Source organism: Festucalex cinctus, chromosome 20 (assembly GCF_051991245.1).
Source record: "Festucalex cinctus isolate MCC-2025b chromosome 20, RoL_Fcin_1.0, whole genome shotgun sequence".
Lineage (NCBI taxonomy): Eukaryota > Metazoa > Chordata > Actinopteri > Syngnathiformes > Syngnathidae > Festucalex > Festucalex cinctus.
In genome coordinates, this window is record NC_135430.1 from 6,813,521 (window position 1) to 7,057,313 (window position 243,793).

Below are 243,793 nucleotides of genomic sequence, written 5' to 3' on the forward strand. Positions count from 1 at the left end.
AAGATATTGCATTCGCTTCATCTGACAATTCATGTGGATTTGAAACATAGAAGGGCCAAAACATGACTTGTGAAAATTTAAACTGCACTCAAAACATATATATATATATATATATATATATATATATATATATATATATATATATATATATATATATATATATATATATATATATATATATACATATACATATTAGGGGTGTGAATTGCCTAGTACCTGACGATTCGATTCGTATCACGATTCACAGGTCACGATTCGATTCGATACCGATTAATCCCGATACGAATGGTCACGATTCGATACCGATTAATCCCGATACGAATTTATAAGTCGATTGTTGCGATTTTTTTTCATTCATATTTAGAAAATACTAATCAGTAAGCTTGTAGAGTGTAAGATTTATATGAAAATTTATTATTTATTTATCTGAAATTTCAGTCTTTTAGAGGTTGTAATCTGTTTCATGTTTGAACAGCATTAAAATAAAAATATTAAGGCTTAATGTGCCGTTCATATAACATTCTTCCATGCTCAAGGTGTGAATCCTAAAAAAAAACAAAAAAACAAAAATCGATTCTGCCGATTATTGAATCGATTCGAGAATCGCGCGATGTAGTATCGCGATATATCGCCGAATCGATTTTTTTTAACACCCCTAATACATATATATAATGTCCGTTTAGTCTATGGTAAATTAATGCACAAGTCTTTATAGGGATGATTTTAAATGTGATTGTACATTGTACAATGTACATTATATTTTGATATTAACCAGAATAAGGACATTTGAAAGTGTGTCACACAGAAGTGACGCCATCTAGCAGCAGCCAATAGAAAAGTACCTTCACATCACATCACTCCGATGGTGTTTTTAAAATATTGCTCACAAGTAATACAGATTGAAGAAAAAAAACTAATACTGAAACGACCTAAAACTAAACTAAAATGAAGCATTTATAAATAAATAATAAAAATAAATAATAAAAACTAACACAACCACCCTGAAAACAAATTAAAACTAACTAAATTTAAGAAACAAAACTCAAAACTAACTAAAATGAAAAATTCCGAAACTATAATAATCCTGGGTCAGGATTACAAATTGAATGTATTAATTTTCCATTCATAACCATTCTTGTTCCAGACTTTTGGCCTTGGAGGAGGTCTGCTTTCCCAGTCCAGGCAAACGTATTCTTTTGAAGGTTTTGACAGACTTAGTTGAAGAAATTTTTCTTTTTTGTCTGTGACAAACGTACCCAGAATTCATTGCATCAGACCCGAGCTGCTTCTTTGTGCGCTCCAGCAAAGAGACTTTTCTTTGTCGTTTCATCATCAAAAAGTGTCCTCCCGCTTCATGTGAGGTCGTTTGCAGCCTCAAGTCAATTTTTTTTTATTTTATTTTTTTTTAACTTGGCTTCATCTTTTGACTTCTTCGAATCAAATCAGAGCACATTCGATATATTTTATTGTTGGAGAAACTGTAAAAAACACAAGTTCGTGTCATGTCTTTTGAAAGGGGGCGGAGTTACCCTGGACTGATCGCCAGCCAATCACACGGGCACATTTAAACAAACACACATTCACATATGAACTATTTTTAACTCTCTTTCTCTATTTCTTTTGGGTTTTTTTTATTTGTATTTTTCTCCAAATCAAATGTGGCCCCTTGAGCTCAAATGTTTGCACAACCCGTTATAGGGGCCTCGTTTCAAGATTCTTTTCGGCTGTGTTTTCCTCGCAGGCTGCTAGTATTAAAAAAAAAAAAAAAAAAAAAGAAGGAAGATATTTTCAACATGTTCTGAGGGCACGAGCACTAAGCGGCAAGCACCCAAAATAAACCGATAAATTTTACCTCCCGGAGGGCAAGCGTTCTCTTCCAACAAGACTTTATTATTATTATTATTATTATTATTATTAGGGCCTGAGCAGCCACGATGCCATGTGCTAAACCCAACAGGAAGTCCCCCAGGGGCGGGGCGTCACATTTTGTGTTAAAAAATTCCTCTTTAACGAAGCATTCCCGGTTGTACGTTTCACCTTGCGCTGTGATAGTTTGGAGGCATACATAAGAGCCCATGATGTACAAAAACGTCTCTTGGAAGTTGGAACCATATGCTAAACCAAACAGGAAGTCCGCCATTTTGATTTACGTTGGGAGTTGTAGCCAATTTTTTTTGTGGCCTTTTGTTGGGATCATATTTTAACTAACTCTTCCTACAAAATTCATTTGACTGTCTTCAAACTTGGTGTGTTTCATCTTAAGATGTTTAAGATGCAAAGTTATCGAACATTTTTTTATTTTGTCGCCTGCCGTTGCCATAGCGAGGCATTGTTTGCCAAGTGAAATGCTGTTTAAAAAAAAAAAAAAAGTCTAAATTTGCGAAAACTCATCAAACTTTCACCTGTCACGAACATGAATATTTTAGGAATTTCTTGTGCAATTTGCAATAAATGGCTCAATAGCGCCCTCTAGACATTTTTTATGAAGCTTTTCCGATTATATGATTCAGCTAGATTTGTGAAAATTGTGAGTGATACCTATAAGCCTAAGACTTACCAAAAAGTATTCTGTAGCCATGTGCCAAACCTAACAGAAAGTCCACCATCTTATTTGGCCTTGTAATGAAACTTTAAGACAATTAAGGCATGGCGCGAACATTTGGTCCTTATCCTATGTAACAGCACCCCAACGTGCCAGTACCCTGACATGCAAATACCCCAACGTGGACCGGGTTGTGAGGGCCCTTTATAGCTGCTCGCAGCTCTAGTTATTATTATTATTATTGTAACAGCATCATGATCATCATCCTCCTTCGCCACAATGTGATGAAGAGCATGTTACACCTCTTCCTTGCAGTCGGCTGTAAGAAGTCGGATGACACTTTTTTTTTTTTTTCCCAAGGTGTCGGAATGTGTGATTCATCACCAGCCTTTGAAAAGTTGTGTGGGGGGGTGGGGTGGGGGGGTGTTGTGACATGCATGACGACGACTTTATGAAGACGCACGAGTGCGAATAAAAGTTGTGCAGAGTTCATTAACCTTGGGCTGCCAAATGTGATCAGCGAGCGCTCAATGAGACGGAGCGGCAGTTAACGTTTGGCGCCTAAGCAGCCATTTTGTGGGCCTGGCATCAGACGGTGAAGGGAAACTTGCGCAAAATGGCGGCTCCCATAGATATGCAGTGAATATTTGTACAGATTTTTCTCATTTATAGTTGTCAATACCACTTTTTTTTTTTTTTTCGAGATTTTCAGCATGAGTACACAACTCGAGTAGTCATCAATACCAATACCAAGTACTAATGCCACTAGTAATTTTGATACGTAAGCTTCCCCAATAAAAAAAGAGATAATTTAAAAAAAGACCTATAGATCCTAATGTAGTATTTTAATTTAAAGTTGCATGATATGAATGGCAAATTTTATTCTACTAATTTGTAGATCCGGATTGTAAAACAGTCACAGAAGGCCTCTGTCACGAGTTTTTTTTTTTTTTTTTAACACAATAATTGAGAGAATACATGGCTGTCAGTATTAATTATTGTATGCACTGTTTGCATGTGTTTCTGCTCTGTGTGTTTAAGTAGCACTTTTTTTGTGATATGCATGCTAATTTACGTTAGCCTTTCTATGGTGTTTTTCATTATGTGTTAGCATAAAGCTATCAGACTTTTTGTTTGACATGAAATGATATGGTTTGGTTGCACATTTTACATAGAACTGATATCGATGAATTGTTTTGATATTTGGTGATCTGTAGAAATGTAACTGCTAATAATCTGCAATCACGTTTTTGTTTTTTTGTTTTTTAGTTTTTTTATTGAATTCATGACATAGATTAGTGTCCAAGTGGCAGGGCCTCCTAAGGTCACTCTTTTGTTGACAAAAAAAAACAAAAAAAACTGCCAAAATGACCACTTGGTGGACTCATCTTGTCTACTTCCTGTTTACTCATGTCCACTTCCTGTTTACTTCTTGTTCTAGGCTGCATGCCGTAATATGCGCATTGACTTCAGGATCCAACCCGATTTTTCCGAGGTCAGTTGATGAAACTTTTCACATTTGTCTTGAGCAGGCAGCACGGTGACCTAGTGTTGAGCACGTTTGCCTCGCAGTCGAGCGGTCCCTAGTTCGAATCCGAGCTGGGTTGGGTTTTTCCACCAACATTCCAAACACGTTAGCATGTTAGCTTCATTGAAAATGAAAAAAAAAAAAAAAAACTCCAGTAAAAAGATGAAAAACGTGCCTGTGTGCACAGTATACGTCTGTATGTATACTGTACAAGCTCAACATGCTTCTTTGACTTGTTAATATCCTCCCACAGCCGTGTTAAAATATGCACAGCACGGCTGTGCTTTCTCTTCATTTGAATGTGAGAGGAAGAAGAAGAAGACGACGACGAAGAATATGCGCTGTGTATTTTTAATGTTTGCTTTTAGGAGTGTCGCCTCGCCTTGCACTCAAGCCTCCCTCTTGAAAAAAATAAAATAAAAAATAAAAAACGTCACAGCAGGCACACGGATGCCAAACACGAACAAGAACATTTTCAACATTTCTCAGCGTTTACCGGTAAACAATTGTATGCTTGTCAATCTTGTTAACTTTTTTTCATTTATTTATTTATTTATTTTATTTTTATTTTTTTTAGGGGTGTCAAAATTTGCATGTTAATTTTGAGTTAATTTTAAGTTCCTTTAACGCCACTCATTGTTTTTTAACGCACAATTAATGAATGCCTCTTACTTGGAAAGCCACGTCAAAATTTAGCAGTAATAAATTTAATAACGCATGTGTTTGCATGTGTGGAAACTGGGGTAAAAAAAAAAAAATGTGCAAAATTTCGCAAGTTACCTCATATTAAAGATTAGATACCTCTGAATATGAAAAGAAAAATGCACTGAGCTGTCACCACCGTCTTGCAAATGCAATTATGCCATCTAGTGGCAGAAAAATGACCTCAGCCCAATTCAATATCACAATAATTTTTTTGACAGTACAGGATAGGACTGCACAATATTTCGAAAAAATATTTATATTGCGATAATGGTCCATGCAATATGCATATTGCAAAGACATGCAATAAGTTTCATATGGAATTTTATGCTTTTATCTGAATTGGACCAGACAGATGCTAACTAAATCCAATATTTGAACGTTATTGAGATTAGGGCTGGGAACCTCTGGCTACCTCACGATACAATACGATACGATACGATATGCGATACAAGGCTCACGATAACGATTATCTCACGATATGACATATATATATATATATCGATATATTGCTCAGGTCATAAATCCACAATAATGTACGATAAGACTAATCATATAATAATAATAATAATAATAATAATAATGAAATAAAAATCATATAAATATAATAGAAATACATTATATATATATATATATATATATATATATATATATATATATATATATATATATATATATATATATAATACATATAAAAATATAATAATAAATATATAAATAAATAAATAATGATAATAAAAACTAAGCTCATGAGTCTTCTTCGCCTGAAGACTTCTGTCCATTTCCCTGCCACTCTTATGCGGCGCTCCCCCTAGTGGCCTACCAAGGAATTGCTCATTAAGTAATCAACAATGGAACCGTTATAGTGGCTGTACATAATCTACAAATATTGCGATACTTGTGTAGACGTATCGATAACCTATCAGGAGACAAAGTATCACTATTTATCACGATATCGATATATCGTCACGCTCTTAATCGAGATGTAGTTCCAATTAATTAAGTATATATTGAGTTTGCTTATTTTGCTGCATGAAAAATGTCATTCTTTCATTAGATCATAAAAATGTCATTTCCTTAGGTTCATGTTAAATATCACAATAATAATCGATATCGCTATATTCAGCAACTGGATCGCATATCGCATGATTTTCCAATATGGTGCAGCCCTAGTGCAGGACAGCTTTTTAATTTTAACTCAATTTCATGAATTATTATGAAATTATTGTATCAATATCAGTTATGAAATTTTAACTTTAATGTTAACAAGAGTATGAAACTTAAACAAAATATTTTATTGTACATTTAGAACATATATAAAATTAGTTTCGTATATTTTCCATGTTCGGAAAATGCATTTCACGACATTTCTTCTCTTCGTCTTGGTGTTTCTTCCAAACTGTCACAACATTTTTGAAAATTCTGCGAGCGTGGCGAGTAAGCAGGCGGGCGTGGCTTGTTTACAATAAACAATTTAGAAGAGATTTGCGCGGCTGCGTCAATGAAATATTGAAAAAGCGCGGATGAGGCGGCGATTATGCATGAAGGCGAGATTGCCGGCGCGGATCTCTCGGGCGGCTTCTCCTTCCTCGAGCGCGTCTCTCTCCCGATAATGCCGGCAAATAATTCACGGGGTAAACATCGAGGGCCGACAGCCATTTTCTGGAGCGTTTCATCCTCACGGCGGCGGGGGCGGAATACGCTTTTTTTTTTTTTTTTTTTTTTTTTTTTTTTTTTTTTTTTTTTTTTTTGCATTATCGCCGCTCAATGCGGCGTGTAGCCCGTGAGCTGACTTTGGCGCCGCCCCTGTCAAAAATGGCGGCGGCGCCGACACAAAAGGGTCCTGATCCCCGCCTCTTTGTTGAGCTTGCCGGGAGTTTGATTTGCTTCGGCGGCGTTGGAAGAATGAGGCCTCATCTCTGGATTGCCAGCCTTGGGGGGAAAAAAAAAAAAAAAAAGTGTACGCCGAGGGCGACGGACGGAGGAGGTCACGCCAACGAAATATTCCAACATAATCAAAGATAAATGTTCCTTTTTCCCCGTTTGGGCTTCTAAAAGCGGTGCTTCGGAGGCAGCTGAAAGCCGCAAAAATGTTTGGAAAATAGCTCCATTGGAAAGATTGGAAAGGGGAGACGTGCGCTCGGATGTCGGTAATGCGTTACTCTGGTATTTCCATCGTGAACATGAGTGAGGCTTGTAGGAGTCTTCAACTTCACATACCTGTCAGAGGGCGTGACCTCGCGTATGCTGCTCAGGGTCAGGTTTTCAGTTATACCATATTCTGTCCTTGCCTGATAGGAGTTTTCGGACTATTAATGAAAAAAGTTCAATTCCTTGATACGCCATGTATTGGTCGTACAATTTGATGAGGAGCTTGGCCTATAAATGAAAGCATTTCAATTCATTGGTACGTCACGTGATGAGGAGCTTGTCCAATGAATGGAAACAAATTGGAGGGTGGCATATTAATAAAATTTGAAATGATTTGGAGCATAGCATATTAATGAAAGCACTTTGAATCAATTTGTTGGTCGCACACGCTAATTACATATAGAAACGGATGAGAGTTTTTGGACTATTAATGGAAAAAGTTCAATTCCTTGATAATCCATGTATTGGTTGTACAATTTGATGGGGAGCTTGGCATATAAATGATAGCATTTCAATTAACTGAGAGGTCACGTGGTGAGAAGCTCGACTCGGCCTATGAATGAAAACAAATTGGAGGGTGGCATATGAATGAAAATGGAAATGAACTGGCGCATGGCATGTTAATGAATGCACTTTGAATCAATTGGTTGGTCACACGCTCATTGCATATAGAAACGGATGAGAGTTTTCGGACTATTAATGAAAAAAGTTCAATTCCTTGATACGCCATGTATTGGTCGCGAAATGTGATGAGGAGTTTGACATATAAATGAAAGCATTTCAATTAATTGGTAGGTCACGTGATGAGGAGCTCGGCCTATAAATGCAAACAAATTCATTGGACGGTGGCATATTAATGAAAATGGAAATGATTTGGAGCATGGCATATTAATGAAAGCGCTTTGAATCAATTGGTTGTTCCCGCATGCTCATTGCATGTACAAATGGATGAGAGTTTTCGGACTATTAATGAAAAAAGTTAAATTCCTTGATAAGCCATATATTGGTTGTACCATTTGATGAGGATCTTGGCATATGAATGAAAGCATTTCCATTAACTGGTAGGTCACGTGATGAGAAGCTCGGCCTATGAATGCAAACAAATTGATTGGAGGGTGGCATTATATTATAATGAAAATGGAAATGATTTGGAGCATGGTACATTCATGAAAGCACTTTGAATTGATTGGTTGTTCACGCACGCTCATTGCATGTACAAACGGATGAGAGTTTTCGGGCTATTAAAGAAAAAAGTTCAATTCCTTGATACGCCATATATTGGTCATAAAATAAATTGGAGAGTGGCATATTAATGATAATGGAAATGATTTGGAGCATGGCATTTTAATGAAAGCACTTTGGATCAATTGGTTGTTTGCACACGCTCATTGCATATACAAACAGGAGTTTTCGGACTATTAATGAAAGCATTTCAACTCATTAATAGGCCACGCTCCTCATCCAGTGTACAGTCTGACGTCCAATCAATAAAAGAGGGTGTCTGAAAGTCAGGTAGGTGTCTTCTGCTTGTAATTCCGAGCAAAACTCCCGCGAGACGCTCCGTCTCCATCTCCATCTCGGGCGTTAGTAAACAATCAAGCGCTGGGTTTAAAAATAAAAGCCCTCCAGCTCTTGAGAGGCTGCCTGCTTGCTCACTCTTCCTCCTCCTCTTCCTCTTCCTCCCATCTTTGTCTTCATCTCCATTGTTTTGTTTTTTTCCTCCTAAACGCGCTGAAGGCTTTTTAACCTCAGCAACATGGCGGCTGCTTGTCGTGCAAACAAAAGACGCAAAACGTCCTCGTTAGCGTTAGCGCGCGGCTGCTGTTGTTTACACGCTGTGTCACCATGGCAACTTCAAATTGACTCACTGTTTTCAAACTTCGTTTTTAACACGTGACAAAATACATTTCATGGGGACAGACCGATTATCGGCTGGGCATGCGTTTGTCACTCAGAACTTTTCATTTATGGATTTATTTACATTTCTGCTTTATTAAAAAAAAAATAATAATAAATAAATGATGCTGACACTGACTCCCTGCACTTTTTAAATTTAAAAAGTAAAATAAAATAAAATTAAATTAAGAATGTGAATTTACATTGAAATTTTGGAAAACGTTATTTACAGTAGAAAACTTGAGGGAGCTATTGACTTGCTTAGTTTTTAATTCACTGTAACACATGCTGATGACCCCTGGAAGCTCCCTGTAATTTTTGTTCGAGTTTTTAAATAAAGCTGACAATTTCTTTTTGAAATTAAAAGAAAACTAAATTTTAATTAATGTTTTGTTTTTTTGTTATTATATATATATATATATATATATATATATATATATATATATATATATAAAAGATATTCTAATAATATTGGCTTGAAATATCGGTTATCGATCTCCTTGACTACTAATAATCGGTATTTGTTTATTAATTTATTCATTCATTCACTTACCTATTTCTTATTAATTTATTGATGTCAATTTTATTCACTTGTATACTAACTTACAATGTTTTGTTTTGCTCTTATTTTACTTATCTTACTCTTTACTTCATGACCGATTTCTGTTTCATGTACGGCACTTCACAGCAATGCTTGTTTTAAAGTGCTTTATAAATTAAAGTTGCATTGAGTTGAGTTGAGTTGAGGTATCTATATCTGCCTTGGAAAAAAAGCGCATTGGCCTATCACTAATTATAACAAGGCAAAGAAATTGAATGTGAAGTGCCCCGCGACCAAACAGGAAGTGAAAAATTTGGAAGGCAAATGCAGCGCACTGGATCACGTTTTTGGAAGTTGAAGTTTTTAGCAAAGTATAAAGTTGAGCCCAAGTTTGACTTGCAAGCTCCATCGCAAAAAAAAAAGGCTCAACGCGTCACATTCGATTTTGGCCTCAACTTTCCCAGCGGACACATTTTTGATTCCATCTTTGCAGGTGAGAGATTTTTTTTGTCAGCGGGGGGTCGCTCGTCTGAAGGAATCCGCTTATAGCTCCAGTCTGGATGGAAACGCCGGCGCTAATCTTCTCCGCGTTCATTAGCTGCCAAATTAGCATTCGCGCTTGAAATATGTACACGTCCACGCCATCAAAGCCGGCAACTTTGCGAGCTCGGTGGGCTAAACGCAGGTGGGAGCAATTATAGGGCTGAAATATGGAAAAGATGTCACAGGTGATGAAAGTCCTGCGGCGCAAACTCACTTTTGACGGCGGGGGGGCGGTCAGGAGGGATCATGCCCAGCTAATGACATCTGATGGGAAAAAGAGGGAGTGGGAAAGAAAAAAAAAAAGTGTGCTCGAGTGCTGACTAGAACTGTCCGGTTTGGACCACAACATTCATAAGCATCTCGACGTGAACATTTTGTTTTTTCAACAAATATGTTATTTTTTGCTTGCTCCGTGCTTGACATTTATTTGATTGTTTGGCGGCTCGAGTGCTAACTAGAATTGTCTGGTTTTGACCACAACATTCATCAGCATCTAGATGTTTTGTTTTGTTTTCAACAAATGTGTTATTTTTGCTTGCTCCGTGCTTGACATTTATTTGATTGTTTGGCTGCTTGAGTGCTGACTAGAACTGTTAGGTTTGGACCACAACATTCATAAGGATTTACTCATGATTTTTTTTCCGTTTTTTTATTATTATTTTTTTCCCAACAAATATTGTTATTTTTGCTTGCTCCGTGCTTGACATTTATTTGATTGTTTGGCTGGTCGAGTGCTAACAAGAACTGTCAACAAGAACAAAAAAAATCTCTTGCTTCAGGTGTCTTTTACGAGGGATGTTTAATACCACTTTTTTTTTCAATACCTGGTATCAGTACTCACCCATCTATTTACAGTTTGATTGATTCTCACATTTTAATGTTGAATCCAAAGATTTGAGGCTGCATGAGTGCTGACGAGAACTGTCATCTTTACTTTTGACTGCATCTTTCGCAAATATCTTGAATTGGGCGTCTTTTAGAAATATGATTTCACATTGATCCCCGACCATTTGAGTTCATTTAAGGATTTTGGCTGCTCGAGTGCTGACGAGAACTTTGTGTCATCTTTACTTTGGACCGCATCTTTCACAAAACATCTTCAATGTGGTATCTTTTATAACATCGACGTTATTCCTGCTTGATCCCCGACAGTTTGCAGTTCATTTGAGGATTTTTGGCTGCTCGAGTACTGACAGGAACTTCATCTCTCCGGCTTGTGCTGATGTGTTGTGGACACTGTGCCATAAATGACTTCTCAGGATGGGTTTCGGTGTAGAGGCGGGGGGGGGGGGGGGGGAGTTGCGCTCGTGCATCACGCCGGCGGCCCGCAGCAAACGAGCGCCATCCGACATCCAACCGCCACGACCGCAATTAGAGCGCCAATGAGTCGGACTAATGAGCCGATCCCGCTCATGTGTCCGTGTCAGCGCGGCGCCGGATTGTCAGCGTGATGGCGCTCGCCCGCTCGTTAACCCAATTAACAGCAGGTGAGCGGCCATGATGGAGAGGTGTTGCCGCCGCAGATTTCGTGGACATCTGGCGACGCCTGCATTTAGATCGGAGACATCATTTCTGACCAACGCGGCGCTCGTGAAAACTGAAAACATCTGAAATTTGGAAAGCACATCCCGTGGTTCCGTTTGACTTCGATTTTAGGATTTTGGCTACTCGAGTGCTGGCTAGAACTCTTTTTTTTCAACTTGACGTTAGACCACATCTTTCACAAACATTTGGACTTGACTTGTGCGACCTTTTTGAATAAATAGTATTTTTTTTTTTTTTTTTTTTTTTTTTTTTTTAACAGTTTAAACTTGAATTGAGCATTTTGGCTGCTCGAGCGCCGCCGAGAACTGTGATGTTTGGCACCAACACTTATCTCAACTCGGATGTTTATTCCAAATGGATAGTAGCGTTGCTTGACCGAGACAGATGGAAGTCGATTTGATGGCTGTGGCTATACGAGTGCTGACTAGAACTCTTTTTTTCAACTTGACTTTTTCAACATTTTGACCTGACTTGTGCGCCTTTTCTGAATAAATAGTACTTTAATTTAATTCTTGACAGTTTGAACTTGAGTTGAGCATTTTGGCTGCTCGAGCGACGCCGAGAACTGTGATTTTTGGCACCAACACTTAATCTCGACTCAGAAGTTTATTCCAAATGGATAGTAGCGTTGCTTGACCCAGACAGGCGTTTTGTTTGTTTGTTTGTTTGTTTGTTTTTATGAATAGATGGTATTCTTCCTTGATCCCTAACAGTTCAACATTGATTCTAACATTTTGGCTGTTCGAGTGCCGACGAGAAAGGTTTGTCAGCTTGTTGTTTGACCCCGGCTTTCACAGACATGTTGACTAAGGCGCCTCGAACAAATAGATAGATAGGCTTGACCCTCACACATTTCATGATTGTGGCTGCTCAAGTGCCGAAGAGAACTGTTTGTGAACTTGACACTTCACCCGAGCTTGGGCAAACATCTTGATTCAGGATTCTTTTATGAATAGATGCTATTCTTGCTTGATCCCAGACAACATTTTGGCCACTCGAGTGCTGATGAAAAAACTGTGATGTTTGGTAGGTATCGCAAACATTTTGACAAGATAGCAAATATTTCTCAAATATGAATGAATACAATCTCACACGACCTTGAAGTTGTTTTGAAGATTTTGGCTACTCAAGTGCTGAAAAGATTTTTGGTTCTTATGGACTTGACATTTGATCCCTTCTTGAAAAAGATGTCCAACCTGTTTTGCAAATAGCTAGCTAGCACTTCTGATCCGTAGATTGAGATTGGATTGAGGATTTTGGCTACTCGAGTGCCGATGAGAAATGTGTTTTTGACGAGAGCTTTGATCCCAGTCCTCGTCGACTTCTTGTCTCCAACTTCTTTAGTAAACGGAATCATCACGTGATCCGTGACGATTTGGCGTTGAGCTGAACAATTTAGCGGCTCGAGTGCCGACGAGAAAAGTTTGTCAGCTTGTTGTTTGACCCGGCTTTTTCACAGACATGTTGACTAGGGCGCCTTGAACAAATAGATCGTCTTGACCCTCACAGATTTCATGGTTGTGGCTGGTCAAGTGCCGAAGAGAACTGTTTGTGAACTTGACATTTCACCCCAGCTTGGGCAAATGTTATTCTTGACAAATAAAGATGACTTTACTTGACTTGACTTGACTTGACATTTTGGCCACTCGAGTTCTGATGAAAACTGTGATTTGTGATATGTGTAAGTATCACAAACATTTTGCCAACATATTTCTCAAATATTAATGAATACAGTCTCATAAGACCTTGAAGTTGTTTTGAGGATTTGGGGCCGAAAAAAAAAAAATGTATATATATATATATATATATATATATATAATTTATAATTTTGACATTTGATCCCTTCCTCTCTAACCTGTTTTGCTAACAGCTAGCTAGCAATCCGTAGATTGAAATTGGTTTGAAGATTTTGGCTACTCTTGCAGAAGGTGTTCAACCTGTTTTGCAAATAACTGGTTAGAATTTCATCCGTAGCTTGAAATTGGCTTGAGGATTTTGCCTACTTGAGTGCCGATGAGAAATGTGTTTTTGACGAGAGCTTTGATCCCAGTTTTCTTCGACTTCTTGTAAAAGGTGTCCAACCTGTTTCGCAAATAACTAGCTAGCATTACTGATCCGCAGATCAAAATTGGTTTGAGGATTTTGGCTACTCGAGTGCAGATGAGAAATGTGTTTTTGATGAGAGCTTTGATCCGAGTCCTCGTCGACTTCTTGTGTCCAACTTCTTTAGTAAATGGAATCATCACGTGATCCGTGACGATTTGGCGTTGAGCTGAACAATTTTAGCGGCTCGAGTGCCGACGAGAACTCACCTTGAAATGTTTGTTAAAAACAACATCTTGGGCAGCAAATGTTTCCTTACGCTCTGACGTGGTTTTCTTTCTCTTTTTTTTTTTTTTTTTTGGTGCACTTTTCTCGTTGGCATAGAATCGTCTCCTTTGTGTGCGGACGAAGAGCCGTCATTGGTCGGAGTGCCGCGGGCAGCGGTGGCGCTAATGGAAGCAGCCTCTGATGGCCAATAAGAGCGCTCATTATCTTCCCTTGCGCCTTGAAGTCACACATGAAAGCGGCGGCGGCGTCACGTAATGGCATACTTACGGCCGACTCTTCGGCCTTATTTGCCTCGCTCGCCCATTTTGTACTTAAATACGCTTTTTGTCTTATCGCCGCAGGGGCCTTTTTTCTGCTTCCCTGCCACGGTGATAATGGCGAGCGAGCGCGCGCGTGCGGAGACACAGGCGTCGCTTTTAGCTGCCTCGCGGCCAAATCCTACAATCAAGAGTCATTTAAGATATGACGCACGCGGCGGCTAAAGAGGCGCCTGGCCCGCACGAGGATAATGGAGGGCCGTTATCTGCCGTCTCGCGTGGCTAATGAGGTGAGAGAGGGTGACGAGGCGCACGCGCGCACGCCTTTTTTTTGTTTTCATCCTGATGATGAAGTTGACGATAAAGATGGCCGATACCAAAATGTGTTCAAAGACACTGACAGCCTTGACTGCTACACTGCTACATGCTAACGAGTAGTAACGACCACATGCTAATGCTCAGTATGACGTTGCTTGATTATTATTATTTTTGTACATTTTAATTGGGATTTGGGATTTGGCTACCCGAGTACTGAGGAGAACTGTGATTGATTGATTGATTGATTGATTGATTGATTAGTATTATTTTCATTTAGAATAAGAGTGTTGTTGTTTTTTTCCGGACAGTTTTGAAGTAGACTTGATGGATTTGATTTGAAGTGCTGACTAGAACCATCTATGAGATTGACTCCAGAATTAGAAGCATGTCAACTCATACTGTTTAATAAATGCGGACTTTTGACTTTTATTTGAGGATTGTTGCTGCTCGAGCACTGACGAGAATCACTTCTCATGTTTACTTTGGACCGTGTCCTTGACAGTTTGATGTTGATTTGAGGATTTTGTCTGCTCGAGTGCTGATGAGAATTGCTTGTCACCTTTACTTTAGACTCGGGCTTTCACAAACATTTTTTTTTTTTTTTGCCTCGGATGTATTTCATAAATAGATTAAATAGGATGAATTATCCTCGACAGTTTAAAGTTGATTTGAGGATTTTGGCAGCCCGAGTGCGGATGAGAATCCCATCTCATCTTAACTTTTGACCACAGCTTACACAAACATTTTTGCCTTGAACATGACGAAAAGATGTTATCCTTGACAGTTTGATGTTGATTTGAGGATGTTGACTGCTCGAGTGCTGATGAGAATGTTTTGTCGACTTTACTTATGACCTCGTTTTTTTGAAAACGACATACAGTACATGTGCAGTGATTGTGTCTCAGGCTAGATGATAGGATTGTATGATTTTTATCAGCAGGAAACCTTCCACTTTCTCATTTGTCTCCCCAAAAGAAAAAAAAATGCGCAAGCACTCGATCTTTTAATAAAACAAGAGCAGAGTGACACAAATGGCTTCAGTCTTGGATTCAGGAATCGAGAGGAAATTGCTCTCATTTTAAGCCGAATGACTTTGTCACCCAATTTTTGGTCCCACTGGAGCGGCGCACTTTGGAAGTGCGTCTCCTCCTTTTTGGACTTCACGTCCTTCTGCATTTTTTATTATTTATTTATTTATTTTAAGCGTAGCGTGCCGAGTCATGTTTACATGGCTGGATTTGATTCCAATGCTAGTTAAAAAAAAAAAAAATCTCTATTTTTAGATATTGACAAGATACGGGCTTTGAATATATTTCATTTGTCGTAATTATTTAGTCAATGCAAGTCTAAAATAACCAATAAAAACGTGTTTTGAAGCTAACAACAAAATAGATAAAACAGATATTGCGATTATTTTTTTAAATTATTTATTTATTTTACTTTTTTTTACAGTACAAAGGGCTATAAATAAATAAATAAATACATAAATAAATAAATACATAAATAAATAAAGAAGTAAATAAATAAACGATTAGTATAAGACCCGGTGTCAGTGCAGCTAACCCGTGTCTGCCATCTAGTGGTCAATGGTAATATTGCAACTTAACACTACAGTCGAAGCACCCGCAAATTAGCCAATTGGCATTTTTTTTTTTTTTTTTTTTTAATATTTCATATTTGGGGGGGTTTTCCTCCTGTTTTTTTCTCAATATTTTTTGGAAAAAATATTTGTTTGCTAACAAAATAAAAATCTCAACATTTTTTTTTAAATTTGAATAATATGTTTGTCATTCCAAATCCACAATAAATAAATAAATAAACGATTAGGAAGTATGAGACCCCGTGTCAGTGCAGCTAAGCCATGTCTGCCATCTAGTGGTCAATGGTGATATTGCAACTTAAAACTACAGTCAATGCACCCGCAAATTTGCAAATTGGCATTTTTTTTTTTTTCAATGTTAGAATTATTTAAGTTTTGCTAACTAACAAAAAAAAAACTTTTTTTTTTCTTTTTTTTTTTTCTTTTTTTTTTTACATTAATCAAACCACTGCTCAGATTTGGGATGTGTTTAATTTGGATGAAAAACATTTCTTATCATCGCATCTAATGCAGTAAAACTTAACTTGCATCAGCTCCAAAATTTTGCAGTCGAAAGTAAAGAACTAACAGTTTCTCTTGCACTTTTTTTTTGTCTCCCCGTGGCTTGAACACTTGAAAGTAAAGTAAAGATCTCCCCGTCCATCTTGACAAACACTCGGCGGAGATGCCGAGCGACTGCTCTCGAGGCTAATGATTTTCTCCCCCGGCGCAGGCGCGACCTCACTTCGCCGCCGTCTCATTAGCCGCCGCCCACCTTTCTTGGAGCCACTCCAGGTGGAATGAGGCCTCTTCAGATTATTTCTAAACTTTTTTTTGCTCTCAGGAAGCGGGCGTGTGCGGGAAAACATGGACGTCTGCTTAACCGTCGTTCGTAATGTGCTAGCTGGCATGCTAGCTGAGCTAAAAATGCTAATTGAGCTGCTCTGGAGTTATATTAGCCTAAATAGACAATTTATCTTTTATCTCTTATCTTTTTGTTGTTGTTGTTGTTGTTGTTGTTGTTGTTGTTGTTGTTTCTGTACATAAGTTGCTATGTAAATAAAGTTTGACTTGACGCGACTTGACTTGACGTGTATTATTTGACTACATTGTGACATCAAGTGGGGCTAATTAGTGTGCTTTTGTACATTACAGCAATGAAAAACATAAAAATATAAAAAAGTATATAAATATAAAATGTAAAATATTGAGGCACTAACTTGCTAATGCACGCACATATTGAGTTCCTCCACATATTGACGGGCTTCAAATATTTTACGTTCGCTTCATCTGACGATTCATGTGGATTTGAAACACAGAAGGGCCAAAAGATGCCTTGTGAAAATTAAAATGCACAAAAAAAAAAAAAAAACTAGCCACCAGATGGTGCTAGAATTGCACAAATGGAACTCAATCTGACTTTTTATACTTTTAATATCATGACATGACGATATTGTGACAGTTTTTATATTGCGATATCAAGATATTGGTGTTATCGTTACATCACTGGTGTCCATTTACGTTGTACTTCTTCTGGTGTCTGTATGTGTGAATTTGCCACCAGGGGGCAGTATAATACAAACATGCAAATTCGACAAAGAGTTTCACAACAAAGGATAAAGAATATATGCACAAGAATATCGTTTCTCGTTGTTTCTTTGGCTTCAAGTTTTGCAATGCTGGTTTGGAAAAATGTACTTGGGAAAAAAGAAAAATGAGTGAGTTGGTGTGCTCATGTGTGTGTTTTTAAGTACATAAAATCGAAGAAGACCAGCTAGTTGATTAGTGCTGAAGGAGCGGCGGCGACACATCGGCTTGAAAAACTGTCAACGACCTAACCACCGCTGCCACCTTGGGAGCCTGTTTTAGGTCCAGTACAAAAAAAAAATGGAGGGCAGCAGCGAGTGTTTTTTTTTTTTTTGCGAGGCTAATAAATTGTGGAGTGCAAGGTGACGTCTGGCTGTATTTACTCTGCACTCCACTTGACAGCGGCGTGAATGTGCTCTTTTTTTTTTTTTTTTTTTTTTTTTTCCCCTTGCACGGGGACAATTAAAGAAGGTTCCAGCGGGAGACTTTCACCGCGCTATTGATTTCATCCTTTTGACCGCACAGACAGAAAAAAAAAAAAAAGTAAATAAAAAATGCAGCGTGATGAGGTGCATGTGTAAAAGTTGAACTCGAGAGAACTTTGTGTTTTACCGTACTGTACTTTCTGAAAACTTGTAACGTGATTGAATCGAATGTGAAGAGTTTGCGTATCATCATTTCATGCATTCATTGCGATGTCCTTCTGAGGTGCGCACATTTGCCACCAGGGGGCAGTGTTTAATACAATGGGAACAATACAATGGGAACAATCGTTCAGTAAACTTCAATGATATTAATTGTTTCATGTGGAGTATCTGTCCGTCTAATCAAGTATCGGATCTAAGGGAGGGAACCTGTGGGTACCTCACGATTAGGGATGTAACGATCAGGGCAATATCGTGATATCACGATATTAAAACTGCCACAATACCGTCGTCGTCATGTCCACGATATTTAAAAGCATCACATCTCTTCGAAAAAGTCAGATTGATTTCCATTTGTGCAGTTATAGCACCCTCTGGTGGCTACTTTTTTGTGCAATTTAATTTTATTAGGCATGTTTTGGCCCTTCTATGTTTAAAATCTACGCTAATCGTCAGATGATCGTCGTAATATGCTTATGAAGCGAGTCAGTTAGGGGTGGGAGAAAAAATCGATATCGCAATATATTGTTGCGCTCTCTGTTGCAATAAATTAGCGATACACTGATGGTAGATATCGATATAATGTGTCCAGTTGTGCAGTGTTATGTTATAAATGTTTATGCACTTTAATTTGTCTCACTTTACAATGTTTACAGTTAAAAGGGTCAGAGGCAGTGGCAATATGCAGACTTTGTACATTGTACAAAGTTTTGGTATGCAAAGTTTTTGAATAAATGCATAATTTTCCTTTTTATGGGCATTTGTTGGCTTTTTCAGTCACATATGATATATTGCTAAAAAAAAATTGACAATATGTCAATAATCGTAGATATCGCGTATCGTGATATTATCGATATTGTGAGCCAAATATCGTCACAGTATCGAATCGTGGTTTACCCGTACCGTCCCACCCCTCCAGTCAATATGTGGAGGAACTCAATGTGTGCGTGCATTAGCAAGTACGTTCCTTTTTATATATCTTATATTTATATAGTTTTATATATAATGTTTTATAATATTTTTTTCATTGAAGTTTTGTACAAAAGCACAGTTTTTTTAGCACGAGCTCATTTTTCTTACAATATTGTGACCTTTTTTATATCGCCAACCTCAGCACAATATCGTGATAATCATCGTATCGTGACATTCATATCGTTGATATCATATCATGATATTTGGATATCGTTACATCCCTACTCACAATACGATACAATATGCGATACAAGGCTCACGATATGACGATATACCGCTATTATCGATATATTGGCTAGGTAATAAATCCACGATAATCTACGATAAAACTACTCAAGACATAAACTGATGTAAAAGTAAAATCAATAAAATGAATTATTCAATCCAATTAAATTAATACTCCTCAGAAATGGTTTGCTTCAAAAAGTTGAAACATGAAATATGTTTTGAAACTTTTAAAATTGAAGTTATAAGTCACATTTTTCATAGAAACGTATGCAAAACTGAGTCAGTAAGATGTGAGTCTTCTTCATCTGAAGACTTGCATCCATTTCCCCGCCACTCTTATGAGGTGCTCCCCCTAGTGGCCCTCCAAGTAATTGCTCAATAAGTCATGAACAATGGAGACGTCCGTTATAGTGTCTGTATATTAACACCAAATATCGCGACACTTGCGTAGGTGCATCGATAATCTATCGGCAGACAAAGTATCACGATTTATCGCAATATTGATATTTCGTCACACTCCTAAGAGAGTCTGAGTGGTTTTTGCCCCTTGCGGTTGATATTTGAAGAAGTGTTTGTTGACGACTCTCCAATCGGAGAAGTCAGTGAAGGCCTGCTCGCCAACAAATCCATTTTCAGCTCAAGAGGCCAAACAAACAAAACAAAACAAAGGCGAGTGACAATGAGGGTTGTTATCAAGCATGCTTGACAGCAAGTCTGCCTCTCCCGGGGGGGGCCACAAAGCAGCTCAAAGGAACCCTGACAATTATTTCACTTGTTAACCGCGTAGTTCACACAAGGCGCCGTGTCGAGTTGAACGTGAGCGACTTGCAAAGATGGCAAAATAAAGTTTCAATTCCATCTGACTGGAGTCGTGATTGGCTTTTTAGTCTTTCAAGACGCTCAATGGTGATGACGACGATTGCTTACCTCCACCAAGTTTTCACGAGTGTTTGTTGGCTGGTTACGGTTTTCACTAGTTCAGTGGGGAGACAGGTACATTATAAAAACAGTAAAGTAACTCAATTATGGATTACAAATGGACCGATTCACTTCATGGGTCAATTTGACCCCTTTTTTTTTTTTTTTTTTTTTTTTTTTTTTTACAAAATGACATAATTATTGACTCAAAGTTGGGTCATTTGTTCGTTTGTATTGGTTGGTTGGTTTCTTGTTTTTGTTTTTTCCGTTTGTTTGTTTTTTTAATGCAGAATGACCCAGTTGATGTGTTGTTGTATACAAAATGATTATTTTTTATTTTTTTGCAAAACAACCCAGAAAATTGGTTCAAATTGAGTGATCAGACCCAACTTTATGGGTTGTTCTGTACAAATAAAATGTTTAGTTTTGTTTTGTTTTTGGTGGAAGGTTGTTTTTGTTTGTTTGTTTGTTTGTTTGTTTGTTCGCTTTGGGTAAAAAATCAATCCAGAAAGTTGGGTCAAATATTCCCAAGTAGAGGATGTGACCCAACTTTGTGTTGTTTTATAAAGAAAAAAAAATCACCCAATTTTTGACCCAAAATGACCCAAGTACACCAAAAAATATTTTTGACCCAACGGTACCCAAGTAGACGATCTGACCCAACTTTATGGGTTGTTTTGTTTTTGTTTTGTTTTGTTTTGTTTTATTTTTGGGTGGGGGGGGGGGGGGGGTTGTTTTGTTTTGTTTTTATTGGGGGGTTGGGGGTACAAATCAACCCAGAAATCTGGGTCAAATAGCCAACTTTCTGCGTTGTTTTATAAAAATAAATAAATAAATAATACATCACTCAATTTTTGACCCAAACTGACCCAAGTACACAAAAAAATATTTTTGACCCAAAGATACCCAAGTAGACGATCTGACCCAACTTTATGGGTTGTTTTGTTTTTGTTTTGTTTTGTTTTGTTTTATTTTTGGGTGGGGGGTTTTGTTTTGTTTTTATTGGGGGGTTGGGGGTACAAATCAACCCAGAAATCTGGGTCAAATAGACCCAAGTAGAGGATGTGACCCAACTTTCTGCGTTGTTTTATAAAAATAAATAAATGAATAATACATCACTCAATTTTTGATCCAAAGGTGGGTCAAACTGATCCAAGTACACGATCTGACCCAATATTCTCTGTTGTTTGGTACAAAATGACCCAAGTTTTGACTCACAGTTGGGTCAAACTGACCCAAGTAGAGAATCTGTCCATTTTTTGACCCATAATTAGGTTGGTTGGTTGGTCAATCGGTCTGATGGTCACTTGGTTGTATGGATGTTTCTGGTGATGTTAAGTCAGTCAGTCAGTTAGTTAGTCTGTGTTGAAGTTTTGATATTGTAGGTATGAAAAGCTTGTGAATCAACACAAGATTGATCCACGTTGATGCCTGACTGAATCCACACGAGGAACTTGATTTCGAGTGAATGTGATCCAGTATCATTTTTGGATGCACATTTGATGGCGGGAAAGGCTTTCATGCCGCACATTTTGGGGCGGGACTAAAGCAACTCCTTGGGCACTGAAGTGGGCGAGAGGCTAGAAGAAAACAAGAAGGAGGAGGAGGAGGTGAGGATGCCAAGCGGAGCTTTCATGTTCTTCCAGTGGCGAGGCGAGGCGAGGAAAGGCTTTAGCGGGAGAAATGCGCCGCCTGTGCTCCTTCTTCCCTCCCTGCTGGGATTTGTTGACACAAAAGGGAGACATTTGGACTGGGATTATCTCAGGCGCAGACCTCCAAGCCTCAGCCGCGTCCGCCGTGCCAGAGAGCCTTCTTCGTCCCTCCCCGCCAGGCTGCTGAGACTCGGGGAAGCAAGTTAGCAAAGTCCACCTTGACGCTGCCAAAAACACGGAGGCTAGCAGTGTTAAGACCAGGATGCGAGCAGACTGTAAACACAAACAGCGACCATTCTTAAAGGGAAGTCAACCCAAAACATGTTTTTGACAATAATATGTTCTCTGCACCTCCACTAGTCTCAATAGGATATTCTTGTTATTATTGTGTTAGTGGAATATGAGCTAAAGCAGCAAAATGCAGCCATTTTTAATCCATCTCAGGGGGCGGCCATTTTGCCACTTGCTGTCGACTGAAGATGACATCACAGTTGCTAACAAACAATCACAGCTCACCTGTTTTCTTAAGCTGAGCTGTGATTGGTTGTTATCTAAGACCTACGCAACTGTGGCAAAATGGCCGCCCCCTGCAGTATACAGTACACTACTGAACTGTTGTTAAAAAGTGAAAGTCAACTTTAAACATTTCTTGACAATATGTGAAATGTGGCCTCACTCGTCTAAACATGATATTCTGATTAATATTACATTTGTGGAATAAGAGTTACGCAGCAACATGCAGCCGTTTTTAATCCATCTCAGGGGGCGGCCATTTTGCCGCTTGCTGTCGACTGAAGATGACATCACAGTTGCTTAGGGCTCAGGTAACAACCAATCACAGCTCAGCTTCAAAAAACAGGTGAGCTGGTTTTTACCTGAGGCCCGAGCAACTGTGATGTCATCTTCAAGTGTCAAAATAGCCGGCCCCTGAGATGGATAAAAACGGATGGATTTTGCTTCATAGCTCATATTTCACAAATGTAATATTAATCAAAATGTCATGTTTAGACTAGTGAAGCCACAAAGAACATATTATTGTCAAGAAATGTTTAAGGTTGACTTTCACTTTAACAGTGTACTTACAGGAGGAAATAATATGCAGAATATGCATTTTGACAAAAAAAAAATGGGGAAAAGTGATTTGCTGCCATCTTGTGGCATCTAGTGCCGATTTTCAAGAAAAAAAAAGTTGATGAACATTTTGAAGTTGGAGTGCTTTGAATAATAATTGAATATGAAAAAAAAAGTATCCATTCATTTCATATATTTTATTTTATTTTTTTCAATAAAAATATGGAGTTATGGGCAACCGTGAGCATTTGGGGAATAATAATAATAATAATTCCAAAGTAATTTGCTGCCTCCCAACAAGGCGCTTTTCAACACAATACCTGGTCCACCCCCGCACGCATGCAAATGGAATCCAACATTTGCAGCACAGTCTTTCAAAAGGTGCGGCTAAATAGAAGCGAGCGATGGCATGAAAGAGCAAAAAAAAAAGAAAAAAATGAAGTTGGGCTTGCACAGAAAAGCGGCAGGAACGTTTGGGGACGGGAGACAAAAGAGGGCGAGGAGGGCGCTCGGCAGTGTGGGATGAAAAAAGGTGAATTCATGTGCTAATTAATTAGAAAAGCTTTCCAGTCAATTAGCGCAGATTGCAGAGGGATTGAAACGATATGAGACACAATGATTTCACTCGTGCCGCATGATTGCGCGCTCGGCGACGTTGCGGTGGATATTGTTGGAGGGATAAATGATGTACAATCTTTTTTTCTCTCTCTAACACACTGAGCGACTTTGTTGTCACTCATGTAACCACATTCAAATTATTATGCTCTGATACTTTCTATTTCTGCTAGCTAAGCAACGATATCTTGCTTACATACACGTTGTGTTACACCAAACTACGGCTGAAACGGCTCAAGTTATTTGAGTACTGTGTCTCTTTTCAATATGGCTGCTGGTTTATGAAATTACAATGAAACACGACAAAATCTGATGAAAACTGATGAAGTAGAACGTTTTCAAGGATGACGTGAATGATCAATGCCTTTGTCATATTAAAGTTTTTTTTTTGTTTTTTTGGGGGGAAGTAAATGCGTTAAGGATGCTAAAAAAGAAAAAAAAAAAAAATAAATAAAAAAAAAAAAAAAAAAGAATTACTAACGTTAATATTGCAGAATGCTGAACCAGTTCCCAACATTAGCTTGCTAGTGGCCAGCAACTGGCCGCAAAGCGAGTACTGAGTTATTTGATGGAATTTTTCATTGGAATAACAAAATATTCGATAGCAACAGCCCTGCACCAGACTATGCTAATGGCTAACATGCTAGCATAGCACGAATCATTCTTATTTATTTTGAAGTACCTTTCGCTCATTTTCATTCCAAACTGCAGCTAGCAAACATGAGCACAGCCAGATCGTCTTAAGACTAGCATCTTAAAAGCAATTGATTTGGATAGATGTATTTTCAACGTCGTCCTCCGTTTCCTTCCGATAAGCCTTTTTTTCTCCCCAAATGCATTTAAACGTCAGCCAGGCGGCGGAAACAGACGCGTGGCGGCACGTCAGGGGCCAACGCTAACTGCCATTTAAGAGATGCTGTCACGTCGTAAACTGATTTGAGTCCGCGTCATTCCGCCCGGGCCTGACGTTGGGCAGGCGGGGACGCGCTGACAGCGGCGGCAGATCATCTCGCTCGCTACTGCTCAGCTCATCTCAGATGATTTTATTTTATTTTTTCTTCTTTCTCTATGGTCATTTTCTGGGTTCTTGTGCATACGGAACATGTCAAGATTGAGTCTTGGGTTTTGTTCCATTGTCGGGGTACCGCAACATTTTCAGGTAGATTTTTCGTGGGTTAAAAAAAAAAAAAAAAAAAAAAAAGCATTAGCATTCGATACGTGAAGGTAGAGCTGCTCGATTATGGAAAAAAATAGTAATCACGATTTTTTTAAATGATTGGTTTTTTGGGGGGGTTTTTTCGGTACAAAACAAGGAAATGTTTTTTTTTTTTTTTTTTTTTTTTTTTTTTTTTTTTTTTTTTTTTTTTTTTTTTTTTGAAGAGCTCAGAATTGTTCATTCGGTAGTCTTACCGATTCAACGTCTTGTCATCATTGCTCTTTTCCTTTTTTTTTTTTTTTTTTTTTTTTTTTTTTTTTTTTTTTTTTTTTTTGTGTGTGTGTATGTGTGCGTGCGTTTGCGTGCGTGCGTTTGCGTGCGTGCGTGCGTTTGCGTGTGTGCGTTTGCGTGCGTTTGCGTGCGTGCGTGCAAATACGTATAAATTTATACTCATTCATTCACCTAAAACCTTATAAATATCCCATTACCCTTCGCCTTAACCAGGTACTTCAGAATCTTGCCAGAGTCGTGAGATTTAAATGGTCAGGAGACCAGAGAAAAGGTCAGAAAAAAAAGAAATAAAGAGAAAAGAAAGGTAAATCAAAGTGACATCCAGCACCGACCAAACACTTCCTGCCTTCCCCATGATTACAAAATCAAAGTCTTACGCCAACCCCGGAAGCCTCTAAATTCCAGCAAATTTAGCGAGATCTCAAGAGCCCAGAGGAAAAACTAAAGAGAGGAAGGAGGGAAGGATCGATAAGGCAGAGTGAGATCAATAGAAGCCAGTACATCCAATCCATCAAAGTGAAGTCCAGCACCAACAAGACCCCTCCTGCGTGGTTACAAAACCGGAGTCTTATGCCAACCCCAGAAACCTCATACTTCTAATAAATTAAGATCTCAAGTGACCAGAGGAAAAACTAAAGAGAGGAAGGAGGGAAGGATAGATAAAGAAAAGTGAGAACCACAGACACCAGCACCAACTGATTCAAGGGGCTGTGGGAGGGAGAGGGTACTTCTGTTGAGTTTCAGTAGATGCTGGTGCGACGGATCTGGCATGCATAAGGACCACCACCAAAGAGAGAAGCCGTCAACCGCGGTCCAGCAAAGCGAGCACCCCCCCCCCCCCCCCCCACCCCCCCCGGAATCCCCAGGCCGCGGCAGCACCAAGGCCACCCCCAAGCCACCCGAGCGGACACCGGTCAGCGAGCCGACCCAGATACCCGGAACACCCCCGCCCCAGCCCCGGCCCACACCCCCGAGCCCAAGGCCGCAGAACGAGGCCCAGCGGGCCCCCACAGCGCCCCACCGGTCCCCAGCCCCCATCCCCCCACGACCCCCCCGCACCCCACCCAAACCCGCCATCCACCACGACCCAGGCCCCACCACCCCCGGAAACAAGGAAATGTTTAATGGGATACTTGACTCAATGAGCCATTTTCAGCAAGTGGATTTTTTTTTTTAAGATATTAATTGTACATGAAAACTAATGACATTATCACATTAATTCTGGACAAAATATAAACCTTTTATTGCTGAAAATGGCTATATATAGTTGAGTTGAGTTGAGTTTGTATAAAATAAGACAATGTTTAAACGTAAAAAAAAATATTAATTTAAGATAAATAAAATTCTTTGAAATATAATTATGCAAGTTCCTTTTGTATGAAAAAAAATCAATTATTATTAATAATAATGTAATAATAACAATAATAATAATATATAATTTAAAAATGTTGAAAAGGTGCAAATGTATAATTTTAAACAGCTAAAAAATATTAATAACCTTGTTTTTTTTACGATTATACTGATTATAATAATAGTAATAATTGAAATTGTGATTGAATTTCGATTAATTGAAGAGGAAGTCAACCTAAAAAATTGCTTTGTTTTGTTTTTTGACAATAATGTGTTCTGTGCAGCTCCACTAGTCTAAAAACAGTATTCTGGTTAATATTACGTCCAAAATCTAGCAGTTTTTCTAATATTCAAAGTCGGCCATTTTGCCACTTGCTGTCGACTGAAAATGACATCACAGTTGCTCAGGTCCCAGGTAACAACCAAACACAGCTCAGCTTCAGAAAACAGGTGAGTTGTGATTGGTCGTTGCCTGAGCAACTGTGATGTCATCTTTAGCCGACGGAAAGTGGAAAAATGGCCGCCCCCTGAGACGGATAAAAATGGCTGGATTTTGCTCCATAACTCATATTCCACAAACGTGATATTAATCAGAATGTCATGTTTAGACTAGTGAGGTCACATATAACAAACATTATTGTCAAGAAATGTTTAAGGTTGACATTCCACTTTAAAATAATTGTATTTCACTTCTAATGTACGATACAACATCTGTGAGACGAGAGGGACTTATCTCATTTGATCTTATTGACCTATTAACGAGCTCCTGGGCCCCACCTGACAGACGCTGTCAAAATCGTTCATCTTTCCCAGGTCGCGGGACGAAATCCAGGTCAATCGGCGTTCCTCACCGGCTGCTTCGTGGGGAAGCTGACAGAGCCAATCAGCACTCCGAGTGGCCGACATTACCTCAAGGAAGATTCTCCTTTCCCTCACGTCGTCGTCGTCGTCGTCATCCCGCATTAACTTCTGGTGCAACTCCGTGGACCTCTCCTGGGGTCACAACCAGTCGGCTTTCATCAGAGGGGTCCGCCAGGTTTTTCCCTCCGAGGGGCTCATCAGCATGACAAGGTGAGAGCGGGAACGCTTCCGATTGGCTGATTGCTGGCTCACGAAGCCATTTTGATTTGAAGCCATTTTTTGTCATTCTTGTGGGGTGTTTAGACTTGAAATTGTGATTGTGTCCTGTGCAAAAACCACAATTTCGAGTTCACTGCGGTTTTTTTTGTTTGTTTTTTTTATTTAGTTTTTTTTTTACAGTGTAGTCTATGCCCCCTATGACAATAATATTATAATATAATAATAAAATAAATAAATAAATAAATATATAATAATAATTTCGAGTTCATGCAACGTTTTTTTAAATTATTTTTTTTAGAAATTTTTTACAGTGTAGTGTATGTTCCCAATGACAATAATAATAATAATAATAATAATATAATATATAATATAATATAATAATAAAATAAATACATGTAATTATAATTTCAAGTTAACACAGGTTTTTTTTGTTTTTTTACAGTGCAGTCGATGACCCTTTGAAAATAGTAATATATATAGTATAATATATAAGTATAATAATGATGATGAATACGTAAATAAATAAACATAAGAATTTTGAATTCACACGTTTTTTTTTTGTTTTTTTTTACTACTTTTTACAGTGTAGTCTATGTCCCCTATGACAATAATAATATATATATATATATATATATATGTATATATATATATATATATATATATATATATATATATATGTATATATATATATATATATATATATATATATATAATACAATAGATATAATAATAAAAGAAATAATTAAATAAATATATTTTCGAGTTTACGCAATTTTTTTTATTTTTTATTTTAAATTGTTTTATTTTCTACAGTTTAATCTATGTCCCCATGACAATAATAATATGTAATATAATATAATATAATAATACAAATAAATAAATAAATATACTAATAATTTCAAGGTCACGCAACTTTTTTTTACAGTGTAGTCTGTGTCCCTTATGACAATAATAATATAATATATATAATATAATATATAATATAATAAAATTAAAAAATAATAAATAAATAAATAAATAAATATAATAATTTCGAGTTCACATTTTTTTGTATTATTTTTTTGCAGCGTAATCTGTCCCCATGACAATAATAATAATAATAATAATATAATATATAATATAATATAATATATAATAAAATTCACGCAATATTATTTTATTTTTATTTTTATTTTTATTTTTATTTTTATTTTTATTTTTATTTTTAATTTAATTTAATTTAATTTTTATTTTTTAAAATTTAAATTGTTTTTTTTTTTTTTTTTTTTTTTTTTTTACAGTGTAGTCTATGTCCTCTATGAAGCTCTCCCCTCCCATTGATGTTAACATTTGGGCGCATAATGGGAGTAGATGGAGCGCGGAGGTGTCATTTGCATCCACGAACGAACGTCGTCGTCGGGCTCGTTATCGCTCGTATCCGTGCATCCCGGCGGGATGTCAAACGTTAAGCGGCTGATTGGAGAAAATGTCAGCGCATGCAAGAAACACATGTGATTCTTCCCGCCCGGCCGACCGGGGAAAGGTCACCTGCGAATGTGGCGCCGTTCAAACGGAGAATAGAGAAAAAGAATCGAGTGTTCATCATTTGTTTGTTTTTTGTTTTTCTGGTGAGGTGAGCGCGAGTCGGCAGACAGGCAAACGTGTCATGTGACGCCCACGTTTTGCCATTTTGTTTCCTCGCACAGGTGAGCGACTTCCTGCTTCTCGGGAGGCAAAAAGCAGATTGCTTTTCCTCGATTGTATTCCTGATAAGTCAGGAGAAGGTTCTCCTCCGATGGCCGCGGCAATTTCAAGACAGACGTTTCACTTTTTAATGGTGGGAAACAAATTGCTGTTGTTCTTTGAACTACTATAGTGAACTTCTCTTGTCTTATCTAGTTTATTTATTTATTTATTTATTTAGTTCAATTTCAGGGCCGACAATCGTAAAAAGCAGTCTTATCTTCATTTATAAACAAGTCCATCCATCCATCCATTTTCTTGTCTGCTTATTCCTCACAAGGGTCACGGGGGGTGCTGGAGCCTATCTCAGCTGGCTCTGGGCAGTAGGCGGGGGACACCCTGGACTGGTTGCCAGCCAATCGCAGGGCACACAGAGACAAACAACCATCCACACTCACACGCACACCTAGGGACAATTCGGAGCGCCCAATTAACCTGCCATGCATGTCTTTGGAATGTGGGAGGAGACCGGAGTACCCGGAGAAGACCCACGCGGGCACGGGGAGAACATGCAAACTCCACCCAGGAAGGCCGGAGCCTGGACTCGAACCGGAGTCCTCAGAACTGGGAGGCGGACGTGCTAACCACTCGAACACCGTGCCGCCATGAACAAGTCTATGATTTATTTATTTATTTGTATTTTAGTGACTTGATGATGAAATGTCAATTCCACAAATGGGGTGCAATCATTATGGACGGTGTTGACCAGTGGAATTATGGCAAATATGATCTTTATGCTCGTCTTTGCTCATTAATGTCATATATGAGCTTTTGGGGTTATTTAAAACGGTATTGCTTAAAAATGTTTATCGACACTACTCTTTTTTTTTATCTTCACTTAGCAAATCCAACTCTATATATTTAAAAAGAAAACTAAAACTAATACTTAAGCTCATAAAGAATAAAATAAAATAGTGCTGTCACTATTGAATATTTTTCGAATCGATTAATCTATCAATTATTCATTCGATTAATCGAGTAATCGGTTTAATTTTTTTATTATTAGACAATACTGAGTGACCTTTATTTTATCTTCATTTGACAAATCCAACTCCATATCGTTAAAAGAAAACTAAAACTAACACTAAAGCTTAGAAAGAATACACTAAAACAGTGCTGTCACTATCGAATATTTTTCAAATAAATTAAAAAATTTAAAATTAATCTATCGATTATTCATTTGATTAATCGACTAATTGGTTTTATTTTAATTTTGCATTCAAGTGTATAACAAAAGCATTTTCCCCTGATTGCTGTTTATTAACCAGTGATTGTTGTTTATTTCATTCTTGTTTTCCAAAGTAAAAACAGATGTTTGCAAATGTTTTTGATTAAACACAGAAGATAATCGATCTTCTTTCATGAAGGACGACAGAAATCAATAAACAATTACTGTTGATATGCTGAAATCAGAAGATTTGGACAATTTTTTAATTTAAAAAATGACTTGACTATTAAAATAGTTGATTAATTTGATAATCAATGACTTGACGATTAATCGGTGAAAAGGATACTTGACTCATTGAGCCAATTTCAGCAGTAAAAAGTTAATATTTTGTCTATAATTAATGTGGTAACTTCATTATTTTTCATAAACAATTAGTACCTTTAAAAAGTAATTTTTTCTACTTTCTACTCGACTGGTGATGAGATCACCTGTGCTAAGGAAGTAGGTAACGACCAATCACGGCTCAGTTTGCTGACCAAACCCGGAAAACAAGTGAACCATGATTAGTCGTTTACCTCCTTCCTCAGCACAGGTGATGTCATCAACAATCGACAGCAAGTAGAAAATTTGTTTTTTTTTAAAAGTATTGATTGTACATGAAAAATAATGAAGTGATCAAATTCATTCTAAAATAAATAAATAAATAAATAGTAAATAAATAAACAAATAAAATTATGAATAAATAAGTAATTTAAAAAAAACAGCTTGCTCTAAAAACTAATCAAAACTAACCATTTTTAAAATGAAAATAAATAAATAAATAAATAAATAAATAAATGACTGATGATATCACCTGTGCTGAGGAAGTAGGTCAATAAATAGTAAATAAATAGACAAATAAAGACTGAATAAATAAATAAATAAATAAATAAAATAAGTAATTAAAAAAAACAACTTGCTCTAAAAACTAATCAAAACTAACCAAATTTAAAATAAATAAATAAATAAATGACTGATGATGACATGAAATATAATAAAGTGATCAAATTCATTCTAAAAATAAATAAAGAGTAAATAAATAGATAAATAAAATTATGAATAAATATATAAATTAAATAAATAAAATAAGTAATTTTCTAAAAAAAATAAAAAATAAAAACAAACCAACTTCCTCTAAAAATTCATCCAAACTAACCAGATTTAAAATAAATAAAATAAAAATAAGCTGTCATGAAAAATCCCAAACCTCAATCTACCCCGAAAACGATCCAAATTCACCTTGACAATAAACAGGCAGCAAAAGTAAGTCGCTAATTGTTGATCCTCAGGGTCTTTTAACGAAAGCATACCACAGACGTGTTATTATTAAGACCTGTGTTTGGAAAGAAGAAAAAAAAAAAGCAGCTTCAGTCTCCTTCAAAGGCGCAGCTTTTGGTTGAATTAGCGCCTATTTGATGGCGGCGCTTATATCTGCTTTTTTCTGCGTTTGATGTTGTTGGTTGCGACTCCCCGCCGAGGGTTGTTCTGCTCGATGCATTTCGCCTTTTCGCCCGCCGCCTAACAATGCAAATAATTCGCCTCTGCGCGCTCGCTCGCTCGCCTCCGCAGTTAATTGAGGGATCTTTTTATGTTTTCAATTAGCGCCTCCTTTTCTTCTTCTTCTGACACGTCTGACATTTGTTCTAATTGCACAAGAAGCTCGCCGGCATCACAACAACAACAACAAGCTTTCTTTTGCCGTCAATCTCCTCCTTGCCACGAGGGAGGAGGCGCCAGAAGGAGTTTACGGATAATTACAGCCGCCGACGGTACAAAATAAAAAAAGTAAAAAAACATTCTCTCGTCTTTCTGGCCGGGGAAAGCGACGCCCGGATTCCTCTCAGGATGTAATTACACCAAAAATATCGACGGCTGAGAATCGGCGGCCCCTCTGATTCGGCCTCGTTAGAGCGCTTCTTTCCTTAACGATGTGCTAACTTGGAATCAAAGCCCGACGCCGAGCGTGACTTTGCTTTCAAATCGGTCAAAATCTCCTCACATCTTTACGACTTACAATCGATCGTGTGCACAACACCTGACGAGAAGCCGACGTGATGACCGGCACTCGTTTGTATCTTATAAACTACCGATAATCCACAAATTTTATCACAGGTCCAATTAACTAATTAATTTCCAATTAACCAATCATGGGGATACTGATAATTGTGTTTTTTCCCCCGCTTCTGATGAAAGTCAAGAAGGGACCGATTCTTGGACATCTCCTAAGCGATTATCCTGTGGTGTGTGTGATCAAAGGCAGCGCGGTTCCGCCGATGCACATCTCGAGAAGATAATCCTGAGCGATTATCCTGCAATTTTTGACCACAGGCCCAATTAACTAATTAACTCATTAATTTCCAATTAAACAATCATGGGCATACTGATAATAGTTTTTTTCCCCCCTTCCGATCAAAGTCAGCAAAGAGACAGATTCTTTTATATCTCTAAAAGGTCATCCTAAACGATTATCCTGTGGTGTGTTCAGGGTGATTTGGTCTGCATGAAAGTCAGTTGGGGTCGATGATCGTAAATGTTAAACATGTTTTTCCATCCCTTCTGATCAAAGGCAGCTCGGTTCTGCTGATCAACGTCTCTAGAAGATTATCCTGAGCGATCATAAGAATGATTTATTTCCCCCGATCTATTCAATCATGTTAAACCTATTCACTATTTATGATTGCAAATCTTCATGTGTGTTCTCAACACCCTTGATAGGATTGTGACGCGAAACCCTCCCTAGTGATCAAAGTCAGTTTGATTCCGATTATCGGCTGTCTCGCGAAGATTATCCTGAGCGATTATTCTGCGGTGTGGGTCTTTTTTTTTTCTCTCTCTCTCCGCTGATCTCCTTTGAAAACCATCCATGGCTGATAATCCGAAGTGCGAAACCTGTTGACTATTTCTGACGGTAAATTGAATTCTCGAGAAGCCGCTGACTTCTTTTTGTAGCTCTCGGAATCTCCAAAAAGGCGTTTTGTTTTGTTTTTGTCACGTGATGATAACAATCGAAGTAAATATGACAAAAATCATGATGTGGGACCACATTGTCCCTGGTGGCTGGAAAGAGGCGAAAGCCTGTACGCTACGCTTCCCCCTGGGAGGCAAGTGGCAGATGCGCACGTAGCTTCTCCCGAGTGGCGTCTCAAGCGGAGCCAGAAAGCCAAGATGGGTAATCCCAAGAGGAGCTCAACACAACCACCGGCTTGCTTCCAACCGCCACGCCGAAACGGGGGGGGTCGACTAGAGGGGATATGCGGGGCTGCTGGTTGGGTTGATACAGTTCAATTCAATTCAATTTGATTTCATTCCTTTAAAAAAAGGAAAATGCAGCATGTCCTAGTGCGATATGTATTTTTCCAGTAATTGCGCTTTTGTGAAGTTTTTTTTTTTAAATACATATAGACAGATGATTTTGTTTTACAATCCAGATTGTTCCATAAGCCAACACCATGAGTTGAAATTGATCGTTCTTTTTGTTTTGTTCTATATTTTGTTTTGGAGGAAATATCTGTTCCTCTTAATTGATACTCACTTTCCTTTTTTTTTTTTTTTTTTTTTTTTTTTTATTTAATTTGTATATTAACTGGTAAAATTTCATGATGGGCTTTAAACATTATTTTTGAGACGGTTAAATTTGAAAGTTTTTAGTTGTATAAATAATGGATTATTGTGGTCTCTGTATCCGCAACCGCAAATGACACAACTTTATTTGATTTTATTTTTTTTGTTCTATATTTTGTTTCGGAGAAAATAGCTGTTCTTAATTTATACTCACATTCCCCTTTTTTAAATTTTTTTTTTTTTTTATTTGTATATTGACAGAGAAATTTGCCATAAAAACATGGAAACTACCAAAAGAAAGATTAGACTCTCTTCTTTCATCAGGGAAAAAAAAAGTATTTTTGTATCTCTTTCCATTTTGTAGCAGTTAGAATTACAATATAGCTAAGTTTCATCATTATTTACATTATTTCACCTGGTGAAAACATTGATAAAAAGAGCTTGTTGCAACATGGCCCTGGTTGATCTCTTGTACTCTGCTGCCACCTGCTGGCCTTTTTTGTAATAACTACTATTGCTTTAAGCCAACTCTTCATGTCAGAAGCTGTATCAAAGCGTTCTGTATTCTTTTGCATGAAAAAAAAAAAAAAACGTAAATATGTTTTGGGGAGCGAAGGACGAAGTATTAAAACAACGTGTTTACACGTTTTTGCGTTTGAATGAGTTAAGAATAACTACATTAAAAAAAATAACTCAAAATGAAATAAAAACTAACTAAAATGAAAAATTCCTAAACTATAATAACCCTGGTTTTCACCAGGAATGTGAATACTTAGCTGTATTCGAATGCTAATTGCTGCAAAACAGAAACAGACATTTTTTTCTTCTTGATGAAAGAAGAGACCCCAGTCTTTATTTTGTTAGATTTCATGTTTTTACAACAATTGAACACAATATTCTGTGGGCCTTGCAAAATCAGTCCAAATCCAGTAAAACAGCCGAGATCGAAGGAGGTTGCCGCTTCAGTGAAAATGGCTGCCAGTGAATTCATGACGTGACTTGTAGTCCATTGTACAGAAAATCTCCTTTCATGATGGCACACCAATTTTAAAACAGGTTTTTTTTGTGATGCAGTTTATCATCTGAAAGTTGCATTTGACAAACAGAGGCGCTTGAAGAATCCGTCTAATCTTCCTCGCTCGACTGATGCAATACCTTCAATGCAGCTTTCCATTGAATTTTTTTCAAATTTGTCCTGGTGGAATTCTTTGCGCATCCTCCGGCACAAAGCCCACCTGGCGGGCGCGTCTTTTACCGAGCGACTACGAGACAATCCACTCGGGCCGGCCGGCCGGCCCGCTGACTGACATGCAATTGCACGGCGTCGGGCTTTTTTGGAGATAGATTAGCTGTAGAAGCCGGTCAGGATCAAACCGCGCAACTCCTCGGAGGCTCGGCTTTTCTCAACATTTCACTTCTGCAGCAGCCCCAAATTATTCATCAAGAGCGTGCAGGACAAGAGGAACATACAGAATACTTAGCGATTGTGAAAAATGAATGCTGCGTTGTCGGGAAGATGGTCGAAAAATATAAATCATGCATCCGAGCGTTGACACCTTTGGCAGACTTGACAACAAGTCAAACTTTGTCCAACTTGGTGCAACATGTTTGCAAGTTTTTGGGGTTTTTTTTTTGTTTTTTTTGGGAGGTTTTTTATGTTTCCAACACATTTAGATGAAATCACTCACACAAATCAGTTTAGTCTTGGACGACTTTGTGGGAAGAGTTCCCAAAAGTCCAGCAAAGGTTTGCTTGTCCCAATACTTTTGTCTCTTATTGTTTCTGTGTTGATTCTTTTTCCCATCAGTGACACGTGGAAGCTTGCACTTGTTTTATTAATGAAATAACTACAACGCCACAAAGTAGAGCACAGGTCTCCACCAAGGCTCAAATATTCATAAATGTGAAAACAATTCCTCGAATTTCATACAGGTTTTTCAAGTAACGAGCTGTCGCTTGGTCATTTTATGTTTTTATTAGATTTCTTTAGCTTAGCGAGCCAAAATGACAAATTACGAGCAAGATTCAGATGCACAGCTAGAACATTTGATCGACCCATTCCCGATACCTGGTATCGGCACTCACCCAGCATTAGTATTCAGTCCCTAAAAAGTAAACAAAACGGATGCATTATGTTGTTTATGATTTAATGTTTGCTCGATGCTAGTTGCTAACAACCGTTGCCTGTTTGAAAATGTCTCATCGTAACTCCAGCTGTGTCTCTGCAATACATATTATATATATGTATTGGCATTTGGACACTATATGTTCAAAACCAGTAAACCATTGCCTGTTTGAAAATGTCTCAACGTAACTCTAGGTGTGTCTCTGCAATACATATTATACACTAACTAGAAAAATTTCTGCGGAAATTTTGGATGTGATTGCTGACTCTTGCAAGGTGAAAAGCCGCATGCACTGAACAGTTTTCCAAATCCTGTTGAAATCAAGTCATTTCCTGTTGAAATCAGGGGACTTCCTGTTGAAATCAGGTCAGTTCTGGGTCAGTTCTTGTTGAAATCAGGTCATTTCCTGTTGATTTCAGGCCACTTCCGAGTCACTTCCTGTTGAGATCAGGTCATTTCCTGTTGAAATCAGGTCACTTCTGGGTCACTTCCTGTTGATATCAAGTCACTTCCTGTTGAAATCAGGTCACTTCTGGGTCGCTTCCTGTTGAAATCAACACTTCCTGTTGAAATCAGGTCACTTCTGGGTCGCTTCCTGTTGAAATCAACACTTCCTGTTGAAATCAGGTCACTTCTGGGTCGCTTCCTGTTGAAATCAACACTTCCTGTTGGAATCAGGTCAATCCCTAAGGTGCTTGATTTGTGGATCATGCTCCATTCATTCCTATCGGACTTTTGGGGAGTTTTTTTTTTGAGGGGGGGGATTGCGTCACCATGGTAACGCGGAATTCCGAAAATAATAATTCCCCGCCGAATCGGATTGAGCCGCATCTTTTGATACCTCATTTAGCCAGTATGTTCGGGCCGCATTTTGTCTGAAAAATTCCGTTAAGTAAAGAAAAATAATAAACGCCGTTTTATAGGATAGTAATATGTGCCTGCTTTGCTTCGCAGCAATCACATAAATATCATCAAAATGAGGTCAATGTAGGTTTTGATGTTAGTAAAAATAATCATTCAAATGGTGAATAAGTATTGCTAACCTGAAGTTTGTAAATATGCGAATATTTCCGTGCATAGTTTTTTATAAATGTGTTGCAGTGAATGCAGCACTTTTGTTGAAAATGAATGCAAAATACAAAATAATAATGAATGCATTGCTTATTCACCCTAAGCGTCACCCTCTTGAAGCCTTTTGGCCTCCTCGATGCTTCTTCTTCTCGGTCTCTAATTGTTTTTTCAAGCCTCTGCGGGGGGATGCGTGGGCATGGCCTTATTATGGCGGCTGATCGATGTGATTTATAGCTCCTGGAGGCCAAACATGCAAACTGTCTCATCTCCTGAGGCTAAAGCCCAGAAATCAATGGCTCACCGGCTGGCTGAGTAAAAAGTCAGTCTCACCATAAAGCGTCACGGGAACCGAGTCCAGGACGGAGACTTTTTTCGCTTCTTCATTTATTTTATTTATTTTTGTATTTTTTACTTGACCAAATCCACAGCCCTAGTGATGCACTTGGATTGCTTTCATTGAGAAGTTTTGCCAGCATGCAGATGGCCGCCTTGTTAACATAATCCCATTCATGTCCTCCAGCTGCATAGCTCATACACGCCAACATTTCACACTTGTTATATTTTTGTCAAACAACATCCAAGGAAGAAAAAAAATGATTGTCGGTGGTCTTGTTTTGTGTATATCGATCGTGGTGGCTCTTCAAGCTGATTGCCGGCAGCGTTGGCTACAATGGAAGCCTGCTTAAAGAGCACTTTGGATTCTTTTTTTTTGCTCTTAATTCCTTTTCATTCCTGACGCGGCGCATCCAGCAGCTGCCAGGCAGGCGATTCAAATCGACGTGAGAGCGTGCACGATCAATACGCAAACATTTTACCATCATGCCTTCGGACCGGAGAGAAGAGGAGGGCTTTGTGTTTGGCATCAGGCACGGCAAAGCTTGAATGCGCAAACTGTCATGCAACCTCCAGGGGGTGTCGGATTAAAAGTGTAAACCGGGGGTGTCAAACATACGGCCGGGAGGCCGGATCAGGTCCGCAAAGGGGTTTAACTCGTTCAAACCCAAAAACGTGTAAATTAAAAAATAATAATAATAATACTTTGTCGTTCACTCCCCAAAACCTATTTATACGTTTTTAGGTTTTGATTTGTTTTTTATGCCCGAGCATACAGAAAGCTTTGATCCAGCTTCTGACATGAAGAGGTTGCTTCAAGCAATGGTCGTTTTTACATAAAACGGCCAGCAGGTGACAGCAGAATATAAGAGATCAACCAGGACAATGTTGCAACAAGCTCTTTTTGTCAGTGTTTTCAATAAGTTTGTGAATAATGATGAAACTCAGCTACATTCTTATGCTAATTTCTGCAAAACGAAAATATACAAATACACTTTTTTTTCCTGATGAAATAAGAGACTCTAAAGTTTCTTTTGGTAGGTTCCATGTTTTTATAGCAATAGAACAGAATGTACTGTGGGCCTTGCGAAATCAGTCCAAATCCAGTAAAAACAGATGGGAGCGAACGGGGCTGCTTCAGTGAAAATGGCTGCCAGTCAATGAGTTACGGTTCGTTTTAAAAAATAAATAAATAAATAAATAAAAATCACAGACTGTTAAACGTTATATAAACGTGTTAAATACAACACAAATTCAATTACTGGTAACACAAATACATATGACAAGGATTATACGTCCTTAGAACTTCATTAACTACGCCATGCAATGCATTCTGGGAATAATATATATGCAAAACAGGTAGATTTAACACATCCGTAAATCATACAGCCAAAGTGTTGCCGCGTTCCATTTGGATTTTTGTTATTCTTTGGCACAATATCATGACAGTTGAGCACCGTAATTTAGGGCTGGCCCACAAATAGCAAAAATCTGCGTATAATTGATGGTAATAGTTTTGAAGTTATGTACCGTTATTTTTCCGATCCGGCTCACTTGGTAATATATTTTCCTTCATGCTAAGCTAAGCTAATATCAGTTGGTGTAAACATTTCTTCTAGAAAATCCATCCATTTATTGTCCGTAGTACTTTTACTAATTAGGGTCACCGGTAAGTTGGAGCCTTTACCAGTTGACATTTGGCAAAAGAAATGTTGTACACCCTGGATTGGTCACCAGTCCCTTGTACTTTCACCGTGTTCCCCCCCTTCTACAAAACTGACATTTAAGTTCATTTATTTAAAGGTAATGTTGTATAGCTCAAGCAGCACTGGCGCTATGTTCTTCATCGTTTCTCTGGCTTCCACGCACCAAAGAAGACCCGCTTTTCATCATTGTGACCGTACATTCCATCCAAGCGGTTCAGTTCCGTTGCTATGCCCTTTTTCTTTCGTCCCCATTGTCAAAACATCCTTTGCACATGTTGGGAAAGGTGCGAACCCCATCCCTTTTCTTACCTGCGCCGTGTTTGCTAAGTGGCATTGGCGCAGAGCCTGGAAGCTAACGGCGCGTCACTATCACGTCCCAAGCGCGACTCCAGGGAGCTTTCTCCAGAACAATGGAGACAGTGCGGCAGAACATAAGAAGCTGGATTCACGCCACTAAGAAGCTCGGCGCTACCTTGCAGGAACACGAGCGAGCTTTATTTGTGGACGCCTACTCCAACATCATTTGGAGTTGGAGAACATTTGTGGAAATAATCGCCTCAACATGCCCGGGAGCTCATCAAATCTGGCAAGCCAGATCATAGCATCAAAATAGCCTATAAGCATCTAAATTTGATGATCTTTTTGAGTATTTTTTGGGGAAGTGTCAGATTTCGCTTTACGCTTGCGGAAACCTTCCGTATCGCCGCATCCGTTCCGCACCGCACCGCAGACACTCCGCACCGCAGCTGGTGTGAATTGACACACAGACTTGAATGCGTTCTGTCCTTGCAGCGTTCATACGGTCGCCGTACGGAAAACGCACCGCGTCCGTTCCACAGTCAGTGTGAATCGGACGTCATGGTAACATGGATTTAAAGGGGACGATATCGAGATTGATTGTGGAACATCAGCCCTGTTGAAGACAGCCTACACCTCTTGGTGCAGGTCTTGATCTAGTGTACTTGGAAATACCAAAATATTTCTGACCATTTGGACTCATTGGGATTTTAATATAAGCAGAATAACATTTCAGGAATCTTTGTTATATAAAAGCTGGTGATGTGTCAATGTATGTATTTTAGGGGTGCCTAACATAACCCTCCAAAACTCATCCAGTTGGGAAAGTTAGGGAAAATAATTGTCCAAGACACCAGTTTCACTGATCAACAGCAAATTTGTTGTACGTTTACCATGAGACGACACTGGAAAATGTCTCAAGGACCACTGATGAAACTAAACAGGAAGTCGGCCATTTTGGTTTGAAACAGTCATGATTGAATTCTAGAATGTAAATTCGCCCAAATGAGGAGAAGAAGAAGAATCTGGAACAGATGAGAAACACTAAATTCTAAGCTTCTTTTTTTTTTTTATTACTTTGATTTTTAATGAAGACCAGTTTCACCAAAAGGCCCAAAATTGGGACGCTTGGAAATGTCTTAAGGAGCCAGTGTAACAGGAAGTCGTCTATGTTGGTTTGAAGCGTCCAAATGGAAGCCGACATCGTAAACATCGGTGATATCGTAGATATCGGTGGCAAGCTTTGCGACGTGAAAATGCGAACGCCTGAAAAATGGTGAATTTGAGCACTAAAGATCTTCTTTTATTAACAAGGGACTGTACAGACTTGGCGTGAACATTTTTTCGCTTCTTTTTTCCGAGCTTTGTGAAGAAGCTCGTGAGTTGACGCCTAATGATTCAATTTGTTCAGCAGCTTGACTCATTTGCGGACAATAAATGATTAATCAGAGGGGAGCCGCGGGGTGGTAAACATTTACTTATTCATCAAACATATCCCTCTTTAATGTTTGTGCAATTTCCTCACGCTCGGTGTGCAGCAACCGGCCCGATAATGCAATCAGTCGCCCGGACGAGGCACGATCGCGCCCCTCAACGGGGTCGCAGCCGCCGTGATGTGGGAGAGCTTTAAGAACAATCTCAAAAGTGGGAGAAAGTGAGCGAATTTCCAATCCTGTGGGTTAATTTGGTGCCTTTCAGCTGCAATTGGCGTGTCTAAACATTCATGAGGCGAGCAGCAGCAGGGTTACAGCAGCAGCAGGAGGAGGAGGGAGGATGAAGAAGGAGGGAGGGCGAGGGCAGGAGAAGGATGAGGAGCGCCGGGAAGGCAGTCAGTGCAGGCGGAGGCGAGGCGACGAGAGGAAGTGTGCGTCTTTCCCCGAAAATTGACTTGATTGCACATTTTGAGGAGCAAGCAGGGAAGAAGTAGGAGGTGCTGTTGCTTGATTGGTTCTTGCAAGATTTTTCAGAGCAAGAAGAAGAAGAAGTTGAGCATCCAGTACCTAAAAGGTAACCCCATCTTGTTTTCTATTTACGGTGAACCTCTCAGCAGTTTGACAAAGTGACTAAGGAGAATTTATCCGTGGATCGGTCAATGGAGTTGAGTAACCACGGCAGCCAGCAGAATTTCTATTTTGCCGACACCAGGCGGCTCTGCCAAGTCCGCCGCCTCTTAAGAGAAAGATTTCATTGTGCGGCCGATTCATGAGGCACTGACGTGACCCCGCCAAAACCCCCCACCCCCCCCACCACCCCTGCCAACCGACCTCCCTCCGTGCCGGACTCAGTTGGCCCGCTGATGCTGTTGTTGCATCAACACTTTTGCCGAAGCGTCGTACTGAATACTAAACGAGAGTTATGTGAAGTGACGCGGGGTCAGCGCGCTCATCAGCGACTGCGTGCAGCTTCCGTCTTTTAGTGCTTCTTCTTCTTCGATGATTATTTGGGATCAGGATCAGAGGTCACTTGGGACCATGCTGAAAAGATCAAATGTAGTTTGAAATAACGTCTACAGCGGTTACGTTGGAGTTTGATATAAGATCCTCGTCTGGATTTTATGTTTGCAGGTTCAAAATACGGAAGAACCTTTAAGTGAAAGTACAGTAAGCAATGGTTAGCACGTCTGCCCCAGAGTCTTTAAGTTCAGGGTTTGAAATTTGACTTTGCTGTGGAGTCTGCAAGTTTTTGCGGGTGCTTATTTAAGTTTTGCCACCGGCAATCCAACCAATACCAAAACAGGCATTGGGGTTCATTGAAGACAATGAATTGATTGATAATGTCCTGCCATTGAATGGCGACCAATCCCACCCAAAGTTAGCTCTGGTAGACCAACCTAATAAGAATAAGCACAATAGAAAATGGATGGATACCTGGTGAAGTGGAAAACATACTTTTATTTAAATTAGTTGAAAACATTGTCCCCTATGCTGACTTTGGAGTTGAATATAAGATCTTCACAATTCGGGACAACCTGAAGGGGTCAACACGGTGTGCTAGTGTTCCGCCTCACAATTCTGAGGTTTTGGGATTGAATCGGATCTGCTGTGTGAAGTTTGCAATCTGCATGCTTACGTGCGTTTGACTCGCGACCATTCCAAACACACCTGCAACGATAATTAGGACAAGCGCTAGAGAATAGATGGACGGTTGAACCTCACCCATGCACATGAAAACTAATTCCCTTAGGAATGAACGGTCACATTCTGTATAAGCTACGTTTTAGGTAGCTCGTTAACCACTCATTTCACCGAAAACATATCTGAACTTTGATAACAAGTGAGAACGTTTCTGAAATCTTACGATGATAGTTTTCTTTTCAAGGTCCTCATTTCTACTTTGGGAATACAAATGCACAAGTGAACTTCTGTTTTAGAGGCATCTCATTCCTGAAAAGAGATTTTGCCACTTATGTATGTTGTTGTCATTGGCTGTTTATGTTGATACTTGACGGTAGATTGTTGTTTGGTCAATAACATCACCACAACGTGTATGTACTTTTATATATTCCGTGCATAAACGTACGTATACGTATTTATAGTGCAGTTTTTGTGGGTGATCCGGAACAGATTAACGGCATTTCCATTCATTTTAGTTGTAAAAGTTGATTTGAGAACAGATAATTTGAGTTTTTGAAAAAAAATAAAACTCATTTGTAGCGCCGCAGGTGATGCCGGGGAAATGGTGTGCTGCGAGTAGGTGGATGTTGTACACCTGTCATGTAACTCAAGTCGCCTCGGCTTTCTTTGATGATTCGTTTGTTACCGGACAACCTGGCGTGCTGTCGCGCACGTCGTCATGGCGATAGCGAATGCAACACAGGCTCTTCGGGCACGATGATGAAGCGGTTCGCTTGGGTTTTTGTGTGCTTTGTACGGAAGCTTTGAAGGTTGAGGATGGATCAACTTACCTCCGGGCTCATGTTGCAACTCCAGCTCCATCAAAAAAAAATAAAAAAAATAAAATACATCAATGTTCAGCTGGAGTACTTGAAAAGAGCACGCAGGTGCGCTGGTGAACGAAGAGAAGCTTTGATACTTTGTGTTTGGCCTCCGCAAACAGACCCAAAGGAACACGGCCCTGTTTTTTTCGTTTTTGTATGTCTTTTGTCAGGTCCATATTTGGACCAAGCGTGTACAAACTCCACAAAGGCTGTTTCGCATTTGCCAGTGTTGATTTGAATGAAGCAGCTGCTGCAACGGGCCTGCAAGCTCACCGAATGATTCGTGGCTGGCTTGAAGAAAGCAATCAGTGACGCAGGCTCTGCCTATTACATCAAGTAATTACATCCAGTAATAGACACCAGGACCTCCACTGCTCAATTAATTGGGATTGATTCACTTCCTGCTTCCATTCAAGTCTCCAAGGACACATGTCCAAAGAACAACTCTTTAAATATGGAGCTGTCCTTCCCTGTTAATGCAGGGGTGGGGCAACGTGCGGCCCAGTCCGTTCATTAATTCCACCCAAAGAGAATCTCAATGATCGAGAGTCCTGTGATGTTTGTTGAGTTGTTTTACCCAAGATGGGTGTCTTAAAACATCGAATAAACACAATTGTAATTAAATAATTGGTTGATCATACATAACTGGATTTAATAGTCGTAGTACTCGTAGTACGGCTGTAGGACTAGCATGCACGTGTACATCCCTTTTGTACATTCTCCCACTGCTAACACGTGTTTGCTTTGTCCGCCTATAAAAGATGACCTCTGGACAAGTTCCCAGCGCTCGCTTTCCTCTGCGACTCGCAGGTATCACGTTGACGCCGACATACGACACGACGCCCGGCCCGCGGGAACGCTGATAGAGAAACGTGAGACGCTCACGCGAACACACTCACACGCACGCCTTTCACAGGGGACCCGTACAACGTTTATCACCCGCATCATCTGCAGCGAAGGGACACCTGACAATGTTGTCCGCTGACTTTCATCAGAGTAGCTTGTTTTTCTTGGTTGAAGCAACCGTATGCTCAACAATGGCTCCTATTCTGCTAGCGTCGGATAGAATCATTATGAATTATAATTATTAGGATTCAAAGCCAAAATGTATCTATCTAACAAGTAGGGGTGTTAAAAAAAATCGATTCGGCAATATATCGTGATACTACAGCACGCAATTCTCGAATCAATTCAATAGGCAGCCGAATCGATTTTTTTTAACATCCATTTTTGATGGAAAGATATTCAACAAAACGTCTAACTTTCACACCTTAAGCATGGACGAATGTTATATTAATGGAACATTAAGCCTTAATATTTTATTTCAATGCTGTTCTAACATGAAAAAGGTTACAACCTGTTTGTTAAATACAGTGGCTCACAGTTATAACACTGAAGTTTCAGATAAATAAATAATATAACTTCATACAAATCTTACAGTGTACATGTACAAGTTTACTGAATGGTATTTTCTAAATTTGAGTTAAAAAAAATCGCAACAATCGACTTGTAAATTCATATCGGGATTAATCGAATCGAATCGTGACCTATGAATCGTGATACGGATCGAATCGTCAGGTGCGAGGCAATTTACACCCCTACTAACTAGCTAGCTAGTCATGTGACAACTTCAGGTACAGTCTGAAATCACACGTGGCGCTCTATCTATCTATCTATCTAGATAGATAGATAGATAGATAGATAGATAGATAGCTGGCTAGCGAGCTATCTATGTATGCACATTAAAAAGGATTTTAGTGAAATATTTCTTTCTAAATAAAGTGAGGCTGGTGTACGCTAGTGCTAACGCTAGCAGATCTATGTGTTGAAAATGTACATAAAAAAAAAAATGTAAGATTTAGCTAATCTTGTTAAATTTTGAAGCACTTTTAAAGTGACTGTGTTGCTAATGTTGGACAAGCATTATGTGGTTTTGACAAAACTTCTAATACTATTTCTGAATTGTAGGCTAAATTATTTATCGAACACGAAACGTCTATTCAGTGTGAATGTGATTGTTCCTAAAAATGATGCCCAGCCATAAAATGAAATAATGTTCACTGCTTTCAACAAGTCTTTTTCTGATTTTATGTTTCTGTCTTTCTAAAAAAAAAAAAAAAAAAATGCAATCTTTCATATTTCTGATGAAGTGCAATTATGAATTGATGGTTTACAGAAAGAGTTATTGACTTTTTATGGACTCTGTGAGTCGACACAGTGTTTATTACAATAAAAAGTGATCTAAGTGAGTTCTCCGGAGGCAGACAGCTGACTTTAATTTAGTTATTAGCTGCCATGTTGTGTTTTGCGGCTGGTGTTAAAGTGGTCGGTGTTGACGCGTGGGAAGCGTGCGGCATGCGAGGCGGCGGCGTGTGCAAACAAAGCAAAGCGGAAGCCCGCAGAGTGTTGGATGGAGGATTTGTCAAAGTTTATCATCTGTGCGCCGCTCCAGTCAACATCTGGCGGAAGCCACGCAAACACCACATGCTGAGCCCCGGAAAGCTCAGATGTCCCGCTGATGTAAAACATCACTCGACTCGTCAACACGTCTGTGCTGGTGTGTGAAGACAAAGCAGGCGCACTGCGCTTTTGTATGCTTTACATTTTAAAGAGGAAAATTGACTTTTAATCATTTCTACTACCCCCGGGCTCGTATTGCGAACGTCACGGCTCGCCCGTTTTCCTGGTTTTGGACACGTGACGTTTGCAATGCGAGCCCGAAGGCGCTTTTTTTTTATTGTCAATTTCAGGCGGTAGAATGTTTCAACTACTATTGCAAGCAACATTTTTTTGCCTTGCGTTACCCTTCGAGAAAAAACACTCGCACGTTGATTTGCTCCTCCCATGACTCAGAGGCTAGGGTGAGTGAAGGTCCGCCATTTTCAAAATGACAACGCCAATTAAAAGCATATTCGGCATTGACCCTGCAGTACATAAAGTGGTTTTAAAGTTTTACCTTGTGGAAAAAAAAAGACTCCCCTTTAACGTAATGATGAGTCCTCATACATAATTAATGTCACATCGCTGATGCATCGCATTTTGAATCATAATTGCAACTCGATGTAATTTGTTGTGTAATAATTGAGATCTTGATTCTCTTCACTGAGCCGGTGCAATCTTGGAGTAATGGGAGACAATGACACCCCGACCTTGTTATTCTATTTTAGAACGTGGCATTGTAGAAAATTGTGTATCACAAAAGATGGGATGTTGGCAATGAAATGAATGTATTTAGTGCCGTAAGTTGGAGCTGGTCCAAAGAGTTCACTGTTACATGCAAGGTAAATTGCAAGGTGGCAGCGTATTGTTCAACGATGAATAGCTCTGTTCATCAAAAAACAGCATTATTATCTTTATAAAGGCAAACATTTTGTAAAGGTATCTCATCAGATGGTGTCGGTGTAGAAAATAAAAGAGATTTAGTCATCACGTTGTCAAACAAAACGGGCTGTTTGCAGAGATAAGTGACATATTGTGAGACGGCAACATGGAACTAAAATGTAAAGCTACCGAAAAATTGCCTTTATCGCTTTAATTGAGAGTGTTGTAGTAAGATCGCAGGTGATGCACGACGCGTCGGGTTGTCGTTTTCTTTCAGTCTGCTGGCGGGGACTGAACACTGGGGGAAGGGTTGGTGGGGGGGTGTCCTACATGGGCTGTTTATGGCAGACTTGCAGTTGAAGTCAATTGTCAACATGATTTATGGAGATGTGGGCCATCTCCGCAATGCCTCCTCAATCTTCCCTGATGAATGGCTCCCATCAGCCCGTGTAGTGGCCGTTTGTTTCCCTCGCCGGCCAATTTGGAGCCAGACGCACGAGTTTAATCTGCCGTGTCTCTCCTGATGCCAATTTTATCACCGAATTCTAATTTTTCCCTACATATGAGGTGTGTCAGAAGAGTTCCAGTACTGGCCAAATCCAAACTACAAGTGTTCACCTTTGGAAGTACGCCGAATGCACTGATGATGCGTTTAAGGCTTCAGTCCTGGAACTTTCCTGATAGGCCTCGTATGACCCGCGGGACATTTCCCGGATGCATGCGACTAACGGGGAGGGAGGCATTTGTGTCCAACAGGGCGGCGGCCCGGCCGGCCCGGTAATGAAGGTGTAGTGTCCAAACACTTAATGGCTGTTTGGATGACACGCACCACTTATTGTCCCAATCATCCGCTCGCTCGTGCTCAGCAGCACCACTTGATTAATGCGACTGTCGGGGATAAAAGGCTGTGCATATTAGCGAGGTGATTACACCGCCCAGGAAACTCTTTGGAAAACAACAGAAAGCCTGTGCAATCAACACGCGAACTTTTCCAACTTTGCCTATTTAAGTTTTATAATTGACTCCCCACCCCCCGAAAAAGAAATGAGCGTCTCTGGTGAGCAATCAGCTTCATCTTTTGCCCAGACTCTCCCGCAGATTAAGCTGTATTAACGACGGGTTAGCGGGAAGTTGTGACCTCCGCAATGGTCGGGATCGTGCGTTACAAACTCTCTAGCAAAAAAAAAAATAAAGCACGACAATGGAGAGAAGCCAGACAAAGGTTCATTGTTGAAAGACTTAATGAGACTCCCCCGCTCAAAGGACAACCTGTCGTCTTTCACTGCTGAGATGCTGCCGAAAAGAGGGGGAAAAAACACGGAATAGACAAATGCTAATGAGGACGTGAGACAACACAACACCTCTGCTCGTATCCTGGTGTGGATTTCAAAAAGGTTGGAACCTTTGGACTCCACAACACAATAACTCAGATTCAAATGAGCCTCAGAACAGCGCAGACTGCCACCAAACTTTAAAAAAAAATAAAAAAAGGAAAACATAAATAATGGAAATGTTTGTTTTGAAGCCAGCTCATTTGTAAGGTTCAGGGTCCAAGTCTTGGCACTGACTGTTCTGATTTTCTTCCCAAGCTTGTGTAGGAACTCCAGCTTCCTCCCACTTTCCAAAAACATGCATGTTAACTTTATAGCATACAAAATTGTCCATTGGTGTAAATGTTGGGGGAACAGTCCAGTATGTACCCCGCATCTTGCCCAAAGTCGAATCAGAACTACGTTGAAGCAAGGAGAGGAGATTCATGTCATCAGATCATGACCCCTTCTACTAGAAGAGTCATGCTTTCCCGCCTTTATCTGGCATCTATCACAAGATAGTGGCAAAGCACAACAACGTTTGAACAAGTGAAGCTCCTCAACTCGAGTCAACATAGTTCCTTGAAGATGGTGGCAAAGAAATAATTTGATTCCTTTGGCCTGAGCGCAAAAACAGTGAGTAGCTAATTAGTCATCCTCAAGCGAAATTTACTACAACAATTTCTTGTACTCCTGGTACCACTACTACTACTACTACTACTACTGCTAATGCTAAGTGGGTTTTTCAACATTCCCCCCCAAAAAAATCAGCAAACATGAATTGCAAATGCCATTCGTAATTGTGACCAGTCCAAAGTTGCAGTCCATTGGGTGGACGTAATGCATCTTACAAAATCATCCACAATCCCAAGTGACTAAAAAAAAAATCAACATTTTGCTGCGGCAAAACGTAATGCAGTGTGGGCCAACCTTGAAATGAAATTCGTTCAAGTAGTTTATGTGAAACACACTCAGGATCATCACCTTGGAAAAAGTCACAAGATGGCCTCCAAATCTGCTGGTCGTTAATGGCGGATTCTTACGCTGCAATGAGCAGGACAAAGAACAAGCAAAAGAAAACCGTTGCGCTTTGTGATCGGCGCCAGGAGATTTCAGGTTGCACGGGAGGAAAGCACCAAAATAAACTCGTTCCCCCTTCGCAGTTAGGACTTTATCAGCGAGCGAAGTGGAATCCTAAACGCTCCCAATCCCAATTTCATGCACACAAACAAACAGAGAGGCAGGCGGGCGCTCAGCGGGCGCTCCGTTGTGTTTGCCGCGCTCTCAGCGTGATTGGTGTCGACGCGCTCGGCAGACGCACCTTGAAGACGTCGCATGGGGTCATGAGAGGAGGACGCCCGCCCGGTGGGAACGCCGCCAAGCAGACGCGAGCGAGGGAGGGGGCGAGGAAGTGGAGACAACGGGAGCGCTCGGCGTGACATTTGGCGGCGAGCAAGCACTCCTTCTTGAGTGCCGCTGTGATAAACAAGCTGAGAGTGATTAGGTCCCATCTGACAAGTTGGTCCCACCTCAGCAAATCAGATAATAGCTTTGTGTTTTGCAGCTGTTTAACCTGCACGCCCAGTCAATCGGTTGCAAAGCCATCGTCGCCATGCATACGGTGACGAGGATCCTTCCCCGGTGTTTTCGTCTTTGCTATGTCGTATTTCCACAGTCATTAGTCATGAAGCTCAACTTGGAGGTGATTAGGTTCCGTTCTGATTTGGCGCCACTTGGTCTCATTTTCTGTCTTTGTGATCATGCCGGTCTGTTCCGGCCATTCCTGCCACTTTCACGGCACAACTTCAGAAAGGAAGAAAAGAAAGTTATTTTGAGGTCAATGATAGAAGCCTGCTGAGATGTTTTTGAATGGACTCGTTGTGCCAGATAAAAGAGAGCGAGAGTCCAGAACGCCACCCAAGTCGTGAACCTCGGGCGACGAGCAGATGGAACACCCCCGAGGCTATTATCTCCCTCTGTGGGCGCATCGCGTTCCATCTCGGATGTCATTTCTGTCACTGGTGCCGACCTCCTGAGTATTTGTACGTGAAAACACAGAGCTTCTTTCACTAACGGCCAGGAGCCGGCAATCGGGGTCTGCCTCCTTCTGAGAATGCAACACTAGAAGACTGACTTAATGAACACTATGAGAAGTTGACACACTTGACATGAAAGAAATGCTGCTTCAATGAAACTCATGGATTGAGGGAGCAAATAGATGAGACACAGCGGTTGGTTGGTTGCGCTGTCCAGACCTCAACACACAAAAACACTCTTAAAAAAAGAATTGTTGAACCAATTTAAGATCAAACAGAGAATTGTTGACCAACTTAATTGCACTTAAGTTAATTAAGTTAATCCAGAATGAATATCCGTTCATCCATTATCGTTATTATCATTATTAGTTCTCACAAGGGTCGCGGGGGTGCTGGATCCTATCCCAGCTGGCTTCGGGCCGTAGGCAGGGTATACCCTGAACTAGTTGCCACTTGACAGCAATGACAGGGCATACAGAGACGAATAACAGAGTGAATATCCATCCATCCATTTTCTTGTCTGCTTATTCCTCACAAGGGTCGCGGGGGGTGCTGGAGCCTATCGCAGCTGGCTTTGGGCAGTAGGCGGGGTACACCCTGAACTGGTTTTCAGCCAATCGCAGGGCACACAGACACGAACAACCATCCACACTCACAAGCACACCTAGGGACAATTCGGAGCGCCCAATCAACCTGCCATGCATGTCTTTGGAATGTGGGAGGAGTACCCGGAGAAGAGCCACGCGGGCACGGGGAGAACATGCAAACTCCACCCAGGAAGGCCGGAGCCTGGACTCGAACCCGAGAGAACTGGGAGGCGGACGTGCTAACCACTCATTTACCGTACTGCCGGACAAATTTATATGGAGTAAAAATAACTTTTTAAAGCAAAATAAGCAAATTTAGCTTACATTGAATGAATGATATCTTACTTAAGATTTCAGTTTTTGCACACGGTGCAGCAAGCTGGTAAAACTCCACCTTTGATGGACCAGTGTGAACGGGGAGCACGAAACAGAGCCAAGAAAAGTCTTTGAAAAAAGTTCCCGATCTCGGGCCAGGGCAGCGTGCAGAATAACCCGCAATCCCCCTTCCCCGACACGTATGACGTAACACCCCCCACCTCCTTCTGGACACGCTCTGATGTGATGCGTACAAGCAGCAAGACAAAGTAGAATGTCTGGCAGGCAGGCGTGTGTTTGTTCACTCGCAGAGCGACGGAGAAGATGAAGAGAAGATGTCAGGATTGATAGCCAGCTTATCTAAACCTCATTGATTTTCACGTCTTCTTTGCAGAAGAGCCCTCTGAACGCTCACCGGGAAGCTTGTCAGAGTGGATGAGACTGACGAGGAGAGCGTGAGGAAAAAAAATGGAAAAAAAAAAAAACCCGCACAATTCTGTCCGCCCACTCCTTCCATCCAGCAAACACATTTCCCCTGTTTAAACAAGAGGACGGCGCGTCTCCTTGCGGACACACGGAGGTGTTTGCGCAGGAGCAGAACACGCGTAATTGGCCTCCATGCCTCGCAGGTCCGCTGGGCGAGTGTTTGACCCATCAGCCTATTTAAGGAGCGCGTACGCCTACTGAAGCACAGGAGGCCCAACGCCGGCAGTCTCCAAACATCGCAAGCAGACTCGCACATATCCAAGCCTCGTCACCTGGAAAGTGATCCTGGCTTTTCAATTATTCAACTGGCTCCGAGAGCCCATTGAGATGCAATATCTTCAGCTTCAACTCCTCTGTAGCCTCAAATTAGAACACGGCACACTGGAGGAACCTGACGGGACTGTAAATCGTCGCACTTACACTTATTTGGACAACGAGAGTCGCAAAATTCCAGGAATTTTCACGTTTGGGAAATTTCCATGGGAGTAAATGCGAATCAATTGAATGTTGGGGTTCCTCAAGGGTCAATCTTAGGGCCCATGTTTACATACTTCTTCTTAGAGATGCCCTCAGCAAATTTGAACCTATTTCATACCGCTTGCATTAGAGATAGAGACCTTTTTTTTTTAAGAATATTTTAAAAATCTGACGGCCAATAAAAGATAACTCTCAAACCATTTTCATCCTCGGGAGCTTTATAAGATATGCTACTGACCCTGGAAACCCTCTGAACCATTTGTTTTTGTTTGACATTAAAACAAAGAAATGCGAACGTTTAAGATTTCAAGCCATTTTAAATTTTGTGGAAAAATATATATTTACTGTAGAAAACTATAGCGAGCTATGGTATTTACTTGCATAAATTTCCATTTTACTTTGTTTTTTTTTAATTATTTTTTATTTATTTTTTATTTATTTTTTTCCCATTTTACTGTAAGACGTACTGATAATACCTTGGGAGCTCCCTGAACATTTGTTTAAAATAAATAAATAAATCAAATTAAAAATAAATGAATTAAATAAATAAATTAAATTAACAAATGAAATAAAATAAATCAGAATTTTTAACAATCATGAAAAAAAACCTACATTTTGAAAAGTCTGCAAAATTGTTCAATGAACATGCTTTAAGACATTACAACAGAGTCAAGATTGGCATTTGTATTTTAAAAAATTTTGACACCAGTATTTCCCTCCCCCTTTTTACTGAAAATGAATATCGGCTTCAAATATTGATTATCGGCCTCCTTGACTGCTACTAATCGGCATCGGTATTGGCTCTGAAAAAACATATCGGTCTGTCTCTGGCTTTGTATGCTTTCACCATGGTACGAAGATGGCATCAGTGCATTGCATGCTTGCATGCTGCACTTAATAGGTCCTTTACGTCTAGTTTATGTTTTAGCTCATGCAAATAAAGTGGTAAACGAAATGTTCGAACAACTCGAACAAGGTTTTTGTTGCGACGTTCGGCTTGTGAGACTGACAAAATGGTGTCAGAAGTGAGAAGTCCTTCCGTGGTCTACCCTTGAGACACTGTGAAGACTCAACCGTGACCTGAATTGACTGCTTGTGCAATGTCTGTCACGTTTTCCTGAATATTGTCGGTGTTATTCATTCTAAAGTTCACCTTGAAGACAGAAGAAGACAGGGACGCCGGGCTCGCGTGACGTCGTAAAGACAAATGACTTCCCGTCTCCCTTTCCGAGGGGCCGAATGACAGGAAAACATGACGTGAGTTGTCATGTTTCATGTTGACAACGGCACGTTGGGTTATTTTCCCGCAAGGAACAAAAAGAGTCCACCTGCTGACAATAAAATAAGGATCACGTTGCGGGTCAGAAAGTTGTGTAGCCGATGACGCCATGATGAATGAATGTCACGTTAAGATGTGAACAGTAAGATGATGCTAGCGTCCTCGGGCTTTTGACACATCCTTTTTCTTGTTATTAGTTTTTGTGTGCCAGTCTGAGCTTCTTTTCACCTTATACTGTCATAAAGAACCCGAACAGTCAAACTTCCTGTGTCTTTTCCAGCACAAGACTTTTTTTGTGGGTCTACTCATGATAGACAGGTCTACCAAATTTCATGCGGCCACATGAAACTGAAACTTGTGCAGGTTGCTTATTTGAATGTAAAATGTCTCTATCAAACCAAAAAGTCAAGCTTCATGTGTCTTTTCTGGCATGGCTTTTTGAGCCTTTTTTTTTTGTGGGTCTACTCATGATAGGCATAGCTTCCAAATTTCATACTGCTACATGAAACTGAAACTGGTGCAAGTTGCTAATTTGAATCTAAATTGTCCGCTTTGAACCAAAAGATCAAACTTGCTATGGCTTTTTGATACTTTTTTTGTGGGTCTACTCATGATAGGCATATCTTCCAAATTTAATGCTGCTACATTAAACTGAAACTGGTGTAAGTTGCTAATTTGAATGTAAAATGTCGGCTTTGAACCCAAAGATCAAACTTGCTGTGGCTTTTTGAAACTTTTTTTGTGGGTCTACTCGTGCAGACATTTTGACCAAATTTCATATTGTTAAGTAAAACTGATTTGGGAGGGCTGAATTTTCCAAACATTTTTACACCTCCCTTACCAAAAACTTTAAGTACATGATATAGAGTATACTTAAGTATACCTAAATTTATTTTTGAAGTGTACTTATTCTTGTTCAAAAAATTCCTTAGTACTAAATTGGCCCGTTTTAGTACATTTAAAAGTATTATAAAGTACTGTATATTAAGAAGTATACTTAAGCATACTTTTTAGTATATTTCAGTATACTGAAATATATTTGAAAGTATACTTTGTGATATACTTATGTCCACAGTTTAGTTTACAGCAAAAAACAAAAAAAAACAGTAATGAATTGACGGGGGCTCGAACCAGTGAACTCTGATACCAAAGGTAGCGACCTTAACTGGAAGTATGCTCTCCTAATTTTGAGTGTACCTCAAGCATACTTCAATATACTTTTTGGTAAGGGATCTTTGAAAACGACCAGTTTGAGGCTGCTTCAAACCGAAATGGCAGATTTTTTTTGGGGGGGTGTCTTTTAAGAAATAGCCCCACCCATGAGATCTTTCTCCTCATGATAGACGTTTGTACCAAATGTACAGGGCTGGACTGGCACCAAAAAATTGGCCCTGGCATTTTGACGTGGTCTTCTCCCTCTCTTGGGGTAAAAGAGAGGAAAATGCTAATTAAATAGTACCGTATTGGCCCCAAAGGACGTCGGCCCACCAGGGAGCTGCCCTGTAAGCCAGATGGCCAGTCCAACCCTGCAAATGTCATGTTGCAAAGTAATGCCTGCCTCAGGGTCTGAATTTTCCAAACGTTTTTGAATCCCTCCTGGAAATGTCCAGATGACCCTTAAAAGGCTGCTTTCAACCAAAATGGCAGACTTCCTGTGTCTTTTCAGACCTCATCGGGAACCCACCTTTAAAACATGTCCATTTATCTTCTTCCACCGTCGGCAACATCCGCACGACCGCCACCTGCCCCTGCAGACCTCGCCGTCTTTTTTTTTTTTTTTTTTTAAACGCTCAGTTCTTCGCTCTGATTTACGGCAGCATTTATCCGAAGTCTTCGATGGGGCTCGTATGCAGGGTGCAAGGCTGTGACATGGGGGGGGGGGGCTGGGTTGTAAATGAGCTGGGCACAGCGCAATGGGGGAGGGGGAGGTGAGGGTGGGGGGTGTTCACTTTTATCCTTGGTTGACATGAAAAGTCATCATTAAATCATCTTTACTGCCACACCAACATCTCGGCACCTCGGCTGCCAAGTGTCATTGTCACACTGATGATGATGATGATGATGATGATGATGATGATGATGATGATGATGATGATGCATAGAAAGGATTTTTTTTTTCACTCCCATAAAGGTTTCGTTGACTTGAAAGTGTTTAGTTATGTCTGCAAATGTCCTCAATCTGCTTATCAGTTTGATAAGCGCATGAATATTGCACGCAGTGACATTATTTTCATTTTGTTTTTAGTTGGTCCCATGTGGAATTCAATGACATTTTGTTTTTTTCTCGCTGCTGACGAGTAGGGTCACAAATTGGGTAGGCCTCGCATATTGGATGAATACGTTGACGTGGCGGAGCTTCCCGCCGCCTTCCCTTTACTGACTTTTCAATTCTGTCAACACGACGTCTTTTCTATTTACCCCAACAGACAAGTCAATCCCCCGCTTAGCTCTTCATCGATCAATCCTCAACCTATTTAGCTAATTGTTGCCACTCGAGCCGTGTGTAATTCATCCCAGGGGTGTGTGGGGGCGGGGGGGTTCTGATGTTGGGGGGGTCCGCAATCTGTCAGCGGGTCGATGGTATCGGCGCGGGGGGGAAGTCGGCGTGTCTCAACGTGTGTTTATCACAAGTTTGCAGCTCGCAGGAGGCGGATGAGAACGAGGAGGAGGCTTATTAGTCCTGTTGATGGATGGGACAGATACTCGCACTGCGTCATATTAGTATTATTATGACTTAGCTGCCGTTATCAGATTGCTTTTTTCCACACCAGCAGATTAACAAAAAAATAAATAAAAACTACAAATTGCCTGTAAATGCAAAGACGCAGCAGAAAGGTATTGAAGAGCAAGTTGCAAATGTTCCCCAGTGTGGGACTGATAAATCTGAGCTTTTCTTATCTCTTTGGTTGTTTACAGATCGTAAACGTGTCATTGTTAAAGTCTCAAAAATGTTGTTTTCAAATTGTTGAGAACCCGCTGTTTGATCAAGCTCAATTTTGGTTCGTTTGCATGAGGAAACAAACAAATCTGCAACATGTAGGCTTGTATTTTTATGATGGCGTATTAGGGCCACATATCAATGTTTTTATTTGGGGGTGGGGGAGTGGCGGGGGTGTAATATTCCAAGGGGAAAAAAATGGCAAATATTCTACTTTATAGACATAATTTGCGACTTTATAGAGTGACAAATTTGCAAGAGAAAAAGCCCTGAAAACTTACGACAAATACATGTAAATGTTTTTATATTGTGGTAATATTCATATGAAAAAAATCTTGCAAATTTTCAACTTTATAGAGTGGCAAATTTGCGACTGTGTAATAATATGCTGAGAAAAAAAACTCAGAAACTTAAGACAAATACACGTAGCGTAGCTATAGTCTAACGTGAGGATTGGTTGGTGTTTAATGGTAAAATGCAAATGCAGGATGGAGACGGATTCATTCGTAATGGAAACTTTACTCATTATACATGGCAGCTCGAGCGCCAACACTTCCTGATCCTCTATTAGCTGACTAACACTAACCAATCAGAAGTGAGCATACTTGAGGTAAATGCTGATGCGACACATCAACTTAGCTACTTCTCCAAAGAAATACCAAAAAGTATGAATGTGTAAATAATTATTCTGCAATCATAAATGTACTAATAAATATACATTTTAACAAATTAACTTAACTAATTTAATCCCAAAAACATGTAAAAACATTTTTAAATACTTTGTCCTTCCCTCCCAAAAACTTTATTTTCATGCAAGAGTATACAGAAGGCTTTGATGCATCTTCTGACATGAACGTGTCAGCAGAGTATAAAAGATCAGCCATGGCCATGTTGCAACAAGACAACATTTTTTTTCAGGGAAGAGTTAAGTTATCCATTTCACAGAATAGCTGGTTAGTTTTTCACAAGTCTTGTGTTCCTTTAAATATACAAGACATAATTGCTGATGAGCAGCAGCCGAGTCTCATGGGCGCCACCGCAGGTCAGGCGCAAACTGGAATTACAACAACACGACAACCGAGAGCACAGCCTGCAGGCATGGAACATGACATTTGCGAGTTTTTTTTTCTCTAAAACAAATATATATTTATACGTGGCCCTAATACGCCACTGTATATTTTCATCTATTGTGCCAGTATCACCCAGTCAAGGAGTGGGCTTCATTTTGTTCAAAGTGGTCTTCAAAGTGTTGAATTTGTAAATTTGAATTGTTTTGAAAAAGGACAAAGTTGTGAGTGTGGCCACCTTGCGCAACAAACAAATCTTTCGATTTCTAAAATTCGAAGATCTTCAAATTTGTGCGGACGCCGACGGTCAAACCTGTGCGGGTAAATCGATAGCAAAGCCGACTTGGGGATTGCGGATCAATTGTCGTGAAAAGTTGGCGAACAAAAGATTCGCACCTGAGAGGTGTACGCAGCCAGAAAAACGAGCTTGGACCAATTTGAGCCTCGCGCGGCTCCCGAGTTATTCAGCGCACTCTCCATTAAACGTAATTACATGTTGGAAAGTGCTTGTTCTATTCATGTGCTGCGCTTTTCGCACTTGAACTGTTGTTGTGCCCGCGAGATGCTAAGGTGGGAGCTTTAGGATGACTCAGACTTTAATAATAAGCTTCTGGAACAAGATGCTGTATGAAAATGTATCCCAGGGAATCAAAACCGTGTGCGTGGAAAGCGGGGAAGTGCCCGTGTCCATGTGAAGTTGTTGATTGCTGAAAGGGAGCTGCGCTTCCCCCCGCGCGGCTGTGAAACTGGAGCAGGAAGCGGCGAGATTGAATGACGGCAGCCATGTTGTACATGCTGACGCTATTCAAGTGAAGGCGCGGGCACGGCGTGACTCCTATTACAGCTTCACGTGTCATATCGCAGCTGTCGGAGGCTTTTGCGCAATCAGTCTGTTGAATGATTTGTTGCGTTCGTCCGCATTGGCAGGCTAAGCAGTGCGTGTCAAAAGCAACAGGCGGCGCTACGAGCCCTCACCGGAAGCTGACTGCATCTTGGTCCAAGTACTGAACAACACAGTGATGAAAACGCAACGGTTTTGCTTAATCATTGCCTTAAATAGTGGTGGGCCAGATATTGATATGATTAATACCAAGTCAGTGTTGATATCGGATCGATACTGGCACTATAATATCACACATACAGTAATGTACTTAAATAATTTGGTTTTTATTGTTGTTTTATGTTATATATTTGCTGCATGATAATCTTTAACATCTTGTTTATTTAGGTTGGGAAAAAATCCACAAAAGTGCAACAAAGGCAGAATTTTTTGCTATGTTTTTGTACTTGTAGTTTCTAAACAGTGTATGATTTCCTATAATCACAGACATGCCTACCAAATTCTTTGCTGGTAATCGAAAATGATCACATATTTTCAGCGGTTTTGATCGACTCTTGGAAATTAGCGAATGAACCCTAATCTAGCTATTTCTAGCTAAAATTCCAGACTCTCTGTGTCTTCTCGGGCATGACTTCTTGAGTCTTTTTGATGGGTCTACTTATGACAGACATCGGAGGGGCAACAAATTTTGAGTAGCACTCAAAATGTTGATTTATTTTTGATATTGATCATCTGCTCTGATCCATAAAAGTTTTTTTTTTAAATTGCGTCCTCATGTTCAAGGCTGTTTTTCATTATAGTTTGCAAAATTGTGACTCAGTGAGTTTTAATGAAATCATTTGGCATTGAATTTGAAGAGCTACTTCCCAAGGTCACGCTGCCTCAAGCCGAGGTCACTGCAGTCCAGGATTTGAGCGAGAGGATGATGATGGTGATGAAGATGATGACGAGCCAAATCAGGAGTTATTCCTCTTGTTGCGACGGAAAGAATGAAAAAGGTAGCGTAACATTTATCCCGAGCGACAAGAGGGGGAAACGCAGCAATACGGATAATTACGTTTCTACCTTTCTCCGCCAGTCGCATTCATTGTCGTAATTAATTTCATTATTTCCGGCGCTGGCTGTCGAGAGCAGATTAGTTCTGTCGGAGTCGCGGGGATAAACACAGCGTAATTGCTTATTGCTCTCAGAGGCCGCCGCAGATTATAGCTAAAGCTAATGAATGAGAAAATATCCAATCACCTCCAACACCACCGAGCCCTCCGCCGGCCGCTTTTGTTTGCTCGCCTTTTGTTCCGCTTCACGGCAAGTTCCACTTCTGACTCTTTAAAGCGACGCCCCGTTGACCGAGCGGGCCGACCCGGGGAGAGACGGACGGACAAAAGTTTTGGGGACAGAAAAATGTGGCGCATTTCGCTCATCTCTTCGGGGGATTGTGACGTTGGAGCATCTCCGTTCTGGAGTTTGATGGTCCTTGGGCACCTTCTTCAAATAGCAATAACAGTTACTTAAAAAAAAATAAAAATAAATAAATAAATAATAATAATAATAATAATAAGAACAGTGTATATATTCACTATGGCCACTGGCCAAAATGGACCACCCCTATGGAGGACCAAAACTGCCAAAATTCAAAATAAATAAATGACAAAATATATAAATAAATGACTAAAAGTGAAAAGAAAAATGGATATAAAAACATAATTCAAAAATTATATCCAAAAAAATAAATATAAATTGAAATAAAAAGATATATACATATGCCCTGCGATTGGATGGCAACCAGTTCAGGGTGTACCCCGGCTGCTGCCCAAAGCCAGCTGATATAGGCTCCAGCACCCCCCGCGACCCTTGTGAGGAATAAGCGGTCAAGAAAATGGATGGATGGATGGATGGATGGCTTGGGCTTCCATAATTATCCGGCATATGTTATTAGGGATGTAACGATAATGACAATTTTGTGATATTAAAACTGCCACAATATATCGTCGTCCACATGTATTAATAGCAGCACATCTCTTTAAAAAAAAAAAAAAAAAAAGTTTGGTTGATTTCCATGTGTGCAGTTCTATCATCCTCTGGTAGCTTAGTGCAGTTTAATTTTCACAGGGCATGTTTTGGCCCTTCAGTGTTTAAAATCTACGCTAATGATCCGATGAAGGGGCACGTAATATGCTTGTGAACCGAGTCAATATGTGGAGGAACTCGATGTGTGCTAGCATTAGCATGTAAGTGTCTCAATATTATTAGAGATTGCAGGTGTTTATATGCATTGTTGTAATGTACAAAAGCACATTTATTGTGTGCATTCTTTTTTTTTAGTATGAGCTCTTTTTTTTTCCAATATTGTGGTCTTTTTTCGTATCACCAACCTCCCCACAATATCGTGATAATTATCGTATCGTGACCTTCATATCGTGATATCTTACCCTGATGTTTGGATATTGTTACATCCCTAATATATATATATATATATATATATATATATATATATATATATATATATATATTTGTATTTAATTTTTTAATTCATTTTTTACATCCGTTTTTATTTTAACTTTTAGTCATGTATTTATTTATTTATGTATTTATTTAGTAATTTATTTATATTTATATTTTTTTATATTCATTATTTTTTTATTCATTCATTATTTTTATTTGCACTTTTAGTCATTTATTTATTTTGAATTTTGTCAGTTTTGGTCCTCCATAGACCCCTACTCCGTGTCCTAATAAAAACATCCAATAGTATGGATGCTTCGATGGGCTCGCGTACAAGCCAGCTTGTTAAAAGCGCTCGCGAGTAAGCACTGCAAGTCTTGTTCCCTCCGAGGGGGGTCTGCCGCACGAGCTTTCATCCACTCTCAGATCCGATCCACGTTCTCACTTTCCCGCCGTCAAGCGGCGTCGACGTGCGCCCAAGCGGAAATTCCCTCTGATGGAGCAGAGGGAACGCTAACGCTAAAGCTAACCGGGTCAGACAGCTGCGCATTAGCCCTCGCATCGTCTGCTCTGACGCGCCGTGTGGTGCGCGTACCTGGACCTGCAGGCATAGAAGGGGTTCAGGAGTGGAGCGTTACCCAAATACAAGCCGCAGGCTCTCCCGGATTTGACTTTGAAACTTTTTTTGCAAGCTGCAACAGCTCATGCGGTTATACAACGGAATTCCCCTCCTATGACGTAAGGCGAATATGACGTGAATTTGAGTCCAAATGTGTCACTAATGTAAAGTCATCATCTAAAAAAGAAATATCAAATCAACCTTAATTTATATATCACTTTTCAAACAAAAAAAATGCAATAAAAGTGCTGGACAATTAAAACATCTCAAATACAACAAAAGACATGGTGGGGCACAGAGAAACAATGCAAGGAAAAACACACAAAGAAATCTCATCCAAGCTGTAGTAGTATTCACGTATTAATTTTCAAGAATATTTATTTTTTTCCATGGGAAAAAAAAAAAAGTCATATTTTTCCTTGTTTTTTTTCCCCCTAAGACAAGTCACAATTAGGAAGTATTCTAATGATAGTCGCAGGGGACTTAAGGTCTATCCCAACTCACTGTCTTCGGGTGAGAGACGGGCTGCACCCTGGACTGGTCTATGCTACTTCTTGAATAGGTCTCAATTCATTCAATAGTGGCAAGCTCTTATGGATCTTTCTGACTTGAAAATACTTCTGCTGAAGATTAGATATCTGCCCTGACTTTCTGCACCTCCCCCACCTGGAAAAAAAGGGAGTGGATGTCAGTTTCATGAGTGTAAAGGTGTCACATTACGCCGCTGTGCCCTGAGGAGATGACTTTTCGAGGGTAATTCTCCCCAAGGTAAGCTCAAGTGGAAGCCCCAGAAGTGTCACATCCTCACAGAGTCCGCGAGGAGATCGGTCGAAGGGTCAATGATGACTTTTGGCCTGATTTTTCTTACACTTTTTGGTCAAACATTTCCACACTTGTGGGGACAGTTGACGTCAAATGAGTGAGTGCTTCTACTGTAACTTGATTGCAGTGACTTTCTCTCTCACGTATGCGACCGAAATGTCACATTCGTGGTCGTCAATGATGACTTTTTTTTTGGCCTGATTTTTCTTACACTTTTGGTCAAACATTTCCACACTTGTGGGGACAGTTGGCATCAGGTGAGTGAATGCTTGTAACTGTAACTTGATTGCAGTGACTTTGACGCTCACCTATGCGACCGAGATGTCACGTTAGTGATAGAGTCTGCTCGGAGTTCCGTCGTAGGGTCAATGGCAACTTTTGGCCTGATTTTCTTTCGCGCACTTTTTTTTCCAAAGATTTCTACACTTGAAAAGACAGTTGACGTCAGATGAGTGAATCCTTCAACAGTAACTTGATAGGCAGGACTTTGATGCTCTCGCATGCGACCGAGATGTCGCGTTAGTTTTGAGAAAGGTTCGATGGAATTGATAGGGCTTCAAAGAATTATTATTTTTTTGTCTGTTTTTAATCTGTTTTGTCTCTTTCAAGAGCAAAAACACAAAAATATTGCCAGTACTACAATTGAGGTTTTGTTTTTGTCCCCGGGCCCTTTCTGGGACTTTCTTTATTTCTCCTGATGCCTTTAAAAAAAAATTTCTTACAGTCAGTGTTTTTTTAACCTGCATCAACTTGAAAAAAAAATTCTTGACAAATAATATGAAAATAAGTGATTCATTTTTTACATTTTTGAAAAAATATTCACCATTATGATATAAAAAAAAAAGCTGATAACTATACCAAATCGCTAATTTGGCAACACTCACTGTATATTTTTTGCATGTGGGGACACATAACTGTTGAAACCGCAAAAAAACTCGAATGGTCCAGTCTGAGGATGTCGTTCACTAGTAATTTCCTGTTGCTGCGGATCAGTCGTCATGCAGGATTGAGGTCAAAAGACCGTCACGCTTCCTTCCTGCGACACATCAGTAACGTCAAGGGTCAGGATCCAGTCACAGAACCTCAGACCGCCCAGCTCCTGTTTTTGGATAAATAAAGACTTTGTTGAGGTGGCACTGCGTGGAGTGATAGATGTTCTTGTCCACACCTGCTGTGAGTGTTTAAATGTGTTTAAAGGACGTCTGAGACCCCGTTCACACGAAAGCCCGTTTCAGTGTATCTGCACAAGTTTCTTACCATTTGAGCACACAGCGGCTCGGTTTCGGAGCTTGCAACCGATCACTTTGGAAACCGGGCTTCAGAGTGGTCCAATGTGGACACCATATGCAGGATAGCTACTACTCCGGTGATGATGTCATTCTCTTGTGACTGCGCACGAACCGACAGCCTGTCAACAACAAAAACGTTGTCGTTTTTGTGCAACTTTTGTTGAATTAGTTATAATTTAATAAAATAATATACAGTTTCCTCCTGTAAACATCATTAAGCGTTTAATTCATATATGTATTGAAGGCTAGTTGCAAAATGTCTAAGTGCTGTTGTTCATGTTTAACAAATTTAAAACATCATAAATGATGCTGTTTCTACCAAGTGTCTCAAATGTTCTCTAATTTTGATACTGTAAATATATAGGATCGTATGCCGAGAAACATTTCTTGGGAGGAGTAATATAGCGGATCAGTGGTCCGTCTTCCTGGCTGATTCTTCTTCTGCGCTTTCCGTTAACTCCCTATGACAGCGCTACAGCGCCACTCCAGACTTGGCATATATATTACAGCCATTAGACGTCCTCTGCGTCTTCTTTTTGGACACTCGCATGTCCAGAGACGGTTCTGTCTGTACAAGATTTTTTTGAGGAACGTGTAAACAGGGACTGAGTCGAGCTGAATTTGGGACCACGGTGCCCCTTCAAGATGGTGAACCCTTGCATACTCTTTGTTTGGATCAATATGCAAAACGTCGCTGAAATGTGAGGACCCAAAATACAATGAATCCAAATTGGAAAGATTGGTAGCTCATCATTTGGTTTTGACGATTTCTGCATGATGAGGATATTCTTGGTCCAGGTTACATATGAACAGTACGTAGACTAAAAGGTTCAAATGACTTCTAAAGGAAGGGGTCTGATAAGGTTTGTTTGAAGCTGGTGTGGTGAGGAGAGGGTGCAGGGTGGGTGGGTGTTTGGGTGGGTGGGGGGCTCAGTTGGGGTAGACAGTAAGACGGTGTCACCGTTCCAACCCCGTGGAATAATTTCCCTCTGTGATCAGTGGCTCACGACGAGTCCAAACACACACAAAACCACACAGGAGACATTCATCTGCCGTGTTGCAGGTTCGACAGACATAACCCCCACCCACGCCCACCATTTCAGCCCCCCTTGCATGCCGAACGTGTAATGAAGCATGCGTGCCGGCTTCTAATTGTAATTCTATTGACTGTGCCGAGTGACTCGGGCCCGACCTGATGATGCGTACGCCAGCGACCGCGACGTGAACCAAAGATTAGGAAGTCCCTTCAAGGGTGGGTGGATGGTTCGTTCCGGCCTTGGGGTGGGGGGGAGCAGGAATGTAGATAGTACACGCACACACACAAAAAAAACACACCCTGATTATTTATTTACTTAATGGACGGTTTCTGTGGCATGTTCCAGATTTTCCACATGCAAAAAAAATGGGGTGTCAGACGCAACACGCAACTTTTATGCCACCCTGAAACATTCTTGAAAAATCTCTTTAGTGATCTTCCTGAGGCAGGGTTATTATAGTTTGGGAATTTTTCATTTTAGTTAGTTTTGATTTTGTTTAGAGTTTTGTTTTTGCTATCAAAATATGAAATTACATTTGATTCCATTTCGAAGCACTGTACGCACCAATTTCTTTTCCAAATAAATGATAAAATATTTAACTGATTTAACTTAAAAGCTTGAAACATTTTAAAAAATATGACTAATTTAAAAAATTAGATGTAATAAAACTGAATAAAATTAAAAAAAAAAAAAAAGATTGAAAAGCTCCCAAGCAATATTAAAATACTTTTCCTTATTGTAATAAAAGTACATCAAACTGAAGTCAATTAAAATCTATCCAAACATTGTTTTTTTAAAAATATTTAATTACATTTGTTTTGGATTAGCAAAAGGAGTTTATTCTATATATTTTTTTAAAGAAGCATTTATTAAAATTGATGAAAAGCTCCCAAGCAAAATTGTAATAAAAGTACATTAAATTGAAGTCAATTAAAATCTGTCAAAACATTATTATTATTGTTTAAATATTTATTTATTTTTTTGAATCAGCTAAAGGAGTCTATTTATATATATTAAAAAAATGCAGTAATTAAAATTGAATCAAATTGGAGCTAGAAACCCTTTACAAATTAAAAGTCAAAAGTACAATCAGTTGAATGAAACAAACTTATTTTGAACCAAAAAAAAAAAAAGTGCTGACAGGAAGTCAGCCATTTTGGTTTGAAGTGAACATTTCTTAACTCCTCCGAGGTAATTCGCCCAAATGAGGTCCGATCGGAAGCAGGTGTCCTAAATAGACGAGTTTAAAATGGCAAAGCGTTTTTGGCTGCGCCATATGTGGGCGGAGCATGCGGCGTCTGATGCTTATTTGTTTTGTTTTTTCAAAACAAAGTCTTGATTTAACCTCTCTGGATTAACACGCGCCGCATGAGTGATCGTACCGAAAAGACAATAATCCTTCGGAGTTTGAATGACATCTTCATGGTAGGGGGTCTGTAATCCTGCCACCCCCCCCTCCCCCCGTCACAACCGCACTTGTGTTTGCTGTCAGAGTGAGTGAAGGCACTCATGTGTTGAGTTGCAGGTTAATAAATATTGAAGGCGCATCCATAATGGAGCTCGCTCGCCCGCTCGCTGTGTTTGCCTTGCGTCAGTCACAACACGTCGCCAGGCAGCCACTTCAAAAGTCACTTTGCTCACTCAGATGTGGCGGGCGGGCGCAAGCGGGGTCAGGAAGAATCGAGAACAGGGAGAGGGCGAAATATCAGAGGGGTCCACGGTCCCCGTCGGCTCATCAAGGCCGGTCGGGGTCCCCGTCGGAATACCGCATCAAAGGGGCCCGGGGGGAGCCTTTCATCGTTCTCCTCCCCCCTCCCCGTCCGTCGTGGGCAAGTTTAACGTGGCGGAGTGAAAGTCAATACACACGCGCGATGAAAAGGTCAGATGGCGAAGGATCCTGCAAGAAACAGCTTGTCTGAGGCCAAGCCGCCCAGCAGGAAGTCACATGACGCCGCTTAATGTCACGCTTCACTCTCCCGACCGACCTTGCGCCAACTGCCATGTCTCACAATTAAAGCTCGGAGCCACCAATTACAGAAAAAAAGGTTGGCGCTTTTGGCTCGCCGCTGTCGCTCACCATAACAACGACAACAAAACAACAAGGACGCGTTTCATTTCACATTTGGCCGAATCGGCAGAGGTGGTGAAAGTACTCACATACAAGTACTCATAGAAACTTAAAAAAAAAAAAAGTGTATTAGCAAATTTAACTCTGAAAGTTGCCCCCCCCCCCAAAAAAAAAAGAATCAAAATCTATTGAATCCCTGTTCCGCAAATGCAATACTAATTGTTCAGTAGGGAATCTTTGACTGTCTCACGATTCAATTTGATTCCGATTTTTGTCTGCAGTTCGATTCAGAATCGATTTTTGAGTCAAAATGATTTGATTGCCAATGATTTCTGCTTCAATTTGTAGATGTGCAGGTAATCGTCATCATCTACTCCAGTCTGACTCGCTAATAGGGATGTAACAATACTGGCAATATCGGGATATTAAAACTGCCACAATGTATCGTCATCGTCATGTCACGATATTAAAAGCAACACATCTGTTGACAAAAAATAAATAAAAAATCAGGTAGATTGCCATTTGTGCAGTTCTAGCGCCCTCTGGTGGCTAATTTTTCTGTTTATTTTTCACAAGGCATTTTTTGGCCCTTCTATGTTTTAATCCACACTTATGAATGTACACGTAATATGCTTGTGAACTGTGTCAATATGTGCATGCATAATCAAGTAAGTAATCTCTTTTTTTTTACAATATTGTGACCTTTTTTGTATCGCCAACCTCCCACAATATCATAATAATTATCATATCGTGACCATCATATCGTGATAATATTGTATCGTGATGTTTGGATATCATTACATCCCTACTCGCTAATGCTAATTAGCGCCCTACTCGCAGCACTTTTATCCCTCAAAAGGACGCTTATTCATACAAAAAAAAAACATGGTTCAGGAATGTATACAGAGAAGCATGTTAACATGACTCGCTGGCATATGCTCTTCCAACGCTGCGAAAAAATAAAAAACAACTTAGATTGGCATAACTTGACTCCCGAGGGTGGCTACAGCAATGTATCAGAACGCACTGAACCACGCTGCCCCTAAGTGGCCAAATTGTGTAACTCAATTCAACTTTATTGTGGGAATGCTGAAGCATTCCCAAATATGTTATTATGATTTTTAATCTCCACACTTTTTTGCCGCGTAACAACTCCCACATAATACTTCCAATTTACACTGTTCATATTTCAACTAGCTTAAAAAATTCCTCCATCCCGGGGTATATATCGTCTGACTCCACATTACTTACACTATTTGCACAATTTAATATTTAATATCAACTTTTCCTCATTCATTTTCAATGGGAGAGACATTGAAGTTTTTCGAAGTATCACTTTCCATGCCCACTTCCATACATATAACTTACCGTCATTACCAGGTGTCTGATACTGCTCAGTGGCACAGTTGGTAAATTTCATTGTCCAGTAACCAGGAGGTCATCATTTCATAATTTATCTCTCAATTTACTTCATAAGCATTCCACATGTATTCAAACTCTTTGGATTCAGCTTTCAGCATTCCCATGCAATTTCTACAGAAATTGCACTTAATCTAGTTTATAAAGCACTTTAAAACAACAATTGCTGAATACAAAGTACTGTACATGAAACAGAAATCGGTCGTGCAGTAAAGAATAAGATAAGAATAACAAGAACAAAGCAAACATTTTAAGTAAGTATACAAGTGGGTTTTTTGTATACAAGTAAATAAATTTTACATCAATAAATTAATAACAAGAAGTAGGCGAGTGAATAAATAAATAAACTAAAGGGCAAGACAGTATAAAATCATTGAAATAAAATCGATTTGGGGACATTTAAAAATTGATTCTGAATAGTACTAAATGAGAATCGATTTTTTTTTTTTTTATCCTGGCTCCATGTTTCGCCCCAAGATCTCAATTGGTGACCATTTTGGCCTGTAATGGATCGGCCCTAAGATTGACCCTTGAGGAACACCACAAGAAATTGATCGAACGTTTGGGAGCTCCCCCCCAAATTTCCCCACGGCCCCCATGCCCCTGACTTCCCACCACTGCGAATTAGACATGAGAAGGTTTGTGCCCCAAAAAAGACCCGGGGGGAGCTCTTTGTACATCTCCGTGACGTTTTGAATATGGAGCAGCAGCAGGGCCGAGAGCCGAGCTTCTTATCTGAGATGACACAGAGGCTTTCGTTCGTCTCCAGCGTAACCTTCTTTCACGCCGGCTCCTCATGGCACCAAGCGCCACGTGGGCCTCGCTTAAGTGAGGCCCGCTTGTTCGCTTCCAACCCCAAAAAAAAGTGTTTCTATTATTTGGAGCTGGCTGCCAGACGCACAAAATTAGGATTCAAATGTTCCACTTGAGCGCTCGTCTTCCGGGGACGAGTTTTGCGACCTGTGAGTCACGGCTAAAAGGATTGTTTGTGAAGGCAGAGTCCAACAAAATCGCTGCCGTCTCTTTAAGAGGCACTGCTTCATTATGCCAAACACTTACTTTGGCTTTTTGTGCAAGAAAAAAAAGATGCTGCGATGTCATCCCAGTATAATACTTCGAATACATTAGCAGCTCGTATACACTTGCATATTTCAGCTAATATTTAAATGAAACATTGGCAGCACTTTAAGGACAATGCACGCGTGTTTGCAGTCGTGCTTCAGTGGCTCATCTTATCGCATATTCATGTTTGAGCACTTTTCCATGTGCATTCATTTTTACCGAGCGCCAAGTGCCGCTTCCTTCCTTAGTCGGCAGGACCAGGGGACCCTTGCCCCGGAATCAACAAACGTTAGCGTACTCTTGTCTTACGTCCATCGCGCGCTAACATGTGGATGCACCAACTGAAGATAAGCAAGTCGGGAAGTAAATTTTAATTACATAGAATGGTTATATTAGATTAGGCCTCTTTATGATTAGATGGGTGACTTAAGCCTGGTCGTCCTGGCTTTCTTTCTATCTGAACTTTGGCACACTTCACCAGTTGAAACCAGTAATGACAACTCAGGTCACACATTTTCACATGAGCTAGGCTGAGCCAAGACCATATAAGAGTAGAGACCATTTTGAATAGATGAAGCCTTCCTCCGCATTCTGCAAATAAGGCTCCATAGCTGTGGACTCAACGGAAGAGGATTATAGGGCTAGTGAAGAGAGAGAGAGAAAAAAAAGGTTTGGCAGGATTCTGACTTTATTCTCAGAATTCTGATTTTAAAGTGAGAATAAATTCAGATTTTAAATTGAGAATAATAGTCTCACTTTAAAGTTTGAATTCTGACTTTATTTTCAGAAATCTCACTTTAAAGTCAGAATTCTGAGAATAAAATCATAATTCTCACTTATGACTTGACTTTGACTTGACTTTAAAGTCAGAATTCTGAGAATAAAGTCATAATTCTCACTTGTGACTTGACTTGACTTGACTTTAAAGTCAGAATTCTGAGAATATATTCATAATTCTCACTTATGACTTGACTTGACTTTAAAGTCAGAATTCTGAGAATAAAGTCATAATTCTCACTTATGACTTGACTTGACTTTAAGGTCAGAATTCTGAGAATAAAGTAAATTCTCACTTATGACTTGACTTGACTTGACTTTAAAGTCAGAATTCTGAGAATAAAGTGAGAATCCTGCCAAACTTTTTTTTTTTTCTCTCTTCACTGGCCCTAATCTTCTTCCGTAGTACTCAATCTTTCTGGTTTATCTGGTATACTTTTGGGGGCTCGGTAAATGACATCTAAAATTTAGGACCGGATCCTAAAATGAACAAAATGTGAGGAGATGAAAGCATGAATGAACATTTTGTCATCTTCTTATTTGGTTAAAAAAAAAAAAAATCATCTGCATATGACAAGTTCAAATTTGCCGCTCTCTGAGTTTCAAATGGGCTCTAAGACTGACCCTTGAGGAACGCCAGAGCACAGGAAATAGGAACAGGCGACAAAAACCAACCACAGAAAATGATGTATTTGCGTCGAGGACCGGTCCCGAGACGCTTCCCCACTCAATGCACCCGTCAGGCTAATGTAAACGCTCGCTTTAAGATGTAAATTAAGTACCAAAAAAAAAAAAAAAGGCGCTAACATGCCGCAGCGTCCCGAAAGCGTCGCTCTTCTCATCTCACACCTTTTTGTTCATCAAATGCGCCGAGCAAAGCGCTCAGTGCTCGCTAAGCGTCCCCCGTGAGCTCATTAGCCTAGCATGGTAGCGAGGGCTTGCCTCCTTGGAAAAAAGAAAGTTGTCTGCTTTTGTGTTGTACTTTTAAACTCTTTGGAACAAAAGAGAGCTTCACACGTTTTCCCCAAAGTTTGCCGAGTCCAGTTTTTGTGCTCTTTCAAACGAGGCGGATTTGTCACACGTCGGAGTTCCCGGGTTTGTCTCACTATTTCGCCAAGTGCCGCTGCCTTTTCCCCAATTTGTCCCCTTTTAAGTGTACTGAGCATCAAATGAGCTTTGATGAGGGGATCCGAGCAGGCGCGGGATTTCCGGCGGGGGTGACCCGACATGCGGCGGCCGTTAAGGAAGAGCTTTTTCACGCGTGAACGTGGCGTGTCCGTTCCGCATCTTCGCATATTAGCCGCAAACCAAAGTCCACAAGCTTGCACCACGCCACTGTGTCCAATCTATTTCGACTGCGGGATCGGCGCCTTTGTGCGGCAGACCCTCGGGGACTTGTTTTTAAGATCGCCCCTCCCCCCCACTAAAAACAGATTTTCAAAGCTGCTCAGCCTTTTTAGCTTCAATTTGTTCTGCCAATTATTATCCCGGCTCTGCCACTGTGATGGAAGCTGCTTGGGGGGCAGCTTTCTGCCTTTTCTTCCGGGGGGGGCACCCGCTGACAGATTGACTCGGGTGCTGAGCACGGACAAAGATGGTTTGGGGAGGGGGGAAGAGGTCGAGGGGGTGTGACGGAGGTGTTGAAGAATGACCGGCCACGGCAGGAAAACAAAAAACAACGTAGAAGCAGGAAAAACATATTCAAGTGAACTTTTTCCACCATCTGCTTGTTTACAAAAAAAAAAAAAAAATGTCAGAATTCTTTGACTTGAATGTGATTTCATTTGCTTTTCAAAAGTTCTTTGAAAGGGATCATACAACAAAATGGACGTCATTTTACATCTTTTTTCAACAGGATTTTATTTTATTTTTTTAATGGTATTTTACCTTTCATTTTTCATCCAGTTCAATTAAGTTTGGATTGAAAAGTAGCTCTGTAGCTAATTAAAATGAATGTAATTTTATTTCTTTAAAAAAAAAAAAAAATAGGGTGCCATTTTTGCATTAAAATCCATTAAAAGCAAGTTCATGTCACTTTTCAATTGATTAAAAATAAGTCAGAAACTTTCAATTTAACAAAATGGCATGTAAATGTTGTCATTTGTCATTTTCATATTTTTTAATCAATTGTGCAAATTAAATCAAATGTAAGTTTTTTGTTTTTAATTGGAGCAGGACCTATCATTACTAGGGTCATGCAAGGGTTATGTTTGGGTCATGACTAGGGTCATGTAAGGTTTATGTTTATTATCATGACTAGGGTCGTGCAAGGGTAATGTTTACTGTCATGACTAGGGTCACGCAAGGGTTATGTTTGGGTCATGACCGTGAGGTCAAGTGTCTGTTTTAAAATGATGTAACCAGGATCTAGTTTCAACTGGTATGTGATGTCAGAAGCTATGTGATGTCAGGAATCTTTAATCTCTTTATCTGGTCAACAGCCAATCAGATAATTATATGTTAGTCCTGTTACCCACATGTTTTGCCACAACCAATCAAATCGATTCGCTGTCTATATAAGCCTGTCTGAGGAGGGGTTTTTTTTTTTTTTCGGATTATTACCTCTGTTCCTCTGTGCACCTCCACAGCTCAAGTTAGCTTAGCGTCTCGTGATTCACGATACATTCTCGTTGTTTCTCGTCTAGTCAAGTTTGTTCTACGCCTCTCGATGTTATGCCAATAAAGAGTTAAAATCTTATTTGTGTCTGCACTTTTGGGATCCAACTCCAGAACATAACAGGACCTTTCAATTTAACCTGATTTAATTAAGAATTCTCTGCGACTAATTACATTTCTTATCATTTTATTCAATTTTTCTGAATTTTTGAAAATATTTTGTGGCATTTTAATTTAAACAGGTTTAATGTATGACGATGTGGAGTAATAGTTTATTTAAAAAAAAAAAAACTGTCAGGACTTTTCAGTTGAATCAAATTTTATTCAAATGGTTGAGAAGCTGATGAAAATTCAGTGTAATTTTATGTAATTTTTTTGTTTTGTTTTGTTGTTGTTTTGTTACACTTTTCAACATGAAAAACAAACTGTTGGGACCCTTTACAATGGAAAAACATAAAAATGTTGTATTGGGGGGGAGGATGGGGTCATTTCTGGTGATGAATGATCTTCCACACCAGAAAAAAAAATGACATGTAGAATCAGGAAGAAACATATTGAACTTAAGTTTTCCCCATCTGCCTCCACCGTCTTCAGTGTGCTTTTAGGGGGGCGGAGGGGGCGGGGGGTTACTCTGTAGGAAGTGGAATTTTCCATCACTTTAGTAAATCCAATATTTAAACACTTGCGAGTGTGTAATGAAAAGCAAGAAGGCGTGCACGCAGCCAGCTGCCTGTTCCTCTCTAATATATTCTCATTTCACTTGCAACATGCTCCGTCGCCTCCCCGATATGATCCTCCCGAGGACCAAGGCGACGCCGTTCATTCCGTGATTGCCTCTGCGAGACCCCCCCCCCCCCCCCCCCCGCCTTCTCCCCAAATTGGGATCGCATCTCTGTGACCGTGGCCCAATCTTTAACGCCGTTTGCCGCCGCCGCCGCCTCATTTTTCAGCATCTTTCGAGCAATTTGCCAAACTAATTGCTGCTCCTCTGACTGGCCACGGATGCGAGAACATGGGAAGCTTCATCTTTTATGCTCATCGCTTCCTCAGCGGGCTTCATCAAAGCTTCGAACGCCACGCCAAAACCCGATTCGGTCGTGTCGCTTTTTTGTTTTGGCTGCCATTACGAATGTCCAATATTGCAAAGCGGAATGGCATCAAAACAATTCCGGTCGTCCAGGTCCGGACTCCTGCAGGTTTTAGATCAGGGGTCAAAGAGCCATTTTAGGCCAAATTCAAAACAAAACATCTGCATGGAGTTGCAAAACATTTGAACATTGTGATGAACGAAACCGTGTGTTAGTGTTGCACCATAACAGAAAAATATGCACCATCCAATACTATACGTTGAGATTCATTTTCTTCTACCTTTCATACATTTTTAGACTCTTCTGCCTTTCTGCCAGATTTCAGACATTTTTTGCAATTTTATGGTACTTTTCTACGGAGCCCCTAAGGTGACATGGTAGAAAAAAAAACAAAAAAAAAAACTTTGCGTTCCCTCGCAAAACATTTTGCGTTCCCTTGCAAAACATCTTTGCGTTTGCGAGGGAACGCAAAGATTGCGTGCCCTCGCAAAATATTTTGCGTTCTCTCGCAAAGATTGTGTTCCCTCGCAAAACAACTTTGCGAGGGAACGCAATCTTTTGCGAGAGAACGCAAAGTTGTTTTGCGAGGGAACGCAAAGTTGTTTTTTTCGCTTACCATGTCACCTTCGCTGCGCCGTACACACTTCCGGGTCATCTTCCATGTGAACAAAAGCGACGTATAAACAAAGCAGTGGAAAAATACATGCTCCATCCTAGTCGCTTTGGGAAAGCTTTCCCACTGTTTTATTACATGTTTAGAAACGTTCCGTCCTCGTCGCTTTTGTTCACATGGAAGATGACCCGGAAGTGTTTACGGCGCAGCTAAGGTGACACGGTAGGTGAAAAAAACAACTTTGCGTTCTCTCTCAAAACAAGTTTGATTGCGAGGGAACGCAAAGTTGTTTTGCGAGGGAACGCAATCTTTGCGAGGGAACGCAAAATGTTTTGCGGGGGAACGCAAAGTTGTTGTTTTTTTCCTACCATGTCACCTTAGGGGCTCCGTACTTTTCTGCCTCTCTTCTTCCTTTTTTTTTTGCAAATTCAGTGGCTAATTTTTCTACATTTTTGTCTGCCTTTTTTGCTATCAATTTTCTGACATTTTTGGCAATTTTGTAGCAATTTGGGGATTTCTTTTGATTTTCGACATTTTATAGTTCCTTATTGAATGTTTTCTACCTTTTTTATTCAACCTCCGGCATATTTGGCAATTTCATGGACATTTTATTCTAACATTCTGCTTTTTGTCTTCACTTTTGGACTTTTTATGGTCACTTTTTGGACTTTTTTTTTTTTTTTAAACTTTTTCGTCTACGTTTTGACTCTTTTTTTTTTTTTTCTGTCAACTTAAAATTTTGATCTCTGACAATTTTTGTGTATTTAATATATAATATAATAATCATTAATAGATTTAAATAATATTTTATCTAAATAAAATATCAAATAAATATAAAATATATTAAAAAAAATTAAAAAATAAATATGTAAAAAAAAATGATGAATGCTTTTCTTCCTTTTTTATTCAATTCTCTGACATATTTGGCAATTTCATGGACATTTGTATTTAAATTTTCTGCTTCCCTGTTAGACATTTTATGGTCACTTTTTTGACTTTTAAAAAAACAAATAAATAAATAAAAAAGTTTTCTTCTCTCTTTTTGACTTGACTTTTTGACTCATTTTGATCTATGACATTTATGGAGTATTTAATTATTCATTTTCTGTCTAATTAATTGATTTAAATAATATTTTATCTAAAAAAATAAGAATAAATCTGTACATTGACATCTGACATTTTTGAATATTTAATTATCCATTTTCTGTTTAATCATGAATAAATCAAAATAATATTTTATCTAAAAACGAATCAAAATCAATATGTACAAAAAATATTAATTTCTACAAATTTTTTTAGAGATCCACAGGAGAGGACCTAAAGAGCCACAGATTGCTGACCCCTGTTTTATACATTTCCCCCCACTAGCACTCCTGACTCATATAATCAGCGTGCCTGATAATGATCTTTAGCATCATGTGTGTTGGTAGGCGGGAACATCTCAAAATTGGTGACCCCTGGCTTAGACGGACGTTGCGACAGGTCAGGGATGCTCACGCTTCCTTGTCTCCATGTGCAATTCCTAGAAAACGGGAACTGACACTTTTTGTTGTTGTCTTGGTAGCAGAGATCCCAACAGCCATGGGGACAGGCAAACAAACATGCTAATGCAGAACTCGTGGTCAAGAGGCAGAAGACGGAGGGAATTCTGAGTTAGCGTTGTAGCATCCTGTCTGGATGACTCCTCAACAAAGTCTTTTGTCGTGTGGGTGTGGCTAACTGTCAGTAATAGGCGTGGCTTGACAGACTGAGGCAACAGTGACTACTTTACTTAGTCTTCCCCCCCTCATATCTCTCCTGGCTGGCAAGCTTGCATGTGGCACAAGAGAACGTGCAGACGGAGTGGAGGAGGCGGCCAAGCCCAACAAACGAACGAACGAACGAACGTTGAGCCGGTGAGGACGCGAGGTGACTTTGGGACGACGAAGACTTCTCGAGCGTTATAAGACGGTAAGACGAGAACGTTCGCGCTTGAGGAAAAAGACACCTGAGACCATTTTGTCCTTTTTAACTCACTTTTCTGCAAGAGCTCATTTGCATGCAAACTTTTGTGCAAGGTGGGAACTTGAAGTAAAAACAACAAAGTACAAATACTTTGATGCTGAAATTGGATCCAATTCTTGAGAGACTGGAAGAGTCACAGAAAGGAATGGAAACTATTTGCTGTGCGTACTGTACGATGATGTTGTGAATGCTGACAACATATAACTTGTTCACAAATGCAAAAAGAAGAAACTTGATATGCTAAAGGCTAACAAAATTCGGAAAACATTTATCTGAATTTCTTGTTTTTGTGACGATCGCTCGCTTTTGGAGGCTTTGTTACTCGGACGAATCAATTCTTTTGAGTCGACCAATCAACGGGCAGAAGTCGTGTTTTGAATCGAAAACTCGATTGCGACTGCGTGGACCAGGACTTTGAATTACTATTTTGTTACGTTTTCAAAACAGGTCAGCACTTTTTTTTGGTTATAATTTTAGTATTATTCAACTGATTGTAGTTTTAATTTTTAATGTGCAAAAATTTCCAGGAGCTTTTAATTTTATGCAATTTTATTAAATGCATTTTTTTTAATAGACTCCTTTAGCTAATCCAAAAAAATGTGTAGTAAAACAAATTAAATATTTTTTAATAATGTTTTGATAGATTTTAAGTGACTTCAATTTAATGTACTTTTATTACAATTTTGAAAAATATTTTAACTTTTCAGTCTTTTTTTTTTTAATTTTCAATTTTATTACATTTAATTACATTTTTAAATTAGTCACATTTTTGTTATGTTTTCAAAACAGGTCAGCACTTTTTTTGGTTCAAAATAATTTTTAGTTTCATTCAACTGATTGTACTTTGGATTTTTAATTTGTGAAGGGTTTCTAGTTCCAATTTTATTCAATTTTAATTATTGCATTTTTTTATATAAATAGACTCCTTTAGCTAATTCTCCCAAAAATAAATTAAATATTTAAAAAAAAAAAATGTTTTGATAGATTTTAATTGACTTCAATTTAATGTACTTTTATTACAATTTTGAAAAATAGTTTAATATTGCTTTGGAGTTTTTCATCAATTTTAATAAATGCTTCTTTAAAAAAAAATAGACTCCTTTAGCTAATCAAAAAAAAAATTATTAAATATTTTTTTTTAAATAATGTTTGGATAAATTTTAATTGACTTCAGTTTGATGTACTTTTATTCCAATTTGGAAAAATATTTTAATATTGCTTGGAGCTTTTCAATTTTTTTTTTATTTAGTTTTATTACATCTAATTACATTTTTAAATTAGTCAAATTTTTAAAAATGTTTCAAGCTTTTAAGTTAAATTAATTAAATGCTGTATTATATCATTTATTTGGAAAAAAAATTGGAATGGATTCGAAATGGAATCAAATGTAATTTCATATTTTAATAGCAAGCTAATAGTTGAGGATTTTTTTTCAATACTTTTCTGAAAAATGTGCCCTGTAGCAAACTTGATGTTGTCCATTTTTGTTTGCATTCTTTTCTTCCTTATTTGTGCGTTGTTCGTGCATTGTGGCCACTCTGTGAGGATTCGCGAACTTTGAAGCGGACCGGAGCGCAAACGCGACTTGAGACTGCCGAGTCGTGACCTGGTTGCTGTTTTTTTTGGAACAAGTTGGAGACGTTGCAAGTTCTCAGACGTTCTGCTGAGTCGCGCGTCCGATTCCGAGCACGTCCGAACTCCCGTTGGCATTCACACCTCAAAGCCAAGGTTCTACTTTCTTCTGATGACTTGTTTGTTTGAAGAATCAGACCTGAGGTTGAGCTCTGAAGCTTTTTTTTTTTTTTTTTTTTTGGTTCTCGGTGATGCCGTCTGACTTAATTTGAGCGGATGCGCCGCGTGGCTTCATTTGACTGACGCTGATTGCAAACTCTCCCCGCTTGATGTTTATGCGCGATGACATCATCCGCTCGCCCGGGCCCGCCGCCAGTTTTGTGTGATTTAATTTCCTCGTAAATGACGAGACTCTCTCTTTATTTATTTATTTTTTTATTTTTTATTTTTTTTACGGCGTTCTGCTGAGCTGCTAAACTGAAGCCTCCGGGTTTTGAGCAGCCTTCGAACAGCAGCATGTCATCAAAAGTGTTGGGACACACTCACATTCGGCTGAGAAAACGTATTCCGCAGTGGCGTGTAAAAGTTAAGGGGGGATCAAAAGGGTGGTCATCCACCTAACGCACATCAAAGTGTGAAAAGTTTTTCCAAAATTTGCATACGCAGCCTGGCTGGGATCCGGCGTGCAAAATTGATTGCGCTGAACAAATTGGCCGTGACCCTTCAAAGCAGCCAGAAAGGGACAACTGGAGCCTCTTTTTTTTTCACGGCTCCTCCCCCTTTTCCACGGCGTGGGGGGTTTCTTTTAGCCACCGAGGTAAGCGTATAAGCGCAGACACGACCACTGTGAAATTAACACTCGATTCCTAAATTGTACGTTTGTGCCACACGCTGAGATGACTTTAGTGATCTCATCCAATTTCATGGACAATCACACTCAAGGGAGGGCAGACCTCCGCCAAGGCACAACATCAGAATCAATACACGCCTTCTCCATCCTGTTGATTTATTTATAAATAAATACATAAATTAATAAATGCATTTTAGTTCTACATTTTTAGAGGCATGCTTTTTAATTGGTATTTTATGCCCAAGAAAAATATTTATTTTATCACTAAACTTTGCTGTTTGCAAATTAATTAACATATACAAATAAAAATAAATAAATAAAATTAAAAAAACATTCATGAAGTAAAATATATATTTTTAATCTCCCCCCCCAAAATTAAATTTTTATGCCAAAGAAAATAATTTTTTTTATCACCAAACTTTGCTGTTTGCAAATTAATTAACATGCAAAAAAATAACAACATATAAATATTTTTTTCTTTTTAAATTAATGAAGTAAAATGTTTTTTTAATCACCCAAAAAATTGTAATTTATTTTTTATGTCCAAGAATTTTTTTATCACAAAACTTTGCTGTTTGCAAATTAATTAACATTTAAAAATAATAATAAATAAAAATAATTATCATAATAATGAAGTAAAATTCCTATTGTGTCTCTCACTTAACATATGAATACAATTTCCTTGTGTGGTTTACTTTTTACATATTTGGCCATTAGAGATGACTCTTATTGTAAATTAATTAATTAATTAATTCATTCATTCATTAATTGATTGATTAATTGATTAATTGTATCCACAATTTGAACCAAACCTGAACTGGGTCTAACTTTTTGGATTTGAAATGATGTTATTATTATTATTATTATTATTATTTTATTATTATTATTATTATTATTGAATGCTTCTGTTTGTAAATGGAGTCGAACTCAAGGATCCCCACTTTTATCCAGATTTGTAGCAAAAGAAAAACTCTCTTCCTGCTTTTGTATTTGAAACGTCTCCACAATTGTGCAAAACAACAAAAGGTATCCCATCCTTGGCTGCTGAATTTTTGATTTTGCTTCACGCCAAAGGAGCAGCAAATTGTGTAAAAAAAAGAAAAAAAAAGAGAGATTTAGTTGGCGTGACGGCTTTGTGGTGACACATATTGATGAAGTCGTAGCGCGCTTCTATAGACTCGCTGGCATTATATGTGCTGATGATGAAGTGTGTTGTTGCTGCTGCATTTAATGGAGCAGCAGCAGGTGGAAACGGCGCTGAGGCTGCCACTGCACGCGCTCCATCATTCGCCGCCGCTCTCCCTGCATCACCTCCTGCTTTATTTGCCTTTTTACCACAATAACAACAAAAAAAGAAAGTTATTATTTGTTCTCCCCTTTTGGCTTCTAGAGCTGACGTCATGTGCGTATCAGAATGCAGTGGGAAAAGTTAAGCTCCTTCATATGACGTTTGGACCCCCCCCCCCCTCCCCCCTTAAATTAATCTTCCACCAGCTGCTCGCTCTTAAACAAGCGGCCAGCCACGTTTAAGGCAGTGCGCGCCGCCTCCAAAAAAGCAGCAAAACGGCTGTGACCTCACAGGGGGCGGAGTGGGAGCAAATTTGGCTTCATTGTGGTGAGCGGCGAGAGGTGAAATGTCAGCCGTCACGCACACAAAGCGGTCACGCCTCCCCCAAGAAGGTGAGGACAATGATGGAGAGAGCTGGCAGATTATTGAGAGTCTGCAGACGGTGGCACAAAAAGCACAAAAGCATCATGCAGTCCGGCAGTCTATCGGCCTCACAAAAGCATTGTGATGGCCCAGCAGTCCAGAAGAAAACTTCTCGGCTCCTCCCACCTCACTGCCTCTTTTGCCTCTCGCCACCTTCCGAGCAGACAAACAACAGGCGGCAGACGATTCGTGACAAGTGCCATATGTGCAGCACAAATGTCAATATTTTATTGAGGTTGAAAAGTTCCTTAGTGCTACTTTAATAGCCTGTATTTAACTCATTGACTTGCAGCCATTTTGACTGAAGCAACACCCTTCACTCACGGCTGTTTTACTGAATTTTGACTGATTTGTAAAAACATGGAACGAACCAAAAGAAAGATTAGAGTCTCTTCTTCCATCAGGAAAAAAATAGATATTTGTATCTGTTTCCGTTTTGCAGCAATTAGCATTAGAATATAGCTAGGTTTTGTCAATATTCACATTCCTGGTGAAAACACTGGCAAAAAGAGCTCGTTGCAACATGGCCCTGGCTGATTTCTTATACTCTGCTGCCACCTGATAGCTGTTTTGGAATAATTACTATTGCTTTAAGTCACCTCTTCATGTCAGAAGCTGCATCAAAGCCTTCTGTATTCTCATGCATAAAAACCATATTTTAAAAGAAAACATGTAAACACGTTTTTGGGAGGGAAGCACAAAGTTTTAAACGTGTTTACACGTTTTGGGGTTTGAATGAGTTCATTAGTTTGCCTTGGAAAAATGGAAAAATACACCTCTAGATTAATTCATTTCACTTATACGGCAACATTTTCAACACAGGTACGACATATCAAATGTTTCTGGACAATAGTTCAGACATTGCGCAACGAGGAGGGCATGAAACAAAACAATGACGAAATAATGCATTGCAAAAACTTGCACAGGGTTCGACTGGAAGGTGTACGCTGGCATGTGCTTGTGACTGCAACGAAATCCAATCACTGTTTTTCAGACAAATTGTCAGAAGAAAAGAGGACTCGGTCGGTGGACTTGACGATGGAACCTTGGTCGGGATCACGGCTGCACCTGATGCTCTGCGTGATGAGCCTCCTGCCCCAAGGCCTGCTGGGTAATCATCCCGCCGACTCCATGCCGAGGGTGCAGAGGGTCAAACGAGGTTGGGTTTGGAACCAGTTTTTCGTCCTGGAGGAGTACACCGGGCTGGACCCGCTTTACATCGGAAAGGTTGGTCAACACACACAGACACACACCGTTCATTGGTCCCTGGTTCAAGACCTGCTCCCCGAGACAACTCACTGGAGGTGACTTGGAGTGAGGGGCGGGGTACACCTTGACCTGGTGGCCAGCCAATTGGTTCTAAAGAAACACTTTGAGGGCCAAGGAATTGAACAGATGATCAATATTTGTCCGGCCTGTTTTTGTTTGTGTTTCCCTCCTCCAACTCATCTTAATCAAATACTACTGAAATTCAAACAGAATTTGTTTATCCCTCCCACTGGTCGCTGAATCAGTGGAGGCTGGTGTCTGTGGATCTCACTCAGCTTCATCTATCCTTCCTTCCTTTCTTCCTTCCTTTAGTTTTTCCTCTGGTCTCTTGAGATCTCCATAATTTGTTTTCTGGGGTTGGTGAAAATGTGTACAAGTAGTTGCCTTCATGGAGAGTTCACGTTGACTCGCTGGACTGCGGCGGTGATGAAGCGGGATTAAGCCATCATCCTGTGAAAGCTCCTTTTTAAGACTGATGCAAACGCACCTAATGAGCGGTGGGTGTTTGGGGGGGGTGGGGGGGGGTTCCCTGAAAAAAGTCCTGATCGGTTGGCTGTCTAACAAGTTCTGAGGGAAAGATGTCCAAGAGAAGGAAAAAGTTGCTCCATCTACATTTATGGACTCGCTTGAACTGGTCATTGCGGAATCTGATCTTAACTCTTTTCCTGCCGTTAACGTTAATTGATGCTAACGAAAATCCCAGCGAGTACTGCCATTAGCGTTAATTGACGTTAACTATTTTTATTTTTTATTTATTTTTTCTCAATGGGGAGCACAACATCTTGGGTAGCTCTGGTTTCATGAATGAGCTGATTAAAAAATTAAAAAAAATTAAAAAAAATAAAAATAAAAAACTCCCATTAGCTATTGCCAGCAGATGGCAGCATTTATCGCTTTTCAATGGTGACAACATGGCGGCTCTTAGGAAATATGTTTTCAAGGATGTCGTGAATGATCGTTCACAAAGCATTTGTTCCATTAAATATCATTCACAGAGCGTCACTAAATAAAAATAGTAATAATAGTATCCAAGTCACGGTTGTGCAGAAAATGTATCTTTTCACAAAAATCCTGTTTTGTCCTTATTTTTTCTTGCTGTTTATTCAAACTATTTTCAAATGGGAACGAAATAAGGTAGACTCATACTTTTTTTTTCTAATGAGAGAATGGAATCAAATCTTTCATATGTTATCCACCATGTTTATGTAATCATAGCACACAATATTCTGTTTGCCTTGAAAGATGAGCGAAAATGCTCGAAACTGGCAGACAGTAGGGTTTGTCTTTTTGGCTAACGTGTGGCAGCAAAAGTGTTTATCTGCTTCAACGTTGACCCATCGCATGTTTCTTCCACTGTTTGAGACATTTACTAACGCTAAAGCCTTGCTCTTTTTTCACAAAAATCCAATTTTCTGTTTTTCGTCAACAATTTTTCTTCTATCGTTCCAAATACTGCAAGTACGTCCTCTTGAAAAAAAAATTTTATTTTTTTTCCCCTGTGACTTGTGTTGATTATTAGCCAAGATGAGCGTTAAGGGGTGCGTTTAAGCGCGGCTTTTTGATGACGACGAAGCCCTCGACAAAAGCCGAGAGTGATTTTTGCCATCAATAAGCGGCGGCCATTTGCACTCGCGCGCCACAAAAGGCTTTCTGATTGCACCACGCGGTCGTCCCTGGCGACAAAAAGGGGCGACGATTGGCTTCTGATTCGGCGGTGATTACAAGTGGCCGTCGAATCACCGCGAGGTCAAGCTTGTTGTTTTACTGAACAAATGTCAAAATTAGCATTGATTGCAGCGCTGCTTTGTTTTTAATTAATGGAATTTGGAAGGAGCCCCCTGGAGGATCAATAACGGATTATCTCATCCTAAATGCAATCATGACTTGAAGCCAGTTGGGCTTGTGACATATTCTGATGATCTTATTACACCCGAGCTTCACTTCCATTTCCGTGGCTACAAGATGAGGGCTTAAGATAAAAGGATTGAGCACATCTTTTTTTTTTTTCTCCCCACTGGAGATTCTTTAAAGTGGACGTCAACCTTAAAGGGATACTTCACTTATTTAGCCCATTATAGCAATAAAAAGTTAAAATATTTTGTCTATAATTAATTTGATACTTTCATTATTTTTCATGCTAAATTAGTACCTTTAAAAACACATTTTGCAACTTGCTGTCGACTGAAAATGACATCACAAGGGCTCAGGTAACCAATCACAGTTCACCTGTTTTCTAGGTTTGGTCATGTGACATTAACAAGCTGAGCTGTGACTGGTTACCTGGTCCCTTGTGATGTCATTTTCAGGCAACAGCAAGTTGCAAAATGTGTTTTTAAGTATCAAATAAATTCTACACAAAATAATAATGTTTGACTGCCAAAAATGGCTAAATAAGTAAAGTATCCCTTTAAACATTTCTTGACAATAATATGTTATATGTGACCTCAGTAGTCTAAACCAGTGGTGGGTGTCAAACTTAAGGGCCGGATCAGGCCCGCAAAGGGGTTTAATCTGGCCCTAAAAAAAAGCTGTAAAGCTAAAAAAAAATAAAAAAAAATTAAAAAAATCTAATGTCGGATTCATTAATCAGCCGGCCACAATCAAAATATATAAAATTTGTAATTTCACAAGCAGTCCTCAGATGAACAATGCAACTTGTACAGGGGAATTGTCTTGGATGTCATTATTTTACATACAACTTAAAGTTACGGTTTGTTTAATTATTATTATTATTATTATTATTATTATTATTATTATTATTATTATTATTATTATTATTATTATTATTATTATTATTATTATTATTATTATTATCATCATCATCATCATCATCATCATCATCATCATCATCATAGACCGACAAACGTGTTAAATACGACACAAATTAAATTACTGGTAACACAAATAAATATGACAAGGATTAGCGTCCTTATTACGTCATTAACTGCGCCACGCAATGCATTCTGGGAACAATATTTATGCAAAACAGGTAGATTTAACACGTCCAGGACTCAGTTTTGCCACGTTCCATTTGCATTTGTATTTTTTTTTGGAACAATATGATGACAGTTGAGCTCCGTAATTTAGGCCTGGCACACAAATAGCGAAAATCTGCGTATAATTGACGGCAATCGTTTTTAAGTTATATACTGTTATTATACTGATGCGGCCCACTTGGTAATATATTTTCCTCCATGCGGCCCCTGAGCTAACATGAGTTTGACACCACTGGTCTAAACACGGCATTCTGATTAACATTACATTTTTGGAATATGAGTTATGAAGCAAAATGCAGGCGTTTATATCCATCTCAGGGGCCGGCCATTTTGCCACTTGCTGTCGATTGAAGATGACATCACAGGTGCTCAGGGCTTGGGCAACCACCAATCACAGCTCACCGTTTTTTTTTAAGCTCAGCTGTGATTGGTTAGGGTTAGCGTAAGGCTGAGTAGGTTAAGGTTCGAAGCTTGTTTGGTTTAGTGGTTAGAACTAGAAGAGACTCGACTTAGTGTGCCAAGGTTTATGCTAGGGAGAGACCGACTATCGGCGCCGATATTCAGCATTTTGATGATTATCGGCGCCGATATTCAGCATTTTTATGATTATCGGCACCGATATTCAGCATTTTGACGAATATCGGCATCGGCCATTTTGAATAATCATATGCCCGATAATAGATCCATTTCAAAAAGTGTTAACTTCAGGGATCTAATTATTTACATTTCCAAAGTTAGTGCTGGCCCTGCACTTTCTGTTTTTGTTTGAAATTAAAACTAAGATGAGGAAAATTTGAATACAGCACTTCAGGTATTTTTAAAGTTTGGAAATCTTTAATTACTGTAGAAAACAATAGGGAGCTATTTATGTTCAGTTTTTATTTAACTTTTGAAAACTGTTACTACATACATACTACTTTTTTTTATTATTTATAAACGCTAAAAGTTGTTCAATAAACATATTCTTAAAAATTCAAAAAAATTAAGAGCTGGAGTTTGTATTGGTTTTTTTTCAAATTCTGATGCAGATATTTTCCCTTTTAGAAAATAACGGCTCCAAATATCGGTTATCGGTGTCCTTGACTACTAATATTGGTCCTGAAAAAAACATTGGTCTATCTACTTCATCCAAGAGGAGTTGAACTTATTGTGCATATTGTAAAACAAGTAATAATTTTGAGAATATAAAAAACAAAACAAAAAAAAACAACTTGGATGTGGAAAGAACCTGGGGGGTGGAATTGTTTTTTTCACCGGCCTCTTTCTGTTTGTCTGCTGTTACCATGGCAACTCTTTCCCAAGACCACACTGATTGTCTCTTAACAAAAATCATTAAGATGATTTCCTTTTGTGTTTTTGTAAGCGCTGAGATGAAGACTTTGGCGCTGTTGTTTAGGGATTGGGGGGTCTTGGTTGGCTTTTGGGCTTCGGGTTGCGTTTTTGGTGTTATTGGATTGGGCCAAGAACTGGAAAAGATTCGTTTTTAGGGGAGATGGTGATGGTTCGAGTTGGGATTTATGAGTTAGTAGAAGACGATTGAGGTAATGGGTTACCACGTTCCTAAAAAATCTGCCGTCTTGAAAAACCTTCACAGAATTCAAGTTGACCTTTTGACTCGACGTGCATCCATGAAGTCCTTATTTTTCTTTTTTTTTTATATACTGTACTTTTTTATAATTTGTATTCATTATTATTATTATTTATTTATTATTTTTATTATTTATTATGCATTTATGTATTAGTAGTAGTAGTAGTAGTAGTAGTAGTAGTAGTAGTAGTAGTATTTTAATGTTTTTATTCTTTTTTTATTTTTATATTTTTATTAATTTAATTATTATATATTGTTTTATTAATTTATTTATTTATAATAATAATAATAATTATTATTATTATTATTATTATTATTATTATTATTATTATATATTTATTATTTATTTATTATATTATTCTTATTATTATTTTAATGTTTTTTATACGTTTTTATCATTTGGATTATTATTATTATTATTATTATTATTATGCATTTATTTATTGTTGATTATTATTATTTTAGTATTTTTTATACTTTTTATAATTTGTATGAATTATTATTAGTATTTATTTTTTATTTATTTATTTACTTATTTACTATTTTTTATTATTATTATTATTATTATTATTATTATTATTTAGTTCTTATTTATTGATTATTATTATTTGAATATTTTTTTTATACTTTTTTATATTATTTATATATACTTTTTATACTTTTATTTTTATTTATTTTTTTATTTTGTTTTTTCCCCCAATAAAGCTGCTGATTTAGCCGCCGTTTTGTTTGTTTGTTTGTTTGTTTTGCTGCAGCTCCACTCGGACATGGACAAAGGCGACGGGTCCATCAAGTACATCCTGACGGGCGAAGGGGCCGGCACCACCTTCACCATCGACGACAGCACGGGCGACATCCACGCCATCCAGCGGCTGGACCGCGAAGTCAAGGCCCAGTACGTGCTGCGGGCGCAGGCCCGCAACCGCCTCACCGACAGGCCGCTCGAACCCGAGTCCGAGTTCATCGTCAAGATCCAGGACATCAACGACAACGAGCCCAAGTTCCTGGACGGACCCTACCGAGCCACGGTGCCAGAAATGTCCAAAATCGGTACCGTACACCGATGTTTCCTTTTCAATTCGCATCCTGTTAATTGACAATGCTAATGCTAATAGAGCTAGCAATAAGACCATTTTTCTCAGAGATGTTCCATAGCCTTGTCTAATAAGAAAAGTGCTTTGCCGCGATCTACATTTTCGCAGTACTAAATTTGAGATTTGATGACGGTTTGTCTGTAAATGACCAGGAACGTCCGTGATTCAGCTGACCGCCACGGACGCCGACGACCCGACGTACGGCAACAGCGCCCGCGTGGTCTACAGCATCCTGGAGGGTCAGCCTTACTTCTCGGTGGACGCCAAGACAGGTACGTACGCGAGGCCCGGTCGCCACCACAGAAACGTGGCAAGGACTTGAGACCAAGTCAACTCAAGTCACTGTTATTTATATCGGGTTATTATAGTTTTGGACATTTCATTTTAGTTAGTTTTGATTATGTTTTGAGTTTTGCTTTTTAACTTTAGTTAATTTGAATTAGTTTTGAGGGTGGTTCTGTTAGTTGTTATTGATTTGAATTTTTTAACTCATTCACCCCCAGCCATTTTCACCCCCCAAAAAAACCCTCCGCTCCCTGGCTGTTTTAGTGGATTTGGACTGAATTTGCAATGCCCACAGAATATTGTGTTCTATTGCTACAAAAACATGGAAACTACCAAATGAAAGATTAGAGTCTCTTCTTTCATCAGGAAAAAGAAGTATATTTCTATCTGTTTCCATTTTGCAGCAATTAGCATTAGAATATAGCTAAATCTCATCATTATTCACAAACCTGTTGTTGCAAAATGGCCCTGGAGGCCACCTGCTGGCCGTTTTTTGTAATAACTACCATTGCTTTAAGCGACCTCTTCAGGTCAGAAGCTGCATCAAAACCTTAGCGTAAAAAAAATGTTAAAAAATAAATAAATAAATAAATAAATGTATAATTACATTGTTGGGACTGTGGCAATATTTAATATAGAACGTGTTTATAAGTTTTTGGGAGCAAATGAGTTTTAAAAAAAAAAGGTTTGTTTTAGTTTTGTTTTAGTTTTGTTTTAGTTAGTTTCAGTATTAGTTTTAGTCTTTAAAAAATGTTTATTGTCTGCAATATTTAAATAGGAGGGACTTCATGTGAAGGTGCTGCTGCGAGATGACGTCACTTTTGTGTGACACACTTTCAAACGTCCTTATTCAGATTAATATCAAAATAAATCTACTTAAAATCATATTTAAAATCATCCCCAAAGGCTCATGCATGAAACTAAGACTAAAACGAAGGACATTTTTGCTATAACCATATTTAGTTTTAGTTAGTTTTGTAAACATAAAAGGCAGTTTTCTTTTCTTTAAAAAGCATTTTCGTTTTTATTTTATTTCATGAGCGAAATAGTTTTTGGAATTGTTGTTTTCTCGTAACCTTACGTGTCCCGTCAGGCGTGGTGCGGGTCTCGTTGGCCGACATGGACCGGGAGACCAGGGAGAACTACACGGTGGTCATCCAGGCCAAGGACATGGGAGGCCAGCTGGGCGGACTGGCTGGAACTGCCCGCGTGGACATCTCGCTCGGCGACATCAACGACAACCCGCCTGTCTTTGATCAAAGTGAGATCACGCACACACACGCATACACACTTCTTGATATTTTCAATACAATATCATCATAATATAAGAGACTTCAATAGACAAGCCACTCCCATTGTTAGTCTCCAGACAATTAGCACGGAAAGGTTTTAAATCAGGGTTAGTGTTTCAAATGTCAAATTTTAATGTCGTGTTTCACGCCAGGGTCAAAGTTGCAAGCAAAGGTTCGAGTTTTAAAGTAAGGTATTGAGCCTGGGTTTGTATTTTTAAACTGCAAACACTAAGTTGAAAGAACAGACTTGACAGGAAATGTTTAGACTTCGGCATAAGAACAAAAAAAATTAAATACATAGGAAAAAAAAATACACTTTGTTGTATTTTTTATTGATTTATTTAGAACATATATAAATCAATTTTAATTCAATTTTTAAATTCATTTATTTTACATATATATATATATATATATATATATATATATATATATATATATATATATATATATATATATATATAAGGGTGTCACGATTTCGATTTTTTATCGAAATCGATCGAAATTACGTCACGATTTCGAGCATCGAAATAGAAGAGAGGACACACGATTCGATTCGAACAACGGGAAACACGACAAACATGACGGGACATTTACGCAGGCATCACAAAGATTTAGATTTATCAAATTCAACTAGAAGTGGGAAAACAACGGTCCAACCAACTATTTCATCCTCATTTACAGTGAAACTTCCACACACTTCAGCTCGCGCGAAACGCCAGATCCATAGGTCTATTTATAGCAGCAGACCTGCAGCCTTGGAAAACGCTGGATTCAAACATTTAATTAGTGTACTTGAACCACGCTACAGTATGCCCAGCAACTGTAAATGTTGGGATATAGTTTGTTCAGGCTGTATTTGTTCCATGACTTTGGATACAATATATTTTTTGTTGTTGTTGCACATTGCACATTATTTTAAGAGGAACGCACAGCACACTGTTGTAACCAAAAACAGTCAATAGATGGCAGGCACCCACTGTGACTTTTTGTTTTTGTTTTTTTATTTTTTATTTTACACTTCAGTAAGAACAAGACGGTTAACTTTATATTGTAAATAAATTCTTTGAATTTGATCATTCCTGCCTAATGTCAATTATCATATATTACATAAATTTACACAAAAATAATATGGAAATTGCATCACCTATATGTAGCCGATCTTTTGAAATAAGATTTACTGTACAATGAATAGAACCAATGATCATAGACTAGCCTTAGCCTACAGAAGCATATGCCTCTGTGTTATAAAGTGGGGGAGCGGAGAAAAAAAAAAAAAAAAAAAAAATCGAAAAAAAAATCGAATCGTGACCCCAAAATCGAAATTTAAATCGAATCGTGGAGTTGGCGAATCGTGACACCCCTAATATATATATATATATATATATATATATATATATATATACATTTTTTAAATAAATTATTTAAAAAATGTATGTAAATATATTTTTTTATATATATGAATTGCTTTAGGAGCATTATTTTTTTAATTCTGTTTTGTCTTTATTTCATGCCCAGAAAACGGATGTCTAAATATATATTTTTAATTAAATTACTTATAAATTCATATATTTAAAAAAAAAAAATATATATATATATATATATATATACGATTGGCTGGCAACCAGTCCAGGGTGTCCCCTGCCTTCTGCCCAGAGCCAGCTGAGATAGGCGCCAGCAGCCCCGGCGACCCTTGTGAGGAATAAGCGGTCAAGAAAATGGATGGATGGATGGATGGATATTGATATACATTTTTAAATAAATTATTTAAAAAATGTGCATAAATATATATATTTTATGTGAATTGCTTAAGAAGGAGCATTATTTTTCAATTTTGTTTTGTTCTGTTTTGATTTCATGCCCAGAAAACGGATGTTTTGTTTTGTTGTTCGTGGAACACGGTGGTCATTCTTTTGTGGAGGTTTGTCTCCCTCTGGCGGTGGTTTTGTAGAATGACGGTCTGGTCCCGCCTGGCGCGCAGGGTTGTACCAGATGAGCGTCCCCGAGTCGGCCTCGGTGGACTCGGAGGTGGGTCGCATCTGGGCCAAAGACCGCGACGTGGGCCTCAACGCCGACATGATCTACAGCGTCATCGACGGCGACGGCAGGGACACCTTCGGCATCGTCACCGACCCCGGCAACAGGTTCGCCATCATCACTGTCAGGAAGGTAGGGGTGACGTTTTCCAGGTGGGCTCGAGACGGGCGAACGGGTCTCGACTTACGACGTTTGGCATGTGTTGGTCTAACAGCCGCTGGACTTCGAGGCCAAGCGCAGCTACACGCTGAAGGTGGAAGGAGCCAACACGCATCCGGAGGCCGCCTCCTCCTCCTCCTCCTCCTCCCTCTCCTTCCACGACGTCACCATCGTGCACGTGAGCGTGGACGACGTGGACGAGCCGCCTGTCTTCGACGCGCCCGCCTACCTGGTGGACGTGGCCGAGGACGCGGACGTGGGCACGCTGGTCAGGACGGTGGCCGCCAGGGACCCTGACAGCGACAACAACACCGTGAGGTCAGAGGTCACGCCGCAGACGCGTCATTAGGGGGACACGTGTGCTCGAGAATAAAAAATGGTCATGTGTGCACACTGACCCGTGTATATGACTGGATAGCCGATAGCCCATACACGCCAGTGCAAGCTGTTAAAGTGACAGGGCGGCCATCTTGCTCCTCCCACCTAGCGAGCAGACTACTGTATAAATTTTCCGGTATACGTACAGATGAGACATATACAGCTCGTAGGCACTTAGTAGAAAGCCGGAGGTGTTGGGTAGTGCCAGGGTGCTCACTATTTTTTAACAAGTTGAAAAAAAAAGAAAAAAGTAGTCGGTATGTGCTGCTTTGAAGACCACCTTTTTTCTATTATCACTTAGTTCCTTACTCCTTAGACCCCAACATTAGATTTGGCAAAGGCATCTTTTGTTGAATTAGATATAATTCTTAAAAAAAAAAAAAAAAATACAAGTTTCCTCCTGTAATAAACATAAATAAGCATATCATTTCTACATGTATTTAAGGCAAATTACAAAATGTCTGAAGTCCTCTTGTTTATGTTGAATAAATTTAAAACATCATAAATAATGCTGTTTCTACTCAGTACTGTCTCAAATATTCTCCAATTGGAGCAATATGGCGGCCTCGCGACCTCAAAAATCTTGGCCGATCGGTGGTGCACCTAATAATGTGGCGAGTGAGGGCGCAATGCTGGTTAGTTGCCAACAGAGGGCGCCATTACATCACATTTAGATCAGTCTCCTCTTTCTCATCGCTCTCTTTCTCCTCTCGCCTCCTCCACCTCCTTTTCCTCTTCATTCTCCTCCTCTGCCTCGTTTCCTCTCCTCCTTTTTCTCCACCTTCGTTTCCTCCTGATCCCTCCTTCCTTCTTTTTTTCTTTTCCCAATTGTGCATCTCCTCTTCCAACTTTCCAACTTCTGCTTGTCTTCCTTCTCTTCCCTCTCCCATTTCTCCACCTCCTTTTTCCCTTTCTCCTCATTTTCCCAATAATGCTTCTACTCCTCCTTCTAAATTTTCCTCTCCCTTTCTTTCTTCACCTCATCTACCTCCTCCTCCTTTTCCTCCCTCTCCTTTTTCACCACCTCTCTCAATTCTCCCCTTCTTTTCTTACCTTTCTTCTCCACGTCTTCCTCGCTCCCCTTTTCTTCAACCTCTTCTTCCTTCTCCTCCGTCCATGCACCTGCTTTTCACCTCTTCCTCATCCTCCACCTCTTTTTTCTTCATCCTCCCCTTCCACTTCAGTATCCGCCTGCTCCTCTTCTCACCTCACCCTGCTCTTCTTCCTCCACCTTCTCCTTGTCTACTTGACTCTCAGCCTCTTCCTGATCTTCCTCCTGGTTCTTCTCTCCAGGTACTCATTGGACCGCAGCAGCGACCCGGACAAGTTCTTCTACGTGGACATCACGTCCGGCGCGCTGATGACGTTGCGTCCGCTGGACCGCGAGCAGCTGGGCTGGCACAATGTCAGCGTGTTGGCCATGGAGATGAGTATGTGCGGCGCGGCGCCACTTTTAGCCAAAAAAATGCGTGATGATTGTGCTGATGTTGTTCTCCTTGGCGTGTGTCAGATAATCCTTCTCAGCTGTCCAGTGTGGCCGTGTCCATCCGCGTGCAGGACGTCAACGACAACGCGCCCACGCTCAGCGACTCCCTGGAGGCCTTCGTGTGCGACGGGGCCAAGGCGGGACAGGTAAGGCGAGTCACCTGTCGGGCGAGCAAGGGCGCTGCTGACGCTCTCCGTCCGCCATTGCAGTTGATCCAGGCGGTGACGGCCGTGGACCCCGACGAGCCGCCCAGCGGACATCACTTTTCCTACGCGTTAGCGCCGCACGCTGCCAACAACCCCAACTTCACTCTACGAGACAACCAAGGTAAACACATACAGTGGGAAATGTACACAAACACACATCCCTCCCCCTAAAAAAAGGAAAATATAGAGAAAAATACTAAGATTTGCCTTGCCAAAACATCTATTTTTTTATTTGAGAAATAAAAATAAAAATAAAAATAGATAGACATTCAAAAAATATTGGGCGAAAATTATTAGATGAACACTCTATTTAATGTTGGAAAAAATGTACAAAACTATTAAGAAAATCGCTAACATACTCATTTAAATCAAATGAAAAATATTATGGAAAAAATATTCCGATACATATATGTGAAAAATATAGAAAAAGAATGAGAACATGATTATTTTTGTGAGAAAACAAATTTCAAGAACAAAAAAATTGAAAACAGGAAAAATGAAGAGTCAAAAATACACACACACACACACCCCACATATATACATATATATACATATATATATATATATATATATATATATATATATATATATATATATATATATATATATATATATATATATATATATATGTATATGTATATGTGTGTGTGTGTGTGTGTGTATGTATATAAATTTTACAAAAAAATCTGATTTAATTTGATAAAAAATACACTTATTTTAACTTGTGGAAAAAATATACATACATGTGAAAAATATAGAAAAAGAATGAGAACATGATTTTTTTTTGTTATAAAACACATTTCAAGTACAAAAAAATTGCAAACAGGAAAATGAAGAGTCAAAAATAATTTGTAAAAATTTGTAAAAATATCTCATAAAAAATTTAAAAAATATATACATATTTAAAACAAATGTGTGTATATATATATATATATATATATATATATATATTACAAAAAAACTGATTTAATTTGATGAAAAATACGTATTTTAAATACTTTACAAAACTAGATAAATATTACAATATCTTCGAGATAAAAATGTTGGGTGGGGAATTTGTAAAATATGAAAAAAATTGTGAAAATATTGGAAAATTTGGTCATTGTAAAATACAGAAATATTCAAAACAGTAGAGAACTACAAAAAATATCTTTTTTTAAAAATAGCAAAATGGGGGAAAATACATGAATATTACGAAAAATCGAGAGATAGAACATTTTGTAAATATACTGTATTAGAAAACAAAAGAGAGCGAGAAAATTGGTCAAAAATACAAATTTATTAAGGAAATATAATCTAATATTGAAGAAGGGATAGCCAGACAGACAAATATCTTGATCATAATAATACCTTTTCTGGTGTCATTAGACAACACGGCGTGGGTCCTGACGCGCCGCGGCGGCTGGTCCCAGCGCGAGCAGAGCGTCTTCTACCTTCCCATCACTGTGACGGACGGCGAGGCGCCGGTGCGGACCAGCACGTCCACGCTGAGCGTGCGCGTTTGCGCCTGCGACCGCCACGGGAACGTCATGACCTGCAACCCCGAAGCGTACAGCTTGCCCGCCAGCCTCAGCAGGGCCGCGCTCATCGCCATCCTGGCCGCCATCTTTGTGCTCCTGGGTGAGTGACGCGCCAACAAGACTCTGACTAACTCGTTACTCAACAAACTAGCTATTTCATTAACTCACTCCCAAGCTAAAAGATTAATTAGCTTAGAATCGAACTGGGCTGGACTGGCCATCTGGCATAAAGGTCAAATGCCCGGTGGGCCGGTGTCTTTTGGGGCCGATGTGGCGTTATTCAAATATTATTTTCCTCCATTTTACCCCGAGAGGCCGTCCCACAATTTAGAAGGAGCAGCCCATTCATCCATTTATAATGTAAACATCAAACTGAACCAATAAACATCTGTGGTAGAGCTACATGGTAGCCAAGGGTGATCAGGAATCGAGCTGGACCGCGGGCCTTAGTCAAAATGCCATGGCCGATTATTTGTGCCAGTCCAGTCCTGGAATCTACTGTAAGAGTCAAACTAACTAGACAATTACCAAATTAACTTAATAATAGATAAACTAAATTACTTACTAAAAATTGTCTAGCTAACTAGCTAAAAGATAACTACCTAACTAACTTGCAATACACAATCACACCATCTTACAAATAATCTAAAGAAACAACAAATAAAACAAAAACAATAAGAAAAAAATACATATAAAATGTAAATAAATCATCAATAAGCTAATGAGCTTAAAATAATTAGCCAACTAGCTAATGAGTTAGCTACAAATTAATGAGCTAGCAAGCTACAAAATTAGATTAAACAAAACAAAAAAAACAAAGAAGTGACTGAAATTTACTAGTTACATGACAAAGTAAAGGAAAATATAGCCAGCTAACACACGAACGAGTTAACTAAATAGGTAAAAAGCTAACTAGCCATCCAACAAATTAAAAAGGTAGCTAGTAAACAAACTTGCTTTCCTGAAACTGACAGAAGTTAATTGTGATTACATTATTTGCTATGTATTGACGAAACAAGCTAGCTAACTAAAAACAATGTATCGAGCTAGCGTTAGCTTCCAAGCTAATTGCGCCTCACATGCTCATTTTTATGTTTTGTGCGTTTGTGTTGTGTCAGTGATGATCCTGCTGATGCTGTCGCTGCGGACCCATCGCAAGAAACCGTACCTGAGCGACGAGGAGGAGAACGTGCACGAGAACATCGTCCGCTACGACGACGAGGGCGGCGGCGAAGAGGACACGGAGGCCTTCGACATCGCCGCCATGTGGAACCCGCGCGAGGTGCACCCGCACGCGGGCGAGACGCGGCAGGACATGTTTCCGGAAATCCAGACTTTGTCACGCTATGTACCGATGGCCCGCGGCGGCGGTGCCGCCGGCGGCGTTCACGGCTACGTCCTGTCCAAGCTCCTGGAGGCCGACGTGGACCCGTGCGCGCCGCCCTACGACTCCCTGCAGACGTACGCCTACGAGGGCGAGGGCTCGGTGGCCGACTCGCTCAGTTCGCTGCAGTCGGCCGCGTCGGGCGGCGACCACGAGTACGACTACCTCAACGACTGGGGGCCGCGCTTCAAGAAGCTGGCCGAGATGTACGGCGTGCTGGACGCCAACGGTCCTCCCATGTGGTAGCAACGCATTCTTCAAGAACCGTCTGGAAAGAACGCAAAAGCACGAGACTGATCATTTGAGACGGGCCTGGTTTTGACCCTCGTCGAGCGCCTCTAATATGGCGAGCAACGCACGCCTTCAAGAACCATCCAGAAAGAACATAAACGCTGACAGAATTCCGCCTTAACAGGCCTGGTTCCGTGGATTCTAATTTAGGGCCTCCAGAGAGTCAACATGCTGACGACGTGAACAAAATGTTGTCACAGAAGTAGAATGAATCATTCCTAGCAGAAGAACGCCAACACCGCCGCCTCATCGGGTCTGGAGCTTCATTTCTCGACATCCATTTATGTTGGCACTAAATTATTTCAATAGTCAGAAGTTGTACAGCAGACTGGACGCGAAGAATCCTCCAAGCTGGTAGCAACACAAACAACCTTCAAGAGTCATCTGGAAAAAACGTAAAGCAGCAGAAATTACACCTCGACAGGCCTGGCTTAAACATCCAAGTGGTGCCTCAATGGTTTTGCTACATCAGTCGATACAACAAAACGACCGTGGTATGAAGCGTCCTGGGCCCGGTTGTTCAATTCTCGGTTATTTTAACCACTGTTTAATAGGGATGTAACGATATCCAAATATCACGATACGATATTATCACGATATGAAGGTCACGATACGATAATTATCACAATATTGTGGGGAGGTTGGCGATATTTAAATAAGATCACAATATTGTGGAAAAAAAAGAGCTCTTACTAAAAAAAAGCACAATATTGTGCTTTTGTACATAACAGCAATGCATATAAACCACCTGCAATTTCTAATAACAATATTGAGGCACTTACTTGCTAATGGAAGCACACATTGATCATTTCACAAGCACATTACGTTCCCCTTCATCTGACAATTAGCATAGATTTTAAACATAGTAGCCCAAAACAGCCCTAATGAAAATTAAATTGCACTAATAAACTAGCCACTAGAGGGTACTAGAACTGCACAAATGGAAATCAACCTGACTTTTTTTTTTTTTTTTTTTAATAGATGTGTTCCTTTTAAATATTGTGAACATGACGATGACGATATTGTGGCAATTTCAATAACACAATATCACGATATTGCCAATATCGTTACATCCCTACTGTTTAACCCCTAACCGCCGGTTAAATTCTTAACCCGCCGTTGACTAACCGGCCGCTAAATATGCCGGTAAATATTGTTCAAAACATGGTTAGTCACGCCATTTGTTAACGGCACCGTCAAAGTTAAGTTGTCGTTTACGTCACTGGTTAGCACCAATATATCCCACAATTCCTCTTTTTGTTCACTTCCGGGTCAGCGAAAGTAATGGATACTATCCAAATGACCCCTCGACAGGTCTGGTTCAGGTAGTTACATGCTCCAGAGAAATGACATCAAAGCACAGGAAAGTAAAAAAAAGAAGGTTGAACGAGTCCCAACAGCCAAAAACACCGACATTGCCGCCACCTCTTAATTTATTGGTCTATTTATGTTGGAGCTATCAAATTTGAGCTAGCCAAAATGTATGGCATTCTGGGCAAAGAATCATTCATAAAGACAAACCGAAATTACGCCTTTTCGGGCCTGGTTGTCACTATTCAGAGGACAGAGCCGACTTGAAAAGCACACGTGATGGAAACAAACGATTCCCAGCAGACGACCGACCGCCGTGCCGCTTCATCGGGTCTGGAGCAAAAAAAAAAAAGAATTGTTTTCTATTTTATATAGGAGCTAACTTATTTGAGGACAAGAAGCAGCTCACTCGAGCGAGACGTCGTCATGGGCGCCTTTTCATCCGAGAGACCATCGTGCCAGCAGAGTCCGGCGGCCGCGCGCTACCCGTCGCCGCCGCCGCAACGTGAACGCAACTTGACCGCAGAGCCTGTGGAGCGCTTAAGACGCTGTCATCTGCATTAAGTGCCAAATGTACAAAGAACAGTTTGGATTTTAAAACAAACAAAATAGCACCAAAAGGACAAACTGTGAGGGTACTTTTTGATCTTTTTACTTGAACACGTGCTCATGCTACGCTAAACGTAGTATGCAAAATGTCGGTACTTTTTTGTATTCTTGCTAATAAAACACTCAAAAGCTAATTTGGTGGCCTGATTATGTTCTATCTCGTATTAGTAGTAGTCAAATCTCGATTTCTCGTGACTGAGAAACAGCGAGAATCCACACTCTGCTTCCTGCTTTTGATTGACGTTTTTGGAATGTCCCAATGGGAAGTTTCCTTATTGACATGCTCTAAAATTATCATCATTTTTCACAGAAAATCACATGAAAATGAAGACCAGCCATGAAATTGCTGCTTCAGACCAATTTGAAAGGTTGATGTAACTTAGCTTAGTTTAAATTATTTTAGCAAGATGATCTAAGTCCAAACTACAATGAAAAATGTCTGATTATGCTAAATTCGAGGTGTAAGCATTAAATACGCTACATTAGGTGTGTACGTATATCAATAAATGATAGTTGAGTGTATACATGAATGTTTGTTACATATCCTACATTCATGGTAATTTGACATAAATATGCTACACTATTGGTTGGCAGAACATAAAATATGGTGCAAATATGCTACGTTATTTACCATGAGGTCAAACCATCCATCCATCCATCCATTATCTAGTTCGTAAAACTAAAACTACCGGTAATTACAAGTTGTACTTTTATTTTATATTACGACGTTATTTTTTCCGGGTTTACAATTGATGTGTGCTTTGTGTTTAAAAAAAAAAGTTGTCATGCTAAATTTAAATTTTAAAAATCAGTTATTAATAGGCCCCTCCGTGAGCCGGCACCTTAACGTGGTGGAGGGGTTTGCGTGTCGCAATGATCCTAGGAGCTATGTTGTCTGGGGCTTTATGCCCCTGGCAGGGTCACCCATGGCAAACAGGTCCTAGGTGAGGGGCCAGACTAAGAACGGCTCAGAAGACCCCTATGATGAGAAAAAATTTTGGAGACGCGTTTCCCTCGCCCGGACGCGGGTCACCGGGGCCCCCCTCTGGAGCCAGGCCTGGAGGCGGGGCTCGCTGGCGAGCGCCTGGTGACCGGGCCTGCACCCATGGGGCCCGGCCGGGCACAGCCCGAAGGGGCAACGTGGGTCCCTCTTCCCACGGGCTCACCACCGGTGGGAGGGGCCAAAGGGGTCGGGTGCAGTGTGGGCTGGGTGGCGGCCAAGGGAGGAGACCTTGGCGGACCGACCCCCGGCTACAGAAGCTGGCTCTTGGGACATGGAATGTCACCTCTCTGGCAGGGAAGGAGCCCGAGCTGGTGTGCGAGGCCGAGAAGTTCCGACTAGACATAGTCGGACTCGCCTCCACACACGGCTTGGGCTCTGGTACCAGTCCTCTTGAGAGGGGTTGGACTCTCTTCCACTCTGGAGTTGCCCACGGTGTGAGGCGCAGAGCAGGTGTGGGCATACTTATTGCCCCCCGGCTCGCCGCCTGTACGTTGGGGTTTACCCCGGTGGACGAGAGGGTAGCCTCCCTCCGCCTTCGGGTGGGGGGACGGGTCCTGACTGTTGTTTGTGCATATGCACCAAACAGCAGCTCAGAGTACCCACCCTTCTTGGAGTCCGTGGAGGGTGTGCTGGAGAGCGCTCCCTCTGGGGACTCCCTCGTCCTGCTGGGGGACTTCAACGCTCACGTGGGAAATGACAGTGAGACCTGGAGGGGCGTGATTGGGAGGAACGGCCCCCCTGATCGGAACCCGAGCGGTGTTCTGTTATTGGACTTCTGTGCTCGTCACGGTTTGTCCATAACGAACACCATGTTCAAGCATAAGGGTGTCCATATGTGCACTTGGCACCAGGACACCCTAGGCCGCAGTTCGATGATCGACTTTGTAGTCGTGTCATCGGATTTGCGGCCGCATGTTTTGGACACTCGGGTGAAGAGAGGGGCGGAGCTGTCAACTGATCACCACCTGGTGGTGTGTTGGCTCCGATGGTGGGGGAAGATGCCGGTCCGACCTGGCAGACCCAAACGTATTGTGAGGGTTTGCTGGGAACGTCTGGCGGAATCCCCTGTCAGAAAGAGTTTCAATGCCCACCTCCGGCAGAGCTTCTCCCTTGTCTCGGGGGAGGTGGGGGACATTGAGTCCGAATGGACCATGTTCCGCGCCTCCATTGTTGAGGCGGCCGATCGGAGCTGTGGCCGTAAGGTGGTCGGTGCCTGTCGCGGCGGCAATCTTCGAACGTAAGGGATGCCGTCAAGCTGAAGAAGGAGTCCTATCGGGCCTTTTTGGCCTGTCGGACTCCGGAGGCAGCTGACAGGTACCGGATGGCCAAGCGGAACGCGGCTTCGGCGGTTGCTGAGGCAAAAACTCGGACATGGGAGGAGTTCGGTGAGGCCATGGAAAACGACTTCCGGACGGCTTCGAGGAAATTCTGGTCCACCATCCGGCGTCTCAGGAGAGGAAAGCAGTGCACCATTAACACTGTGTATAGTGGCGATGGGGTGCTGCTGACCTCGACTCGGGACGTCGTGAAGCGGTGGGGGGAATACTTCGAAGACCTCCTCAATTCCACCAACACGTCTCCTTTTGAGGAAGCAGAGTCTGGGGACTCTGGGGTGGGCTCTCCTATCTCTGGGGTCGAAGTCACTGAGGTGGTTGGAAAGCTCCTCGGTGGCAGGGCCCCGGGGGTGGATGAGATCCGCCCGGAGTTCCTAAAGACTCTGGATGTTGTGGGGCTGTCGTGGTTGACACGCCTCTACAACATCGCGTGGACATCGGGGACAGTGCCTCTGGATTGGCAGACCGGGGTGGTGGTCCCCCTTTTTAAGAAGGGGGACCGGAGGGTGTGTTCCAACTACAGAGGGATCACACTCCTCAGCCTCCCTGGTAAGGTCTATTCAGGGGTGCTGGAGAGGAGGGTCCGTCGGGAGGTCGAATCTCGGATCCAGGAGGAGCAGTGTGGTTTTCGTCCTGGCCGTGGAACAGTGGACCAGCTCTACACCCTCCGCAGGATCCTCGAGGGTGCGTGGGAGTTCGCTCAACCAGTCCACATGTGTTTTGTGGATCTGGAGAAGGCGTTCGACCGTGTCCCTCGGGGAGTTCTGTGGGGGGTGCTTCGGGAGTACGGGGTGCCGGGCCCCTTGTTACGGGCTGTTCGGTCCCTGTACGACCGTTGCCAGAGTTTGGTCCGCATTGCCGGCAGTAAGTCGGATTCGTTTCCGGTGAGGGTTGGACTCCGCCAAGGTTGCCCTTTGTCACCGATTCTGTTCATAACTTTTATGGACAGAATTTCTAGGCGCAGCCGAGGAGTGGAGGGGTTCCGGTTTGGTGGCCTCAGCATTGCATCTCTGCTCTTTGCAGATGATGTGGTGCTGTTGGCTTCATCAGGCCGGGACCTTCAGCTCTCACTGGAGCGGTTCGCAGCCGAGTGTGAAGCGGCTGGGATGAGGATCAGCACCTCCAAATCCGAGACCATGGTCCTCAGTCGGAAAAGGGTGGAGTGTCGTCTTCAGGTCGGGGATGAGATCCTGCCCCAAGTGGAGGAGTTCAAGTATCTTGGGGTCTTGTTCACGAGTGAGGGTAGGATGGAGCGGGAGATCGACAGGCGGATCGGTGCAGCGTCTGCAGTGATGCGGACTCTGTATCGGTCCGTCGTGGTGAAGAAAGAGCTGAGCCAAAAGGCAAAGCTCTCGATTTACCGGTCGATCTACGTTCCAACCCTCACCTATGGTCACGAGCTGTGGGTCGTGACCGAAAGAACGAGATCCCGGATACAAGCGGCCGAAATGAGTTTCCTCCGCAGGGTGTCCGGGCTCTCCCTTAGAGATAGGGTGAGAAGCTCGGTCATCCGGGAGGGACTCAGAGTCGAGCCGCTGCTCCTCCGCGTTGAGAGGAGCCAGCTGAGGTGGCTCGGGCATCTGGTTCGGATGCCTCCTGGACGCCTCCCTGGGGAGGTGTTCCGGGCATGTCCCACCGGTGGGAGGCCCCGGGGACGACCCAGGACACGCTGGAGAGACTATGTCTCTCGGCTGGCCTGGGAACGCCTTGGGATCCCACCGGAGGAGCTGGTTGAAGTGGCTGGGGAGAGGGAAGTCTGGGTTTCCCTCCTGAAGCTGCTGCCCCCGCGACCCGACCCCGGATAAGCGGAAGAAGATGGATGGATGGAGTTATTAATAGGTATAAATTGGTGATTGCGTTCATTGTTATAAAAAAAAAAGAAGAAAAGAAAGAAAGAAATGTATATATTTATCCGTTATTTTTAGTTTATTTGTCTCACAGACGAAGAAGCACAGCCAATCAAAATGTGGAGAAATAACGAGGAAATGAGCGTGAGCAAACGTGCATTGACAAACATTAATTAGTTATGTTGAAGCGTGACAAACGCTTAAGGACATTCTCTCACAAAGTGATCATATATTGCGAAGAATGTGATACTATAAGCGAACTGTGGCGCGTTTATATATCGGCAAGCAAGTACTATCCTTCTGTACAGTAGTTGCTAGCGGCTAGTTAGCTAAAGCTAATGACGACAACAACGACTGTTCCAGAAGTGCACGGCAAGCATAGCCGGCTAATTAGCAAGATTTATCCGCGTTCGTAGCTTGTTCACTGGATCAGCAAACGTCGTGATTACGTCAGATGGGCGAATAAGGTCTTTGGACGTCCAAGGGTGGTAACCACCACCACTTCATCCATCAACTTGTGAACTGTGGAGCGTTTGTGTTGGAAAAATTGAAACTCGGACCGTCTTATGAACTGTGAGTAACTGTTTAGCATCTGCCATCATTCAATGAGGACGCCACCTCCTGGACACGTCCTGTGAACAGGTATGCAACATTTTCTTTGGGTGTTGTTAATTTATTAAATGCCAGCGTAGATTGTAAAATACAGGTTGTGCTTTGGTATAATTGGTGAAACAAATTAAAAGTATTTTCTAACTTCCTAACAAGTTATTGTCTACAAAATTGAGTCAATTTAAAGTTATTCAAGCTCAGTTGAATGTCTGAATTTACATTAAATAAGGTCATTTAATTGTATTTTCTCTTTTTTTTCTAAATTACCATTTTAAAAACTAAAACTACTTCGATATTTTATTAATACTTTAGTGTCTGTCTAATTAATATAAGTTATAGTAGAAGGGTATTTACTATTTAGGTAAATTCGGTAAATGGGGCACCTTCACTCTCATACTCAAACTAACTGAATAAAAACAATATATACGAGGCCCTTCTCTATATTTCATACAGAACAAATTGTCCACATTTTTGTACACACGTGGATGAAGAGAGACTATAGAATTCAGGCATCAAATATAATTTCCAAAGTGGACAAGGTCGAAGAAACGCATCACGTTTTGTGTTCTAACACCACAAATTTATTGGCAACATGGACTCAGTGGTCAGTTGGGAGTCAAAGTCTGCATCCACGGACTCGCATCAACAACCGGTGCACTTGAACTAATCGTAAACTAAACAACCAATCAGACGAGCCTGAGTCTAGAATAACAAAAAGGTCAGAGGAGGAACTGGATGAGGTCTTGCAAGTGTTTATTGGGGAATGTTAAGTCTCCAAAGGTCGACCTCTGAAAGGTCGTTTGGCGGCAAAGGTGACCCCCCGACGACGGCAGTTTCATCCACAAGAGATGACTGTGAAGCGCTTGGAGATGCACGACATGTTGTGTAGCACGATGCCAAGCAGAAAGAGCAGCACGCACGCCACCAGCACCACCGTGCACACGCCCGACCACGCCGAGCCCTTGGCCGCCCCGCCAGTGGCCCGCCGCTCCCCCTCGCCGTCCTCCCCCTCCAGAGCGGGCAGCTCCTCCGGCACGCTCACCACCGCCACGCCCTTGTGCCCGCCGCCTGGCAGGAAGCGGCACGCCAGCAGGCGACGCTCGTCGGCGGCGGCGGCGGGCAGCGGCAGCACATAGCAGCCGCTGCCGGGCAGGCGGATGAAGACGGGCGTGCGCTCGCAGGCGTGCGTGGCCGCCGCCGCCGCCTCGGGGTCGTCGGGCAGGTGGGCCACCGAGAGGCCGGGCGGCAGCTTGGTGACGCCGCGGCACCACGGGCAGCGGATCTCCTTGTGGCTGCTGCGCATCTGCGACAGGCACACGGAGCAGCACGTGTGGCGGCAGTCCAGCAGCTTGGGCCTCCGTCGCGGGCTGAAGTCATTGAAGCAGATCTGGCATTCCAGAAGGGAATCTTGGGAAAGAGTCTCCATGGCCAGAAAAATGTTGAAAAAGTCCCGACGATCCCTCAAGCGATTCTCGATTCACCCCGAAGTGTGTTGAGAAAACGTCCTCAATTGATGCTCTGCCGTGGGCGCAGCGGCGGCGACGTCACGGCCCGCAAGCGGCGACATCCCCGTCCATCTGCAACAAAAGGAGACGTCGCATCATTAAGAGAACGTTCAAACGAGGCCATCCATCCATCCATCCATCCATCCATCCATCCATCCATCCATCCATCCATCCATCCATTTACTACTGCTTATCCAAGGTCGGGTCGCGGGGGCAGCAGCTTTACGAGGGAAACCCAGACCTCCCTCTCCCCAGCCATTTCAACCAGCTCCGCCGGCGGGATCCCAAGGCGTTCCCAGGCCAGCCGAGAGACATAGTCTCTCCAGCGTGTCCTGGGTCATCCCCGGGGCCTCCCGCCGGTAGGACATGCCTGGAACACCTCCCCAGGGAGGCGTCCAGGAGGCATCCGAACCAGATGCCCGAGCCACCTCAGCTGGCTCCTCTCAAACGAGGCCTGTTATGATATTTTTGCTTATTAAAACATTTTCCAGGTTCTGTGATAACATCACTTTAGCAGGGTTATTATGCTTTTGGAATTTTATGTTTTAGTTTTTATTTTTGTTTTGTTTTTTAAAAATGTAGATAACTTTAATTAGTTTTCAGGGTGGTTCTGTTAGTTTGTATTATTTTTAGTTATTTAATAAATGCTTAGTTTAGTTTTAGTTTCGGTATTAGTTTTATTTTTATTTTTAAATGTGTATTACTTGTGCGCAATAGTTATTTAAAAAAAAAAAAAAAAAAACACCATGGGAGCGATGTCATCTTTTGGTGCTTTTCTAGTGGGTGCTGCTAGATGACGTCACTTCTGTGTGACACACTTTCAAACGTCTTTATTCCGGTTAATATCAAAATAAATCGACTTAAAATCATCCACAAAGGCTCATGCATTAAATTAATTACCAAACGAAGGACATTTTTGCTGTAATTACAGTTATAGGTAAATTTTGTAAACATAAAATGTAGTTTCAGTTAGTTTTCATTTTTTAAAAAGCATTTTCGTTTTTATTTTATTTTGTTAACGATTTATTCGTCAGCTTCACATGTAGACAAACCAAAATTCGATTCAATTCCAATCAGATAACTGATTAATTGGTCAATTAATTAAAAAACATGAAATACAGGGAGTCCTCGAGTTAAGGCGCACTCGACCTAAGACGTTTCGACTTTACAACAATTACGCCCGGTCCACCATTTTGGATCCTCGTCCGCCATTTTGGCCGCAGTGTTTTCCCCTCATCCGCTAGTTAGCTCTTAGCTAGTGCTAGCGCTTGTGCACTTGTGGGAATATCTTTGGCTTTTTCATTTACGTCGGATCATCAAAAGCTAATCCCTCGTCTTTGAGGAAAGGATTTCGGGGGCAGTGTTGGCATTGGCTTAACCCTCGTTTCCAACCTTAATTCGAGACCATACCTCAAGTTTAATTTTTTATTTTATTTTATTTTATTTTATTTTTTTCACTAAGTGCAGTGGGGGGCACGCAAAAGGGCGGAGCTTGACTGGGGGGCCGCGCGCTGATTGGTGGATACGTTAGTGCAGGGGTGTCCAAACCTTTTCATTTGAGGGCCACATACAGAAAGGACGCAAGAGCCACATAATGTTCTGAAGAGAAATTGTGTTTAGTCCTAAAAATTGTACAAATAATTTATTTGTGCTTTTGTATATTTAGAAAAATGCTACAGTATATAAACCAATTTATTTATAATATGGCAGTAGGGTTATTATAGTTTTGGAATTTTTCATTTTAGTTAGTTTTTATTAGTTTTCAGGGTGGTTCTGTTAGTTTTTATTAGTTTAGTTCTTTAAAAAAAAATGCTTAATTTTAGTGTAGTTTGTTAGTTTCAGTATTAGTTTTTTTTTAATGTCTATTACTTGTGCGCAATATTTAAAAAAAACAGCATGGGAGCAACGTCATCTGAAGGTGCTTTACTATTGGTTGCTGCTCGATGACGTCACTTCTGTGTGACATACTTTCAAACGTCATTATTCCGGTTTATATCAAAATAAATCTACTAAAAATCACATTTCAAATCATCCCCAAAGGCTCATGCATTTAATTAATTACCAAAGACTAAAACGAAGGATGTTTGCTATAATTATAGTTAGTTTTAGTTAGTTTTGTAAACATAAAATGTAGTTTCAGTTAGTTTTCGTTTTTTAAAAAGCATCTTCGTTTTTATTTTATTTCGGTAACTATTGTTTTTTGAATTTTAGTTTTAGTTTTTTCATTAGTTTTAGTTAACTAAAATAACCTTTAATGGCGCTTGTTTTTCGATACCCTCCCTTCTTACTTTGACCATCTCCGAACATTTTTGTGTTTATTTTATTTGAACTGAGTCAAATGCCATTTTTAGCATATGTCGCGGGCCACTGAAAAATGGACGGTGGGCCACAAATGGCCCCTGGGTCGTAGTTTGGACACCACTAATGGTTAGTGTGACATCATCACTTGTTTTTCTTGTGAGACAGGAGGTCAGAGCGGGTTTGTGAGAGTTTGCCAAAAAGTGCTGACTAATGAGTTCGTGGCGAGTGAGCGTGAAAAAAGGCTGAGTCGGCACTTGGGCCGCTTCGAAGCCCGTGGAAAATGATTTCAAGAGAAAACAATCAAAGACGTTTTCATAAGAAGAAAAGGGGAAGGGGAGAATCATCTCTCCATCACGCTCTCTCACTTTTCATCTTGCCCTCTCCCTTATTTCCCCCTTTTATTCTGAATCTATCACTCTTCTTTCATTTTTTCTCTCTTCCTTTTATACACTGCCTCTTTTTCTCTATTTCTCTTATTCTTTCATCCCCTCTCGCTCTCTTATCCACTCTCTCTATAATATCTCTCTATCTTGCCCTCTGTCATTTCTCTCCCGATATCTTTTTCTTTCCCTCTTCTGTTCCAGACGTTCTCACTTATTCGTTCTGTCACGCTTTTCCCTTCAATAATTTTTTTTGTACATTTTATAATATTCATGACAAACATAACTCCCAAAATACTTTTTAGTTGGTAGATAGATAAATGTTGGAAAGCCGGAAGGACTTGACGTGGGGCGTGGCTGTGGTGTAACCATGGCGACCGTCAATGGAAACGTGAGCCTCTCGGCGACGTGCTATTCAGAGGTCAGATTTAAAACAAGAAAACGGGTGATGATGTCATTTGATTTACGACTTCTAGCTACTTTGTGTGACCCACTTAAAACGCACGCGTACACACAAACACGATAATAGAAAAAAAAATTTGCTTGAACGTTTTTTGTGATATTTTTATGTACTTGTGTTGTGTATATATGGTATGAGTGTACCAGAGGGCAGTCAGGAGATTACTAATGCAAAATTCTCAGTGCATCATATTTTGCTACACAATTAAGTAAAATGAACAGTTTTGTTTTGTTCCAGAAAGCATATTGACAACTTCATTCCCAAATTGCAACTGTCATTTACAGCAATTACATAAAATTATTACTAGCAGTAGTAATAATGTATTTATTATTAAGAATCATATAAACATACAGTTAATGTAGAGTTCATACTTATATAGTACAGTTATTCATTTTATTGTATTTTTTTTTTTTTTTTGTCCCCAGCGTGATTCTGAATAATTTCACCAGAGGTTGCTCATGACGTCATCATGGGCAGGTGGCACACACGCACCCACACACCCGCGCATACTCCCTCGGGGCTTCCACATACAATCAGCCAAAGGGAAAGTGCACAAGTTAAAAATAACCACTATGGCCGGCAGAAAAAACACGCACACACGCATACTAGCCCCAAGGTATGAGGACGCAGCAAAAATACCTGCAAGAAAAAGCGCAGCTCGTTAAATGTGAGCCCCCACCCCCAAGCTAAAAATGTCATGCGAATGTCATGCTAACCCCGCTTGGCATGACGAAAGCGTGTTCCCGTTAGCGCGCATGTTCACGCAACAGGAGTGGGAAGCACCAATAGGAGGTGCTGCAGGGCAGGGCCTCACAGATAAGAAGAAGAAGATGAATAGCGCAACATTATGAAGGTCGATCATTCATGACAATGACGCTAATAAACATTCATTGCTGCATTTTTACGACTCTTGAACGCTCGCCAAGTGCATGCGGACGCTCTACCGGGGTCACACGCACACACTTCTTGGCTTTGTGTTGTGGTGGGACTAGCTGTGCAGACAGTATAATAAATATGACAATGAGGCTTTATGAAGGTCATACGATACAAAAATCCAACAATATGTTTGTGTGGTATCTCATTTGTCATGTGGAACGAGATTTACTCCGAGGCAAGGGAAGATATTTCATACTGATGTCAGCATGAAAAGACAACAAAAATAGTCGATAGGTTTGATTGACAGCTCGAGTCAAAGTGGTCCAAATGACGGACAGGCACCAATCCATCACGCCGACTAAATGCACAACTTTTGTCAAGTGAAATTCGGATCAGGCAGATGAGCACTTGCATCAGTGGTGTCTATTTGCGGCCCGCCGTCCATTTTTCAGTGGCCCGCGACATATGCTAAAAATGGCATTTGACTCAGTTCAAATAAAATAAACACAAAAATGTTTGGAGATGGTCAAAGTAAGAAAGGAGGGTATTGAAAAACAGGTGCCATTAAAGGTTATTTTAGTTAACTAAAACTAATGAAAAAACTAAAATTAAAAAAACAATATTGTTACCGAAATAAAATAAAAACAAAAATGCTTTTTTAAAAACGAAAACTAACTGAAACTATGTTTACAAAATTAAGTAAAACTAACTATAATTGCAAAAATGTCCTTTGTTTTCGTCTTTGGTAATTAATTGAATGCATGAGCCTTTGGAGATGATTTTAATTGTGATTTATTTTGATATAAACCGGAATAATGACATTTGAAAGTATGTCGCACAGTAGTTACGTCATCTAGCAGCAGCCAATAGAAAAGCACCTTCAGATGACGTTGCTCCCATGGTGGTTTTTAAATATTGCGCACAAGTAATACAGATTAAAAAAAAAAAAAAAGTAATACTAATACTGAAACTAACAAACTAAACTAAAACTAAGCATTTTTTAAAGAACTAAACTAATAAAAACTAACTAAAATGAAAAATTCCCAAACTATAATAACTCTACTGCCATATTCCAAATAAATTGGTTTATATACTGTAGCATTTTTCCAAATATGCAAAAGCACAAATAAATTATTTGTACATATTTTAGGACTAAACACAATTTTTCTTCTTAACATTACGTGGCCCTTGCGTCCTTCCGATTTTCTGTATGTGGCCCTCAAATGAAAAAGTTTGGACACCCCTGACTTACATGTTTTGTTTTTGTTTTTTTGTGAATTTAACATTTACGATACTTTTTTTAAGTTGGCGCCTAATTAAGTCCGCAATTGCGGTGATGTCATCAGTCAGGACACAAAGTCCCAATGAATTGATTTTAGTCAACAGTCATGTGCGCACACACACCTGGGTGCCTTATCAAAAATTACTTTGCTCCACCTGAATCATGTTCATGTGCTCAATCACATTACTGTTACCTCTGCCAAGGAGATTAGGTTGTGATCAGCAAGCGCTAACGTTGTCTACTCACTTGTTGATACTCACCATACAATAAAGATAAATTAAGTTTGCTGCTTCGTTCACTTAAACGAAGAAATTATCAAGAGTTGATTATCTTCCTGGATAAAAGTACAGAGCCGGCCTCCGGGCCGCTGCGCTAAACCATGTGAGCAGGTGACTTTGGAATTAGCAGTGAAGCTAGCGGGATTAATACAGTCACTCTAACGCTAACATTAGATGCTGTTAACGAAATTAGCTTGCGCAAAAAAAGTGCGAAGGCGCCAACTTTTAAACAACATCCAAATCACATCACAGCTAACATAATACCACCTAGCTAAAACGTGAGAAAGGATGAATACAGTCACTGTGCTGCTAACAGTAACGGACACTTAAACATACAGCATGTTTAGTTGGTGTTAAACAAATTAGCTCACGGTGAAACTGCTGTGGCGTCAACCAGTTAATGATATTCCATGCAAAGCAAATCACAGGTGGCCTCTGCTATGCTAAGATACGCTAAGCTAATGCTGAACTTCATTAAGAACGTGAATGTGAAGCTAGTGGTGGTGCTTTCTACCTTTTAAACATCACCCTGCAAAGCTAATTTTTACATAGTATCGCTAAAAGCTATTGCTAGCAGCATAAATACTAATTTGTTACACATTAATGAGAAACATGAAGTTAGTAATGAAGCTCGTCTATCATAGCGTAGCTAACATTAGCTGGTGCTAAACACATTAGCTCGCGGAAAACTGCTGTGGCCGGCGCCAAGCTTTTCATGATTTTAAGCTAACATAACAACAACAGGCTAAAAGGTTGTTGCTGTTACTTTTATGTTGATGATTTTGTTGGGATTTTTTTTAGTGTTACTTTTACCTTTGTTGTTGTTGCTGCTTTTAGTTTTGAAGTTGCCAGTTTTGTTTTCCCTTTAAATGGTTTTGCTGTTGTTGATTTTGTTGTTTTTGCTTGTGCTGATCTTGTTTTGCCACTGATGTTACTTTTGTTGTTGGTTTTGTAGCTTTTGTTGATTTTGATGTTGTTACTGTTGCTGCTTCAGTTTATGGGTAGCCGTTATTGTTGCTGCTGCTTTTGTGTTGCTGTTGTTGTGACAAGTAAGATGCTGGCGTCATTTGCTTTCACTGCTCAAGCAGCAGCACTTGTGTGCACTTGCACTTGATTAGCTGAGATAATTGATCGTAATTATCACCACGTTGCATTCAGCCAACAGGGTTTTTTTTGACGACACACTTGACTTCGAGGGTTCCGACCACAACGAGGCACAGTCTGCATCTCGATTCCTGGTCTTGTTGTCCTCGCACCCGTCCATCCGTTTTCTATGACGCTTATCGTCACCAGGGTTGTGAATGACTCGGAGCCCATCACAGCTGACTTCAGAATATTTACACTCGCACTCGCAATTTTAAGTCTTCTTGAACATGCATGATTTTTGGAATTTGGGAGGAAACCAGAGTGTCCGAACAAAGCCATCAAAGAAAACATGCTAACTCCACACAGAAAGATTGGTGCCTGGGTTACGGCCCCCAGAACTCAGAACTGTGAGGCGATTGTGTTTAACCGCTCAACCCACCGTGCCACCTCCTCACGCACATCTTCATCTCAATTCAACACATCGTCTATAGCCTGATTGCTTTTCCCGGAGCAGCATCCCGCCAATTAAAAGACTGAATGATTCCGTGCCGGCTCAGTCGGGAGGCGGCTAGCCCGCAGGCTTTCAATCTCATTAGCGGCATCATTGTGCCCCGCCGGCTGCCGGGCGGGAAGCCTTTTAATAACATAATGTCTTGCGTGTGCACGGCACGCCAGCGATGCGCCCGCAAGCCAGGTGTGAACTCCAAATCCGATCCGTTCATAAAGCACCGAGCGACGCAGGTGTGGCCTCTGGTTTGCCACCTGTTAGCTCGCTTGACCTTTATTTATTTTTTTATCAGACACTGAAAAAGTAGCCTGAAGTGTTGTAGAGCCACAATTCAAAACTGGAAATGATTTACCGGTCTTGTAAACTCAACTCTTGTATAAAACACAAGGTGGCTTTTTTTGGAACACCTGCTGACCCGCATTCCACAAAAGCTCCCACAATGCAATGGGGCAAAGGCAAAAAATCCCCCAAATCAGCAATTCACACAAGATACAAGGACGGACACGTAATCATCCACACGAGACTCCAGTGACAGTCAATCAATGGGGTGGCATGGCTCAGTGCTAGAGGGGTTGTCTCCCAAACGTGAGGTTGTGGGTTCAATCCTCAGCCCTTGTGACTATGTCGAAGTGTCCTTGAGCAAGACACGGAACCCTGATTTGCTCCCGGTGGACCTGTGCTTCTGCACAGATGCTGACTAAGTAAACCCGAAAGGAGAAATAAGAAAAATATACAACAGTGATAAAAACACGTTAAATTGGAACAGTTAAAAAAAAAAATAATAATAATAATTAAAGCTTTGAAAAGAAAATATTGAAAAAGAAAGTAATTTTTTTTAAACATGAGAAGTCATTTGAAAGAAAACAAAATATTGCAATAATTTGTTTGAAAATAACACAACGCAATTATTAAAAATCAACAAAAAAAAAAAAGACAATTTAAAGCGCTAATTAGGTGGAGGTGGCCGCCTCTATATTTTTTACACAGGAAAAAGCCTGTTACTTCAAACATAGATAAGAAAATACAGTCACGCGGCTGAAAAAGATTCTGAAGTACCTGGTTAAGGCGAAGGGTAATGGGATATTTATAAGGCTTTAGGTGAATTAATGAGTATAAATTTATACGTATTTGCACGCACGCACGCACGCACGCACGCAAACGCACGCACGCAAACGCACGCACACACACAAAAAAAATAAAAAAAATAAAAAAATAAAAAATAATTTAAAAAAAAAGAGCAATGATGATAAGACGTTGAATCGGTAAGACTACCGAATGAACAATTCTGAGCTCTTAAAAAAAAAAAAAATAAAAAAAAATAAAATAAAAAATAAAAATAAATAAATAAAAAAAAAAAAAAAAAAAAAAGACAATTTAAAGCGCTAATTAGGTGGAGGTGGCCGCCTCTATATTTTTTACACAGGAAAAAGCCTGTTACTTCAAACATAGATAAGAAAATACAGTCACGCGGCTGAAAAAGATTCTGAAGTACCTGGTTAAGGCGAAGGGTAATGGGATATTTATAAGGCTTTAGGTGAATTAATGAGTATAAATTTATACGTATTTGCACGCACGCACGCACGCAAACGCACGCACGCAAACGCACACGCAAACGCACGCACACACACACAAAAAATAAAAAAAATAAAAAAATAAAAAATAATTTAAAAAAAAGAGCAATGATGATAAGACGTTGAATCGGTAAGACTACCGAATGAACAATTCTGAGCTCTTAAAAAAAATAAAAAATAAAATAAAATAAAAAAAATAAATAAATAAATAAAAATAAAAAAATCAACAAAAAAAAAGACAATTTAAAGCGCTAATTAGGTGGAGGTGGCCGCCTCTATATTTTTTACACAGGAAAAAGCCTGTTACTTCAAACATAGATAAGAAAATACAGTCACGCGGCTGAAAATCATGTAGTGACTTCTCTCGTCATGGATCTCAAGTCTGTCTCAGTCCAGCCTGGAGATAGAAAAAAAAATAATCTATTTTTGCATCCCTCCTTTTCCCCCATCTGGCAGGTCGCGGCCCTTTTCCTCATTAGTCAAGGTCAACGACGGTCACGACGCTCCCAAAAAGAACTGGAACTGGCTTCATCATCATCATCATCATCATCATCATCATCATGACGGTTAGGAAGAGCGAGAAGAGGGAGGACGGCAGCCAAGCCCGACTATGACCTCAAGTTAGCTTCAGTATCTTGATCCAGTATCCACTCTCTTCTTGTTTCCGAGTGACACAGAAACTTCCAGAACCGCCAAGGCGCTCAAGAAAATCAATTGGGAGTCCTCGCCCTGACACGACACAAAAGCGTTGCAAGCGTGAAGAACATCCAACTCAATCGGGTGAGAACATTAAGGGGCGTGGCCTGGTGAGTGACATCATGACCTGCAGTTAGCTGAGTTAGCCGTTTTTGGCATACAGTCAGTTTCGTGCTAGCGTCAGCGCCGTGCTCATGGCCTGTTCTCATTTTGGGCTTCAGACAACAGATGATAGGAAATATGTGAATAAAAGTAAACATTGAAACAATTCAACAAATGGCTTAAAAATAGTAATTAATAAAAGTAACAATTGAAGCAATTTAACAAACTGCTTAAAAATAATAATTAATAAAAGTAACGATTGAAGCAATTTAACAAACTGCTTAAAAATAATAATTAATAAAAGTAACCATTGAAACAATTCAACAGACGGCTTAAAAATAATAATAAACGTAACCATCGAAACAATTCAACATACTGCTCAAAAATAATATTTAATAAAAGTAAAAAAAGAACACGAGTGCGATCACTAATGCGAATGACCTAGCCCAAGATGAGCAGTCAGCCAAAATTAGAAACAAATGATTCATTTTTCTGCTTATGATGATGATTCCGATGATCATTATCAATAAACTTTTGACACAAGGCGTCTCAAACGTTATCAATTTATCACCTCAATAAAAACAGCTACATAAGATTCATTTTTTCCGCCTAATATGACGATTATGATGTTCATTTCCAATTAACATAAACTTTTGGCATGAGGTAAACATGCAGGCGACTCAGTCTGGTTGCCGCCTCCCTGCGCTTCCGCTTTTGGTTGACAAGGCCGGCCCACTTCCCCTCTCTCTATAAAAAACAAAAAAACACAAAAGACCACAAAGAAAACAAAAAAGCTACAAAAGAGCACAAAGAGCCTCGTTAGAAGACGGCAAAAAAAGTCAAGCGAGGACACCAAACGGTTGCAAAAGGCGTCGCGACAGATGGAGAGCAATCAGGCAGCCGAGCGTGGACAAACACGCTCGGCCTTCCAGGGAACGTTTCGGGAATGCAAAATGAAGCGCAGGTGCGAGCCAATTTGGGGAGGTGAGCAGAAAAATTCAAGAGGCGACCGCGAAGGAAGCCTCATTAGCGCCGTATGCTAATCACTAGGGGGAGACCGATCAATAGCAAAGGTGGAACGTTCATTGAGATTCATGTATTCCGCTTGAAGGAAATGTTGGAGAAAAAAAAATGTCAACAAAAGTGGAAAAGAAACCTTAAATGTTTTTCTTATATTGTATATCAGTATGGAAGAGGTGATGAACTCATTCACTCCTGGTCATTTTACTGGATTTTGACTGATTTTGCAAGGCCCACAAAATATTGTGTTCCATTGCTATTTTAAAAAAAAAAAAAAAAAAAAAAAGGAACCTACCATAAGAAAAATTAGTCTCTTCTTTCATTAGGAAAAAAAAAAGAAATTATCATTAGAATATAGCTAAGTTTCATTATTATTCACAAATCTGCTTAGAATTGTGGGGAAACAGCTTGTTTTCAACATGGCCCTGGTTGATCTCTTATACTCTGCAGCCACCCGCTGGCCGTTTTTGTATTTACATGTTGTACTGCCATTGCTTCACCCGTTCTCTGCAATTGAGAGGCTGCATCAAATTCGTCTGTATACTCTAGCTTTAACAAACAAACAAACAAACAAACAAAAAAATATATGTCTTTGTGACACTTAAAACATTTAAAATAGAACGTATTTATACGTTTTTGGGAACAAATGAGTTAAGAAATACTGATTTTCTTTTTTTTAGTGCTATATCACATTATGATTATGAAAATAATACATTTTCATGATGTACTATAGGCTGCATTTCTGTGATCAAGGTCTCTATTTATGTAATGGAGGTAATCAGGAGCTAAATTTGCAGTAGTTTTGACGTGACCCAAGGATGCTTTTAGGAATTTCCGACTCTATTAGCAAGATCGGCGTTTACGTCATCTTTTAAGAATATTTATATGATTAGAGGCACGTTTACGTGATCTGATCAGACGACACTTAGACCCATACCCACATTATTGATCTAAGGTTCCGTTTACGTGATCGGATGCTGCATTTGTGTGTAACTTCCTGGGGCGCTGCTACGTTATAAACTGAATTTACAAGTCAGACACATGATCGATCCGCGGAGTCATTAACATGATCTGAGGCGACGTTTACATTCCGAGGTTACATTGACGTGACCCAAAGCTATATTTCCGAGATCACAGGTTGGATTTTTTTCTTTTTTTTTTCCTTTTTTTTTTTCTTTTTTTTTTTTTAAGGGACATTAAGTGATCCTGAGCGCCATCTAGTGGTGAGCTAATAATTCATTTTAAAAACAGACTATGTTAGGAGTATGCAAAAAATATGTTGTATCGCATAAATGTTTTTTTTTGTTTTGTTTAATACATATAACTGTAGGTCTAGTAATTAGTAACTAGAGCTGCCATGTTTCGCCGCTATCTTCCTGCTACGGATGCCCACAGGACAACTTAGTAGGGATGTAACGATATCCAAACATCACGATACGATATTATCACGACATGAATGTCACGATACGATAATTATCACGATATTATGGGGGAGTTGGCGATATTTAAAAAAGATCACAATATTGTTTTGTTTTTTTAAAACTCATACTAAAAAAAGCACAATATTGCGCTTTTGTACATAAAAGCAATGCATATAAACCACCTACAATCTCTAATAACAATAGTGAGGCACTTTTTAATGCAAGCACACATTGATCACTTCACAAGCAAATTTGGTTCCCCTTCATCAATTAGCACAGATTTTAAACATAGAAGGCCAAAACATCCCTAATGAAAATTACATTACACTAATAAACTAGCCACTAGAGGGTGCTAGAACTGCACAAATGTAAATCAACCAGACTTTTTTTAACAGATGTGTTCCTTTTAAATATTGTGAATATCACGACGACGATTTTACGGCAATTTTAATAACACGATATCAGGATATTGCACTTATCGTTACATCCCTAGTAGTTAGCTCGGTTGGTATCGCATCGAGTGTCGTGAGTCAATGGGTCGACTGCAGCTTACCTTTCACCCCTGGGGCCTGTAGGTGGTCTTCACTCACTCACTCATGTAATTTGGGCCCGTCGCTTGTCACTTCCTGCTTTCCTCTCGCAGGCTTTTATTATTATTTTAATTTTTTTTTACAGTCTTATTAATATGGTCACACTTGCGTGCACACCTGCATGCTTCTAATGCTATTCTTTGAGCACCAGATGGTGCTAGGGATCACTGATTGTCCCTTTATGCATTCTTATGTTCGCCAAAATTTGATTGTGCTCTCACCACGATCCCTGACCCTTCACCGTGCTTGTTTTTTTTGTTTTTTTTTGTATTCATCAAGCACAAAAAACAACAACAAAAAACTCCTTGGGGGATGTAATTACATTACAGATGACGCATTCGGGCCCCCTGGGTGGGGGGGGGGGCACTTGAGATCATGAGGCCAAAAGTGGCGCCTTGCTTGAGATTTCAGGGGAAAACAGCAAACTTGGGGAATGTTTGGCATGTTCTGGCCGACTTACAATTTTCACAGAGTTGTAGACAAGAAGCAAAAGAGCTGGCAGGCTGCGTTAAGACTCGGTAATCCTGCAGGCAATTACACGCTAAAGATTAAGTCGACACTTCCGAAACGTGGGAGCACATCCAGCTTGTTATTTCAAGGGAAAAAAAAATAAAAAATAAAACTTTTGGGGAGGGGTAGGGGTTAGGGGGTGGGACAAAAAACCGATTCGACCGAACCATCGGTCGTCAAGGGGAGCTAAACGGCCGTATCGGTAGCAGAGTTGTCAACCGATACAAAATCCGCCGGGAATCCTTAGATACATTGCTTGTAAAGCTGTGGACCGGGTATCGCGTTGCTGTGAATCGGTTGCGAGTGAGGCTTTATGGTTTTCATAACAATAGCAAGAGTTCTGCGCCGTGCTCTACTTGTTTTGTTTACATTTCGGTCGCATCACTATTCAAGCTACTTCCGTGTTTACAGAGAGCTAGCAAAGTAGCGCTCAGAGACGCTTCATTCCCCGGATGTTGTAAACATAATGCAAAGACGTTTCGCACCTATTTTCGGGGGGAGGGGGGCCGCCTACCGTCAACGCCGTGCTCGCGACACGGCACGCGCGCAGTCGCGCACAACGAGTGATAACATGCAAATGGAGACAGTTAGCAGAAGCCGGTGCCGTACATCTCGGTATTTCCCATTGCTATCGAGTCCTCTCGGTGCACTTGTATGTCCCGGGCCGGCGTTGGTACTGCGCGCGAGCCAAAAAGAATAACTCCCGTGACGATCCAATGCATGGATTCAAACGACACAGGTATGTCCCACAGCCAACACACCAGCTAAGCTAAAAGCACACTGCAAGTATCTCATTTGTCAGTTTGTGGCTCCCTGTCAATGTATACAACTAGCATGAGCAGCAGGGAACTGAGACGTGCCCGCAATTACGTCCTCAAACTCAAAATGAACGACAGCCCAAAAAACAAAACAAACAGTAGTGATTCCGTGGTCATCATCGTGTCTCAGATTAAAAAAACAAAAAAGATGTCATACATTAACCAAAAATGAATGTGATGGCAAAGAAAAACAAAAATTGTTAAAAACAAAAATTGTTAATAAAAAGGGAAATGCACTTTTGTAAATATTTTTGGATATATTAAGTTGTTAAAATGTGTTTGATAGATTTATTGTTCCATAAGGTGGCTTCATATTTCTTTTGGCTGGACGGTAGGTTTATGTCATGTCTTAAATTTATGTTTCTGAAATACTTCACAATGTGGACATATTCTGTTTAATTGTGTTGGTGTCTTTTCAAAGGCTAAATATTTATATTTCAAATTGAATTATCAGCCTTTTGTTTTCCTGATCCTGATTTTGAATTAAAAAACAAAAAACAATTATAACTGTCAATAACAACTAATAAATATTTAAACTGATACATTTTTCAGTCATATCGCCGAGCCCTTTGTTCCGGTCCATTTAAATAATTGATTCAATATATAAAAATATAGAAGACATTGTTGTTGTTCTTTTTTTTTACACATTTGTAGATACTGTAAAAATTTGTGGTGTTTTAAGATTAATGTTTACAAGCAACAAATGTCACTATAAGTTTTGAATATTGAAATTAATTGTATCGAATCGAAAATTGCATCGTTCCCAAACTTAATCGAACCGTATCGAACCGTTCTGTTCTGAAAGATAATCGTTTTTCAATCGAATCGCAACTTGTGTATCGAGATACATATCGAATCGGCCTCATGTCAGAGATTCCCACCCCTAGTAGGGGTGGGGGCGTGGGCTGTGACCTTCCGTGATTCCCAGCTGTCACACTGGGACCAGCTGGGAATATCGATGAATCAACAACTAACAAAAATCGACCTTATTGTGAATCCTGATTACTTCAACTTTTTGTGTGGGTGTGTGTGTGTGCGCGTCTACATGTCTCAGTGTGTCTGGGACAATGGTGACGTGAACGCGCCGGTCACAAGCGCGCGCACACGCCAAACAGCATCTTTGCATGAAGGCGAACGTGCCGTTTGTTCAAGACACAACACAACACAACACAACAGCAGCCCTTGCACACACGCCCAGTGCGCACATGCGCTCGCGCACGCACATGCCAAAAGGACACAAATCGTGACAGCACGGACGAACAAAAGGCGGAGGAGACGCAAAAAGGAAAGACACTCACCTCGTGCGCCAGCGTGCGTGTGCGTGTCTGCAGGTCGTCCTCGTCGGCGTGCGAACGCGACACCACAACAACACGAGCGGAACACAACAAGGAGCAGAGCAGGCGGCCGCCTCTCCTCAGGCGGACACGCCCTCCCTCCCTGCCTCCCTCCGTCGCGCATGCGTACTCACGCGCGCGCAGCTTGTGCATGGTGCGTTTTGGGGGGGGGTGAGTGATGATAATTATAATTGAGAGCATGTGGTTGCACAAGTGTACACACCCTCAGTGCTCAAAAAGAAGCAACCACATTTAAACTCCTGCCACATTTAAAGTGAAATAACCCAAATAAAGATCAGCTGTTTTAGTAGGCTTTTCGTGCCATTTTGCTAGAGGTTCAAATCCATTCAACTGAAGGGTAATTCAAAAAGACTGGCCCTATTTCATGATCTAATAGTCTATCAAGGAAAAATAGCAAAAAAATAACACTTAGAATAAAAGTATTCTACTAACAGTCAAGTTTTAATTGACATGTTCCAAGTGTTCAATCAGTCCCTCATTCTGATTCATACATTTACTTTCCGAATATTTGATCATTAAAATAGGGTCATTCTTTTCGAATCACCCTGTATTTGTTGGAACAATTTCTGTTCGGAACCTTCTGTGCCTCTTCTTTGTAGCGCCACCTTCTGCAGGTGCAGAGAATGACTTTCACCGAGGCCCGCGCATCTGCCAGCCTCCCACAGGGCCACCTCATCCGCTTCCCGCCACTCGGAAAGGGAACAAGGGACGCCGGCTTTCCTGGAAAAGGAGGTCAGACGCAAAAATGGGACCACACCGAGACCAAAGCCGGCGCTCTTCTCAGGAAGTGTTCTTTGACGCCACGGCAACGCAAGTGTAGGAGGTACAGCTTGAAATAACGGCAAAATATTTCTTCTGCCTCCAAATTGTATGACGTAATGTCTTTCTTTCTTTCTTTCTTTCTTTCTTTCTTTCTTTCTTTCTTTCTTTCTTTCTGTTACTGTCAATAATACATTGAATGCTATTTTTATTATTGTGTCATTCATGCAATAATAGCGCAAACAATCAAATTATCCGGCACCAGCAAAAAAACCCATGTGAAAAAACCAGTCAATCGTCTTTTTCAAGCTTTTCAAATAAAATTTGCATTTATGGAAATATCAAAAGCCAGGAGCCATTGATGTTTTTGTCATTTGGCCAATAGATATTCTGTTCATAAGGTCGCTACTTCGCCATTCTCTTAATACAGGTTCACTTATTTGGGTCCAGAACTTATTGCAGTGTTTACCTGGAGTTGTATCTTGATGTTCCGCAGTTTTTTTCTAGGGATAGACGATTATTGGCTGGGTTGATTATCGGCACCGATATTAAGCATTTAGACGAATATTGGCATCGGCCATTTTGAAGAATCATATGGCCGATAATAGATCCATTTAAAAATTACAAATAAAAATAAAAAGTCTTCTTCAGGGAATTCACTTAAATGTGTGTGTGTGTGTATATATATATATATATATATATATATATATATAATTTTATTTTTTTGTTAATTTTCAGAGATTCTGCTGACCCTGGGAACACTCTGCACCTTCTGTTTTTGTTTGAAATTAAAATAAAATAAATTAATACTTCAGATATTTTGGAATACTTTATGTAAAAAAAAAATAAATTGTTTGTTTTTATTTAACTTTTGAAAACATGATACTGCCCTTGGGAGATCCCGGGACTTGTTAGATTTTAAAAACAAAGATGTCTATTGACTTACATTTAAAAAACAAACAAAACAAAAAAACACAAAACACAAATATTTTACTAATCCTAAAAGTTGCTCAATAAGCATATGCGTTAAAATAAAAAAACAAATAAATAAAAAGCTGGATTTTTTTTTCTTCAAATTTTAATGCCAATATTTTCCCTTTTTACCGAAAATGAATATCGGTTATCGGCATCCTTGACTACTTACTAATAATCGGCATCGGTATCGGTCCTGAAAAAAACAAAAAAAACATATTGGTCTATCTCTATTTTTTTCAGATATTATACCAGATTTACTGTACTGTATTTTGTTTTCTCATATGAATAGTTGTGCTGTACAATACAGCTATTGTTCTTATTCAGTGTAATAATTGAACAAGTGCTTAGAAGGGTGGCAACTTTAGCTCACCCCCATAAAAAATACAAAAATATATATATCATATTTATACAACCTCTACTTTGGGGACATTTTTTTTTTTAACTTTCTCACGGCCCTTGAAAACATGCGAGTACCTTTTTATAATTGCTCTGAAACCGAAATCTGATTTTTGTCATTTCTCTGCTACGAAGCATCTCTGATGTTGCTTGTTGACGTTGTTGCTAATCAGATGAGCGCTGGCAGGTTATTGATCTCAAAAAGGAAAAGAAAACAAGGACTCAAGGTTGCATTCCGACCGCTCGTGTTTATCTCTCTTCCGGCGGTGATGGCGATGAATGACAATTAAGATAATGACACGAGGGATCAATGTCACTCAGCGACGCGTGCGGCTACGCTAATTAGCTGGAACTTTTTTGCCCAAACTAACTTTTAAAGTGGCGCTAACGCTATGCTAATTAGCGGCAACGCGGGCGGGATGAAAGGTTTTGTCGAGTAATTACAGACCCATTATGTACTCCGGTTTGTTTATTTTTCAGGCGTATTTGTGAGGAATTGAAGCGGTTAGCACGCCATTCCCTGGACAAACACGTGTTGGACCAGTTTAGCGTGTTCTGGTCGGTCTTTTAGAGTCAGCATTTCCCGGTTAATTTCAAATCCTAACGCAGGCCCAACTTGAAACCCTCACCTTAGCTAGAAACTCTTTAACACTCTTTTGAAAGCCTAACTTGAAGCTGTTTTTCCAACCTGACTTGAAATCCTGACCCTGATGTGAAACCCTACCTTGAAATTCTAATGCTTGCTTAAACCCTCTTTGACCCTTGGCTTTCAAGCCGCATTTGAAACAAAGATGACTTTGATTTACTTGACTTGACTTGACTTGACTTGAATTGACAATATGATGCAACTTGATGTCCCGCACGTACGAACAAGTGAGTCGTGTTTCGATTCCCCACCATGAACTCACTCTGACTCTCGTTACCATGACAACAGGGTTGCCATTTCAACCGCTCCATATGGAGCATATGTGGGAGCCTTTCCGTGCAAACGCAATCACAAATTTTCCCTTCTCCGTCTGGAAGGTGACCTCGGTTGTATAATCAGATCCGCTGTGACGGGAGATTGAGTTGATTCCGGCTGCAGAAGGAAGGACCGCTCCGGCCGGGAAACGGACGCCCCGGGAACGAGCGAAAATCAACTTTACTGGGCCAAGATGGAGATTCTGTAAGCGGGTTAAACCTTCGCATCAGCGCCGCAGTCTTCCTCACGCTGACAAGATCAACTTGACGCCGGCAATACTTTGTATACCACTCGGAATAAAGGCCGAGAATTGTCTTTTTGGTCTAGGGGAGAAATTGCATAAGCGCACAACGCAGTATCTTCTGGACAAAAATGGCAGCTGCTGTCGCACGTAAACAGGAATCCATGACAAACACACCATTGTTTACTGGGAAACCACAGAAGTTGTTTTCTGAAGAAATTGCATACGTAACAAAATAATTATTGTAATAATTATTTAAACCAAAACCTTAACCGGATACTTCAGAGTCTCGCCAGAGTCGTGAAGTTGAGAAGGTCAGGAGACCAGAGGAAAGGTCAAAGGAAAGAAAGAATGAAGCAAAGTGAAATCCAGCACCAACCGAACACCACCTGCCACCCACATGGTTACAAAACCAGAATCTTACGCCAACCCCAGAAACCTTTAAATTCCAACAAATTAGAGCGATCTCAAGAGACCAAAGGAAAAACTAAAGAGGGGAAGGATAGATGAAGCAGCTTGAGATCCACAGACAACAGCATCCACTGATTCAGCGAGCAGTGGGCGGAAGAAGCGAATTTGAATTTCAGTAGATGCTGTGATTAGATAGCTCTTAATATAAACAGAAAAATGCACTCACCAATGTCTTATAAATGCAATTATGCCATCTAGTGGCAGAAAAAAGACCTCAACACAAATTAATCACACACTCGTTTTTTTAAAGTACAGTACATCTTTTTAACGTTAACTCAATTTTATGAATTATTATGAAATGACTGTATCAATGACTAAAGTTGCGACCACATTTCTATTAGTTTTACTCCCCCCCCCCCCCACTTTTATGTTAACAAGAATACGAAAACTTATTTTATTGTACATTTAGAACAGATTGTGAGTTAATTATTGTAAGTCATGTGATTAATTATGATTACAAATTTTAAACACCTGACACTCCAAGAAAATAGCTATCTTATGTTTATAAAATTAATTCGAATTAGAGCAAAAATGTCCCCCCCTTTGTCAATCTGATTGGGCTTGAGACTTGCGAACGCGCCCGTGACGCCTCCTCAGCAACAACTTTGCTCCTCCCGCCGCGCTCATTAATTCTCTCATCTTCTCTCTGTGGGTGATGAATGATCGCCGGCTAATTTGCTGTTCAACTTTGGACACTTTGGGTGAGGGTGAGGGTGAGGGGAGGTGGGGGGCGGGGGCGCTGACATGGCGGGGGAGGAGGAGGAGGAGGAGGCCGCATTAACATCTCGGAAATGAAGGCCCACCGCCTCGTTTTTTTTTGGTATTTTTTTTTCCTCTCCAGGACCTTCACTTCTCTTCCCTCCTTCCAGCTTTCCTACCTTCCGTTTTCTTTCACTCCTCCTTTCATTTTTTCTCCTTTCCACCATTCTTGTGTATCCTTGCGTTGTCTTTCTCCTTCCTTCCTTTGTTACGCCTTCCCCGCCGTTCCATCAAGCTTTTCTTCATGTCGTTCCTTCCTCACCACCTACGTTCCTTCCCTACTTCCTTCTCCAAGTCTTACTTTCTTCCTTCTTTTCCTACCTCCACATTTTCTTCTATTCATCCTTTATTGCATCATTCTGCCCTGCCTTCCATTCTTCCTTCCTTTGTTACTTCCTTCCTTCATTTGCGTCTTCCTTACCTTGTTTCTTTTTATATATTTGTCCTACCTTCCTTATTTCCTTGCTTACATTTTTCTTTTCACCCTTCCTTCCTATATACTTTCCTCCCTTAAATACATTACGCAACACTCACACCTTGACCTTTCTGCAATGTGTCTGTGTTTTTTTTGTGTTTTTTTTTTTCCTTCAATCTAGTTTGTGCAGAATCCGCGGGTCTAATGACCTTTTTATGAGCTGCATGGTCTCCGCCGGGCAAGCAGGCCTTCCACCATTTCCAAAGCGTGATGGTAAACGCGCTCAGCGCACCGCTGGCCGTCCGCCGGCGCTGATCCGTGATACGTGATACGCCGTCCAGGGATGACGGATTAAAAGGAGAGGCGAAAAAAAAAAGAAGAACGTGATAGCTATCTCCTGGGAGCAGGCAAGAGATCAACTTCGTTGACTCGGACAGCGAACAGCAAGTCGTCATCAAGCTTCGTGCGCATCTCAATCTTGAACCCAACTTGAGGTCCTAACCCTGCTTCAGAACCCTCATTCGTGTTCATAATCCTGAATTCGTAACCCAAACTCAGTTTTGAAGCCCATAACTGTGACTTCAACACCCCTATCTTAAAAGCCTTAACTTTGACTTCCAGCCTTAATTTCAAACATTAGGGTTCCTTGAAACTCATTTGCTCCCAAAAACGTGTAAATATGTTCTATTTTAAATGTATTAATTGTCCCAATGACGTATTTATATGTTTTATGTGTTTTGAAAAAGTAAAAAAATGGTAGTAATTACAAAATCAGCCAGCTGGTGACAGCAGCGTATAAGAGCTCTACCAGGGCCATGTGTAAACATGCTTGTTTTTCCACAATTCTGAGCAGATTTGTTATCCACCCAACCATTTTCTTAACTGCTTCTTCCTCACAAGGGTCGCGGGGGTGCTGGAGCCCATCCCAGCCGGCTTCGGGCAGTATAGGTGGGGTACATCCTGAACTGGTTGCCAGCCCATCGCAGAGCAGATTTGTTCATAATAATAGGCGCTTTCACACCGCAGGAACTTATTCAGGAACTTCCCTATGTTCCGGGGGAGTTTGTCCAAAGTTTGCGTTCACACACAAAAGTAGTTCCGGGTCTGGGGGGGTCGAAACGGTACTACCTAAGTACCTAGGCAAGAGGAGGGTATTTCGGTGTACCCTGAACTACACAAGTGGGGGCGTGTTGTGAAGTGTGTCATGATTGGTTGACTGGACGAGGAGGTGTGTTTTGGATAGGTGAGTTTTTCGCGGTAAAGCCGCCATTTCTTTTTTACTTTTCACTGCTGAGAGCGCGACGATTTTCCCCCCCAAACGTTTTGGAAATGGAAGGATTTAAAAAAACCGATAGGTGGACGGACGAAGAAGTGCAGGCTCTCCTGAGCATTTACGGGGACGAGGAGACCCAACGACAATTTGAAAGTGCCACAAGAAACGATAAAGTCTATCAATTGATAACCGCGAAGCTAGAAGAGCTTAGCATTTTCCACACACAAAGGCAGGTAAGGGAAAAACTCAAGAAACTCAAACAGGACTATAAAAAACTCAAGGACCACAACAGCCGAAGCGGAAATGACCGCAAAATTAATAAATGGTACGAAAGACTGGACGTCATTCTCGGCCACCGGATGGGGTGTACAACCGGTAAAACAAAGGACTCTGCAATTGCAATGCTGGAAGTTATGTGCGAGGACACGGCAGTGGGCGAGGATTCCTCAACAACAGACACGCTAACACACCAAGGTAAGACAGAATTGCCTCATGAACATTTGTATTTATATATTCGTTTAGGTCGCTGCGCGGTCTTAACGTGGCTTTTACACCGCGCTAGCACTAAGTTGTTAGCGTAGCATGGCTTAAGCTTGGCAAAGGCACGCATCCAGCTCCGAACCTATGTAATGTTGTGAAATCATTCCTAAATCAATTAACCTAGTAAATGAATAGTATTGTAGGCAGCTAATGCCGAAATAGCCTTGCTTCCAGTGATGACGAAATTGGAAAGCTTTGTGCAAAGGACGTGTGGAAACCAGGCATGATATGCACGGTTAAAAGCAAAACAACCACTTCGTTTGTTTTTTTTTTCCCCTTAAGCCAAGGCTCTGTGTACAACGCGACTAAAGAGTTTTAACTTGTTAGTCTCATCACCTAACAGCTGGTATATAGTTCTGGGGAAACGAAAACGTAAGAAGAATGACTCGAAATTGATCTTTTGCCGTGACCTTCACCTCGATACCAGCGCTACTTTGCCATGAATCGCGCGAGAATTTCGCTGGCAGGGGAGTTGACGGTCACGGTGAAATATCCGTTGCTATAAAAGGTATGCCGTCTAACAGTGTAAACTGACCTTTGTTGTGATGTACTCTGACTTACAGCGGGACCTTCTCTGAGCTTCTCTGTACCTTCTGATGTCTCCCTGAGCAGTCCTGGTATGTTTCATTTCATTTCATGTAACTTCAAAAGCTCCATATAAAACTAATAAAGCAACACACCACTCACTATTAATTTTACTTCGTTGGATACGCCAGTGTGTATTGCTGCCTAAAAAAGCTTGTACATGCCGCCATATTTGGCAATGTAGTGTGGCATATTCTGTTCTGTGGCAATGAAAAATGGAAGGATATATGTGAGTGGCGTGTTTCACCCTCACCTAAATCATTGCACTGTGCCCTTACTCAGTTCATGACTCTGTTGATACAGTTCCAGTCGAGGCGTTGGAAGGGATAAGCGAGGATGGTCCATCCACAAGCGGAAGCTGCGCCCCTCTGTCAACTTCCAGTAAGTTCAAAGTCATGTAACTTGAAGCTCATCGAAATTATTCACTGTTACTCATTGGATGTACATGATGTTGATACAGCTTCAAATGATGAAGTGAGTGAACATTCGCGGCTACGAGCAGAATCAGCAGAGCTGTTCCTGAGCCTTCTGCCTTGCTCTCCCGTCCAGGTAAATGTCCAGTAAAAAAAAAAAAAAAAAAAAAAAAAAAAAAGACGTGTGGAAGCTAGGCAAACTATTCACTGTTAAAAGCAAAACAACCACTTCGTTTTTTGTTCTGTTTTTTTTTTCCTTAATACAAAGCTCTGCATTCAACGTAACTAAAACGTTTTAACTTGTTAGCCTCATCACCTAACAACTCATAAAAAACAACAACAAAAAAAAAACAACCAACTCATAAACAGTTCTAGGGAAACTGAAAAATAATGTTATGTACTGTGACTTACAGCTGGACCTTCTCTGTGCTCTCCTTTACGTTATGATGCCTCCCTGAACAGTCCTGGTATGTTTCATTTCATTTTATATAACTTCAAAAGCTTCATTTAAAACTTTTAAAGCAACACCCCACTCACAATTAATTTTGCTTCGTTGAATAAGGCAGTGTGTTTGTTTATTAGACATTATAAACAAATGAGTAGCAGTTAACATTTTAAAAGAAAGAAGAAACTTATTGCAATCATTCATAATAGTTTACATGTTCAAAGGAGTAGAAAGAAGTTAAAAACTTGTCTAGTCCTACCCATTCTTTATATCTACTGACTCATTTCATTAAAAAAAAAAAAAAAAGTACATTACTGGAATGTATTAATTTACTACACATTTTCTTTTACTGGAATGTACTAAAAGAAAATGTGTAATCCTGCTTGTGTAAACAATTGCACCTTAACACATGCGTGCATTTGTCATTAACGTATGTACATGAAATTCATAGGCATACACAATAATAAATCCTCATACTCACATATACAATTTTCATTTCACTCATAATGGTGCATTGAGAAAGGGAAAAAAAAAAAAGTTACATTCCTGCAATTTTACTAGTGTGTATTGCCTAAAAAAGCTTCAAGTGCATGCCGCCATATTTGGCAATGTAGTGTGGCATATTCTGTTCTGTAACTATGAAAAATGAAAGTACATTAACGTGAGTGCCGTGTTTTACCCCTACCTAAATCATTGTACTGTACTCTTACTCATTGCACGAATCTGTTGAAACCGTTTAAGTCGATGCGTTAGGAAGGTACAAGCGAGGATGGTCCGTCCACAAGCAGAAACTGCGCCACTCGAACAGAGTTTCCTGCCCCTTTGTCAAGTTCCAATAAGTTCAAAGTCATGTAACTGGAAGCTCATCAAAAGTATTTACTGTCACTCATTGTACATTTACATCCCTATAGGTTAGCGGACACGGGACCGAGACCACCTATTTTTGGAATACCTGCACCAATTTGATGAAAAGAAGGGGGAGTCCACGAGTGCAATGTTCTTAGAAGAAATGCAGTTGCACAAGGAGGACCTTGAACTCAGACGCGAGCAGCACAAGGAGGAAGTTGACCTCAGAAGCGAGGAGCGCAAGGAAGATCAACACGTGGCACATGAGCTGGTTGAACAAAGGCACAACGGAGAGTTCCAAATGGGCTTCCTGGCAGTCCAAAACAGACTTGTGGACACAAATAAGCCAAATGCATAAGTAATAAATGCTTTTGTTTTCATATCACTTTTGTGGTTCTGGGTTTTTTTCCACACGAATAAAAACTTATGCTCAATGAATTCTTTTTAATGTTTTTATTTTTGACAAACAGTAATGCAAACATAATTACAGCGTCCCACCATTCAGGGGTTCTGATGTTCTTCCACTCCCTGCGCGGAACACACCCAGATTGGTAGAAGTGGCAAATCTGAAACAGAAACACAACAAATTAATAAATGTTAATATCTACATTAATTACTTTTGTGCAACAGCCTTGTGATTTACATGACAGAATACCTTAAAATAGCGGAATATGCACCAATTTATGGCCCTATGATAAACCACTGGCTTGAGGTGGCAATCTGACACTTCCAAAATCAGCACTTTTCCCAAAATCCCGGCACCTTTGTTCTAACATTCGTGCATCGTCAAAGAAAGCAAGCCATTTCAACACTTTGGATCGGTCAATCATGTGTTTAACAGAAAAAAACAAAACATGCGGACAGACTAACAATACGTCCAGGTCCAACGGTATTATGAAATACGCAGCGTACATGTAGCGTGAACAGCAACTCGCCATCAAGCCCTATTTTGCCGTGAATTGCACGAGAACTAGGCAGGAAACACCAGTTTCCAGCGATTGCCCTTTTCATGGCAGAAAGTACGACAAAATATCCACAAACGACCGACGCGCGGGGACACACGCAAGTAAACGTGCAACTGAACGCGCCAGTCATACGTTAAGGCACTAATACACTCTGTAACTTCTTTTTTTTTTTTCGTGTTCTCCACCTTGCAAGGGGAGCTCCGTTACATGTTACAGCTTAATTCCGATGTGAAATAAATTTCGTATAATTGTGTTTAAACCTTACCAGTGCACGTCTTCGTGCTTGCAGGTTTGACTGTCTTTCCAAGTGAGCAAGTCCTGCCCATTTCTCATCTTGATGTGGTAATACGGCGGGTCTCAATGGTTCTCATCAACCTTTCCCGTGAAGTTCTAATTGCTGCAAACACAACTCTGTACAACATGACAAGGAAAACGAAAAGATGATATGCCTTGTATCGTAACAAATGGCGATGGAGGGTCAAAGGTCGCGTTTTTCAACGTCACACTGGTTGTTTGTCATTCAGTTTTACCGGTACCGCCACTTGCTGGACAGGCGGGGTAGTGCTGTTTTTTTTCCTCCCCTGACATACGTCATCAGTCTCATTTGAATAAACTACCCTGCCTGCTTTCATGCCGTGTGAACGCAAACTCGTGGGCCGCTCACAAGTTCTTCGGACCCGGAACTGACTCTACCATGAACTCAAAGTTCCTGGGCTTTTTGGTGTGAAAGCGCCTATTTGAAATTTAGCTATATTCCAATGCTAATTGATGCAAAATGGAAACAGATTCAAATATTCTTTTTTTTCCTGAAAGAAGAGACTTTAATCTTTCTTTTGGTAGCTTCCATGTTTTTATAGTAATAGAACACAACATTCTGTGGGCCTTGCAGAATCAGTCAAAATCCAGTAAAACAGCCGAGAGCGAAGGCGGTTGCTGCTTCTGTGAAAATGGCTGCCAGTCAATGAGTTCAAATCATACTAACCCACTTTCCAAGCACTAATTTGAAATCCAGATGTGAAGCTGTACCATGCAACTTCAAACCCATATTTTTAACTCTAAACCTAACCCTGAAATATCTTTTTAAGTCCAGTTTTTCTGTAGTTTTTCCCCTGTTTTGGTCCTCGGCTGGTGGAGAAAAGCGGCGAGCAGTGAGGGCCACTTTGTCGTCTTTTTTCACGCTTGGGCGCCATGATGGAGATGCTTTCGTGAGTCAAAGTCATTTTCGTCATCGTTAGGCTTTCCCGCAGACCGGCCGTATATGACTGGGAACGTGAATATGGATGTATAATAGCCTCATCATATAAGTACGTCGACAACATGCGTGCAGCCATCTCATCCGTAAAAACAATCATTTGTTCTCTGGACCCCCATTCGTCTAAACAGGATCCTGATTAATATTGCATTTGCGTGTGGAATAAGAATTATGCATATTAAATTAATAATAACGCCCATTCATTTTCTGAACCGCTGGCTCCTCACAAAGGTCGCGGAGGGTGCTGGAGTCTATCCCAGCTGGCTATGGGAAGTAGGCGCAGTACACCCTGAACTGGTTGCCAGCCAATTGCAGTTAATAATAACATTATACAGGGTGTTCCAAAATGTTTGACCCCATTTCGTAGGCCAATAATTTTGACAATTTTTGTTGGAATGACCTCAAATTTTCACAGCTTGTGTAGGAACGTTTCAAGTTTTTTGTACTTTTCTTTCTAAATTTAACCAATAAAACTTATGACCTTCAACATAAAGTGTATTTAGTTTCATTAAGATCCATCAAGTAGTTTCCGAGATGTGGGCATTTAGAATTGGGTCAACCATTTTGGAACACCCTGTATAATATCCATGCATCCATTTTCTTGACCGCTTATTCCTCACAAGGGTCGCGGCCTGTATAATATATTCTAAAAAAATTTAATCGTAATTAATCTTGTGACTTCAGTAGTTAACTCATGATTAATCACAAATTTTATATCTATTCTAAATGTACAATAAAATATTGTTTTTCTAATTTTTCATACTCAACATAAAAGTGGAAAACAAATGTTAAACTAATAGAAATATGGTCATTGAGACAGAAATGTAATAATAATTCATGAAATTGAGTTAAAATGTAAAAGATTTACTGTATCATAAAAAAACGAGTTTGATATTGACTTGAGGTCATTTTTCTGCCGCTAGATGGCAGAATTGCATTTTGTAAGACGGTGACAGCTCAAGTGCATTTTTCTCTTCATATTAAAAGCTATCTAATCTTTACCATGAAGTAACTTTTGTGTACATTTTTAAAATTGTCAAATACAACTTGACCCCAGTCTCCACAAATATATGCAGTATTATTACATTTATTACTGCTAAATTTTGAAGTGAATGTGTCAGCTGCTAAGGGGCGCTCATTAGTCGCACGTAAAAAGAAAATGAGTGGCATTAAAGGAGCTTTAAATGAACTCAAAAAGAGCGCACAAATTTTGACTCCCAATATTAATCCATTCATTTCCAGATGGGAGCTGACATTGCATTTTTGTATAGTAGCCTACTGTTGTGTTGTATAATTTGAGAGATTACACGCTACCATGTCACGCTACGGCGTATGTTGCAAAGGTCAAAGTTGACTGTGTAGTCACAGTAGTGTGGAAACACACCGTCAAGGTGGTGTCGGATGGTGTATCCGCGTCTCGTTCGACTCATTTTGCTGCTAACTACCGCCGCGACCTTGATAGCGTCCTTCCTCACACTCATACGCGCATGCACACCTGAGCGTGGGAGGCCCCAGAGGAACGCCAACTGCTGCCAACCCGACCAAGCTTGCTTCCACTGAGCCAGACAAAAAACTGAGAACCTAATCCAGTAACAAAAAGTTTATATTGAGAGTAATATTTCAATATATGCGTCCCATGCATAAAGCCAAGTTGTTTCATCTTTCCAAATGCATAGGTCAAAGGTGAACTTTATCTCCGAAGGGCAATTCCTTTTTCTCAAGTAACATACATGATGACACCTATCCATTATCTAACACAAGTGCGTGTGTAGAAAGAAGCCACCGTTTCCAATTGACTCGCCCCCGCAGCTGAAAATGCTATTAATATCCGGCTTCACGTGCCGCACCGCATGATTCATTCGGAACGACTGCCGCAGCAAAAATCTGCCTCATCGCCGGGTTCGACGCCGCGTGAACTCGGAATGGTTTCGATTCAACGTGATTCATTATTTTATTCAACACGTTGTGCGCGTTTTCCTGCCCCTGTGGCCTGACGTTACATATTAGCGGCAGATAATGGAGTTCACGGTCGCCTGCGCAGCTTGATGAGGATGCTCCAGCTTAAAAGTCTGACATTTGTTTGAAAAAGGTGAGGGGGGAGAAAGAAAAAAAAAAAGTCAATAAATGAATCAAGTAAATACTTATTTCAGTTTCCATAAATCAACTGACACATCGGGTGGAAATTTATCAGATGCTAACATTAGCATTGAGTCTGGAAACAAGGCCTGAATGTACTTTTGGCAACATTAGCATTACTGCTAATATTAGGCTATGGTCTGGAATTAAGGCTACAATTGTAGCATTTATTTGGAGGGGGTTGTCCATAATGTATTTATAGCTCAGTGCTAATGTTAGCCACATTACTGTAGTATATGAATAGCAAGGCCACAGTCACACTTGACTAGCATATGCTTATTGGCACCAATTTGGAAAGCTTAATCCCAGTTAGTTGACATCTTGTTTTGTTCGCATTAGCATGCCAGGTAGATTGTGGATGATCTGTAACTCAGCAAATTGAATAATTTAATTACCATAAAAAAAATAAAAATCTAATTCTATTTTTTTTTTTTTTCCTCTCTCTCTCTATATAAAGAACTGGACCGACTTGTCTTCTAGCAGACGAGGCAGTAAAGTTAATGTTGTGCTTTGCTGCCCTCCAGCTGTAACCAAGTGTTACTGCTCAATTGTCACAGCCTGGTACTACAATTTAAGCGTCTTCACATTTCTTTTTCATGATCATTTTATTCAGTGCACACACACACACAAAAAAAGTAAACAATGACTTCAAAATCTGTGTTTATTTGATGATCAATAAATAGTGAACATTGTGATGGTTCATACAAATAAGTGTAAATCATTTAAAGTGTCCAAAACATTTTTAAAAACGTGACTTTGATCGGTGCTTGTGCAAATCAGCATCGTGCGTCTTGTCTATAAATTCCTGCGCAGAGGGAGAAGACTGTTAAACATTTCACTCTGTGGTTATTTTAAGCGTGAAGGAAGCGACGAGGGCACCTTGTGATTGTTGTGACATCTTGTGTTTCTTCAAGTGCGGTGATCTCGTGCTGTCAGGATTGGCCGTGGCCGTTTTCCGTGACTTGTCTGCTGGATTAAAAAGGTGCACAAGTAAGAAAATTGTTTAGTCAAATTCTTGACACTATTAAACATCGTACTCAATGTTTACAAAAAGTTAGGGGTAGTCAGTTTTTTGGGTTGTAAAAGGTTATGAAATGCATCTAAATTTGAACTTCAACTCACCTGATCAATATTTACATTATTTTTACACAAGTTAATGTTAACTGATTGGCAAAATTCACAACAGATTTGATCCATTGATTGACTAACCAATAGATTGACTAATTGGCAAAAAAGGTTGAAGGCAACTGGACTAGCTTTGATTGAAATGTTTCCATGTTGAAGCCAGAAGAAAAGAAATTTATTTAAAAAAATAAATAAATAATAAATCAGCATTTTCAGCAGTAAATGTTCATATTTTGTCCAGAACAGGGTTATTACAGTTTTGGAATTTCATTAGTTTAGTTTTTTTTTTTTTTTTTTTTTATTAGTGTTTAGGGTAGCTCTGTTAAATAGTTTGTTATTTAATAAATGCTTAGCTTGAGGTAGTATCAGTATTAGGGTTGTTTTTTTTTTTTTTTTAAGTGTATCACTTGTGCACAATATTTAACAAAAACAAAAAACAAAAACATTGGCTGCTGCTAGATGTCACTTCTGTGTGACTTTCAAAACATCCTTTCCACTTAAAATATTTTTTATTTTTTTTTTTTTAAATCATCCCCAATGGCTCATGCATTAAATTACCAAATACTAAACCAGAATATTTTTTCTAGAATTATTTTTTTAACATAAAATGGAGTTTGATTTTTTTTTTAATTTTATTTCATTAACAATTTAGAATTTTAGTTTTTCCCATTAGTTTTAGGTAACTAAAATGTGATAACTTAATTTTTCATGTACAATTAATACCTCTAAAAACAAAAATTTACCACTTTGACTCAAGATGACATCACCTGTGCTGGGGAAGATGGTAACTGCCAATCATGGCTCACCTGTTTTCTGGGTTTGGTCAGTAAACTGAGCCATGATTGGTTGTTACCTACTTCCTGAGCACAGGTGATGTCAGTCAACAGCAAGTGGAAAAATTAAGTTTTAAAAAGTGATTCATTGTACATAAAAAACGAAAATTCTGGACAAAATATGATTTTTTTTTTTTTTTTTTTTAACACTTCTGAAAATGGCTCAATGAGTCAAGCATCAACAAGCACACCTGCCTGCCACCTGCGCGTCCAGTAAAGCTGCTCGGCATTCCTCCATTTGTCCTGCGGGGACACGGGCAAGTTCTCGTCCAGCTCTCGGATGGTGTTGCCGTGGGGACAGCGGGGCAGTCTCTCGCGAGGCCGCCGCGCTTCGTCGCACGTCCGGTTCCGCTTGGAGCCCGGCAGCCTCTCACGCCCGGCGGCTCGCCACGATCCGTTGTCTGACGACTCGCCGTCCGTGTCGGGTCGCCAGGTATCGGGAAGGGAAGCTTTTCCGGCGTGAGACTTGCAGTCGTCACAGGTGGATGCGAGGGTGTGATTGCGCTGCTGGAAGGGGACGGCCTTTCTTTTGAGGGCCGGGCCGGACTTGGCCAAACATGCGGCGCAAAGCCGCGGGCTCTTCAGAGCGAAGACGTTCTCGTTGAGGTTTCTGCTGAGGAAACACTCGTGGTCCGAGAGGCTCCTTTGGTCCATCTTGCTTCTCGGCTTGTACTGCTCCTTGGGCTTACGCACCGAAGGATGCTCCCTGTACTCTGCTTCCAGTTTCCTCCTCCGACTGGGAGCCTCCGAGGCGGCCCGGCTCACCGATTGGTTCTGCTTCCTGGGAGTGGGCGGGACCCTGTTTGAAATGTATGAGTCCTTGTGACATAAGGGGTACAAGTGTCTACAAAAGAAAAATAATTAAGCAAAGGCGTGTTTGATAGGGATGCATCGATATCCAAACATCACGATACGATAATTATGCGATATTGTAGGGAGTTTCGTGAAGTGAAATAAAAAAAATTGTGCTTTTGTACATTACAGCAACGCATATAAAGCAGCTACAATCTCTTAACACCTATTGAGGCCCTTACTTGTTAATGCACGCACACATCGAGTTCCTCCACATATTGACTCGGTTCACAGGCATATTACGTTCCCCTTCATCTGACAATTAGTATTGGATTTTAAACATAAGGGCCAAAATATCCCTATGAAAATTTCATTGCACAAAAAAAGCCACCAGAGGGTGCTAGAACTGCACAAATGGAAATCAACCTGACTAACAGCTATGCTGCTTTTAAATATTGTGAACATGACGATATTGTGGCAGTGTTAATATCACAACATTGCACTTATTACATCCCTAGTTTCTGTAAGCGGTTCAATTGTGGAATAATTTTGGTACCAACCTGAAAAGATGCAAGTCACTAGCTGAATTTAAAAAAAAAAAAACGTTTCAAAAATTGCAGAAACGTAAATTTTTCCAACGTACCAGTATGAGTGCAACGAAAATTGTTTATGCGAGTATGAGGATGTATTAGTGTATGCCTGAGGGCTGCACAATATATTGAAAAAATAGATACCACGATATTGGCCGATGCAATGTGCATATCGCAAATACATGCAATAAGTTTCATATGGAACTTTGATTTTATCTGAATTTGACCAGTCAGATGCTAATTAAAATGTGCTCCGCCATCCAATTAGTTGATTAGAGAGGTAATTGCAAATAAACGAACAGTGAATTTGCCAATTTTGCCACATGAAAAAATGTAATTCTTTCATTAGACAAGTCATTTCTGTTCATGTTAAATATTGCAATATCAATACCGCTATATTCAGCAACTGTATCGCAGCCGTAGAATGCCTGAATTTCATGTACATATGCTATTGGCAAATGTACGTACAGTATATGTCAAAGTGCAGTTGTATACACAAGCAGGATTACACATTTATTGAAACGCATTAACCTATTGTATCAAGGAAAAAGTCAAGATACAAAGGATAATGGGTAGCACTAGATAAGTTCTTCCGACTACCATGTAAACCGTCACTAAAAATTAGGGATGTAACAATAAGAGATTAAAACTGCCATAATATATCGTCATGTAGTTAAAAGCAGCACATCTGCTAAAAAGTCAGGTTGATTTCCACTTCTGCAGTTCTAGCACCCTCTGGTGGCTCATTTTAAGTGCAGTTTAATTTTCACAAGGCATGTTTTGGCCCTTCTACATTTCAAATCCACGCTAATGGTCAGATGAAGGGAGACGCAATATGCTTGTGAAGGAAGGAACCCAACGTGTGCTAGCATTAGCATGCAAGTGCCTCAATATTAAGCGTTATAGATTGTAGGTTGTTTATATGCATTGCTGTATAATGTACAAAAACACAATATTGCGCCCTTTTTAAGTATGAGCTCATTTTTTGACATGACCTTTTGTATCGCCAACCTCCCCACAATCAAATAATTATCGTATCGTGACCTTCGAGATATCGTATCATGAGGTTTGTACAAGTTTCTTATAAAAATTTTTCTGCTACTTGTTTATACGTTCAATAAAACTAACCTGCTACAAATGTGGACTCGCTCAAAGTCTGCCCGCCAGCCACTGGACGGAAGGTACGCCGGTAAGGACTCAAATGAGGTGTCTTGGTGTTCCCGGGCGTCTCGCCCATGTTGGCTTTCGTCTTCCCGCTGGGATCGTCCCAAACAAGGAGAAGGCGGAGCTTCTTCTTTTGATTTCAGCTCAGGGGATTCCGACAACGTGTAGCATATCTCGTCCTCCGCGGAGGGATCGGCGTCTCCCGCAGGGGCCTCGTCCGTCGGCACTTCCTCATCGTCGGTGGGGGTCAGCGAGTCCAGCAAAGTGTCCTCAACTTGCGATTGGACACCCAGCTGGAGATCTTTCTCAGAAGTCATCTCCTCAAGGACAATTTGGGAGCTCAGCTTCTCATCTTGCTGCTCCTCCAAGTCCAGAACCCTCTCACCAGGAGTCCCCACCACGAGCATGTCGGGACAAGCTGTGCGCACCCTCTCTGGCTCTGCATCTGCGGGGAACCTGTGGGAGACCTCGGCGCTCTGGCAGGACTCGATAAGTTCGAGTCCCGCGGGTGCTTCGCGGCACTCGACGGTCAACTCCTCCGTCTGGATGACGAAGCTTTCATCGGGAGGAGATTCTACGTCCAGAGTACTCTCATTGTCATCACGAGCCGGTTGCGGGGCGCTGAAGACTTGCAGGACCTCAGGGTTGCCGGAATCCAGATTAGCGCCGGCGAGCGGTTCCGTTTGGACCTCGCTGCTGGTGACCTCTTTGGCCGGCACGTTGTGCTGGTAGCGGTAGCGGCGGGCGTGGTAGGCCACGCTTCGGTAGTAGTACGGATTTAGTATGCGCCTGTAGTCCGTCAGGTGATGATGCGTTTGGGGCATGACGAACGTGGGAGGTTCCATGTAAGGATTGGGCTGGTAGTGAGGAATCATCGGCATGCCGTAACCTGAAAACACATTGCAGAGATTTATTAAAAACATGCACTACTGTACGGTTAGCTTAGCTCTGTTTTTTTTTTCTCCTACATTTGCTAAAAAAAAAAATTTTTTTAGAACTTGGTAGTTGAAATATTTCACATTTTATTAAGTCATTGGATACAATTTCTAATTATGACTTGGCGGCTAATGGTATCAGCTGCCGTTTGTGGCCATTTTACAAACAGGAAATACAAGTTAGGCAAATTGAAAATTGCCTTTAATTTCATGCAATTTTAAGGAAAAGTGCTACATTTGTCTCCTTAAAGGGATACTTCACTTATTTAGCAATATAAAGTTAATTTTGTCTATAATTAGATACTTTCATTTCAACCAATCACAGCTGACCCGTTTTCTAGGTTTGGTCATGTGACATTCAAAAGCTGAGCTGTGATTGGTTACCTGAGCCCTTGTGATGTCATTTTCAGTTGACAGCAAGTTGCAAAATGTGTTTTTAAAAGGTATTAATTGTACATGAAAAATAATGAAAATACCCAATTTATTATAGGCAAATTATTCATGTTTGACTACCAAAAACTGCTAAATAAGTATGCCTTAAAAATTATGTGTTGAGAGGTGGTGGTATAAAAAGTATTAGTGGTGGCTGGATGCAACGCAAAATTGTGATATTAAAACAACCACAATAACGTTATGATATTAAAAGCATCACATCTGTTTAAAATAAAAAAAAAAAAAAAAAAAAAAAAAAGGCAGGTTGGTTTCCATTTGTCCATTTCTAGCACCCTCTGGTGGCTAGTTTATTGGGGGGGGGGGGGGGGGGGCGGGGGGGGGGTTTACCCTTAGGCGTTATTGTGACCCATTTTGGGCTTTTTGATGGTTCTGACCAAGTCATTTCAAAATAAGATAATGCCCAGGGTAAAGTTTAATTTTCACTAGGCGCATTTTGGTCCTTTTATGTTTAAAATCCACGCTAAAGGTCAACTAAACTCAATGTCCAGAAGGAATTTGATACCTTCATTATTTTTCATGTACAATCAATACCTTTAAAAACTTTTTTTTTTTTCACTTTCACCTGTCGACATCACCTGTGCTGATGAAGTAGGTAACGACCAATCATGGTCATTAACTGTTTTCTGGGTTTGGCCAGCAAACTGAGCCATGATTGGTTGGTTGTTCCTCAGCACAGGTGATGTCATCTTCAGTCAACAGCAAGTGGAAAAAGTTTTTAAAATAGTTTTGATTGTACATGAAAAATAAGTTATCAAATTCAGTCTGGACAAAATATGAATTTTACTGCGGAAGATTACAATTAAAAAAAAGAAAAAAGAAAAAGTTATGCATCCACCCGTTTCCATTCATACAACAAAAGAGCTTTGAGTTCAACTATGCGATCTTGACCAAGCAGTTTCAGTGCCAGTGTTGGAACACGTGCGCTTGGAAGCGACTCAACGAGGTTAGAAGCGCAAAACCAACCGACCTAGAGGCGGGCATCCGAAGTAGGGGTTGTAGCCGAGCGGCAAGGCCACGGGCAGCGGCCAGTGAAGACCTTGCACTGGCAGGAACGGCTGCGAGTGCTGAAAGTAGAAGAGCGGCTTGTGACTCGGCGGATTCGGCCGCTGCTGCTGCTGTTGTTGTTGTTGTTGCTCCTCCAGGCGCGGCTCCCCGGGAGGCTCGCGGGCCTGCGGAGTACCACGTGGCAGGTTGGGACCGCGAGGGCCCGACGAGGGACCATCCGAAGAGTTGGCCTCCATTCCTGAAGAAAAAGAACAACGTCGTTGGAAAGCAGGGCCAACGAGCAAAAAAAATTAATGAGAGCTCAGCTTTACTTACCAAAAGACTGTGCAGTACAAAGCAAGTCGGCTCTCATGGTAGCAGTTAGACCCAAGCTGCAGGTGTGCGCTCCTGATATTGCTTCACCGGGCCTGGCGCTGATTGGACGGACGGCGGCTGCAGCTGGTGAGCTGCCCAATCAAGATTGATGATGTCATGTTGAAGCCAATTACAAACAACTCGCAGCTGAACACGGACACAGAAGGGAAAAGCTGATGAGGTAAGACAAGATTGCTGGGCAAGTTTCCCATCAGGTATTGAACGCAATCAACAAGACAGCAGGTGTCAAAGGTGACACTTGCATCCTTTATTGAGAAAAAGTTTAGACACCCCTATTTTTGGATGATAAGATAATGCACTTTTTGCGCAAAAAAACAGTGACATAGCATTTCTGCTCTGGCTAAAAAAAATAGTTGTCATCTTTGATTTCTGACAGTTGGGTCTGCCAAACGTATATTTCTCTCAAGGTCAATTTTCCGACTTCTATCGTTTGTGGACTGCAGCGAAAGCCTTGTATGCTCAATTTGGCCATCTTTGGAAAGGTTCCGGTTGCGCGTCACCAGGGCTGGGCGATTTTGGGAGAAATAATGATCACGATTATTTTTTGATTGAGATTGAAATGATAAAACGATCATTCATTGATTTGTAACTATGATCATAGCCTTACACCCATACATCCCTTCAATGTTTAACTTTATTCTTGAACACTATTGTTTTTGTCAAGTATAACATAACCTTATTATACATATGTGAAATTCAAGCCACGTTACATTTGTCACTATCATATTTATTTAATCTTACTTTCACAAGTCATTGTATTTTGTGCTACATTATGTGGAAATGTGTGTTGGTATGACCAATAAATACATCCTTGGATGTATTTGTATCTTTGAATATTAAGAAAATTCTGTGACTCTTTAAAGTTAAAATATATATATACTTTTTTTTTTTTTTTTTTTAAGTACCTGCGCGTTTTGGCCTCTTGGGGGCAGTGTGGTGCCGTGCATCCACGGTGTACACACAATGAGAACAGAATAAAGTTGCTATTAAATTCTAATCAAAATAACTCGTTTTTCACAAATTTGGAATAATGTGTGTCTTTGCAGTGTTATTTTACCTGTAGTTATGCGTTTCCTCAGCATTTGTGTGTGAATGAATATTCGTTATTTGAAGGACTATCACTCCCGAAGTAACTTCCTGTTAGCATTTGAAGGGGATCCTCTTTACCATTCACGCTTGGCTCGCGATGTGTGTATAAAGTAAAAACCCCCAAAACGAAGCACATTTTGGATTTAAATACAAAATATATATAATTCTCCTTTTTCGTGTGTTTAGTATTAAAGTTAACTCCAACTGGAGTGTCATTAACCATGTTAAAAGACCCTTAGGGACGGCAGAATCACACTGATTCGCTCCGGGCTAGCTAGCTAGCGACAAGCTGCATGGTGCATTCAGGGTCCTTTCACAACGTAGGGAACGTTCTAATGATCGAAAAACTACAGTAAGACTATTGGTGGCAAATTAGTGTCGAGTGTTCACAGTAAATGCAACTTTTGATTACTGATCTAAGTTAGTTAGGTTACCTGATATGCTTACGCTGTTAATTTTCAGTGTTTTTAATTTAGCATCTTCCTAGACATTGAAAACTGGTTTGCTAAACAAAAATGGGTGTCATCAGATCTCTGATTGAAGACAACACATTCACAACACGCGTCAAGTGTTTGCACTTGTAATAAATGGAAGACAAAGTGACTGGAACAACAACATTTTAATAGACTGCCCCAAAACAGTGACAAACCGCAACAACATTTGAACTTAACCATTGAACTAGTTTCAAAACAGTGCAAGGCAGGAACTACAGACCCCTTTCAAAAAAAATAAAAAATTGGAATATCCCCGAAAATTTGAATAATTTCCATAATTCCGCTCAAAAAGTCGAACTTTCAGAGACTGGGGAGATTCAGGGCCCACAATTTGTGATATCAAGTATGTGTTTGTTTGTTCACTTTGACATCATTTGGGCTTCCAGCTCATAAGCGCCACGAAAACAGGATTCAAATTGTTTTTTTAAATCCTGTTTCCGTGGGTTTTATGAGCTGGAAGACCAAATGAGGCCAAAGTAAAAAAAATACATACTCGAAATCAATGAAATTGTGGGCCCTGAATCCGCAATATATGAAAGTTTGACCTTTTGAATGGAATTGATTCAACTTTCCGAGGATATTCACATTTTTTGAAAAGGGCCTATATAGGCTATGCACTCTTTAATTTTGTGTGGGGGTGTGTGCGTGGGGGTGCGTGTGTGTGTGTGTGTGTGTGTGTGTGTGTGTCAGTCAATGAATAAGGTTTTGTGTAGTAAGTGCAAACAGTGGTGCTCTACATATACTTTTTAAGAATCTTCAATATACACCAGGGGGGGGGCCTGTGAATGGAAAAGTCAGGATTAATAATATTCGTAATAATAAGTGGCATTCCAAACATGGTAACTTACAGTCCAACTTAAGCCAGTCGTGTCCATTTATCTCTTCTTTTTGAAGGGTCCTGGAAGAAAATGTGAGACACTGAAATTTACAGCACACACACACACACACACACACACACACACACACACACAAACAAAACAAAAACAAAAACAAATAAATAACAAACCTAACTCCCATTTCAAGATCAGAATTTTTTGGTCCTCGTCATCATCATCTTGAGATTTTTGGTTCTGCAGTTCTCGCCAGGGAGCGCACAACTCTGTCATTCAAAAGGTCAATTCGTGACACGGCAAGTGTGACGCCAAACTCAACTAGCCACCAGGTTTGTACATATTCAAATGTCAAATGTTCAAGTTGTGCAAGACAAAATAAGTAATCATCTCTGGACCTTGTTGTTGTTGTTGTTGTTGTTGTTGTAGTAGTAGAGTCGCCGCTCGCCATCTTCTCGGAAATCCTCCAGTTCCGTCGGCCCTCTTCAGTTGCTCCGTCTCGCCGCGGTCGTCTGTGAACAACAGCATGACCCCGCTCACGACCTCAAATCACCTTCAACCCGTTCGTCAATCCAGGTGCCGTCATGCCACGATATTGCCCTTATTGTTACATCCCTAGCTTGAACGTATCCCGCCCTCAAATGCAAGCCAATCAACAAATACTCACAAAATACGGACGTACCGTGACCGCTCGCCTCTCCGGGCCCGCCGTCGCAACTCCGGTTGGGGTTGAGCATCTGCGCTTGGTCTCTGTACTTGCTCCACTTCTTGGTGAACAGCCTCGGTGAGACCGAGTGAGGCTTCCTGGAGGCGGGGCGCCTCCTGGACGGCGCCCGGAACGGCGGCTCGCCGCCCCTTCCGTACCACCAGAAGTCGTCCTCTGAGTCGACGACCTGGTCCCGGTACTCCCTGGCGCTGCCGGAGAATCTGCTGCGACTGGCGCCTTTGTGCAGACTTTTCCCGCAGCAGTCGCACTGGAGCTCCTTGGACAAGGGAGGCCACGCGTTGCTCGCCGCCGCCGCTCGTGCCGGCCTTCTGCCCCGGTAGGACCGCCTGGGGAAGAGAGCCGAGTCGTCGGCGTCCGTGGAGAACATTTCATCACGAGAGGAGGAAAAGTCGTCATCCAGGGACGGGCTGAAGACGCTGGCGCTCTCCTGGCTGGTCTGCGTGGAGAGGCGGCGGTAGTAGTAAGGAGGCGGCGGCAAGGACGAGAAATCCGATCCTCTGGCGCCCGCGGAGAAAAGGCTTGTCGACGGCGGCATCCAGAGGATCTTGTAATCGGCGTCGCCTTCGCCCAAAGGCCTCCAGATGTTTTTGACGTCCTTCCCGGACGGCCTGAAGAAATCCACTTGTGCCGCCGTGTCGTCGGCATCGCGTTTGGGGGTGCTGTGATCCGCCACGGGAATATCTGCCTGGATACCCGCCGCTCCTTCTGGTAGGGCTCCTCGATTTATAGAAAGAAAAAAAAAATTCCCATTATTTTTTGGCAATAATTGAAATCACGATTGTTTTTTTGGTACAAAACAAGAAAAATGTTTAGGCATTTAGAAATATTAAAACCAATTAAAAAATAAAACATATAAACACTATAATTATGCAAGTTCCTTTTGGACCAAACTGAATTTATAATCGGGCTGCACAATATATCGAAAAAATATCGATATCGTGATATTGGCCCTTGCAATATGGATATCGCAAAGGCACCCAATAAGTTTTATATGCAATTTTATGCTTTTTATATGAATTTGACCAGTCAGATGCTAACTAAAATGTGCATCGCCATTCAATAGTTGAAAATTTTCAAGACATAATTACAATTCATTAACTAAGATTACATGAAGGTTGCTTATTTTGCCCCATGAAAAATGTTTTTCTTTCATTAGGTAATAAAAATGTAATTTCTTTAGGTAAATGTTAAATATCGCAATATAATCGATATCGCTATGTTCAGGAAGTATATCGCATGTTTTTACAATATCGTGCAGCCCTAATTTATAATAATATATATATATATATATTTATTTATGTTGGCAAAAACTTGAAGATGGAATGTAGCTTGTGCACGAGGACGATCTTTTATTTTTTGCGACAAAACAGGAAAATGTTTAAACATTAAAAAAAAAAAAAAATATATATATATATATATATATATATATATATATATATATATATATATATATATATATATATATATATATATATATATATATATATGACACACTAATTATGCAACTTTTGGATGAAACAAAATGATTGGGTTGTGACTTGCGAATTGAATAGTACGTGGCGATTTAATTCATATCACGATTCGATTCAATACCGATTAATCCCAATATGAATCTGTCGATTATTGCATTTATTAATTTTTTTACCCAGATTTAGAAAATACTAATCAGTAAACTTGTACAGTGAAACCTCTACTTACGAACGTCTCTTCATACGAAATTTTCGAGTTACGAAACTCCTCAACGGGAAAATATTGCCTCTTGTTACGAAAGAAATTTCTAGATACGAAGGTAAAAATACATTACCGAACGCAAAATACTTTCGGCTATGGCTATTTCCTACCATAGGTACCTATGAGCGTAAATACTAGATCGGTGTTTGTGCATCGTTCTGGCATCCCATTGGCTAAGAGGAACCTTCTACCATCAGTAACTATGAGCGTATACTAGATCGGTGTCTATACAGCGTCCTCATCATTCATCCCGCGGCCCATGAAGTGTTCCGATAGTTTTTCGTAAATGTATGAACTAACGGCCAACGACTTTGTGCAAAAATTCAAACAATTGGTGATTGATAAAGGCACAATAAGTTTTTAATTACGACGAGACGGGCCTTTTTTTTTTTTGGGGGGGGGGGGGGGATGCCTCGCCATACCGGAAGTTTCCATGACGTTTCAGAATTTGTTTAAAAGAATCGGCCAGAAGAAGTGTTCACCAGTCGGGTGTTTGCTCACTAAGATGATGTTTGCCTTGGACATTTACGAAGCATTGTTTAAAAACAAAAAAAACAACATCCTTGGATCAGTTCTTTGCAAAACACCAGACAGAAAAAACACTTCTGAGAGAGAACATGAACCAAAGAGGGCAAAAAACGATGAGGACAGCAGTTAAAAAGGTAAATGACCATCATTTTTATTCTTTACTCTATTATTTGTTTTTTACATTACTCAGAACTATTTTATTGTGCAATAATCTAATTGTAACATGTATTTGTTACATGTTTTGATGCATTTTTATGCTTTATAAAACATTTATGTCTGAATTTTGGGAAGATCGGAACGGATTAGGGCATTTACATGGAAAATGCGTCTCTACTTACAAAATTTTCTACTTAAGAACTTTCTTCCGGAACCAATTAATTTCGTAAGCAGAGGTACCACTGTACATGTACAATGTAAGATTAATATGAAAATAAATTTATCTGAAACTTCAGTCTAATTGTGAGCAATCTGTAACAATCTGTTGCAATGTGTTTGATGTTTGACAGCATTGAAAAAAAATATTAATGGAACATTAATATAACATTCTTCCATGCTTAATGTGTGAACCATAACTAACATGTTTTGTTGAATATTTCCATTTAAAAAAAAAAAGTTTAAATATCAATTCGGCCTCATATCGAATCAATTCGAGAATTGTGCTCTTTAATATCGCGATATATTGCCAAATCAATTTTTTTTCAACACCTCTACAAAATGTATTAAATTTGTTATTTTAAAGAATGTTAAAAGGTGCAAATGTATACATTTAAACAACTCTTAAATTAGTATTAATAATATCTTTTACGATTATTCTGATTTTGTAATTGTGGAGCGTAGGGATGCACGATAATATCGGTGGCCGACAATTATCAGCAATTATTGACCTATTTGACGTCAAACAGATAAAGCAGAGAATAAAGAAATCTGCTGAAAATTATCGGCAACTGTCGACCAATTTGATTTCATACAAACAAACCAGATAAAGAAATTTGCCGATAGTTATCGGCAATTATCGACCAATTTGATTTCATACAGATAAACCAGGCAATAGAGAAATGCGCCGATAATTATTGGCAATGATCGACCAATTTGATTTCAATTGTATTCAAGTTAATTTAGCAAGTTATCGGCTTACTTATCGGTTATTGACATCGGCACTTTCTAAATGATTGCTTTATCGGTATCGGTTGAAAATAGCATTGTGGTGCATATCACTAGCAGAGTGTCATCATTGAAATTGTAATTGAAATCCGATGAATTGCACAGCCCTACCTTCTGGCTCGTTGCAAGCGAGGAACAGCCCCGGCAGCGGCGCGTGCTCGGGACGTGGACCGTACTCGCCGACGGAGGAGCCATCAAGAGGCCGCTCCCCCGGCAGCCTTGCAGACCAGCAGATGTTGGGTTTCGAGGCGTCGTCCAAGCCCCTGCGGCCTGATTGGGCGCCGTTAACGGCGGGGTCGTCGAACACCGCGGCCTCCGAACGGGTCGCGTCCAGCGCCCCCGCTGCGAGGTCGCCGCCGCCGCGCTCGTCGTCGTCGTTGTCGTCGTCGTCGCCGTCTTTCTTCTCCCCGGCCAGAGAGAAGATCCCGGAGGAGTGCGAGGCCACCCCCGAGTCCAGCTCCTTGTCGGCGATCCGCATCTTGTTGAGGAAGTCCAGCATCTTCCGGAAGCCGTCGTTGGGCTCTGTCTGGACCTCGGCGGTGGTCATCTCGCGGCGCTGGCGGGGGCGCGGCGTGTAATGGCGGGGCCGCGGCGCGCCGTCGTTCCAGACGGGCGGGTAGAAGCGGGGCTCGAACGTGCGCCGAGAATCCATGGAGAACATCGGGACGGGGGAGAACGGGAAGCCGCCCGGGTACGGCACGTACTGATGTGGAATCATGTACGGATGGCCAAAAGGAAAACCTGTATTTTAACACACACATACAAATAAAAAATAAATAATAATCATAAAAAAAAATCAGCTTCAATCTATCGTAGGGATGTAACGATAAGGACAATATCGTGATATTAAAACTGCCACAAGATTGTTGTTATGTTCACGATATTAAAAGCAACTAGGGGTGTGAATTGCCTAGTACCTGACGATTCGATTCGTATCACGATTCACAGGTCACGATTCGATTCGATACCGATTAATCCCGATACGAATGGTCACGATTCGATACCGATTAATCCCGATACGAATTTATAAGTCGATTGTTGCGATTTTTTTCCATTCAAATTTAGAAAATACTATCAGTAAATTTGTACATGTACACTGTAAGATTTGTATGAATATATTTATCTAAAACTTGAGGCTTATAACCGTGAGCCACTGTACACAAACAGTTTGCAATCTGTTTCACATTTGAACAGCATTAAAATAAAAATATTAAGGCTTAATGTGCCGTTCATATAACATTCTTCCATGCTCAAGGTGTGAATCCTAAAAAAAAAAATAAAAAAATAAAAAATTAAAAAAAATAAATAAAAAAAAAAATCGATTCTGCCGATTATTGAATCGATTCGAGAATCGCGCGATGTAGTAACGCGATATATCGCCGAATCGATTTTTTTTTAACACCCCTAAAAGCAACACATCTGTTTAAAAAGTCAGGTTGATTTACATTTGTGCAGTTCTAGCACCCTCTGGTGGCTAGCTTATTAGTGCAAAATAATTTTCATTGGGGATGTTTTGGCCCTTCTATGTTTAACTTATTGACTCCCAGCCATTTTAATTGAAGAAACACCCTTGACAGATTTTGAATGGCCCACGGAATATTGTGTTCCGTTGCTATCAAAAAATGGAACCAACAAAAACAAAGATTAGAGTCTCTTCTTATAAGTCTATTTGTATCTGTTTCCATTTTGCATCCATTAGCATTAGGATTAGGATTAGGGCTGGGACAACGCGTCGCAAAAAATACGTCGACACAATAAATGCATGTCGATGCGTCACTTTTGGCGCCATCGCGCAATGTCTGGGCCACCAAATATACGTTTCCTTGCAGACAAAACACAGCGCGCAAAAAAATAATAAAAAAATAAAAAATAAAAAATGCAGAACGTACAATGCATGTATATTGTGCACAATTACAGTGTAGCAATGGAGGGCAACGATCGTTGTGGTTTGCGGATACCCGGAAGACATGACAAGCAAGCTACGTGTACCGTCAGGGGTCGGGTCAAAACTGGAGAAAGTGTGGAGTTTTTTTTTTTTTTTTATTGTCGAAGTTTGAAGCAAGCTAGCAATGACACAATACAATGATGTGTCTATTGTTTCTAATAGATGACGCGGAAGCTGAGAAGCGGAATTGCCTCCTTTTTTTCTTCCGTTGTGCGCAGCGCGACGGGATACAGTTTTTGAATCTAAAAATAGCAGCGACCGCAGCATCGAGTAGCAGCGAGTCCGGGGAGAAGAAACGACCTCGTAATAAGACGTCCGAAGTATGGGAGTACTTTACACCTAAAAATGCAAAGTACTTGGCATACCATAAAAGCACAACCGCGATTAAGAGGAGGCACCCGGGAGCTTCTTGTGTGGAGCAGACATCGTAAGTTTTCAACTTTTTTTTTCTTTCCTTGTTGGCAATGAGTAACCACGTCATTCATCCAAACTGCACCACGTAACTTGTGCTCCAGCCTCGCACACTGAACATGTATCCACCGCCCACTTTAACACACGCAAACACAGATTCAGGTTCAGATTGTGGCTTTTGCTGTTTTAGTTATTAAAAGAGAGCTTTATTTTATTATTTCTTTATTGTAGGATTCCATTGCACTAGAGCTGTGTGCACTGTCGTATTGTTCAATAAAATTCATTTTTGAACTTGAATAAAAAATATATTTGAAAGAAGAAAATTGTGTTTTACTCATGGAGATAAATTAGCATTAATTGCTATAGAGGTCAAATTATAGGGAGATAATCGATAATCAAATCGGATCGAATCGCATTTAAAAGTGCATCGTTAGATTCATCGAAAAACTATTTTCTTGATTAATCGATTACAAATATAATCATTTAACCCAGCCCTAATTAGGATATAGATCAATTTCATCAATATTCACATTCCTGGTGAAAATGCTGACAAACAGAGCTTGTTGCAACATGGCCTTGGCTGATATACTCTGCTGCCACCTGCTGGCTGTTTTTTTAATACCGTCCGTGTTTTTAAGCCACCTTGTCATGTCAGAAGCTGCATCAAAGCCTTCTGTATGCTCCAGCATAAAAAAAAAAAAAAATAGTTGAGTGAATGACAAAGTATTAAAAACGTTTTTACACGTTTTTGGGTTTAAGTGAGTTAATATGGGTAAGAACTCAATGTGCGTGTGTTAACAAGTAAATATTAAGTGTTGTTCGAGATTGTAGGTTGTTTATATGCATTGTCGCCATTTTTTTTTTTTTTTTTTAACAATATTGTGACTTTTTGAAAATCGCCAACATCCCCACAATATCGTGATAATTATCGTATCGTGACCTTCCTATCGTGATATTCGGATATGGTTACATCCATAATAGATATACAGGAATTCATACTTTACAATAGTCGACCTCGACACTAACGTCAGCGTTGGTGATGTCATCAGTCGACAGCAAGTACAAAAATTACTTTTTAAAATGTATTAATAGTACATTAAAAAGTAATGAAGTTAAAACGTTAATTATCGACAATATTAATTTTTTACTGCTGAAAATGGCTCAATGAGTCAAGTATCCCTTTAACTCATTGACTCCCAGCAGCCATTTTGACTGAAGCAACCCACTTCAACTCTTGGCTTTTTGACGGGATTTGGACTGATTTTGCAAGGCCCACAAAATAGTGTTCAATTGCTATTTAAAAAAAAAAATAATACACACACAAAAAAAAAAAACACGGAACCTACCGAAAGAAAGATGTTTCAGTTTTGTAGCAATTAGCATTAGAATATAGCTAGGTTTCATCATAATTTTCCAAACCTGTTGAAAACAGAGAAAAAAATCTTTTTTGCAACATAGCCCTGGCTAATCTCTTATACTCTGCTGCCACCTGCTGACCATTTTCTGGTGATAACTACCATTGCTTTAAGCGAATTATTCAGGTCAGAAGCTCCATCAAAGTAGGTCCTAGCATTAAAAAAAAAAAACAACAACCTATAAATAGGTTTTTGGGGAGTTTAGGACAAAGCATTGAAAACATATTTATACATTTTTGGGTTTGAATGAGTTAATTTTAGCTCCAAAGGCGCTTTGCTCACCAAAACAAAGTCTGTGTTGCCTTCATGACCCGTCCAGACCATGGGAAACTACCTAACCCGTGACCCACCCACAAAAATTGCTACAGAACGCTTGTGTTTTGTTTTGTTTTTTTAAATCAAATCAGAAAATTTTACATCATAAAAGCAAGTATTATTTTTACTTTGTCCACACTTCAGCATGTGTAAGTTTACTGACTGAAGTTTTAGTTTAGTTAGTCGCAATTAATTATTTTTCATAATCGTTCAGCCCTAGATGAATTGCCATTAAGCATGTTTGTTTAAAAAATAATAATAATAATAATAATAATAATAATAAAACACTTTGAAGGTTTTTCCTTTCATTTTAAATATATAAAGAATAGACCACTTTGTTTAAAAATGATTATAAAGCAAAAAATACAAATAAAAAAATAAATAAATAATAAATTGCAGGTCATCACCTTGTGTTAAAGTAAATTAAAAGGTAAATAGCTTCCTAAAGTTTTCCAAAAATGTCAACATACTTTCTTTCGTCTTAAATGTTTTCATTACAAAAAAATGTCAGGTGTTCCCAGTGTCAGAAATTTAAATAAATACCTAAATGCATTTGAATGTAGATCATTTTGTTTGTTTGTTTTTTTTGTCAGGTTTCGTAAAAGGTTTCAAAAGATATTCACCGACAATGAAAAATTGTCTGAACATGTTCAAAATTTCTTTGCAACACGTAAAAACTGTCTGTGAACATCTTACAAATCCGACAAAAACAAAATTCCCTTGCAACGGTCGCAAGCATTCGCCGCTCATCCGCCCAGCTGATAATCATTCGTCTATATATCAAGTTGGGTTTTTTTGACAAAAAGGTGGATATTATGTATGTACCATATATTTAATACATTCTATTTTTAACATAAACCCATAAAAAAAGAACTTATATCTGTACAACACGCAAACTCTGGAAGGCAGACCATCCAAAAAAGTGTTTCATGGAATTCTGTCTTAATATTTTTTTTACATTTAAACATTTTCTTGTGATTGTGATTTCAATCGTTAGCGAAATAATGGTGATGAATATTTTCTTCATAATCGAGCAGCCCTACTAAAAGCCGCAGTGCTGCACTTTGGACTTGAAATACTGATGTGAAGAAGATACTTCAACGTTGATACCTGGGGGGACACCAAATTGGTTGTAGGGGTTGTTGTTGGTCTGCCAGTGGTGCTGATGTTGGAAGTACGGTTGGGATGGAGGCTGCACGTAGAAAAAAGGTCTCGGGCCCTGGCGCTGACTTCCCTGCTGGCCGTTGCCACCGTCGTGTGGTGCCGCAGCTCCCTCAGCTCCGTCTGGGGGGTAATCTGATCGCGTCTCATTCTCAGTAACAGTAGTAGTAAACAAGTACACATTTTGTTAGTGTACAGAAGTAATAAAGCAGCACGCAGATTTCTTCGTATCAACAGCAAAAAAAAAAAAAAAAAAAAAAAAAACGGTCACCAATCGACAGTTAAAACAAAAAACTACTTTTGCAAGTGCCTTTCGGAGTCTGTATTTTTTTTCCTTCTTACTTTAACATGAGTTGACTTCTACTTTTTAATACTAGTGCTTATGCCAACTCCTTCGTCGTCGCCATTACTGATTGTGAGCCTGTGGCCTGCTAATAGCGTCAAATGAACAACTTACCTTCCATATCGTCTCTCTTTTCCTTTCTTGCACTCGGCCCGTCCCAAATAAAACAATAAAGAAGCAAGACGGTCAACGAATAATTCTGAACGACAAGTGTTCAGGTTTAACGTCCGAACCGTTGAACAACAAGTCGCAAGGGCTTGAGAAGAACACGAACGTCACTGGCTTGGCTAACGACCTCGAACCAATTAACCGCTGCAGTTGGCGGGCGATCTTAAACGCTTGCGTAGGCTTGACAATTTTGAAACGACGTCACAAATCAAAATGGCGGTCCAATGCTGTGTTTGGGTTCCGCACTCGGAGCTCTCGAAGTTCGAGGCAAATGTAAACAATAAGAAGGCTGATTCTGATAAATTGTTCGTTGTTCCGGTTAACGCAGTCATTTCAAATCGCAATGTGTTACGTTAACATTATGTCTTGTATTTACATTTGCCTCGAACGCTTTGAGCCAAGCAGCAACTACGATGAAGTCTGACATTTGGGCGCGGGGGTCGATTGACAGTTCCGATCAGTTTCATAAAGACTACGACCCTTCCCATCCACTTTCGTCATGACGACAAAAAAAAAAAAAACTCCGGTAAAATTAGGTCAGTGGTAAAACGTTCATCTTCCGTTACTACTACTGATGCGTTTAAGGTACACACCATATGTCGGAATTTGTAAATGTTGCTTAGACGAGCAGCACTGGTCTTACAACGCTGGAGAAAAAAAAAGAGGCAACTGCTCAATGTGAAAAATGGAAGGAACAACTTTCAGTAGATGTTTGTAACTTTTGTTTTTCTCTTAAGCTAGATAGGTCTTGTGGCATGTAGGCTACTCAATGATGAATTGAAACATACTTTATACAGTATGTAAGAATTGCTACATGATCTTTGTTTTTATTTTAATCAACAGCTCATTTTTTGGGTGGGAGTTGCGGTCAGACTGAGGTCCTAATAAGAAACAGGTAGCGTGTGTACTGTGTTCAGAAATTAGAATGAAGAACCAATAAAAACAATGGATGGATGGAGGAAAAAAATACATACATAAATAGACAGGGTGGTGGTGTGGTAGCAACATGTTTTTGGTATAGCGGTTAGATTATTATACACGCTTAAGTGAGGTTGAGAAAAAAGGAAGGTGGTTACGGCAAATTTTGTACGCATGCGCAATGCGCTCATTTGGCCTCCACCGCGCTTTGCTTTCAGGCGCTTAAAAATGCGCTGGAAGGTTGTGAGATCGGCTCAGCACAATTCACTTATTTGCTGTCGTAATTCAGCATTTGGACTGAAGTCGACACGTCCCGCTGGGAGGAAACTCATTTGTGACCCTCCGTCGCTTGGAGTCATCATCAAACTACCGTGAGAAAAGCATTTTGTTGAGTGTTATGCGGGGAGTACGGGAGGGGGAAGAGCCAGACGAGCAGTTTAGCTACTGTTAGCCTAGCCGCGTCGTTGATGCTATGCTAGCAATGGCGCCCCTCTCCGCGGTGGCTTTTTTGTCCTTTTATGGACACATTTTAAAACATTTTCACTCGATTCTGGAGATGTTTGGCGTCGGTTCCCGAGCAGGCGGCGTGATTGACGGTGCGAAGACGAGTAGCTAAAGGTGCTAACTGCTAACTAACGTTACTTGAGCCGCGTCTGGAACATGACATGGAGGCAGACTTATTTAGACGTGTTCGATTAAAAGACGAGGGCGCACGTCTACCAGCTCCCCCGGTGATAATGTGTCACTGATGAGAGTGTTCAGTAGCAATGTAATGAGTGAGAAGAAGACTTGGTTTTGTTTTTGGATAGTGGGGTGATGATGATGGCGAGCTAACCCCGCTTAGCCACCGCAAGGTTGCATTGACAAGGTGATAGCAAGAAAAGTCACTTTTTAATGACTACGAAAAACACTTTTGCCGTTTGTCACCAATTCAGAGCTTGAAGTAAAATCGAGCGAAAAAGATGTCATGCCATCACTAAGGTGATATATGTGTAGTATCATCCAATCGCGATGAGCTGTTAGCGTCATCACATCACAGCGGATTTTCGTATTTTGAAAACATTCCACCCTTGAGTAAGCAACGTGGTTGCCGAGTGGTGAGTACGCCTGAACCCCCCAAGTTCGAAGGTTGTGACTGTGAGTTTGAATCTGCTTACTGTATTGAGTTTGCACCCCTTTCTTTTCTGCGTGGGGTTTCCTCGTGGGCTCCTCCCCGCATCCCAAAACGTACATTTTCCCCAAACTGTAATTCATGTTTCAACTTAGTTATTTCTACTGAGGATAAGCTGTATAGGGAGAAGCTAAGATCAGTGAGCCTTTTTGACATCAAAGAAGTGACTGAAGCAGGGGTGGCAAACTGCGGTCCTCGAGGGCTGGAGTCCTGCAGGTCTTTTAGATTTCCCTACTCGAAGTGCAGCTGATTCTAATTAACAGGCTCGATATCGGGCTTCTGCAGAGCTTGCTGATGAGCTGACCATGAATCAGCTGTGTTGAAGAAGGGAAATATCAAAAACCTGCAGGACTGTGGCCCTCGAGGACCGGATCTCACCACTTGTGGAATATAGCATCTTATTGACAATTCTGAGCATCCACATTTCTGCTATTTCTTTAGTGTAAAACATTCTTTTGTCTGTGATTAGCATGCAAAACGGGGTATATTGTTATAGCAGTCACTATTCAGACAACATTTCATAATAAGCGAAGTGCACATCTCGAATTCTAGGTGCATTGTGGGTAGGCGAAACTACCAAACGGTCATTGAAAATGAATTGGATCCGATGGAATCGGCTCTGATAGAAACGTTTCAATGGCTGGAAAGTTGCTGTTTTTTATTAACATGCATAGCATGTGGTTTACTGATATCGGGTAAGTTGACTTGCAAATTTAAAGTTTACAGTTAGGAAAAGATTGTCACCACTCTAATCTCCTCCATTTAAATTGATAGGGTAGTTGGTAGCCTCGTTTTTTCCCCTCACGCAGATCCTCACAAATCAAATTACAACGATGCGAAGTCCAATGCTTTTCAATAAGCGCAGAGCTTCTTTTCACTGAGTTGACCACCATTTTGACCTTTAACATCAGCTTGGGATAGTCAATTGACAGATGCCACGGATGTGTAACAAATGCCCATAGGAAGCTTTATATATGCTAGCTAGACGGATGGCTCATTTGTATATAATACCAGATAGACCAATATGTTTTTTTCAAGACCGATACAGATTAAGGAGTCAAGGAGGCCGATAACCGATTATTTCAAGCCAATATTCATTTCCAATAAAATAGAAAAAAAAACTTTTAAACTATATTGACAGATTTGTTTAAAAAAACAAAAATTGCAGTGAGCTTCCAGGGTCATTAGCATGTGTTAAGCAAAATTAAAAATAATAATAATAAAAATTAAAACTCATATATATAAGCAATAAATGGATCCCTAAAGATTTCTACTGTATATAGTTTTCTAAAATTCAAACATATATATATATATATATATATATATATATATATATATATATATATATATATATATATATATATATATATATATTAGGGGTGTCACGATTCGCCAACTCCACGATTCGATTTAAATTTCGATTTTGGGGTCACGATTCGATTTTTTTTTCGATTTTTTTTTTTTTTTTTTTTGTTTTTTTTTTTCCGCTCCCCCACTTTATATCACAGAGGCATATGCTTCTGTAGGCTAAGGCTAGTCTATGATCATTGGTTCTATTCATTGTACAGTAAATCTTATTTCAAAAGATCGGCTACATATAGGTGATGCAATTTCCATATTATTTTTGTGTAAATTTATGTAATATATGATAATTGACATTAGGCAGGAATGATCAAATTCAAAGAATTTATTTACAATATAAAGTTAACCGTCTTGTTCTTACTGAAGTGTAAAATAAAAAATAAAAAAACAAAAACAAAAAGTCACAGTGGGTGCCTGCCATCTATTGACTGTTTTTGGTTACAACAGTGTGCTGTGCGTTCCTCTTAAAATAATGTGCAATGTGCAACAACAACAAAAAATATATTGTATCCAAAGTCATGGAACAAATACAGCCTGAACAAACTATATCCCAACATTTACAGTTGCTGGGCATACTGTAGCGTGGTTCAAGTACACTAATTAAATGTTTGAATCCAGCGTTTTCCAAGGCTGCAGGTCTGCTGCTATAAATAGACCTATGGATCTGGCGTTTCGCGCGAGCTGAAGTGTGTGGAAGTTTCACTGTAAATGAGGATGAAATAGTTGGTTGGACCGTTGTTTTCCCACTTCTAGTTGAATTTGATAAATCTAAATCTTTGTGATGCCTGCGTAAATGTCCCGTCATGTTTGTCGTTGTAGGTGTTACTCCACTAACACGAACACCCTTGAAACCAGTATAGCGATGAGTCTTGAACGCAAACGACAGGACCACGTCTTGAATTTTACTATTTAATAAAACACAAATAAAATACAAGTACGTCCAATAAAGATCAAATCGTATGGTCAAAAAACTATGTCACTTCTATCGTGAGCTGGTTTCATCTGTTCCATGTCCAACTTGTTGCCGTTCTATCAATGCACATTCGCGAGTCACGTGACGCTGCAAATAAAGTAGTTCCAATAAAGAAATAATTAAACAATTTGTCTCTTTGTACTTTTCAACCAATAAATTCTAATATACGCATAAAATAATATTCGCCATTACTTTTAACTAAATTATCCAATATCAAACGTGTAAATATGACTAACGACGATATACAATATATAGAACATACTACAAATTAACCAATGCACAATTGGCCCCTACATTATCCGGCCCCTAATTGGTTAGGCAGGCAGGCTAAACAATTAACACTTCTAACAAAACATCAAATTACAATAGCTTTGTTCATAAACAAATTATTGAAAATCCTCCTCTCATCATTTCTTTTCTTTTTATAAAGTTCCTCCTTTCTGAGCTGCTTCTTCTAGCAAGCACAGTTTGTTCACTGGTCTCTCCAGTACGTTGGTCTTGGTTCATATCCTGACTCGTCGCACCATTCCACTTGCGTCCGGTAGAGTCTCGACCACTCTCCCCAGGAGCCAGGAGTGGCGAGGAGAGGTGTTATCCACGAGGAGTACGACGTCTCCGACTGAGAAGTTTCGTCTTCTTGTTGACCACTTCTGGCGCTCTTGAAGGAGTGGGAGGTACTCACGAGTCCATCTAGTCCAAAATAAGTCTGTCAAGTATTGTACTTGTTTCCATCTTTTTCTTGTGTATATGTCATCCGCGTTGAATATACCAGGAGGCATGTTAGGTTGCGATTTCAACAGCAATAAGTGGTTCGGTGTCAGAGGCTCGAGATCGTTTGCATCATCGGAGATGAGAGTGAGTGGTCTTCCATTTATTATACTCTCAACTTCACACATCATTGTCTGTATACAGTCATCATTCATCACTTGCTCTTTTATGATGGAACCGAGGATTCTTCTGACTGCTCGAATTTGCCTCTCCCAAATCCCGCCTTGATGGGAGGCTGCTGGGCTGTTGAATATCCACTGGATTTCTTTCGGTTGCAAAGTTCTTGCAATCTTGTCATTGTTCAGTTTCTGAATTGCTTCTCTTAATTCCCTTTCAGCTGCCACAAGGTTTGTGCCGTTATCAGAACGCATGATGGTAACTTGACCTCTGCGACATATGAAGCGTCTAATCGCATTTATACATGAGTCTGTGTCAAGACTATCTGCCACTTCTATATGCACTGCTCTCAGTGTGAGACACGTGAACAGCACACCGTATCTTTTGACTGTAGTCCGGCCCCGCTTTACCTCAAAGGGCCCGAAGAAGTCAACACCAGTATTTGTGAATGGGGGTTTATCCGGCAGGAGACGATCTTCGGGTAAGTTTGCCATTTTTTGCTCTCCAACCTTTCCAGTCATCCTGCGGCATACAACACACTTGTTGATTATCCTTCGGATCGCCGAGTTGGCTTGTGGAATCCAATATTTGAGTCTTAGTTGTGCCAACACATAATTGCGTCCGGCATGTCCTGTCCTTTGGTGGATGTCTGTCAGGATTAGTGTGGCAACTCTGCTGTGCTTCGATATGATCGCTGGGCGTTTGGCATTTTCTGGCATGGCTGACTTGTTGAGCCTTCCGCCAACCCTCAAGGTGTTCTCGTCAAGTACAGGATCGAGTCTGAACAACTGACTGTTACGACGAACTTGTCTTCCCTTTTGCAAAATTTGGAGTTCGTCACTGAAATGTTGTCTCTGGCTGTACTCGATTATTTCCAACTCTGCGGCAATTAAGTCATCCAGCGTGAGCTGTTTCTTTTCCATTTTTGCTTTATAGTTTTTCATGTCACTTTCAATCTTTGACCTTTGCTGCTCGGGGTCCTTTTCTTTTTGGTTATTACGCTCCAACTCTTTTCTTTTGTCTTTCAATTTTCGCAAAGTTTTCCTTACTTCTAAAATCCACGACACAGCTCTTTTGAGTTTCTGCCACTCTGAATAGTAATTAATCAGCTTGTCCAATGGTTCCACTTCGTTTTTCACTCTGATCATGTTAATTGTCTCTATATTTTTTATTTCAACATCATCTTGCAGACTTTCTTTCCTTTGCATGGGTTGCTCCGGCCAGTCACACTCATCATTAAGCAAGAAATCTGGTCCGTCAATCCATGCTTTTAATTGTGTAAAATTCTTGGCCTTGACACCTCTACTGGATAGATCTGCTGGGTTTTCTGTGGTTCTGACGTACTTCCACTGTGAAGGTTTGGTGGCTTCTCGGATAATGTGTATTCGATTCGCCACAAAGGTTTTGAAGCGAGCAGTATCGTTGTCTATGTATCTGAGCACTGTAGTGCTATCGGTCCAGAAGATGGGTGGCTGTAGTGGAATTTTAAGTTCTTGGCGTAACATCTTGTCCATCTTCACAGCGACCACTGCTGCCGTCAGCTCTAGTCTGGGAATAGTAACCTGTTTGAATGAGGCTACTCTTGACTTGCCCATCACCAGAGAACAACACTTCTGTCCTTGCTTGTTCTTCAGCAACAGATAAGATGCGGTACCATATGCGTACTCTGATGCATCCGAAAAGTGGTGCAACTGTGCTGAAACAGTGTGTCCAAAATTTGCAGGTTTTACGCACCTGTTCACGTGATAGTTGAAGAGGTGGGTAACATCTTCCTTCCAGCTCTTCCAATCCTTTTCATGTTTCTCACTGATGTTTTCATCCCATCCGTGTTGCTCTCTACACAGATCCTTCAGAAGAAGTTTAGCTGGCAAAATAACAGGAGACAGCAAACCAAGGGGGTCATAGATTGAGTTGACAACTGCCAAGATTCCCCTTCTGGTCATCGGTTTGTCAGGCAGTTTGATGCTGTAGATGAAGGTATCTGTTTCTGTGTCCCACTGTATGCCAAGCGTTCTCTCCACAGGTAGCTCTTCATAGCTGAGATCCAAATTTTTTATTTGAGCTCTGTGTTCTTCCGGTACCGACTTGAGCACATTTCTGTTATGACTTGTCCATTTTGTCAAAGTAAATCCGCCTTTGGCACACAAGATGCAAAGGTCTTTAATCAATGTCACTGCTTCCTCTTCTGTAGCAACACTTTTCAAGCAGTCATCTACATAGAAGTTGTACAGGACTGTTTGTACAGCTTCGGGTGATGCAGTGGCTTGGTTATCCTCTGCAGTTCTTCTCAGTGCATACGATGCAACGCTTGGAGATGAGGTGGCTCCAAAAAGGTGAACTGTCATCCTGAACTCTTTCAAGGGCTCATTAAGCTTTCCGTCTGGCCACCAAAAAAAGCGTAGAAGGTCTGCGTCATGTTCTGGTACCTTCACTTGATAAAACATTGATTCAATGTCGGCAGTCATTGCAATTGGCTCCTCACGAAATCTCAAAAGGACGCCAATTAGCGTGTTCGTCAAGTCAGGACCTTGTAGTAGTCGACTATTCAGGGACTGGTCTTGAAAAGATGCGGTGCAATCAAAGACCACTCTCATCTTTCTCTTCTTGGGGTGGTAAACCCCATGGTGCGGTATGTATGACATCAGGCCATCGTCTCTGTTCAGTTGCTCAGTTGGGACTTGAATGGCATATCCCTTTTCTATGATAGCATCCATGAAGGCCTTGTAGTCTTCATAGAAGTTAGAGTCCTTCTTAAACTTCCGGTGCAAACTCACCATGCGCTGCTCTGCCATACATCGGTTGTTCGGCATGGGTAGTTTGACGTTCTTGAGTGGCAATCCCACACAGTAATGTCCATTCTCATAGGTTGTTGTTTTTTCCACAGATTGCATGAATTGTTTGTCATCTTGTGACATCTCTTGCTTGTCATCATAGATGCGCTCTGGGAAGTCTGTGTTGTACTGCTGTACCAGTAGCTTTTCAATTTCCACCACTGTGATCCTATTCACTGAACAACGCTGTTTTCCATCATTGTCATTTGGTTCTTTTCTCACAGGACCATTCACGACCCAGCCAATAGCAGTTTTCACAGCGTAAGGTCCTCCGTCCCGACTGTTTATAATGTGCCATGGCTCCATCGCTCTTGAACAATTTGCTCCGATAAGTATGCCGACTTCCGCTTGAATCTCTGGTAGGTGTACTTCACGGAGGTAAGACCACTTTCGTATTTCTGATTGCTTGGGAATGTTCGAGTTGCGCACTGGAATGTCACCATGAGTGTACGCCTTGGGTAACTCGATATACATTCTTTCTTCCAGTCCACAAACCTCCAAGTCTGTTATTGCGTAACTACTTATGCATTTCGGTCCTCCAGATTTGCCTTGACTCATGGTGCTCAGGAGTATTTGGGTTGGTTTCCCTTTAACATTCAACTTCTTGCGCAGGTCTTCTGTGATGAAAGTTGCTGTGCTTCCCGGGTCCATAAAAGCATACGTTTCTACATGCTTGTCACTCTTTCTTGATTTGATTTTCACCGGTACTATTGACAGCACACATTCACTTTCTCCGGCCCCAATGAGGCAAGCAGACTCTTGTGCAACTGCAGCCTGTGGGCTAGGATCTTCTTCTTGAGCATCACTGTTCTTTTCTTGGGAGGCAGAATCTTCTTCTCTATGCTTATGGAGGATGTCCGGGTGTTTTAATTTACACTCTTTGCATTCAGTTCTTCTCTTGCAGAATTTGCTGATATGTCCCAAAGCTAAGCATCCAAAGCATGCTCCTTTGGACTTCAAAAACTCCACTCTGTCTTTGTAGGGTTGATTCTTGATTTTGCTGCATGTGGCTAGGGTGTGAGCTTGCTGACAATACATGCATGGCTTCTCAAAGGCATTTACTTTATTATCTTGTTTCGTTACCTTCTCTTCTTTTCCTTTGACCTTTTCTGTGGAGACATTCGTTGCAAAACTTTTACGTTTTTCTTTCTTAACTGTGAGCTTTTCAATGTCATTTTTTCCATAGGTGTTTGAGTGGCTGTCTGGAATTTCACCGAAGAGAGGGTCTGTTACTATTTTTGCTTGATGCTCAATGTAGCTCACGAGGTCATCAAACTTTGCTCTTCTGCCTCGCCTCTCTTTGATGTTGTAAGCTTCAGCACGCCATCGCTCTTTAAGTTTGTAGGGCAACTTTGAGACCACAGTTCGTAAGTTGGTGGGGTTGTCCATTTCCTCCATTGATTCTATGTCCTCCATAGTATTGCGACATCCTACGAGGAACATTGCGTAGGCATTTAGTGCCTTACTGTCTTCAGACTTGATCTGCGTCCACTTCAACACCTTTTCTATGTACGCACTGGCAATTCGTAATTCATCTCCATAATGTTTGTGAAGCAGTTTCTTTGCTTCCTTGTAACCTCGACTGGGTGGCATATGAACACAGCTGCGTACCAGTTCCTGAGGCTCATCACTTGTAAATTGCTCCAGGAAGTACAATTTGTCTCGATCGTTGTCCGTCTTCTGTTCTATTGAATGCTCAAATGCTTGAATGAAGGACTTGTAATGTAATACATCACCCCTAAACACTGGGATATCTTTGGTTGGCAACTGAGACTGCTTCTGCTGCTTTACAAGCAACTCTGTGATTAGATTCTGTTTTTCCATGACCTTCAACATGTTATCTTCTCTACATGTGTTGGACTGCAAGCTGAAGTCTTGTCGAACTAATTGTGCTGCTTGGATGCGCGGCAGTTGTGGCTGTCTGTGAAAGTTCACGTTGTCCCGTTGAAGAGACGGCACATGAGTCACTTCCTGTTTCACAGTTCCTTTGCTTCTTGCCCGCTGCGCTTGGCTCACACCATCTTCTGATCTTTCATATTCGTTAAGCACCTTCAGCTTTGCACTACTTTCTGCCAACGCAGTCTCAATCTCAAGTTCTTCTTTTTTAGCTTTAATTTCAGCCATTTCTTTCTCCAGTTGCTGCCTTTTCCTCATTGCCGCGGCGCGCTCCAACAATGCTGCATGCTCCGCTTCTTGTCTCGCACGTGACGCCGAGACTCTAGACCATGCTGATGAGTTGCTTACTTGTGACCCTTGTGGGACATCAGCTTGTGATGCACTATCATCTGGTTGAACACCATTTTGCAGCTCCTCTTCAGTTTTAAACTCCTTCTGTTTTTGCACATCATCTTCCTGTTGATAATTTTCTTGACTATTTTCTTTTAAGTAGGACATGTGTGTAGTAGCTGCAATCCACTCTTTAGTTGTTTTCATAAAGTGTCGTATGGGTTCCATTTTGGGTTGAAACCAATTTTCTTGGTCAAATATTTGCTCATCTTCAGGTAAAAGGCTCATTATTTCTTTGTTGTGATGATTGAATTCCTCTAACAAGCAAATAAAGTCTTTTTCCATTCTTTCTTGCACCAATGCAACGTTTTCCACATCCTTCATCAAAGCTGTCATTACATTCATTCTGTTAGACAACTCTCTTAATCTTTGTCTTCTCAGGGAAATGCATCTTTGCAATTTTTCTTCCATTCCTTTCTCTGTTAGCCTACGTGACCTCCCTTGTTCCAGCTCTGTTGTATTTATTACACATTGAAACTCCTTTTCTTCATCCATTCTATCAATTGCGGAGTGGCTCATTTTGCATGCAACGTTCAAAAGCACCGTTACTTCAGTGGTTACTTTTCTTCATAAAACGAATGCAAACAGTTTCTCATTCAATGCCAAGCTCTGCGTGGACGAGTTAAAGTCGTTTCGTGTTTATCCGCCGGTGAAAGTTACGTGTTACTTTCGTTTTCAATCACATCGGCTCCGTGCAGCTAGTTAGCTTGCAGCTAGCGCTAGCTTACGCTAACTTTAGCTTCGTTCGTCGTAGCTTTCTATCTTCACCCCTTTTCTAGTGGGCATAAAAGACACGAAGATTTCTCTTTACCTTGCTTCGTAGTCTCAACGGATTATTTCCTTTCCTACTTCCAAGCTTCTCCCGTGTCTTGTATCCAGCCGCCTTTCGTCCTGTCCGGTGACCGTTCCTCTCTCTCTCTCTCTCAGCCACTTTTTTCTTCCCACAGTCCGGAGTGGCGCTAGCTTGTTAGCGAGTTTTTTGACTAAATGTAGGTGTTACTCCACTAACACGAACACCCTTGAAACCAGTATAGCGATGAGTCTTGAACGCAAACGACAGGACCACGTCTTGAATTTTACTATTTAATAAAACACAAATAAAATACAAGTACGTCCAATAAAGATCAAATCGTATGGTCAAAAAACTATGTCACTTCTATCGTGAGCTGGTTTCATCTGTTCCATGTCCAACTTGTTGCCGTTCTATCAATGCACATTCGCGAGTCACGTGACGCTGCAAATAAAGTAGTTCCAATAAAGAAATAATTAAACAATTTGTCTCTTTGTACTTTTCAACCAATAAATTCTAATATACGCATAAAATAATATTCGCCATTACTTTTAACTAAATTATCCAATATCAAACGTGTAAATATGACTAACGACGATATACAATATATAGAACATACTACAAATTAACCAATGCACAATTGGCCCCTACAGTCGTGTTTCCCGTTGTTACGGCTGGCGGCTCGGGCCCGCCGCCGGCTCCGCTCCCCTAGTATGTATGTGTGTGTTTGTGTCGGCTGGTGCCCGTATAATGGTACTTCAGTTTGAATGCGCCAGCGCGACACTCTGATTGGAGGACTGTGCCAGCGCGACACTCCGATTGGACGACTGTGCCAGCGCGACACTCCGATTGGACGACTGTGCCAGCGCGACACTCCGATTGGACGACTGTGCCAGCGCGACGCTATTGTGTTCTGTCAAATGCGGTTATTATTTGTTCACCTTCCACTTTCACTCCCTTGTCAAACCCCTGCCTGAAATTTCAATTAAAACTACTCAGATGTTAAAGTCGACCCGTGTTTATCTACTCTATATTTTCTGTTATTGTGTTACTTCCCTTCCCCTTGACGAGCCGGGCGTAACACCGTGGCCGAGTACAGTACGCGCACATAGCATATCTTGCAACTGTGGTCTTTTTATCGACAACGTGAACGTTGTCGACATAACTCACCGGGAACGCAAAATGTTTCCAAACTGGTGACGAGAGAAGCGGGAGCGGCTTGAAGCACCATTGCTGTGTCTGTCCGCGCTTGCCATCATGACTGCAGGAGAAGTCAGCTAACAAGTGCCGTTAGCTAGTAGCTGAATGGCTGCGTCTCATTTGCTTTCCTGGGAGGTGGCGGTGGCGGCGGTGGCGGCGGGCGCGGGGGGGGGCATCGAATCGTGTGTCCTCTCTTCTATTTCGATGCTCGAAATCGTGACGTAATTTCGATCGATTTCGATAAAAAATCGAAATCGTGACACCCTTAATATATATATATATATATATATATATATATATATATATATATATATATATATATATATATATATAGGGTGTGAATTGCCTAGTACCTGACGATTCGATTCGATACCGATTAATCCCGATACGAATTTAAAAGTCGGTTGTTGTGATTTTTTTTCATTCAAATTTAGAAAATACTAATCAGTAAACTTGTAGAGTATAAGATTTGTATGAAAATTTATTATTGATTTATCTGAAACTTCAGTCTTATAAACAGGTTGTAATCTGTTTGATGCTTGAACAGCATTAAAATAAAATATTAAGGCTTAATGTTCCGTTCATATAACATTCTTCCATGCTTAAGGTGTGAACCCTAACCCAAAGTAAAACGTTTTGTTGAATATTTTTTTAACATCCATTTTTGATGGAAAAATATTCAACAAAACGTCTAACTTTCACACCTTAAGCATGGAAGAATGTTATATTAATGACTTAATATATTAAGCCTTAATATTTTATTTCAATGCTGTTCTAACATGAAAAAGGTTACAACCTGTTTGTTAAATACAGTGGCTCACAGTTATAACACTGAAGTTTCAGATCAATAAATAATGCATTTTCATACAAATCTTTCAGTGTACAAGTTTACTGAATGGTATTTTCTAAATTTGTGTAAAAAAAAAAAAATCGCAACAATCGACTTGTAAATTCATATCGGGATTAATCAGTATTGAATCGAATCGCGACCTATTAATCGTGATACGGATCGAATCGTCAGGTACGAGGCAATTCACACCCCTAATATATATATATATATATATATATATATATATATATATATATATATATATATATATTTATTAATATATATATATATATATATATATATATATATTAATATAAAAATATAAAGTGGACATTTAAGTTGATCCATAAATGTAAAGTTTCCTGCATCTCACTGAGTGACAAATGCCTGCGAATGTAGCTCATTTGGGGTTTTTGTTCAGTTTCGTGAAACGTTTCAAAAGATATTTGCAGTGACAAATTGTCTGAATATGCTCCAAATGTGTTTACGACAAGTAAAAACTGTCTATGAACGTCTTATGAAAACCTCAAATATGCTACGTTCGCAAGTATTCACCGTTCAGTGAGATACCAGCTTTATCAGCCATCAGATTCAAAAGTTGGCCGCCATATAGTCTTTATACTCTATGAAGAACAAGTAATATTGCTGCCATACTGAGAATCTGAGAGCTGATATCCGTATGCCTGTCTTGCACTTCCCTAGGTGCCCAAGCTGCACACACCATAAGGAGCCGTACAATTGAAGACGAAAGTGTGACAAAATATTCAGTTCTTCTTGTTTGTACATTTCTGTGGTTGGTTTTAAGTTGCCGGTGACTTTGAATTTGTTCCTGGGTCAGGAAATGTTTTCAAGTAACAGTATCAGCAGTCGAGCAAGTGAAGTGTTGTTGAGATGAGAATCACAACAAACCTCGGGGGTGTTTGTCATCTGCTTTTCCGTGGAACGTGTGACTCATCCCGGCTGCGCTCGTTGTCTACTGCAGGCTGCCGCTGATCTCGTCGTGTTGTGACGCCGGCTCCCCCCGCTGCCCTTCAGTGCCTCTTTGCCGCTGTATGACCTCTGACCTCTAGCCTCTGGAGTCATCAAGGCAGAGGATTCCTTCCCTCGGAGCCCGCGGGCGTGTCCGCTTGCCTTTCGCCTTGTCGCCAAGGAGCAGCTGAGCGATTCTGCTTGGACCAGAGGACCTCTCGTACCCCCCCCTCCCCAGAGAGCCGTGTTTTTTTTTTTTCTTTTTTTTTTTTTCCCTCACCCCCCAACCCCCCTCTTCCTCTCTCCAATCTTCTTCTTCCTGGTGGTATCGAGCCCGGCTGGGCCGGCCGCGTGCACTCTTCAAAACTGGGGCGCGATTCGTGTGATGCGACCATGTCGGGCCTGGGCGAGCACCGGCCGGTCAACGCGGACTATGCCGTCTCCCTGCTGGAGCAGCTCAAGTTCTTCTACGAGCAGAAGCTGCTGACGGACGTGGTGCTGCTGGTGGACGACACCGAGTTCCCGTGCCACAAGATGGTGCTGGCCGCGTGCAGCTCCTACTTCAGGTCAGTTTGTGCGCCTTTTGTGGATGCAGACGACAGACGAGTCAATCCTCACTATTTGTGGGGGTCAGGCACCAACATGTGCCATGCTTGGGGAACATTTGAAAATAGTAGACCCCTCCACCTAAAAAAACCAATTTGTCTATACATGTATTAATGGTTGGAAGTAGTGATTTTCAAAGTGTAGTACTTTTACACAGGCTCTCGAGTGGTATGTAAAAGAATCATAGCCTATATGCACATGAACATTGAAATTGATTCTAACTTTGAAATGTAAGATGCTTTTTAATCTGGACGGAATGTTTTTTTTTTAAATAATGAACAATGCACGGAGTCTTCAAGTTATGATGTACTTGACCTACGAAGTTTTGACTTTGCGACGCCCATGCTTCGTCCGTAGCAACCTTTTCCATTTCCCACAGTAATCGCGCCACTTTAAAATTGTTGTGTAGGGGTGCATCGATCCCTGATCTTTTAAATCTTATCTCAGTTTTTGCAGATTCCGTTTTTTTTCCATAATAAGCAGCCACCTTCACCGTTCCAGTCCTGCTTTATTGGAAAACATTGAACAATATCTGTGAAATAATGCCGATAATTGGTTTTAAATGCACATTAAGTATTTCTCTCAAATAAAAATAAAAGCCTATTGGTCATCTTAGCAGAAGAGGATACTTTTTCAGACCTATGAGCCTGAGGAGAGAGATGAGATCGATGGAAAAGATCGTTTTATGTTTTAAGGGATCGGCCAATCACAGATCCCCCAAAATTAAGGAAATCGGGGCCGATAAGTTGTCCGGCTGATCGATCGGTGCACCATGTTGTCATCTCCAGCAACGGGCATCCGTTGAGCAAGAAATTGGCCTGCCGCCATGCACGTTACATTTCATGTTTACGTTTCCAAGATCCACTTTGCCGTCCATCAGCAATAAATGTCCATGAAGAAAACCAAGAAATAATGGTTCAGGCAACTTCCGGGTGCTGCAAATGTTTTATAAAAATGTATTACAAAGTATTTTGACTTTTAATTTAGACTTTTGCGGCGGAATCCGACTTGCCAGCGTAGGAATAGAATTCGTTTGTAACTTGAGGACTCCCTGTATTTAATTTTATGCACAATATATTTTAATTGAATCTGTACAGTTTGTTTTTTTTCCTCTGTTTTAAGTGCAGGTTTGCCGTAGATACTGCACATGTGACAGTGTCTTACAAGAATTTAAAATATTACTTTCTACGATTAAAATATGTCCGGTGGTTTCTAAGCAAATAAAAATGTCCCAAAAAATGTACACCCGATGGCAACAGGTTAATTGTATCTGCCTACAATTGAAAGTCTGCAATGCAACACATCGTAGAAGGCCAATCTGTGCGTCTGTGATGTGAGTGTACATGACCTGCACTTGTACACGCCGGCCATTCCCTCCCTGAAGGCCCTCTGGAGGCCTCATTTGTAGGTTGCGTAATGCCGTCCGTGTTTGCGCGCGCTGCAGCAAACGATGTGAGGGACAGCAGCAGCAGCTTCATATCTCATGGATGATAACATTCGTTTCCTTACCAATATTATACGAAGCAATATGGACATTGAAGTCATACAGTATGTTAGGGCTGCACAGCGTGGCTATGAAATAAAATTTCACATTTGTTGTTTTTTGTAGATGTTTTTTGACAATTTCTTCAAGATTTGAAACAAGCTTGAGTCTGTTTCTTCTTGCATCACCATCAATAGAAATAAATGTATTACCCGTACTATATTTATTTATTTTTTTTATTTGGAAACTTTCGCTAAAAAAAAAAAAATAATAATAATAATAAAAGATCGGGTCAAAAATGTGCACAGTGACTTTGGAAATGCCGATTGTTGCTGACTTGTTTGTGTGCGCAGGGCGATGTTCATGGGCGGCCTGAGTGAGAGCAAGCAGACGCACGTCCACCTGAGGAACGTGGACCCCGCCACGCTGCAGATCATCATCTCGTACGCCTACACGGGCCACCTGGCCATTAGCGACAGCACCGTCGAGCCGCTCTACGAGACCGCCTGCTTTCTGCAGGTCTGCTTTGCCATCTTTGATTGATTGATTGATTGATTGAAGTGATGACATTTTCAAAGAAGATAACATTTAGTACTGTCACCGGGGTTATTATAGTCTTGCAATTTTAATTTTCATCAGTTTTTATTTTGTTTTGAGATTAGTTTTCTTTTAATTTAGTTTTAATTAGTTTTCGGGGTGGTTCTGTTGGTTTTAATTAGTTTGTTTAAAAGAAATGCTTAGCTTAGTTTTAGTTAGCTTTAGTTTTCATTTTTAAAACCTTTCTAACCTTGGCTGTCACTATCGAATATTTTTATAATCAATTAATCCATTGATTGAATAAATTGATTATTCAACTAACCAGATTAATTTTAATTTGGCATTAAAGTGTGTATTGCAAACGTATTTTCCCCGCTGATTACTGTTTATTAACCAGTGATTGGTGTTTATTTTGTACTTCATATTTGTAGATTGATTTAAAAACAAAACAAACTGTGATTTACTGTTTATTTGTTCGGTTATTGTTTTCCAAAGTAAAAACAGATGTTTGCAAATGTCTAATTTTGATGAAACACAGAGGATTATCAGTCATCTTTCATGAAGGACTATTGAAATCGGTGAACAATTACTGTTGATATGCTGAAATCGGAGGATTTGGATAATTTTACATAAAAAAATATCTCCAAACGATTGCTAATTAATAAACTAGTTGTCGATTAATTTGATGATCGATTACTTATCGATTAATTTTGACAGCTCTAATACGATTATATTTGTCAGAAATTCAGTCTAGACAATGTGGTACAGCCAAAAAAAAAAAAAAAGTACTTTCCTTCAAATATAAGAATGTTTATGCACGCTTCGTTCACCAGCCCACCTACCTCGCTCTAGGGTGCACCGATCACAATTTTCCAGCCGATCACCGATCCCCGATCTTTTAAAAAGTCTGACCTGCCGATCCCAATTTTTGCCGATACCGAGTTTTTTCCATTACACGCAGCATATGCCTTCAGTGTTCCAATCTTGTTTTAAAGGAAAACATTGACCAATATCATCGAAATAATACAAATGTGTTGTTTTAACTGCACATGAAGTAGTTCTCTCTTAGACATCTCAGCAGTAGAGGATAGTGGCTGACCTTTTCAGACCTCTGAGTAGGGAGATGAGATTGGTGGAAAAGATCGGTTTATTTTTATGTGATCGGCCGATCACCGATCTTCCAAAATTAGGGTAATCGGGGCCGATAAATCGGCCGGCCGATTGATCGGTGCACCCCTACCTCGCTCATATTTTTTTTCCTGTCCTCCCCGCCACAGGTGGAGAATGCGCTGGTGCAGTGCCGCGACTACCTGGTGAAGAAGATCAACCCGGATAACTGCGTGCGCATGCTGAGCATCGGCGACCTGTTCAGCTGCAGCGAGCTGAAGCAGAGCGCCAAGCGCATGGTGGAGCACAAGTTCCCCACGGTGTACCGGCAGGACGCCTTCCTGCAGCTGTCGCACGAGCTGCTGCTGGACGTGCTGAGCAGCGACAACCTCAACGTGGAGAAGGAGGAGACGGTGCGCGAGGCGGCCATGCTGTGGCTGGAGTACAACATGGAGGCGCGCTCGCAGCACCTGTCGTCGGTGCTCAGCCAGATCCGCATCGACGCGCTCTCGGAAGTGACGCAGCGGGCTTGGTTCCAGGGCCTGCCGCCCAACGACAAGTCGGTGGTGGTGCAGGGCCTCTACAAGTCCATGCCCAAGTTCTTCAAGCCGCGGCTGGGCATGACCAAGGAGGAGATGCTCATCTTCATCGAGGCGCTGACAGAGACGCGCTTGAGCGTAATGGTGCCCGCCTTGCCCGCCTCCATGGTCTGCTACAGCCCGCAGGCCGAAAAGGTCTACAAGCTGTGCAACCCGCCGCACAACCTGCAGAAGATGGGCACGCTGGTCACGCCCGACAACGACGTCTTCATAGCCGGTGGGGAGGTGCTGATGGAGACCCCCTTCGGCCGCCCCGTCGGCGGCCTGCAGGTTGTCATACTTTTGGAATTTGCACTTCACTTGTTTTTTTTTATTTCCTTTTGGATATTAGTTTGTTTTCAGAATGCTTCTGTGACTTTTCATCGTTTATTTTTTATTTTTATATTTTGTTTGTTTTAGGATTTTCAGTTTTGTTTTGTTTTTTATGTGTATTACTTGTGCACAATATTTAGAAAACTTTGAAAACTAAAATTTTGGAATTTTCACTTTAGTTTTGATTTCCTTTTGGTTTTTAAATTGAGTTAATTTTCACGGTGCTTCTGTTAGTCTTCATTAATTTTTTAAATTAGTTTTAGGATTAGTTTTTATTTTTATAATATTTAATAAACAACATGGTAAAATGAAAAAGGTAACACATTTCTTGCCATTGCCATTTCATGTCAGCACTTCTGATTCATGATTGAATCCCAGCTAAACAATCACATTCGCACGTTGATTTGCATAATGTTCATGTTAAAATTGTTGCATATAAGCTTGGTAAGTTTACAACACATTACAGCCATATTATCTGGCATCATCTATAACATATAAACCGAATAACCCCAAACACATTTTTTTTTTCCATGTTCTTATGTGGTAAGAGAGTCAAAATCGGCAAACAATAAATTTTCCCAGCAGGAACAGAATGTGGATCAGGAGGGGGTGAAAAGCATTTTTAATTTTATTTTGTGAACCTAATAGTTAGTTGAATTGTATTTGTTTATTTTTTCTTGCTGCAGGTGATGGACTCGGTGGACAGCTTCTTCTGGCTGGACGCGCAGCAGAACACGTGGGTGGCCAAGACGCCCATGCTGTGCCGTCGCCTCAAGCCCTCGCTGGTCTACTGTGACGGCTACATCTACGCCGTGGGCGGCGACGACGTGGCAGGCGAGCTCACGCAGCACACGGTGGAGCGCTACGACCCCCAGAAGGACGAGTGGAGCATGGTCAGCCCGCTGCCGCTGGCCTGGAGTTGGTGCGCCTGCGTGGCGGCGCGCAACTGCATATACGCGCTGACCCTTGACCTCACCTACTGCTACCTGCCGCGCGCCGACGCCTGGGTGGAGATGGCCGGCCGCCCGATCAGCCGCTGCCACGCCTCGGCCGCCGTCTTCGGCGACCTCATCTTCTACCTGGGTGGCTTGCACATGGCGGGCCCGCGATCCGGCCCCGCCGTCACCGCCGACGGCTCCTCACTGGCCGTGGAGATCTACGATGTGGGCAAAAACGAGTGGCGCTGGGCGGCCGGCGTCCCCGCCAAGCGCTACACCCTCCCGCGTGCGCACGCCGTGGCGCTGCTGGGCGGCCTGTGCGTCTTCGTGCGCGAGACGCACGTTCAGGAGCGGCCCCGCTACGCCATCTACCAGTACGACGTGGAGCGCGACCGCTGGCACCTGCGGCAGCCCGTATCGGAGCGCGTACTCTGGGAGCTGGGAGACCGCTTCCGCTGCGCCGTGGGCAAGCTCTACCCGTCCTGCCTGGAGGAGTCGCCGTGGAAGCCGCCCACCTACCTCTTCTCGGTGGACGGCGTCGAGGAGTTCGAGGTGGACGCTGCCGCGCCCGTCTCGCCGCCCCTCGTATAAGCGCGGACCCTCGAAAGAACAACTCAAAAGAACCCAGGTCAACTTCTTTCTTCTCGATCTTGTAACGCAGCGCGGGGGGGGGGTCTTTCCCTGCGTTGAAGTTTGCATGTTCTCCCCAATGCTTGCGTGTTTTTTTTGTTTGTTTTTCCTTTGTTGTTGGGTTCCCCCCCCCCCTTCAGTTGCCCAGTTTTAATCATCCACATTGCAAAAACATGGCGGCTCAAGTGAAGACTGCAAATTGGCTAAAAAGTCTGAATGGGATTTCATTTGCGTTTTGTTTATCAAAAGTTTGGATACAGTCCACAGGGACCCGAGCCCTACCTGCAGTAAATCGAGAATAGCCGCCTGTTACCAATAGGTCTCTCAAGGGGGTGGCAAAGCACTACTTATGACTAAATGCACCATAATATTTTTTTAAAGGGATACTTGACCCATTTTCAGCAGTTAAAAGTTCATATTTTGTCCAGAATGAATTTAACTTCATTATTTTTCATATACAATTAATACTTTTTAAAGGGATACTTGATTCATTAAGTCATTTTCAGCAGTGAAAAGTTCGTATTTTGTCTATAATTAATGTGGTAACTTCATTATTTTTCACGTACAATTAGCACCTTTAAAAAGTACTTTAATGAAGATGACATCACCTGTGCTGAGGAACTAGGTAACGACCAATCATGGCTCAGTTTACTGACCAAACCCAGAAAATGTGTGAGCCATGATTGGCCGTTACCTACTTACTTAGCACACAGGTGATGTCATGTCGAAAAAGGACTTTTTAAAGGTATTAATTGTTCATGAAAATTAATGAAGTTATCAAATTCATTCTAGACAAAAGATTAACTTGTCACTGCTGAAAATTGTTCATTGAGTCAAGTATCCCTTTAAAAAAAAAAAAAAAAATTCCACATGCTGTCGACTGAAGATGACATCACCTGCGCTGAGGAAGTACGTAAAGACCAATCATGGCTCACCTGTTTTCTGAGTTTTGTCATCAAACTGAGCCATGATTGTTCGTTACCTACTTCCTCAGCACAGGTGATGTCATCTTAAGTCGATAGCAAGTGGGAACATTTGTTTTTAAAAGGTGTTAATTGTACATGGAAAACTAATGAAGTTTCATTCTGGACAAAATGTAAACTTTGTACGGCTGAAAATGAGTCTGGCATCCCTTTTGACACCAAAATTCCACCAGTTGAGACAGTGTGCTGATGACACCTTCAAATCCATTGGCCACTTCCTGTCTGAAGCCTCGCAACGGCCACGGGTTCATTCTGAAATTTTCAACCGGAAGCCAAAAAAAAAAAAAACTTGAGTAGTTGGAGGGCCCTGCCACCACCTTTTTCCCAAAAGTCAGCGGCAACAGGCTCCATTTCACCGTAATGACGTCAATAAATGGCTCATCTTGTAGGTGCTTCAACCCTTGCCCCGCCCCTTTCTACCTCCCCCTTGTCCCTCGTCCGTGATCGGACAATCTCTTCAGCAGAGCCAAAGAGGGAGCTCGGGATCAATCTATCAAGCGGCCGGCTGGCATCTTTCTGGGCTTTAAAAAAAAAATAAAAAATTGCCTATCGTGGTAACATGGGTGGGGTGTGGTGGGGTGGGGAGTGTTTTTTTTGTTTTTTGTTTTTTTTTCCTCTCTCCTTCCCCCCTCAGGTTGGGGGCAGCAAGGGCAACTGCAGGTCCAGTCGCTCGCCCACTGCGCCCTCGGCCACGCCCACTGCGCTCGATGTGTGTGTGTGTGTGGGGGGGGGTCCACACAACCATCACAGATTACGCCTCATGCTAATACGTTGATGATCGGTAACTCAAACACACACGCACCTCCACTATCAGCATTTCTCATTTTCAAGCTGCTCGAGTATATTTTTCATATGTTTAAAACTTGTGTTAGTGTGTGTGTGTGTGTAGTGGGGGGGTAACCAGTTCTATTTTGTATTAGTTTTTTTTGTGTTTTTTTGTTTTTTTTTTATATCAGACAATTACTGTAGTGCGACTGTGGCTCGAAGTTGGTCTTCTCATTGGTTAACGTTGTTCCTGGAGAAGGTAGCGTGAAAGCATAATAGTATTGCGGGCTTCATTGTTGCTATGGAAACCGGCCCCTGGCAACCACTAGCAGTAGTCTGGCGGTGTGGGACCTTCAACTCATGAGCACAGGTGCTTCATGGCAAGACGTTTTTGAGCATGTTTGGCTGCATCATATTCCGTTGGCACTGTTTTTTTTTTTTTTTTTTTTTCAATAAACGTTAATTTATTAAAAATACCCACCAAAAAATGTTCGCGTTTTCATTCGTGTTCCTTTTGAAGAGAAATACAAAAGGCCTTCAGTTTTCAATACAGCAATAGTTTATTTGTGTTCACATTACGAGCATCTTCCAAGAAAATATTCTGTCAATCTAAATACAGGTTTTAAATTTATAAAATGGAATATGACATCATAGGAATTAAAAAAAAAAAAAAAAAAAAAAAAACAGCTTTACTTGGAATTAAAAACACTCACAGAGGCCAAAACATTTCTGGAGAACATGCTTATATATATATATATATATATATATATATATATATATATATATATATATATATATTTTTTTTACAAGACAAGTTTGCAAACAATTTCTCCAGTGTTCTGACAGAACATGGAGAGATTTGATCTGTGAACGTCATACACAACAAATAAGATGAGTGAGTAGCAAAAGGGTCAAAGATGATGAGCGAGCAGGTGAATTTTGTCAGTTTTCATTCAGGAGGTGAAATTAATTCTTGTCATAACAATGTGGCTGTTCCAGTAACAACATTCCCACATACAAATTTTATGTTTTTCTTTCTGGTGTGTTACAGCTAAATCTTCTACAATATGGTTTTATGGTCTTGAAAAGCCACAAATGTCAACAACCTGTGACTGATCCGTTAATATAATTTCAAGGAAAAAAACTTTAAAAAAAAAAAAATCCCCTTCAATAAAACACCATTTTAAAAAAAAGTGCTGCTAAACTAACCTGGTGAGGTTCTGCATTAATTACTATAAATGACTTAAAAACGTGAACATAACATTTTCTCATTTTGGGTTAAACGGCAGAATAGCCACCGGCCGACAACGAGGCTGTTACCAAGGTAACCACCCTATGATCAAGACAACTGGTCTTTACACAGTCAATGACGAAGGTGACAAAACGTGAGAGTGTTACCAAGACAACCACGCTGCTACCAAGGAACCTTAACCGTTGCCAAGGTAACCAGGCTGGGAGCAAGGGAACTGTACAGCTACCAGGACAACCACGCCGTCACCAAGGTAACCACTCTAGCCAAAAGCATTGTTCTGTTACCAAAGTTGGTCTTACCAAGACTGCTGGGTTGCCAAGACTTGGACGCTAGGTTCTAACTTGTTTCCGTGGCAACCAGATGCTGTCAAGACAGTTGAGTTGCAAGCTGTGGACACCAAGACAAACTGATGCCAACAAGGTAACCGCATCGTTGCCGTTACCAAGGCAACCACAATGTTATGACACAAGCCGGGCTGTTGTGGTGGTAAACGCGGATGGGTGTCAAAGCTACGGCATCTGCTGCCCGTCACAGAAGGTACTCACTCCAGCGATTTTCAAAATGGCAGTGGTGTGAACGGCGCGATTGTGTCGGCGCCGCCGCTTTTCTGTCAACAGGTCAAGGTCTCTGGTGTTGGAGGTGGGGTCAGGGCTGGGCCTGGCCTGCGGGAGCCTCTGGATGGGGCGCAGCGGCGGGCTGGGCCAGCGTGGAGAACCAGGACGACATGGCTGACTTTGCGCTGGTTAAAGCCCCGCCCACTGACTGACCTGAGACAAGATGTTGGACGGCCAATCGTCAGCCAATCACAGTGTGAGTAAAGTAAATTTTTATTTGTACAGTCATCTCACACTTCGTTTATTAAAGTATCAGATTGCAAACGGTGAGGCACTGTGCAAGTTGGAAGAAATGCATTCAAATTTTATTTTTTTACTTTTATAATGGCACTATCATTCACATAAAACGAATGGAATTTAAACAAATCAGCAACAATCCAATTTAGCGTGCTGCTTTTTTCTGCTGTTCCCGCCTTGGCCACTGGGAGGCAGCATTGCATCATAGTCTTGCAGACAACAAATTGATTCCTTCTTAGTATGTTGCTGTACCGTTTGAGTATTTGTCTAAATGTCACAGTGTAGTGTGTGTGTGTGTGTGTTTTTTTTGTTTTTGTTTTTTAATTGTAACATCTTAATAATAATAATAAACTACGTTGACTATGTGCGCTTACCGACGGCCTTCCCAGTCTGGACCACGCTCCTGCTGGTGGTCATCATGGCGTTCCCGATCTTCTTGCCGCGCTCGCTGTTGTGCACCGAGCTGCACGCAAACAAAGTTACAAAGTCGAGTGGCCAAGTAGTGTATGGAAGCCCAAAAGTGTCAAAATTCAATAAATAAAAAGGCCTTTTTGAAATAACTATCCTTTTGATAAATAAGACAATTATGTAATATGGACATTAAATTTTAAAATGAGATGTTAGTATTATTATGAAAAGTGTTATGCTATTCTTTAATATGTAAAAAATATTTTATTTTGATTAAATATTTCATAATGATTATTTTAACAACGTCATACTTTTTAAAAATAATGACATTCAATTTATTTTCAAGGTTTTATAAGATAAGAAAACGTTGTTTTACAAAGTCAGTTTTTATTTCATAATGTCCTTTTCCACAATGGTCTTCTTTTACATAATGGCGTTTTACAGCCAAATGACTTGGCCTGTCAATCAAAGTCAGTGGGTGGGACCACCTGTGTGAGCCGAGATCGCCGTGACGCCTACCCCGTAGCCTGACGCAGAAGTTTAACAAGGCCTTTACGTTATGATCCGATTCTAAACGATTTGCTACTTCTTGGAGTACTTCTGAAAGTGACTTATCTTCCGTATCAATGCGTTAGCAAGCCTGTGACCGCCGTGGCTCCTCATCAGGCGCTAAACTCTCCACGCGTGAATCGATACTGCAAGTGCTGCTGCTCATGTCTGTATAAGGGACCCAGCCAATCACGTAACTGGCTCCGCCTCATGTCATTTGAGTGACAGACCAAGTGATTCTGTAAAACGCCATTATGTAAAAGAAGACCATTGTGGAAAAGGACATTATGAAATAAGAACTGACTTTGTAAAACAACGTTTTCTTATCTTATAAAACCTTGAAAATAAATTAAATTTCATTATTTTTTAAAAAGTATGACGTTAAAATTATCATTATGAAATATTTAACCAAAATAAAATATTTGTTACATATTAAAGAATAGCATAACACTTTTCATAATAATACTAGCACCTCATTTTAAAATTTAATGGCCATATTACATAATTGCCTGTTATTTATCAAAAGAATAGTTATTTCGAAAAGGCCTTTTTATTTATTGAATTTTGACACTTTTGGCTTCCATAGTAGTGTACATAAAATCGCTTATTCAAATAAAAAATAAAAAAATTATATATATATATATATATATATATATATATAATTTTTTTTTTTTTTAATTGTGCAACCAATTACTGTATTAAATTAAGGAAGTACACAGTCAATATCAGGGCAAATATAGACAAAGCCGGATTCGAGCTCAGAACGCTGCTGTTGAGTTGCAAGTGGGCGGGACTTACTGTGTCAGACGCAGTTTGACGTCGGCGACACTGTACTGTCCCTGGAACGGATGTCTGCAGCGCACAAGATGATTTTTGTTGCAGAAGAACATGAAACCATTTGACACATTTTGTCCTGTAGTTTGACTTGATTTATGGAATCGACGTTCCACCAGCCCCGAAGGACCATAATTGGATCATAATTGCGTCAAGATGCCACAAGAGGGCAGCAAAGCCTTCACTTTTTTTCCCAATTAGGCTTAATGGCATCAACAACATGAAAATGAAGCTCCTCCCCTTACGTCAACTTAGTTCGCTTGGCACCAAAGCAACATTTTCACATTAGATGGCATCGAATAATGGAGGATAGGGCATAACACTAATTTTTGACATTTTAATTTTGGTAGGATGACAAACATGGTGGCATTTACCCCGGCGTGACGGCAGCCATCGCAGCGTGCTTGTTGCTGTGCCACAGGCGATAGTTGTGCGTCACCTTCCAGCCAGCGATGAACGGGGCGCCGTAATCTGCCAGCAGCCTCTCGTTGTCTGCCACAAAAAAGAAAACACGTGGATTTCTCCTCCGGCAAATTTGATTCCCGGCAGGCTATTCTCTTCAATTCTTTCGGCCGCACTGCTTCCATGACGTATTTGTAGATACTATGTTTTTTTTAAAATCAAATTTCTGCTTCTGTTGTGCATGCATTTGTCACTCAGTGAGATGCAGGGAACTTTTCATTAATGGATCTATTTAAATTTTCACTAATAAAAAAATAGTAACTCCCTACACTTTATTTTTAAATAAAAAAAAAAAAAAAATGAATTAAGAAATTGTTGAAATTTTGGAACATGTTATTTACAGTTGAAAACTTTAGGACTCTATTAACTTGCTTAGTTTTTAATTTAGCTTAACACATGCTGATGACCCTAGAAAATCCCAGATTTTTTATTTTTTTTTATTTATTTATGTTTTAAACTAATCTGTTGATTTATAGTTTTTAACCCATATCGGTCTATCACTTGGTGTTGCCGTGACTCCTCCCACCTTGCTGCAAAGAGGACGCCAGCAGGGCGTGAAGGTAGAGCGCGAACTGCGCCCGGATCCACTCGTCGCCGCCCTCCCAGCCCGTCCCGTCCAGGAAGACGTCGTCGCGGTTCTCCGTCACGTGCTTCAGCAGGTAGTCGGCGAAGCGCAGGTCGGCCGTGGTCAGGCCCACCACTTTGCGCAGCTCGCCATCGTGGATCTGGACGCTGGCCTGCGGGGGGGGGGGGGGGTGAAAGCCGCTCGCTATTAGATATGGCGAAAAATGTTTCTGGGTGTTTTTTTCTCCCCGTCCTCACCTCCTCCACCTCCACCACGGCGTCGCTCAGGTGCCTTTGCTGGCGGAAAAGGATGTTGGTTGCCCCGGCGACAAAGCCGCGCACCGCCACGTCCGACAGAAGGTGGTGCTGCTGCAGCGCCATGTATGGAAGACACAGGAAACCCTGCGCCAAGGGCGGACGCTTCATTAGGAACGGTGGCGCCAACGCAACGAGGAGCATTTTTGCTTTTCATCTGGGCAGCGCGGGGCACTGGCGGTTAGCAATGCCTGCCTGACAGTGGAGAGGTTCTGGGTTAGAATCTACAGCCAAGGACTTCTTGTGTGTGTCCTCTCAATTTGGACGTCTGTGTCAATGTGCGTTTGTCTATTTATGCCCTGATGTTGGCGACCAGTTCATGTGAACTTCACTGGCGACCTGTCCAGGGTTTGTCTTATTTGCGCTATTACACTGACTGATGACCAATCCATGGTTTGTCTAACTGTGGCCTGGCGACTAGTCCCAGGTTTGTCTGTGGCCTGATGTTGGCTGGCGACCAGTCCAGGGTTTGTCTGTGGTCTGCCAGCCAGTATAGGGTTTGTTTACATGTTGGATGGCGTCCTGTTCAAATGTGGCCTGAACTTGCCTGGCGACCAGTCCAGAGTTTGTCGATTTGCGCAATTGCATTGATTGATGACCAATCCAGGGTTTGTCTAACTGTGGCCTGACTGTAACTGGTGACCAGTCCCAGGTTTTTCTATGGCCTGATGTAGGCTGGTGACCAGTCCAGGGTTTGTCTGTTTGACAGCCAGTACAGGATTTGCCTACATGTTGGATGGTGACCAGGCCAAGCTTGTCCATATGTGGCCTGAACTTGCCTAGCGACCAGTCCAGTTCGTCACAATTACAATGACTGATGACCAGTCCAGGGTTTGCCTAAATGTGGCCTGATCTTGACTGGCCAGAGTTTGTCTAGTTGCGCAATTACATTGACTGATGACCAATCCAGGGTTTGTCTAAATGTGGCCTGACCTTGACTGGTGACCAGTTCCAGTTTGTCTGTGGTCTGCCTGTCAGTCCAGGATTTGTTTACATGTTGGATGGTGTCCAGTCTGGAGTTTGTCTGTGACCTGCCAATGACTGGTGACCAGTCCAGGGTTTGTCTGTGGCCTGATGTTGGCTGGCGACTAGTCCAGGGTTTGTCTGTGGTCTGCCAGCCAGTACAGGATTTTTTTTTTTTTTACATGTTGGATGGCGTCCAGTCTGGGGTTTTCCTATGTGACCTGTCATTGACAGGTGACCAGTCCATATGTGGCCTGAACTTGCCTGGCGACCAGTCCAGGGTTTGGATGGCGTCCAGTCTGGGGTTTGTGTATATGTGACCTGCCATTGATTGTTGACCAATCCAGGGTTTGTCTAATGTGGCCTGATGTTGACCAGTCTGTTAGACAATGATGTGTTCTGACATCAAACACTAGTGACCAGTCCTTTGTTTGTCTAAAGGTTCCCTGCGAACGATTGGCGACCTATCCACGGTGTGCCTGGCTTCCCTCCCCACAAACTCGCCACTTTCGCCAGCCGTTTGCGTGCTGCCACACACGAAGAGCGCCGAGCGCGAGTTTACTTTGGTGAAGATGGCGAGCGGCATGCCGTGCTGATCCTCCTCCAGACCCGACAGCAGCCCCTGTGCGACGCCGCCCTGCCCGCCGAGCGGCTGCACCGTGATGGGTGCCGCCCCGCCCGCCGCCGTCCCCTCGTCCAGCACGCCGGGGTCCAGCGTCTCCCAGTCGCTCTCCGACGACTCGGGCGACGAGCGGGAGGGCGGCTTGATGCCGTTGCCGGCGGGCGACGAGCGGGCGTCCCCGTCGCCGCCGTGCAGCTCCGAGGCCGACACGGACACGAACTCCTCGGCACTGGCCGCCGGGTCAGAGTCATCCGACACGCTGCTCTTGGGCCGGTAGTGCGACGAGTCCCCCAGGCCGTGCTCCAGCATGCCTGCGCACACGCACACACGATTATGGTGAGTGCAATTTCGAATCCATTTTTCCTTTTCAAGCCTGATATCGATTCATAAGACAATGAATCGATTCTTGTCATTTGTCTTATTCCCGTAAATTCTTAAGAACATTTAATTTTAAAGGTTAATTTTTTTCCCGTTTTCTTGAAATTACTGTTCACATGAACGAGCCTGATATCGATTCATAAACTCATTAATCGATTATTATAACTGACCATATTTAAGAAAAAACAATTTTAAAGGCTGATTTATTATTATTTTAATCTTAGTTTTCTTTAAATTATAAATTACTGTTCGCATGAATGAGCCTGATATGGATTCATAAAACCATTAATCGATTATTATAACTTATTACCATAATTTCTTAAGACAATAGAATTGTAAAGGCTGATGATTTATTTATTTATTTTTAAATCTTAGTTCTTTTTAAATTTCTGTTCACATGAATGAGCCTGATATGGATTCATAAAACCATTGATCGATTATTATCATTTTTTATTCCCATAAATTCTTAAGAAAAGAGAATTTTAAAGGCTATTTTTTCTTATTTTTCTTGAAATTACTGATCACATGAATTGAAATGTATTTTCTTACGTGTATGAAAGACCTGATTTATTTCACTTTTAGACAATTCAGAATCTTTTAAATTTATATTTACAATTACTGAATTAGAATTCTGAAAATATTTACATCTCCTCCTTACTTAAGTGCTTATCACTAGGGCTAGGTATTGCGGCCAACCTCATGATACGATACGATACGTATCGCGATACAGGGGTCACGATACGATACGTATCGCGATACAGGGGTCACGATACGATACGTATCACGGTACATATGTATCCCAATACTTGATCTTCAAGGCGATACGTATCCCGATATTTCACATTCATTTACTTGCATTTTATAATAACAGTCATATGTATACGTAAAGGCACATCCGGGGGTCCGTGCCCGTCCACCAAGATGATTGTGCCTGCCCATTTGAGGCATGGATCTCTAAAATGGTTCTCCTTTTTTTTATTATTATATTTTCCATTCATTCGGTTTAGCACTCTTATATCCGAGTGTCAGTAAAGGCAACACAGGTCTCGCGGTGTCGGAGGTATGTTACGTTTGTGTTGGCTGCTTCAGTTCATTGCTTCTAATGCTCGCCACTCGCCGAATTGTTCTTGTTTTTGGCGTCGGCTACGGCCAACGGTGGCCATTTGTACAAGTAACGTTTTCTGGCGGCATTCTTGCAAGATGTCACAATATGAAGAAATAGTGGTATGGTTTTGTTTGATTGTCTTATCTGCAACAGCCATCACAGTCTTACTGAAAATAATGCTATCTATGCCTTACGCTGACTTATACGCATACGCGACAAATATGTCAATGTTGGCGTGCAATGCAAGAGTCATGTACATTTTGTACAAGTGAAGCTGCAAGTTTTTGAGGACGCTGGCGCACAAGACAAGTGAGGAGGGACATACTACAAACTTCTTTCGTTTCGGCACTTTCGAGTCACTTGGAAAAAAAAAAAAAAAAAAAAACTACGGGACCCACATATCGTTTTGGAATCTACAATGAGGTAGGATTTTGTTTTCCTTTTTCTTTTTAATTCTGCTGCAGACACCGTTCAAACAGGTGGCCCGTTTGAAGCAATATGTCAGCACATCCGCCCTATTGGATGTGGCAATTGTATTTCCCATTACATCGGCAAAAATAGTAAGATTGACTTTGAATGGGATAATATAATCAAAGGTAATAATAATTCCTTATTAATCCAATGAGTTGTGGCTCGACGATACATCTCCAAGGAGAAACAGAAGGAGGCATCTTTACAAATAGCTTCACTTTGCCTCATCCAATATGGCTGCGGCGTCAACGTACTCACGACGCCACTGCAGTCTACTTTATGTGTGTGTACTGTAAATGTGGCCTATGATAATACTGTCAGCGGGCGCCATTCAATGGATAGATGCACGACAGTGCTACATAAATTAATCCAAATATATTGGTCAAGTTAATGCTGTCAGTATGGTATTCATAATAATTGGGCCCGCCCATGCATTTCATGTGCCCCCATTAAGCCTGGGCTCTTGTGACGGGTCTGCCTAAAGGATGTGTTTATTATGCTGGTTGACAAAAACATTTTTGTTAGTAGCTCTTCTGGTTTACCACCAAGCGGCATGTACGCACTGCAGAGCAAGGAGCAGTTTTCACAGACACATCGGGGAAAAGTTATTAATAGGCATGAGGGGATATGAGCAAAAATATAAAGCATTATAATTACAGCTCTAAAATGTGCTTATTTGAAATATTTGGGGAAATAAAAACAGCATTTTTTTTTTCATGAACACATTCCATTTTGTTTTTTCAACTAAATATAAGAAAACTGGTACATTAAGACACACGTGCCACTTTAAGTTTATAAGTAAATGAATGTTGATATTCTTCTTATGCTTTAATTTTTCTTAGCAATCAGCAATCACTGGTGAGCTATTTTTTTGCATTAATTGAAGGCATTTAACTTCAAAGACGCTGCTGGTTTTTATTTTTTTAGGTACAATGCAAGCTGCAAAGGCAAATAGGTTAACAACCTATTTAAAGTTATCGAGCAATATCGATTCTGTCGCCTGCGTATCGATACGTGTATTGTAATGAGGCCCGCAACGATATATTGCCGTATCAATTTTTTTGAGCACACCCCTACTAATTACGTGTTCAAATTTACTTTGGAATGTAATATTTGTGGCATTTTTATCATGTCCTTAACATTTAAGAACTGATGGTCCATAATTAATCTCTCGGATTGAATAGAATCAAACATCTCAATTGAATCGACTGAGGAACTTTGATTTGATATCCAGGCCTTGTGCTGTCCCTAATGAAGTAACCGCTGTTTGAGTGCAACGCACCTGGGAACAACGACAGGACGGTCATCAGCGTTCCAACGAGTCTGCTGACGGGCGACACGTAGAAGAGGACCTACGCAAAGCGACCAGTCGTCAGTCACAAACGAGCAACTAAAAAAGGGAGTAGAGTGTGTTTGTGCTTGATTGACACCTTCTTCTCCAGCAAGATGAGCTTGAAGAGGATGAGAACCTGTCAAGACGGAAGACCATCATCACTTTCAATTACTCGCTGTCCCAATACTTTTGCACACATTCCCTTTCATCTTCTACCTTGTGTCTGAAGTGCAGGATGAGATCTCGCGGCGACAAGCCTGCAGAGAGATGAAAAGAGCTCAACGCCCTAAAGGCGCACACGAGGACATTTGGGTCCGTTTTGACGGCGACGTACCGAGGAAGACCTGCGAGCCGTCCACGGCCGAGCCCCTCAACGAGCCGTTCATGTGCTCGTAAAGCTCCTGCGGGGGAAAAAAGCCGACAAAAGGGTGAGTGAGCCGGCGTCCACGCGTGACGAGTTAGCGGAAGACGCTTTTCTCACCTTTAGGATGGAAATTTGGGAGAAGTCTTTCTCCTCAAAGTAAGCGTGCGTGATGAGCTGCAGTTTGGCTTGGAGGAGACCGAACAGCGGCTGCCAAAAACAACGTGCACGTGGACAAAAGTTTTAGGACACGGCTCTTCGTCAATCCATTAATTAGACAGTGGACGTGTCGTCATATTTTTTACACTTCCTGATGTTGTTTCAATAGCCAAACATTTTCTTGATTTTTCGCTTGCGTTCCATTACTTTTCCTTTTTTTTTGCACTTCCTGTATTTTATTTAAATGTCCTGATACAATTGTCCATATTTTTCCATTTCATGTACTTGAGGTGTCCTGATACTTTTTGCCCTGCAATCGGCACTCGCTCAACCCAAATTAACAACTTAGCATAACGTTAGCAACATTGAATTAATGAGCAGGCTAGCGTAACTTGAGCAACATTTAATAAAGTAGCAAGCTAGCATAACGTTGAATTAATGAGCAAGCTACAATTAATTAGCAACTTCGCATAATGTTAGAAATGTAATGAATTAGCAAGGTAGCATAACGTTAGAAACATTTAATTAATTAGCAAGCTAGCATAACGTTAGCAACAATTAATTAACTAGCAACCTAGCATAACGTTAGCAACAATTAATTAACTAGCAAGCTAGCATAACATTAGTAACAATTTATTAGCAACCTTGCATAACGTTACCAACAATTAACAACCTTGCATAACGTCAGCAACAATTAATTAGCAACCTAGCATAACGTTAGCCACATTTAACTAGCAACCTAACATAACATTAGCCACATTTAACTAGCAGCCTAGCATACCGTTAGCAATATTTAACTAGCAGCCTAGCATAATGTTGTCAACATTTAATTAACGAGTATAACATTAGCAACATTTAATTAACTAGCAACGTAGCGTAACGTTGGCAACATTCTAACTTGCAACCTAGCGTCAAGTTAGCAACATTTAATTAACTTGCAACCTAGCATAACGTTAGCGGCGCGCCTCACCACCCGGCTCAGCACGCAGACGCTCTTCTGCACCGTCTCCCGGGTAACGTCGGCCTGTCGGACCTTCAGCGCCTGAGGGCGGGAAAAACACACACACACCCCCAAAAAAAATTGTCGCACTGTCAGTCAAATGCTTGAAAGTCAATCTCATCGCCATGGCGCTTGACAGGACGAAGTGAGTGACCTTGGCCTCGATCTGCCGGTAGCAGGACACGCCGTAGACGCACTTGGTGTTGCCGCCGAGGGGGGGCAGGTGGAAGTAGACCGTGTCTGCGAGATGACAAAAAGTTTCATGTGTGAGGGAGGCGGCCATGTTTGTTTGACTAAATGGGCTTCACCGTGAGCATCAGGCGTACCTTCCTGATAGTTGTGCGCCCCATCGGGCAGCGCGAGGAACGGGAGGTACTTCCACTCCTCTGGCAGCATGTTGCTGTCGTGACCTTCGTGCGGCATCAGCGGCGGGTACGAAAACTCCACCTGACGTTCGACACAGTAACAAAAAGAAGATGCTAACAAACACTCAGGAATCCAACAGATTGTTTACGAAAACAACTGTAAACAACTGAGTGTTCAGAACTGTCAGAGTAGTTCAACTAGTTGCGTAAAGTCGTGCACTTAGAATGCTTAACTGTATACGAGTAGCACGCTGTGGAAGAATAGCCTGTTGGTGAGGTCACACGCGTCCAACGCAAGCGTGCTTCTTTTGTCATGCTAAAGACAACATGGCCACCTGACAGGTGTTGGTTTGCAGAACAAGTTTTGTGTACAACCTCAAATCAAATCCCGACCAGCAGGTTTGGCTTCCCACCAACAAAGAAAACGACAACACAGGACCAGCAAGGTTGTCTGCCAGGTAAACAAAATCCTAACCCTGCTTTGAAAACATAATCTTGGTTCAATACCCTACTTTAACGGTTTGGAACCCTAACCAAGGTTTGGAAGCCTATTTTAGACCCTAAACCTGACCTCAAACCTCAATTTGAAACCGTAATCTAGGCATATGCCACCCTATTTTGAAGCACTGGTTTGAAAGCTTAAAAAAAAAAAAAAAAAAACTTATCCAGACTTGAGACCCTACTTTAAAATCTTAAATACCAGCTACATACCCTAGTTAGAAACCCTAATCCAGGGTTGGAACTCTACCTTGACACAATAACCCAGGCTGGTGGTAACCCTATTCAAACCCTAATTAGTAATCCTGTCATGAAAACTATATACCTGACGTTTCGTTAAGTACACTGTGTTCCAACTATGTTTTGCATTTGCATTATTCGGGTTGGAACACCTATGTAACTAGGGGCGTGAAAACCAAATAAAAAGAGAGGGTGAGAGGGGATTTTTTTTTCCAGAGTGCAGTCGTGAATTGTATCAGTCAGTTCATCTCCTCTCAAACTTTGAACTGAGTGTCTTCTCTCCTTTTTGTCATGTTTAATGAATGTCAAACTGGTAAACATGACACTCTGATAAAAGCATAAAATACCAAATCAAACTTATTGCATGTCTTTGCGATATGCATATTACATGGTTCAACATCTCCCTATCGATATTTTTTGAATATATTGTGCAACCCTAGTTGAAATCATGTTTGTTTTATCAATTTTGAAAGCTCAAATTTGAAACCGTAACCCAGGCTAGAAACCCTACTAGGGAACATTTAAGACCCTTCTTTAGCTCCCTTGAAAAATTTATATCCCACTTTGACACAGTTAGATGTGCTTGAAACCCTAATCATGTTGAAACAAGCCCTGTTTTACAATCCTAATTTGAAAACCCTAACCATGTTTTGAAGCCCTACTTTGAAACCACAACCCTTTTGTGCGGCGACAGCTGGAAAGATGTGCAGGACATTACGTAACCGCCAGAAAACAGCTGATGCATCATCATCATCACCATCACCACCACCCATGCTGCTTTCATGTGGTCATAATGTAGTAGTTAGCATGTTGCTATCCAGGTAAGCAGCATCATCAGCAGCAGAAGGTTGACGGACCTGGCAGCCCTTCTTGTGGTGAAAGCCGACCACCACGATGTGGAGCACCGGCCCCCGTGGCTCGTCGGTGTCTTGTGGCTCCATCCGCTCCTTTCGGGGGCTCCCACGAGTGGTGGGACGTAAACACGACAGCGAAGGAGCCGCGGTTGAATCCAGTCAACCCGCAGCTGAGTGAAAGGCTAAAAAAAAACAAGCAAAGTATCGGTTCGACTGATTTTCACTTCCGCTTGCTCAGAGCGAACAAGAGAACGACACACAGTCAGAGAGTACATTGCCAGCCACTTCCGGCTTCACCCACTCGACCTCACGGTACACGTAAACGATCGCGGGACGCAATTATGAGTGTTCCTGTGTGTATACCGTTATTGGTTGTCTGATAATTTATAAAAAGTCGTTTTATATATCGGTTGTTAATGGTTTTGTTCGTTTATGAGTACCCGGATATCCGACGCAAACGACGGACCAGTGTCCGCCATCTTGTCGGCATCCGCCAAAATTCTCTTGACTTTGACTGTACTCTTTGAAATTGAATGTTTACGTCAACCGCGGTGTCACGTGTTTCTCATTGATTGGAGTCTGTCCTTCGGGTTCGACGTCTTTGTTAAACATAAATTGAAGCGAACACGCAAATCGATTTTAAATTCCCATTTATATTCGACAAGAGATGAGAGAACATGCTCGACTTCGGCGGCAGATCGTTGGTCGATCCGATCCGGGCTCGACTGCTGTGGTCTGGTTTGCGGCCTTCAATTGCTTCTGTCTGATTGCTTTCATCAAACATGGCGGCAAATCAAGCTACGAATCCTTCCCAGTTGCTCCCGTTGGGTTTGTACATTTTCGTCATTATTTGGAAAATATTACATTGTTGCGTTGGACAGCAACACTAAATTTCGCCATGCTGCGAATATGCGATAGTAAACTTTTTTCTTTCTTTTTTTTTTTTTTTAAACTGCTGTTTTAAGCGTCGTTTCTCCTTACACGTGCTCGTGACGTTTGTGTTTTTACACATTAAAAAAACAAACATTTTATTGCTTAATGTAGAAAATTATGCTAACTGTTGTAGTACTAAGCCCCGAATCTTGATAGTACAGGGCAATACGTCGTTGTTATTATAAGTAAAATATATCCTTTCCAAGTACTGGGTGTTTGGGCGATGCTAAGGAGATTTTTTTTTTTTTTTTTTTAATTTTTATCAATTTTGTAACTGATTACTTAGTTGAAAGCATGTCCAAACAGTTTTCATCTAGAGAGTACTTATTTTTATACAATCTATAAATATTAATCATTTCTATCAATTTTGTGTTAGTTCATGCTGGGAGAGGACTTGCCAAGATAGTATTACGAGAAATCTTATCTTGCCCTGTTGAAGTATTTGTATGTATGTGAAAGTCTGTTTTTGGCGTTTCAGAGCTTGTGGACAAGTGCATCGGTTCTCGCATCCACATCGTCATGAAGACCGACAAAGAAATCGTCGGCACTCTGCTGGGCTTCGACGACTTTGTCAGTATCCTTAAAAAGCAAATTGGTGTTTGTTTTCCTGGTCGTGGAATAAGATTCCTTCACTTGATTTAAGACATGGTCCTTGAGGATGTGACAGAGTTGTAAGTTGTATTTTGTTTTATTCTTCAAGTCATCTTTTTTTTCTCATTAATGAGACCTTCTGTTGTTGTGATTTAGTGAAATAACACCAGAAGGTCGCAGAATTACCAAGCTGGACCAGATCCTGCTCAATGGCAACAATATCACCATGGTAACTAACCCAGTGTGACAACTCGGCGTTTCATCGGTATAAAGGATGGAAATAATTTATTTATTGTACGTTTCCTGTGCAGCTCATCCCAGGCGGAGAAGGCCCGGAAGTTTAAGACCAGGATTTGTTGAAAGAGTTTTGTTTTTCACTTTTTTGTTTCTTGTTCTTTAGCCACTTTTTGTAGAAAAAAAAAACGTATCGTTTTGGCAATTAAAAAATAAAGTGTGTGACATGAAGCGCACACAAACAAATGAGACAGTTTTATTTTGTAAGTGTTTTATTAATACAGTGTTTAAGCCAGTTTATCTGCGATCAGGATTAAAAAAAAAAAACAACAAAAAACTGGTTATGAGTTGCCCGTTTCAATACATGGGCGGCTTCTCCTCGCCTTTGGGATTAGTCACCTTCTCCATGTTCTTGCTGATCATGTCGTAAAGTTCCACCTGCAGAGAATAGGAAAGTGGTGAACGAAACCGAAACGGTGTTTGGGGAGCCACTCGTTCGTTTGAATGGACTCACGTAGAAGCTGCGCAAGTCCAGGATGATCATTCGGATGTCGGAGTAGACGGCCACGTCCTTCTCATGGACCAGCGAGCGGTAGTCCATCTGGAAAGAAAAACAACTCCAGTTTCATGCCCTGAAAAAAAAAATACTTGTAGTGAAATTTGACCAACAACTCACCACGTGAGTGTCTTTGGAAGCTTTCGCCACGGCATCTCCCCTCTCAAGGAAGTACCTAAAACAGATGACGACCATCAGAACAGTTTGCCAGTTTTCATTTATGGTGACTCGGCACGTACTTGTTGATGTTGGTCTGGAAGCCGTCCACTTTTGTCTTCACCGCTGTGATTCTCTCCAAGATTTTCTCCTGCGAGGCAACAAAATAAGACGTATTTGACAAATTGAAATCATATTTAAATCAGTCCTACTATGACATCACAGCAGGGCTCCAATCTGAACAGTTGACCGAATCCCCTTTTCAAAATGTTCGTGCTTCTGCCGTTTTGCTTCTTGAACGTACCTGAATGGCGACGCCAAAGTCGTTGCCGTCTTCAATTTTGGGGATGAGGTGTTGAATCCAGCACGTGACCTGCACACAGGCCACGTTTTATTAGTCAGGAGCGTCCCAGGAATACCGAGCGAACGGCCGGTTGCTCTCTCACCGTGACGATGGTCTCTCGCAGGCTGACGATCTCGGGTTTCAACTTGCCCACCAGCGCCAAGATCATCTCGTGGGACTTGATGAAGCCGCATTTGGGCTCTGTGGGAGCAAGCGGAAAAGGTTCAAGCACCATGACGCAATCGCAACCAACATCCCTGCACCACAGAAAGCAGAAAGAATACTTGACTTTTCTTCGTTTTCTCTTCATCTTCATTGGTCTCCATGTCCTGTCACAACATCACATGAAGCGTTAAGGATTCAATCAGGAGTTGCCCCCCCCCCCAAGTCATAATACCTCATCAGGCGCGGGTGGGTCGGGGATGGGGATGTCCAGTGGAGCTTTGAGCGACGACATGTCCGTCACGCTGACATCCTGACAAGATCCAAGTAATCAGTTAAGTTACTGCTTGGTCGAACACATGCTTCTGACTTTTCAAATAATCAAAGTGTATCTTTGATGTTGACGTCCCATTGTGTTCTATGGAGGACTCTGACCTGGAGCAGAGCATCTATCTGGAGGATTTTGGATGGAATGACAGTGGAGAAGAGATTGCTTGCCTAGAGGGGGGAAATTTTAAAGTAATCATCATGCATATCTCATCATGAACATTGAAAATATACTGATGGTATTTTTTTTATTTATTTATTATTCCAAAAGCTGAGCACATTCCGAGCACAAACCTCATCAAATAAGGCTTTGTGGAAGGTTTCCACCTGCAAGACATGACAAAACATGAACTGCTGAATCATTTTTCATTTTACTTTCGTTTTTGCGTCAAGTGAACGGCTTCCATTGCCAGTAACATTTAATCCCGTCTATTAGGAAACGTTAGTGATGCTTAACATTTTAGAAACTTTCAGCAGCCGATTTTCTGGTCATTCGCTTTAGTTTGAAAAGAAAAAAAAACTTACCCTAGCTGCATTTTCGCTGCTTATCTTCAACACAGAACTTTTGGGCATGACAGCCAATAAACCTATTTTTTCCAAACAAGAAAAACAAAAAGGCGAAAGTCAGAAAATGTGCAGCAGCAGGACGACGGAAAGTCAGATTTTATTTTATTTCCTCGTACACTTGAGTTTACTTTCGATTTGATGCCCCGCCTACTCTCTAGCTTCTGACTGATATAACCACTGCCGCATTCACCTTCAATACAAAAGTGACAAATATTGTTCATTAAAATAACTATCACTTAACTGCATTACGTAGATTTACTTATTCATGTGTTTTATAATTCCCCCGTTTCCACTTTGCTGATGAATGCCGTTGTGAAAAATCACAAACCAAGCCGAAAGTACACTCAGAAGGGTTTCCATTTTGTTTTTACTTTGAAAAACAAACCTCACCAGTCCAGAACGTCAGTCAGCAGCCAAACTTCCGCCTTCTTGCTGCCATCATGTTCACGCGATCAAATTCAGGTGAGGCAAAACGATATAGTCGTTAATGTTTTCTTAATTTGTTCTTAAATGTTGTCTTTTGGCTAGTCGGGAATTAAACTAATTGTTAAGTCAAGTTAAGCGGTACATTTATGTACACGGTGACGCCTCTCGTCTCACTAAAGTTTTGAGTATGGAACGTTGACTTTTTTTTTTTTTTTCTTTTCTGAAGTTGTCAACTCACATCAAAGACTACAGCAGATTTAGTGACACGTATTGTGTATTTTGTTATTTTTCACATTTACATTGGAAGATGCAAGTTGTTTTTTATTCTGGACTTCCCCTTGGCGTCATGAAACCGGTGAAGACATTTTTAGCTCATAGACACTGCCAAGGGGAAACATTTACAGGACATTACTCCCAATGTGTTTGTGTTTCAAGTTCAAGTTCTCATGTTCTTATACATTGTTGTTGATACCTTGGAAATACGTCCTTAATAACAAGTTCAACACAATGTTGCTGACATATTGTAGCATGAAAACACATGATTGTAACACTTTGCTGCACTTCAAGTGGTCAAACGGTCTAAAAGTGAAATTGTCTCATCAGTTTGTTTGCAGTGAGCAGCAGCAGCAGCATCCAGATGGAGGCGGCGAGGAGGAGAGGCCAGGCCCTCCTGACCTCAGGCATGGGCCAGAGCTTGAAGGCCGAGGTCCAGTTGATGGCCAACTTCCTGATGCCGCTGTCCCAGAAGTACCGTCACCTCAACGTGGAGACCATGCTGAGGGAAAACGTGACTGGCGGCGACCGAACTCAGGTCAACATTTGACTCGTATTTTCGGATGATGGAGATGAAGATATTTTGTACCTTTTTTTTTTTTTTTGGAATCATTTTGCATCCAAGTTGAATTTCTCAATTTTGTACTGCTTATTAGGATTGTGGTATCATGGGTTAGCTGAAGTCTATCCCAGCTGACTTTTGGCCAACCCTGGACTGGTTAAAAAATGTTTTTGTAATTAAATGATAATAAATGAATAGGAAAAAATTTTTCCAGTGGAACCCTCCGGAATGACTTAGTACTAACGCATACTCAAGAACTTTACTCAACTTTATTTATAAAGCACTTTTAAAACAAAGTATGCAAAGTTCTGTACATAGAACACAAATCGGTCATGCAGTAAAGAATGCGATAAGTCAAACAAGCAAGCATTTAAGTAAGTATAAAAGTGAATAACATGTACATCAATAAATCCATAACAAGTAGGTAAGTAAATAAATAACATTTGTAACACAAGCAACAAAATACAATGGACACCACAAAGCACCAAAACAATGCTAAGTGTCATGGTGCACCAAAAGCTGAAGAATAAACATGGGTTTTAAGACTGCTTTGAACTCTTTTACTGCCACACGTTATTGGAAAAAAAAAAAAAAAGTGCCAGGATTTCGAGCATTTTAACTCATCTTTCAAGGAAAACAGAATATTGTATGCTTTTACTACATATACAATGTGGGTACAAAATAAAGATTACATTCTGTTCTTTCATGAGAAAAAACTTATTTTTCGACCTTATTCTGTTCTTTTTTTTCTATTGTCTTTTAGCTTGGTTTTTGCCTTTTGTTTATTTATTTATTTTTCTTTTGTGTTTAACAGTTTTCTTTTAGTGTTTAAATGTTTTTATTAGGTAGTTATTAACTTTTTAGCTCCAGTGTTTCCTCGTGAGCGAGCCTCCACACTGGGAGGGATGGCTGGTCTTCTCCTGCGGGCGGGCGGTTACCCCAAAGAGCTGTGGCTCGCTTCAGTTTGTATGGAGCGGGCTGCGGCCACTGTCGGCCGGCGGTCTCTGGGATGGCATTCCTCCCTGTGGTGGTTGACTGTCATCCCGCTCAGTGTGGACGAACTCCTCCTGGGTGCCTTTTCCTTACGGGGTACTTCTACGCCCTGCCATGTTGTGGTTTGTGTCTGTGGGTACGATCGTGGGGATCTGGGGGTGAGCGGTGGCTTTTTCTTTTTATTGTCTTATGGTTGTTTTATTGTTCAGAACTTTGAGTTGCATTTGAATGTATGAAAGGTGATATATAAATAAAGATTGATTGACTGAGTAATCACCATTTGAAAATAGGTAATTTGAGTGACATTGAGCGAAAACCGAATAGATAAGAAGAAAACAAGCAAAGATACATTTTTAGTCCTCAAAACTGTTCTTAGAGAGTGTTGTCCGCTTCTTCTACCAGGTGTTGGAGTCGTTGAATAATTTGACAAAGGCCTTGAATATCCTGGAGAAATACGGCAGCAACCTGACCAGCCTCACCAGGCCCAAGTTCTGGCGCAGCGTCAAGCACAACAACCCGGTCTTCAGATCCACTGTGGACGCCATCCAGGTGAGCACCGCCACTCCGTCAACGCCCCGGAACCAAACGGCCAACCCAAGTCGTCGTCGTCGTCGTCGTCTCTCAGGGCGGCCGCAGGGTGCTCTTCCTTTACGGCTACACCAAACAGCAGCCGGACGGCCTCAGCTTCCCCGATGACGTCGCCGAGCCCGACCGGGAAACCGTTGCCATGGTGACGCTGGAAGTCATGACGTTGCGCTCGGAACTGGACATGCTCATTAAGGTTTGACTTCCCCGAAACGGGATTTTCGTCGCCTTACGATTTGTCTGATTTTCTTCATCTTTTTAGGGCACGCATCCTCATCAGGAAGTCTTCAAAGATTTTGTCCCCGAGTTGGTCGTCCAGCAGGTCTGCTTAATATTTCGCACTCAAGGCGAACAAGTACTGATTTTATTATTTTGATCTTCCAGGATGCGATGGCGACCGATACCGTCGTCATCCCGCCGCCAGAGGAGAAGTCACCGTGCAAGCCGACACCTCCGCCTGTGCTACCCAAGCCCAAACGACCAGGAATCGTCGGACAAGCTCCCAAACCGCCGGCTCCATCATGTCAGTTGCCCACTCATTTTTACTTTGTTGAGAATTATTGCTATGGGGAAGGAAGGGACTGTTTTAAAAAGAAGAATTCTGTGCAATGTTGATTTGACTAATTACCTTGTACATTCACTTATGTTGATGCCCACTTTTTTCTTCAGGTGTTCTGAAAAGCACTTTGAACGTATAACAAATAGAATATGATAGACTTTCAAGGGCTGGTTGTAGTAATCTATTTTCTTTATTCTTAACTTCTATCAAACTGGGTCACGGTCAGGGTTATAATAGTTTTGGACTTTTCATTATAGTTACGTTTTATTTTGTTTTGACTTTTTTTTTTTTTTTTATTGAGTTAGTTCTAATTAGTATTTTAGAGCAAGTTTGTTAGTTTTATATTGTTTCCAAAATGCATCGTTTGGCTTTTATTAGTTGAAATGTAATTTTATTTTATTTGTTTATTTTTTTTAATATAGGAAATTTTTGTTTTAAAAAAATAATTAAAAAATAAAAAAAGTCGCTAAGTATTGTGTAATAAAGCAAAGTACAATTTTCAAACGCTATTTGACATTGCTTCTTCCGTAGTTAACGGATGTACATCAATTCCGAAATAAACATTTAAAGTGAATACCAAAAGCTCAAGTTTGAAATCAATTGACAAAGGTGAAAATTGTGTTTTTGCTATAATTAATTATAATTAATTACTTAGTTGTACAAACATAAGATGTTAGCTTATTATTTTTTTAAACTTGTTTTGTTTTTTTATTTTTTTTGTTTCTATTTTGTCAACAAAAATTACATGTAGCTATTACGTTAATTTTCATTAACAAAATAACCTTAATCCGCGTCTCAGCAAAAATGGGATCATGCAGGCTCATTATGCCGGCTCCCTCTAGTGGCATAGCACAGAATCACTGCCCAAGTTGAGTCGTGTTCCGCTATACTGACTTTGAAATTTTGCGTGCAGCGGGCCAGTGCAATCTGTGCGGCGGCTCAGCGGCGGTCGTTTGCCCCTCGTGTGACAACCAATCCTTTTGTGACACATGCGACGACCTCTTCCATCGCCATCCCGCCAGGACCGATCACAAGAGAGACCGAGGACTGAAAACCACGCAGGGTATGCCGGTTCAGACCTCACATTTGTAATGATAATCATTTATTTATCTTTGCTTTAACAATTTTCACATGTATGAAGGGATGTGTTGCCTGTGCGGTGTTTCTCCCGTGCACGCCCAGTGCGCCACGTGCGTGCAAGCCTTGTGCCTCAAGTGCGATGGGATCTTACATTCGCACCCCGAGCGCAAAGGTCACAATAGGACGCCGCTTGTGCCGGCCAAGACCAACAGGTATGGACAGCACACCGCGACAGCGACTGGGATTTGTTTTTGATTTTTTGTTTTTTTTTGCCCTTTGTAGGAGCCACATGTTATTTTTGCTATTTGCAGTAGATGACCACAGGTGGCAGTGTAGGCACTACCTGAACCTTTCCACCCTTCCTCCCTATTCTTTTTAAGCACCGGTGTAGGTGATTGGGAGATGGGGAGTGGAAGGTCATGCGGTTTTTACCACTCGCAAACATGCATTTCTACATTGACTTTAAGGAGAGAATTTCAGTTGTGTAGTTAGCAGCATAATTCATGCTACCTTTGTTTTGGTTTAAATCATTGAAGCTATTCTTTTTTGGACAATTATTGGATAAGTCGAGCATGTTAAAATCATCTCCCACCTCCATCCACGGCGACTGCAGGACCCAAGGTTAGTCGCTGCACCCTTCATTTGCGGATACGCCAAATGACTGTGACGTAATACAAGTTCTGCTTTTTTTTTCTCACTCACAAGCGTGAGTGAGTGAGTGAGTGAGTGAGTGAGTGAGTGGGGGGAAAAAAATCTGTGTGTGCTGTCAAGTTGCCGCGGGAGTGACGTTAAAACGGCAAAATACAGGCTGGGAGAGTGGGGGTTTAGGGAAAAAAATCACCACCACACATTAACAGAAGCCCAGAGGTGTAGATTGAGAAGGAGTTCATGTGTATTTATCCTGTATTTATATAGTGCATTTTCCTGAGTGAAAACGGAAGACCATGCCTTTAAATATATCTTGTTAACCTCAAATCACTTTATGAATTACTTACTTATAAAATTACTGTATAAACTGTTTGCATTTGGTAACCCTATTTGTCCACTTTTATGGTAATTAAAAAGTGTATGAAAAATTCGACAAATAATGTTATTGTAGCAAATTTGTTTTGAGCAGATATAGCGTGTGATTAATCTCAAGTTAATTATGGAAATCATGTGATTTAATTACGATTAAAAATTGTAATCAGCCCTAATATATAAACATGCATATTGTGTGTATGTGTGTAGTATGACATGGGCATTAAATGTGTTTTAAGTTGCATTAAATTTGACTTGCTGGTACCTGTCTTATAAAAAGACAGTCGACTGTACTTAATGGATATCCGTTGGGTTTTATTCCGAGTGCAATATAATTGTTAAAAGTCATTTTTCTGCTTCCAGCGCGCCTCTGTCGACGTGGACGTGCATTCACTGCAGCGCTGTCAACAATTCTCACAACTCGCTGTGCGCCACCTGCAAACGCAGCAACTCCACATCCTCCAATGCAGGTGAGGGTCTCCACGCTGATGAGTTGTGGCGTCTCTGTCTGAAATATTTCAATGGGAGGTTGAGCTGGAAAGAATAAACCTATCTGTGCCATCGAAAGTGATGATATGAGAATTGTGTGTCAATAGAGTGGCAATGTAAGAGCTGCACAGTCATCAATCAAGGTAGCAGTGTCCTGTGTGAGGTGTGTCAGCGCCCCCGTCTGGCCCCTCCCCTCTCCATCGCCCCCGTGCTTTCCTGCCCTGCTACTGCTCCTGTTCCTGCTCCTGCTGCTTCTGGTTTGGACATCAAAGAACAGGTTGGTTGTTGATTGCAGTTATACTAAACACTTCAAAAAGATGGAAAATAGACAACCATCTAGTGTCCGTATTGCTTCACTGTTGTGTTTTTGTTATTAACCTATTTCTGATGATGTGTCTGTGAACGAGCCCTTCTGCTGCTACCTAACAGTGGGGACAATTAACTTAATACCACATGAAATGTTTCTCGGGAAGCGCGACCTACTGTTGGATGTTTTTTGTCTTCTTTAGTCTCATTGGACGTGCGAGTTCTGCACCTTCGTCAACGTCACTTCCGCGGACGTGTGCGTGATGTGCAACTTTGCGGGAAAACCGTGGCAAGGACCCCCGCGTCCTCAGAAGACCCCGGCGGGCGACGCGACGCATCAAGAAGTCGCGTTGCCCAAGGCCAAGCCGAGAGCCAGTTTGAATCTGAAGAGGCAGGAACGCATGCGGGAAGATGGACTCAAGCTCGTACGCCAGATCAAGGTAGGAAACGCTAGCCGTCGTCGTTACAAAATTTTTGGGTCCACTAAATCCAATAACAATTTAAAAGTGGTCCGTTTTTGAGAAAAGTCATTTTGTGAAAACAAAATATTTTTGACAAATTGAATGTATGCAGTTCAGTTGTTTATACCACACTCATAAAAGATGGCAAATAAGAAATAAATCTAGTTTACCAAAGTAATCTTTACCAAAACAGATGTATTTTAGTACTTTTAAGAAAAGGGTTGTTTTTGCAATATTAGTAATATTAGGATATTTAGTCAAGTCAAGAAGGCATCTTAACTCTTTTCCTGACGTTAAGGTTAATTGACGTTAACAGAAATCCCAGCGAGTACCACCATTAACGTTAATTGACGTCAACTATGTGTTGTTGTTTTTTTCTTTTTTATTTATTTTTTTTTGGGGGGGGGGGGTTACCCCCAATGGGTAGCGCAACATCTTGGGCAGCTCTCAGTTTATGAATGAGCTGATAAATTAAAATAAATACCCAGTATCTGTGACCAGCCGTTAGCAGCATTGTATCTCGTTTCAGTGGTATTCTGTGTATCAAATGTCACAACAACGTGGCAGATCTTAGGAAATACGTTTTCAATGATGTTGATGAAATCAAACGTTTGTCACATCCAATCTAATTCACAGGACTTCACTCAACAAAAAATATTCGTGTCAAAGTCATTGTTGTGTAGAAAAAAGCTTGTTTTCTCATTTTTTTCCATTATAGCTTAGTTTCACTCAAATTACTTATTTTCAAGTGGTGATTACTGATTACTACTTAAGAACGGAATAAGGTAGAATCATATTTTCTTTTCCTAATGAGAGAATGGAATCCAAATTTTCCCATGGTATCAATCATGTTTACATAGTCATAGCACACAAATATTCTGTTGAAAATGCTTGAAATCGGCTGGCACTCTAGTTTTTTTTTTTTTCCTTCGGAAAACATTTGGCAATTAAAAGCATTAATGATGGTCATTTTGCAGCCCAAAAGAATGATGCCATTCATGGTGGTGGGACGTGCCTCCAAATACTGTAATTGTGTTTTCCACAGCAACGTAGGCTGACCAGTCCTGACCAAACCTAATGAAGCCGAAACGTCTTCTAAAACAAAAACAACAGTCTCCCACTTGCCATCAATGCAATGCACTGGGGGGAAAAAAAACTTGATTGAGAATATCAACATGCATTTCATTTTAATAGAGGAAGAGTATACTATATACTAAAAAAAAAAAACTGTTTATATACTAATATGCTTATTGTTCTAAAGGAAAAACACACAAACTACTATTCATACAGGGATGACTGTTTGTTATTGATTTATGTCACAGTCACGTTCGAGTTATTAATTGGTTGAGAGCAATCTCAATTTGTGTTAGGTACCAATCAATCCAAGTACAGGAAATGATGCTCCTAGATGGCTGCCCAGCATTTTTCCTCGACGAAGCTACAGGCTTGCAAAATGAAGCTCTTCCCTTAACTTCAGCTTAGTTCCTTGGCACCAAAGCAATATTTTGAAATGATTATTTTATGAGACATGGCTTTTGAGCAGAACACAACTCTGTCAATTTGTGCCCGCAGGAAGCCGAGAAGCGCGGCGTCAGCCCCGAGGAAGTGTACGCGGCGCTTCGCTCGTGCAACGGCGCCGACGTGGACCCGTGCGATTGGCAGGAGTCGGAACTGCCCCACCTGCTGGACGACATTTGCGCCATGGCCACCTCGGTGCACATGAGCATGTCGGCCGGCGACGGCGTGAAGCTGTCCAGAGCTGAGGCCAAGCTGGCCTGGCTGGCGTCTGAGGGCGACACCGAGCGAGCCATCACGCAGCTGCTCCGCGACCGACAGATGAAGGTTTGCTACTCCATTGCCACGTACATACATCAGATTTCCTGTCTACATCTGAATTGTGTATTATTTTTCTATGCTCTGGCCGTAGTTAAGATTTTGTAATTGTGGAGTGTAATAATTGAAATAGTAAATGAATTTCGGTTAATTGTACAGCCCTAACTTGAAGCATTCACAATAAAATCCCGCATCAAACAACCGTTTTGGATGGTCAGCATTGCTCTAAATCATTTCAAATTACTTCCAACTGGTGGATAGCCTGGCACAAAAGAAGCCATCAATTGAAATAGTTTCTCAAGCGTATCTTAGCTGGAGTTTACGATCAGATAACGTCAAATAAAACATAAAATTTTAATGAGCTGCCGAGACGATTCTCATATTTAAATCTGCCAAACAGCACGAGATAAAGCGAGTTGCCAAATTAAATATTTGAAAAGGTCACACAGATGGCTCGCACACTTTGGTCAAGGCTACAAAAAACAAAAAAAAAACAAAAACAGTGTATATTTCAGATGCACCTTCAAAAGGTGAAAGTCCATCTTATAGTATGAAAACACTTTAATCCTGTATAGTGTTCTTTTTCTGATTAAAAACAAACAAACAAAAACAAAAAAAACATTCCAAATATGTTGGTGTTGCATTTTTTTTCATTGTCGTGATTCGAGTCAATGTAGGAAACTGTTAACGTGTGTACAGATGAGGGAGCTCCATTCTCTGGGCTTTCGGGACACCCGTCAGTGCGAGGAGGCCCTGCGGCAAAGCGGCGGCGAGGTGAAGGGAGCCCTGTCCGTGCTGCAGCGCACCCTACTGGACGACTTCCACAAGCGCATCTGGAGTGAACAGGCCGAGCCGCCCATTGACCCCAACGACCTCGACAAAGAGGTTTCCCCCTTTAATATGCTGCTATGAAAAACCCTTTGAGCAATTTATTCGATATCCTTGATGCTAAGTAGCGAGGTACTAGCGTGCCCTTTGCCCTCACTTGTAAGACAATTCAGCACACTTGTTTCATTTAATGTTTTCCCCCCACTTTTGCCTTTACATAAAAATTTCTTTAACTAGTATGACTAGTAGTGAAGCATTTTGCCTCACTAGTAGAATGTTGTTGAGATACTAGTATGTAAGATTGTATATTACATGGCACTTAAGCTGGATATTTACATATTCACAGGTGGAACAACTGAGTTTTACTAGTGTTTTTTTTTTTTTTTTTAAACTAGTACTACTTTCCACTACTGTATGACATTTTTACACACTAGTAGGAAAACTTTTGGACCTTAAGCTGGATATCGTATAAATGCTCAAGAGGTGTCTCACACTACTAGTGCAGTAGGGCAACTACATGATACTAGTATGGCAACGCTGTACACTAGTTGATAACTGTGTTTGACTTGTACTATTTGGTGGCTGTTAAATTCTTAAGTGTCAACATCTTAAGCTTCACTCGTCAAAATAGTGCAGTTTACCCTCACTATTATGCCAAAGTTATTCTACTACTGTACAAAAATGCCATAATAGTGGAACAAACATTACTAGTAAGACATAGTTATTCCACCAGTGTGCTGAATTGTCCAACTAGTGAGTGCAAAGAGCGTTCTAGTACATGGACCTTAAACTGGAGACGAAGGATGCAGAATAAATGTTGAAAGGTTTTCCATACGTCGCCCACGTTTTAACCAACGTCCCTGTTCCACCTCGCAGCGGATGTGCCGGCGTCTGCTGGCGCTTTACGAGCTGCCCAGCTGGGGGCGCTGCGAGCTGACGCTGTCGCTGCTGCAGGAGCCGGGTGTGGCCTACTCGCTGGAGGACGTGGTGCAAGCCGTCCGCGAGTCGCACGACCGCGACTTCATCAGGCGCATCCTCAACAACGAGTGTCCGTGCTGCTTCGGCGTCTTCCCGCGGAGCAAGGTCCAAAAATCAACCAAAATTCTGTTCAAGAATACATTATTTTAATTTTTTTTTTCCCATATTTTTAAAATTATTTATTTTATTCTATTCATTTCTAATGTATCTACTCTCTATTCACTATATATATATATATATATATATATATATATATATATCTCAAACGATTAAAATGTTTAATCTGATTAATCACACTTTAATTTTGATTAATCAGCTAAATAACTTGCGAATTCGCCTAATATAAAATAAATACAATATACCGGAACATTTTGACATTAACACATTTTATTATCTGAATGTCATTTGCAAACATTGATTAAATGCATGTACGCAATTGCATGCATGCGTGTATTGCTCAAAACGTAACAGCATCATAACAATTGGGTGCAATTCAGCAATTAATTAAACGCAAATTGCTTTTGTTTTATCTAAAGTCCCGTTGGGGTGTTTTTGAAAGCGAAATTTACCACTGAGCACACCAACTGGAGTCACCCTGCTCATTTTGGAACAACAGGCGTAGAAATGCCGTGCATTGACCTCATCACTGACCTGCGCAGCCTTCAATGTAACCATCCGCGGTTACGTTCAAGGCTCAAGTGCGGTCAAAAAAAATTAATATGCGTTAATACGTGATTAATGCGCATTTTTCTGTCATTAATTAATCTATTTTACGCTTTAACTTTGACAGCCCTAATATATATATATATATATATATATATATATATATATATATATATATATATATATATATATATATATATATATATATATATAAATGTTATTTATTTAATTTTAAAGTTTTTTTTTTTTTTTTTTTTTTTTTGCGTGCGCAGATGCAGTCTCTGACATCGTGTCAGTGCTCGGTGTGTCTGGAGTGTTTCACGCAGCACTTCACCGTCATGGTGCGCGACAGAAACATCTGGGACATGGTTTGTCCCGTCTGCCGTAGGCCCGACATCACCGACCCCGAGCAGCTGGACAGCTACTTCTCCACGCTGGACATCCAGGTGCGAGCAGTGATCCGGGTTCAGACGGGGACGTAGAGGGCCACGATGACCTCGTTTGTTTTGTTTTTTTTGTGCTTTGCAGCTGCGGGAATGTTTGGAGCATGACATCTACGAGCTCTTCCACAAGAAACTCACGGAGCATGCGCTCATGAAGGACCCCAAGTTCCTGTGGTGCTGCCATGTGAGTCAACATTGCGTGTGTGTGGATTGTCAGACGATTAAAAGTTGTAATTATAATTTATCGCATGACTTCAATAGTTAATAGGGATGTAATGATAATGGCAGTATCGTGATATTGTGATATTAAAACTCCCACAATATATCGTTGTCTTGTCACAATATTAAAAGCAGCGCATCTGCTCAAAATGTCAAGTTAATTTCCATTTGTGCAGATCGAGCACCCTCTGGTGGCTATTTTTTTTTTTTTGTAGTGCAGTTTCATTTTCACAGGGCATGTTTTTTGGCCCTGCTATGTTTCAAATCCACACTAATGGTCAGATGAAGGGGAACGTAATATGCTTGTGAAGCGAAACAATATGTGGAGGAACTCTGTGCGTACATTAGCAAGTGCTTTCAATATTTTTATGAGAGATCGTAGGTGTTTATACGTATTGCTGTAATGTACAACAGCACAATATTGTGTTTTTTTTTTTTTTTTTAAGTTTTTTTTAGTATGAGCTCTTTTTTTTTTTTTTTTTTTTTTTTTGACAATATTGGGACCTTTCTTGTATCGCCACCAATATCGTGATAATTATCGTATCATGACCTTCATATCGTATCGTGATGCTTGGATATCATTACATTCCTAATAGTTAACGCACGATTAATCGCAAATGTTATATCTCTTCTTAATATACAGTAAAATACTTTTTTTTTTTTTTTACTAAGTTTTCATATTCTTATTAACATAAAAGTGAAAAAAAAAGTTAAACTAATAGAAATATGGCTGCGACTTTTAGTCATTGATACAGTTCAATTCATAAAATTGAGGTAAAATTAAATAGGTGTACTGTAAAAAAAAACAAGTATGATCTTTATTTGTGTTGAGGTCATTTTTCTGCCACTAGATGGCGTCATTGCATTTGTAAGATGTTGGTAACAGCTGAGTGCATTTCTCTTATCTACTCTTTTAACATGAACTTGTGAAATTCTATAAACTACAACTTGACCCCAGTCTCCACAAATATATGAATTATTATTATTGCATTTACTACTGCTAAATTTTGACGTGGATGTTTGTGCCGCGTTGCAACTGGAATTCCCCCCTCAACAGTCTTTTCAAGGACGGGGTGCTCATTAATCTCGTGTTAAAATGTGGATACTTTCACTTTGGGGTGTACTCGCTTTTGTTGCCAGTTGTTGACTTTATTGCCTGACCACCGAATACAGCAGCCAATTGTTAGTTTTGTTGACTGTCAGCGTGTTTGTTGATGGGATGTGATGTGATGTGATGTAGTGCGTGTCGGGCTTTATCAACGACGGCGACCAGCTGAAGGTGACGTGTCTGAACTGCTGCAACAGCTTCTGCGCCAAGTGCAAGAAAGCAGTGAGTGGCAACCAGCATCGTTCGTCACGGAGTGTCGTGGAGTGCGCATGCGCTGACCGCTTTAATTTGCTTTGCATCTCGTCAAGTGGGAGCCACAGCACCAGGACGCGACCTGCGAGCAGTTCCAGCAGTGGAAGCGCGACAATGACCCCGAGTACCAGCGGCAGGGCCTGGCCGGCTACCTGAGGGACAACGGCATCAGTGAGTGACGTTCGTGCGTTTGCGAGAGGCGAAGGCGCACGACCAAACTGCTTGTGACTTGTCGTTGGTTGCAGCCTGTCCTCACTGCCGCTTCCAGTACGCGCTGACCAAAGGCGGATGCATGCACTTCAGCTGCTCCCAGTGCCGCTACCAGTTCTGCAGCGGCTGCAACAACCCCTACTACACGGTGGGTACGCCACAGAGGAAGCCTATCGTCATGTGACTTGCTCACTTTGATTGGTCGAGTCGAGTTAGATTGGTGGAAAGAGAGTCATGTGACCAAATCTATGATTCACCAAAATAGATTGAGAATAGAATCATAAGTGGCCTGGATATCAAATTAAATGTAGCGTGCTGAATGTGCTGAAATGTAGGTGAGTAAAAGTTGTTGTTTTTTTTCTTCTTCTTCATAAACATACTCTAATAAAAGTAAAAGATAAAAAAATTCCTTTAGTAATTGTAGCTCACCTCTGACCAGCACTATGAACTTTATGGCAATAAAGTAATTACTAATTAACTAATTTGTGTTCCAAGGAATCTATATTTTAAATGTTTACTTAGAGTTGAAGTTGCAATATTATAAGAAAATAGTTGTAATTTTATAAGAATTATGATGCAATGTGAGAAAAAAACAGTTAGTTTACTAATAGTGTCAAAATATTTAATGGGGAATCTGAATATGAGGGAAAAGTAATTTTATGAGAATTAAGTTGCGAAAAAGTATTCTCATTGACAAATGTTATATTTCAAGAATTAAACAAATATGAGTAAAAAGATGTCATTTTAAGAGAATTAGATCGCAATATGTTTATTTTACAAGAAAAATACACCCAATATTGCCCGAAATACATTTATATTTTTTGCAATATTATGAGAAAAATTGTTCAATAAGCACTTTTTTTTTTCTACACATGTATAATTCTACTTGAGTATAGTGTGTGAAATAATGGCAAGGGAAAAGTTGTAATTTTATGAGAATTTAGTTGTGCAAAAGTATTTTCATTGACAAAGGTTATAATATTTCAAGAATTAAACAAATATGAGTAAAAATATGTAATTCTAAGAGAATTAGATTGAAAAATACTTCCAATATTACCAGAAACTGGTAAAAAAAAAAAAATCTATATATTTTTTGCAATATTATGAGAATTTTTTTTTTTTTCTACATGTGTAGTGTGTGAAATGGCTTTTGATTTCCTCCTCACTTGTTGCAGACGAGCTGCAGGACGGAGCAGTGCCGCATCACGGGCCTCCACGCGCATCATCCTCGCGACTGCCTCTTCTACCTGCGAGATTGGGAAGTCACGCGGCTGCAAGCGCTGCTTAAAGTGCGTTTGAAATTTTTCGCCGCTTTGCGTCCAATTGATCGTTTGCTCATATGTCCCATCTTGCTTTCGTTGGTCAGAGAAGCAGCTTGAACTTCAACACCGAACCGTCAGATCAAATGCAAGCGGGTGAGTTTTTTTTTTTTTTTTTTTTTTGTAAATACCCAGTGGGTGGATTAAACTTCCAGGGGTCCGTTTTAGGCCCACTGCTGTTCTCTTTTTGCTCCCTCGCCCATGAAATGTTTGCTTTTGCGAGTGACGCAGACACGTGCGGCGTCATGGAGCAGAAAGACGAAGGAGGTCAGCCCGTGGACTCGCCGTGCGGCATCCAGACGCAGCCGGGCCAGGCCGGACTCTGCGAGTGAGTTACGACGGCTCCGTGTTGACAACGCGCGTTGGGATTCCACATCGTAAATTTTAGACTAGGCCCGAGAATTAAACATCCAAACTAGCGACGGTGACAAAAATCCCAGAGGGCTCATCCAAGCATCAGACTGGACGAGTTGTTGTTGTTGTCACGAGCAGGAAACACTACAGAGAGTACCTGGTCAGTCTGATCAACGCCCACTCGCTGGACCCCGCCCCACTCTACGACGCCCACGACCTGATCCGAGCCTGCGAACGCTACCAGGTGGACACGCAGCGGGCCGGGAACGAGGACGACAACGCTTACCACGCTCGACTGCGCAAGGTGACGTGATTTCTTCGCTGGTACCTTCACGCACGAGTGCCATTATTTGTGATTTAAAAAAATTAAATAAAATACAAAATACAATAAAATTGCAGTCTGACATTGAAAACAGTAAAATGACACTCAGATTATCAAGGTAAAACTCACAAAATAACTGTTAAAATGGTGCAATTCTTGTCCAAGTAAAATTTAGTTAATGAAGTTTGAGTATATTCGATGAGAACTTTGGTTCTGTTCTGGTTATCTTTGGGTCCAAGGCCATTCACTGCAAAAAAGGACAGTAGAAAATTAAAAAATATATATGTATAGTAAAATAAGAAAATTATTACTTCCAATAAACAAAATCATCTGCCAACAGAACAGGAAAAATGTACCAGTACTTAAATTTACCTGTAAGATTTAGAAAATAATACTATTCCCATATCATCCACAGCCGTCTTGAAAATAGTATTTTTTTATACAAAAAACAAGTTGTATTGACTTTTTACAAGCTGTAATAAATAGAACTATTTTCTTAAAATACATATGTATTATTTATTTATTTATTTATTTTTTAACTCTTGGATAACTTTTCCTGAGTGTCAAGCAGGGAAGTAACGGGTCACATTTTTAATCATTTTTAAAGTACCTCACGGTACTTCAAACTGGCTGTTAACACTCAAGGCTAAGACTGCTTGATCAAATAACTCAACTCAACTCGATCATTAAGTCAAAAGTATCAAAAAAATAAGCACAATGATCTTGTCTGACAATGTCATGAAAAGTAAAAATAACTTGTCGAGGCCAAATAAGCAAATTTAGGAAATATTCAAATTAATTGCAAATGAAAATGTACAAAATGTTTCACAACAAACCGTTTTAAAGATTAAATGCAAATGTGTATTCAACATAAAACTCCAACAGAACTTTACAACATTTTTCATTTCATTTGTGGTTGTCAGCGATGAAGTAATTTCACTCCCACTACTGCTGTGCATGAAGCCATTGATGCAGAAAGTTTGTTTCCAACTTGACTCCCTCCGTATCGTGCGTCTGAAAGCTTGCCAGCGCTTGTGTTTGTTTGACTTTGATGCTTTCCTGCAGAAACTGATGGCGGTTCCGCTGGGCGAAAAGGTTCCCAGGGACACGACTCAGCAGCCTCACACAAGCTGAGCTAGCTTCCGTCTGGCTAACAGTCTGCAGGGTACATACACACTGCTTGTTGATTCAGAATGACTTCACCATGAGTCACTGTTTAATGTTCAAAGTTTGTCGGGAGAGAACAAAACTGTTGAGCTGGGATTGTCTTATCCCCTTCTGGAATGGATCAAAATGATCACTTTTCTGCTTAACTGATCAAGATCAATACTCTAAGTTCTAATTATTCCATATGTGACATTTTATTAGTCTAATTGCCACAGTTATTTTTATTTTTTATTTTTTTTATTTTTTTTTAAAACAAAACCACAACTTCAAGAAGTGCATTGATTGCGGATTACCAGGACAGTTGACTGTCAGTCACAGACAGGTTTGTTTGTTTTTGAAGCAAGCACATTGATTTTGTTGTTGTTGATCTTGTGACAGCAAGTCACTTTTTTTTCTGAGCAAATGGATGTATAATATGTGCCTTACGTCAATAAAGTTTGACAAAAGAAAACACCTGAGCAGGAAAATGTTTAAATTTGTCTTCAATATTGTGTATATATAAATGGCTGACGTCTATATATACTTTTATTTATTTATTTATTTATTTATTTATTTATTTATTTTTAACAATTATGTCAGAAACATGTCATTAAGACAACTGGGAACCGACATTAGCATAAATGTTTCCTCAACGGTGCCGCGGCTGCATGTGTTTGCGTACTTTGTCTCCCCCTGGTGGCCAGCAGGTGTCTGGGCTGTTTCCTTGGAGTCACGTGATTTCTGAGAAGCGCCGCTTGAGCAGCTGAAGCGCGTTCCCGCGCGTCTCCAGTCTGTCGTACACAAACACTCGGGCAAGGCCGCAGGAGCGCGCACGCTCGCACACATCTCGAAACAAGCAGAAGCAGCGTCGGCGGGCTAGCGAGGTAAACGAAACTTAAATCCACTTCCGAATTGTCACCGCCACCATTTTTAGATGCGCTCTTGCGTTGCTAAATGTTCTTCGGACGAAAATAGTCGATTTGTCGAGTTGGGAATATTTTTAATGCTTCGCTGACAGAAGTGACGAAAGTGTTGGGCTCAATGAGGAAGTCCCGTCTTATGGCCCAGGCTGCTGTATTTTATATCAATGCGTTTGTTTATTTATTCGTGAACTAATTGTGCTTTATGTCTTGTCTTTTTCTCTCCCTTTCTTTTTTTTTTCTTCCACAGTGTGGCTCGGAGTTGCTTGCTTGGGAGCCATGGCCCCTGCGACGCCGAGATGCACACGCAAACTGCGCTCGTGGATGGTGGAACAGGTGCGCGTGCGCGGCGGTACACGATCGGCGTCGCGTGATATAACATCCCCAAAAAATAATTCTAAAATGTATTGATTTTCAGGGAGGGAAAAATAATCTGTTCACTTGGCATTTTAGTGCCAATTAAGTTGAAGTGGAGCTGCTTTTAGGCAAAAGTAGTTATCTGATGCCATCTTGTGGCGTCTTTGTGCCAGGGACCTGTGTTGAAGTGAGTTGAGGAGCTTCGATTAGACAAAAGAAGGGCTTTGCCGCCGTCTTTTTTTTTTTTTTTTTTTTTTTTTTTTTTTTTTTTTTTTTTGCTGATGAACTATTTTCAAAATGACTTGAGGAGTTTCACGGAGACAAAAGTAGAGCTTTGATGCCATCGTGTTGCCAATGAACTATTTAAAAATTAGTTATGGAGCTTCCCTAAGACAACAATTAATGCTTTTCCACCATTTTGTGGCATTTTAGGAACTGCATTGAAGTGAGGTTAACCCCTTCAAAACCATAGATGGTTGCAGTGGACAAAGTGGACATGACATATTTGCGTGTCTAAACCAATAAAACACATCGTTTGGATGATGTCAACAGTTGTGGTTTCATGATTGGATCTTAACGAACCAATCACAATCGCAAGTTGTTTTGCACGATGTTCATGTTTTAAAAATGGTGCATATAAAGCTTGGTACGTTTACAACATGTTAACAGCCATATTATCCTGTTTGCCACTATAACAACTAAAAAAAACATAACATAACCCCCTGCCTAAAAAAAATTCCATGAGTCAAAATCAGAAAAAATAAATAAATTTGCCTAGCAGAAAAAAATGTGGGTCTGTTTCATACAAATTTTGATGTTTACTGTATTTCATTTATTGTCATTTTATTATTTTTATTAAATTAAGTCTTATTTCTATTTATTATTATTAAATGTATTATTATTTATATTATTAAATTCATTATTATTATTATTATTAAATTTATTATTATTTATATTATTATTATTATTACTTTTTATTGTTGTTATTACTAAATGTATTATTTCATTATTACCTCCTCGTGTCTCAGGAAAAACGAACTATGTCATTTAGTTTTTGTAAAAATGTGATCCTGCCAGTCAAATTGCCGCGTGTTGTCGACAGGTGAGCAGCGGCAAATATCCTGGCCTGAAGTGGGAGGACGAGGCGAAAACCATGTTCCGCATCCCGTGGAAACATGCCGGGAAGCAGGACTTCCGCAAGGATGAGGACGCCGCCATCTTCAAGGTGAGCTTGCTATTTTGGTTGACGCTAAACAAAATGGCGGCCTTTTTTTGCTCAAATTAAAGCTGAGCTGCGTTTTTGTCATTTCTTGCGTGATTCATCGATGCTTTTGCCAAACATGAAAAAAAAATGTTGACAAGTTTGGGCGGCTCCCGTCTAGAAATCCTCGACAACCTCTCATGTCGTCAAGTCAGAATTATTGATCATTAAAGTCGCCGTTTCGTTTGTTTTCGTTTAGAAAAGTTGCTAAATATGTTGCAGCAGAGTTGTGAACGCCGACTTGTCTTTTGTGTTTTATAGCCACGTTGTTGTTTGTTGTTGTAAGACGAGCGTGCCAGTTGTTCGGAAAAGAAACTGAAAACTGGCGTTGTGCTGTTGTTGTTGAGGCGTGGGCGGATTTTAAGGGCAAGCTGAGCGACGGCAACCCGGCCAGCTGGAAGACGCGCCTGCGCTGCGCCCTCAACAAGAGCCCCGAGTTCAGCGAGGTGGTGGAACGAGCGCAGCTGGACATCTCGGAGCCTTACAAAGTCTACCGGCTGGTCCCCGCCACCGAGGAGGGTCAGACATTTGCACCTTTTTTTTAAATTTTTTTTTTTAGTTGATTTAAACTAGGGGTGTCAAAATCAGTGCGTTAATTTCAAGTTCCTTTAACGCCACAATTTTTTTAATATTTTTTTTTAATGAGCGCCCCTTTTTTGGAAAACCTGTACTGGGGGAATTCCAAATTTAGCAGTAATAAATGGAATAATAATAATGCATATATTTGTGGAGACAACAGTCAAGTTGTATTTTAGCATTTTAAAAACGTTTCTTCATGTTACAGATTAGATAGCTCAAAAGATAAATGTACTGAGCTGTCACCAACGTCTTACAAATGCAATTATACCATCTAGTGGCTGAAAATTACCGCAACACAAATCAATAAATATCACACTTGTTTTTTTTGTTTTTGTTTTTGTTTTTTTTGTTTTTTTACAGTATAGTACAGTACATCTTTTTCATTTGAACTCAAGTTTATGAAATTAATGTATCAATGACTAAAAGATGGAGCCATATTTCTACTAGTTTAACAACTTTTTACACTTATGTTAACAAGAGTATGAAAACTTAGAAAAAAGTATTTTATTGTACATTTAAAACAAATATATGATTATGATTAATATGATTAATCGTCTGCGATTGGCTGGCAACCAGTTCAGGGTGTACCCTGACCAACTGCCTGAAGCCAGCTGGGATAGGCTCCAGCAGCCCCCTGCGACCCTTGTGAAGAGCAAGCGGTTAAGAAAATGGATGGATGATTAATCATGAGTTAACTGTTGAAGTCATGCGATTAATTATGATTACAAATTTTTATTGCCACACTCCTAGCATTCAGTATACTGTAATTGGATTTTTTTTTTCACCTCAAATGTACGATTTCTTTTTTTTCCCCCGTCTTCTTCCCATAAGTTTCACAAACAAGCAAGAAATTATTTATTGCAATAAACAATATTCATTTTATTAAATATTTTTGTCTTATAGGTTGGTTTTTTCTGTAATGGAAAAAAATAATAATTATGCATTTTACATTTACAACAGATAAAATGTGCAATTAATCACGAGTTAACTATTGACGTCATGTGATTAATTGTGATTTTTTAAAAATCACCTGACACCCCTAAATTTCAACTCCTGTATGATGACATGAAATTGACATATTAAATGTTGATATGTTGGTTCGCGTGTGCGTGTCAAGGGTCCCAAACGCCGGAGAGGAAATGTGGTGCGAAAAGCGCCAGGAAGTCTAAGCGCAGCAGGAGCAGCAGCAGCAGCGACGTAGCGGCCGGCGAAGACGTCGCCCACGCCAAGCGCGACAAGACGGCGGACGACGACGACGTCAAAGTCGAGCTGGTGCGTGTCACGTCAATCCGAGCGCACAAATTGAAAGTTGGTAACTTGTCCGAAAGACGAGCGAGAAGAAAATGAGGCTTGTTAGCGTTCTTTGTTTGACAAAACAAGTTGGCTTGTTGCTGTTAGCATGCTAGCTAGCTTGCGTAACGTTTTTGTTTTGGCACTCAGCGCACCGAAGACGTTAGACTGCAGACAGAACATTTGCCGGAAGCGCATCCGGTCCAGATGGACGGCGCCGCGCAGGAAACTCGTGAGTTTCACCCTAATCACTTGAATTATTTACAAGTACTTGATTCATCTTATTTGGATCACATCAGATCAAAAAGCTGAGTTAAGCGACGTTTTGTTGCAGTCACTCGAACACTTTTAGGAACTTTGACAACATTGCGCTTTTTTCATCTTCTCTCACGCAGCGCTCCGTGAGATCCGACTGGACGTCCTCATTGAGGAGAGCCTCGTCCCTCCTCAGGAAGGTAAACATGCAAACTCGTACGTCGTCAAATGCATTTGAACAAAAACCATACGAGAAACTGCAAAATTATTGTCCAAATTGTCATTTAAACAAAAGTTATTTAAAATGTCACAAGGACATCAACCAAAATGTAATGAACAATAAAAATATATGTCAAAATGTCATTCATTTAGACTTCCAAAAGAAAAACAAATGTATATAGAATTGAATGTTTTGAAGAAGCGAAATAAAAACACAAGGTATTATTGGTACTCAAGGTGTGGCTGCCCTCTTGTGGCCATTTTACAATCAGGAATGAGAAATTACACAAATAGAAAATTGACATTAATTTCATGCATTTTTTAAGGGAAAAATGCTACATTGGGATATACAGTAAAGTTTTTCGTTAAAATGATCTGTCATTGCCTTTTTGGGTGAAATGTTATGGATCAAAAGTACTCGTGGTATTGGTACTGGTGACTACTCGAGTTGCGCACAAAATGACAAGTTTTAATAAATAAAAAATAAATAAAGAAAAATATGCTAAAAGTTGCAAATAAATTGTAACATTAAGTATCAAAACTAAGTAAAAATACAGTACATAATTCAAATTAATAACAAAATAAAGGGTCAAGATTTCATATTTAAAAAGCTACATTTTATTTTTTTATGTTTTTTTCTGAATAGTACATTTATGTATTTATTTATAAATAAAATTAAAGGGAAATATACTAAAAATGTCAAATAAATTGTAACATTAAGTATCAAAACTAAGGAAAAATACAGTATATCATTCAAATTAATAGCAAAATAAAGGGTCGAAATTGCATATTTAAAAAGTTGCATTTTATTTTTTTTTATGTTTTTAATTTGATAGTAACATTTCGAAATATTTGTTTTTTTATTTATTTAAATGTATTTATTAATTTAATTTTTTTTTAAATGTATTTATTAATTTAATAATAAACAAATCAAGCCAAAAAAATTTTGCTACCTTCTATTCTTTTTTTTTTAATTCAGTTGAACTTTTTTAAGTGAAAGATCAGAAAACAAAATATAATAATATACATTGTTATTTTAGCAATAACAAAATTGATATAAATTTCAAATTAAAATGTAATTCATAGATTTGTTTCATTCCAAGCATGAAAGAACATAAAATAGTAAAGGATTTAATACATAGTTAGTTAATAGTTAAAGTATTAAAATTGCAAATTATAAATTAATAAAAGTGGATGGATTTTAATTAATTATAATAAACACAAAATTCGCTTTTTTTTTAATTTTTTTATTTAAAAGTAAGAATGTAGCTCCCTTTTGAATCAAATGAAATCAATTAAAAGTGAAATCACTGCTCACATTTGGTAATGTTACAAAATACCTGCAAATAATGCTGATCATAAGAAATCCCCTTTTTGCGCAGACAAGGACTCGCTGCAGGTGACGGTGCACTATTTGGGCCGTCCGGTGCTAAAGCGCGACATCGCCGGGCCCGACGTGCGTGTCCTGTACGCGGCACCGTCGTCGTCGTCGCCGGCACCGCCCACGCTGGCGCCGGACGTGCGCTTCCCGCGCATCCACCTGCCCGAGCCGCCGGCCTCGCTCGCCGCTGGCCGGGCGGCGCTGCAATCCCTGCTGCCCTTCATGGAGAAGGGCGTGGCGCTCACCTCCACCCGGCAGGGCGTGTACGGCCGCCGCTTCTGTCTGGGCCGCGTCTTCTGGACGGGGCCGCACGCGCCCTCGCAAGGACTCCACAAGATGGAGAGGAACTCGGAGCCCGTCCTGCTCTTCAGCAAGGACGTCTTCAAGCAACGTGAGTGCAAACAAACAAAACCAAAATGTTAAAAGCGCCATCTGGTGGCTGATGGTGGTGAACAGTTTTTCAGAATTTTTTTTATTTTTTATTTTTTTTATTGAGCAATTATACAGAAACAAACAAGGCACATATGTATCATCAAATAACAAGTTACTTGACATAGACTGAGCATAAGCATTTGTGAACGTTGAAAATAAAATAAAATAAAATGCAACAAAAATTGCACTTGTAAGAGGACTATAGCAAATCAAATCTTTCCAATAAATTAACCAAAGCATAGCTAGCTTAATGCTAACAATGTAATTATAAAAAAAAAAGAACTAAAACTAACAAAAAAATCTAAAACTAAAATTTTCTTAACAAATTAAAAACAAAAATGTCCTTTGTTTTAGTAATTGAATGCATGAGCCTTTGGGGGTGATTTTAAATGTGATTTTTTTTTTTTTTGTAAATTTATTTTGATATAAATCGGAATAATGACGTTTTAAAGTGTCCCACAGAAGTGATGTCATCTAGCAGCAGCCAATAGAAAAGCACTTTCAGATGACATCACTCCCATGAAGTTTTTAAAATATTGCACACAAGTAATACTTTTTTTAAATTTAACTAATACTGAAACTACCGTAACTAAAACTAAGCATTTATTCAAGAACTAAAAATAATTAAAAAAAAAAAAAAAGAGCAGAAGTACCCTGAAAACTAATTAGAACTAACTCAATTTAAAAAAACAAACTAAAATGAAAGTTGGCCTTTTTCTTTTCCACCTGAAAATGAAGGCCTGAGTTGCAGCAGCCAGCTCAGTGCTGCCGCCTTCAGAGCCATCCACGCATTTGTCCCCCCCCCCCCCCCCCCAATGTCATCCCGACTTTGTCGTTTGTGTTCTTCAGAACTGGATCACTTCCGCGCCAACGGCGGCGAGCCTCCACAGTGCAGCCTGACGCTCTGCTTCGGAGAAGAACTCAGCGGCGGCGACGACCCGGACCAAAAGCTCATCATTGTTCAGGTTCTTCTGGGATGACAACTAGATTGCGTGTTCCGATGATGTCGTTTGCAATCGTGCTTGTTTTTTGGTGGGCGGTCCTTCAGGTGACGCTGCCGTGGGCCGAGCGGCAGGTGCGAGGCGCCCTCCTGGACCCCTTCGGCCTCCTGCAGTCGCCGCTGGATGAGATCACGCTCAACTTGGTGGCCGTGCAGACGGACGAGCCTGCGCCCTGACAGACAGATGGACGGACGCTCAGTCTCCGACCAACTAACACTGACGTCACTTTTGTCATGTTTGAACTCTGCCCCGACCGAAGGAAGATCTTGAATGGAACGACGGGGCGCACGCTGCAAAACGTGAACAAAACACTTTTTTTCTTTTTTTAAAGTTTATTTCAATGTCGAGGGGACTGAAAAAGTCTACACACCCCTGTTAAATGCCAGTTTGTTTTTTTTGTGATATAAAAAATGGAGCAAGATAAAGTTCAATTAAAAACATTTTTTTCAACAAAAACGTATAAATACGTTGTTTTTTAAGCGTTTTAAGTGTCCCAAAGATGTATTTATATGTTTTCTTTTTGTTTGTTTTTTTAAATGTTTTTTTTATGCTAGAGCATACAGAAGGCTTTGATGCACTGCAAAGAACGGGTTGAAGAAATAATACTTATTACACAACTGGCCAGCAGGTGGCAGCAGAGTATAAGAGATCAACCAGGACCATATTGAAAAAAAAGCTCAATCACTCACAATTCTAAATAGATTTGTGAACAATGATAAAACTTTGCTATTTTCTAATGCTAATTCCTGCAAAACGGAAACAGATAGAAATATACTTTTTTTTTTTCTTTTCCTGATGAAAGAACAGACTTGAATCTTTCTTTTGGTATGTTCCATATTTTTATAGCAATAGAACACAATATTCTGTGGGCCTTGTAAAATCGGTCAAAATCCAGTAAAACAGCCGGGAGCGAAGGGGATTGCTTCTGTGAAAATGGCTGGGACTAAATTGTTTAACTTGTACACTTTGCACAAGTGTGCACACCCTCTTACAACTGTGCATGTGGCAGCATTCTGAATTGACGGTGACTGAAAACTCATGTTAAATGTTGTCAGGGCACGTGAGAGCTGATGATGAATGTGATTGGCTCGTTCTGCATACAGTTATGAGGGTGTGCGCGCTTGTGCAACCACATTAGGTTTTGGTTACTTCCCCTCGTAAAAATATGTACTTTTTCAAATTAAGGTTGGAAAATGATTGATCTTGGTTGTGTTTTTAATCACAAAAAGCTGGCATTTGGCCAAAGGTGTGCAGACTTTTTAAATCTACTAGTGTACACGCAAAGTGACACGTTTGCAATATGAACGTTTACATTCTGAGAACACAAACAACCATCCAGTAAACTGCACAAAATAGGAAATGTTACGTAACACTTACTTGTCCTTGACTGACCTGCCCCACCATTCATTTAAAGAAGTAAAACTGCCACATTTATTTACTTATTTAATGTTCCATTCACCTTTTAATGTTGTATTTTAGACCATATTTAATATTCTTTGCTTTGACTGTAATTTGGATTTTGGAGCAGGTTTTTTTTTGTTTGTTTTTTTAAATATTGATTTGTGGTATTTGGATGACATCGGGCTGCCGTCGACTTGCTCGATCCCGTCCCAGCGTTTACGTTGTCATATTTGTATTTATTTTGACGTCCCAATCGGCACGTTTTTAACAAACAAAATGTGAATTGTGTCATTTATATGCATGTTTGTTTTTTAATGCAAATGTCAACTGAGGATCAAAATCGTGTCACAAACCCGCATGTTTTTTTGTTTTATTTTTAAACTTATGCTCTCTTAATCACCAAGTTGATGAGCTACGTTTAGAAGTAGTGCTTTGCCGCCATCTTGTGGCATCTACAGGCTATCATAAACTTCTCTTTTTAACCTACACACATCCTGGTGATACATTAGGATCGTTTCATGTTATCATTGACAAATGGAGTGGGAGGGCCAAGGGCCATGTCTCATTTGTCCGTCGTTAGATTGTGTTAGTGTAACAAAAAGACAAACAATAAAAGTGTTTCGACAGCAGACTCGGCATCGTCGTGCCTCCCGCAACGACAACAAAAGTTCCTGAATGACTTTTTTTTTTTTTTTTTTTTTAAGCATGTCTCCCCCACCCCCACCCCCATGTTTAGATGCTCCCATTGGCCGGCGAGGCCAACTCTGCGATCTTGGCGTTCAGCTTCTGATTGGTCCAGTCTCTGGTGATGTCATCCAGGTGGCTGTCGAAATCCACCAGGAGCGAGTGGTCGCCCGACTCCAGCATCTGACCGGCAATGGCGCGGGTCTCCTCCCACTGCCTCAACATGATTCTGGACGGTGGAAAAAAATAAAAAATAAATCAGGAGGTGAATCATGATTTCAGAATGATTCGATTAATAATCCTAGTGATGAGAAGCGGTATACAACATGGATAGATCTATGCGTTTTTAATTATTATCCACTCGTCAATGGAGTTTGGCTAAAGCTAGTGGGCTTTTTCTTGGACAAAAATAACATTTACATATTAAATATTCTCTTTTTAAAGTAGCAACAGTTTGAAAGCATACAATGACAGTCACATCTATGCTAATTCCAATAGCTTGTCTTTGCCATTTCCCATTGTAGGTTAGCATTGAGCTAGCTAAGCTGACTTTATTTTGGTGAAATTATATAGTTGTTTAATTCAAACCGTTTAATTCTCCTTTATTATAGTTTTACAGTAAACTTAACTGGGAGTGACACACCGTTTGAATCAATCACACTTGGCCTCTGTGGTGTAAATGAAATGAGTGACCTATCTTGTTTGTAACAGATTATCTTTGGTCACGCACTCGATACTATTGACGTATTGCACATGCGCAGTTATTCTGTTATGTTATTGAGTGTTCTGTAAAAAGCTATCGTCCAGCACACAGTTGTCCCACAAGATTTTATTCGTTCGATTAAAGAACACGACATTGTGTCAGAAGTGGGTTTTCTAATGAAAACAGCGAGCGAGTTTGTTATGAATGTTTGCTTTTTTTGATGTCATATTTTCATTTCCCCCACGCTTACGTGTGCTTGTCTTTCAGCATCCATCTTGAGTCTTTGCGTTCGTACATGACGATGGGAGGAACCCGGTGGTCTGGAGACATTTTGCTCCCGTCCAGCTGTAAGAAAACGACTAAACAGATGAGGATCCGGCTCGCGAACAAAACCTTCGCATTAAAACTAGCTAACTAACTAACTAACTAACCATGAGCAGAACGGCGCCATCAAACTGCTCGGCGATCTTATCGGCGATCTTCAGGGCTCCTTGTGTTGGGCTGTCAAAAAGGTCGGTCGACTTCCGTCACCAATCTTGTCACTTAAAATTGACTTGTGAGGCAAGGTGGAGACTCACCTGCTGTCTGACGCGCAAGCGTTGGCTTGATAGTATCCCACAATCCTTTGCTGTGTCTGCGAGCACCACACGTCCACCTGCAATTATTTTTAAACACAGGTGACAATTAGAATACGTTAAAAAGTCTCACATCTTGACAGGTTCTTACCTGCGTGAGGGCCAGCTGGGTGACGGGCGCCAGGGACAGGTGCGAATGCAGCAGCGGCACGCAGTCGGTCACGCAGCAAACGGCGCCCCCTGTCGAGCTGGAAGACAACAGCAGCCCGTTGACGCTGCAGCGGGGGAACAAGCAGGCGTGCAAGTACATCTTGACGTAAGCCCGGCATGACAGCTCCACCTCGCCCATGACAACGACGGATGCGAGCACTGACGGGCCGGCTTTCGACGGATACAAACTGCTCCGAAACGGGAGCGGTCGACCAAGAGGCTAAAAGTAGCTCGCTAAAAGTGATGGAGAATGTATTAGAATTACCATCGACGCTCAATGCGTTGAGTGCAATATAGATGTAAAACGCAAAAAACGTCGGCTGTCGCCTGGAAAGTTCAACTTGTTACCAAAATGTAGCGACTAATTTAAATATATCACCAGTCAGAAGGAACACGCTCACGAGCCTTGTTGGCAGCTACTACATCCAGTCGACAAGCTACTGTCGCTAATGCTCAAGGTTCGTTCTATTGCCAAGATCAGTCATTGGCCAACGTAGTGACTACTTCTTTATCTGATTGGAGGAAAGGCTTGCCAATCTTGTGCGATTCCTTTGCAATGTTGCGTTCTAGTCTCTCGCAGATCATTGGTTAACGCTGTGACCTGCTAACACCGGATTGGAGGAAACGCTTGTCAACAATTTGTGTTTCTTCGGTTTTGTTCAACCTGCTCTTACCTGATTGGAGGAAACGCTTGTCGATCATTTCGCTTTCATCTTCGGTATCGTTTACTAAACAAAGTGAACAAATGAGAACGCAGCATATATATATTTTTTAAGTTTAAATATTATAATACTGTATATTGTAATAACTGTTCCTAAGTGGCTATTCCACAAAAAGTCTGACGTATTTTATTTATGTATTTATTTATTTATTTATTTTAACGCAATGATTAGTCAACGTAGTGACGTTCTCTTGCATGATTGGAGGAAATAATTGTAATACTTTGGTCTTTATTCTTTTACGTGTTCTTCTTTTCCTCTCAGCTTTCTTCCGAGAAACCGCGACATAAAAACATACAACGTATTTCTAAGAGAAAATAAAACCTAGTTCTTAGCACAAACCTCAAATGTTTACACGTGATGACATTACATCGTGTTTTGTTTTTCAATACATTCTAATTGTACTTCTCAAGGGGATCAGCAGGTGGCAGTATTAGACCGGCTATGACTAATAAACGTTTCTTCTTAGTGTTTATGTTCCGCAAACAAAATGTTAACATCGTGTGTACTCATACGTGTTGTTATATTTGATCTGATTCGGTGTTTATTTTACGTTTTAACAATGTTTCCTATTCATTAAACGTTTCCCAGTGAGAGAACTACATTTCCCGGTTACGACGTCGTTACGCAAAGCCTACGCAACTTCCGCAAACACACTTTCAAAATAAGATGCGCTCTCAATATTTCATTGCTGCCGTGCCCAGGAGATAATCGCGAACAGCAAACATTGCTTTTATTTTGAAATCGGGGTCATTGCCCCGCGTTCAGTATCTGCCTGGTCCAACCTGAGCGAGCCGGGCGGGGGAGGGCTGTTTGCGAGCGCGCCGAGGCCCCCGGCCAGGTACACCTTGAACGCTCGGTCGAACGATGAGGTTCCTTTTCGCCGGAGCCGTGCTGCTGGCGGCGGCCGCCTACTACGTGTACCTGCCGCTGCCCGGCGGAGTGTGCGAGCCGTGGAAGCTGATGCTGCTGGACGCCCTCTTCCGGGGCTTCATGCGTGCGGTGAGCCCTGACAGGACAGCTGGACCGGGGGGAGGGGTCGTTTATTATTTCACCTGTGCGTGAAGAACAACAAATTTGTCGTCAAACTCATTTAAAAAGCAGAATGAGTCATGATCGTTGTGCTAATTATTTTTTTTTAAACTGACAGATAATTAAATAACACTTTTAAATGTCTATATAAATATGCAAAAAAGCTTTTAAGTAGCAACGTAATTCACTTTTTTTAGATCCCTATTTGTAGATATGAATTATAATCAATTTAGCGAGCATTAATCAGGTCAATATGAAATGTGTGTGTAAAATGAATTAAAGTTGACAATAAGTATTAATAAATAAAAATAAATTAAAAAAACTCACAAATTTTATTGGTAAAAGTCAAGTTGTTTATCTCAGATTTATTCAAATAGAAAATAACTTGTATTTTAACGGGCAAGCATGATATAGCAGTTTAATAACTGAAGCCCAATTGTTAAATAATCGAAAACTGTCAGTCTTCTGTACTATTGTGTACATGATATAGTATCCTTGTACAATGATAGATTTGTTGAAATTATTACTAACAGCGACATGTCCTCAACAGGATTGTTTCAAAGGAACTAAACTATATGAAATAATACAAACCTATATATTCAAGAAATTATTATAAAAACGATTGTATTTTCTTGAAGGCAACCTTTTCAAGCGACCCTTGACCTGAATTTGCCTAACTGAAAAACCTTTTGTGCGACGTGCTGGGCTTGTTCTTGAATGCAGCTCGACTGCTTTCCCATGAGGCAGGCACGTGAATAATGACCCGCGGGCCATATGTGACGTGTGCTGTGTGCCCGCAGGGCGACTTGGCCCAAGCGTTGGGCGTGTGCCACCAGGCGCACCTGCTCAACCGGGTGGTGTCGTGGGCCGAGGTGATCGAGGCTCGCTCCGACCCGGACGTGCTGGTCAGCGACGCGATGCTGGGGGGCGTGCCCGCTCGCATCTTCGTGGCCGCGGGGGGAGAGAAGAGCAAGAGGGGGGTCATCTACTTCCACGGCGGAGGCTGGGCGCTGGGCTCTGCGCGTGAGTACGGCGGCTCTGTTTTTTTTGTTTTTGTTTTGTTTTTACCCTGGCCTTGCAGCAGAGGTCGCTGTTGGCCCTGAAATGAAAGTTACAAATCGTCAGTGGTGACCTATACGGAAGCGTATTGCATTCACTCGGGGGGGGGGAATGTATTTTATTTCTGTATTTTTCTGTTTTACTGAATATTTTTTTCTGTCATAAAAAATATTCTGAAAAATGGGAGGAAAAATTACTCAGAAAAACAGGAAAAAAAAAAATCCGAAAACTGGGGCGGGGTGGGGGGAATTATCTACATGTATATATAAAACAAAAAAAAACAAAAAAAACTTTTTCTGACTGTTTTTTGGGGGGAGCTTTGTTTGTTAGTTTTTTTATTTATTATATATACATATATATATATATATATATATATATATATATATATATATATATATCGACGATTCGATTCGTTTCACGATTCATAGGTCACGATTCGATTCGATACCGATTAATCCCGATATGAATTTATAAGTCCATTGTTGTGATTTTTTTTTTTTTTAATTTAGAAAATACTAATAAGTAAACTTGTACAGTGTAAGATTTGTATGAAAATATATTTATTTATCTAAAACTTCAGTCTTATAGAGGTTGTAATCTGTTTCATGTTTGAACAGCATTAAAATAAAATATTAAGGCTTAATGTTCCATTAATATAACATTTTTCCATGCTTAAGGTGTGAACCCTAAGACGTTTTGGTAAATATTTTTCCATCAAAAATGGATATTTAAAAATCGATTCGGCCGCCTATTGAATCGATTCGAGAATTGTGCGATGTAAGATCGCGATATATTGCCGAATCGAGTTTTTAACACCCCTAATATATATATATATATATATATATATATATATATATATATATATATATATATATATATATATATATATATATATATATATCATTGTGTGGGTTTTTTTCTGTTTTACTGATTTTCATAAAATAGTCATAAAAGTCATAAAAAATATTCAGAAAAATGGGAGGAAGAAATTATTCAGAAAAACAGGAGGAAAATTACTCAGAAAAACAGAAAAAAAATTCAGAAAGCTGTGGGAAATTATATATATTAAAAAAAAAAAAAAAAACTCCTGTTTTTCTGACTGGTTTTTTTTTTCGGGGAGCTTTGTTTTTGTTTTTTGTGTGATTTTTTTTAATTTTCTGTTCTGTTTTTTTCTGTTTTACTGATTTTTTTTCTGTCATAAAAAAATTCTGAAAAATGGGAGGAAGAAAATATTCAGAAAAACAGGAGGAAAAATTACACAGAAAATCAGAAAAAAAATAAGAAAACTGGGGGGAAATTATATAAATTACTCAGAAAAACAAGCTGGTACGTACCTTCATACGAAAATGCCAATCAATGATTTTAATAAGCTAACAGTTTTTACAGAAGTGTATTGCATGCAGGAAACTGGGAAAGAAACTTGAAGTTCAGAGGTTATATATAAAAAAAAAACAACAACTCCGATAAACAGAAGCTGCTGCATTTTTCCATATATATATATATATATATATATATATATATGTATATGTATGTATGTATTTTCTGTTTGTTTGTGTGTTTTTTTGGGCAGAAAACGAATATTAAAACATTAAAACAGAAAAATATTCAGGAAAAACAGAAAATTAAAAAAAAAAAAAAAAAAAAAAAAAGAAAAAACTCCCGAAAAGCAAAAGTGGAGTTTTTGTTGTTTTCCAAGTGAATGCAATACCGGTGACCGGTAATGTGGCCTCAAGTATCAGATTTAAAAAAATTCAGCATTATATGTTGTCTGCTTGGTTGGTCACCAGCAAACACTTGTGAAACAAAATCTGCACACATGAAATAATCAGCATCTTGGTGATTATTGTGTTGAATTTTCCAAGGTCTGAAGTCATCATGCACGCCTTTAAAAATCCCGCCCTAGATTTGACTGACATGACGTGACCCCTCCTCCTCCTCTTCCTCCTCCACAGGGATGCGATCGTACGACTTCCTGTGCCGCAAGATGGCGGAGGAGCTGGACGCTGTCGTCATATCTGTCGAGTGAGTCACAAATATTCCACGAAAACAAAAAAAAATGGAGAAAGCTGATGGAATCTGATGTAAAGAATGATTTTATTTTACTACATGGTTAAGCATTCATTCCACATAGTTTTTATTACCATACAAAATACAATATCCAATACATTGTTATTTTCGTTTTTAATATTGCAGTGGTTCTCGAAATTTTTAACGTACTAACTTAAAAAAATACTTTACTGCTATACCACCATAATAACCAAAATTGAAATATATATCACAGTAGGAAGAAATGTCTATCAAAAATGAGCAAGGTTTCATTTATAAAAAAAAAAAAAAAAAAAAGTGGTTCTAAACGATTCAGTAAACGTATGATCATTAAATGCAACTGAAGTGCACTGAACAAATTTATTACATGAGCCAAAAAGTTGAAACCGCCGCAGTGATTATTTCACTTAACCACCAGAGGGAGCCCATGTACCACTCTGAGAATCCCTGAAAACTCTTGCTCAGAACTTCACCGCATTCATCCAATTTTCAGTGGCAAAAATGATATTGCCTCTTCCTGTTCCTCTATTTATTTTACATCAACGTTGCCGTAGCTACCGTCTGGCCCCGGAGGCGGTCTTCCCGGACCAGTACCACGACGCGCTGGCGGCGACGCGAGCCTTCCTGTCCGAAGAGGTCGCCAAGCTTTACACCTTGGACCGGAAGCGACTGTGCGTGGCGGGGGACAGCTCGGGTGGGAACCTGGCGGCAGCCGTCGCGCAGGAGGTGAAACAAACTTTGATACTAATAATAATAATAATAATAATAATAATAATAATAATAATAATAATAATAATAATAAAACACGGTGGTGATACCTCGAAGTACTGACCAGGGTTATTATAGTTTTGGAATTTTTAATATTCGCTAGTTTTGATTTCGTTTTGAGTTTTGTTTTTTAAATGGAGTTTGTTTTAATTAGTTTTCAGGGTGGTTCTGTTAGTTTTTATTACTTTTAGTTATTTAATAAATGTTTTATTTTAGTTTAGTTTTAGTTAAAAAAAAAAAAGTGTATTAAAAAAAAAACATAATGGGAGGGACGTCCTGTGAAGGTGCTTTTCTATTGGCTGCTGCTAGATGACGTCACTACGGTGTGACACACTTTCAAACGTCCTTTTTCCAGTTAATAGCAAAATAAATCTACTTAAGAATCACATTTAAAATCATTCCCAAAATCTCATTCATTAAATTAATTACCAAAGACTAAAACGAAGGACATTTTTGCTATCATTATAGTTAGTTTTGTAAACATAAAAATGTAGTTTGTTAGTTTTCATTTTTTTAAATGCATTTTCGTTTTTATTTTATTTCGTTGACGAAATTGTTTTTTGAATTTTAGTTTGTTTGTTAGTTTTAGTTAAATAGACAGTGTGTAGATTTTAGCACCATTTAGTGGTGAACTAATATTTAAGAAAATAACTATTAATTTCCATTATCTGCAAAAAAAAAAAAAAGTTCTATCACATCAATGTTCATTTTTTATAAATATAATCGTAGGTCTAGTAATCGCTAGTTGGATGACATAGGCTGCCTTACAGGAGGCTGACATGTTTTGCCGCCATATTTTAGCCACGGATACCCGGAGAAGAACTTTGCGAGTGTAGTAATTGGTGATAGGCTGTCATAAAGTGTTATAAAGTTATATTGCGTGTGCTTCGATATCATTGCATTCTTTTTGTTTATTACTAGATGGCACTAAATCCTACACACTGTCTCTTTAACTAAAATAAACTTGGTTCTAAAAGACAAGTTTGAATGCAGTTGAATGAAGTTTGCCATGGTAACCAAGTCATTTGAAGTGGATTGTGTGTGTGCGCAGCTGGGCTCCGACCCGACCCTGACGGCCGTCTTGAAGGCGCAGGCGCTGATTTACCCGGTCCTGCAGGCGCTGGACTTCCACACGCCGTCGCACCAGCAGAACCAGGCCGTGCCCATCCTCTTCCGGCCCGTCATGGTGCGCTTTTGGCTGCTCTACCTGGGCGCCGACCCGTCGCTGGAGCCGGCGCTGCTGGCCAACAACCACAGCTCCCTGGACCAGGCCGCCATCGGCCCGGCGGCGCGCTCGCGACTCAATTGGACCGCCCTGCTGCCGGCGGAGCGTAAGAAGGACTTCCGGCCGCTGGTGGCGGAAACGGGCTCGGCGGGGCTGCCGGCCCAGCTGCCGGCGCTGTTGGACGCCAGGGCGGCGCCCCTGCTGGCGGAGGACGACGTCCTGGCCCGCACACCCGCCGCGTACGTGCTGACATGCGAGTTTGACGTGCTGCGGGACGACGGGATGATGTACGCGGAGCGGCTGCGGCGGGCCGGCGTGCGCGTCACCGCCGACCACTACGAGGACGGCTTCCACGGCTGCTTGTCCTTCGCCCACCTGCCCGTCATGTCCGACGTGGGCCGCCGCGCCCTCGACAACTTCATACGCTGGCTGGACCAGAACCTGTGAGCGATGGGCTGGATGGATTCTGCGATGAGTTTTTCCTCCACGACCTTCAGACTTGATGCCGGTAGGAAAAGCAAACTTTCCTTTCTGTGTCATGTGATGATGGCAGAGCGGTTGAGAAAACGGCTTGAATGCCGATTTTCGTCTCGCCGGCTGTTATCGGAAGACTTTTTCGATCTTGTGGACGGACGATCCCAACCCAAACAAACTTGTGGAGGACCAAAACTGTCAAAATTAAAAAGAAATAAATGAATGAATAAATACATAAATTAATAAAAGTAGAAATAAAAATGGATGGAAAAATAATTCAAAAATTTAATTAAAAAAAATACATATAAATGGAAATAGAAATGTAAAAAAATAAAAAATAAATATATATTTATATATAAAAAATAAATATAATTGAATTAAATATGCTCTCACATTTATTTATTTCATGTTGCAGACCCCTTTGTCAGGATAAAAATGTTATTCAAATGAGGGGGCGGTCCTAAGTGGGTCTTGGGTTTGACTGACTTGTTCGTCGACCTGCTAACTCGACCGCTGAAAGGTAGCTTGCAATGGCGGCGTATAGGACCGCCCCCCTCATTTGAATAACATTTCATCCTGGCAGAGCATCTGCAGCATGAAATAAATAAATGTGAGAGCAGAGCGTTTTTATTTATTAATATTTAATTCTATTTATTTATTTATTTTTGTATTTATTTCAACATTTATTTTTATACTTATTTATTTAATTTTTTTAATCTAGTTTTTATTTCTTTATTCATTTTTTACTTTTGGTTGTTTTTATTTCCATTTACATTTTTTATTTTTTTTAATATGTTATTTTCATTTTTATTTATTTATCCATTCAGTTATTTATTTTTATTTTTTATTTTTGTATTTTTTTTTCTCAACATGTCATCATCATTGCTCTCTCTTTTTTTTATTTTTTCTATTTTGAATTTTGGCAGTTTTGGCCCTCCAAACAAATCGCTTTCATGCTTTCTTGACAACAACAAAGAGGAAGAAAAATGGTAAAGCTGCCTTTTGATTGACAGATGGGACCTTTCGCCAGCAACAGAAGGCCGACGGCAGACATTAAGACCACGAAAATAAAAACACGAGCCAAAAAGACGAGATTGACACTTTTTATGGCTGGATTTGCATCACTGGAAGCTTCCTGCTTTTCATTCCCGCTTTTGGCCAAGTTGGCCTTTTAACTTGGAAAAGTTCAGCGCAAACAATGAGCATGCATGGGAGTGGGCTTGCACACGCACACACACAAACGTTAACACGTGAACACTGGTGCATGTATGAATAATGTATGTGCGTGTTGGAGGAAGGGCGTGTCACAGCTGTGCGCACTCTCTGGATGCTGCAACGTGTGTTCGCATGCACACACATGTGCAAGAGACTTTTGAATGACGTCGTCTTAAAATGTGAAATTTTATACTGTATGTGAATCATATCTTCTGCTGTTGCCGAACACATTCCGGCCACAATATTAAGGTGTACTGTTTTTTGTTCTCTGCCAAAATCCTGCACATTCGATGCGGATTAATTGATTTGGCGCCATCTTGTGGCAAGGAACGTCTATGTTGACGTGTGTTGCGTAGCTTTGGGGAGTGCTTGGCTGCATTTCTTGTGGTATTTATAGACAAATCGGAACCTTGTGGGGGGGTCAATCACGTGACATTTTGCTTTTTGTGGCAGGTTATTTTAGTTCACGGAAGCAAATGAAATCTTAATTGAAAAACGTTGAACAAGACAAAAATCCTCAACCGAATCTCCATTTGACCTTGACGAAACTAGCTTGGAAAGCGGCTTGGACCCAAAAGCCGTCCAGGCTTTTTGTGACATGCCGGTGCCGGATGACGCGGCCCGCCGCATGCAGCGCAAACGGCGACGGGAACGGCAAGAACCAGAAGAAAGCCAACGAGCGGCCTTTGAAGTGCCAAACTTCTTTACGCTCAAACTCGTTGAAGAGGAAAGTCGCGCTGACTTCCACTTTGTTCCTCAACAGACGCGCCCAATGTGTGTCTTTGTGTCCTCGCCATGAAATAAATTCATGTGAACGCTTGTTACGCGTTGGTGCTTTTTACTGAAAAGTAACATTTACAGGCTGGGAATTGTTTTAACGAAGCACCTTACACAAGTGACCTCATTGACTGAAACGATTTGCATGAGGTCACGTTGGGCCTTGAACGTTGCTTTATGCGACAAACGAGTGCTTTTCTTGAAAGAAACGTTACTTGTTGTGGATAAATCAAATTTATTAAAAGCATGTTTTGTTTTCTTGGAAAAAAAACATGCTTTTAATAAATTTGAAGAAAAAAAACAGTTAAAAACAGGCTTTTAAAAAAACATGCTTTTAATAAATTTGAAGGAAAAAAAGTTTAAAACAGGTTTAAAAAATTAAAAAAAAAAAACATGCTTTTAATAAGTTTGAAGAAAAAAAGTTAAAAACAGTTTTGTTTTGTTTAAACATGCTTTTAATAAATTTGAAGGAAAAAAAAGTTTAAAACAGGTTTTTAAAAAAACGTCTTTAAAAAACATGCCTTTAATAAGTTTCAAGAAAAAAAACAGTTAAAAACGTGCTTTTAATAAGTTTGAAGAAAAAAACAGTTAAAAACAGGCTTTTAAAATAATAATTAAAAAAATATACTTTTGATAAATTTGAAGGAAAAAAGTTTAAAACAGGTTTAAAAAAATAAAAAATAAAAAACATGCTTTTAATATGTTTGAGGGAAAAAAAAGTTAAAAACAGTTTTTTTGTTTTTTTTTAACATGCTTTTAATAAATTTGAAGGAAAAAAGTTTAAAACAGGTTTTAAAAAAAACGTCTTTAAAAATCATGCCTTTAATAAGTTTCAAGAAAAAAAACAGTTAAAAACGTGCTTTTAATAAACTTGAAGAAAAAAACGGTTAAAAACGTTTTTTTTAATAAAAAATAAAAACATGCTTTTAATAAATTTGAAAAAAAAAACAGTTAAAAACAGATTAAAAAAATAAATAAATAAAAATATGCTTAACAGTTACAATCAGGTTAAAAAAAAAACAGTTAAAATATGTGAGTAGATTTTTGTAATGAAAAATACAATTAAAAAAAATATATATATGTATTTATTTAATATTTGTCCAAATCACATAGTGGCATGGATGGGGTGGGGGGAGCTCCATGGGCAGGCAGCCCCCAGGATCCACCACCCAGGGGGTTGGGGGGCTGGGTGTGTTGCAGAATACATTTCAAAGGACACCTCCCCCAACCCCGCAAAAAAATAAAATTTTTCTTTTAAAAAAACAAAAATGCTGAAAAGTCCATCTTGAAGACATTTAAAAACATAGAAAATGTTTCTGATTAGAAAAACAACTTATAAAGTAAGATGAAAAAAAAAATCTGCAAAAACTCAAAACTTCTTTTCATACTTAAAGAGGAAGTCAAGTCCCAAATTTTTTGACCTTTTTTTTTTTTGTCCCCACTAGTCTAAACACAGCGTTTGGATTAATATTGCATTTATGGAATATGAATTAAGCAGTAAAATCCTCTCGTTTTTATTCATTTCATTTTGTCGACTGACACCACAGTGCTCAGGTTGTGGACATCACATGACAAACAGATGAGCTCTAATTGGTTGTTACCTAAGCCCCGCCCCCCATACTGTGATGTCATTTTCAGTCTACAACATGTGGCAAAAAGAGGTGCATTTGGGCTCCAGGTGGAGGAGTGGAACTGTCACTTGCCTTCAGTGCCTTTTGGCGCGGATTCGCTCCTCCGCTTGGGAGACCCCATGTGGCTTATGTGAAGTAAGCTTGCGTGTGAGTGTGTGTATGAGTGGTTACAAAAAAAAAGGTGAATTTTTCCAAAAGCGCAGTATCTGCTAGGCTACAACCCTGTTGTCCTCGTCGTCGTCTGGCGGCGGTCTGAGCCGAAGGACGTTTTTCCCGCCATGTGTGCGACACATGAGCGCTAATGAGCGACACATGTGCCCCTTGTGTGAAGTGGATGATCCCGTGTTGTGGAGGATTATTGATTTGTTTTCAGCTTGAGGCTCGTTTCCTGCGCGCTGCGGTTTGGCCCGCAAACCAACCGCGGAGGGCGGAGGCATGCGTGTCACCACCGCTTGTTAAGGACTTTTTCATGCTGTCACCGAGCACATGCACAGTCAAGGCCCTTTCACGCCGCACTCGGTATCCTCGGTGTTGACCACGGAACCGGCGATAGCTTGCCCATATTTGGAAGCACCAGGCTTTTTTTTTAAAGACCATGTTTAGTAAGGGTTTTATTTTAAAAAAAATAAAAATAAATAAAAAAACAACAACCGTGTATAGTAAGGCGTTTTATTTTTTTTTTTAAAAACTACCGTGTATAGTAGGGCTTTTTTTTTTTTTAACGACCATGTATAGTGAGGCGTGAAAGAAAGAAAGAAAGAAAGAAAAGACCATGTATAGTAAGGCGTTTTATTTTGTGTTGTTTTTTTTTAAATACAATGTATAGTAAGGCGTTTTTTGTTTGTTTTTTGTTGTTGTTTTTTTACAACCATGTGAAGTAAGGCGTTTTAGTTTAAAAAAAAAAACAAAAAAACAAAAAAAAACGACCATGTAAAGTAAGGTGTTTTTTTTCCCTTTGTTTTGTTTTTAACAACCATGTATAGTAAGGCGGTTTTTTTTTTTTTTTTTTTAAAAGACCATGTATAGTAAGGCGCTTTATTTTTTATTTATTAATTTTTTTTAAAGACCATGTACAGTAAGGTGTTTTATTTAAAAAAAAAAAAAAAAAAAAAAAAAACATATATAGTAGGGGTGTTAAAAAAAATCGATTCGGCGATATATCTCGATACTACATCGCGCGATTCTCGAATCGATTCAATTAAAAAAAAATCGATTTTTTTTTTTTTTTTTTTTTTTTTAAGAGCTCAGAATTGTTCATTCGGTAGTCTTACCGATTCAACGTCTTATCATCATTGCCTTTTTTGTGTGTGTGTGTGTGTGTGAATCGATTTTTAAACTTCCATTTTTAATGGAAAAATATTCAACAAAACGTCTGACTTCGGGTTAGGATTCACACCTTGAGCATGGAAGAATGTTATATGAACGGAACATTAAGCCTTAATATTTTATTTTAATGCTGTTCAAACATGAAACAGATTACAACCTCTATAAGGCTGAAATTTCAGATAAATAAATAATACATTTTCATATAAATCTTACACTCTACAAGCTTACTGATTAGTATTTTCTAAATTTGAATGGAAAAAAATCGCAACAATCGACTTATAAATTCGTATCGGGATTAATCGGTATCGAATCGAATCGTGACCTGTGAATCGTGATACGAATCGAATCGTCAGGTACTAGGCAATTCACACCCCTAGTAAGGTGTTTTATTTTCATTAAAAAACGACCATGTATAGTAGGGCATTTTTTTTAAATTTTATTTATTTATTTATTTTTTTAACAACCATGTATAGTAAGGCGTTTTATTTAAAAAACAGAACGCCTTACTATACATGGTCGTTTTTTTCGTTTTTTTGGTTTGTTTGTTTTTTAAAAAAAGACCATGTAGAGTAAGGTGTTTTTTTTTCTTTTGTTTTGTTTTTAACAACCATGTATGGTAAGGCGTGTTTTTATTTTATTTTTAAAAAGACCATGTATAGTGAGGCGTTTTATTTTTTATTTATTTATTTTTTTTAAAAGATCATGTATAGTAAGGCGTTTTATTTAAAAAAACAAAAACAAAAAAAACCAAACAACCATATATAGTAAGGTGTTTTATTTTCATTAAAAAAAAACGACCATGTATAGTAGGGCATTTTTTTTTAAACAACCATGGCATTTTAAGGCATTTTATTAAAAAAATAAAAAAATAAATAAAATAAAAAATGACCATGTATAGTAACTCGTTTTAGTTAAAAAAATAAAAATAAAATACGACCATGTTTAGTAAGGGTTTTTTTTGTTTTGTTTTTTGTTTTTTGTTTTTTTTAATGACCATGTTTAGTAAGGCGTTTTTTGTTTTTTTTTTGTTTGTTTTTTTAAATCGACCATGTATAGTAAGCCGTTTTTTTAAAAGACCATGTATAGTAAGGTGATTTCTTTTTTAAATAACCATGTATAGTAAGGTGATTTATTTATGTATTTTTTTTAAACGACCATGTATAGTAAGGCGATTTTTTTATTTTTTATTTATTTATTTTTTTAAACGACCATGTATAGTAAGGCATTTTTTTATTTTTTATTTTTATTTTTTTTACGACTGTATAGTAAAGCGTTTTTTGTTTTCTGTTTTAACAAGCATGTTCAGTAATGCATTTTTTTGTTTTGTTTAGTTTTTTAAATGACCATGTAAGGCGTTTTCTTAAAATAATAATAATAATAATAAATAAATAAATAAAAGACCATGTAAAGTAAGGCGTTTTATTAAAAAACAAACAAAAAAAAACTACCATGTGGCGTTTTATTTTGTATTTTTTTTTAAACAACCATGTATAGCAGGGGTCTCCAAGTTGGGTCCTCGAGATCCCTGCCTGTTTTCCATGTCTCCGGCCTTCAGCACAGCTGAATCTAATGATCAGCTAATCAGCAAGCTTTGCAGGAGCCTGATAACGATCCTAATCATGAATCAGGTGTGTTAGTGGAGAGAAACATGGAAAACAGGCTGGATAGGGGCTCTCGAGGACCGAATTTGGAGACCCCTGATGTATAGTAAGGCGTTTTATTCAAAAAACGACCATGTATAGTAAGGCCTTTTATTAAAAAAAACAAAAAACGACCATGTATAGTAAGGCGGTTTATTTAAAAAAACAAAACAAAAAAAACGACCATGTATGTAAGGATTTTTTTTTATTTATGTATTTTTTTATGTATAGTAAGGAGTTTTACTTAAAAACAAAAAACCAAAAAAAACGACCATGTATAGTAAGGCGTTTTAGTTAAAAAACAGGACGCCTTACTATACATTAGGGGTGTGAATTGCCTAGTACCTGACGATTCGATTCGTATCACAAATTCACAGGTCACGATTCGATTCGATACCGATTAATCCCGATACGAATTTATAAGTCGATTGTTGCGATTTTTTTTCATTCAAATTTAGAAAATACTAATCAGTAAGCTTGTAGAGTGTAAGATTTATATGAAAATGTATTATTTATTTATCTTATAGAGGTTGTAATCTGTTTCATGTTTGAACAGCATTAAAATAAAATATTAAGGCTTAATGTTCCGTTCATATAACATTCTTCCATGCTCAAGGTGTGAATCCTAACCCGAAGTCAGACATTTTGTTGAATATTTTTCCATTAAAAATGGAAGTTTAAAAATCGATTCACACACACACACAAAAAAAAAGGCAATGATGATAAGACGTTGAATCAGTTGAATCCGAATACCGAATGAACAATTCTGAGCTCTTAAAAAAAAAAAAAAAAAAAAAAAAAAAAAAAAAATCGATTTTTTTATAATTGAATCGATTCGAGAATCGCGCGATGTAGTATCGCGATATATCGCCGAATCGATTTTTTTTTAACACCCCTACTATACATGGTCGTTTTTTTTTAATTTTTTTTTTATTTTTTTTAAAAAAAAGACCATGTAGCGTAAGGTGTTTTTTTTTCTTTTGTTTTGTTTTTAAAAAAGACCATGTATAGTAAGGCGTTTTATTTAAAAAAACAAAAAAAAAAAGAAAAGAAACAACCATATATAGTAAGGTGTTTTATTTTCATTAAAAAAAAAAAACGACCATGTATAGTAGGGCATTATTTATTTATTTATTAATTTTTTTCACAACCATGTATAGTAAGGCGTTTTACTTAAAAAAAAAAAAAAAAAAAAAAAAAAACGACCATGTATAGTAAAGCGTTTTATTAAAAAAAAAACAAAAAAAAAAACAAAAAAAAAAAAAAACGACCATATATAGTAAGGCGTTTTATTTAAAAAAAAAAATAAAAAAATAAAAAAACAACAACCGTGTATAGTAAGGCGTTTTATTTTTTTTTAAAAACTACCGTGTATAGTAGTTTTTTTTTTTTTTTTTTTAACGACCATGTATAGTGAGGCGTTTTTATTTAAAAAAAAAAAAAAGAAAAAAAAGAAAGAAAAGACCATGTATAGTAAGGCGTTTTACTGGTCGTTTTTTATTTTTTTATTTTTTTAAAGACCATGTAAATTAAGGTGTTTTTTTCCCTTTGTTTTGTTTTTAACAACCATGTATAGTAAGGCGTTTTTGTTTTTTGTTTTTTGTTTTTTTAAAAAGACCATGTATAGTAAGGCGCTTTATTTTTTATTTATTAATTTTTTTTAAAAGACCATGTACAGTAAGGCGTTTTATTAAAAAAAAAAACCCAAAAAAACGACCATGTATAGTAAGGCATTTTAGTAAATAAAAAAAGAAAAGAAAAAGAAAACGTACAGTAAGGCGTTTTATTTAAAAAAACAAAAAACAAAAACAAAAAAAACATGACCAAGGCGTTTTATTTAAACAAAAAAAACAAAACAAAAAAATGACCATGTATAGTAAGGCGTTTTAGTTTTAAAAAAAAACGACCATGTATAGTAGGACGTCTTTTTTTAGTTTTTTTTTTAAAGACCATGTATAGTAAGGCGGTTTTTTTTGTTTTGTTTTTAACAACCATGTATAGTAAGGCATTTTATTTTCATTAAAAAAACAAAAAACAACAAAAAAAAAACAAAAAAAAAACGACCATGTATACTAAGGCGTTTTATTTAAAAAAAAAAAAAAAAAAAATGACCATGTATAGTAAGGCGTTTTTTTTTGTTTTTTTTTAACAACCATGTATAGTAAGGCGTTTTATTTAAAAAACAAAAAAACAAAAACAAAACAAAAAAAAACGACCATGTATAGTAAGCCGTTTTATTTAAAAAAAAAAAAAAAAAAAAAAAAAAAAAAAAAAAAAAAAATGACCATGTATAGTAAGGCGTTTTAGTTTTTTTTTTTTTAAAACGACCATGTATAGTAGGACGTTTTTTTTTTTTTTAAAGACCATGTATATTAAAAAAACAAAAAACAAAAAAAAACAACCATGTATAGTAGGACGTTTTTTGTTTGTTTTTTTATTTCATTTTTTTTACGACCATGTATAGTGAGGCGTTTTATTTTTAAAAAAAAAACACACACAAAAACGACCATGTATAGTAAGGCGGTTTATTTAAAAAACAAACAAACAAACAAACAAACAAACAAAAAAATGACCATGTATGTAAGGCGTTTTTTTTTTTTTTTTTTAACAACCATGTATAGTAAAGTGTTTTATTAAATAAAAAAAAACAAAAAAACAAAAACGACCATATATAGTAAGGCGTTTTAGTAAAAAACAAAAACAAAAAAACAAAACATGTATAGTATGGCGTTTTATTTAAAAAAAACAAAAAAAACGACCATGTATAGTAAGGCGTTTTATTTATTTATTTATTTATTTTTAAACCGACCAGGCGTTTTAAACAAACAAAAACGACCATATGTATAGTCAGGCGTTTTATCCTCATAAAAAAAACAACAAAAACGACCATGTTTAGTTAAAGCGTTTTATTAAAAAACAAGGACTATTTAAACAAACAAACAAAAACAAAAAATGACCATGTATAGTAAGGCGTTTTATTTTCATTAATAAAAAAAAACAAAAAAAAAAAAAAACGACCATGTATAGTAAGGCGTTTTATTTAAAAAAACAAAAAACAAAAAAAACAAAAAAAATGACCATGTATGGTAAGGCGTTTTATTAAAAAACAAAAACAAAAAAAAACCGACCATGTATAGTAAGGCGTTTTATTTAAAAAAAATTAATAAATAAAAAATAAATAAAAATGACCATGTATAGTAAGGCGTTTTATTAAAAAACAAAAACAAAAAAAAACGACCATGTATAGTAAGGCATTTTAGTAAATAAAAAAAAAGAAAGAAAAAGAAAATGTACTGTAAGGCGTTTTATTTAAAAAAAACAAAAAACAAAAACAAAAAAAACATGACCAAGGCGTTTTATTTAAACAAAAACAAAAACAAAAAAGACCATGTATAGTAAGGCGTTTTAGTTTTTTTTAAAAACGACCATGTATAGTAGGACGTTTTTTTTTGTTTGTTTTTTTAAAGACCATGTATAGTAAGGCGTTTTTTTTGTTTTGTTTTTAACAACCATGTATAGTAAGGCGTTTTATTTAAAAAAAAAAAAAAAAAAAAAAAAAAAAAAACATGTATAAGAAGGCGGTTTATTTAAAAAAAACAAAAAACAAAAACGACCATGTATAGTAAGGCGTTTTATTTAAAAAACAAAAAAACAAAAGCAAAACAAAAAAAACGACCATTTATAGTAAGGCATTTTATTTTCATTAAAAAAAACAAAAAACAAAAAAAAAACGACCATGTATAGTAAGCCGTTTTATTTAAAAAAAAACAAAAAACAAAACGAAAAAAAAATGACCATGTATAGTAAGGCGTTTTAGTTTTTTTTAAAAACGACCATGTACAGTAGGACGTTTTTGTTTTTTTTAAAGACCATGTACATTAAAAAAACAAAAAACAAAAAAAACAACCATGTATAGTAGGACGTTTTTTGTTTGTTTTTTTATTTCATTTTTTTTACGACCATGTATAGTGAGGCGTTTTATTTTTAAAAAAAAAACACAAAAAAAAAACGACCATGTATAGTAAGGCGGTTTATTTAAAAAACAAACAAACAAACAAACAAACAAAAAAATGACCATGTATGTAAGGCGTTTTTTTTTTTTTTTTTTTTTAACAACCATGTATAGTAAAGTGTTTTATTAAATAAAAAAAAACAAAAACAACAAAAACGACCATATATAGTAAGGCGTTTTAGTAAAAAACAAAAACAAAAACAAAAACAAAAAAACAAAACATGTATAGTATGGCGTTTTATTTAAAAAAAACAAAAAAAACGACCATGTATAGTAAGGCGTTTTATTTATTTATTTATTTATTTATTTTTAAACCGACCAGGCGTTTTAAACAAACAAAAACGACCATATGTATAGTCAGGCGTTTTATCCTCATAAAAAAAAAGGACTATTTAAACAAACAAACAAAAACAAAAAATGACCATGTATAGTAAGGCGTTTTATTTTCATTAATAAAAAAAAACAAAAAAAAAAAAAACGACCATGTATAGTAAGGCGTTTTATTTAAAAAAACAAAAAACAAAAAAAACAAAAAAAATGACCATGTATGGTAAGGCGTTTTATTAAAAAACAAAAACAAAAAAAAACCGACCATGTATAGTAAGGCGTTTTATTTAAAAAAAATTAATAAATAAAAAATAAATAAAAATGACCATGTATAGTAAGGCGTTTTATTAAAAAACAAAAACAAAAAAAAACGACCATGTATAGTAAGGCATTTTAGTAAATAAAAAAAAAGAAAGAAAAAGAAAATGTACTGTAAGGCGTTTTATTTAAAAAAAACAAAAAACAAAAACAAAAAAAACATGACCAAGGCGTTTTATTTAAACAAAAACAAAAACAAAAAAGACCATGTATAGTAAGGCGTTTTAGTTTTTTTTAAAAACGACCATGTATAGTAGGACGTTTTTTTTTGTTTGTTTTTTTAAAGACCATGTATAGTAAGGCGTTTTTTTTGTTTTGTTTTTAACAACCATGTATAGTAAGGCGTTTTATTTAAAAAAAAAAAAAAAAAAAAAAAAAACATGTATAAGAAGGCGGTTTATTTAAAAAAAACAAAAACGACCATGTATCGTAAGGCGTTTTATTTAAAAAACAAAAAAACAAAAGCAAAACAAAAAAAACGACCATTTATAGTAAGGCATTTTATTTTCATTAAAAAAAAACAAAAAACAAAAAAAAAACGACCATGTATAGTAAGCCGTTTTATTTAAAAAAAAACAAAAAACAAAACGAAAAAAAAATGACCATGTATAGTAAGGCGTTTTAGTTTTTTTTTAAAACGACCATGTACAGTAGGACGTTTTTGTTTTTTTTAAAGACCATGTACATTAAAAAAACAAAAAACAAAAAAAACAACCATGTATAGTAGGACGTTTTTTGTTTGTTTTTTTATTTAATTTTTTTTACGACCATGTATAGTGAGGCGTTTTATTTAAAAAAAAAAAAAAACACAAAAAAAAAACGACCATGTATAGTAAGGCGGTTTATTTAAAAAACAAACAAACAAACAAACAAACAAAAAAATGACCATGTATGTAAGGCGTTTTTTTTTTTTTTTTTTTTTTAACAACCATGTATAGTAAAGTGTTTTATTAAATAAAAAAAAACAAAAACAACAAAAACGACCATATATAGTAAGGCGTTTTAGTAAAAAACAAAAACAAAAACAAAAACAAAAAAACAAAACATGTATAGTATGGCGTTTTATTTAAAAAAAACAAAAAAAACGACCATGTATAGTAAGGCGTTTTATTTATTTATTTATTTATTTATTTTTAAACCGACCAGGCGTTTTAAACAAACAAAAACGACCATATGTATAGTCAGGCGTTTTATCCTCATAAAAAAAAGGACTATTTAAACAAACAAACAAAAACAAAAAATGACCATGTATAGTAAGGCGTTTTATTTTCATTAATTAAAAAAACAAACAAAAAAAAACGACCATGTATAGTAAGGCATTTTAGTAAATAAAAAAAGAAAAGAAAAAGAAAACGTACAGTAAGGCGTTTTATTTAAAAAAACAAAAAACAAAAACAAAAAAAACATGACCAAGGCGTTTTATTTAAACAAAAAAAACAAAACAAAAAAATTACCATGTATAGTAAGGCGTTTTAGTTTTTAAAAAAAACGACCATGTATAGTAGGACGTCTTTTTTTAGTTTTTTTTTTAAAGACCATGTATAGTAAGGCGGGTTTTTTTGTTTTGTTTTTAACAACCATGTATAGTAAGGCATTTTATTTTCATTAAAAAAAAAAACAAAAAAAAAAAAAAACGACCATGTATACTAAGGCGTTTTATTTAAAAAAAAAAAAAAAAAATGACCATGTATAGTAAGGTGTTTTAGTTTTAAAAAAAAAACGACCATGTATAGTAGGACGTTTTTTGTTTTTTTGTTTTTTTAAAGACCATGTATAGTAAGGCGTTTTTTTTGTTTTTGTTTTTAACAACCATGTATAGTAAGGCGTTTTAGTTTTTTTTTTTTAAAACGACCATGTATAGTAGGACGTTTTTTTTTTTTTTTAAAGACCATGTATATTAAAAAAACAAAAAACAAAAAAAACAACCATGTATAGTAGGACGTTTTTTGTTTGTTTTTTTATTTCATTTTTTTTACGACCATGTATAGTGAGGCGTTTTATTTAAAAAAAAACACACACACACAAAAACGACCATGTATAGTAAGGCGGTTTATTTAAAAAACAAACAAACAAACAAACAAACAAAAAAATTACCATGTATGTAAGGCGTTTTTTTTTGTTTTTTTTGTTTTTTAACAACCATGTATAGTAAAGTGTTTTATTAAATAAAAAAAAACAAAAAAAACAAAAACGACCATATATAGTAAGGCGTTTTAGTAAAAAACAAAAACAAAAACAAAAAAACAAAACATGTATAGTATGGCGTTTTATTTAAAAAAAAAACAAAAAAAACGACCATGTATAGTAAGGCGTTTTATTTATTTATTTATTTATTTATTTTTAAACCGACCAGGCGTTTTAAACAAACAAAAACGACCATATGTATAGTCAGGCGTTTTATCCTCATAAAAAAAACAACAAAAACGACCATGTTTTTAGTTAAAGCGTTTTATTAAAAAACAAGGACTATTTAAACAAACAAACAAAAACAAAAAATGACCATGTATAGTAAGGCGTTTTATTTTCATTAATAAAAAAAAACAAAAACAAAAAAAAACGACCATGTATAGTAAGGCGTTTTATTTAAAAAAACAAAAAACAAAAACAAAACAAAAAAAAACGACCATGTATAGTAAGCCGTTTTATTTAAAAAAACAAAAAACAAAAACAAAACAAAAAAAAACGACCATGTATAGTAAGCCGTTTTATTTAAAAAAAAAGAAAAAAAAAAAAAAAGAAAAAAATGACCATGTATAGTAAGGCGTTTTAGTTTTTTTTTTTAAAACGACCATGTATAGTAGGACGTTTTTTTTTTTTTTTTAAAGACCATGTATATTAAAAAAACAAAAAACAAAAAAAACAACCATGTATAGTAGGACGTTTTTTGTTTGTTTTTTTATTTCATTTTTTTTACGACCATGTATAGTGAGGCGTTTTATTTTTAAAAAAAAAACACACACAAAAACGACCATGTATAGTAAGGCGGTTTATTTAAAAAACAAACAAACAAACAAACAAACAAAAAAATTACCATGTATGTAAGGCGTTTTTTTGTTTTTTTTTTGTTTTTTAACAACCATGTATAGTAAAGTGTTTTATTAAATAAAAAAAAACAAAAAAAACAAAAACGACCATATATAGTAAGGCGTTTTAGTAAAAAACAAAAACAAAAAAACAAAACATGTATAGTATGGCGTTTTATTTTAAAAACAAACAAAAAAAACGACCATGTATAGTAAGGCGTTTTATTTATTTATTTATTTATTTATTTTTAAACCGACCAGGCGTTTTAAACAAACAAAAACGACCATATGTATAGTCAGGCGTTTTATCCTCATAAAAAAAACAACAAAAACGACCATGTTTAGTTAAAGCGTTTTATTAAAAAACAAGGACTATTTAAACAAACAAACAAAAACAAAAAATGACCATGTATAGTAAGGCGTTTTATTTTCATTAATAAAAAAAAACAAACAAAAAAAAAACGACCATGTATAGTAAGGCGTTTTATTTAAAAAAACAAAAAACAAAAAAAACAAAAAAAATGACCATGTAAGGTAAGGCGTTTTATTAAAAAAAAAAAAAAAAAAAAAAACGACCATGTATAGTAAGGCGTTTTATTTAAAAAAAATTAATAAATAAAAAATAAATAAAAATGACCATGTATAGTAAGGCGTTTTATTAAAAAACAAAAAAAACAAAAAACGACCATGTATAGTAAGGCATTTTAGTAAATAAAAAAAAAGAAAGAAAAAGAAAACGTACAGTAAGGCGTTTTATTTAAAAAAAACAAAAAAAACATGACCAAGGCGTTTTATTTAAACAAACAAACAAAAAAAAAAAGACCATGTATAGTAAGGCGTTTTAGTTTTTTTTAAAAACGACCATGTATAGTAGGACGTTTTTTTTGTTTGTTTTTTTAAAGACCATGTATAGTAAGGCGTTTTTTTTGTTTTGTTTTTAACAACCATGTATAGTAAGGCGTTTTATTAAAAAAAAAAAAAAAAAAAAAAAAAAAAAAACCATGTATAAGAAGGCGGTTTATTTAAAAAAAACAAAAAACAAAAACGACCATGTATAGTAAGGCGTTTTATTTAAAAAACAAAAAAACAAAAGCAAAACAAAAAAAACGACCATTTATAGTAAGGCATTTTATTTTCATTAAAAAAAAAAAAAAAAAAAAAAAAAACGACCATGTATAGTAAGCCGTTTTATTTAAAAAAAACAAAAAACAAAACGAAAAAAAAATGACCATGTATAGTAAGGCGTTTTAGTTTTTTTAAAAAACGACCATGTATAGTAGGACGTTTTTGTTTTTTTTAAAGACCATGTACATTAAAAAAACAAAAAACAAAAAAAACAACCATGTATAGTAGGACGTTTTTTGTTTGTTTTTTTATTTCATTTTTTTACGACCATGTATAGTGAGGCGTTTTTTTGTTTTTTTTTAAAACACACAAAAAAAACGACCATGTATAGTAAGGCGGTTTATTTAAAAAACAAACAAACAAACAAACAAACAAAAAAATGACCATGTATGTAAGGCGTTTTTTTTTTTTTTTTTTTTTTTTTTTTTTTTAACAACCATGTATAGTAAAGTGTTTTATTAAATAAAAAAAAACAAAAACAACAAAAACGACCATATATAGTAAGGCGTTTTAGTAAAAAACAAAAACAAAAACAAAAACAAACAAACAAAACATGTATAGTATGGCGTTTTATTTTAAAAAAAACAAAAAAAACGACCATGTATAGTAAGGCGTTTTATTTATTTATTTATTTATTTATTTTTAAACCGACCAGGCGTTTTAAACAAACAAAAATGACCATATGTATAGTCAGGCGTTTTATCCTCATAAAAAAAACAACAAAAACGACCATGTTTAGTTAAAGCGTTTTATTAAAAAACAAGGACTATTTAAACAAACAAACAAAAACAAAAAATGACCATGTATAGTAAGGCGTTTTATTTTCATTAATTAAAAAAAAAAAAAAAACAACGACCATGTATAGTAAGGCATTTTAGTAAATAAAAAAAGAAAAGAAAAAGAAAACGTACAGTAAGGCGTTTTATTTAAAAAAACAAAAAACAAAAACAAAAAAAACATGACCAAGGCGTTTTATTTAAACAAAAAAAACAAAACAAAAAAATGACCATGTATAGTAAGGCGTTTTAGTTTTTAAAAAAAACGACCATGTATAGTAGGACGTTTTTTTTTAGTTTTTTTTTTAAAGACCATGTATAGTAAGGCGGTTTTTTTTGTTTTGTTTTTAACAACCATGTATAGTAAGGCGTTTTATTTAAAAAACAAAAAAACAAA

At 39.7% G+C, this 243,793-nt stretch overlaps 13 protein-coding genes and 1 long non-coding RNA gene across 34 annotated transcripts in view; 8 read left to right on the plus strand and 6 right to left on the minus strand.

Annotated features, from left to right (window-relative positions):
- The window catches only part of LOC144009144 (cadherin-20-like), a 141,113-nt gene extending 43,062 nt beyond the window's left edge, over nucleotides 1-98,051 (plus strand). For 2 of the 3 annotated variants that reach the window (XM_077508691.1, XM_077508692.1), the window contains 13 exons: nucleotides 3,984-4,037; nucleotides 27,231-27,488; nucleotides 81,098-81,330; nucleotides 86,712-87,006; nucleotides 87,203-87,322; nucleotides 88,429-88,596; nucleotides 90,606-90,793; nucleotides 90,876-91,138; nucleotides 92,492-92,628; nucleotides 92,709-92,830; nucleotides 92,894-93,011; nucleotides 94,259-94,510; nucleotides 95,529-98,051. In XM_077508691.1, coding sequence (XP_077364817.1) covers nucleotides 81,142-81,330; nucleotides 86,712-87,006; nucleotides 87,203-87,322; nucleotides 88,429-88,596; nucleotides 90,606-90,793; nucleotides 90,876-91,138; nucleotides 92,492-92,628; nucleotides 92,709-92,830; nucleotides 92,894-93,011; nucleotides 94,259-94,510; nucleotides 95,529-96,040 — 2,364 coding nt within the window. In that variant the 5' untranslated portion in view covers nucleotides 3,984-4,037; nucleotides 27,231-27,488; nucleotides 81,098-81,141 and the 3' untranslated portion in view covers nucleotides 96,041-98,051. Of the gene's footprint in view, nucleotides 1-3,983; nucleotides 4,038-27,230; nucleotides 27,489-41,339; nucleotides 41,528-81,097; nucleotides 81,331-86,711; nucleotides 87,007-87,202; nucleotides 87,323-88,428; nucleotides 88,597-90,605; nucleotides 90,794-90,875; nucleotides 91,139-92,491; nucleotides 92,629-92,708; nucleotides 92,831-92,893; nucleotides 93,012-94,258; nucleotides 94,511-95,528 lie in introns of those variants that run through there. The other variant, XM_077508693.1, reaches the window with a different exon arrangement.
- A 4,213-nt stretch (nucleotides 98,052-102,264) lies between these two features.
- On the minus strand, nucleotides 102,265-119,647 carry rnf152 (ring finger protein 152). Its single transcript, XM_077508696.1, has 2 exons — nucleotides 119,501-119,647; nucleotides 102,265-104,375 (listed from the first exon to the last, which is right to left on the minus strand). The coding sequence occupies exon 2, from the start codon at nucleotides 104,222-104,224 to the stop codon at nucleotides 103,634-103,636; it is 591 nt and encodes a 196-aa protein (XP_077364822.1). The 5' UTR covers nucleotides 104,225-104,375; nucleotides 119,501-119,647; the 3' UTR covers nucleotides 102,265-103,633.
- On the plus strand, nucleotides 113,499-129,074 carry LOC144009145 (uncharacterized). Of its 2 annotated transcripts, XM_077508695.1 has the most exons (9): nucleotides 113,499-113,611; nucleotides 113,723-113,825; nucleotides 120,157-120,380; nucleotides 124,716-126,281; nucleotides 126,911-126,964; nucleotides 127,236-127,313; nucleotides 127,393-127,481; nucleotides 127,759-127,812; nucleotides 128,702-129,074. In XM_077508695.1, exons 4-8 carry the CDS (start codon nucleotides 125,864-125,866, stop codon nucleotides 127,801-127,803), a joined length of 684 nt encoding a protein of 227 aa, XP_077364821.1. In that variant the 5' UTR covers nucleotides 113,499-113,611; nucleotides 113,723-113,825; nucleotides 120,157-120,380; nucleotides 124,716-125,863; the 3' UTR covers nucleotides 127,804-127,812; nucleotides 128,702-129,074. The 2 variants fall into 2 exon arrangements, with proteins under 2 accessions (XP_077364821.1, XP_077364820.1); XM_077508694.1 differs by lacking the exons at nucleotides 113,499-113,611; nucleotides 113,723-113,825 and adding an exon at nucleotides 119,299-119,690.
- Nucleotides 129,075-133,632: 4,558 nt separating this feature from the next.
- Nucleotides 133,633-140,355, minus strand: LOC144009586 (uncharacterized). Of its 5 annotated transcripts, none has more exons than XM_077509405.1 (6): nucleotides 140,202-140,355; nucleotides 139,849-140,124; nucleotides 137,458-138,382; nucleotides 135,139-135,746; nucleotides 133,869-133,958; nucleotides 133,633-133,794 (listed from the first exon to the last, which is right to left on the minus strand). In XM_077509405.1, the coding sequence occupies exons 1-6, from the start codon at nucleotides 140,236-140,238 to the stop codon at nucleotides 133,766-133,768; spliced, it is 1,965 nt and encodes a 654-aa protein (XP_077365531.1). In that variant the 5' UTR covers nucleotides 140,239-140,355; the 3' UTR covers nucleotides 133,633-133,765. The 5 variants fall into 5 exon arrangements, with proteins under 5 accessions (XP_077365531.1, XP_077365533.1, XP_077365532.1 ...); XM_077509407.1 differs by having other exon boundaries at nucleotides 133,869-133,955; nucleotides 135,143-135,791; XM_077509406.1 differs by having other exon boundaries at nucleotides 135,143-135,791.
- Nucleotides 140,356-141,950: 1,595 nt separating this feature from the next.
- LOC144009065 (bucky ball-like) lies at nucleotides 141,951-153,117 on the minus strand. Of its 6 annotated transcripts, none has more exons than XM_077508543.1 (8): nucleotides 152,526-153,117; nucleotides 152,018-152,203; nucleotides 146,933-147,562; nucleotides 143,342-144,115; nucleotides 143,073-143,186; nucleotides 142,851-142,943; nucleotides 142,693-142,742; nucleotides 141,951-142,623 (listed from the first exon to the last, which is right to left on the minus strand). In XM_077508543.1, exons 1-7 carry the CDS (start codon nucleotides 152,530-152,532, stop codon nucleotides 142,720-142,722), a joined length of 1,827 nt encoding a protein of 608 aa, XP_077364669.1. In that variant the 5' UTR covers nucleotides 152,533-153,117; the 3' UTR covers nucleotides 141,951-142,623; nucleotides 142,693-142,719. The 6 variants fall into 6 exon arrangements, with proteins under 6 accessions (XP_077364669.1, XP_077364673.1, XP_077364668.1 ...); XM_077508547.1 differs by having other exon boundaries at nucleotides 143,342-144,118; nucleotides 152,018-152,219; XM_077508542.1 differs by having other exon boundaries at nucleotides 143,342-144,118; nucleotides 152,526-153,114.
- LOC144009075 (uncharacterized) lies at nucleotides 142,341-144,266 on the plus strand. The gene is made up of 2 exons (XR_013280829.1): nucleotides 142,341-143,006; nucleotides 143,104-144,266. It is a non-coding gene; the product is annotated as an uncharacterized LOC144009075 (long non-coding RNA).
- A 559-nt stretch (nucleotides 153,118-153,676) lies between the features above and the next one.
- On the plus strand, nucleotides 153,677-176,247 carry kbtbd2 (kelch repeat and BTB (POZ) domain containing 2). 2 transcript variants are annotated; one of them, XR_013280827.1, is made up of 6 exons: nucleotides 153,677-153,868; nucleotides 166,807-167,359; nucleotides 169,236-169,401; nucleotides 170,697-171,395; nucleotides 172,124-174,769; nucleotides 176,043-176,247. XR_013280827.1 is itself a non-coding variant. In XM_077508541.1 (5 exons), the coding sequence occupies exons 2-5, from the start codon at nucleotides 167,187-167,189 to the stop codon at nucleotides 172,964-172,966; spliced, it is 1,881 nt and encodes a 626-aa protein (XP_077364667.1). In that variant the 5' UTR covers nucleotides 153,677-153,868; nucleotides 166,807-167,186; the 3' UTR covers nucleotides 172,967-175,390. The 2 variants fall into 2 exon arrangements, 1 of the variants encoding a protein (XP_077364667.1); XM_077508541.1 differs by lacking the exon at nucleotides 176,043-176,247 and having other exon boundaries at nucleotides 172,124-175,390.
- Nucleotides 175,477-188,610, minus strand: avl9 (AVL9 homolog (S. cerevisiase)). The gene is made up of 16 exons (XM_077508548.1): nucleotides 188,341-188,610; nucleotides 186,707-186,827; nucleotides 186,535-186,620; nucleotides 186,351-186,422; nucleotides 185,342-185,431; nucleotides 185,195-185,261; nucleotides 185,077-185,117; nucleotides 184,958-184,996; nucleotides 184,810-184,879; nucleotides 181,514-181,884; nucleotides 179,932-180,075; nucleotides 179,636-179,846; nucleotides 179,022-179,139; nucleotides 178,612-178,665; nucleotides 177,231-177,319; nucleotides 175,477-176,772 (listed from the first exon to the last, which is right to left on the minus strand). The coding sequence occupies exons 1-16, from the start codon at nucleotides 188,422-188,424 to the stop codon at nucleotides 176,651-176,653; spliced, it is 1,779 nt and encodes a 592-aa protein (XP_077364674.1). The 5' UTR covers nucleotides 188,425-188,610; the 3' UTR covers nucleotides 175,477-176,650.
- lsm5 (LSM5 homolog, U6 small nuclear RNA and mRNA degradation associated) lies at nucleotides 176,647-190,344 on the plus strand. Of its 3 annotated transcripts, XM_077508555.1 has the most exons (7): nucleotides 176,647-176,815; nucleotides 181,393-181,909; nucleotides 184,762-185,288; nucleotides 189,749-189,844; nucleotides 189,914-189,941; nucleotides 190,018-190,090; nucleotides 190,173-190,344. In XM_077508555.1, exons 4-7 carry the CDS (start codon nucleotides 189,790-189,792, stop codon nucleotides 190,203-190,205), a joined length of 189 nt encoding a protein of 62 aa, XP_077364681.1. In that variant the 5' UTR covers nucleotides 176,647-176,815; nucleotides 181,393-181,909; nucleotides 184,762-185,288; nucleotides 189,749-189,789; the 3' UTR covers nucleotides 190,206-190,344. The 3 variants fall into 3 exon arrangements, with proteins under 3 accessions (XP_077364681.1, XP_077364682.1, XP_077364680.1); XM_077508556.1 differs by lacking the exons at nucleotides 176,647-176,815; nucleotides 181,393-181,909; nucleotides 184,762-185,288 and adding an exon at nucleotides 188,322-188,649; XM_077508554.1 differs by lacking the exons at nucleotides 176,647-176,815; nucleotides 181,393-181,909; nucleotides 184,762-185,288 and adding an exon at nucleotides 188,685-189,165.
- Nucleotides 190,345-190,349: 5 nt separating this feature from the next.
- Nucleotides 190,350-192,360, minus strand: psme2 (proteasome activator subunit 2). Its single transcript, XM_077508552.1, has 11 exons — nucleotides 192,165-192,360; nucleotides 191,934-191,966; nucleotides 191,748-191,810; nucleotides 191,548-191,625; nucleotides 191,440-191,479; nucleotides 191,254-191,351; nucleotides 191,112-191,180; nucleotides 190,891-190,958; nucleotides 190,772-190,826; nucleotides 190,610-190,696; nucleotides 190,350-190,533 (listed from the first exon to the last, which is right to left on the minus strand). The coding sequence occupies exons 1-11, from the start codon at nucleotides 192,210-192,212 to the stop codon at nucleotides 190,453-190,455; spliced, it is 720 nt and encodes a 239-aa protein (XP_077364678.1). The 5' UTR covers nucleotides 192,213-192,360; the 3' UTR covers nucleotides 190,350-190,452.
- A 222-nt stretch (nucleotides 192,361-192,582) lies between these two features.
- LOC144009063 (E3 ubiquitin-protein ligase RNF31-like) lies at nucleotides 192,583-209,114 on the plus strand. Of its 4 annotated transcripts, none has more exons than XM_077508537.1 (24): nucleotides 192,583-192,668; nucleotides 193,236-193,443; nucleotides 194,863-195,009; nucleotides 195,086-195,241; nucleotides 195,308-195,367; nucleotides 195,430-195,568; nucleotides 196,518-196,667; nucleotides 196,746-196,896; nucleotides 198,068-198,174; nucleotides 198,301-198,470; nucleotides 198,703-198,939; nucleotides 200,533-200,802; nucleotides 201,493-201,678; nucleotides 202,498-202,704; nucleotides 203,535-203,708; nucleotides 203,791-203,889; nucleotides 205,165-205,254; nucleotides 205,341-205,455; nucleotides 205,530-205,642; nucleotides 206,670-206,783; nucleotides 206,861-206,909; nucleotides 206,982-207,141; nucleotides 207,306-207,471; nucleotides 208,555-209,114. In XM_077508537.1, exons 2-24 carry the CDS (start codon nucleotides 193,270-193,272, stop codon nucleotides 208,621-208,623), a joined length of 3,303 nt encoding a protein of 1,100 aa, XP_077364663.1. In that variant the 5' UTR covers nucleotides 192,583-192,668; nucleotides 193,236-193,269; the 3' UTR covers nucleotides 208,624-209,114. The 4 variants fall into 4 exon arrangements, with proteins under 4 accessions (XP_077364663.1, XP_077364666.1, XP_077364665.1 ...); XM_077508540.1 differs by having other exon boundaries at nucleotides 207,045-207,141; XM_077508539.1 differs by lacking the exon at nucleotides 192,583-192,668 and adding an exon at nucleotides 192,745-192,817.
- A 255-nt stretch (nucleotides 209,115-209,369) lies between these two features.
- On the plus strand, nucleotides 209,370-218,360 carry irf9 (interferon regulatory factor 9). Of its 2 annotated transcripts, XM_077508550.1 has the most exons (10): nucleotides 209,370-209,519; nucleotides 209,806-209,891; nucleotides 211,015-211,137; nucleotides 211,521-211,692; nucleotides 212,870-213,024; nucleotides 213,193-213,274; nucleotides 213,438-213,497; nucleotides 214,899-215,288; nucleotides 216,179-216,294; nucleotides 216,378-218,360. In XM_077508550.1, the coding sequence occupies exons 2-10, from the start codon at nucleotides 209,835-209,837 to the stop codon at nucleotides 216,504-216,506; spliced, it is 1,284 nt and encodes a 427-aa protein (XP_077364676.1). In that variant the 5' UTR covers nucleotides 209,370-209,519; nucleotides 209,806-209,834; the 3' UTR covers nucleotides 216,507-218,360. The 2 variants fall into 2 exon arrangements, with proteins under 2 accessions (XP_077364676.1, XP_077364675.1); XM_077508549.1 differs by lacking the exon at nucleotides 209,370-209,519 and having other exon boundaries at nucleotides 209,529-209,891.
- emc9 (ER membrane protein complex subunit 9) lies at nucleotides 217,521-220,387 on the minus strand. Its single transcript, XM_077508553.1, has 5 exons — nucleotides 219,845-220,387; nucleotides 219,697-219,773; nucleotides 219,550-219,619; nucleotides 219,369-219,463; nucleotides 217,521-218,644 (listed from the first exon to the last, which is right to left on the minus strand). The coding sequence occupies exons 1-5, from the start codon at nucleotides 220,040-220,042 to the stop codon at nucleotides 218,464-218,466; spliced, it is 621 nt and encodes a 206-aa protein (XP_077364679.1). The 5' UTR covers nucleotides 220,043-220,387; the 3' UTR covers nucleotides 217,521-218,463.
- On the plus strand, nucleotides 219,866-229,261 carry LOC144009069 (neutral cholesterol ester hydrolase 1-like). Of its 2 annotated transcripts, XR_013280828.1 has the most exons (6): nucleotides 219,866-221,624; nucleotides 222,455-222,677; nucleotides 224,666-224,735; nucleotides 225,314-225,485; nucleotides 226,579-227,260; nucleotides 228,240-229,261. XR_013280828.1 is itself a non-coding variant. In XM_077508551.1 (5 exons), exons 1-5 carry the CDS (start codon nucleotides 221,490-221,492, stop codon nucleotides 227,197-227,199), a joined length of 1,221 nt encoding a protein of 406 aa, XP_077364677.1. In that variant the 5' UTR covers nucleotides 219,866-221,489; the 3' UTR covers nucleotides 227,200-229,261. The 2 variants fall into 2 exon arrangements, 1 of the variants encoding a protein (XP_077364677.1); XM_077508551.1 differs by having other exon boundaries at nucleotides 226,579-229,261.
- The last annotated feature ends 14,532 nt before the right edge of the window (nucleotides 229,262-243,793 follow it).

Coding starts and splice junctions, on each gene's coding strand:
- rnf152 (XM_077508696.1), bottom strand. CDS start 104,224: ATGGAGACTCTTTCCCAAGATTCCCTTCTGGAATGCCAGATCTGCTTC.
- LOC144009145 (XM_077508695.1), top strand. CDS start 125,864: ATGGAAGGATTTAAAAAAACCGATAGGTGGACGGACGAAGAAGTGCAG. Junction 126,282..126,910: donor AGACACGCTAACACACCAAG/GTAAGACAGAAT, acceptor TCTGACTTACAG/CGGGACCTTCTCTGAGCTTC. Junction 127,314..127,392: donor CGCCCCTCTGTCAACTTCCA/GTAAGTTCAAAG, acceptor ATGTTGATACAG/CTTCAAATGATGAAGTGAGT.
- LOC144009586 (XM_077509403.1), bottom strand. CDS start 140,238: ATGAGAGCCGACTTGCTTTGTACTGCACAGTCTTTTG. Junction 133,959..135,138: donor GACGCGCAGGTGGCAGGCAG/GTGTGCTTGTTG, acceptor TTTTTAATCCAG/CAGACAAGTCACGGAAAACG. Junction 133,795..133,868: donor GATGTCACAACAATCACAAG/GTGCCCTCGTCG, acceptor CCCTCTGCGCAG/GAATTTATAGACAAGACGCA.
- LOC144009065 (XM_077508542.1), bottom strand. Junction 142,944..143,072: donor ACAACAACAACAACAACAAG/GTCCAGAGATGA, acceptor TTTGAATGACAG/AGTTGTGCGCTCCCTGGCGA. Junction 142,743..142,850: donor GATCTTGAAATGGGAGTTAG/GTTTGTTATTTA, acceptor ATTTTCTTCCAG/GACCCTTCAAAAAGAAGAGA.
- kbtbd2 (XM_077508541.1), top strand. CDS start 167,187: ATGTCGGGCCTGGGCGAGCACCGGCCGGTCAACGCGGACTATGCCGTC. Junction 169,402..170,696: donor AGACCGCCTGCTTTCTGCAG/GTCTGCTTTGCC, acceptor TCCCCGCCACAG/GTGGAGAATGCGCTGGTGCA. Junction 171,396..172,123: donor GCCCCGTCGGCGGCCTGCAG/GTTGTCATACTT, acceptor TTCTTGCTGCAG/GTGATGGACTCGGTGGACAG.
- avl9 (XM_077508548.1), bottom strand. CDS start 188,424: ATGGAGCCACAAGACACCGACGAGCCACGGGGGCCGGTGCTCCACATC. Junction 186,423..186,534: donor ACCGGCAGATCGAGGCCAAG/GTCACTCACTTC, acceptor TCCCGCCCTCAG/GCGCTGAAGGTCCGACAGGC. Junction 180,076..181,513: donor CGCTCGCCATCTTCACCAAA/GTAAACTCGCGC, acceptor CCCTTGGCGCAG/GGTTTCCTGTGTCTTCCATA.
- lsm5 (XM_077508554.1), top strand. CDS start 189,120: ATGGCGGCAAATCAAGCTACGAATCCTTCCCAGTTGCTCCCGTTGG. Junction 189,942..190,017: donor CTTGAGGATGTGACAGAGTT/GTAAGTTGTATT, acceptor GTTGTGATTTAG/TGAAATAACACCAGAAGGTC. Junction 190,091..190,172: donor ATGGCAACAATATCACCATG/GTAACTAACCCA, acceptor TTTCCTGTGCAG/CTCATCCCAGGCGGAGAAGG.
- psme2 (XM_077508552.1), bottom strand. CDS start 192,212: ATGCCCAAAAGTTCTGTGTTGAAGATAAGCAGCGAAAATGCAGCTAGG. Junction 191,626..191,747: donor AGATAGATGCTCTGCTCCAG/GTCAGAGTCCTC, acceptor GGATCTTGTCAG/GATGTCAGCGTGACGGACAT. Junction 190,959..191,111: donor ACTTTGGCGTCGCCATTCAG/GTACGTTCAAGA, acceptor GTTGCCTCGCAG/GAGAAAATCTTGGAGAGAAT.
- LOC144009063 (XM_077508537.1), top strand. CDS start 193,270: ATGGAGGCGGCGAGGAGGAGAGGCCAGGCCCTCCTGACCTCAGGCATG. Junction 195,242..195,307: donor AACTGGACATGCTCATTAAG/GTTTGACTTCCC, acceptor TCATCTTTTTAG/GGCACGCATCCTCATCAGGA. Junction 195,569..196,517: donor CAAACCGCCGGCTCCATCAT/GTCAGTTGCCCA, acceptor TTTTGCGTGCAG/CGGGCCAGTGCAATCTGTGC.
- irf9 (XM_077508550.1), top strand. CDS start 209,835: ATGGCCCCTGCGACGCCGAGATGCACACGCAAACTGCGCTCGTGGATG. Junction 211,138..211,520: donor AGGACGCCGCCATCTTCAAG/GTGAGCTTGCTA, acceptor GTTGTTGTTGAG/GCGTGGGCGGATTTTAAGGG. Junction 211,693..212,869: donor GGTCCCCGCCACCGAGGAGG/GTCAGACATTTG, acceptor GTGCGTGTCAAG/GGTCCCAAACGCCGGAGAGG.
- emc9 (XM_077508553.1), bottom strand. CDS start 220,042: ATGGGCGAGGTGGAGCTGTCATGCCGGGCTTACGTCAAGATGTACTTG. Junction 219,620..219,696: donor GCTTGCGCGTCAGACAGCAG/GTGAGTCTCCAC, acceptor CCTTTTTGACAG/CCCAACACAAGGAGCCCTGA. Junction 219,464..219,549: donor ATGGCGCCGTTCTGCTCATG/GTTAGTTAGTTA, acceptor GTTTTCTTACAG/CTGGACGGGAGCAAAATGTC.
- LOC144009069 (XM_077508551.1), top strand. CDS start 221,490: ATGAGGTTCCTTTTCGCCGGAGCCGTGCTGCTGGCGGCGGCCGCCTAC. Junction 222,678..224,665: donor CTGGGCGCTGGGCTCTGCGC/GTGAGTACGGCG, acceptor CCTCCTCCACAG/GGATGCGATCGTACGACTTC. Junction 225,486..226,578: donor CGGCAGCCGTCGCGCAGGAG/GTGAAACAAACT, acceptor GTGTGTGCGCAG/CTGGGCTCCGACCCGACCCT.